This window comes from Balaenoptera musculus, chromosome 6, assembly GCF_009873245.2.
Source record: "Balaenoptera musculus isolate JJ_BM4_2016_0621 chromosome 6, mBalMus1.pri.v3, whole genome shotgun sequence".
Classification (NCBI taxonomy): domain Eukaryota; kingdom Metazoa; phylum Chordata; class Mammalia; order Artiodactyla; family Balaenopteridae; genus Balaenoptera; species Balaenoptera musculus.
This window is the reverse complement of record NC_045790.1, coordinates 82,565,000-82,774,245: the sequence shown is the minus strand read 5'-3', so window position 1 is coordinate 82,774,245 and position 209,246 is coordinate 82,565,000. Positions and strand designations below refer to the sequence as shown.

Genomic DNA, 209,246 nt, shown 5'->3' with positions numbered 1-209,246 from the left:
GCATCCCAAGGCATGGGAAGCAAGATGGAAGATGCTCACCCTTCTGGGGTGAAATGGCAGCCCTGGATAACATATTCGCTGCTTAGAATGACCAGGCTGGCAAAAACTGGAAACTACCCAAATGCTATCAACAGTAGAAGAGAAAAAAATTTTGATGTAGTATATTCACAGAGTGGAATATCATATACCAGTGAGAACGGGAAGAAGTACAACTACATGTAACAAAAATGAATCTAACAAACACGGGAAGGGAAAGAAGCCAGACATAAAAGAGAATATACTCTAAGATTCCATTAATATAAAGTTCAAAAACAAGTAAAACTAACCTATTAAACATCAGAAGAGTGGTTACCCTTCGCAGGAACAGGCAGTGGGGAAGATGGTACGAGGAGGGCTCCTGAATGCTTGCTGTGTTCTGACTTTTTACCTGAGCACTGGGTTGGTTGTATTCTCTTCATGAAAATTCTTTGAACCGTACGCTTATGTGTGATTATATATGTATATATACAAACATATACATAAAACCACACACATGTGTGTATATGTATACAAGACACACACACACACACACACCCCATATATATATAATCACACATCGTAAGTACATACCTCAATAAAATATGCCTTTTCCTGGGCAGGAAAAAAATGTAGTCTATGAAGATTCTACAGCATAAAGACAAACATTATATAATAAGCTAAGACTGAACATACTTTGGGGGAAGATTTCCCTCAGGAAATAGAATTAATGTCAAATCTCATCTGCTCTGTAGTTTCAAGAAAAACTAGTAAAACCTGGTTTCTATGAGACATGAGTACAGATAAACTGATGAAACAATGGGCTGAGAAGAAAAGAAGAAAAGGTAGGAAGAGAAGGAAGGAGGAGGGAGGGAGGGATCAAGGAAGTGTCAGAAGCCCACACATTCTGGGAGGTATTCAAGATGACAGCGTAAAAGGACATGAAACTCATCTCCTCCCACAAATACATCAAAAATACATCTACGGGGGAATTCCCTGGAGGTACAATGGTTAGGACTCCGCACTCTCAGTGCTGAGGGCCCGGGTTCAATCCCTGATCAGGGAACTAAGATCCCACAAGCTGTGCAGTATGGCCAAAATTAATTAAATTAAATTAAATTTTTAAAAAATTAAAACAAAAAAATACATCTACAGGGATTGGAAATAAGATGGTGGAGTAGAAGGACTTGAGCTCACCTCCTCTGATGAAAACACCAAAATCACAACTAATTGTTGAACAACCACTGACCAAAAAAAAGACTGGAGCCTACCAAAAAAGATACTCTACATCCAAAGACAAAGAAGAAGACACAATGAGACAGTAAGAGGGGTGCTTTCATGATATAATCAAATCCCATACTGCCAGTGGGCGACCCACAAATTGGAAAATAATTATATTGCAGAGGTTCTCCCACAGGAGTGAGAGTTCTGAGCCCGTCAGGCTCCTCACCCTGGGGATCTGGCATCAGGAGGAGGAGCCCCCAGGGCATTTGGCTTTGAAGGCCAGCAGAGCTTGAGTGCAGGAGCTCCACAGGACTGGGGGAAACAGAGACTCCACTCTTAGAGGGCGCACATGAGGTTTCACAAGCACTGGGACACAGGGCAAAGCAGTAACTCCACAGGAGCCTGGGCCAGACCTACCTGCAGGTCTTGGAGGGTCTCCTGGGGAGGTGGGGGTTGGCTGTGGCCCACTGTGGGGGCAAGGACACTTGTGGCAGAGGTCCCTTCGGGAATATTCCCTAGCATGAGCTCCTGGAGGTTGGAGGTTGCCATTTTGGCACCAAGAACTTGCCCCCCCCAGTAGCCTGCAGGCTCCAGTGCAGGGATGCCTCAGGCCGAACAAGCAACAGGGTGGGAACACAGCCCCAGGTATCAACAGACAGGCTGCCTAAAGTCTTCCTGAGCCCACAACCACACCTAGCCACTCCCCTTGACATGGCCCTGCCCACCAGAGGGACAAGATCCAGCTCTACCCACCAGTGGGCAGGCACCAGTCCCCCCCACCAGGAAGCCTGCACAAGCCCCTGGCCCAACCTCACTCACCAGGGGGTAGATACCAGAAGCAAGAAAAACTACAATCCTGCAGCCTGTGGAACAAAGCCCACAAACACAAAAAGTTCGACAAAATGAGATGACAGAGAAATATGCTCCAGACAAAGGAAGAAGACAAAACCCCAGAAGAACAACTAAGTGAAGTGGAGATAGGCAATCTGCCTGAAAAAGAATTCAGAATAATGATAGTAATAATAAAATAAATTTTAAAAAATAAGTAATAATAAAGATGATCCAAGATCTCAGAAAAAGAATGGAGGCACAGATGAAGATACAAGAAATGTTTAGCAAAGAGCTAGAAGATTTAAAGAACAAACAAACAGACATGAACAATATAATAACTGAAATAAAAAATACACTAGAAGGAATCAATCACAGAATATATGAGGCAGAAGAACGAATAAGTGAGCTGGAAGACAGACTGGTGGAAATCACTAACACGGAACAGAATAAAGAAAAAAAGGTCAAGAAATGAGGACACGGGACTTCCCTGGTGGCACAGTGGTTGAGAATCTGCCTGCCGATGCAGGGGACATGGGTTTGAGCCCTGGTCCGGGAAGATCCCACATGCCATGGAGCAACTAAACTTGTGCGCCACAACTACTGAGCCTGTGCTCAAGAGCCCGCGAGCCACAACTACTGAAGCCCACGTGCCACAACTACTGAAGCCCACGCGCCTAGAGCCGGTGCTCCACAACAAAAGAAGCCACCACAATGAGAAGCCCGTGCACTGCAACAAAGAGTAGCCCCTGCTCTCCACAACTACAGAAAGCCCACGTGCAGCAACAAAGACCCAATGCAGCCAAAAATAAAAGTAATTAACTAATTAAAAAAAAAAAAAGAAATGAGGACAGTCTAAGAGACCTCTGCACCAACAATAAATGCACCAATATTTGCATTATAGGAGTCCCAGAAGGAGAAGAGAAAAAAAAAGGGACCTAAGAAAATATCTGAAAAGATAATAGCTGAAAAATTCCCTAACATGCAAAAGGAAACAGTCACCCAAGTCCAGGAAGCACAGAGAGTCCCAGGCAGGATCAACCCAAAAAGGAACACGCCAAGACACATAGTAATCAACTTGACAAAAATTAAAGACAAAGGAAAATATTAAAAGCAACAAGGGAAAAGCAACAAATAACATACAAGGGAATTCCCATAAGGTTATCAGTTGATTTCTCAGCAGAAATCCTGCAGGCCAGAAGGGAGTAGCATGATATATTTAAAGTGATGAAAGAGAAGAACCTACAACCAAGAAGACTCTACCCAGCAAGACTCTCATTCAGATTCGACAGAGAAATCAAAAGCATTACAAACAAGCAAAAGCTAAGAGAATTCAGCACCACCAGACCAGCTTTGCAACAAATGCTAAAGGAACTTCTCTAAGCAGAAAAGAAAAGGCCAAACTAGAAACAAGAAAATGACAAATGGAAAAGCCCACCAGTAAAGGCAAACATACATAAAGGCAGGAAATCATCCACATACAAATATGGTATCAAAACCAGAAATCGTGAGGATAGTACAAATGCAGAATATTGGAAATGCATTTGAAATTAAGAGACCAGCAACTTAAAGCAATCTTGTACATACATAGACTGCTATATCAAAACCTCATGGTAGGACTCCCCTGGCTGCGCAGTGGTTGAGAATCTGCCTGCCAATGCAGGGGACACGGGTTCGAGCCCTGGTCTGGGAAGATCCCACATGCTGCAGAGCGACTAAGCCCGTGAGCCACAACTACTGAGCCTGCGCGTCTGGAGCCTGTGCTCCGCAACGGGAGAGGCCGCGACGGTGAGAGGCCCGCACACCGCGATGAAGACTGGCCCCCGCTCACCGCAACTGGAGAAAGCCCTCGCACAGAAACGAAGACCCAACACAACCAAAAATAAATATAAATTAATTAATTAATTTTTTTAAAAAAACCTCATGGTAACCGCAAACCAAAAAACTACAGTAGATACACACACGAAAAAGAAAAAACAATCCAAACACAACACTAAGGACAGTCATCAGGGAGTTCTCTGGCTGTCCAGTGGTTAGGACTTGGCACTTTCACTGCTGGGGCCTGGGTTCAATCCCTGCTTGGGGAACTAAGATCCTGCAAGCCACAAGGGCACAGCCACAAATAAAAAAAAAAAAAAAAAAGTCATCAAATCACAAGAGAAGAGAACAAAAGAGGAAGGGACGAAAAAACACCTACAAAAACAAATCCAAAACAATTAACAAAATGGCAATAAGAACATACATATCGGTAATTACCTTAAATGTAAATGGATTAAATCCTCCAACCAAAAAACACAGACTGGCTGAATGGATACAAAAACAAGACCTGTACATATGCTGTCTACAAGGGACTCACCTCAGATCTAGGGACACATACAGACGAAAGTGAGAGGATGGAAAAAGGTATTCCATGCAGACGAAAATGAAAAGAAAGCTGGAGTAGCAATACTCATATCAGACAAAATAGACTTTAAAATACACTGTTACAAGAGACAAAGGACACTATATAATGATCAAAGGATCAATCCAAGAAGATATAACAATTGTAAAAATAATTGTAAATATATATATATATATTTATAATATATATATATATTATATCATATATATATTATATATATATTATATATAATATATATATTATATATAATATATATAAGGTAAATGCTAACAGCCATAAAAGGAGAAATTAACAGTAACACAATAATAGTGGTCTGTCCACTGATGTAAGTAACACTTACATCAATGGACAGATCATCCGGAAAGAAAATCAATAAGGAAACAGAAGCCTTAAATGACACGCTTGACCAGCTGATCTTAACTGATATCTATAGAACATTCCATCCAAAAGCAGCAGAATACACATTCTACTCAAGTGCACATGGAATATTCTCCAGTAAAGATCAAAGCAAGCCTCAGTAAATTTAAGAAATCTGAAATCATATCAAGAGTCTTTTCTGACCACAACACTATGAGATTAAAAATCAACTACAAGAAATAAAAACTGGGCTTCCCTGGTGGCGCAGTGGTTGAGAATCTGCCTGCCAATGCAGGGGACACGGGTTCGAGCCCTGGTTTGGGACGATCCCACATGCCGCGGAGCGACTAGGCCCGTGAGCCACAATTACTGAGCCTGCACATCTGGAGCCTGTGCTCCGCAACAAGAGAGGCTGTGATAGCCCGCGCACCGCGATGAAGAGTGGCCCCCGCTTGCCGCAACTAGAGAAAGCCCTCGCACAGAAACGAAGACCCAACACAGCCAAAAATAAATAAATAAATAAAATTTAAGAATTAAAACTGTAAAAAACACAAACACGTGGAGGCTAAACAATATGTTACTAAACAACCAATGGATCACTGAAGAAATCAAAGAGGAAATTGAAAAATACCTAGAGAGAAATTAAAACGAAAGAATGCTGATCCAAAACCTATGAGATGCAGCAAAAGCAGTTCCAAGAGGGAAGTTTATAGCAATACAATCTTAACTCAGGAAACAAGAAAAATCTCAAATAAACAATCTAACCTTACAATTAAAGTAACTAGAGAAAGAAGAACAAACAAAACTCAAAGTTAGTAGAAGAAAAGAAATCAGAAAGATCAGAGCAGAAATAAATGAAATAGAGACAAAGAAAACAACAGAAAAGATCAATGAAACTAAAAGCTGGTTCTTTGAAAAGATAAACAAAATTGATAAACTTTTAGCAAGACATCAAGAAAAAAAGGGAGAGGGTTCAAATCAATAAAATTAGAAATGAAAAAGGAATAATTACAACTGACACCGCAGAAATACAAAGGATCATAGGAGACTACTACAAGCAACTGTATGCCAATAAAATGGACAACCTGGAAGAAATGGAAAAATTCTTAGAAAGGTACAATCTTCCAAGACTGAACAAGGAAGAAATAGAAAATATGAACAAACCAATCACAAGTACTGAAATTGAAACTGTGATTAAAAACTTCCAACAAACAAAAGTCCAGGACCAGATGGCTTCACAAAAGAATTCTATCAAACATTTAGAGAAGAGTTAACATCTATCCATCTGAAACTATTCCAGAAAAATTGCAGAGGGAGGAATGCTTCCGAACTCATTCAATGAGGAAATAAATAAAATAGAGATTAAAAAACAATAGAAAAAAACCCAATAAAACCAAGAGCTGGTTCTTTGAAAGGGTAAACAAAATTGACAAACCTCTGGACAGGTTCACCAAGAAGAAAAGAGAGAAGACCCAAATAAACAAAAGAAATGAAAGAGAAGAAATCACAACTGACACCGTGGAAATACAAAAAATCATGAGAGAATACTATGAACAATTATATGCCAACAAATTCAACAACTAGAAGAAATGGACAACTTTCTAAAAACATACAGCCCACCAAAACTGAATCAAGAAGAAACAGATAACTCAAACAGACCCATCTCTAGAAGTGAAACAGAATCTGTAATTTTAAAAACTCCCCACAGACAAAAGTCCAGGGCCAGATGGCTTTACAGGCAAATTCTACCAAACATAAAAGGAAGAACTTACACCAATCCTCCTCAAACTCTTCCAAAAGACTGAAGAAGAAAGAACACTCCCAAAGACATTCTATTAAGCCACCATCACCCTGCTACCAAAACCAGACAAAGACACTACCAAAAAAAATGACAGGCCAGTATCTTTGACGAATACAGATGTAAAACTTCTCAACAAAATATCAGCAAATCGAATCCAACAACACATAAAATAGATCATACATCACAACCAGACTGGATTCATCCCAGGGTCACAAGGATGGTTCAACATATGCAAATCAATGTGATACACCACATCAACAAAAGAAAAGGCAAAAACCACATGATCATCTCAGTAGATGCAGGAAAAGCATTTGACAAAATTCAACATCCATTAATGATAAAAACTCTTACCAAAGTGTGCATAGAGGGAACATATCTCAACATAATAAAAGCTATTTATGACAAACCAGCAGCCAACATAATACTCAACAGTGAAAACCTGAACGCCTTCCCACTAAAACCTGGAACAAGACAAGGATGCCCACTCTTATCACTTCTCTTCAACATTTGGAAGTTAAACATTTGGAAGTCCTAGCTACAGCGATCAGACAAGAAAAATAAATAAAAGGTATTCTAATTGGTAGGGAAGAGGTAAAACTGTCATTATATGCAGATGACATATATAGAAAACCCTGAAGACTCCACACAAAAACTACTACAACTGATAAACAAATTCAGCAAGGTAACAGGATACAAGGTTAACATACAGAAATCGGTTGCAGGACTTCCCTGGTGGCGCAGTGGTTAAGAATCCGCCTGCCAATGCAGGGGACACGGGTTCGAGCCCTGGTCCGGGAAGATCCCACGTGCCGCAGAGCAACTAAGCCCATGTGACACAACTGCTTAGCCTGCGCTCTAGAGCCCACAATCCACAACTACTGAGCCCACACGCCACAACTATTGAAGCCCACGCGCCTAGAGCCTGTGCTCCGCAACAAGAGAGGCCACCGCAATGAGAAGCCCGCGCATCTCAATGAAGAGCAGACCCTGCTCGCTGCAACTAGAGAAAGCCCGCGGGCAGCAATGAAGACCCAACGCAGCCAAAAATAAATAAATAAATAAATAAATCTATTTAACAAAAAAAAAGAAAGAAATCGGTTGCATTTCTTTACACTAAACAATGAACTATCAGAAAGGGAATGCAAACAAACAATTCCTTTTTAAACCGCAGCAAAAAAAAAAAAAAAAAAAAAAAATACTTAGGAATAAACCTCACCAAGGACGTGAAAAACTTATATGGTGAGAATTACAAAACACTGATAAAGGAAACTGAAGATGATTCAAAGAGATATCCCATGCTCTTGGATTGGAAGAATTAATATTATTAAAATGGTCATACTACCCAAAGCAATCTACAGATTTAAAGCAATCCCTATCAAATTATCCATGACATTTTTCACAGAACTAGAATAAATAATCCTAAAATGTATATGGAACCATAAAGGACCCAGAATTGCCAAAGTCATTCTGTGGAAGAAAAAAGAAAAAGCAAGAAGCATAACCCTCCCAGACTTCAGACAATACTACAAAGCTACAGTAATCAAAACAGTGTGGTATTGGCACAAAAACAGACATATGGATCAACAGAACAGAATAGAGAGCCCAGAAATAAACCCACACACCTATGGGCAATTAATCTCAACAAAGGAGGCAAGAATATCCAATGGGGAAAAGACAGTCTCTTCAGCAAGTGGTATTGGAAAAGTTGGACAGCTCCATGTAAATCAATGAAGTTAGAGCACACCCTTACACCATACACAAAAATAAACTCAAAATGGCTTAAAGACTTAAATATAAGACATGACGCCATAAAACTCCCAGAAGAGAACATAGGCAAAACATTTTCTGACATAAATCTGACCAATGTTTTCTTAGTTGTCTCCCAAGGCAATAGAAATAAAAGCAAAAAGAAACAAATGGGACCTAATCAAACTTACAAGTTTCTGTACAGCAAAGGAAACCATAAACAAAATGAAAATACAACCAATGGACTGGGAGAAAATATTTGCAAATGATGCAACCAACAAGGGCTTAATTTCCAAAATATACAAACAGCTCATACAACTCAATAACAAAAAAACAAACAACCCAATCAAAAAATGGGCGTAAGATCTAAATAGACATTTCTCCAAATAAGACATACAGATGGCCAAAAATCACATGAAAAGATGCTCATCATCACAAATTATTAGAGAAATGCAAATCAAAACTACACTGAGGTACCACCTCACACCAGTCAGAATGGCCATCATTAAAAAGTCTATAAATAATAAATGTTGGAGAGGGTGTGGAGAAAAAGGGACCCTCCTACACTGTTGGTGGGAATGTAAATTGGTGCAGCTATTATGGAAAACAGTATGGAGATTCCTCAAAACTAAAAACAGAGTTGCCATATGATTCAGCAATCCCACTCCTGGGCATATACCTGGACAAAACTATAATTCGATTATAGCTACATGCAAAAGAATTAAATTGGACTACTTTCCCACACCATGAACAAAAATCAATTCAAAATGGATTAAAGACCTAAATGTAAGACCTGAAACCTTAAAACTTCTAAAAGAAAACATAGGCAGTATGCTCTTTGACATCAGTCTTGGTAATATTTTTTTTGGATGTCTCCTTAGGCAAGGGAAACAAAAGCAAGAAATAAACAAATGGGACTACATCAAACCAAAAAGCCATTGCACAGTGAAGGAAACTATCAACAAAACGAAAAGGCTGCCTACTGAATGAGAGAAAATACTTGCAAACAATTTATATGATAAGGGGTTAATATCCAAAATACACAAAGAACTCACATGACTCAACGTCAAAAAAACAAACAACCCAATTAAAAAATGGGCAGAGAGAAACGAAGACCCAACACAGCCAAAAATAAATAAATAAAGATACCTCTCCATTTAAAAAAAAAAAAAAAGGGCAGAGGATATAAACAGACATTTTTCCAAAGACATAGAGATGGCCAACAAGTATATGAAAAGATACTCAATATCACTAATCATCAGGGAAATGCAAATCAAAACCACAATGAGATATCACCTCACAGCCATCAGAATGGCTATTATCAAAAAGATAACAAATAACAAGTGTTGGTGAGGATGTGGAGAAAAGAGAATCCTCATGCACTGTTGGTGGGAATGTAAATTGGTACAGCCACTATGGAAAACAGTATGGAGATTCCTCAGAAAATCAAAAATAGAACTACCATACAATCCAGCAAACACTAATTTGAAAAGATACATGCACCCCTATGTTCATAGCAGCATTATTTACAATAGCCAAGATATGAAAGCAGCCTAAGTGCCCATCAGTAGATGAATGGAAAAAGAAGATGTGGCATATATACACAATGGAATATTACTCGGCCATAAAAAAGAATGAAATCTTGCCATATGCGACAACATGGATGGACCTAGAGGGCATTATGCTAAGTGAAAAAAAATTAGACAGAGAAAGGCAAATACTGTATAATTTCACTTATATGTGGAATCTAAAAAAACAAAATAGGGACTTCCCTGGCGGTCCAGTGGTTAAGACTCCATGCTTCCACTGCAGGAGGCATGGGTTCGATCCCTGTCAGGGAACTAAGATCCCGCATGCCACGCAGTGCAGCCAAAAAAATAAAAAATAAAATAAACAAATGAATAAACATAACAAAACAGAAACAGGGTCAGAGATACAGAGAACAAACAGGTGGTTGCCAGAGAGGAGGGGGTTGGGGGGAGGAGAGAAACAGGTGAGGGAGATTAAGAGGTACAAACTTCCAGCTGCAAAATAAATGAGTCACAGGTATGAAATGTACAGTGTGAGAGATATAGTCAATAATTATTTAATATCTTTGTATGGTAACAGAGTGTAAATAGATTTATTGCAGTGATCATTTTGCAATGTATAAAAATATCGAGTCACTATGCTGTGCACCAGGAACTAACAGAGTGTTGTAGGTCAATTATACTTCAAAAATAAACCATCACACAAACAAACTCATAAAAAAAAGAGATTAGATTTGTGGTTGCCAGAGGTGGGGTGTAGGGGGGGATTAGATAAAGGCAAAAGGTACAAACTTCCAGTTATAAGATAAGTAAGTACTGGGGATAAAATGTACATGATAAAGATAATTAACACTGCTGTATGTTATATATGAAAGTTGAGAGTAAATCCTAAGAGTCCTCATCACAAGGAAAAAATATTTTTCTATTAAATTTTCTATTTAATTTTGTATCTACATGAGATAATGGATGTTCATTAAACTTACTGTGATAATCATTTCATGATATATCTAATTCACATCATTAGGCTGTACACCTTAAACTTATACAGTGCTGTATGTCGATTATATCTCAATAAAGCTTGGAGAACAAAATAATAAAATAAAATAATGTATTTGAAAATAAAATGTGTCAAATAAACATTAATTCTTTGGGCTTGCTATCAATTGAAAATGATATTACTCAAAAATAAATGTTAGAAATTATATGATGTTTTCCTGACCAGAAAACCTAAAATTTTTAAAACATATTTTAAGTAAGACTGTACTCCTTCCTTAATAAGAGAAAACTGAATTTATTCCACAGTAAGAGAAGTAAAAAACTCAACAATGAAGGTAACTCCAAATAACTTAAGGCATAATGTTCATTACTGCATGTAACAGACCTTTATATTGAACACAAGAAATACATGATTTTCTTGATAGAAAATCCGTTTCTCTTGCCTTCACTAAATAAATTGGTTAAAGGATAATGTAAAATATATTGGTTTTAAAGATGTCAAATTATTAACCTGCCTGTTTGGGATATATTGTGGGGGGAAGGGGGTATTACTTGGTACCTCTTTTAAGCCCTTTAGCAAAAGAGCCTGGGGGATGCCCAATATACCCAAGGACAGTATACCACAAAGGCCACAACGTGTCGCTTTCTGACAACCTCTAGCTTTGCAGCTGACACTATCCTCCAAGGGGAAGGAGGGGAAGGTTGAGGGATGTTGACTATACCTTGATGTAATAACCAGAAGTATGTCCATTAGAATATACAACAATTAACACATCTAGATTAACAGAAGTTTCCCTGTAATGTCCCTAAACCTAAAACTTAGATCTTTTTTCCCCTCTTCATCTTCTTTTCCCCTGGAGCAATTCTGAGGGTTTTTTTGTTTTTTGTTTTTTTGCAGCTTGTGGGATCCTAGTTCCCCGACCAGGGATCAAACTCGTGCCCCCTTCAGTGGAAGCGTGGAGTCCCAACCACTGGAACACCATGGAATTCCCACTGTGAGCGTGTTAATATTACTGCAGATTAGGGATACCAACCCCAAAATTTTTCATCATTACCTTTTAGTCTTCACAAACATTCAGTGGGATGCCCTGGGGAGGAATTATGGTCCCTATTTTACAGATGAGAAAACCAAAGCCCAGAAAGGTTGTAATGGGCCAATGAAAATTCCAGTGGCCAGGTTTCCTGATACCCACCAGCCCAGCTGGGGCCTGTACGCCCTGCCTCTCCCCCATCCCTCAGCCTGGAGGTGGTTGGGAGTAGGGTTTGACTATTTTGCTTTTTGGAAATTAACATTAAATATTTTGTATTAAACTGATATGAATTTGTAGCTATTTATGTTTATAAAATAAAGCTTCAGAGAGTTTTCATGGGTGCTCTAAGCCATTATGAGCTGTGCCTGGGATGGGTTTCCAAGGAAGCTCACTCTGTTAGGGGAGTGTATTAGTTTGCTAGGGTTGTCCTAACAAAACACAGCGCTTTAACAACAGAAATCAATTTTCTCACAATTCTGGAGGTTAGAAATCCAAGATCAAGGTGTCAACAGGGCTGGTTTCTTTTGAGGCCACTCTCCTTGGTTTGTAGATGGCTGTCTTCCCTGTGTCTTCACATGGTCTTCCCTCCGTGTGTGTGTGTGTGTGTGTGTGTGTGTGTGTGTGTGTGTGTGTGTTCTAATCTCTTCTTATAAAGACACAAGTCAAATTGGAGTAGGGCCCACCTTATGACCTCATTTCACCTTTTTCTTTTAACATCTTTATTGGATTATAAAAAAAATATGGAACTCTTCACGAATTTGCATGTCATCCTTGCGCAGGGGCCATGCTAATCTTCTCTGTATCATTCCAATTTTAGTATATGTGCTGCTGAAGCGAGCACTCATTTCACCTTAATTACCTCTTTAAAGGCCCTATCTCCAAATACAGTCACGTTCTGAGATACTGGGGGTTGGGACTTCAACATATGAATTTAGGGGAGATACAATTCAACCTGTAACAGGGTGAAAAAGTTGAAAAACCTGCAATACCCCTCCCAACTCTTTACCCACAAGAATGACAGTGTTCTAGTCTGTGTCCCAAGGTCACACAGTTAATCATTGGTGTTAGAATTCTAATACTGGAGTCCATATGACACCAGTGACTAAGCACTCAGGCTGAATTTTGATACGTACAGCTTTTATTGTATTCCAGCCTCCTGCACCAAATAGTTTATAATGGCAGCTTCTATTTCCCCTTTTACCCAATAGTTACTTAGAAAATTTATTGTTTTTATTTCTAAGGGATTAGATTGTTTGGTTGTTAACTTTTTTATTATTTTCAAGTATTAATGACAAGGTACTTCTGGCACAAAATCTTTTTGGAAACCAAAAATGTCTTTTTGACATGGAACATAATATAAAAAGACTAAATAATCCCTATTTGATTGACCCTACCTTATCATAGCATTCTGATCTCTGTATCTTTGTTTTCTGTGGCTGTTTTCTAGCAAATCTCACAAAGGTTAAAAGTGGTGTGTTAAAATCTCCAATTGCAATTATAGTATTTCCGAGTTTTCAATGGTGTGAATTCTACTATATAATCTTCCATCCTCTTTGTGGTTTACTGCCATTTGCCTCGAGATCTACTTTATTGTTTTAATTATAGTTAATGTTTACTGAGCATTTACTGTGCCCCACACTCTGTGCTTACAGCTTCACACAAATTACTTTATTTAATTACCAAAATAACTCTAGGGATATTGATAGAAGTGTATTCAGGTTTTATGGAGATTGGAATTGATATAGTATTGAAGGCTTCCTTAGAAAAAAACACAATTATGAACACAAAGTTAGACACGAAGATGGATGCTTATTCAGAGTAAGAAAATAAATATAACAAATTGAGCAGCCCCTGCAGGTGAGCTTAAGCTTCATTAACTTCACCTAAATCTGCCTCCAGAGACAGATGTTCTCCTTAGTTCCATGTTTATAGATGAGAAGACTGAGACCTCGGTTGAGTAAATCACTCAAGATTGCAGTGCTGGAAATGGACTGCAGAGCCCTCGCCTTTATCCACTGCCTCTCATTGCTATCACTGAGAGTGCACCAGTGTCATGTATCAACTTGTTATGATTTCAAATCCATGTTTGGAAAGCTTGTTTTGGACAAGCTGGTTGTGGTTTGAACTTACTGTGAATAACTTTTTTTTGATGAAATTGTTTTGAAGTTGGATATTAGGACTTTCTGACAGAGCTTTTGTACCTGGAGTGGAGAGGAGCATTACATCATTGATACCAGGGTAATGGCAGTGGTATCCATCACATGATGGACTTTTAAATGATAAAAACCAAGAGGTTTGATCAGCAAGTCTAGGGTGTTCCATCTGGGCAAGGCTACTCTTTGCTGATCCAAATAGTTCTGCAGAGCTCTTGAGACACTTGCTCCTACCCTAGCCAGGCTACTCTTGGTCAGCAGTGGTGCTAAACTGTGCTGCAGTCTCAGGAAGAGAAGAGATATCCATTCCTGCCCTGGCACTACTAGTCCTCACAGGCAGTGGCGCAAGCCATGTGAGGGTCCCTGGAGTAATAACCTCTGGAGCAACCTTTGCCAAAACTGGTACTGGGACCTAAGCCAGCAGCTGATACCCGACTTTTAGTTGGAAGGAATGAATCTACCGGGAACCAACTCATAGAAGGGTATACCTGAACTAAATTTGGACTTTATTGCTTTCATTCCCCCCTTTGCCTGGAACAACAGTATAAATTAATATATCATTGACCTTGTTATCGAAAATTCAGTCCTTGTCCCCAATGTCGAATAAAAATAACAAGGGCAAGGTTTTGAGGATAAAGAAAAGAGAAATTTATTGATATACCAGCAAATGAGGAGGGTAGCAGACTAACATCTTGAAAACTGCTGTCCTGCCTTCTGGGGAGAAAGCAGGCATATTTAAAGGAAAATCTTGGGGCTGGGGTTAAGAGGAACAAACAAAAACAGCAAGAATGCCCGCCCACATTAATCAGTAACAAAGAATGCACGATAACAAAGAATGTAAGTTTTAGTTCCCAGCAACGGAGGGAGAAGACAGGGAAAACAGTTTCACTTAGAAATCATGCATCAGGGACTTCCCTGGTGGCGCAGTGGTTGGGAATCTGCCTGCCAATGCAGGGGACACAGGCTCGAGCCCGGGTCCGGGAGGATCCCACATGCCACGGAGCAACTAGGCCCATGCGCCACAACTACTGATCCTGTGCTCTAGAGCCCGCGAGCCACAACTACTGAGCCCATGTGCCACAACTACTTTAGCCTGCACGCCTAGAGCCCCCGCTTGTCGCAACTAGAGAAAGCCCGCGTTCAGCAACAAAGACTCAATGCAGCCAAAAATAAAATAAAAATTAATTTAAAAAAAAAAAGAAATCATGCATCAGTTTCAGCCTTGTGGCCCTGTCAGTTATAACCTTCCGTATCTATGGGAGTGCGGGCAATGACGTCATCTGGCTACTTCCTGCTGAACAGGGGCAATGTTAAAATTGAGGAGGGTTAGAGGAGAGAAAGTTCTGGACTTTCACTTTAAAGAATTCTCTTGTCCCAAAAGATGCTCTAGAATCCTGCAAGATATGCAGAGAGGCTTTTTCTTTTTTCTTTCTGGCTTGACATCACCTCTTCTTGTAATAGCACCTTGAGGCCATAAGGTTGCAGTTGGCAATCAGGTTCTCAGTAGTACAGAAATGTGTCTGAAACCATGTTCAGAATGGCCATCCAGCTCATTTTGGATGCCTGAACCAGTTACTCTACTTTGATTTTTAAATGTATTCTTTTTCTTACTGGTTAAAGCAGATGTACAATGCATGTCTCTGACAGGTCACAAACAGGCTGTTCTAATCTAAGTTAAATCATGTAAAAGCCAGAATAACTTCGCCATACCTCAATATGTGAAAATTTCTTCTATAATTTCCCCTTTTTGTTTGCAAATGTTTCGATAGAAAGCACTGATGATCAAAATATTTGTCGCTTGATGCCAGGGTGGTTGCTGCCGGCCCTAGGTCCACCATGCCCCTCAGTGCTAGGCCTACTCTGGGTGTGTGTGTGTGTGTGTGTGTGTGTGTGTGTGTGTGTGTGTGTGTGTGTGTGTGTGTGTGTGTGTGTGTGTGTGTGTGTGTGTGTGTGTGTGTGTGTGTGTGTGTGTATGCCTAGTTATCCACATTGGAGGAAAACTAATCAAACATAGTGAACAAGCTCAGACGTATGCTAACGAAGAAACATTTTATAGGCTCTACGCTTTATCAGTTATACCAAATTGTCATTCAAACATTGTATATGTGCTTTTAGCAGTATACTCAAAGCAAGCAGTGATACATGTCATGAATAGTTATACTCTTGACGACAACTTCACTAAAGAATTTTCTTTCCATCCTGAACAATGGAGTTAAAAGTACGGTTAGAAGTAAAACAATAACTTTCCATTTTGATAGAAGACAAACATTTGGTAAACAGTTTAATTAAATTAGTTGGATGGGACTTCCCTGGTGGTCCAGTGGTTAAGAATCCACCTTCCAATGCAGGGGATGAGGGTTCGATCCCTGGTTGGGGAACTAAGATCCCACCTGCCGTGGGGCAACTAAGCCCACGTGCTGCAACTACTGAACCCGCGCGCCACAACTAGAGAGAAGCCTGCACGCCAAAACCAGAGAGAAGCCCGCATGCCGCAACGAAGAGCCCATGCACCACAACAAAAAGATCCCGCATGCCACACTAAGACCCAACGCAGCCAAAAATAAGTAAATAAATAAATAAATATTTTTAAAATAATAATAAATAAATTAGTTGGATGGTTCTTACAGGCCTGGTCCAGATTTTTGGGTCAGCTGCCTACCACTACTGTTACCTTCTTCTCATTCTGGTATGGGTGTCATTTGTGGTCAGCAGTCTTTTCTATAGACAGTCCAACGCAGAGGCCCTTCTTAAGCGGAAAACATGAAGAGTCAATTTCCTTCAGGAACTTTCCTGGTGGTCCAGTGGCTAAGACTCCGTGCTACCAATGCAGGGGGCCCGGGTTTGATCCCTGGTCAGGGAAGTAGATCCCACATGCTGCAACTAAGAGTTCACATGCCACAACTAAAGATCCTGCATGCCACAACTAAAAGATCCCACATGCCACAACTAAAAGATCCCCCATGCTGCAACTAAAGATTCCGCATGCTGCAACTAAAAGATCCTGCATGTCGCAATTAAAAGATCCCACAGGCCGCAACTAAAAGATCCCACATGCCACAACTATAAGATCCCGCATGCCGCCACTAAAGATACCGCACGCCACAACTAAAGATCCTGCATGCTGCAACGAAGATCCCACATGCCACAACCAAGACCCAGTGCAGCCAAATAAATAAATAAATAAAAGAGTCAATTTCTTTCAATTTTGCTGCACATACGCTAGTTAAAGAGTACCTGATAAGGGTCCTTTTGTCTAATTTGGAGACAGTCCTTTAAATGATGTCTTTTCCAGGGTGCATAATCTCCTAGTTGCAAGTCACAGGGCATCTGATCTTCATCCAAAGATAGATTACTGTGACTGGCTTTAGAAACAAGCTTAGAACATTATTTTAATAATTCAATTAAACTTTACAATAATGTGACATAGTAACAAGGAGCCATCTTGGATGTAGAGAATAAACACAAAACCTCAAATACAAAACTTCAATATCCAAAGGTATACTATTGAAACATAATTTTTCTCTCTAAATTATCCTCATTTCTACTAAATCTAGCCAAATTAACACATTACTGACCAGGGGATTTTTGCAGAAACTAACGCCCATGGCTGGCAATTTGTTATGTAAGTGAATATTGAAACACCCGCGTCTGAGTAAATATCAGCAACTTTTTTTGCACTTAATGTATTTATTTGAAACTTTGTATACGTCTTACTAAAGCATTCTAATATTTCGTTAGAGTGTGATAGGCAGCATAGCAGGCACCACTGTGCAGGGGAACAGAACATCTATTACAAATATACCGTGTTTCATTGCCCTTTCCCCTGGAAGAGCAGACTCTACACTTCCCGGCAGCATTTTTTTTTAGTCCTGTGGGCATTATTTCCTCTAGAATATGTTCTTTTGTTTTACCTGATAGTCGACATGGTGGATCCGTGCGGGGGGCTTGAAGGACCAGGTGTGGGACTACCACTACATTCACCAGAATGGTCAGTTATCCATTCTCTAACTACTGCTAACAAAAACTGCTTGTAAGTCATTTTATTCTGTGCAATAAGGCTACAATAAATTTTAAACGCATTGAATAAACCGCAATTACTCAAATAGAAACCCACTTTCTTAAACCATTTGCGAGTTCTCCGGAGGATACTGAAGTTTGCCAGATACTGACTGGATTGATCAACTCCTTTCATATATTTATTATACTCTTATATACAAGTGGGCTTAGTTATCTGATGGCCAGTCCTCCTGCATTCCTTTCCTGTAGATGCTATGGAGGTGTCTTGAATAGTTGTCACCATGCGGACTAGCCTCTTGTTTTTCCATATAAGAAGAATCACTTCTCCCTTCCGTAAGAATGTCATTTCTCCCCTCTGTAGATTTTTAGATTTCTCCTTTAATTGGTTTAGTAGACCACGATTCTCTCTTATTTCAGATGTGAACACACTGTTGTAATAACTGTCTTGGTAAATATGGTGCCATGAACCAAGATAAGGTTGTAGGACCAACAATATTGTTTCTTGCAGTTTCTTTCCTTCACCCATGTAAATCTCAAGGCTGCACATATATCCAGTTTCACTTTCGCTAACCATCCTGACTAAAATTCCATATTTTGTAAGTTTTCCAGGATTACAGGTTTTGAATCTGAGTTGTCCTCTCCACCTTATCATTGCCTCATCAAGTGATAGCTCTTGTTTGGGTATATAGATCAATTGAAATTTTGGCAGAAAATAATCCAAAAGAGGTTTAACTTTTGAAATTCTGTCTGCAGGAAGTGGAGTTTCTGAGTTATCGTTAAAGTGAAGAAATGTTATTATTTGTTCAAACCTTCTTTTCGTCATAATCTTTGGAAAGATAGGTGTTTCAAGTAAGAGATCAGTTGACCAATGTTCTTCCCAGTGTGACTTTCTTTCTTTCTTTTTTTTTTTCAGAATTAAATTTTATTTCACTTTGATAGAAACCGTGAAAAAGATTTACATTTTCCCACGTTACAGCACAACATTTCAACGGAATATTTCTTGCCATAAATTAGATCTTGCTAATTTATGTAAGTGAAACAACAGTTTATATTCTTCAAGATAAAAGCAAAATGACTTAGTAAATGATTATTTAAAACTGTAAATCCAGACATAAACGTATGGCTTCATTATTAACATCCTATACTGCCCATACGAAATCATTTCCATCATCAAGTAGCACCCATTTATAAAGATGCATTCCTAACTGTGTTCTAGCCAGTTGGAATACAGCAGAAAAATTAAGTTCAGAAATATCAGGTGTACATTTTTGCTACATATTAAACTGGGTGGTAACTACACCATACGTATTGAGTTCTGACTAACTTTTATTACCCATAAACTTGCTTTCAAATAATGTTAACCAATAATCTGAAAAATCTATTTAAAATCAAATAATTGCTACTTTTATGTTTGCACAGAAACTCTCTGACAACAGTGAAAATTTCAAATAAGTTCATTGGCAGAAAAAAGTAAAGCAAATTTTTTGAATGGACTGTTCATTTCCTACAGCAGTCGGTTTCAAACATATGTGCAAAGTAAGTAAACTAAAACTCTGTGCTACGAGGAGAATCATCTTAGAGCAAATCATCTTAGAAATTACAATTTGTAAGATCAGTCTTAAATATTTCAGAACATACTAGAATATGACCTAATTATTCTTTCAGTTAATTACAGAAAAATACAAACACAGAATTATTCTCGTTACCTGGACTGAAGATTCAAGTAACTCTGCCGGCCTAAACGGCAGACAAAGGTCCAGTTTAAGAAGTAGTGTAGAAACTTTGAAGGGATGTCTGGTTTCTTTCTACAAGTATGAATACGTTTTCAATGCCGTCACGTCTGTGATTCAGAATGTCAAATTACAGCACGTATTGACAGCAGATGTCTATGGCAAGTAGGCAATATTTGGTCCGTTATGAAGGATATAAAAGAAGAAAGAACACATTTCTTTTCTAGAGAGGAAAAAAGAATATTAAGTAGAAATTATATTCAGGAAAGAAAAACCTGGTCCCCAAAATAAAAGGGCCATTAATTGAAGACAGCAATATTACTCTTTATTGACACTTAGAAGCATTATCCCTATTATTAGGAATAATGTAATAACACCTTATTCTTATTATGTATTATAATCATTAAGTACGTATGAACACATATATAAAAATACATGGACTTCCCTGGTGGCGCAGTGGTTAAGAATCTGCCTGCCAATGCAGGGGACATGGGTTCAAGCCCTGGTCCGGGAAGATCCCACATGCCATGGAGCAACTAAGCCCGTGCACCACAACTACTGAGCCTGCACTCTAGAGCCCGCGAGCCACAACTACTGAGCCCTCACACCACAGCTACTGAAATTCACACGCCTAGAGCCCAAGCTCCGCAACAAGCGAAGCCACCTCAATGAGAAGACCGCGCACCACAACAAAGAGTAGCCCCCGCTCACCGCAACTAGAGAAAGCCCGTGTGCAGCAATGAAGACCCAACGCAGCCAAAATTAAATAAATTAATTTTTAAAATATATATACAGATACTGCATGGTGACTAAGCAATTTGGGAATAAGTCCAGAGTCTAAGTCACAGCATGCATAAACTGTTTATGTCTTAACTGCTCATTTATACCTGAACAAGTTTTCATTAAGCATACTAATAATTTTCAAGGGATGTAATAAAAAATCTGGTTGCAGTATTTTATTATTTTGCTGAATTACATTTGGGAGAAAGAAGCTAGCTGCTTCACCTATTTTAATACTAATATATTCTGGATCATGTTACACAAATACATACATAGAAACTTAAAAGATCATAAATTTTCCATGAGGAGATTTATTTAGCCTGTGTCATTGGTGTGTATTTGTAAAACATTTTAACACTGCAAACATTAGAGGTTTCAAGATCGGACAAAGGAAAAAGCTTATACTCTACAATGATGATGCTGGTGTGTACTTCTCCACAAGGCCTCTTAGTGACATCAGTCAATAGGAGTTAGGAGTTTATCAATGAACTGCTTGATATCCATCATTTCCTGTTGACATGAACTGTGTATCATGCCTCCATAGGTTTTGAAGGTTACATTGGCTGGATTTACCAATGTTTTTAGCCTTTCAGCAGTAAGAGAACCAAACATTAGGGGAACTAAAGGATCCAAATTTCCATGGCACTGAAGAATAGAAATGTCTCTATTCAAGCCACTGATAGGACCGCGTGGAAAGGAAGCCCGCAGGGGCAGCCAGCAGCTGAGAGCAGTGACGCTGGCCAGCTTCTGCTGTGTGGTCAGTGCCGTGTACAGAGATAAAGCTCCTCCCTGAGAAAATCCTCCCAAAATAATTCTGTTAGAAGGAATGCCATTCTTCACCTCTTGCCTTATCAAAGCTTTTACACTTTCTGCTGCCTGTTTAATTCCAGTTTCATCTTCCTGTGAATCTGGTGAAAGACCAATAATGTCAAACCAAGAAGGCATGGCCATGTTCATATTTAACGTTACAGGCATAACCGGTGCATGTGGGCAGATGTATTTGATGTGGGCGCTTCTGATACCTGCCAAGTCTTCTGCCCACCCATGCCCTGTATCTCCCAATCCATGAAGGAATATCACCGCGGCGGTGGCCTTCCGGACAGCGGGCACAATGGCGGGCAGCGGGGCCGACCTGTTATTGAGGCACATACACCGGCTCGACCGACCGCGCATCGTAAGTGGAAGGCGGAGCGGGCGCCGGGCTGCAGCCAAGGGGTGCGAGCGCCAAGTCCGGCCCGCCCACAGGGGCGCCCAGTGTGACTTTCTTATTTGTGCAATCAAAATTATTAATCCAAGAAACATCATGTCACTACTGGTTACATCACTCCACTTTAAAGCCTTATCCTAATTTTTATATGACTTTTCATTCTGTTGATGATACAAGTCTGTTTGAGAAGTGACCAACTCGAAAAAGTCGTTACCAAAAATTAATGCTGTTATTTCACTAACACTTTGCGGGTTATTACATTCAATAGTTACACCTGACACACCTGTAAAGTCTTCTAATTTCTGTCAAATGCTGTCTTCAATCCACTCTTCTGTAGAAGCAAAGGAGCATTCTCCACCACTGTGAGTTTCATTTTCACTTTCTGTATCAGAATCAATCACTAAGGTTTTTTGTCTTTTTGTTGGTCTAACATTCACATCGTCTGAATCAGAACTATATTCTGAAGAACTATCACTTTCCAGGATACTAGTATATATGTCGCTCAGACAATCAGAGAAAATATCTGCATAAAATTCATCAAAAAATTCTTCTTCACCCAAAATCTCGTGATGCATCATTTTTGAAAATTTTACAGTAATAAGCTTGCGTTTATAATATACACAAGGTTGGAACAAAAACCTAATGGAGCAAAATGTGAACGATAACAACAATCATAAGTTGTATAATGAACCCTTGATCAATTTTATTTTTATTTTTTTAATTAATTAATTAATTTATTAATTTATTTATTTATTTATTTATTTATTTATTTATTTGGCTGTGTTGGGTCTTCGTTGCTGCGCACGGGCTTTCTCTAGTTGCAGCGAGTGGGAGCTACTCTTCATTGCAGTGCACAGGCTTCTCACTGCAGTGGCTTCTCTTGTTGTGGAGCACAGGCTCTAGGCGCACGGGCTTCAGTATTTGTGGCACGCAGGCTCAGGAGCTGTGGCACGTGGGCTCAGTAATTGTGGCTCGCAGGCTCTAGAGCGCAGGCTCAGTAGTTGTGGTGCACAGGCTTACTTGTTCCGCAGCATGTGGGATCTTCCTGGACCAGGGCTCAAACCTGTGTCCCCTGCATTGGCAGGCAGATTCTTAGCCACTGCACCACCAGGGAAGTCCCAACCCTTGATCAATTTTAAGCTTTAACAACTTCACACGGTGATATTAATTGTATCACTCCCTAAAAACATATTGATAAGTCTCCGGTCAATAACATTCGGGTAACAAAAGATGTATTAATACATCTCCAGTCAATAATGTGTTAAAGGGACTTCCCTCGTGGTCCAGTGGTTAAGACTCCACTCTCCCAATGCAGGGGGCCCAGGTTCAATCCCTGGTCAGGGAACTAGATCCCGCATGCTGCAACTAAGAGTCCACATGCTGCAACTAAAAAGATCTCGCATGCCGCAACTAAAAGATCTCACGCGCCTCAACTAAAGATCGCACATGCAGCAACGAAGATCCTGCGTGCCGCAACTAAGACCCAGCACAGAGCCAAATAAATAAATATATATATATATACATATATTTAAGTATCTTATAAAAAATAATAATAACGTGTTAAGACTAATTTGTTCAAAATAAGCCTGGTTTCCATAAACTTGGCCTGATTATTTGCATAAGTGTAATTGCTCATATAGGCTCTCTTAAACTGGCTGCACTGGAACTTTTCATTAGGAATCCCAGATCGAACTTTTAAAAGGCCCCTCAAGGCTAGGAAAGCCATGCTAATGGCTTGCCTTCAGATTCTGCCTGTGATATCTATAGATTTGGGTAAATTCCTCTCTTCTCCAGGTCTCCAGAATATCTTGAGATTCCTGCACCTGACAGGAGGTGATTTTCCTCATTCATCTGACAAGACTTCTGGGAACCCAAGAGTTTCCAAGCTCTGGAGGGATCAGATAGAAAGCAAAGATAAATGCTTCAATTCTACTTACAAGGGTATAATTTACCAAGTTGTTATAAATCATAATTAGCTTAAGGGGAAAGGTTTCTTTACATCTGAAAAACACAGATTAAAAGCCAGTAATATTTCAGATAAAAACCAAAAAATTACAACCATATTCATCAGTTCACTCAGCCTATGTAACTAATCCTTTTGCTAACAGTTTATGAAACCATCAGGGTTTCCATTAGAATTGTAATTTCTACCCAATTCAGCAGTATGATCTGAAAGTTATCAGAAAGCTGTACTTGTCAAAAAGTCCTTTCTATGATTCGTCTTAAAGATGAAGCAGTTTTGCAAAGCATCAGAGTGAAATAATAACTGTCTATGAATGACAAAAAACATAAAGGTGACGGTTAAAGATCTGATTACAATGCAGTTGACAAAGAAGCTTAACTGAGTGTTATGACGTACGACATTTTAAGATAATAACTAGAATTATGACTGATAACAATACCAGGATACATCCAAATTTTAGGAACTTCCTAATTTCTAGAACATTTATTTTAATAAGATTTACTCATACAATATAACGTAAAAAGGTTTATCACCACTCATCTGACAATGTTTCCAATGTAATTTAACATACAAAATAATTCAAATTAATTTAAAATTTCTCTCTGAGATACCTCAGGGGCCCATTGAAACATCCCAAAGTTAGTTAGAGGCTAAAAGAACTTCATTTAGAATTTGATCCTTGGGAAGTTTGTCAAAAATATCAAAATGTTTTAAAACACCTGGTCAAATAGGATCATAAGTCACTATGAAACAATACTTATTTTAACAAAAGTAACAATAAAAGATTTCATAGTCAAATAAAGAACATTACAATAGATCACTAAAGATCACTTAAAAAGTGAAGAAACTTAGTTTGTTATCAAAAGCAGCTCAACATTCCAGGAAAAACTATTCTCTTGACAGAGAGAGAGTAAACCAAAATCCAGCCTTGTACCAGCTCACTTTTAATAACAAATTCATCTACTTAATTAAATTCAATCTAATCTTAGCCAGTTTTGACCACGCATAAAACTCTCTTCTCAAGGTTCCTTTCCCACAACCGTTCCATCACTTCCTATATCCGTATAAGTTTGTCCTCCTCTCTTTCCCCCTCATTTAGAAATAACTAGCTTCAGGACAAAATTACTCTTTTCCCTTAACAAAAATATCTCCATTCTTCTCACCTTCTCTTACCGACAACATGTATCCTACTTTATTTACATACTGAAATGTTTCCCTTATTATTTCTAGTAGTTTTTAATTGCACATATATTACAATTTTTAACCCTTAAAATGAAAACCAAGAAGCAAGCAATTATGAACTGTTTGTCATACCAGTATTTCCTGACTGGCAAACTTAAGAACATATTCCATAACCTCTAAAAATATACATTTTTTTCTACAGCATAATTTTTCTTCGATGTGGTAAAAGATGTGTATCTAATAAACCCAAACATCTTTAGTTTTTCTCTCATAAGAAGACAAAAGTAGGCAAACTCAGACTTGTCTAGCAGTCTGTGTCCAGTGTTTTATCTTATCAAAAAATGATCTAGACCTTCAATGAATTCTCATCATTTAACTTTCTCTTACTAGGAGCATACTAAAAATCCCCCAGTTGTGTAAAATACACCCTAGGGAACAACTACAAGATGGAAAAGAGCTCTCATTCCCCATTTTCCTTTTAGACAAAGGCTTATAGCTATAAGTTGGCCATTCGGCCAGAATTCTTCCCAAAGGACTTTCAGATGGAACTAAAACGGCACCTCCCATGTTTAAAAGCAGACAAATGACAAAAGAACAACAACAAAGGAACCAACCCAAAATATATCAAAACGAAGGCCAACTAAACAAACAGGAACCTTTCAAAACTCAAAAGAGAACAAAAGGGAACGACTTCGCTGGGTTCCCTGGTCCCACTCAACCATGACTTACACACCAACGGCGCCACAAATGCCTCCTAACAGGCTGGAAGATTCACAACCTTCCCCAAAAGTGTGGAACCAAGTGGGGGGGGGCGGGAGGCACTTCCCCAAATGGCCAAGGTGTGGCAACTCTTCCTCAAAGAAGGTTCAAGCTACAGGAGACCACGTCCTCTTCAAGGAGAGAGACGGGAGTAAGATGGGGCTCCAGCCGCTGGGACAGCCCCTCACTCTCTCCCCAGGAGGCAGCACTCCCACAGGCAAGGGCTCCAAGCCCAACCCAGGGCACCCCTCTCTGCTCCGACAGCGTTAGATGGGAGGTCGAGAGCGGGATGCACACCACAGGGGCGCCGACGTGCCTCCTGGCTGACTCAGCCAATTTTGTTACCAAAAATTCGGTCCTAATCCTGATGCCAAATGAGAATAACAAGGACAAGGTTTTGAGGATAAAGGAAAGAGAAATTTACTGATTGCCAGCAGATGAGAAGGGTAGCAGACTAATGTCCTGAAAACTACCGTCATGCCTTCTGGGGAGAAAGCAGGTGTATTTAAAGAAAAGTCTTGGGGCTACGGTTAAGAGCAACAAGCAAAAACGGCAAGAAGGCCCGCCCACGTTAATCAGGAACAATGAATGCACAGTAACAAGAATGTAAGTTTTAGTTCCCAGGAACAGAGGGAGAAGACAGTAAACATTTCGCTTAGAAACCATCCATAAGTTTTAGCCTTGTGGCCCTGTTACAGTTTGGAGGATGTTATTTATTAGCTTGTTAAAAGACATTATTATCCTGTATGCTACTGACTTGTGAAATACTATTATAAATGATAATTCCTGCAGTTAACCGGTGTTAAATAAATTACTGGCAAAGACAATCTCAGTCTCTGAGCATAATTTGCCCCCCAACAATGAGAATTTTAAGGACTGCAGAGGGGGAGAAGCTAAAGGGAGCGAAGATAAGAAAGGGCTGGAGGAGAACCGTGATGCCCCTAAAGAGGTGGAAGGAAACGGGCTCCACAGCCCAAGTAGAGGGATGCGCCTAAGACAAAAGGGAAGGGGAGAAACTTAAGGACAAGAGGTAGAATGAGGCATGAAATTGACCGAGCTTGTCAGGGCCTAGATACATATTTGTTTATTTACCCAATTTACTGAGCCCAACTCCGTCCAGGCACTGGATTCCAGAAGGGCAGCAGCCGGGCCCGGGCACCCCATATAACGCGAGCAGCCAGGGAAGGAGGCGAGCGGGAGGTGGGACCGAGCGAGCAGAAGCCGCCGCCGTCAGAGCTCAGTCACGGGGGTGCTAAATTAGCCCCGCAGATAATAAGCCCCTGGCAGCGCTCACGAGCCACGCGCGCTTTGAGCGGCGCCGGAAGTGGCGTCACCGAGCCGGGCGTCCCTTTCAACTAATGGCCGCGCGGTCCGCCGTCCGACGGTGACCCGAGCGGCACCTGGGGAAAAAAGGCGGGAGGCCCATAAGGCGCGAGAAGAGACCACCCATCCACGTCATTACGCGAGTTACCAGAGCAGCGTAGTCGGGGACGGACGTCTCTTCCAGCTTCCCTTTCGCCGGTTAACCTAGCTCAGGGTCACCACGCCTTCAACCTGAGGACCGCCTCACGCCCGAAGGTGCCCCCAGTAAAGATGGCGGATAGGCACGGAGGAAAAGCCGGAAGAAGGCGGAGTGGGAGGAGCCGGCAGGGGGCGTGTCCTGGCTGCAGAGAGGTTCGGATGGGCGTAGCCAGCAGCCCCTACTAGGCTTTCCATCAAGGAGGCGCACACACCGCAGCCAGCCGGGTCCCTCCGTCGTCTCCTGGGGGCGGGTCACCACTGGCTCCGCCCCTGTCCGGAAACCTCCCTCTTGGAAGGTGTCACCTGAGTTTCCGAGATTTGACGGGAGTTGGGCCGCCGACCTCCAGTCCCTCGGCAATGGAGAGCACCCAGGAGAAACCCGCGGAGTCTAGTTCCCCCGTACCCGGGTCCGAAGAGCCTGCCGACTTGGCCAGGGACCCCGACGTGTTGCCTCCCAAGGAGTCGGAAGGCTGCGCCCGGCCCCTGGAGACGGCCCCCAAGAAACTCTGTGGATATTTAAGTAAGTTTGGCGGCAAAGGGCCCATCCGGGGCTGGAAATCCCGCTGGTTCTTCTACGACGAGAGGAAATGCCACCTGTATTATTCGCGGACCGCGCAGGATGCAAATCCCTTGGACAGTATCGACCTCTCCAGTGCAGTCTTTGACTGCAAGGCGGACGCCGAGGAGGGGACTTTCGAAATCAAGACTCCCAGCCGGATTATTACCTTGAAGGTAAATGGAGCAGTTTTTTCCTTTTCAGCTGGGATGAGATCCCAGGGCACAGCAGGGCGCAGGTGGGTGGTCACAGTAAACTTACGATCATCACCGACCCTGATCAGCCCAGTGAACCCTGGGTGCCCAGGGTTTTGTACTTTCCAAAGCACATTCACACCCACTTCCTCATTGGGTTCCCGCAACAAAACCCGGGATGATGGACCCATATTACGGATCAAGAAACTGAGTCACAAAGAGATGAAGTGACTGGTCCGAGGTCACACAACTAAAAAGTGGTGTAGCCCACACTTGGAATCCCATAGCTTTTCTACTTCTCAGTACTGTGTCAAAACTTTTACTTTTAGGTGTGGCTAACAATGCTGTTACCTTAACTTTCTTACTTGGGGCTGAAGTATAGTCAAGATATGAGCTTTGCCATCCTCTCTCAAGGCCCGGATCCTGAATTACTTTTCTTGATGTTGTGGCCAAAGGGAGTGAATGCTAAGAAAACGTTGGCAGAGATTGGGAGATAAATACTTAGGTTTCACTGATCAACCTAGATTGTTCATTGATGCACGTCTAAATCTGTTTTCTCATCAGTAGGTTTTGTTTTATTATCATATTTAACTGAGAAAGCCTGAAGCAGTGCAAAGGCCATGTGCTTTGAAATCAGACAGGCTTGGATTCAAATTCTACATCAGCTACTTACTAGCTGTGTGACTCTGGGCAAGTTAACCTCTTAGTACCTAGATAGTTTGTGAGATTTATAACAGGGTGTGTAAGCACCTGGCACATCACAGGCACCTACAAGTTCCTGAATTAATCTCAGTGCCTAGAATACAACCTGGCACCTAGTGGGTCCTCAATAAATATTTGTTGAATGAACACACATAGTGATAGAACCAAGGTCAGAAAGTTCATGTCATGTCAAGAGGAAGTGCCCTAGAACTTAACTGGAAAGACAGGTGTGGGCTAAGAGTTCTAGAATTCACAATCATCAGAGGAGAGTGTGCCAGAAGACTGCCTCCTCCCTGGCCCCCTACCCTGTCTTCCCACACCTCCACCCCTACTTCCAGCCAACTGGGCATCTCTTGAGCCCCCTGGATGTAGCCCACAGCTTTAGTTCCACTTTACTGTCTGGGCCAGGCTAGTGACCAGGCTGGGGGGTGGGGGGGATCAGCAAAAATAATGCAAATTAGAAATTCCAGGCCAGGAGGGCAGGCATTTTAGGGTTACATGGCTTATGGGTCATGTGTCTGCTCCCACACATTGAATGCTGTCTACAGGGTCGCTAATGTGCCTTTTACTATTCCATTGATCCGTGTGTGTGCCTGGCACTGTGCTAGGCACTGGGGTGTGGCGCAAAATCAGACCTGCCCCCTGGGGCTCAAACCACTTAAGGTCTTGTGAGAGACCGACAGGGAGACTGGCATGCGCAGTAAAATGTTCTGTAAGGACAGTATGATAAGTCTATTCCAGAAAGGTGCCGTGACAGGAAGGGTCTGTTCCACTGAGTAGGTGGGGCTCTCCAGAGAGGGCCTCATGGGCCAGAGTGGGGGTGGGGTGGGAAGGGGGCGACCACACCTTGACGCTTGAAAGAGAAAATCGGTTTTCTACAAGCAGACAGAGGGAGAAGGATATTCCAGGCCAAGAGAGCCGCATGAGTAAACATAGGAAAACATGGTACAGCCTGGAATGTCCAGGCAAATCCCAGGAGCCTTGGGTACAGAGGGGCCCACAAGATGGAGTGGAAGAGCAGAGGCCCAGGGGCAGGGCATTTGTGAGGCCAGGGAGCTTGGATTTTGTCTTATGGGCTGTGGGAAATTGTCAGAGCCTTAAGCAAGGAAGCACTGTGAGATTAGAATGTCGAGAAAGGTCAGTCTGGCTTTTGGGTAGAGAACAAGTTAGGAGAAGGCCAGGCTGTGTTTCGGGAGTCCATCAGGAAGTGGTCAGGAGAGAATGACGGCCGAGCTAGAGCTGTAGCAGTGGGGAGGGAGACAAATGGGGGTGGCTAAGGATGTGAGGGAGGGGTCAAGGGTGGCTTGTGTAACTGGCTGACTGCCTGGTTGGGGCAGTCACTGACAGGAGGGAACCCAGGATGAGGAAACCACAGGGTATATAGTTATATGTCCCCCTCAGTAGACTCTTAAGTTCCAAGAGGATAGGGCCGTGTGTGTGGGCTCACCAGTGCCTTCCACAGTCCCTGACACGTATACCAGATGCTCAATATACACCTGTCCAATGAATTAATAAAATGGGCTTTTCGGGTATGGGCGGGAGCTTGTCAGCACAAAGTCATGGTGAAGCCCTGGGAGGGGCTGAGGTCTCTCAGGGAAAGTATATAGAAAGAGAAGAATGGTGGGCATCATTTTATCTGATTTGATACCTCCATGACAGGCCGAGGGCCTCTTTCAGGGAGCCCCCTAGCCTTGTGCACACCTCACCGTGGTCCTCTTGAGAAGGGGGCTTGCCCTGGTTGCCTGCTGATGTTCTCGCATGGCCTTGATTGTGGGCAGCTCTGTGAGGCTCACCATCCACTCCCAGCGAGCTGCCCAGCTTCTGCAGCCCAACCGATCCTAGGCTTTCTCTATGTAAGTCACGATCTCCTGGCTGTAAATTAAAACAAATCTCTGGTCTAGAAGTGGGAGACCCGGGTTCTGGGACCAGCTCTGCCACCACCTGCCTGGGCGACCTCAAAGCCTTAGTTTCTCCATCTATGGAAGGGGCCGATCACTCCCGCCCTGCCTCCCCAGTGGAGGATCCGGCAACATAATGGAAGTGAGAGTAGGTATGTGGACCATCCAGTGCTGGGAGACTAATGACCAGCATCAACCATACCTCATGTGGGCTGCCTGGAGGGTGCCACAATGTTGTGTGCATATGGCTTTCCAGTCCCCAATCACATCATCCCCAAAACAGGAGAGATTCTCCCCATTCCACAAAGTCAGCTAGGACACTGAGATGTCACACAGGGAGGTAATGATGCTACTAGGGCCCCAGCCAGGTCAGAATTTCAAAGCTCTCTCCCTCTCTCTTAACACCTCCAAATTCTTTTATCCAGTGAGCACATTTTGAGCACCTACTGCATGTCAGGAGCTATGCTGGACACTTTACCTTCCTTACTTCATATCACCCTCATAACCACCCTGTGAAATGAGTGTTATCATCACCGTAGGACAGATGAGAAAACTGAGGCCCAGAAAGGTTAAGGAACCTCTGAGTGGGAGATCAGAGCCCGATTGTCTTCTGTTGCCAAGAAGCATGTGGTGTTTCAGAGGTGTCATCCGCAGTGACAATTTTTTTTTTTTCTGGGAAGGAGAGAGTTGCCAAGCCTCCCATGACCTTCCCGCATCCTACACCCAGTGCCACCATGCGGGCACGGGGCCTTGCCAACTAACCCTTGTGCTTCTCAGGCCGCCACCAAGCAAGCGATGCTATACTGGCTGCAGCAGCTGCAGATGAAGCGCTGGGAGTTCCACAACAGCCCGCCTGCACCTCCCGCCGTCCCTGACGCTGCCCTGGCTGGGAATGGGCCCGCCCTGCGCCTCGAGCTAGGTACCCAACGGGCTTGCCTCCTGCCCACACACCCAGGGCTCTTGGTGACCAAGCCTTTACCCTCCTTTTGGGAGTGAGTGGGAGGACCCCTCTGCTAAAGAAGCAGAGAGCCAGGGATGTGACTCAGGATGAGCTAGGGCAATAGTATAGCATCAAGGGCAAGAATATGGGCTCTGAGGCCAGGCTGGCTGGGCTCAGATCCTAATCCTGTGCAGTCTTAGGCAAGTTGCTTAACCTTTCTGAGCTTCAGTTTCCTTTCCTGTAAAATGAGGTTTATAAAGAATACCTACTCCTTAGGGTTATTATGAGGATTAAATGAATCCTTACACCTTAAAGGGTTGGAACAATGCCTGCACATTGTTAGAGCTCAGTAGATGTCAGTTACTTTTATGATGATGACAATTACGGGAAGATCTCAAGAAATGAAACTTTCACAGAGTTGCTGTGAGGAAGGTTAATGAGAAAATGCAGTTATTGTTGTTGCTTCTTACATAAATGCTTTTGTGCTGTGAGTTGGGTAGATCCGTGATCTTATCCCCAGTGTTGCCGTGGGCAGAAGCTTCACCCCCTCCAGGTGGCCCACATGATCCCAAATCCTAAAACATCCCAGCATGGAGGAGTCCGGGAGCTCATACCCTCCTACCCCCATGCTGCAGCCAGCACTGTGACCAGCAGGTTTCACAGTTGAGACAGACCACCCACCGAGCTGCAGTGTGTCTAACATTCCTCACCCTCAGTTGACAGGGAAGCCCAATGGGCGAGGGCAGAACCTGTGGCTAGACCCTGGTACCCGGATGCTTTACAGACTGAGCTCATCTGCCCTTACCCTTCTCCCCACTTTTCCTTCCCTCAGTAAATGGGCTTCATTTACCTAGTTGCCCCTTCCTGGATCTCAGATAGCTGGTCCAGTCACCTGGGCTGGCCATGTCTACCCTCTGGCCTACACGTCAGATCTAGGCCCTCACTGCTATTGCCTTGGGTCAGGCCCCAACTCTTAGCTAGAAAACCACAGTAGTCTCCTCTCCAGTGTCCCCATGTCCCAGCCTGCCACCTCAGACCCAACCTCTTCACTGCAGCCCGAGCGAGCTTTCTCAAATGAGCGCCTGAGCCCCACCCCGCTTCCGTGGCCGCCCTCCATGTCCCAGGCCCAGTCCCAGCTTTTTAGCACCAGACTGAGGCCTCATCCTTCCTCGTCTCACCTCTGCCTGCTCCCCCAGTGCCCGCCTCGTGCTGTGCACTTCAGCAGCACCAGAGGCGTCCCTGCCCCCTCTTCTCTGCCTGGCGAATTCCTGCTTACTCTCTGTGGCCAAGCTCCACTGCCACCTCCTCCTTTTGCCAGCCTCCTCTTGGAAGCCTTCTGGGACTTTGCCTGCTGGACTCTCTGTGAGCCCTCAACACTTTTTGCGGATGGTTACATTGTGTTCTAATCACAGCGTCCTTGTCAGTCTCTGCCCCCTAGCCCTCAAGGGTGGGGGCCATGTCTTTGTCACCTGCGTCCCAAGTATCTGGTACCCTGCCAGGCACATTGGATATTTGTTGAGTGAATGTGTGAGCGAATACATTGAATTTTATCATTAATGAGGAAAGGAATGTAAAGCCCTGAGCAGAATGCCGGGTACCTAGTGAGTGTTCAATGTGTGGGAACTGTCCTGATAATACAGTTATTATATGTGTACCTGCACACTGTTAACTGTCATAGTAAATGCTCCTTTTTATGGTTTATGATACTCATCTGTAATTTTCCCAGAGAACCTTCTAGGTGTTTTATGCTTGTAAGGGCTTTCTTTGGGGAAGGGTTTGTTTGCTTTTGCTTCTGCACTTCTACTCACCCTCCACTCCTATCTGCGGGAGAGCCAACAGCCCTGGCTGTGCGGGAAACTGCAGCCTGAGCTGACACAGTTGCCGGCTCCGCCTCAATCTAGAAGCAACAAGAAACCCTCCCGAAGACAGAATTCCTGAGTGTCCTGAAATCAGAAGAACCAGGTTATCAGAAGAATGGCTTTGGTTCAGCACACTCAGCGGGCCTCTTCTGGGCCAGCCCCTGCTGTGGGCATGGTTGCCATAATGACCAGGCGCCAGTCTCCTGAGGACGCTGCGGGGAGACACAGGAAGCCACGGTGTAGGCTTCTCCTCTGAAGCCCTTCTCGTCCCGCAGCAAGCCACACCCTCCTGGACCCAGGGCCCCTGCGAAACCTTCCCCAGAAAGACATTCCTGGAGCCCTGAGCAAGCTGGCAGGCCCTGGATTAGCTGTCTGGAGACAGCTGCCCCACCTCTCCAGTCTCCACCCTGTCTAGTCTTTCTAAGTGCAGTGACCCGACCCCAGCATGGATGATTTTCCTTTTCTTTGTTCCCCAGAGCAAGAGGAGGCGGAGCTAGAGGAGTTCCTGTGTCCCGTGAAAACGCCTACTGGGCTTGTGGGCATGGCAGCTGCCTTGCAGCCGGTCCCTGCTATGCCCTTGGCCCTTCAGAATATCTCCCTCAAGCACCTGGGAACTGAAATACAGTAAGTGCAGTGGAGCTGAGGGGCCTGCCAGGCTGCAGGCAGCACCTTCTTTGGAGCTTACAGTGATCTGGTGTGACTCCCCTGCAGGAAGGTGGACTTGGGTTCGGGGTTAGGGGCTTTATTTTCAATTCATTACATCATTACTTTAAAATACTACATTTGTTCTGATTTTTAAAGTCATACACCTTCTTTGTAGGAAGTTAGAAACATCTAGAAAGATATAAATTTAAAATTACCCATAGTCCTTTCACCCAGACAAGCGTTCTTAGCATCACTTTCTTCACATTTTCTATATACATATATGCATAATTGAGATCATATTCAATGTAATGGAGTGATGGCTTCACAAATGTCTACATATGTCAAATGCATCAGATTATTCACTTCTCACATGTGTAATTTACTGTACGTCGATTACATCTTAGCTTCTTTTTCATCTAATAATGTGTGATATATACAATTTATATTTCCCACTGGCAGGCTTTGTTTTAAATAGTTCATAAGAAGATAACACTATGGCCTGAGCTTTGGGGCCAAACTGCCTGTGTTTGTATCCTGGCTCCACCAGTCGTGGGCTGTTCCACCCTTGGCAAGTTGTTTGATTTCTCTGTGCTTCACTTAAATTATTCGTACATGTAAATACAACAGTATTTGCCTTACAAGATTAGTGTGTGTGTGTTTGCGGTGGGGCGGGGGTGGGGGGGTTATAAATGGGTTAATACATGTAAACTGCTTTAGAATTGTGCTTGGGGATCAGTAAGCACTTAAATATTATTCTGCTGCTATTATTGTTGCTCTAATTGAAGGGATGGAAGCTTTTGGGAATTCAGACTGTACCTAACACTGATCCTGTTTGGGTGCTTATTTTCTGTGTGGACCTCAGACAAACTGGGACCTCTTAGAAAGCAGAATAGATTGTTCCCTGGACTTAGATTAGCGACCCCGCCTCTGTGTGACTCAAGCATAGCATTTCTCTCTGTTGGCTTCAGTGTTTGAATTTGCTTGGGTAACTAGCAGGAGAGTGATGCCGTTCTCAGGAGAGAAGCAGGTTTTAGGGAAAATATGATGAGTGTCCTTTAGGGTCTACTGGCTAGAGATGGAACTACCCCACAGACATTTGGATGGAAAGGCCTAGAACTCAGGAGAGAGATCTGAGCCGGAGAGAGAGACTTGGGGGGTGTGGGACGTGGTTGAGCCCCCCAGGATGAGAGGACAAGGATGGCGCCCTGCAGGGGATCTTCCCTTGGGAGGAGCTGGAGGGAACTGGGTACATGGGGAGCCTGCTGTGGGGAGAGGGGACCTGAGAAGCCCAGCCACCCAGCCAGTGTGTGTCCAGGGTGGTCTCACCAAGATTAAGCCAGGTTCGTGCCTAATGATGGCCACCCAACAACAGAAGCAGAACCGAGAACCTGCAGAGACCGAGAAAGGAAGGAAGTTTTCGAGGATCAGTCGTTTACGTGTCATAACCCACAGAAAATGTGAGACGGTTTTGCAAGTGCCCTGGCTGCTGACAGCCCCGGAAAGACCAGGGTTGCCCTATGTCTCCTGCACCCCCTTTCCCTGGCGGAATTTGGTGCTTGCTCTTGGGTCTGCCATGAGCCCAGGTCATACTCGAGGAAGGACACTGTGCTAGGTGCCTTACACTCTCAACAAGATGTCTGGACAAACCTGTGAAGTGGTATCTAATGGTTAAGTTCTCAGACCATGGATTAGACATCCAGGTCTATTGCTCAGCCCCACCATTTGCTCGTTCTGTGGCTTTGGTTACCTATCCTTTCCAAATCAAAGTTCTCACTGTGCAGTGGAGATTATAATAGTGCTTACTTCATTGGGCTGTTGTGAGGAGTAAAAGAGTTAAATGCATGTGGGTGAAGATTAGATGAGTTGAATTCCTAGGGTTTATCTTAGACCTGGCCCATGCAAGGGCCCAGTCATTGTTTGTTGTGGATATGTTCCTCATCCCATTGCAGATGGGAAAATCCAGGCTCAGAGAGGATAAATGTCCTGCCCAAGGTTATCTATCTTTCCAGAACAAGTCCTTATGACCACTACTCCCATGCTGACCACGCCTTTAAGACCTAGAGCTAAACCTACACAGAAAATGATCCATGAACTGCTCCAAGCAAAGTCAATACATTTATGAAATGGAGATGCCTCTTCCAAGCACAGTAGTTTGGCTGGGTAATGGCCACCTGGGCTGTGACAGTAGTTAGTGAGCTGCCCATCCTCAGAGGGGACGTGTGCTAGGGCTTATAATGATCTTTGCTGCCCTGAAGTTGGGGTTTCTATGCCTTCCCACACCCCAGGACTGACTGCTTGTGAGGCCCTGGACATACTGGGGAGGCTGCAGCCCCTGGACAAGGGGAAGTAGGGGCAGCAATAATGGTCACCCCACCCAGCCAATGCCCCTGACTGTAGGGATGTGCCCCAGGGTCCTTGCCAAATCATGTGGCTTATGGTGTGTGAGATCCATGTAATGGGGCTCAGCACAAGACCCAGCACAGAGTGATACTCAGTAAATAGTGCCTCTCATGGTCATCATTCATATTAATATGACCACCACCCTTTTATTTTTAGATGGGTAAAGTAAGAACTAAGAAGAGGAAATGACTAGCCCAAGGAGTCAGGGCTCCTTATTCAAGGTCAGGTGTTAGGAGTGCTGAGTTCTAATTTCTTCTCTGTTCTAAGTTTAATTGATTAATTTTACCTTCCATCAGTCATCTGTACTCTCCATTAAAGTACAATCTCACTCTTTTCCTATTCGGGACCCAACTATACCAAAAAACTGCATTTTGTTTTAAAAACAAGCTTAAGATCAAATGATAGTTCTTTGAAAAGATTAACAAAGTTGACAAACATTTATCTAGAAAGACCAGGAAAAGAAAGCAGACTCAAATGACTGAAGTCAGGAACAAGAGAGGGGACATTACTACCAACTTTACAGAAATAAAAAGGTTTATAAGGGAATACCATGAACAATCCTATGCTAATAAATTAGATAACTTAGATGAAATGGACAAATTCCTAGAAAGACAAATTACTGAAACTGACTCAAGAAGAAATAGAAAATCTAAATAGACCTGTAGCAAGTAAAGAGATTGAATTAGTTATCAAAAAATTACACCCCACCCCACCTACACACACACATGCACACACACAAAAACCTAGGACCGGATAACTTCACTGGTGAAGTCTACCAAACATTAAAGAAGAATTAATACCAACTCTTCACAAACTTTACCACCACTCCCCCCAAGAAAAAGAGGAAAGAGCATTTCCCAATTCATTCTATAAGGCCAATATTATCCTAATAACCAAAATCACACAAAGGTAATGTTTTGAACACCCAGAGCCTTCACCTAGACTCTCCTTATATTAATTTTGCCAGCAGGCTTCTTTTTCTAACTTCACAGAGGGCATGGACCTTCATGAATCTCAGCTTTATGTAAGAATTTCAGTTTTAACTTCATACTTTGCATGGGTCCAAAACCTTGTTTTCTTTCCTCCTTTGCAACCAAGGCTCTAGGTTTCTGGTATCAACAGTTTATTTCTGATCACAAGAAAAAATAAATGTAACTATGTGTGGTGATAGGTGTTAGCTAGACTTACTGTGGTGATCCTTTTGCAATAAATATATGTATTACATCAATATGTTGTACACTTGAAACTAATATAATGTTACATGTCAATTATATCTCAAATTTAAAAAAAGCAGTTGATCCCTGGACAAACTCATGTCCTAGCCAACTTTCATAATAATAATGCTGCAAACAAACACTTCAAAATTCAGTGTCACGTAATAATAAACATTCATTTCCTGCACATCTGGGTTCACGTGATACAGGCTAGGTTCACCTGGTCTTGGCTCCAAGCCGTTGGGAAGATGTAGGTTTCCTCCACATATTTCTCACGTTCCATGGACCAGCAGTTATGAGGCATGTTCTTCAAGAGGGCAAGCCCTACGTGCAAGCACATTTTAAGCCTATATTTACATTATATCTGCCAACATCCCTTTGGCCAAAGCAAGTCACATGGCTGTGCCCAAAATCAAAAGGAGGAGGGGGCCGTACTCTGCTCCTGTGGAGGTGGAGGGGAAGGGGTAAATATTTGCTGAAAAGTAATTTAATCTATATATTCATCTTCCTCTTTACTTCCCACTTGAGTTTCAACTCCTTTTTTGTGTTTAGTCCCTAGGGATTTTCCCTTCCTTTTCTGAGAATTCAGCTAAATATTTTTGAAATATGTTTTGCATTTATCTAGCATCTAGGTGCTTGTGGAACAAGGGTTTTTCAGAGTATTTTGTCCACCATATTGCTAGACGTATACATCACACGGAGGGATGATAGAGCAAAGCCAGGACTCCATCACAAGTCTACAGACTTTTTCATCCTTTTGTTTTCTGGCCACGCTATTGCTGCCCTTTAGGTAATTGACCTCCTCCTGCAGTGTTTTTCAAACTGTTGACCAGTAAGAAATACATCTTATTATATGTCTCAATACACATATATGTAATTCACAAAATTTTAATCCTTTGTAAGTGGGGCGCATTCTGATATTTTCCATTCCATTTTTTTAAAATGCTGGTCGTGATACTAAACTGATTTTACAGTCTACCAATGGCTCACATCCTGCAGTTTGAAAAACACTGACCTAGTGAACTCTTTAGTCATTTTTTCTTCCTTGTTATTAGTTTTGGAATATGTCTACTTTTATACCTTTGCAAAGGGAAAATAAACTCAGTTGAACTGCCTCTTCATCCAACTCATGAACTTCTCTGTGGTCTGTGGTGCCAGGCCAGCCTTTGGTGCTACCTAGTTCCTTCCTGCAAAACAAACATCTATTGAGTCTGTACTCTGGGCACATGTGACCCAGTGCCAGGTGCCAGTAGGCATGCAGGTAGGTTAGTGCCCAGTTCTTGAAGAAAAGACACCACTACTCAGTCTAGACAAGTACTTGGTCAAAGAGTGACCCATGCATGAAGTGCAATAAGCTTGGAGGCTGTGAGGTGATCAGTGAAGGCTACAGAGAGAACAGGTCTGAGCAGGGAAAGAAAGCAAGGGGAGCAAGAGGCCAGGAGGTGTTTGGAACTTTTCTCAGCAAAGTAGGGAGCCACTGGTGATTTTTAAGCCAGGTAGTTATAAGACCAGGTGAAGGTTTCGGGAAAGTTAGTTTGGCAAATCCATTTCAGTGAACAAAGCAGACAAATGCCCCTGCCCTCATGGAGCTTATGTTCCAGCAGTGGGGTTGGAGGCAGAAGAGTCAAGCTTGTATTGTTTACAAGGAATACTGCGTATGGAAGGTGATATGCATGATGAAAAATGGAAAGGAGAAGGGTAAGGGTGATGGGAGAGGCTCAGATGGGTTGCCTCCTGCAGGGTGCCTGCAGTCAGGCAGACTGATCAAGTCATGACCGGGGTGGAGATGCGGCCTGAGCGCCAGCAGTGGCAGCGGGAAGGGTAGTGGGCAAGATAGCAGGGCTGTCAGCCCCATGATCCTCTATTTTCCTTTCAGAAACACGATGTACAACATCCGGGGCAACAAGCAGACCCAAGGAACAGGCCACAGACCCCCAGGAGAAGATTCTCCACTGAGCGAGGAGCCCCAGAGGGAGGAGCAGCCCTCGCCTGCTGACCTCAGCGCCCCGGGTGAGCCTCTGCCTCGTCTGAGCTGCCTTCAGAGACTGAGTGGGTGCCTCTCTCCTCCCCATGAACAAACATCCGTGCTTTTGTGCGTCAAAGATGGAACTCTCCAGGTCACTCCTCCTGGGCTTCCATGGGTCTGGTAGTAATGATTCATTCTTTCTTTCTTTCACTCTTTCTTTCTCTCTTTCTTTCTCTCTTTCTCTCTTTCTTTCCTCCCTCCCTCCTTTCTTTCTTTCTTTCCTTTTCTTTTTTTTTTTTTAACTTGTGGTAAAAATACATAACAAAATTTACCACTTTAACCAATTTTAAGTGTATAATTCAGTGGCATTAGGTACATTCACGTTCTTGTGCAACCATCACTACCATCCATTTCCAGAACGCTTGTCATCTTCCCAAACTGAAACACCAAGCAATGATTCTTGAAGTAATAAGGGAAAATATCTGTCGCTTTTTCTTTCTTCCTTTTTTTTTTTTAATTTATAAGGAAAGGATATAAAAATGCTTTTCTGGGATGATTAAAATCAGATCTACCTGAAGAAGCAGAACAAATGACCTCAAGGTATTCATCCCCTCTATGACATGGCACTTTAAAGTTGTGGTTTTTTTTTTTAATATTTTATTTATTTATTTATTTATTTATGGCTGTGTTGGGTCTTCGTTTTTGTGTGAGGGCTTTCTCCAGTTGCGGCAAGTGGGGGCCATTCTTCATCACAGTGCGCGGGCCTCTCACTATCATGGCCTCTCTTGTTGCGGAGCACAGGCTCCAGACGCGCAGGCTCAGTAATTGTGGCTCACGGGCCCAGTCGCTCCGCGGCATGTGGGATCTTCCCAGACTAGGGCTCGAACCCGTGTCCCCTGCATAGGCAGGCAGATTCTCAACCACTGCGCCACCAGGGAAGCCCGGCACTTTATTTCTTTACAAAATATTAGTGACCCATACCATCGGGGGGGTTTGGCAGCTTTGAAATTAGCATAAATGCCCTTAAAACATGTTTTAACTATGTAGAAACAGTTGGGAGAAAACTGGCTAAGGCAGCACTGAGGGGTCTTATGGTAGAGAGGACCCCTGGGCTGTGTAGAAATTACTCTAGAAAAAGCACCACTTTGGAGCAGTGCCTGATGAGGCCCCACAGATCACGATGAACAGCCCAAGAGAAGATCAGTACTGTATCTAATCAATAATAATAATAGAACTAACACTTACATGTAGCAGGTACTTTGTGCCAGGGCTACTCTAAGCCTTTTTTTTTTTTGGTAACAGTTTCATTCTGCTATAATTCACATACCATACAATTCACTCCTTTGAAACATACAATTCAGTGGCTTTCAGTATCTTCACAGAGTTGTGCAACCATCACCATAATCAAATTTAAAACATTTTTATTACCCCCAGAAGAAACCCCGTACCCCTCAGCCATCAGTCCCAGTCTCCACCTCCCTTCAGCTCTAGGCAACCACTAATCTACTTTCTGCCTCTGTAGATTTGCCTGTTCTGGACATTGCATATAAATGGAATCTACAATATGTAGTCCTCTGTGATTGGCGTCTTTTACTCAGCAGAATCTTTTCAAGTTTCATCCACATGCACGAAGCGCTTTACGTGCATTAACCTGTTTAGTCTTTACAACAACCTGAGCGGTAAATACTGTTCTCCTCATTTAATAACTGAGGGAACTGGGAACGGATGTGAGGAATGACTCGCTCACAGCTGCACAGTGAGTAACAGAATAGGATTCAGACCAAACAGTCTGGCCCCATATTCCTGCCTGAAGCCTCTTTTCTGAGTCAGTGACTTTGCAAACTACCTCTTTATTGCCATGAAACCGTGTCCCCATAAACAAAATCTGATACACAAAGCAAATAAAAGCAGAGTTGAGGCAGGGTTGGGAGTCTAGGCTCCCCCTCAGCCCCTCCCGCCCCACCCTCTTCCCTTCCCAGCCAGCCCTTGAGGCGATCCCACGAAATCCTAGGGCGCTGATTGAAAACCACTGTCTTAGGCCTCCGTTTTTCCCAACTGCAAGATGGGCACAGTGATCCTACCCTGCCTGCCCTCAGGGTTGGTGGACAGTAGCGTGCAGGGCTCCAGGGAGCCTCCTTGCTCTCTTAGATCCCGTGGCAGGAAAGGGAAAGAAGCATTGCATTCCTCTGAGCTCTGCAGGCTGCTTCGTACCTGGCTCAACCAGATTTCTTTTAAGCCTGAAACAAGACCGTTCTGTTCTTGTACTCAGCAAGGCCAAGGAGTTTCTGGTTCCTGTCACCTACTAGAGCAGTTTTTTATCTGCTCAAGACTATTTGGTTGGCCCTTGGCCTGGTCCCCAGAAGAAAGTTGCTAAGTCATTCAGCTTGTCCTGCAAGCCCTGTCCCCTCCCCTGGGATCTCATACCACATCCTTATTTTTAACATCATAGTCCCAAAAGAACTGGGTGTGACTTACTACAATGTATATCAGGGGGAAGATAAATGAGTAATTTGAGTTAGGAAATTTAGATAGGCTCAAGAAAAAATCCTGCAGTGTACCAAAGGTGGGCAGCAAACGTGGCTCTGAGCTTCTCAGCAGCCAAGGCAAAGAGGGAAAGGCAAGTGGTTAGGTTATTTCCAGTGTCCGTAAGACTATAAACACATATTTTCTTGAAAGAAGCAAAGCTAGCCCTGAGAGCTGAGAAGAATTTATATTGGGGCCTCATAACGGACATAATGTGTATGTGCCCTGTGATCAAAATTCTCAGTCTCTTGACCATATAATCAGACCATTACATGTCCCTTGATGCAGGCTGATGGCAGAGCCCTAAAGCACAGGCTGAGGGTAGGGCAGGACAAGGCGGTCTGGGTGAGTGATTCTCTAACATTGGATTTAAGAATAAAATTTAGGGACTTCCCTGGTGGCGCAGTGGTTAAGAATCTGCCTGCCAATGCAGGGGACACGGGTTCAAGCCCTGGTCCGGAGCCCATGCTGTGGAGCAACTAAGCCTGTGCGCCACAACCACTGAGCCTGCGCTCTAGAGCCCGCGAGCCACAACTACTGAGCCTGCATGCCACAACTACTGAAGCCTGCGCGCCTAGAGCCTGTGCTCCACAACAAGAGAAGCCACCGCAGTGAGAAGCCTGTGCACCACAACGAAGAGTAGCCACCGCTCGCCACAACTAGAGGAAGCCCATGCGCAGCAACGAAGACCCAATGCAGCCAAAAATCAATAAATAAATAAATTTATTTTTTAAAAAAAAAGAAAATTTAGCACCAGTCAGCAAACATTTTCTGTAAAGGGCCAGACAGTGAATATTTGAGGCATTGTGGGCCATACAGTCTCTGTTGCAAGCACTCAACTCTGCCTTTGCGGAGTGAAAGCAGTACAGACAATGCACAAATAAATGGGCATGGCTGTATTCCAATAAAACTTTAATTACAAAAGCAGGCCGCCCAATTTGGCCTGTGGGCCATTGGTTGCTGACCCAGGCTCTACTGGAAATAAAAGGATACAGCCTTGAGACATTCAGCTGTGGGAGATATGTCTCCTAATTTAGCTTGTAATTAGAATCAAATGAGAGTTTACATTACTCACTGGGGCAAGAATGCAGAGTACAGATATTTTGTGCTCCGATCAATGGACAGATCTGTGTGCTTTAAAAATCGCCCAGAGCCTGGAGGTGAGATCCCGAAATAAGAAAAAATACATCCTGCCTGGGCCCGTGCCTGAGAAGATGGCCACCTGGCAAACACTAGCGGGGTAGTAGGAGGTAACCCGTGCAGGTTGAGGTTGGAGAGTAGGGAACAGAGAGTAGAGGATGGGCTGGATGACCCAGCACAGTGTAAACAATGTTTATATAGTCCAGTGGTTCTCAGAGTATGATCCCTGCACAAGCTGTATCAGCATCACCTAGGAACATTTAAAAATACAAATTCTCAAGCTGCGCCCCAGGCCTATTGAATGGAAAGCTCTGGGAGTAGGGTCCCCAAACTGCATTTTTTTAAAATATTTTTTTAAATAAATTTATGTATTTATTTATTTATTTTATTTTTGGCTGCGTTGGGTCTTCATTGCTGCATGCGGGCTTTCTCTAGTTGCGGCGAACAGGGGCTACACTTCATTGCGGTGCGAGGGCTTCTCATTGCGGTGGCTTCTCGTTGCGGAGCATGGGCTCTAGGTGTGTGGGCTTCGGTAGTTGTGGCACGCAGGCTCAGTAGTTGTGGCGCATGGGCTTAGTTGCTCCGCGGCATGTGGGATCTTCCTGGACCAGGGCTCGAACCCGTGTCCCCTGCATTGGCAGGTGGATTCTTAACCACTGTGCTACCAGGGAAGTCCCCCCAATCTGCATTTTACCAGGCCTTCCAGGTGCTTCTGCAGCAAGCCCAAGTTTGAGAACTACTGAAGCCGCTGATCACAACCTCTGTGTTCCTCCTCTTGAGCAGGGAAAGATCCAGCAGATTCTCTGAAGCCTACACCCAAGTCCTCTCTGACTGCCAATCTCATTCAGAAAGCCAAGCGCCAGAGCAACACCTTCCCGCTCTTCACCGAAGGACTCACTCGGAACCGAACCGCCCAGGAGAAAGTGCTGGCCTTGGAGCAGCAGGTTCTGATGCTCACCAAGGAGCTAAAGGCTCAGAAGGTGAGCTCTGGCCCCAGAGAGGCCCCAGGCTCCAGTGGACCCCTCTGGGCCTGGAGCCCCTGGACAAGCTAGATGTGATGCATTAGCCAGCCTGTGGTCCTTAACTGCCAAACTGCAGGTGGCTGGAAATGCTGTGCTGTTGATCAGTCAGGGACATACTGTCACTCGAGCTAGGTGACAGAAGGCCACCAAGGGCAGGTCTCTCAGATCTCTCCTGGGAGACTGTGCATGATCTGACCCCACACCCGAAGACAGACAGTGTTTGGAGGAGGGTAATCTGCATGCAGGGCCCTGGGAGGGGCCACCGAAGGAACTGGGGGATCTTTGACCTGGCAGCTGGTAACTGGGTGCAGGACAGAGAAACCAGGCTGAGCCAGGCCCAACAGAAGACAGTGACGGGGGAAGATTTAGGCTTCATAGAGAAGTTAATTATAGCAGTTAAGAGAGAAAGAGCTACATGGTCATTGTAGGTAACAGATCACACACATACACAGACGTTAAAATCACTCAAAAATCCTACAACTCAGAGAGTAAATCAAGTTCACATCCAGGGGTGACCTCGTGAAGTAGTAAGGGTCACATGGCAGGGAGGCAATGGGGGATGCAGCATGGGCAGTAGGCTCTCTTTAGCACAATAAAAGTGATTAAACCAGCACAGTTGTTACCAAAAATCCTGAGCGTGGTGCCTGTGGTACTCTAGTGATGGGCCCCACTGAGGGCCCAGGCTCCTTTTCCTCTGAGAGGAAGGCCTAAGCTCTCTTGCTTGAGCTTTGGCTACTCTGAATCTCTGTCTGCTTTATTTCTGTTCTTGCTCCTGGGGAGGTAAGGGGTATACTCTATTTACTTCTAAATATTCTCCCCTTTGTACATTTCTTCTTTTCCTTTCTGCTCTGTTTTTAGAGGACACAGTCCAGAAAAATGCTCTCCCTACCTAGTTTTGCCCCTTCTCTGCCTTTCTTGCCCCTAAACAGTTATCACAGGAACCAGCAGAGGCTTCATTCCTGGCAGCTCAGGGGTTACATTTAATGAAGCAGCTGGTGATTAGAGTCCTCGAAGGAGGAAGCTCAATCATTCATGTGTTCTCAATTCATTTGTTTATTCACGAAGCTTTTATTGAGGGCCTGTTACAGGCATGCAGTGTTCTAAGTGCTGGGGAACAAACAGTGAGAAAAGACACAGCCCTGCCCTTGCAGGCTTATAGCACCCAAGTATATCCTTACAGCATGTGAAGTGTCCTCTGATGCCACTTAGCAGCCCAGCCATCACTCTTTTCCTCCGTCACCTTTGCGTTCCTGTCATGAGGCTGCTGGCCGCTCCTGAGAGCTGAGCGCATTAAGCTGAGCTGTAGCAGCTTCCTGATCCCTGTATCAGTACAGCTTCAGTCCCAAACCCGACCTGGAAAGGAAGAGCAATGTAGAATGTAAACACCGCTTGTCGTTTCCATGCTTCTTCCCCTCCTTTCTAGGAAATGTGGGCAGCCTCCCGTGACTCGGCCGGCCTTTCCTTCTAAGGCATTAGGAATTGTCAAATGAAGTGGAGAGGCCCCGGGAGACCTAGATTTCATTCTGCTTTGCCCCTCATGGCTGTGCAGCTCTGGAGGACTCTCCGTTCTTCAGGAAATGAGGCAAGCTCTTGGAGATTAGTACAGGCTGCCCAGGATGTTGACAACTCCCCTACAGTCAGAGTGCAAATGTCAGGAGGAAGTTGTTCCAACATTAAAGAATCTGGACTTTTTTACTAATTCACTTTCCAGCAGACCTCAACCCTATCCTGGGGCAGATAGTGGGGAGGAGATCAAGTCTTGGGGTTTAGCTTCTGACTCACGAAATGAGTGGATGGTGTGCTCTCTGACCCATCTCCCAGATGGCCGCACCGCCCCGGCACACAGGATCTTAGTTCCCTGACCAGGGATCCAACCCACGCCCCCTGCGGTAGAAGCGCAGCGTTCTAACCACTGGACCTCCAGGGAATTCCCTCCTCCTCTTTATATGGACTTACAATCATGTTTTCTGAAGAGGCCTGTGTCCAGATTCATAAAGCTGCCCCAAACATGCAGGCTTTGATTATTTTGGCTGTGACTGTGGCATTCCCTGCTCTCCTTGTTGATTCCTTCCCGCTTTACAAGGAGTAAAAGCACCCCCCTCCCTCCCCGAGGGGCTCTGGGAGATGTGCTTGCGGGGTATAGCAGTGATGGAAGGAGGCCGTCCTTACCTTTATTCCACATTTAGAAGGGGGACCCCAGCCAGACCAACTGTGGGGTTTCACGTTCAACCCAAATACCAAAACCAGTGAGGAGAAGGAGAAAAAGAGACTGACTCTTGACCTAGAGGTAAGACAGAGGAGTCTGGCACAATCTTGGGGTGCCCATTGGTACCCCAGGCACTCAGAAATGCTGGTCAGAGAGCAGCTCTCCATCTGAGACCTTTTAAGTGTAATACCTCAGCTGGGGAAACAGTCCTCTGGACTTCCTGGGCCCATGTCTACAAGATGCCCTCCTGTGTCTCTTCAGTGGGCAGGTGCCACCTTTTTGCCTCAGGCTGCAAGAGGACATGGGAACTGGGGGTCTCATCCTGGCTCAGCCAGCCAGGCAGACACTGCCAATAGCTTTAGCGATTTTTAAGAATTTGTATCTCAAACTCTTGTTGGATGCTGTGGAGGGCACTGAGGTACACTGGGCCAAATCCCTGCCCTTGGGGACCTCACCATCCAGTGGGTGAGGAGAAGACGTGAGCACAAGTAACTGCTGGTATGAAGTGTGGCCCCAGTACTGTGCTGGCTGGTGCCTTCCACGCACTGTCTCTCCTCTTTACAGCAGTTATCCTCTCCTTTTCCTGACAGACTGAACTTCTGAGAGCTTCTGCATGCCCATGCCCTCCTGGGCGCTGAGTCAGGGTTCAGGCTCTGGTCTATCTGCCTCCAGAGCTTCTGCCCTCTTCGCTGCACCACGTTCAAGGGGCTCAGAGAAGGTGGCTGACTTGTCCAAGGTCACACAGCTGGAAGAGCCAGGACGTGGGCACTGGTCTCCTTCCCCAGGTCCAGGACTCCTCACAGCCCGGCCGTCTCCTCCATGCTCTCGCAGTGTAGCCCAGTATCAGACACAAGCACCGCGACTCCTCCTCAGAAAAAATGAATGCACTCCCTGTGATTCCAATACCCATTAAGCCATTATCCATCCCAGTCCCCTGCAGCGCTGGCCCCCCAAGAGATTTGGACTCTGGGAGACGGCACCAGATGGCAGCTTGGCCTGGTGGCTCAGGCTTTCAGAGTCGGCAGCATTGCACCCAACCTGAAGGCTGTCTGCTCCGACAGGTGGAGGGCTGTTGTTTGTGGGGATGTTGGCTGCCAGGAATGGTGAACCCCTCCCCCGGGCCCTGCCAGGGGCCAGCTTAGCTCACTCAGGATTACTTGGTGAAGGCATATAATTCACTGAGGAAACTTGATCAGAGCAAGGTGCAGCCTCTCCCTTCCCTAGAAGCCCAGCCGGAGACTTCAGGGTACAGGTCCTGGAGAGGGGTACAGGCCTTGGAGGGAGGGGGGTGAGAGGGCCCCTGTGCTTGGGGAGGCACACTTGTCACAATTTCTCTCTCACCCTTTCAGTGACTCTTGGTGGAATAGGACCGTCATCTCCATTTTACATACGAGAAAGCTGAGGTTCAGTTTTCTGAAACACCCACATTAGTGGATCTGGAATGGGAACCGAGGCCTCTGTAACTCCGAAGCCAGTGCTCCTTCACCTGTTCCCAGCTGGCACCGAGCCCCTTAGGGGTCAGAGGCCGTCATGTCCAGGGCACTCCCAGTCCAGTGCTCTTTCCACAAGCACTGTTGGACCCGCCCACCTTGGTTCTAGTGAGCAATGAAGGTATCCACACTTTAATAAGATAAATGATTTATTGGCTTTTAAAATGTTTACTAAAATGACAACTTATTACCAGTTGTCGAAATCTAAGATCGACCAAACAATGATTCAATTAAGAAGTATTAAAAGTATCACTTGATCAGCTCTTCTACTTTAAGACTTGGTCCTAAGGCATTGCTTATGATTGTGGAAATTGGAAACAACCCAGATGTCCATCCTAGGAGGTGGGATGAAGGGAATTGTGTGCTCCATACATGGAATACTCTTGAACTGTTGCAAATGATAGTGTTGCTTGATAATGACTGACCTGGAGAGGCGTCATCACATTGTGAGGACAAAAGCAGCTTCAAAATGGGATATTCAAGCTTTCCTTTTTGTTTTTATTACTTCTATTTGATGTATATGTGCATTTTTGTGACTGGCTTAATTCACCTAGCATAAGGTCCTCAATGTTCATCCATGTTTTAACATGTGATGGGATTTCCTTCCTTTTTAAGACTGAATAATATTCCATCGTATGCCACATTTTGTTTATCCATTCACCATCGACAGACACTTGGGTTGTTTCCACCTCTTGGGTCTTGTGAATAATGCTGCTATGAACATGGGTTATTCCCATTTTTAAAGAAATTCAAAGAAGCATTTCGATGCAAAATCCGTTAACTACACATCATGAAGAAGTGAAGGGTCTTAGGATTGGAGTTGGGAGCCTTCTGTTCTAGCTGCAGTTTTCCCACTCATGGGGATCCACCAGGTCCCTTTAGTCCTCTCTTCTCCTTTCTTGAGCTTCAGTCTCCCCACGTGACAGCGGGGTGACTGAACCAGGTGGTCTCCCAGGGCCATCCAGCCTCCAGGTTTTCTGAATCCATGATCCATTCCCACTCCTCACTTTACACTTCCTGCTCTGGCTCCATCCCTCTCCCGGGTTCCTTTCTTCCTGTCTTATTCTGGTGCAGGGGTCCTGGGGTGGGAGGACAGCCTCCCGGGCTGGTGTCTTGGTCTTGGATTTGGAGAGCCAGATGTGGGAAGGGAGAGACAGCTGATGTAGTGAAATGGGCTTCAGAGTTGACTCTCCCAAAGTTGGCAGACAGATACCCCCGATTCTGAGGCTAGGGCAAGTCTGAGCAGTGGCTCAAGTGTACTTGTTATTTCACCAGGCAGTTACCCCAGGTAATCTCCAAATCTCAGCTGACTCAGAAAATGGTCTAGGCTTCTCAGTTATCCTGCAGCCACAAGAATGTTGATCTCGGTCAGTACCGCCCTGGGAAGCCAACTTCTAAATCCCTGACGTGCCAGTTCAGTTTGCAGCCACCCGCCCCTCCCCACCTTCCTGCCACACCCAAGACCCACAGCTCCGTACCTGTTCTTTCATTCCATTGAGGCTTTGCTCAAGCTGTTGACTCAGCCCCATCTGGAAAGCGCTCCCAACCCTCAGCTCCCACTTTCTGCCCTTGTCTCCCCCCTGCTGCTTGACTGTCACTGGCCCTCCTCATTCTTCAGGATCAGTTTAAACTGCTCCGCCTTTCTGTAGAATGTACTGGTCTTCCTCCGCCTCCGCCCCAGGCAGAAGTCATCGCCTGCTGCCCTGAGTCCCCACAAACACCCTTGCTTCCCCCTCTCACGGTAAATCATTCTGTGACAGTGGTTCACCTTTGCTCCCACCAGCCTTCGTGGTCCTTGAGTGTGGGAACTGTGACTGGTCCCTCTCTGGGTCCCAGGGGCTGGCACTGAGTGAGTGCTTGATAAAGGTTAGGTGGATGGATAGAAGAGAGAGAACCGGAGAAGGGAGGAGAAGGGACAGTCACTAGTACGAAGGTTTCGGAAGGGGTATGCTAACTTGGTCTTATTGTTAGCTTCTGAAATGAAGTCATGATTTTGGGCAGTTCTCCAAAAGGGAATTGTTCTTAGCCTATCCAGCCGATCATTTATTTAAATACTTTGACATGCATACAGTTAATGTGTCTCCAGGAAACCACACTTTTCCAGATGAGACTGGCATGGAGCACAGCAGTGTGAGCTAAAGGCCCTAACTGCCAGGTCTGCGGTTCACGTGGGACCGGCCGCTGGGCTGCCTGGCTTCTGATATTCTGATCCTGGTCCTGAATGAATTCACATCCCTGCTTTGGGGCAGGACAGGTCCCTGAATGCTGGGGAGGTTGGAAGCTTGAAGGCACAGGGAGCCAAACCTTGAATTTCCACATGGATCGGCTGCCCCTGCCAAGGAATAAATCGAAGCCCGTTGCTTCTGAACTCCTGGACGCTTCTTTGCACCAGCCTTGCAGGCATCGTTGGATGGTCTGAGGGGTGGGCACAGATGGACTGAATGAAGCCCTGGGTGTGTGGCGAGGTGTGAGGATTGCCAGTTTGTTTTCTCTCTAATGCCGCCTCAGCTCGATTGGTAGTGACTGCTTGAATGCCATGTTCAGAAGGACTCTGAGGCCTCAGCTAGGCTTTAGCGGGAAAGAGTACTGAGGTTGATGAGTGATGTCTGCCTCAGGGGTGAGAAGGAAGAGCCATGCCCACGTGCCACGCCGCTGCCACCCCTGCTTTCATTACTGACCGAGCACAGGATGCTCAGTGTCTGGATGATTTGGAGTTAAATTCCACTCTGCTGGGCCTCAGTTTGTTCATTTCTGAAACAGACATATATTAGTTGGGGAATGGGCAGAAGCCTTAAAGTACTGTGGCCTAAAACAAATTGGAAGTTTATTTCTCTCTGACATTGAATAATCCAGAGTGAAGTGTGCAGTTCCGAGCTGGTGGCGCGACTGTGCCATCCTCAACATGCAACTTCTGCTTGTGAGCCCAGCGTGGCTGCTCTGGTTCCTGCCATTTCCCAGCCAGGAGGAAAGGGAACTAGGCCAGGGGAGCGCGTGCGCAGTGGTTTGGAAGGCATGACCCAGAAGCTGCCCACAGCATTTCTCATATCCCATTTGGGCACGGTTTGGGCACACTTGGCCACACCTAGCTATGAGCTTGGCTGGGAAATGTAGTCCTCTGCTGGGGAACCATGTGTCCAACTAAAACTCTTTTGAGTAGAAAAAGAGAATGTGGGTGCTGGTCAGTGATGCCCTAGGGGATGTTGCCCGCCACCTCTCAGGGCTCTTAGGAGAACTGATGACAGCGTCTGCCTCACCTCTGGCACGTAACAGGCCTTCCCCGAGCTCACCAGGCTCTTCCCTTTCCCCATGCAGGAGCTGGTGAAGATCCTGCACAAGGCGCTGGAGGCTGCCCAGCAGGAGAAGAGGGTGTCCAGTGCGTACCTGGCAGCGGCCGAGGACAAGGACCGGCTGGAGCTGGTGCGGCACAAAGTGCGGCAGATCGCGGAGCTGGGCAGGCGGGTGGAGGCCCTGGAACAGGAGCGGGAGAGCCTGGTGCAGGCGGCGAGCCTGCGGGAGCAGGAGGTGCAGGAGCTGCGGCAGCACGTGCAGCTGCTCATGGACAAGAACGAGGCTAAGCAGCAGGTCATCTGTAAACTCTCTGAGAAGGTCACCCAGGACTTCATGCATCTCCCCCGCCAGCCCCCTGCGCCCCCAGATGCAGCTGACAGGGACCTCCTGAGCCAACAGGAAAAGATGGAGCACCTGAAGGTAGGGGCCCCTCCCTCCAGGCCCTGGGCCCTTGGGGGAAGGCACTGCTCTTGACCCCAAGGGTTTTCTAGACAGAGCTGGGGTGACCCTTAATACTGGAGTATTCACATCTGAAACAGACATTGGTAGAAATGTTGCTACATGCTTCCTCACCTTCTTAACCAGAGGGCCCAATGCAATTTGACCTTTTCATGATATCCTAGGCTGAAAAGTGAAGGTATCTCTAAATTATCAAAGTAGAGATGAAGAGCCCAAGATGGAGTCAGAACTCCTAAGCGCTCTGGGGCCTGGCCTGCTCAGCCTCCTTTAGCGCCACGCTGATGCTCTCAGGAGCCCCCGAGGTGCCCGGCAGCCCTCCCCAGCAGTCCTGCACACGAGTAGTGACCTGTGGCTGGCTGTGACTTGCTCGTGATAATGACAATAATCGCTACTCCTACTTACAGATTGTGTACTGTGTGGTAGGCACTGTCCTAAGTGCTTTACTTTCATCACTTCCTTTAGTCCTCGCACCAGCCTGGTGAGGCAGCCGCTTATGTGCTCCCCACTTTACAGATGAGAATGCCAGGGCTGAGAAAGGTGAAGTAACTTGCCCAGGACCGTGTGCAGAGGAAGTGCGGGGGACTGGAACTGGGTTGCAGCTCACCTCTCTGACTAGTCTTGTCTGCTCTGCCGCCTTCCAGCTTCTGTGGCCCTTCCAGCCACCACCGTCATCCCGGCCTCACCCTTGCCCAGGGTGTGGCTCTCACCCGGGAAAGGCCACCCCATCCCGCAGGGACCAGTTGCAACACAGGGGGCAGGAACTTTATTTTAACTGTGATACCTGCCACGGGCTGCAGCCTCCTCTCTGGAGGGTGGTGACAGGAGCTGGGGATAGGTGCTCCTCGTACCCACCGTCCCTACGGGCAGCCACATAGCCCCAGTCAGTCCTTCCACAACCCTCGCACTCACAGCCACAAGAGTATACATCGGATTACCACGGAAATCCTGTGCTGCTGTATCAAAGAACTGCTGTCGGACGGGGTAAGAGGGGGAAAGGAAGAAGGAGAGAAATCTGGGAGCTTTTGAGAGACCAGTGGGCAGTGTGGTATAGTGGCCACTCCCCAAGCTCTGAAGTCAGGCAGACTGCCTCTTGCTAGCTGTATGACCTTGGGCAAGTTATCTCACCTTTATATAACATGGCCTAACCAGTCCTACAAACAGAGTTGTTAGAAGGGGAAAGGAAGATGACATGAAACCCAGATTTCCTTCCCTTTCTTTCAGCATGAAAAAGCATATAACCAGTCTCTGAACCTTTTCCCTTATTTGGTCTAAAATCAGAGATTCTTTTGAGTGCAAAATGAAAACAAAACCTTTCAAATGCAGATGCAGCTAGGTTGTTAGAAAGCTGTGAGTCCCTCATAAAGCAGTGAAAATTGCTTCCATGAGATTGCTTTCCTACCCTGCTCTGCCCTGCTAAGTGTCTTCTTTCTGTGCCCATCCTGCTGGAATCCACTGTTGAAGACCCAGTAGAGCAGCATGGGGGTCAAAGAGATAGACTCGCTGGGTGCCTCCAGACCGTCTCAGAGAGTTGCCCGGAAGTATGGATTCACCTAAATGACTGAGCATGCCCCTGAGTTTGCAAGTTCAGGAATTTAATTTATCAGTGAGCCCAGATATGGAGAGATTCTGGGTACAGTTCACATCAACCATGCTTACATTTGTGGCTGCTCCTCAGAGGTTGTTAGAAAGCTATCAGTCCTGCAGCTGACACCTTGGAGGTGTTTTCTGCTAGAAGGAGTTGCATGTACTAGATGCCCTTATTTTTTAGCCTTTAGGTCTCTGATCTAGAAAAAAATAGAAGACCCATCAAAACTCCACTGTCTTTAAGTTTTGGGACGGAGTGTGTTCACATTTCCTGCTTGCCCTTGTGGTTAAGGACACTCAACTTTAAGGAAATGCCCCCCTTGTTGAAACTGTCAGTGTGAGGACAGAATCACTGACTTCTTGAATATCAGAGCCAGAAAGACTCAGAGATCTAGTCTTCCCCCTCATTTTCTGGCACGGTCGGCTGAGTCCTGGAGAGGGGAAAGGACTGGTCCAGGGTCGCACAGTACAAGCAGCAGGGTTACAGCCTGACCCCAGGTGTCCCCACGTCCAATCCACTGCCTTCCCCGCTAGCACAAGGGCTAGTCCACACGGCATTTCCCGAAGATGATTCCCGGGTCCCTGGTCCCTGTGAAAGCAGGAGGGCAAACTCTCTTCTTCCCTGTCCCCTTTCTCCAGTTGTGTTTTCCTCCTTTGCCTCACTGGTGACAGTCACATGGCTTTTCTCTTCTCAGAGCTCTCTCTTTTTCCTCCCTACAGTTCTGAGCCAAGAAGAACACTGAAGGTAGGGCAGTGAGTGAACGGGAAGGCACTGCCCAGATGCCACCCCACCCAGGCCCACAGCTGCTCTGAGGGGCGCTCGTACCTGCCCTCCTTGTCCGGGCTGCAAGCAGGGTGCCCTGTGCGACACATCCAAAGCCTTGGAGAGCCCCTGGACATGAATTGGAGCTTCTGAGCTGGGAGGGATCTTGGCCAGAATGAAGAGGGTCAGCACGGCCTATGAGCTGTACACAAGTGACCCATCCCTGACATTGAAGTGCCATGGGCGAGGTGTGCTATTCTTAATTTCCTGATAAATCAGGGCCTATCCGAAGTCGTACCTGCAATAGTCTCTCATACTCATCTACATGCCAGTACATTTTCTTGAGTGAGAGAGAAAGGGATTGAGTTTCCGTTAGTAAATGCCCTGGAATTGCTAGGTATCACTGTGAGCATGTGTTGTCCATTGTTCCCACAGTGTCCATCCAATCAGAATAAAGATTGAGAGCCATGGCTGCAGCTGCGGCTACTCCTTTCAGCCTCCTGCTTGACCCTCCCCAGTGCATGGCCAGCTTCTCCTTGCATGCCCCAGCAGGAAGATCATACTCCCTCCCCTGGACAGCTTGCAAAAGGAAAACTCTAGGCTCAGATATAAACATTACAGCTTTATTCATAATAGAAACAAACCAGGGACTTCCCTGGTGGTCCAGTGGTTAAGACTCCACGCTTCCACTGCAGGGAGCACGGGTTCAATACCTGGTCAGGGAACTAAGAGCCCGCATGCCACATGGCACAGCCCAAAAATAAAACAAACAAACCAAAAACACCCAGGGCTCAAACTGAAAAAGCAACAGGAGAAGGATTATATCTAAGTTATGGTAAATTCACCTAATAGAATAGTCATCAGACATTAAAAATTATCATTGGGAAGCTTCTGTAGCAACATAGAAAAGTATTTACAAAGTGACACTAAGTAAAAAATTTTCACCCAAAATTGTTCAGTATGATCACCAATATATGACAAAATATTTTTATTTTAAAAAAAAACACTACTTGAATGTTTGCTCTGTTTTGGTCCTTGTACTTAGTGTGCATGTTACCTCACTTAGTCAGCAGCTGCCAAGTGGGGTAGTTGGTATTTGCTCCTTTTACAGATGAGGAAACAGAGGGTCAGATTGATTCAGTGAGGCCTCCCTGCCAGGAAGTCAGAGCCAGGACTTGAAGTCCAGGCTTAATGCTCTCTCCACCATGTCATGCTGGCATCAAGATTAGAGAAGGGGGCTACCACTATTATTTTTTTTCTTTCAGACTTCCTTTTCTGTTGCCATTATTGGAAATTTCTAAAGGAAGAAAGTGTTGGCAGCTCATCTGAGAGTGAGGACCAGGGAGATGTTTCTGGTGCAGCTCATTAAATGCTTTGCTCTCTTCTCCAGGATGACATGGAAGCATACCGGACCCAGAACCGCTTTCTCAACTCCGAGATCCACCAGGTCACAAAGATCTGGAGAAAGGTGGCTGAGAAGGAGAAGGCCCTCCTGATGAAGGTGAGGCGTGGGAGCCCTGTTCTGGCCCTCTCTGTCCCCAGCCACCCTTCCAGTCCTCTCACCACCTCACCACTGTCTCACTCTCTCCTCATGACCTGACTGCTCTCCCTCTGGACCGTGCCCTTCATGAGCTGGCTTCCACATATCAGGGATCTGTGCTCTGCTGACTGCCGCTTCTGATCACAGAGGTGAGGGGAAGAGGCAGGCAGCCACTGCTGTCCCACCTCCCCACGTTGCTGCAAGCCCCTACCTGCCGCCTAAAGTAACTGCCAGGGGATTTAAAGGGCCTTCCCCCTCTTTGTATTTCTCTTTTTCCCCTTTTGGGAGCCAGGTATTAACTCTACATTCCAAAACCACCACAAATATGGGGGAAATTAGAAAGTGACCATGCATGCCCAGGGAAAGGCTCAGAAAAGACCTAAGAGGAACTTAAGTTTATACCTCAGGCTGATCCTGGGCACAGAGACAGCCTACAACAGTCAAAACCAAAAACCAAAACAGCAAACCCTAGGTAAGAAGGCGTATCTGATTTCCAGAGTTAACACTGTCATTTTTAATAATATAATAGCTAGTTATTTTACCAGCAAAAGCGGGTTTATTCGGGACTAACCAGAGGAATTACAATTTGGGATACTTGAACTGTGGTGAACCACAGGAAGATTCAGGGGACAAGGAAGGGGAACTTGCTTTTTATCGGGAAAAGGAAGGGGTTGGGAGGGGCTGTGATAACCAAAAAGTCCATTGGAGGAAACTAGGAGTCCCAAGTATGGAGGCTTCTCATTGGCTGGATTGCTACAGTCCCTGATTGGCTGAGCTGTCTTGAGGTGGAGAGAAGTTTTCCCATTCTTGCTGGATAGTAGAGGCAGCTTCTTGTCAGAGATGTAGGTGAACATCTCTTCCTGTTTGGAGAAATTAGTGATGCCTGTGGCAGGGCCTGAGAGGTCCCCATACAGGCCTGACCGGACTTCTTTTTTAGCTGAGCTTTCTTTAATTAATTCCACCCCACCTTATTAGGTTCAGATGTTCAGTTTTCAACAAAATATCACAAAGCATACAAAGAAACAGGAAGATACGGGGGTAGGTAGGTAGGGAATGTGCAATGTGTGTTCCACGAGGTGGGAGAGAGGTGGTGTGTTGGAGAAATGGAAAAAGCCCACGTGGTGGCAGAAGGCACAAGGGCAGTGTCCAGAGCTCCACGTCCATCCATCCCCTGGACACTGCTCAGGTATACCCCCTACAGAGAGCTTGCTCTGGGCCAAGTGCCCTGGAAGGGCTTTGTATACATTGGCTCATCTAGAGTCACATATAAGAATTCTGAGGCAGACTCTGTATTTTCCCCATTGTTCGGATGAAGAAGTTAAAGCACAGAGAGGTTAAGTAACTTGCCGTAGATCACCCAGCCTGCAGTAACTGATCTAGGATGGGACTGCAGGCAATGCAAGAGCCTATGCTGCTGCCCACCTCTCCCCTCATTTTTCTGAATCCAGCCGCAGCCCTGGGCCTGGTTCTCTTGCCTGGAGCCCTGTCTGCCTTGCTGTAAACTCTTGGATTCAGGACTCCTCTCCTTTCCTTTATATGAATGGCTGGGGTTGGGGGATGGGAGATGAGAGCTGGAAGAAGGGCTGGACTGCCTAAAGCTGTTCAGGCCTCAGGCCTCTGGCCTAAGCCCAACCGGGTGGCCTGACCAGCCCCACCCCTCCCCCCCCACAGTGTGCCTACCTCCAAGCCAAGAACTGCCAGGTGGAAAGCAAGTACCTGGCGGGGCTGCGGAGGCTGCAGGAGGCTGTGGGGGTCGAGGCAGGCGAGTGCTCGGAGCTACTGAGGCAGCTCATCCAGGAGGCGCTGCAGTGGGAAGCCAGCGAAGCCTCAGCTGACAGCGTCGTGCTGAGCCCCATCAGGTGAGCCCAGAGCAGGGCTGGGTCTGCGTGACCTGGGGGCCGCCAGCTGCCCTGCTACCATTTGCTGCTGACCGTGTGTGAGCCCTGCACATGCTTACCTCCTTGTACCTCCAGATTAGTGATCATGTGGTTGAAATGAGCCCCATTTTACAGCTGAGAGGCACCACAGGCTCAGAGGAGGCAGCCCCTTGCCCAAGGCCACACAGCATATTAGTGCATCTGATGTGGGCCTGCCTCCAGAGTTCTGTTTTTTTCCACTTCCCCAGGCTGCCTCCCAGGGGTGTTTGTCAGAGAGGGGAGGAGGGGAGACAAGCCAGCTGCCTCCTTTGAGCCAAGCCTTTGCTGAGCACAGTGGACCTGGGCAGATAAATATAACAGAAGGGGCTGTGGCTGGGGTCAAAGGTCCCTAGAGGCTGGATGGTCGGTCCAGTGGCCAGAACCCAGGCTTTGGAGCCAGACTTGGCTTTCTCACTGTGTAACCTTGGACAAGTCACTTTACCTTTCTGAGCCTCATATTCAGCCTCCATAAGATGCGGGCTAAGATCCCTGCTTTGCAGGATCATGAGGATTAAATGAGATAGCACAGGCAGAGCACATAATAAGGGCCAATAAATGTTGACTCTACGAAAGGCCATCTGGAATGGGTCCCCAGCTCTCCTGTTTCTGCTTGTTGTTGGTGCTTCCTGTTCCCCATCTGTCCTTGGGCTTACTGGCTGTGGAAGTGGGGTTCTATAATGGCAGTAAAGGACTTCTTGGGTCTAAGGCTTCATGGAGTAATAAGAGGGTCCTTTGTATTTACACGGAAGGAATGAGCAAATATCTTTTCAGCACTTGCCATGTACCAGGCACTGTCTAGCCCCCTAGCAGTTTACATCAGAGGATCTCATTGGGTCTTCATGAGGCAGAGCAGGAGTTCCTATACCCATTGTACAGAGCAAACTGAGGTTCAGAGCACTGAAGTGACCTGCCCAGAGTTACATGGCCAGCCCGCAGTGAAGCGCAGGCAGGCTTCCTGCCCAGGGTCCACCCTCTCCCCGCTGCCCCTTGTCTGGGGAAGGGCCTTGCAAGGTGTCGCTGACACAGGCTTTTGCTGGCAGCGAGTATGACGAGTACGGCTTCCTGACAGTACCCAACTACGAGGTGGAAGACCTGAGGCTGCTGGCCAAGATCCAGGTGCTGGAAGTGCACTCCCACCACCTGCTGGCCCACGAGGCCGTGGAGCAGCCGCTGCGGGAGCGCTGGGCTGCCCTGGGCGAGCTGGCCCCCTCGCCGGAGATCAAGCAGCTGCTGCGGGCGGGCGTGCCCCGCGAGCACCGGCCGCGCGTCTGGAAATGGCTGGTCCGCCTCCGTGTCCAGCACCTGCAGGGCCCCGGCCGCTACCAGGAGCTACTGAGCCGGGGCCAGGCCTGCAAGCACCCCGCCGCACGCCAGATCGAGCTGGACCTGAACCGGACCTTCCCCAGCAACAAGCATTTCACCTATCCCGCCTCCAGCTTCCCTGACAGGCTCCGCCGGGTACTGCTGGCTTTCTCCTGGCAGAACCCTGCCATCGGCTACTGCCAGGGCCTAAACAGGTAAGCCACACAGCCCCCGTGAGGGCACAGCCTCTGCCTTCCAGGGCACCTCTCTGTCTCTTTGGAGCCTCCCAAGAAGCCAGAGAGGTCAACCCAGGAGGCTTGGTCCCCACCGTATGGATGGGGACAAGCAGGTGAAAGGACGTGTTCAAGACAGATTTGGGCCAGAGCCCCAGGCTCCTGGTCCCGTGCCCTCTCCTGTGGTTTATCCTCAGAGTGGTGCCACTCCCATAGAGAGCACGTGAGTGGGCCCGCTGGGGTTGTATAGTCCACAGCCAGCTCACGTATTGCATGACTGCCTGGGTCAGGGATCATTGCTTTAAACAAAATCCATTCAGAGGAGCCCAAGGAAAAGAGAATTTGTAAATGTTACAGAGGAAGCTCCCAAAAGCCAGAAAAAGGAAATAGAGCTAGGGACCAGATAGATGGTCTTCGGAAGCCGAGGCAACCGCTCTGTCTAGCAGGGCCATAGCACAGCACAACGCCAGGGGGCGCCATTCATGCCATATTCCAGGGGGACACTGTCCCCTGAGATTGTGCAGCCCTCTGTGGGCTGCGTGGTCTCTGGCCTCTCTCATAATACATGGCTGCTTCCCTGTCTCTCAGCAGACCAGCCTCACCATCTGTCATTCCTTGGACATTTAGGGCCCATCAGGGCTGTCAGAGCAGAGTCCTCAGCCCCTAAGTCAAGCCTTTCAGCAATCCACTTGTCAATACCCTCACGTCTCAGGCCTAAATTCCCAAAGGAAGGAATCTGGCCCAGCCTGGATTAATTTCTACTTCTGGTTCAACAGCAGGAGACAAGGGATGGGAGCTGGGGGTGGGGTGGGGTGACTTGGTAGGGCTGCCCCTGCCAGTACTTTGGGGAATTCTCGTGGCTGCCCCCAGTTATCTCGATAGAGGTGGCATAATCTCACATATTTCCCAAAGCAAGTTTTGGTTCAACTTTATTTTATTTATTTTTTAATATTTTTTTTTATTTTTTAATTTTTTTTAACATTTTTATTGGAGTATAATTGCTTTACAATGGTGCATTACTTTCTGCTGTACAACAAAGTGAATCAGCTATACCTATACATAGATCCCCATATCCCCTCCCTCTTGCGTCTCCCTCCCACGCTCCCTATCCCATGCCTCAACTTAATTTAAACACATATATACTCAAGCAAATTTTACATAAGTCATTCTGCTCTTTTTTTCAGGCAGTGTGTGACATTTACTTAACACAGAATAAATATTCAGAGTGTCCCTACTCAAATTTGAATGGTTCCCAAGGATAGATATTTTTGATACTTTTTTTCCAGCTTAAGTTGGGTGAAATTGAGCATATACATGTACCATTACTGGGAATTCAGAGTTAAGCCGAAACAGTAATGCCTCTCAGTCTAAGCCTCCTTGGAAAACATGTTCAGATTTCATGCTGCTCTAAACGTCCGCTACAGGAGATGTCCGTAGAAATTCATTCATTCATTCATTCATTTAACGGCTGAGCAGAAGCCTGCACACTTCTCATCTGTTTGAACATGTTAAAATTCAGAAGGCACAAAACTTTTGAATCCTCTTTTTAAGATTAGATTTGAAGGGAGCTAGAAGCTCTGAGACTGTATGAATAATTTGTACATTTCATGCAAAGGTCAGGTAGGAGCTAAGACTTAATGAGGGCTTCCTGCATGCCAGGCCAGGTACTCACATACCTGACGTCATCTAATCCTCAGGAAAACCCTGCGAGGTGGGCGTTGGTGCCCGCCATTGCCAGGTGAGATAAGAGAGGGTCTGAGAAGCTAAGGAACCTGCCTGGGCCTCACCATGCATGGGCTGCTAACCCTGGTCTCCGGACCCCAGACCTGGTTCTTCCTACCGTCTGCCCTCACTGAGAATGGGAGCTGTAGCAGAGAGTGTGCTGAGGGCACTCAGAAACCTTTCTTCCTGATCAGATATAACCTTTTTTGAGAGCAGGAATGGAGTTAACCACATATGGGCTTTGGAGTCTAATCTATACTGAAGGAGCAGGGGGAGGATCCCAAAGCAGGAGGGGATCTTAAGGTAAGCCATGTAGAAGGGAAAGAAGCCTCTCCCTATGTGGAAAGAGGCAGCACCAAAAGTTGCTGAGGGGTATATAGGAACAGCTGAGACCAAAACCAGAGGTATTTCTTTACTTCTTTCTTTGAATGCTATAGTTATTGGCATTTAGGCAGGTATTCATACTATTGCTTTAAATAGAATATTATTTGTAATAGAGCCTGTTTAAATGTGGAGAGTGCATTGTATTCTTTCGAAGGCCCTTCTGCAGCCCCTTTCACTTGTCTGGGTGCTGCCATCTAGTGGCGGATATTAGAACTGCATGTGTGGTGTCTGGAGGACAGAACCTGCTTTAATGCAAAAAACCCAGCCTGTTTAGAGGGAGACAGATATCATAGTAATGATTTAATGCTAATTCAGAGCAAAATTTTAAAATCCATTTCTCTCTAAAATATAAGTGGAGCGATTTAAAGTAGTTTTTCCTTTCCCACATCACCCTCCTTTGCAGACCTACTTGGGCCTGAATGTCTTCAGCTGGAGTCTATAGCTGTAGCCCTGAGCAGTTGCTAGGACCCTAGTGAGTGCCAGCAGCCTCTCATCACTGACCTTTTTTTTTTCCACGGATTTTAAGTGTACAACTCAATGATCTGGAGTAAATTCACAGAGTTGCACAGCCATCATCACCACGATCCAATTTTAGAACATTTCCATCACCCCTAAAAGACACCTTGTGCCAATCTGCAGTCACTCTCGATTCCCACCCCCAGCCCTGAACAACCACATATCTGCTTTCTGTCTCTATGAGTGTGCTTGTTGTGGACATTTCATATACCAATCATACAACATGTGGTCATTTGCATCAAGCTTCTTCCACTTAGCATGTTCTTGAGGTTCATCCAGGTTGTAGCATGTGTTTTGTTCTTTTTTTTACCAAGCAGCATTCCATTGCATGGATGTGCCATACTTGGATTATCCACTAACCAGCTGATGGACATTTGGATTGTTTCTACCTTTTGGCTATTATGAATAATGCCATGAACATTCCTGGGCAAGTCTTTGTGTGGATGTATATTTTCCTTTCTCTTGGGTGCATCCTTTTTAACAGAGATTCAATTTCCATTGTCTAAATGCACCATGCACCATAAAGTATGTAAATCTTCTTCTTCTTTTTTTTTTTTTTGGTTATAAGAATGCTGCCACAGATATTCTTGTGTTTGTGCTATTATTTCTGTAGCATTAAAACACACCCCCCCAAAAAAAAAAACACACCCAAAAAGTGAAAAAGTCATGAGGAATACACATCTAAAATTTTCACTAGCCCTAACAGATTTCCAAACACCAACAGGTAAGGCCCATAGAGAGGAAGGGAGACCTGCCAAGGAGTCAGGAAAGGGGTGGCCGGTACATGTCAAGGGCGGAAAGCAGAGGCTGGCTGAGGGTGAGGCAGCTTCCCAGATCTGTCCTTCAGGAGTTAAGCCCGAAGACTGAGGCACAGGCCAAGGAACCTCCTTGTGACTGTAAATGAGAACCTATGGCCTGGGCATCCTCAGGGAGACCAGTCTTTGAGAGGCTAAGAGCAATATGATTTGGAAACAAGGCTCATGGAAGTAAAAACAAGGTCCTTTGGCCTTCTCCACCGGAGGGGTCCTAAGTATCCCACCAAGCATATTGAGAGCATTCCTAGATTCAGAGCTCGTGTCATACCCTTGCCCCCAGTGGCATTATTGGGACTCTCAAAAACAGTGGTGTCCATTCCCAAAGGCCCTGGGCCTTGCTTAGGGTCTTCCATGGGTGGAATCTTAGCAGGATTAAACCTCCTTTTCTGACACAAAAGCTTTATCCTGCTGGTTCAGGATTGTGTGCAAAAATTAAAAATAGTAAAAATCACTGAACATTATCAACAGACTCACACATCAAATCACTGACCTTTTAATGTGAGCAGAAATCGAAGCTAATTCTGATACCCACTCCTGGACTGAGAACAGTGGAATGAGGTAGGATAGAGAGAACAGGCTGGATTTTGGGAGTCCTCTGTCACCAACTGATTGTGTGACCTTGAACAAGTCACTGTTGCTCTCTGGGCCTCGATTTTCCTGTCCCAGCAATGACATGGGATGACCAGCAGAAAGTAGCTTCCTGGAGCCTTATCTTGTGAGTTTCTGAGGCAGCCTCCAGACTCAGTGGGAAAGAGTACCATGACCAGTTAGTTATGTCTTCCCTGGGCATAGACAAAGAGAGTGGTGGCTGCTGTATCCCATTTGCTCTCTCTGAGCTAAATAATCTCTGTAGGCCTTCCCACTTCCCCATCTCTGAGAGGCCAAAGCCTACTATTTCCAGGAGACCCATAACTGTTCTCTCCATCCACTCAGCTAAACTCAGGAGGGTCTGTACAAATACTTTAGCCGGAGTGGAGAGAAATACCTTCCCAATCCACTAGGGAGAGAAAAAGGATTTCTTTTTTTCTTTTCAGAAACCCTGTGTATTAAAAAAAAGTGTAAACCTCAGAAGATGTTGGAGGTCACGAATCCAACCTAGTAAGAGCCCAGAGAAGCATGAGCATCTAGACAATGAAATGTGCTCTTTAAGTCCATTGAGAGTGTGAGGCTGCCCCATGCTGAACGCGGCATCTCCCTAAGGGTGTTCAGCAGGTGCACTGTGCACAGCCCCACTAGGCAGCCCTGTATTAGCCACGTGGGGCTTTGTTAACGTGAGATTTCTAAGAGGCTTTGTTAAGATATGTATATCATAAGCCTCTAAAAGGGGGCTAGAGTATGCAGTGTTCCCCAACATCTTTGAATATGGGACCATGTGCTCACCTAGCATCTTGAGAGACCAGTACATTTTGGGAAATGTATTCTTGGATTCACCCTGGACAAGACCTGCCAGGGAAGGTGGGGGAAGGAGAGAAAACAGTGCTTCTTCCAGGCAGACATCCCTGCTCAGCACTGTGGGTTGTCTTCTTTCTTATCCCTGATCTCATTAGAGCCTCATGATAACTCTAGGGGAGAGGGGAAGCAAAGGAGAAAAAGAATTCCGAGTATTGAGCACCTGGTACATGCCAGACAGTGAGCAAGATGCTGTATGTCTGTCTTCTCAATGCCTCACAGACCTGGGAGGTGGATACTGTTAACCCCACTTGACAGGTAATAAAAGTGAGGCGCAGAGAGATTAGCACACTTGCCAAGGTCTCAAAGCCCATGAATATTAAGATGAGGATAGCTAACCTTTATAAAGCGCTCTCACTACGTGTTAGGCACTGTGCTGGGCAGTTAACACGTATTTACTCTGTTCATCCTTACAACAGTCCTGTGATTATTATGAGGCTGAAGCTCAGGGAAGTTAAGTAACTTGCCCACAGTCACCCAGCAAGGAAGCAACAAGACTCCAGAGGCCCTGCTCTAAGATGATGCCAGTTGCTCTGGAAATCCCCTAGGTAGTCCTCTTCAAGAGCATGTTCATCTCGCCCCAGTTTCCAGGAACACCAGCCTGGTTAGAGAGTGGGGTTGGGCAGGACATCCCCCAGGGAGTCACCCCTGCCATGGGCTGCCTGGTCGTGACTTCTGTGGGTCACTCCAGGCCGCCTTCCCTCCCACTCCAGACTGGCGGCCATCGCTCTGCTGGTCCTGGATGAGGAGGAGAGTGCCTTCTGGTGTCTGGTGGCCATTGTGGAGACCATCATGCCCGCTGATTACTACAGCAAGACGCTCTTGGCATCCCAGGTGAGCAGGGCAGGGAGGGGACTTGGGGGCCATGCAGGTTGGTGCCCCTGAATTGTTCCTACAAGTCAGTGAATCTTGGAAAAGTCAGGAATCTCTCAGGCCTCCATTTCTCCCTCTGTACAGTGGGCCAATAACCCTTCTCTGGGACTGCTGTGATGTTCCAGTCAGCTGATGGCCTTGAGAATTGTTGGGGCCCTGCCCACGCGATAGACTATGGTTATTCCAGTGGGGACATTACATCATTAGAAACAGTGGATATCCTATGGAGGGGAGGAGGGGAAAATCTAGTGGCACTAGACTCTTTGACTGGTGTTTGCCAGTCAAGAATTTCAAAACAGAGGTCAGGTAGGGTGGAAGTTGGGACTGGGAGGATGGGAGGTGACAGTGATGCTTCACACACACGCTTCATCACCTCCTGAGAGATACAGCTACCTCCATCATCTCATGACCCCCTCCACTGCCCTCTGAGCGCAGACCAGCCCTGGAGTCAGGTGGAGCTGGGTTCAGAGCCAACCCTTCAGAAACCAGCCGTGTGGCCTTGGCAAGTGGCATCACTTCTCTGATGCTTTTGAATGGAAGTAACACTACTTCCTGGGCTTGTTGAGAGGCGTAAAAGCGAAACCATTTCAGACCTCCCACCTCCACCCTCCAGCCTCTCCCTCCTCGCCCCTTGTCCCGTTCTTGCTGTATCAGTGCGTCTGCTTTATGGAGAGACGCTACCCAGGGGGAACCATCTCACTCCCCCACAGAACCTACCAAGCCATTACCTGCCCACCCATCCTGTTCTCCTTTCCTACTGCGAGCACCCAACACTGTTTCCTCCTTCTGGGATGCCCACCTGGGTGGAGGGGTAAGGAGAGAGATCAGGGATGAAGATCAAGACTTAGGAGTCATCAGGAAATAGGTGGTGAATCAGGTAAGGACTGTGTTTTGCTGTGTGGCAGGGAGGCCCAACCTAATAGTGGCTTAAATGGGGGATTATTTTTCTCAGATAATGAGAAAGCTCAAGGCTCCTTCCAGCTAACTGCTCTGCCATGTGACCTTCATCCTCCTGCTCATCACCTCGTGGTCACAAGATGGCTGCACCATCTCTGGCACTGTGGCCGTGGTCTAGGCGGAAAGAAGCAGAGGGTGAAAGACAGGCACCGGCTCCCTTTCAGACAGCTTTCCTGACCCAGCAACTACTGCTTACATCTTACTGGTCAGAATTGCGTCACATGGCACCTCTAGTTGCAAGGCAGGCTGGGAAATACACAAATATTTCACTTTACAAATATTTTATTTTCACTTTTTAACATCTCTGGAATTGAGGTGTGTTGTATAACCAATATACTATGGTGTTTTTGTTTTGTTGAGTACAGAAAATTTCAAATGTACAAAAAAAGAGAGAAAGTGTAATGAACCTCCATGTATCCATTACCTAGTTTCAATAATTATCAACACAGGGTAGCCAGTACTGTTTTCACCTATACTCACACCCACTCCTCCTACTCTGATGACCTTGAAGTAAATCTCAGACATCATATCAGTTCATCCGTACATCCTTCAGTAGGTTCAGTGGCATCTTAGATTCAGTGAGTTACCCTAGGTTTTGAGCTGGACTCTTGGCCTGCACAGCAGACCTGGAGTTCAGCGTAGGAAAGGAAGGGAGAGGGTGTTTGCCACAGCAAGAGCTAAGTCTGGAAGAAAACTTAAATGGAGGGAGAGGGCTGAGAAACCCGCAGTTCCATGAAAGAAAGCAAGAGGAGCCTAAAATGGTCTTGTCACAGAAGTAGGAGGCAACCACAGAACAGCCATGTCCTGGGGCAGGGAAGGAGCCAGTGCGGGGAGTGATCAACCGGGTCCAGTGAAACAAGGACAGAGGCATGATGTGACCACACTAAGAGGTCATTAGCAGCTATCACCCAGCAGCATCACCCCCTGATGTCAGGTGTGGCTCTCCCAACACCGGCCCCCAGGACCTTGCCCTGAGCATCTTGTGCATCAGGCCCAAAACAGGTGTCAGGAAGCGGCCGTGGTGTCAGCCGATACAAGCCTGGGGGACAAAGGAGCCAAAACTCCACTGGCCAAGAACTTACAGTCCACAGAGACCTCTGCATCAAAGCTCCAACCTGGAAGGCTGCTCGCCAGTGGAGTGACCTGTCTCCCGGCCAGGCTAGGCCCTAGCTCCTCCGGGTGCTCTGTGCCCCCAGGTGGGGCAGGACCCACTGGGAGCAGCCCGGGGCCGTGTGTGGACCAGCCGGGTGTGAAGGGGTGGACCGGAGGGAGGCAGCCCCCTCTGCAGGGCAGCAGCTGACAGGCCCTCTCTCGGCTTGCAGGTGGACCAGCGAGTGCTGCAGGACCTCCTCTCGGAGAAGCTGCCCAAACTGATGGCCCACCTGGGGCAGCGCCGTGTGGACCTGTCCTTCATCACCTTCAACTGGCTCCTCGTAGTCTTCGCAGACAGTCTCATCAGCAACATCCTCCTCCAGGTCTGGGACGCCTTCCTCTACGAGGGCACCAAGGTAGGGCACTGCGTGGCGGGGGGGTGGTGAGCAGGAGGGTCCTGGGCAAGTCCCTGCATCCTCTGGGTCTCGATTCTGCCCCTGGACGATGGGAGGACAGAGCCCACCTGTCAGGGCCATGGAGGACCTCTCTTGGGAGTGTGGCTTTGTAAACTCAAGTACTTTGCACCCCTGAGGGGAAGTGGTGCTTCTGCCTCTGAAGATGCATCCTAAAGTTGGGAGGATTCCCTTTCCCTGGAGAGGAGGCACAAGCATGACCAGGAGGCCCATCGCTATTCTGTCCGTTGCCCCTCAGTCACCTGCCGTCTCTTCCTCCTGTTTAGACTGAGCCCCAGATTGGGAGGCTGGCACTTGGATCTGGTCCCAGCTCTGCCCCTTACCTTGCAAGGAGACCCTGGGCAGGCCCTCCCCGACCTCCGCCCAGTTTCCCCATGGTGGTTGACCTCACAGTCCACCAAGCGCCCTCGGATCTGTCTCTCCATTCGATTCCTACTGGAGCCCCATGTAAAGACAGTGTTACCCGCCATTAGGTCCAACAGGGCAATGCCTGGCCCAGGGTCCCAGGACAGTCCCAATCCCCAGATTCCTAGCTGTGCTCCCCCCGTGGGGTTTCCAGTCCAACCCCCTTGGCGTTGCCCCGCACGTTTCCTCCAAGCCTTCAACCTCTGCAGCCTATCCGGGGCCTTCCACAGCGCCTGGGGGTGTGGTTTCTGGGGACTCCCTGCCCTGGCTCCCTGTGCCCCCCCTGAGCCCCCACTTTACCCCCCAGGTGGTGTTCCGCTATGCCTTGGCCATCTTCAAGTACAACGAGGAGGAGATCCTGAGGCTGCAGGATGGCCTGGAGATCTACCAGTACCTGCGCTTCTTCACCAAGACCATTTGCGACAGCCGGTGAGAACCCACTCCTGGGCCCACCCTGCCCCTCCACCGTGCCCACCCCGCACACATCCCCCCGGGACACAGAGCAGAGAGGGGGCTGGTGTTTCCAAAGGTAGGTTCATTAGCGATTCTGATCCTCCGTTGCATCTTAGAAATCTTCAGGGACGTTCCACTGCCTCGGCGTCTGTCTGCCCCCTTAACACAGCATTCAGGGCCTCCATGCTGTTTCATTTCTTGCCCACCTTCTCCTGCCCCCACCACCCATGCCCTATGATCCTGCCAAACAGAATTATTTGAGTTCCTAGGACAACCTCCATCTCTGGGCTTCTGGCCTTGCAGGTTCTTCTACTTAGAATGCCTCCCGGCCACTTCCACCACCACCGTCTTTGCCTGGCCTACCTGTACTCATTCTTCAAAACTCAGCTCACTGTCCCCTCCTCCACGAAGCCTTCCCTGACCAACTTTTCCTTCCTGGGTTAGAGCTCCCACAGTGCTAAGCTTCCTCTTGCCTCAGTACCTGTCACTTTGGGTGGAAATTGTCTTCTTATTTACTGTTTCCTCCCTGGAAGGGGCCTCAGCTGCATGAGCAGAATGAATGCAGGGGTGCCTGGGACACCCGGTGACTGTGACTGTGCTCTCCCCCCAGGAAGCTGATGAACATCGCCTTCAACGACATGAACCCCTTTCCTAAGAAACAGCTACGCCAGCTGCGGATGGCCCACCGGGAGCGGCTGGAGGCTGAGCTGCACGAGCTGGAGCAGCTCAAGGCCAAGTACTTGGAGACCCGGGCAGCCCGGGGCCCTGCAGTGCCCGAGGGTTGCACCAGCGAGGATGAGGGAGAGGCGGAGCCCTGACTTGGCTACCTGCCCTCCCCAAAGCCCTTTCTCGCCCTTGGCTGGCAGGCCCATAGGAGGACAGCCACAGAGCAGTGGTCGAGGCTCCGCTGAGCCCCATCACCATGTGACCCTGAGCGAGTCCCTTCCCCTCTCTGGGACTCAGTCTCCCCATTGGAACATTGGCTCCTGAAGCCATTGGTTGGGTTATCTCCTCATGAGCACACACCCAGGATACACCCCTTCTCACTTCCTCTGCAGAAGCGAGCAAGAGTGCTGTCTTTATAGGGTAACCTTGAACATTCTCTAAGTTTTATCTGTGTATGACAGTGTAAATATTGGAAATAGTTCACAAGCTTTGGAACCTAAACGATTCTCAGTAACCAGTTGTTCCTGGGCGGGCCAAGGGCTCCAGAGTGTCCCACCACTAGGGCCTTCCCAGCCTGGGACGCCCCTGGCTGCTGTTTCTCTTGGCATCTCTGCAGGGCCGGTCCTGGTTCCTGGAGAAGCTGGGGCCGTGTGCAGTTAGGGCTTCCGTCTTTCCGGGCAACAGCGCTTCTCCAGTCCTGGTTGGGCCTTTGTTCCAGTCCTGACTCCCACCTTCCAAGGCCTGTATCCTGAGCCTTGCACTTGCCCTCACCTTTCTCCTCACAGCCCATCGGGGGGACGGGGAGTGGGGAGGGTGTTCCCAGGGAAACCCCTGTCCACTACCAGGAGGAACTTGGTGTAGGGGCTGAAAGCCCAGGGTTAGGTGCCCAACTTCTGATCTCCCACCACCAGATTCAGAGTCTGGGGCAAGAAAAGTCACCTCTTTGAAAACTGGGTGGTTGGGAGGGAGAGGAACAGGCGGTGAGACGGACAGAGCCTGCAGCCTGTTGCCAAGTCAGGGCTGGCTTGTGCAGAACTCAGCTCCGGTTCTTCTGGGCTCTTCCAGGCCCTTCCTCAGCAGACAGGCTTCCCCCATTCCCCCCAAGGTGGGGGGTTGAGGCTGCACAAGTGATTTCAGCAGCTCATTTCTCAGCAAAGCCTGTGCCTGTGCCGGGATAGCCTTGAGCTCAGCAATCTGTGATATGAAGGGATAGGGTGGGGATTCTCACAGGGAAACCTCCTGCTCTGATCTGAGGCTCCTATCAGGGCTTGGGAGGCCACACCCATTGCTGGGGACCAGGGACAGGCCCTTCTGTCACCCACTGGTGTGAACTTCAGGGAGGGGTTGGCGCACCAGACACCTGGTTCCTTCCCACCACTCCCCCACAGCCCTGGGGTGGGGACCCTCAGGGTTCCTTTCCTCCCACATTTACGAGGGCTGCTGGGCAGCCCAGTTTCCTGTGAACACCCTACACAAGGGTTTGATGGCCTTTCTCATTTGTGCTAAACTTTTTTCATCTGCTGAGGTCCTTTCACCACCAAACAGTAACTGTGAAGCATGATGGTGGTCTGAGGGCAGCCTGGGGGTCGTCCTGGCTACACCCCCAACAGGCTGTAACCCTCAGGGCCATCACCAAGGACACAAGGGGTCCGGCCTCCTGGAACTCCAGGAGGATGAAAGGAGATGACGCTGGTGCTGAGCCTGGTGCCTGGCACAGAGTCAAGTACAGCCTTGGGCAGTGAGTACCCTTTCCATGAAGAAAATGTCACCAGGAGGGCCTTGAGGTCTAGAAAAGGCCCAAGGCTCCAGGAGAGACTAGGTCCAGCTGGTCCCTCTGACTCTAGCCTTAAAAATCAAATTCCCTCCTCAGCAAAAATACAGCAAGCAATCCCAGCTCAGACTGGGGCTGCTGGATAGAGGGCACCCTCCTCTCCCCTCCCGCCTGCCACCCCCCTTCTCTCCCCTTCCTCTGCCCACCCCCAACCTCTCCCCTCTCCTCCTTCCCTCATCTCTTCCCTCCTCCACTTGTCTTCCCCCTCCTCCATCTTTCCCATTCACACACCCAGGCAGAGGAGAAGCTCTGCCCAAAGCTGGGTATCTACCCCCCTCCTCCTCCCTCACTGAGAGGGGTGTTACTCTGCAGCTGACCCAGCACTGGGTCACCTCTGGTTCCTACTTGTCTGCACCACAGAATCACCTGAGCACTGGGTCCCACACTCAGCCTCTTGTAGGGCGTGGGTATTGTGCTACACCAACAGGGTTGGGGACCACAGGCAATCAGGACTGACTAGGGGGCCTCCAGCCCTGTAGCCGGGAGCTGGAGCCAGAGCAAGAATGTGAACTGCCTGTCCTACAACACCTGCTCACTCCAGGCCAAGCTCAGTTTACAGATGAGGAGACAAGGCTCAGAGAGGTTAACTAACTTGCCCAGAGTCACACAGCCACTGAGTGGTTAAGCCATGTTCAAGCCTTAGAGGCTGCTAACTGCAAAACCAGGGAGGGCTCCTCCAAGCTCACGGCGCCTTCTCTGGATCCTAGAACACCTCCCCCAGGGGAAAGGACAAGTCTAGCCTATGGCCTCCTGAGTGGTGTAGGTCCTATGGGGATAGCTCCAGGCAAAGGAAAATGAGAGGAAGAAACATCTACCTGACAGGGAGGCTGTAGCAGGAACTGGTGGGGGGGGGTGCCGAGCCCCAAGAATGTCTGGGGTGCAGCTGCTCCTAGGGAGCCTGCCCACCCTCCCTCAGCTCTTCCTGAAAGGCGTTTGGGGCCCACCCCTGGTGTCAGGTTCCTGGCCCTGCACCACAGCTGTCACCCCCATCCCCAGGGGCTGCTGCTTTCCCAGGCTGGAGGATCTGATCCCTCACAGCTCCACCTCCCTACCCCAGGTGGTGGGCCCTCTAGCTCAAAGCATCCCTCTCCCAACTAGGCCCCCAGCGAGCTCAGGCCCATGCTCCATTCTTTAGGGGAGAGGAATTACCCAGGGAAACTTCCTGGGGAAATAGCCCCAAGAATAAAGGGGCTCCTCAAAACAGGAGGGAGGGCCCTATGGAAGACCCCCACCCTAAAGTGGGAGATGCACATTCACTTTTACAGAAGTCCTCTCCCCCATGTTCAGAACCTCACCTCCCAGGTGCTGCTGTCCCCTCATTCTTTCTCAGCTCAATCTGCCATGGGCACAGGACCATATTGTACAGAAAGCTCCGTGTTGGGCAGGTAGAGAACTTGCCACCCTCTCTCTCACACACACACACAGACACACACACATGTTCTGGTCACCCACAAGAAATTTACCCACACACGGCAGATTAAACAAAGGCCGTGCTGACACAGGAAGGTGGTTTTCTGGCCCATCTCAATCAGCAATAAGGCCCAATAGAAGGTGCTAGCAGATGGGCCCAACTTCGGAACCAGACCTATTGTGTGTTTCCTAGCTAGGGACCCCTGGATAGGTCATCCCCGCTCTGGCCTCAGTTTCCCCATGTGTGCAATTCAGATGGTCAGTGGGTAGCCTTCATCAAATGGACCAGGGTTAGGGGGATGGAAGGGACAGGAGAATAAAGAACACACATATACACACAGCATCTCTAGGAAGAGTCCCAGGTTGTGTCTATTGCAGAGGCCTCTAATGGCCTCCCCTCTAGCCCACTGGTCCATATGTCCATGGCCCCCAGAAAGGTCCCTGTCAAACCAGCCTTTCCCCAAACACAGCCCCAGCCACCTACCGTCATGGCACAGAGTGGTAAGATGCAGATACAAGGCTGGGAGGGCACATCCACAGGGATCTGGGACGACTTGCTGGGGAGGTACATTGGTACTGACCCTGGAAAGAAGGATGAGTCTGTTTAAAAGACAGTAGGAGGGACTTCCCTGGTGGTCCAGTGGTAAAGGACCTGCCTTACAATGCAGGGGATGCGGGTTCGATCCCTGCTCAGGGAACTAAGATCCCACGTGCCACGGGGCAACTAAGCATGCGCACTACAACTACTGAGCTGGTGTGCCTTAACTAGAGCCCTCGTGCTGCAAACTACAGAGCCCACGTGCTCTGGAACCCGCGCGCCACAACTACAGAGCCCCAAAGCCCCAGAGCGCATGCGCCCTGGAGACTGCGCGCCACAACTAGAGAGAGAAAACCCATGCGCCACAACGAAGAGCCCGCCCGCAATGAGAGATCCAGCATGCCTCAACGAAGATCCCACATACCGCAACTAATACCCGATGCAGCCAAAAATAAATAAAATAAATAATAAATAAATCAAAAAAAAAAAAAAAAAAAGACAGGAGATGAGGAGGTAAAAGAATTCCTGGCAGAAAGGACGGTGTGAACAAAGGCATAGACGTGTGAGAGTGCAAGGGCGTGGGGAATGCACCAGAGTTACTTGTCCAAGCACTAGGTGAATTAAGACATTCAGGCGAATTAACAGAGCCACGCACTGTTCTAGGCCCTAGAGATACACCACTGAACAGAGAGCTCTTCACAAGAGAGGTGGTGTGGTAGAGTGTTTATAAGCTTGGGTTTGGGAGCCACGCTGCCTAGGGGTGAATTACTACCTGTGTGATCTTAAGTGAGATACTTAACCCTTCTGCGCCTCAGCTTCCTTATGTGTAAGATAGGTAATAGATAACCTCATAGGCTTGTATGACGGTAAAGTACGCTGATTCAATTAAGGTGCCTAGAACTGTGCCGGGTTCATTGTTCATTAAGTGTTAGGTGGTGGTATTACTAAACGGCTGGACCTCCCCATCTCCGCCCCATTGCCTAGCATGCTGGACCCCAAAGCCGGCGAGACTGGGCAGCAGCGCCCCCTCCTGGCTACCGAGAGAAAGAAGGGCGTCCTCCCGATATTCAGCGGCCCTCCCTGCCCTCTTCCTCCCGGCGGACTGGGAAGCCTCAGGAATTACTCTACCAGCCCAGGTTCACCGAGCGCTACTCCCGTGGCGGGCTCTGCGCGCGCACTTTGCCGTGGGGGGTAAATTAGATCGTCTCATCTAATTTTCAAACAGCTCTCTGAGGCAGACACGGTTACTGTTTCCATTTCACCAAGGGAGAAACTTGAGGCTCCGGGAGGTCGAGTCCCTTGTTCCAAGCCACTCAGCGAGGGAGCGGCGGGACGTGAAGGCAGGAGAGTGTGACTGTCCCCAGCTTCTGTTTGGTCGCGCGGGGCAGGCCGCCCCAGTCACTGTGGCGAGTGCGCGCCGGGGTGCGCGCCCGTTCTGTGCGCGTGTGCGCGCCCCGAGGCCAGCCCCGGGGGGCGCGGAGCGCGGCGAAGGGCGTGAGGAAGCAGTGGTGGCCCCGCGGACTCGCGGGGAGCGAGGGCGGGGCTTGTGCCGGGCCCTTGCCCCGCCCACCGGCCCCGCCTGCCGTGCTTAGGGAGGGAGGAGGCGGCGCTGGGAGCCGGGACTCGGCGGGCGGCGAGAAGCACGGAGCCGGAGCCGGACGCCGCCGCCGCAGCCACCTGCGCGGCAGTCACCAAGGTAGGGCGGCCCCAGGCCACCGGCCATACCCTCCCTGTCTGTGCGAAGTGTGCGCGCTGCGCCTCCGGGCTGCAGCGCCCGCGGAGGGATGCTGGGGCTCGGCGCACCGCAGGGGACCCGGCGGGGCTCGGGGGACCTGGCTTCCAGCCCCTCTGCGTGACCTTGCACAAAGCACTGCTCCTCTCCAGGCCTCAGTTTCCCCATCGGGACAGCGGGCCCAGTGGTGGCCCCTTCCTCGCTGGGCTCTTGGGAGGGGCCGCCTCAAGCTCCAGCCTCCCGACGGCGAGGGGCCCGGATGGGTACTGTCTGCACAGCCCAGCCGCAGTGAGGGCCTCTCATGCTGGCTGTGGCGAGTCGGTCCCGACAGTCCCCCCATTAGTGGCCTGGGTGCCTCGCGGGACCTGTGTCGGGACCTCTTCCCTCTCCTGGCTGAGTAACCTGCTGGGCCTCAGCTTCCCTGTACAGGAAACAGGAAGGCGGGGGGACACCCCCAAATCCCTATCGAGCCGGCCTGGGCATGCAGGGTGGGGCGGGTCAGAGTCTGCCTGCCAAGTCTGCCTCCCGGTCTGGGGCTGGGGGAGCCCTGGGTTAGAGGTGGTGGAGCCCTCGGCCACAGACTTGCCTAGACCAGACCCATGCAGACACCTGTATTTAGGGAATGGTGTGGAACATGCCCTTCCCCATCCCTTCCCCACCAGTGCTGACGCCCAGCTCTACGTCCCAGCCTGGTGTATTAGGGATGGCTTGTCCACACACGGACCCCAGAGAGGCTACAGTGCCAAGAGAGCCATGTCTGAGTGGGGTTCGGTCTGGGACAGAGCAGATGTCTGAGGGACTGTGGCTACAAGCTCTCTGGGTGAAGAAGACCTCTGGCATCTGGCCCAGCCCCTTGGTCAGATCCCCTTTGGAAGGTCTTGCTGTCCCATTGCACACCCCTTGTTATGGGAATCTCACTAGCTGTAAACAGAGCTAGAATCTGCTAGTCCTGCTCTGAGCACACAGACAACATCTGACCCCTCCATCCCCCACCCCGAGGCAATCATCTGGTCCCTTAAATCAGTTCACCTCAGGGCTAAACAGCCCCAGATCCAGCATTGTTTCTCCTGTCAGAGCCTTAGGGAGCAAAGGCAAGACGAGGGAGCTGAGGTGTCTGCCCGAGAGCAGGCAGTAGTCAGCCTGGGGCTTATTCAGAACCCACTGTCATCAGGACTGGAATGTGTCCCCTGTACCCTTGGGTTAGCAGCTACCTTAGAGGTCTGGAGTGAGAGAAGGAGCCAGAGGAGCCCCTCTCCAGGCCTTCCAGCCCATGCATGTTCTTCCCTGTCTTCTGTTGCCTGCCCTGATTGAGGGAATAGTTTCTGAGAATCAAGTCTGGGCCTTCTGGTCTCTCTTGTCCCCCCCTCGTGACCTGCCCCTCACCTGGGAACTTTCTTACAGCCAAAAGAAGGGAGGTGCTGCCAGGGCAGGTAGTGAGCACTGTGTCCTCAGAGGTATGTGAGCAGAGGCTGGATGAGCACTTGCTGGGGGTGAGCTGCCTTTGACTGCAAGTCTGGGACTCTAGGGCCGAAGTAGAGTGACTATGACCTTACCTTCTGGCCATGGTGGAGCTGCACAGAACTTGAAGCTAGACCACAAACGAGTGTTATTATCCCGTCGTAAAAGCAGACTAAGTATATGTGCTGTCACTTGAGTATAGCTCCAACGCACAGGCTTAAGTGCTACCTGTCTCCTGTCATCTCTACCTGCGTATAATCTGGGCTCTGTTTTCCTGCTCTACTAGTCCAAGCTATTTGGGCCTTGATTTAGAGGTATAACAGATTCTGGTTATTAAAAAGTCATCCTATGCAAATAATTTTAAAATGTACCATGGAATTATGGAATATCTAAACTGAAAGGGATCTTAAGAAATCATCTCATTCAACCCCCTCATTTGACAGATAGGTATCCCTTATCCCTGGAGGGGATGTGACTTGTCAAAGGTCACACAGCAGATGAGCAACCAAGCCCAGCGATCTTGATTCCAGGACCAGAGTGTGTGTGTGTGTGTGTGTGTGTGTTTGGAAACACATACCACATAGTAAATGAAAGCAATCTGTATTTATTCCTATAAAATTAGCAGAAATAAATATAAAAGGATAAACATCTATGCTGGCAAAGCTATAGGGATTCTCCGGTAGCATTTAATTTTGCAGAGCAACCTGACAGCTTGTTACAAAAGTCCATGAAAATGATCCTAACTTCCCTTTGCCCCTAGAATTCTAATTTGAGGACTTTACCCTAAGGAAGTAATTATAGAGACAAGTGTAGTGCTGTTATTTACCAGAAGTTATTTTATGGTGAAGAAGCTCTTGATGTTTTATCTGAGGCTTAATAAACATTACATTTAAAAAGTACAGCTTTAATAATAGTGATACTAAAGCTTCCATGTCCAGAGTCTGGCCAGCACAGGAACAGTGTGGTCTGGAGGAAAAGCCATGAGACTCCTGTCAGCCTAGATTCCAGGATGAGCTCTTCCTCTACCCCACTGTGTGACCTTAGGTCAATCCCTGCCCCTTTCTGTACCTCACTTCCCCTATATGTGAAATGGGGTAGATTCAGTGATTGCTGAATTTCTTTGAACTCTGACAACCCACATTCTAGACTTAGCAAATCTCTGTAGAGGAAGCCTTTATTAGAAGGAGCAGTGAACACAGGGATAACCAAAGATTGTTGCAGCCTCCCTCCCCCATCATTAAATGAATCCCCTTAGAGGCAAGCAGCTAGCTAGGGGAAGGGGCTTCCCTCAGCCTTAGACCTTTGTTATCTCCAAATGACCAGAACCTGGATTTTTTTTTTTTTTGGCCGTGCCCTTTGGCATGGAGGATCTTAGTTCCTCGACCAAGGATCGAACCCTTGTCCCCTGCACTGGAATCATGGAGTCTCAACCACTGGACCGCCAGGGAAGTTCCAGAACCTGGATTATTTTAGAACCTACTGTATTTTTGTTTTTATCCTCTTTACCAAATATCGGGGAACAGAGATTTTTCAGGAGGATCAGAAAATAATTCAGCAAGATCTTCCATTTATTATGTTACGTCTATAGACCGTGCCTTGCCTTCTTCAGAACAGATTGGAGGTGTTTAGCAATCACACCTATTATGAAGGGCCAGGAGCTGGTGAACAAACATTTACTGGGCACCGACTGTGTATTAGGCCTTGAGGTACCTCCCAAGGGCCTGCAGGCTGCCATGCGAAATGTATTAGGTTATATGTGAAATGGCCAATATCTGGCTGTTTTTGACTTACAAGAAATGGCCATTTGGTTCAGCCTAAATGGAAAAAGATATAATTAAAAAGCACTGTGCTCCTTACCATAATTGAGAGATTGGCAGGGTGCTGTGGGGACTAGGGCAGTGTGATTACTGTATAAGCTTGGAGAAGTCAAGTAGGAAGAACATGGGAGCCTCACCTCGAAGAATCAATAACAACAACAACAACAATAATAATAAGCTAACATTTATTGAGTACTTACCACCTGCCTGATTGTCCTAAGTGCTTCACAGTCATTCATGTAATCATTCAACCTTTCATTTATTAAACACCTGCCTTGCGCTAGGTATCTTCTAGGTGTTGAGGGGAAGGGGGTTCTTGACAGTAAACAAAATAGACCAAAAAGAAAAAAAATCTGTCTTAAAAGAGCTTACAATCTAATAGGAAAAAAAGACAGACAATAAACACTAAGTACAATAGGTGGTGATAAATGAGATGGAGCGAATAAAACATAGGAGGATATTTTGAGTGTGTGAGGGGGAATGGAAGGAGGGGTTGTGGTTTCAGGTAGGGTGTGTGTGAGGGGAATCACTGAGAATCACTTTTGGGCAAAGGCTTGAAGGAGGTGAGGGAGGGAGCCGACTGATTCCTGGGGAAGAGCCGTCCAGGGAGAGGGAACAGCCAGTGCAAGAAAAAAGCCCTGAGGTAGGACCATACCTGACACGTTGAAGGAAGGGCAGATGAGAAGAGTGCCACGAGGGAAGAGGAGACAGGTGAGAGAGGCCGCAGGTCCGATTGTGTACCCTGTCTCGTACAACATGATGGACTCCTGTAAGTTTGAAGGAGGTACTACTTGTATATCTCTTCTTCAGTTAAAGGGACAAAGGTACAGAGAGTTTAAGTAACTTGCTGAAACAGGGTCTCATAGAGGAGCTAGGGCTTTTGGTCAAGGGCAGTGGGAGCCATGGAAGGCTTTTGAACAAGTTATGAGCATGGCCACATTTGAGTGTTTTTTGTTTTTTTTTAATTTATTTTTATTTTTGGCTGCATTGGGTCTTTGTTGCTGCACGCGGGCTTTCTCTAGTTGCGGTGAGCGGGGGCTGCTCTTCGTTGCGGTGCGCGGGCTTCTCATTGCGATGGCTTCTCTTTGTTGCGGAGCACGGGCTCTAGGCGCACGGGCTTCAGTACTTGTGGCACTCGGGCTTCGTAGTTGTGGCTTGCGGAATCTAGAACACAGGCTCAGTAGTTGTGGTGCACGGGCTTAGTTGCTCTGCGGCATGTGGGATCCTCCCGGACCAGAGCTCGAACCCATGTCCCCTGCATTGGCAGGCAGATTCTCAACCACTGCGCCACCAGGGAAGTCCCCACATTTGCGTGTTAGTGCTATTCCTCTGGGGTGCAGAGAGAGGGCTGTGGAAATAGTCCAGGCCTGGGATGATAAGGCTGGACCCAGGCAGCGTAAACGATTGAACGAGGGGGCAGGGGATCTGCCCAGCTTGGTGCTGGGGGTGAGGTAGGGGTCCAGGCCAGGTGAGTAGGAAGAGGAGGAAGCCAGGCTGGTCTTGGGCTTATTTATTTAACAAATACTTAATAGCACTTCTTATGCTCCAGGCACCATCTAAGATTTTACATACACTGGCCCATCAAATCCTCAAAGCAATCTATAGAATAGATACTATCACTTATTATTTTTAATGGGTGTATTATATTGTATGTAAATTATATCTCAGTGAAGTTAATTTACAAAGAAAGTATATTTGTTTTTTCTATTATAAGTACTTGATGATAATAGAGAATGTAGAAAAAAGAGAGGAAAACAAAATAAATCACATCTCTTTTTATCTTAGATAATCAATATAAATATTTTAGTATATTTACTTGGGTTTTCTTTTTCTACTATTATCCCCATTTTGCAGATGAGGACACTGTGGCCCAGAGAAGTTGGGCAGCTCGCCCAGGGTCATATATTTGGACCCATGTCATCTGGCTCCAGTGTTCAGCGTCTTAATCACCGCGCTGTGTTGCCTGTAGGCAAACCTGGAATGTCACTTGGTGGGTTCCATTGAGACACCCCCCCACCCCGCACTCACCCCACCCCCAGCATCCTTTCACAGATAGGAAAAGTAAGGCCCAGTGAAAGGTGGCACCTTGCTCAGCATCTCTCAACCAGTTGGGGGCAGATATGTGAGGTCTTATTCTAAGAAGAAATAGGGAGCTGAGAATTTGTAGGGTTGATGTGACAGCTGCTTCCAGCCTGGCCTTGAGCCCAGAGCTAGCAGGGGGCTGGCAAGTGCCATGACCCTGCCCATACAGAGTGCTGGGCACTTCCAGGGCAGGCCTGTGTTCTCTGGGCCCAAGAGTCTCAGCCCTCCAGCAGGCCCTGGGTGGGAGGCAGCCAGGGGTGGGGAGGGAGAGTTCGGGACCTTGCCAAGCCTGCAGGCCCCCTGGGACTTGTCTCTTGTACTCTGACTGTGCATTTATTTCTGGCTCCGGTGCCAGCAGACTCCTGGGGCCGCCTGCTGCCAGGGATGCAGCCCTGGCTTTGGATCCCAGCACAGCCACTGGGTGAGCCTCGGCCGGGGTCTTTCCCTCCCCACCTGCAAAGTGGCATCATAATGGTGCCAGCTTCAGGATGAAGGGAGATGTAGATGGAAAGTTCTGGCACAGGGCGTGGCACAGTAGTGGAGAGCCAACTACTGTTGCTGCTCCTGGGGCCACCCCAGGGTGTTGGCCCAGGCTGGGGGATTGAGCCTTCCCAGCCAGAGCCCTCTCCACGACGCTCCCCTTCATAACCTGGCTCGACCAGGGAGGCCCAGCCAGTGCAGGAGGAGATGGAAATGAACCTCAGGCGGTGGCTTGGAGTCCAAGATTACAAACAAGGGACACAGTGGAACAAAAGAGCCCACACCTCTGAGGAGGGAGACCTGACCTGACCACCGACATGCTCTGTAGGCAAGTCCTGTCCCTTCTTTATGCCCCCTGTCCTCTTCCATAAAGTGGGCAGGGCATTTCCTGCCTTAATAATCGTAACAATCGTCGTCCCAGCAGCCATCTATTGAGGTTGTACTATGCCTGGGGAGTAAGGGTGGAGATAAGCCAGACTCATCACTGCCTTCAAGGGCGCACAGCCTGGTCGGGGGCTCGGTTCTGATAGGGAAGCCCTGGAGCTGCGGGCTCTCAAGGAGGGGCACCTAATGCAGCCTGGGGTGGGGTGGGAGTTAAGGAAGCTCCCTGGAGGAGGTGATGCCTGGGCCAGGTTAGTGGGATTTGGAGTTGGCCAGACTCTGAAGGGGAAGAAAGCAAGAAAGGTCATTGGGTAAATTGCCCCACTTCTCTGAGCCTCAGTCGTATAAAATTGAGATAATAAATATGTGCTTTGCCTAATGTATACAGCGGTTGTGAGTCTTAAAATTGGATAGAAAGCATGGAAGCACTTTATGAACTATAAAATGCCAGGCACCTGTTCATTGTTGTTTACTGTGATATCTGGAGTCCCCAGGGGTTAGGGAAATACCAGGGCAGCATCTGGGTCCAGGAGAACATCCGGTCTGTTTTGAAAGATCTACAGTCAAATCCAGCAGAGACAGACAGCCTCCATTCACCTCACACCCCTTGATTTAAGGGTTCAAGAGTATTTCTGTGCTGGGGTACGGCTTTGCTTTGAGGAGGCCCTGAGAGCAATTATGATCCAGTCACAGCTCTGTCCCAAGGAAGGGGGGGACAAGTGTCCATAGGAACCCATCAGGCCAAAAGCACTGCATCCTGGTAGAGGCTGGGCGCCCTGATCAGGCCTCAGGGACCTGATCAAGAGGCACTGTAGAGAGCTGCCAGGTGAAGGGATGGAGGAAAGGGGAGCACCGTGAGGTCACTGGGAAGAAACCAGTCTATGTAGAGGGAGGTCTGCAAATTTGTGTTGCCTGGAAAAGCAAGGAAAAGAGCAGTGTGTGGTATGAGCCCATTTTGGTTTGAATATGAGGAAAGAATAGATCTACACACATGTAAATACAGAAAAATATTCAGAAAGACACACATCAAGCTGGTTGGTTATCACTAGATGGCAAAATTTTGTTTTCTTTTTTCTGTATTTTGAAATTTTATATGTGATAGACATTTTATTTCTATAAAGATGTGGCTGTATGTAATATATGGTACAGTGGAATGTAGATAGTATGATAATCTGGCCAGCCTGCTGTCACCAGGCTGGAGGGTTTAAGGAGGCACCTGCAGCACGAGGACTTGGGTGAGGCCTGGAGGACGTATCCTCAGTGCTGGTCTTCCAGAACAGTTGAGACAGGGTCCAGGGATGGCTTGATATAGGAGTCACATGGGAGGAGAGGTCTCTGGGGGTCTCTGGAATTGTTCCCAGGACTCTCTTCTTGGGACAAAGACTAGGGCTTTAGATGGCTGCAAGCACAGTCAGCATTATGACCGACTGCCTGAAACCAGGAACCCCAGGCCACATCAGCAGAAGCATAGAGTCAGATCCAGAAAAATGAAGGTCTTGCTGGAGTTTGGGCTACCCCCTGAGTGGGACTGGGAAAGCTGGGACAGATCCAGAGGCCGCCAGGCTGGGGAAGAGCCTGTGCCTTCAGATTCCGTGATGTTTCTGGCTTCCACCTCAGCGTGCCAGACCCCAGAAGACCCTTTGCCCCCAGTGATGTGTGTTCTCAGTCTTTGGTCCCTGGGACTCTCACAGACCTTCTCATGTCTTTGCGAAGAGTAAAGGAACCAAGCTACTGTCCTATTTCATGGAATTCAGGGCACAGCCAGTTGTGAGATAATATACCATTATTTTATAATCCATTAAGAAAGAAAAAGGGCAGCCAATTAAACTATAAGTTGCATCCCAGTTTCAGAGATGTTAAAAATGTTAAAAACTCTTTGTGTCTTAGAATCAATTAAATATGACGTGTGACAGGCCCCACCCTAGATTCCTTTTTTTTTTAACTAACTTTATTTTTTATTTTTATTTTTTAATATATTTAGTTTATTTATTTTTGGCTGCATTGGGTCTTCGTTGCTGCGCGCGGGCTTTCCCTAGTTGCCTCAAGCGGTGGTTTCTCTTGTTGCGGAGCACGGGCTCTAGGTGCGCGCAGGCTTCATTAGTTGTGGCATGAGGGCTCAGTACTTGTGGCGCACGGGCTTAGTTGCTCTGCGGCATGTGGGATCTTCCCGGAGCAGGGCTCGAACCGGTGTCCCCTGCATTGGCAGGCGGATTCTTAACCACTGCGCCACCAGGGAAGCCCCCCACCCTAGATTCTTAATGTATATTCACTCATTTAATCCGTACAGCAACCTTGTGGCTAGATATTCTTGTCCTCTTTTTACAGATGAGGAAACAGGGGCCCAGAGAAGTTAAGTTACTTGCAAAGTCACAGAGTCAGCGAGAGGTAAAGCTAGGATTTGAACCCTGTTCTAACTGGATTCCACCACATTTATTTTCCTAATCCAACTCCACAAAGACAAGGCTCCTGAGCTCTGGCCCTTGGGAAGAAGAGAATGTTCAGCAAAGTAAACGTATGTCAGTGCAGAAATGCCTGGTGGACAGGCCGTTAAAACGCTGGGTGCTCTGAGGAATGCGGGGCCTAGAGGAGGGCTGGGGAGCTTACAGACAGGAAGGAGCTTTGGGAGCTTGCTGGCTGGGTCATTACTCTCATCCTTGTTATGACCATTTCCAAGAGTAGGTTGGCCTATGGCCTGCCCTGGAGAGAGACTGCGGAGGCCTGTCCCACACAGATACCCCAGAACCTCACTCAGACTTATCCACTCATTCATTCCCTAAATAGTAATTTTTCAATTTAATTTTTTGAAGGAGACCTTTGTTCGTGTATTGATCACTTTCTGCATGTGAAACAGAGCTCAGTGCTAGGGATACAGAGCAGAGCAAAACAGATAAAGGGGCTGCCCTGGTGAGCTCACAGACCAGAGAAGAGCTGGGCAGTAACTGGAGAGTACCACAAAACCCGGAGAAGAGGAGCATAAGGAGCATGCAGAGTAGAGAAATGTGCCTAGTCCAGGATCACTGCAGAAGGCTGTTCTAAGGGAAGGACTTTTGAGCTGAGATCTGAAAGATGAGTAGGAAGTAACCAGGTGAGGGTGGGGAGGGGAACATGCTAGACCAGAGAAACAGCCTGTGCAAAGGCCCTGAGGCTGGAGGAAATGGACTTTTGAGGAATTAAAGGCACTGAGTGTGTGTAGCTCGGATCCCTGGGCAAGGTGAGTGTGGAAAGGTAGAGTGGGCCAGAGCCTTCAGGCCCTGCAGCAATGGCCATGGAGTGGCATGCTTAGATTTCCATCTTTTGAAAAGGTCAGGGGCAAGATGGTTGGTATCCAAGACTAAGTGACCAAGTGAGAACAGGTGGTAGCTGTGGGAATGGACCTATGTGGATGGTTTAAGAGATGTTTAGGAGGTGGAGGAGTGTGGGATGAATGATGGATTGGCTGTGGGTACAAGGAGAAGGAGGCCACATGGGCAACCCCTGGGATCTGGCTTGTCTTCAGTGCCCTTCACAAGGCCTGACTCGCAGAGGGAGGGGTTCTGGGGGGAGACAAGCAGTAGTGGGAAAGGATTACACTCTGTGTGTGCCTCCTGCCCTCATCTGGTTTTCGTCTATTTTTTTCCCCAGCAGTGCTTAGATATCCTGGTTCATCCAGCATCAGGGTTTTGCCAGACAATATGGGAAAAGTCAGCAGGATGAAGGATTTTATGGTGTTGATAAGAGTGAGGTGATGGATCGTGGAACTGGGGGGAGGAAATAGAGTGAAGAGAGAAGGAGGCAGATGGGGGAGAGAAGGTTGAGGAGGCCAGTGATGGAAGTTCTCATGGGTGAAGGTCTGCAGTGGGGGGAGGCCTGGCCTGATGTCCCAGGTTGCTGGTACAAGAAATGGGCATCATGGTGTGTAGATGTCACATGGCCCAGACACCATCCTACAAGCTGGCCTTTCAGAAAAACTGGAGCCAAGCTTGACAGATTATGTTGTCCTAGGGAGGGGTCTCTGGTCCAAGGCTCTCTCCTTGGGCCTGAACCCATTTTTATTGACCCATCGGGGGTGCTGACAAAGGGCTGGTCATATCTGGATGTGCCAGGAAGCTGGAGGCGGGGAGGGTGTGATCAGCAAGGGGGTGCTTGAACTAGTGACTTTGGAAGCAAGTGGAACTGTTTCAGTCATGGGGCTCATCTGAAGTCACACAGCTAGGAAGTGGCTCCCTGGTTTGGTTTTCTGTGTTGTGGATTCCAGATTTCAGAGGGTAGTTCCTTTCTTGTATCTTGCTCTGGACCTGAGAACATGACACTGCTGAGTCTGCAGCCTGGGAGGGGAGTTGTAGCCAGCTAGGGGATGGCTGGGACTGCATGCAGGAAGACTTCCTGGAAGAGGGAGCATCTAAGCTGAGCCTTGTAGCAGCTGGACATAGTGATGGGGAGGGAGATATTGGCAAAGGAACAACAGAAGCCAAGGGCTGGCAATGGGAAGCACACTGAGCCTATTTGGGATGCATTGAACATACAGTCTGAGTCTGCTCTGGCTCAGTCTAAAGGGAATAGTATCAGATACTGACCAGATACCAAGGGCAGGGAGGTGGAAACAATCCACCCTGGCAGGGAGGAGTGTTTTATCACTGACATTGTTTAGAATTATAGGCACATCATGGTAATCAGGCTTTTTGTCGCTCTTATTATTGTTTTTAAGTTCTCTATAGCAAATACACCCCGTTATTGTCTGCACCCAGGCTGACTGCTCACCTCCCTGCTGCCTTTGTCCCCGCACTTCCCCTTCCCAGCAGGGGGGAAGGGAACCATAGAGACAGGAGCAAGATTTCAGCCTGTGCCTCAGAAGGCCCAGGACCCATGTCCACAGCTGCCCACACCTTACCAGGCCTGGGCTGGCATACCTTGGGGACCACTGGGCTGCAGGGCTCTAAGTCCTGCGGTGTCCAGGGCTGCAGTTGGTGGTCAGAGGCAGAATTCTTGGGCTCTAGGGGAACCCCAGATCTCACCCTCCTAAACAGAGCCTTCCAGAGTAATAAGGACAGTAGTAATCCCCTTCAGGGGTTACTTCCCAGCCCACAGATGTCGCCCTCATAGGCACTCAGACAATAGCTGGACCCAAATAGTCCCGTTTCACCGATGAGGCTTCAGAGTGACTCAGAACCGTGGCCTGCTGATGACCCCATGTCCCCCGTCCTGATGGCACTTGTAACCTTTGCTGAGACGCACATCTCCCTGCCACCCACAGCCACCCTCAGAGCCAGTGGGTGATCTTACATCACAAGGGAGGCAGCCCAGCGGGTGAGAGGTCAGGCAGCTGCCTACGGCCCAGTGAGAGAGCCAGGAAGGGGCCCAGTGTGGCCAGGACTCAGAGGTGGTAGCGTCAAGAACTAGCGATTTGCGTTCTCTCTGGGATCTACCGCTGACCAACCAGGTCACCTTGGACCAGTTACATCCCTTCTTGGGTCCTTGTTTCCTCACCTGCAAAGTGAGGGGTTAAACTAGGTGATCCCTACCATCCCTTGCAGCCTGAAAATCTTCTCTGAGAGTCTCCCTGTCTTCTATTCTGGTGGCCTCCAAGGTGAGGTACGCAAGATGCTCATTGGGGTGCAGGAAAAAATATCATCTAAACAAGAAAATCATTCACGTTTGCTCACATTTGCCAGGTGTAGACACACTGACACACTCTCCAGTCAGGGGTCAGGCAGCTTCATGTCTCATGTCTCCAGAAGTCTCTGAGAAAGAGGTGACAAGGACATCCTACTCTTTGGTTTGTTTTAGGCAGGTTATCCCAACTAATTAAACTGGTCAGTTAATCCAGGTTAATCTAGACTAATTAACCCAGATTGGATTTGTGGATTATATTAACCAGTTTTAACAAACTACCCTCACAAAATGGACAAGTGGTTTTGAAAGATTTCTACGAGGACACTGGATTGTTAGTAATTCTGATAATGCTAGAGCATGGGGACAAGACAATGGGAGAATTAACACTTGGCTTTCCAGCACTATCACTTCAGTCAGCCACAAGGCAAGGAAAAAAAAAAAAGAAGTCAGCGCAAGATTTTTTTGTGGGGGAGGACACTATTTGAAATAGAGATTTACAGTCACTCTGGTTAATGATGAATCTCACCTCTTGTATATATTGTACCTTATGTCTACAGGTTATGGTTACTTGTATATAATATAATATATTGGGGTGGGTGAGCTCGATTTTTTTTCCCTTTGGAAGGAGTAAATGATCAAGACAGTTTGGGGCCCATTGCTGTAACTTCCTGGTCTTTTCTATGCTGCTGCCACCTCTGACACACCACCACCTTTGTGATCATACTTTGTTCGAGTGAGATGCGATTTCTCCATTTTTCTACCCGTTCCCAGGGCAAAGACTCCATGGCTACCTCTGGGCCCACAGAGCCCAGCATGGGGGTCTGTCTCCAACTGAGGACTTGGAAAATATGGGTTGAGTTGATGTGCTTCAGTTTACCCTTCATGCTCTACTGGCCTTTCTAGCAGCAAAGACTTGGGGTCTGTCTCTTCTCCTGACCCTAAGGAGCCCCATCTTTCCCAGCCTGAACCACACTCTGGAGAAACGCAGCCCACCTTTCAAAGGTCTGAGCCTCAGGAGGGCCCAGCTAGGGTGAATGACCCTTGGCCTCACAATTAGAAGACCTTCTTCCCCAGCCATCCTTGGAATTTGTTCCTCTGAGAACAGCAGCACAGATAAGAAACAAAATATTTGACACCGTATCCAGGCACAGGATCAAAGGGGACTTTGTTCCATGTCTTAGAGGACTCTCCTGGGCTGGGAGTGCTAGAGACCTGGATCCCATTCCTGCTTCTGCCCTGTGTGTGTGGCCCTGGGCATGCTGACTCAGTTTCCCCTTTCGTACCTCGTGATCTCTGGGGGTCTGGCCAGTGCTGCTTTTCTGAGATGTGAAGTCTGGGATCTTTTTGGAGACCTGCTCTTCTGAGTGGTTCTTTGCCCCTATCTGGAGGGTTTGGGTATGGTCTGGTCTCCAAACTGGGTGAAAGATGGGGACAGCTTGGAGCATTACTGTGAGGCAACCAAAATGGGGCGAAGATGGGAAACTGAGTCACACAAGAAACTCCCCAACCTGGAGCAGAGCCATCCCAGGGTTAGGTGTCAGGGGCCTCAGATCTCTGGAAGGGCTGTCGTGGGGCAGAGAAACGGATGTGATTGGTGGGGCTCCAGGGATGGAGACAGGGCAGTGGGGGAAATTGTAGATTTCCGCTCAGTAGAAGGAGGAAGTCTAACGGTTGAGCTCTCCTGCCCCCCGGAAGGGGTGAGCTTCCCTTCAGCAGAATGATGCAAGCCGAGACATGCAGACTTTTCAGATGGAATGGTGTGGAAAGGAGAGCAGAGAGCTGGGCTGCATGCCTCCCTGGGTCCCTGACCCTGGGCAGTCCTGGGTTATTGTGTCTGTTTCTTCCCCCCAGATGTAATAAGATCATTTGAGAGAGGGGGTTAGTGGGTCTGGCTGAGAATTAGATTAGAAGAGAATTAGAGCTTCAGGCTCTAAACTGGCACTGAGGGCTGGGGGAGGGGCATAAGGCTTCCTCTGTTTTCATCCAGTTAAGGGGATTTTCATGCCTCCCAGCACAGATGACCCCTCCCACTCCTGAATCTTTAGATCTTTAGGTGTCGCCTCTCTGAAGAGAAAAGGAACATAGACACTTTGTGCTTCTGGTTTAATCTGTAAGCCCTGTTCAAAGTCCTAAATATTCATTTCAATCCATTAATACAGGTTAATAGTTTAAACCCGTGCCTGCTTATAGTGAGCAGTCAATAGAAGTTACCATTATTACTTCTTTAAAAAAAATTAAAAAAAAAAAAAATTTTTTTTTATTGAAGTATAGTTGGTTTACAATATTTTCTTAGTTTCAGGTGTACAACATAGTGATTCAATATTTTTATAGATAGATTATACTCCATTTAAAGTTATTACAAAATAATGTCTATATTTCCCTGTGCTGTACAATGTATCCTTGATGCTTATTTATTTTATACATAGTAGTTAGTATCTCTTAATCTTGTATCACCCCCTCCCCCCTTCCCTCTCCCCATTGGTAACCACTAGTTTGTTCTCTATGTCTGTAAGGCTGTTTCTGTTTTGTTGTATACATTCGTTTGTTTTATTTTTATTAGCTTCCACATATAAGTGATAACATAGAGTATTTGCCTTTCTCAGTCTGACTTATTTCACTAAGCATAATACTCTCTAGATCTATCTCATGTTGTTGCTGTTATTACTTATTTTGAATTTACCTTGCATTTACCATGTGCCAGGCAGTGTTGTAAATGCTTGTCAGGTATGAACTCATTTACTATTACCACCCCATTTTATAGATGGAAAACCTGAGGTCTAGAGAGGCTGACTAACCTGTCCAGAGTCTTCCGTCTGGTATGAGGTGGGGCTGATGTTTGAGCCCAGCAGGTGGGCTCCCGACTATGTCTGTAACCACTGCTATGCCACCTCTCGACGTTGTCATATTGATCTCTAGTGTCCTCTGTGTAATAAAGAAAGAAAGCGCCTTTGCCTCCATTCTCCCTTCAGAGCCTCCCAAAGCCTCAGGAGGGTTTCAGGCAGGGATGCACATTCCCATTTTATGGATAGGGCCCAGGGGCACAGAGAGGGACAATGACTTGAGCAGGGTCACACAGCCGATGAGGGCAGAGCAGAATGGAGCCGGGCCCCTGATCTCAGAATATCTGTGCACCATCCCTCTACAGAGCAGGGCTCCCAGCTGAAGCCCAGTGGGAGTACGTGCTGGTTATTGAGGGCACTGCTCCCTTAAGGGGCCCCTTCCTTCATCACAAGGAGCAGAGCCAGCTCTATAGAGAGGGCAAGCAAGCCAAAGGGAAGATGATGGGAAAAGCCACCCTCTGCCAGGGAGAAGGTCGAGGCGGTCCTGAAGGTGCCTGAAGGAGGGGCGAGGATCGTCACCCTGCAGGGCCCCTTCTGCACGAGGCCTAGGCAGAGAAGGCCCTGACTAGCCACGAGTAAAAGGGTGAAGGGGCAACCAACCTGCCCCCCACCCCCTGAAGTCACGTCAGGGACCGACTCTAAGGCCAGGGGTCAGGGAGGGTTAAAAGAAGCAGGTGCTCCCTGGGGAAACAATCGTGGAAGCAGAGGTGGAGCCAGTGAAGGAGTGCAGGAGAGCTGGGTGCTGATCTAGCTCGGTGCTGCTGTTTCTTTCTTTTTTTTTTTTTAATTAATTAATTTTTTATTTTATTTATTTTTGGCTGCATTGGATCTTCATTGCTGCACGCGGGCTTTCTCTTGTTGCAGAGAGCGGGGGCTACTCTTTGTTGTGGTGCACGGGCTTCTCATTGCAGTGGCTTCTCTTGTTGCAGAGCACAGGCTCTAGGCACATGGGTTTCAATAGTTGTGGCTCGCGGGCTCAGTAGTTGTGGCTCGCAGGCTCTAGAGCACAGGCTCAGTAGTTGTGGCACACGGTCTTAGTTGTGGCATGTGGAATCTTCCCGGACCAGGGCTGGAACCCATGTCCCCTGAGTTGGCAGGTGGATTCTTAACCACTGCGCCACCAGGGAAGTCCTCAGTGCTGCTGTTTCTTTTTTCTTTTTTTTTTATTGTGGTAAAATATACAAAACATAAAATTTATCATTTTAACCATTTTTAAGTATACCATTCTGTGGCATGAAGCACATTCACACTGTTGTGCAGTCATCCCGCCATGATTTTTTAATTTTGACTTCACCATAGCCTACTCTATTCATTAATGGTTTGCTTACATGTATGGATGAAAAATGTGCATTCAGTGCTAAAATATCATGTTTAGCAAAGGAACCGTACGTAGGACACTAACACACAACTTGCCCCATGCCAGGCACTGCTCTAAGGCAATGTAAATGGATAACCGTATGGAATCGTTATGATTCCCCTATAAGGTAGGTTCTGTTATTGACCCTAGTCTACAGATAAGGAGACCGAGGCACAGAGAGGTTTGGTATCTTTCCCACTCCCCCCACCCCGGCTCTTTTCTGGGCCCACTGGCTTGTTGAGGCCTCACTGTGTGCCAAGGCTAGAGGCTCTGTTCCACTACTTGCCTCATCTCACAGCAGCCCGGCCAGAGGTAGGTGCCGTGTGGTGCCGAGACTTAGGGAAGCTGAGTTGGGTTGGTAGCCGGGTCTCTAACTCTGAAGCCTGTGTCTTGACTAGCTGCCCTCCATGCCTGCTGTTCAGGTGGTGAAGCTGTCGTGGGAACACCTGTGCGATTCTTGAGTGCTGGCCTGAACCCGCGTTTGTGTATTTAAAAGAGTATTGGACAGAGAAATCCCAGGATCACAGCCCCAAGTGGCCCCGAGTTAGGAACTGGCTGTGTGCTCACAGAGCCTTTGGAGGTCAGGTTCCCACTAGTTGTGTAACCTCGGGAAAGTGCCTCCGTCGCTCTGAGCTGAGTGCAGTTCGCTGCATCCAGGAAGTGGGGATAGTTCTCCCCACCCCAAGGCTGCTGTGAGGAGTGAATGGAATAGTGAACGGGAAGGACTTTGTAAATCATACAGCAGGGCTGTAGAGCAGTGGTTCTCAGAGTGGTCCCTGGAGCAGCTGCATCAGTGCCACCTGGCAACTTGCTAGAAATGCAGAATTCTCAGGATCCACCCCAGACTTGCTGAATCAGAAACTCTAGGATGGGCCCAGCAGTTTGGGTATTAATCAGCCTTCCAGGGGCCCCTGATGTGCTCTCAAGTTTGAGACCCACTGTTGGGAGAGATTCTTGCAAAGTGTAAATGAGATACCGTCACCAGTCCTGGCAGAGTCAGTCTCGGGGCAGAAGTGCCTCTTCAGCCCAGGGTGCTGACATCTTTCCTGTACTCTTCGTCCTCCAGTGAACCTCCCACCCTCCTGCCCTCCCTGGCCTGCAGGCCCAGCCTGAACAGATGTGGGCAGAGCCCAGAGAGGCTGGAAATGGGGAGAAGTCCTCACCATCCTCTCCTGGCGTCTGTGGCAGACACTGCCTGGGGAATTGATTAAGGCTGCACAGTGGCATTTATCTCCAGGTTGATACGCAGGTTGGGGAGAAGCAGTTGGGAATTTCCCATCACCCTCCTGTGTGGCTGGTCCAGGAAATGAAGGGTTGGGCTGCCCAGGCTTGGGCAGGAGCAGGCAGCCCTCAGTCATACCTGGGGACTCTTCCCACAGGGAAATGGGTTGAATGATGAAAGGAAGCTATTTTCTGATCTAAAACCCCAGCTGCTGAGAAGTGGCCCAGGAATGGGCCTCGAGGCCGGGCTTCCCAGCTCCATGTTTCTCTCAAAGAGCTGAGATCTGTGGAGGGAGATCAGGCCTTGACTCCTGGTCAGCCATCCGCCAGCTCTTCCCTGATCAGTCAGGGTCCTCTCCTCCTGGGTCCAGACAAGGAAGGCCTCAGAATCCTCCTCCTCCTCCTCCTCCTCTCACCATATTCCACAGCCCCTCCAGCAGATTGGAGCTGGGCATGAAATGAACCCACTTATTTCTTCCTTAGGCACAGCCCACAGTTGAGGAAAGAAAATACTTGCCCTCCCTAATGGCAGGGGCTAAATCCACCTCAGCCCTGGCAGGTCACACCCTGGTTATAGACTTTGACACCTCCCTCCGTGGTCTCAGGTGCCAGCTCAGCTAGCGTTCAGAGCCTTGCCCCGGCACCTTTCCAGTCACGGCCCTCATTGCTCCTCTGCATTTGCTCAGGCCCCAGCTGAATTGGACCCTTGGGTTCCCTGGATATGCCTTTGCCTGCCCACCCCTCACCGCGTGGCTCAGTGCAGAGCCTTCCACCTGCAGTGCCGTCCCTACTCTGTGCTGGGCTCGCTCTGCTCAGCCTTGAAGGCTTAGCTCAAACACAGACTCCTGGCAGCCCTTACCCACTCGCCAGGTTTCAATCTCCCTGCTACCCCGAATTGAGTTTGCTGGCCTTTCCCATCAGTCTGGGCTCCTGGGGGGTAAGGATCGTTCCTGCCTCTGCCCCATGGTACCCAGCACAGGCTGGACTCAGAGAAGGTCCCAGTGATGCTGCCTGGACTCACTCTGGGCCCCAGGTCCCTGCAGCAGGGCAGGGTGAGAGCTGATTTGTAGGTCCACTGATGACAGAATTCAGGCCCCCTGGCCAGGTGCCCATCCCAGAACAGAGCTTCAGGGCTTCAGCCCTACTCCAGGATCACTGTGGGGCTCTAAACAAGGCACCTTCCCTCTTTGTTTCTCAGTGTCCCTCTCTGTCCAAAGACAGATCCAGAAGTTCTGCCAGAGAATGGACAGTAAGCAGGAAGTAGAGCTGCCAGATTTTCAACCTCTGGGAGGCATCTTTAAAAAGTCTCCGTGACCCTTGTCTCTCGAAACTCACAGATAAGGAAATTGTGGGGCAATAAATCTTCGTGGAGTTTTGGTCAGGGCCTGATCAGGGGGAATAAACAGGAAGAAGGCCTGCTCTGTGTCTCCAGAGGGTCAAGGCAGGAACAGCTCTGAGGACTGGGGCAGCTGCCAGGCAGGCAGTCCCACTGCCCTCACGGGCCCCCCAGGTCTGGCACATGCGGGCTGCAGAGCCCTCAGCGAATTGTCCTAACAGGTGGGTAGGGCAGAGGTGTTACCATTTTATGGGTAGGCAAACAAAACCTAAGAAGGGGACAAGATTTGCCCAAGGTCATGTAGCAAATTGGCATCAGAATTAGGACTCTCCAACGTGACCAGCAAGCCTGCTATGGAAGAGACAGGCCCAGTCCCTGGCTCCTAGTACCCAGAAGGGGTGTTCAGGAAAGGCCGGTGGAGTGAGTGAAAGCTCAATCCAGGAGCCAAGTCAGTCTCCCCCTGGGTGCCTGCCTGTGTGGTTTGGCCTGTGGGTGGGCAAAGCTGAAGGGAGAGGACTGGCGTTGACAGTCCAATGGATGGATGGATGGATAGATAGATGGAGGAAAGATGGGAGAAACACAGGGAGCAGGACAGGAGGAAAGGAAGGGAGCATCCATCAGCTGACCTTCTACTTAGTACTGAAACCGAGCGGGACCCTGTGGGGCTCCTGGGCACAAAAGCCTTTCCGGGTCCCCCGTTTCTTACTTGCAGGGTAAAGGCTTCAGCCTCCTAGACCTTCCCAGAGTTCCAAAGGGCAGATTCAAAAAGCCATTAACCAGGGAAATAGGGAATGCTGAAACAAAGGGGGAACAGTCAAGAAACTATACTGCAGTGATTAAAGCAGGATCCTGGTTCCTCCTCAAGGGATATACCTAACAATATCTTTGGGCTCTTCTGCAGGAACTAAGAGCCCCACCCAGGTGGAGGGTGGCAACTTCCAGCTGAGCACAAGATTTCAGGAACACCGCTCTGTTACCTCACCACCAGCCAATCAGAAGAAAGTCACACACCCTACAGCCCTCGCCCCAAATTTGGCCTATAAAAACTTCTGCCCCAAAACCATCGGGGAGTTTGGGGTTTTTGAGCACAAGCCACCTTGCTTGGCCCTGCAATAAACCTTTCTCTGCTCCAAACTCCGACGTTTTGGTTGCTTTGGCCTCGCTGTGTGTCAGGCACATGAACTTGTGTTCAGTAACAGTACCAGACACGTGCAAGGCATTTTACATCTGTTACCTCATTTAATCTTGGACAAGGCCCCATGAGGCAGATCCGAGGGTACTCTTTTGCGGATGAGGATGCTGGGGCCCAGAGACAAATGAGGGTCCGGGATTTGAACCAGTTGCCTCCTCTTTCCCCTCCCTGTGTATCAGGATGGGGGACCTCATAGGTTAGAGAGATGGCTCAGGCCTTGGAACTTGGGAAGCCCCCTGGAGGCGGTTCTATTTGAGCCGGGCCCAGGAAGGTGGAGTGAGAGGAGGGGGCATCCTAGGAACCCAGCTAAGTGCCAACCTTCGACTTACCTGGGCTGACTTACCAGCTCAGACTGGTCTGGGCTGACTTGGCTCTAGGCAGAGAGAAGGGATGTGAGCAAAGATGGGGTGTCTGGGAAAGCCAACGCTTTGTGGGGAGAGCAGATAAGCCAGTGTGGCTCAAAGGGCAGGTGTGTGGAGATGAGGGGAAGGCCGTCAGGGAATGTGCAGGGACCTCAAAACCCAAGTCCAGCTGAAGGCTTTATCGTGAGGACAGAGGGGACCTGGGGCTGGGGGAATCTTAAGGGAAATGACAGAGTCAGGGTGGGGGCAGGGTAGGAGGCCTGGGCTGGGGTGGAGGAGGAACGGAGTCACGGAGAGAAGAGGCTGGCCGGGCCTCACACAGCCTGAGGAAAGGGTCAAGAGCAAGGGCACGGGGGTGGCAGGGGAGGCCAGGTCATCTCAGGAGATGCCCTGCTCCTCCTCCGGGCCCAGGCACCTGGCTCTGGGCAGTGTCAGATGTCAGGAGGGGAGGTGCTCCCTCAGGCCTAATCTCATCAGGAGGAAAGAGGCATTTTCTTGGCTCTCTCTCTGACTCAGCCTGTATTTCCTGTGGGCCTGCAGGGAGGCATCTGTGCTGGACCAGAAGGACCGCAGAGCTGGAGGAGGGCGTGATAAAGGCAGAGGTGGGAGGGTGCTCGAGGCAGAGAGAACCTGGAAAGAGGACTGTTATTCCATGCTGGCTGCAGGGTGCCTCAGCCTCCACTGCTGATGGGCCCCGGGCGGTTGAGGCCTGGCGGGGGTGGTGGGGTCCCCAAGGCAGCATGGTTCTGCTTTCCTGCCTGGGAAAGCCGTGCCCATGGAGAGAACCAAAGGGCTTCCTCTGCCCTTCCGCCCTTCGCCCCCCCACTCCCACCAAGACCCTCAGGCCCCACAGCACAGGGCTGAGCGAGGCTGCTGGCCTCTGCTGCCAAACCCAAGTCCGTGTGCCCCGTGCACAGTGAGGCCAAACAAACCGAAATGTCGGAGTTTGGAGCAGAGGAAGGTTCACTGCAGGGCTGAGCAAGGAGAATGGGGGGCTCGCGCTCAAAAGACACAAACTCCCCCGTGGTGTTCAGGGAAGAGTTTTTATAGGCAAAATCCAGGGTGAGGGCTTCAGGGTGTGTGACTTTCTTCTGATTGGTTGGTGGTGAGGTAACAGGGTGGTGTTCCAGGAATCTCCTGCTCAACCTGAAGTTACCATCCTTCATTGAGGTGAGGGCCTTAGTTCCCTTAGAAGAACTCAAAGATATATTGTTATGTATATCCCGTATATCCCTTGAGGACGAAGCAGAACTCTGCTTTATCACTGCACTTTTGTTTGACTGCTTTTCCTTTGTTTCTGCATTCCCTCATCTCCCTGGTTAGTAACTGTTTGAATCTGCCCTTTGGAACTAAGGGAAGGAAGGTCTAGGAGGCTGCGGGCTTTTGTACCCTGGAGAGCCCTGCCAGAGACATGCACAAATAAATGCCTTTCCTCTCCGGGTTCTTCTGAATCCACAGGGATTGTTAGTTAGCTTCTCACGTGCCTCATCAATGTGGTGAGCACCGAGGGTCGGAATTCTGCACCTAGTGGGCTGCTTTGCACTTTCTGGTTTGGGATTTTTACTCAGATCCCCAAAATGTTGGGCTCTCAGCATGTACCTGTCATGTACTAAATCAAATCTTAGTGTCCTGTAAACACTGGGACCATAGCGGTCTTCACAGCAAACATCTGTTGAGGACTAAGTATGCACCGGCATTGCTCCATGTACTGGGCGGATTATCTCATCTAATTTTCAGGGCAGCCCTGTGGGAGAGTGTGGACCCAGGACTAAACAGCTCAGTTCTGGATTCCAGCTCAGCCGCCTATTTGCTGTGTGATTTTGGGCACGTTACTTAACCTATCTGTGCCCCAGTTTTCACATTTGTAAAAATGGGGTGATAATAATGTTACAGGAAGAGGGGGACCCCTTCCAGGGCCCAAGAGTGGGCTCTTGTCTAACACTCAGAAATGAATTGTCCGAGAAGATACATGGGCTGACAAAGCAAAAGACCTTATTGGAAAGAGGCGCCCGGGTGGAGAGCAGTGGGGTAAGGGAACCCAGGAGAATTGCTCTGCCACGTGGATCGCAGTCTCAGGTTTTATGATAATGAGGTTAGTTTCCAGGTTGTCTCTGGCCAATCATCTTGCTTGTGTCCGCATTTGGTCTGACTCAGGGTCCTTCCTGGGGGCGCGCATCTCTCAGCCAAGATTGATTCCAGCGCGGAAGTTTCTGGGAGGTTGGTAGGATATATTATAGGCTGGCGTCTGCTCCCTCCTTTTGGCCCCTCCTGAATTCTTCTGTCTGGCAGTAGCTTGTTAGTTCCATGTTCCTTACTGGGACCTCCTGTTGTGAGATAACTCTTGCAAGCGGTCATTATCGTGCCTGGCCAGGGCGGGCAGTTTCAGTCAATGGTTCTCTAACACCTGTACTTAACCAGATTGCTGTCAGCGTCCAGTTAGTACCTGGAACATACTTCACATATAGTAAGCAATGTGTTAGCTATTATTTGTTATTATGCCTGATTTTACTGGTGAGGAAATAGACACATTAAGTAACTGGCCCAAGGTCACATGGGCACAGTGGACATGTCCTATAATTACACTGTTTAGTTGGGTACCCGGTAGCCACGTGTGGCTCTTGAACACATGAAATGGCAGTGCAACTGAGGAGCCAAATTTTACATTTCAATTCATTTTAATTGATTTTAACTTTAATTTAGAAGCCATGTGTGACTAGAGACTCCCGTGTTGGACAGAGCTGCTGCCTGGGTCCCATACCCAGTGACCTGATTCAAGTGATTCTAATGTGCATTCAAAGTTACAAACCACTGCCCTGTGCTTTAGCAACCAGTTAAGATCGTGTCATCTCATCCTTTCCCGCTCTCAGCCATTTCCCTGAGAAGTGTACACATGCGGAGAACAGTGACTGAATTGCCCCTTTACCCTGCACAGAATAAGCACTTTACAGACCTTGGATTTTTCTGCTTTGAGGTGTTCTGTTCTTTGGTTCAGGATGTTGGGCTCTTTAAGAAGTTCATTCTAGAGCCTTCAGTCTCACAGGCAAGTTGTCAGAGTCAAGGCTACTAGTGACTTACTGTAGAATCGTTGCATATAAATAGGGTGACAGTTTTCTGGAGGCCTCTATGATAGGTGGCAGTGAAGCAGGAGGGAAGGGGACAGGGCACAACCTTTAAAAGAATGGCATAGCCATAGAACATGACAAAAACTGGTTAGAACCAACTAGGTCCAAGATGGCAGAATATTCAACTTCCCATAGACCTTGAGCCTCATATGCTCATTGTAATTCATTAGCTAAGTGACACACCCACCAACGCCATGACAGTTCTGAGGCCAACCATCAAAGTTCAAAAAGCAACCATCAAAGTTCAAAAAGCAGATGGTGGCCCAATTCCTGGAAATCTCCACCCCTTCCCCAAAATAGTTGGAATAATCCTCCTGCTCATTAGTCTATGAAATTACCCAGCCCATAAAAACAAACCACCCCATATTTCAGGGCCTCTCACCTTCTGAGATGGCCCACATTCCGTCTGTGGAATGTGTTTCTCTCTAAATAAACCTACTTCTTACCTGTCACTTTGCCTCTCACTGAATTCTTTCTGTGACGAGACATCAAGAACCTGAGGTTCATGAAGTCCTGAGACCAGGTGTGTGATCTCAATTAAAAGACCATGGGTTCAAGGACTTCCTTGGTGGCACAGTGGTTAAGAATCTGCCTGCTAATGCAGGGGAACACGGGTTCCAGCCCTGGTCCAGGAAGATCCCACATGCCGCAGAGCTACTATAAGCTCGTGCGCCACAACTACTGAGCCTGTGCTCTAGAGCCCACGAGCCACAACGACTGAAGCCCACACACCTAGATCCCATGCTCTGCAACAAGAGAAGCCACCGCAGTGACAAGCCCGCGCACCGCAACGAAGAGTAGCCCCGGCTCGCCGCACCTAGAGAAAGCCTGTGCGCAGCAACGAAGACCCAACCCAGCCATAAATAAATTAATTAATTAATTAATTTAAAAAAAAAAAGGCCATGGGTTCAAGTCACAATCTGGGTTTGTCCGGGTTCAAGTCCCAATTTGACCAACTTTCCCCTTTTTGCGTGAGACTTTCCTGATTTTAGCACTGAAAGTCCTGCATCCCAGGAATACCCACCCCACACGCATCCTGGACAAACCAGAACAGTTGGTCACCCTCCTTCTGTGGAGAGCGACAAGGTCTCTTCTTGCTTCCATGGTTAGGCAGAGACCTGCATTGACAGCAGGGGGACCTTGACCTCAACTGGGCCTTGGCATCCTGAGCCAGATATCTCACCCCCTCCTGTGGGTGGATCAGAGGCCCTGGTAAGGACTTAGGGTGAATTAAAAAGGTGCTTTCCTGTCAAGTTTGGGGTCAAGGCCAGGATCTAGATAAACTCTATGATGGATAATTGTCAACCCAGGATTAGAGTCAAGACGTGGGACCCACCCATAATTAGGCATGTATCGTGTTAATTCTTGCTTTGTAGATCACCTTCAAATACAGAGTCCTTTACCCTTATGGTAATCTTTTTTCACTTTGTAAAGCTAGGAAACTTGTGATTGTAATCTCCCTCTTTTAACTGCAGCTGAGGTAAGTGTGGTGGTTCAGACCCTCCCAGGAGGCGTGTTTGGGGGCAGCTCGATGACCACAAGGTCAGGTTTTAAGGGAAAAAATAAAATACAATTCCAAATATTAAATGTGGAAACAGAAACTTACTAAGGGGACAATGGTAGCCAGGAATGCCGGACTCCTCCCCACCTCTGACGTTCAAAGACCAAATCAGGTAATTTCATTCTCCCTGAGGCCAGGAACAGCGCAATTAATGAATAATCTATTATGCTGCTTTGTACCACACCCAGTTTGGGTTCGGTTTCAGCCACCGTGCAGCTAACCCTCGTCCTGCAATGATTCAGGGCTGGGCTGGGAAGATAGGCTTCTGGGGCCAGGCAGGAAAATCTCTGTGTCTCTGTCTCCATCTCTCTCACACACATCAGAGAGGAGCACGAGGTGGGAAGAGGGGCATCTGGACCACGTCTTGGCTTCTGCTTGCCATCTCCACTCCTCCTACTAATTTGATCTTGGTCAAGTCACTTCCTCTGCACCAAATGGGGACAACAGGCCTCAGGAGAGTTGTAAGGGATAGGACAGGCAGCAAGCCATTCCACTGTCAGGCACTGAGAAATAAACTCAGTGGGGACTTCCCTGGTGGTCCAGTGGTTAAAACTCCTCGCTTCCACAGAAGGGGGCATGGGTCCAATCCCTAGTCTGGAACTAAGATTCCCCATATGCTGCACGGCACGGCCAAAAAATAAAAATAAATAGATAAAAAATAAACTCAGTGGGGTGTTAAACCCAGCGATGACTAAATCTTTTTGCAGGGCAGGCAGGGAATTCACAGCACAAAGAGCCTAATCCCATGGCATCAGGCCAGCTAAGCACCTTTGGGATAGCAGCAGCCAGAATGGGTGCCACCCCCTGCTTTGTGCCCTAGTGGGCTGGCCCGCTACGCCTAAGAAGACCTGCTGTGGCTTTGACGTGGGCCCAGCTGGATGGGACCGGGCAGGATAGGACAAGTGGCGTGGGGTAAACCTGGCCCGGATCGGTGTTCTGGCCCAGCCCATGGGCGAGGGCCTCACAGTGCTAAAGGCCCGCTATGGTCCTCATTTTCAGGCAAGTGCCTGCTTGTGGGGAAAGTAAAACTCCTGCTCTCTGAATTGCTGAGTCCTTAAACTCATTCACGCACTGATAAACACAGGCACGCACGTGCAGTCCATGCACAGACACAAACACCCAAACAGATGCACAGGTACACACCCACCCACAGGGGTACACGAGCACGTAGGAACACCCTGATCAGTGCAGTGTTCACACACAGACTTACACACACAGTGCACACACATTCGCACAAACTTCACCCACATATATGCATGCACAGTCCTATACCTGGGGCAAAGGGAGAGACGGCCCACCTGGTTTGGTGCCACCCACCCACTTCTGTAAGTTTCCCTCATGGCTACAAGTCTGGAAGAACCTTGGCAGTGGAGGTAAGGTGTTGGAGCCCGGTGGGGTGGGATGGGGGAGAGGAGTTCGGCACAGGGGTCGAACGCTGCTCGGAGGCTGGCCGGCCTCATCAGTGGAGGCCAATAGCCCCTTTGCCAGAGGACGTCCACTTGGTTTACTGAGCCTCGTTTTCCTTTTCTGTGAAGTAGGGGCAATAATGGTCATGACACTTCCCCTTGGGGGCTGAGGTAGGATCCAGGGTGTAATGAGTGTGAAAGAGCTTTCGTCATCATTATCTGGAGCTGAGGGCTCCAGAGACAGAGCTGCACCACCTCTTAGCTGTGTGACGTCAGGAAGGTTGCTTCACTTTTCTGCCTCAACCCCTGCATCTGTAACAGGGAGCAAGGTAGCACCTAAGTTCATACAGGGGAAGCACTTGGAACGGAGCCTGGCACATAGCAAGCACCCAAGACTAAGAGTTGTTATTGCCATGGAGGTGACTGTGAGCTCCAGGAGAGCATTGCCCAGGCCTCTTATGGCCCCTGACCCTGAACCTGGAACCAGAGCCGTCCCCCAGGTGTGAAGGGAGAGCGCTGGGAGTGGCCAGAGGGGCCAGGACTGTTGATGCTGGCCAGGTCATGTTGATTTCAGCAGCCATGACTGGCCCCCTCACCCCACAGCCCACCATGGGCACAGCACCAAGGCTGCTTTATCCCCCTCCCATGTTTTTCACTAACACATCCCATCCTCTCCATCCCCTCTGCCCTGCTTCAGCCCAGGCGACTGTCGTGATTACCTCAGCAATCAGAGGAATCCACCTAAAAGCGAAAACTGGTCCTCCCCCTCCCCTGCTGTAACCCCTGCAGCAGCTCCCATTGCCCTCAGAGTCCAAGTCCTTTCACACGGCTCCTGAGGGGATCTGGGTCCTGCCTGCTTGCCCACCTCTTCGCTGCAGGCTCCTGTGCCCTGGCCACACGAAGCACAGGCAGCCATTGCCTGTCTACCATTGGTTGGGCCTGCCTGGGGCAATGTGTTAGTCAGGACAGGTAGGCTTATGCTCTGTGACAAGTATCCCCACTATTTCTCTGTGGTTCACTCTACAAGTTTAATTCTTTGTCATGCTATATGAGTCAATTTGGGGCAAGGTGCCCTATTCACACAGTCCCTTGGGGACCCAGGAGGATGGAAGCTGCACCATCTGGAACATGTGGCCTCCTCATCCCTCCAGCCAAGGACAAGAGTTCTGGAGGGTCACCGGCAGGTCTTACATGCTTCAGCCTGGAAGTGGCACACATCACTTCCACCCACGATCCACTAGCTAGGACTAATAGTGGCTGCCTAACTGCAAGGAGGCTGGGATGTGAGGGGAGCAATGGAGTGTCTGGTGAGCATCACCGTGGGCCACAGACAGACGCCCCCCACCCCCACCCCCAACTGCTGCTCAAGGCGAGGCAGGGGTGGGGGCCCAGGAGCTGAGCCTGCTGACTTGCCCCCTACTTTCCCACCCGCAGCTCAGGCCCCAGGCAACTCCTCAGCTGCCACGAATTGCCAAGACCCCAGGGAGATCATTATCCTTGCTCTTCTTTCCTTAGATGATCCTTAGGACCTGTTTCTCTCAGGGCTCAGTGCAGAGAAAAGCTGTGCTGCTCCTTAGCAAGTGGAGGCATTTATCTTACAGACACTGAGTAAATCCCTTTCTGATTCTGTTTCCCTTGTCGAATTGACCACTAGGAAGCTCCGACGCAAAACCTCCCCTGTGTGCTTGTCCTGGCAGCACACAATCATAGCTTGACTCCCCCTACATTTCAGGTGATCTCTTTTTGTTCCTGCATTTTCTTTCTGTCCCCATTTCCTCACCACGGCTTTTTTTATTTCCTTCTATCTGTGTTTTCTCTATTTCTGTAAGGCTTCTTACATCCTTTCTGGGATTGGATGGGCATTGGTAGGCAGTCCCTGCGTTCTATGCTACTTCCTGTAGCTCTGGCAAATGCAGCCAGGGTTTTGGGCAAAGCTCCCTAAAGGAAGGTTGAAATGTCTGAGCTTCACAGGACAGACCTGCCGCCACGAGGCTGATGGGTACCTGGTGCTGTGTAAAGGGAGGGCACCTGGGAGCTGGGGGAAGGAAGGGTTTGGACTCATAGTGATGGGTACAGACAACAGTGGGCTGGGAAGAGCAAGCCAAGCAGAGGGAAAGGCAAGGGTGAAGGCCCAGAGGACTGGAAATGCAGGAGCAGGTACCAGGGAAGCTGTGTGGTGTTCTTTGTCTGGAAGGAGTCGTTTAGAAGATGAGCAAGAAAAAGCGAAATCTTGGAATATGGGGTGGGACCCAAGCTGAGTTTGGCCTTGATCCTGTAGGGCAGCAGTGAATGGGGAGCATCGAAGGGTGATCTAAGGTGGGGGCCAGGGAGGGAGGAATACAGCCAGGTTTGGTGTCCAGAACAATCCCTCTGGCTGCATGGGGAGCGTAGATGGGAGGGCCCAGTGGGTCAGCGAGACTGAGGGGAGGGGGTTTGAACTGATCAGCAGCATGGCCAAGAGGAGGCCACATGATATCATATATTTGGCCACTAATGAGCCCTAGACCCTCTTACAAGCCATTCATGATCTAGCCCTGCTCACCCCTCCAGCTCGTGTTCTCCTCATTCACATCTTCCAGTTTACATGTATATGTGTGTGTGTGTGTGAATATATATATATATTTTTTAGCATCTCCTTACTAATCTTACCAAACCACATGTAGTTTCCCAAACATTCCACGTTCGCTTCTGTCTCAGGGCCCTTGCTCAGGCTGTTCCATCTGCCTGGGACACCTTCTCCCCCAGCTCACCCTTGTCCAGCCTACATGGCCAGCTCCTTCTCATCCTTCAAATCACAGTTCACATGTCACTTCCTCTGGGAAGCCCTCCCTGACTGCCATGTACAAACGTCCATTATTGCCTATAGCACACTGGGTCCCAGTGGCCCAGACTCCGCTAATGTCCTCACTCATAGGACTCTTCACTCCTGTAAGGCTGGGCTCAGGCTTGCTCTCTCCAGACCCCCAGTGCCTGGCACAGGTGGTACTCAGTAAATATTGAGTGAACAAATACAAGGCCGGATGAGGAACGCGGGAAGGTCAAGATGCCTGGATGATAATAGTGGTAGTAATTATTACTGTTGAGCAAAGGATCTTAGTGTATCATCTCATTTCATCCTCATGACAAGTCTATGAGACAGATACTTTCTTTATCCTCATTTTACAGATGAGGAAACTGAGACTTCAGAAGTTAAGTCATTTGCCCACCCAGCTGGCAAGCACAGAGCTGGAATTGGAGCCTGGGCAGGCTGGCTTCAGAGGACACAATATTTCCCACTTAGCTGGGCTGAGCTGGGTGGGGAGGCTGGTCTGTCTGGTGAGGTGCTGGATAGGGGAGGGAACGGGATGAGTTCTCTCTACGGTTTTTCTACCTGTTTGTTTTCGCACACGAAGGGATGAAAAGCTAACAGGTCAGCAGTAGTTATGTGCCATCTCACCAGGTCCCTGGAAGTAGCCACAATTATAGCCTGTTCACCTGGGTGCCCTTCATAGCACGTCACTGTCCTCATAGAACTGACCACTGTCCTGGTCCTGCCCTCTTATGTCCTCTCCAGGTGGGACTCCGTGTGTCCTGCTGTCAGGTTGCGAGCCTCACAGCCCTTCTGTCCCATTTGTCTCCTGCAGATGTCATGGCACCCCCAGTACCGGAGCTCCAAGTTCCGCCATGTCTTTGGCAAAGCAGCCAGCAAGGAGAACTGCTACGACTCCGTGCCCATCACCCGCAGCGTCCACGACAATCATTTCTGTGCTGTGAACCCCCACTTCATTGCAGTCGTGACTGAGTGTGCTGGTGGGGGGGCCTTCCTCGTCATCCCCTTGCACCAGGTAAGGAGGCCTGCTAAGCTCAGGCCCAAATAGCTCTCTGGAGGCAGCACAGGACAGAGGGAGAGTAGAAAGAGCCTCAGTTTTGGTTCCATATGTGGGTTCAAGTCCTAGCCCTGCCTGTTACCAGCCACGTGACCATGAATAAGTCATTTCACCCCTTTGAGTCTTGGTTTTCTCATTGAAAAAGTATACCTCTCCTGGGATTTCAGCTTCTGGCAGTTGTTTAGGACTCGTAGGACCTCCCCTCCACCCCACTGCAAAGTAATTCATTCATGAATAACATTTAATTCTTAATGCATTGCCGGGGAAATCTCCAAAGCCTCCTCCTCTCTCCAAGAAAGGAAAAAAACCTTGAGCCGAAATTTAAGTAGGAGAGGTAAGCAGCAAGTGAACAGGAAGAACAGGCTTGTCCTGCGGCAAAGGTTGACGGTGTAAGTTGGGCCATATGCAATTGCTGATATTTAACAGTTTTTGACCCCCAAAATGGTGGTTTCATATAGACTAACTTAATAGCAGATCTTTTCAGAATCCTGAGTTTCTGCCTTGAGGTAGAATCTCTGAAGGGGCTAGAAGGATCCGGGCTTGGTAGTGCCTCTGGTTTGCAGCAGAAGCAGGTAGAAGGTTTCTCCAGAGGAAAGCATTTCCAATGTGAACAGGATTCCCACAGATTAAGATCAGGGAAATTCATCAACTGAGAACACCAAGCATGTAAGCCCCCATGAGTAAGCATCCGCTGAAAAAAACAAACAACAGGCTTAGAACCCCTTTTAGAAGTTAAAATCACAAATATAAATTGGAATCTCATAGATCAGGTTTTCTGATCCCAATGCAATTGAGTTAGAAGTCAATAACAAAAGATAAATTTTAAATGCCTATTCATTTAGAAATTTAAAAATACTTGGAAATGAATGAGAATGAAATACATCACAAAACTTATGGGATGCAGGGAAAGTGGTGCTTCAAGGGAAATTTATAGCACTAATGCTTATATTAGGCGTAAAATTAACAACTAAATATTTCAACCTAAGAAGTTAGAGAAAGAACAACAGAGTAAACCCAAAGAAAGTTTGAGGAAGGGGGTAATAAAGATCAGAAATCAGTGAAAGAGAATCAAAGATCAATTAAAGAGGATCAAAAGAGCCAAAAGTTGGTTCCTAGAAAAGACTGATAGACAAACCTCTGGAGAGATGGTCAAGAATAAAAGAGGGAAGGTGCAAATAACACCAAGAACAAACAAACAAACAAAATGCAATATCAGTAGAGCTTCAAAATATAAGACACTAATCTGAGCAGTTTTATGACAATATATTTAAAAACGTTGGCAATATGGACAAATTCCTACAAAAAAATATAACTTGTCAGGACTGATTCAAGTAGAAATAGAAAGCCTGAATGGTCCTTTAACTATTTTAAAAATTGCATAATAAAAATCTCTCTTAAAGAAAACAGAAGAAGGAAAAGGCAGCCATAGAGTGAGAAAGGATATTTGCACAGTAATCATGACAAAGAGCTCATTTCCTGAATGTATAAAATGGACTAGGGGAAAAAAAAAAATGAACAGGTATCTCATAGCAGAGAAAATCCAAACAGTTACTAAACATTTGAAAAAGTGTTCAACCTCGTTAATAAACCACAATGAGATACCACTGCAACCCACCAGATTAGCAAAAATATAAAATCTAATAATAGTGAGTGATGATGAGGACACGGAGCCCTCTGAACTCTCAGGCACTTCTGGTGGCAGGTAAACTGGCACACGTGTGTTGGAACAAAGTGTGACAGTTTCTATTAAAGAGGAAAATGCACAGACTTGGAGATTCCACTCCTAGGTATTTACCATGCAGAACTGTGTGTTTATGTCACCAGAACACAAACACAAGAATATGCATGGGAGCATTGTTCATGTTATCAAAAAAACTGCAAAAACCCAAATGTCCAAGAATTGAATAAATAAATTACGGTATATCCATAGTGTGGAATATACACAATTATGAAAAGGATCAAAATATAAACACATACCACCACATGGATGAATCATAAAGACAGTGTCAAGGGAAGAAACCAAATAAATTACAATGTCATTACCTAAAGTTAAAAACAGACTAAATTAAACTATACTTTAAGGGATGCATAAGTAGGTACAAAAATCTTAAAGAAAAGCAAGCAAGGGAGGATAGCCAGGATAATAGTTACCCCCTGGGGGAGGGAGGGAGTTATGATTGGAAAGTATTTCATAGCAGGGAGTCTCCTTTGTGCTAGTAATAGTTCATGGCAGTTATATGTTTAAATTTATTTTCCAACAATTCATTAAGCTGAACATTTACATTTTATGCACTTTTTTTATATTATATTTTACACAAACACACACGTAAGGGTGACACTAGGTCCATGTGGTTTTACAGACAATTTCTATGTAACTTTCAAGGAACTGATTATTCCAATCTTTTACAAACATTTCCAGAGAATAGGAAAAGAGGGACTGCTCCCCTTTTGTTCTGAGGCCAGTGTAACCTTGATTCCAAAACCAGACAGGAACAGATCAAGAAAGAAAAATTACAAGCCAATATCACTCAAGAAGATGAATGCAAAATTGTTAGCTAATCAAATCTAGCATTGAATTAAAAAAAGATATATTCTGAGCAAGTTGGATTTATTCCAGAAACTAAGGGTGGTATAATATTAGTTAACCTATAAATGTAGATCATTACGTTGCAAATGAAGGGAGAAAAACCATATAGTCATCTCCATAAATGCAGAAAAAGCATTTGATAGAGTGCAATACCCATTCATGATAAAAATTCTTTGCAAACTAGGAAAAGGGAATTTCACTAACATATAGGAAACAGAATTGTTTAAACTTTTTGTTTTGAAAGAATCTCAACCCTACAGAAAAGTTGCAAAAATACTTGAATATATGATTATCCTTGACCTAGATTCACCAATAGTTAACATTCTGCCAAATTTACTTTTTATCTTTTTTTATATCTTTCTCTCCATATGTGTGTATACAGAATCTAACTCAGGATCATGCATTATATTGAGTTGTCATATCTCTTAGTCTACTTTATTTCATTATATTGACATTTTAAAGCAGTTAAGGCCCACTGTTTTGTAGGACATTTCTCTTTTTGTTTGTTTTGTTTTTTGTCTTCTGTTTTTCAATTTTAAAAATTTTTTATTTATTTATTTTTATACAGCAGGTTCTTAATTAGTTATCTGTTTTATACATATTGGTGTATATATGTCAATCCCAATCTCCCAGTTCATCCCACCACCACCACCACTGCCACACCCCACCCCACCCCCTGCTTTCCCCCTTGGTGTCCATACTGCAGGACATTTCTAAAATTGGATTTGTCCCCTTGTTTCCTTGTGATTAGATTCATGGTATACATTTTTGGCAAGAGTATTAAACAAGTGATGTATCCTCAGTTCATTACATCATGTAACACATGATATCAGTTTGTCCCAGTATTGGTGATATTGGTGATATTTGATATCTTTGTTAATATCGTGCAAACATGATCATAAAGAAGGAATGTGAGAAACATCCCTTTAGGGAATTCCCTAGTGGTCCAGTGGTTAGGACTCTGCGCTTCATTGCCGTGGCCCAGGTCCAATCCCTGATCAGGGAGCTAAGATCCCAGGGCGTGGCCAAAAAAAACCAAAAAAAAACAAGAAACAAAACTTTGCAAAAAGGTGCTGTCCTGCACAGTAAGATTAGAAAAATAACTTAAAGGTATAAGTATTGAAAAGGAAGAGTTAAAACCACATTGTTTACTAATGTGATTGTCTACATAGAAAACCAAAAGAACATGGAGTCAAATTATTAGAAAAATGAGTGTTTGGCACTCCCAAACTTATTCTATGAGGCCACCATCACCCTGATACCAAAACCAGACATACAAAGATACTACAAAAAAAGAAAATTACAGACCAACATCACTGATGAATATAGATGCAAAAATCCTCAACAAAATACTAGCAATCAGAATCGAACAACACATTAAAAGGATCATACACCATGATGAACTGGGATTTATCCCAGGAATGCAAGGATTCTTCAATATACGCAAATCAATCAATGTGATACACCATATTAACAAATTGAAGAATAAAAACCATATGATCATCTCAATAGATGCAGAAAAAGCTTTTGACAAAATTCAACACCCATTTATGATAAAAACTCTCCAGAAAGTGGGCATAGAAGCAACCTACCTCAACATAATAAAGGCCATATATGACAAACCCACAGCAAACATCATTCTCAATGGTGAAAAACTGAAAGCATTTCCTCTAAGATGAGGAGCAAGACAAGGACGTCCACTCTCACCACTATTTTTTTTTTTTTAAATGACCCAATTTTTTTTTTTTTTTATAAAGGAACTCCTTTATTTTATTTATTTATTTATTTATTTATGGCTGTGTTGGGTCTTCGTTTCTGTGCAAGGGCTTTCTCTAGTTGTGGCAAGCGGGGGGCACTCTTCATTGCGGTGCACGGGCCTCTCACTATCGCGGCCTCTCTTGTTGCAGAGCACAGGCTCCAGACGCGCAGGCTCAGTAGTTGTGGCTCACGGGCCTAGTTGCTCCACAGCGTGTGGGATCTTCCCAGACCAGGGCTCGAACCCGTGTCCCCTGCATTGGCAGGCAGATTCTCAACCACTGCGCCACCAGGGAAGCCCACTCTCACCACTATTATTCAACATAGTTTTGGAAGTCCTAGCCACAGCAATCAGAGAAGAAAAAGAAATAAAATGAATACAAATTGGAAAAGAAGAAGTAAAACTGTCACTGTCTGCAGATGACATGATACTATACATAGAGAATCCTAAAGATGCCACCAGAAAACTATTAGAGCTAATCAATGAATTTGGTAAAGTTGCAGGATACAAAGTTAATGCACAGAAATCTCTTGCATTCCTATACACTAACAACGAAAGATCAGAAAGAGAAATAAAGGAAACAATCCCATTCACCACTGCAACAAAAAGAATAAAATACCTAGGAATAAACCTACCTAAGGAGATAAAAGACCTGTACTCAGAAAACTATAAGACACTGATGAAAGAAATTAAAGGTGATACCAACAGATGGAGAGATATACCATGTTCTTGGATTGGAAGAGTCAACATTGTGAAAATGACTACTACCCAAAGCAATCTACAGATTCAATGCAATCCCTGTCAAATTACCAGTGGCATTTTTTTTACAGAACTAGAATAAATCATCTTAAAATTTGTATGGAGACACAAAAGACCCCAAATAGCCAAAGCAGTCTTTTTTTTTTAAACACTCAATGGTCTATTTTTTTTTCTTTTTTTCTTTTTTTAAAATTTTTATTTATTTGTTTATTTATTTATGGCTGTGTTGGGTCTTCATTTCTGTGCGAGGGCTTTCTCTAGTTGCGGCAAGTGGGGGCCACTCTTCATCGCGGTGCATGGGCCTCTCACTATCGCGGCCTCTCCTGTTGCGGAGCACAGGCTTCAGACGCGCAGGCTCAGTAACTGTGGCACACAGGCGCAGTTGCTCCGCGGCATGTGGGATCTTCCCAGACCAGGGCTCGAACCCGTGTCCCCTGCATTAGCAGGCAGATTCTCAACCACTGCGCCACCAGGGAAGCCCCCAAAGCAGTCTTGAGGGAAAAAAACGGAGCTGGAGGAATCAAACTCCCTGACTTCAGACTATACTACAAAGCTACAGTAATCAAGACAATATGGTACTGGCACAAAAACAGAAATATAGATCAGTGGAACAGGATAGAAAGCCCAGAGATAAACCCACGCACCTATGGTCAACTAATCTATGACAAAGGAGGCAAGGATATACAATGGAGAAAAAACAGTCTCTTCAATACGTGGTGCTGGGAAAACTGGACAGCTACATGTGAAAGAATGAAATTAGAACACTCCCTAACACCATACACCATATTTTTGAGTTTAAAAATAAACTCAAAATGGATTAGAGACCTAAATGTAAGACCGGACACTATAAAACTCTTAGAGGAAAACATAGGAAGAACACTCTTTGACATAAATCACAGCAAGATCTTTTTTGATCCACCTTCTAGAGTAATGGAAATAAAAACAAAAATAAACAAATGGGACCTAATGAAACTTAAAACCTTTTGCAAAGCAAAGGAAACTACAAACAAGACAAAAAGACAACCCTCAGAATGAGAGAAAATATTTGCAAATGAATCAACAGACAAAGGATTAATCTCCAAAATATATAAACAGCTCATGCAGCTCAATATTAAAAAAACAAATAACCCAATCCAAAAATGGGCAGAAGACCTAAATAGACATTTCTCCAAAGAAGACAAACAGATGGCCAAGAAGCACATGAAAAGATGCTCAACATCACTAATTATTAGAGAAATGCAAATCAAAACTACAATGAGGTGTCACCTCACATCAGTTAGAATGGGCATCATCAGAAAATCTACAAACAACAAATGCTGGAGAGGGTGTGGAGAAAAGGGAACCCTCTTGCACTGTTGGTGGGAATGTAAATTGATACAGCCACTATGGAGAACAGTATGGAGGTTCCTTAAAAAACTAAAAATAGAATTACCATATGACCCAGCAATCCCACTACAGGGCATATACCCAGAGAAAACCATAATTCAAAAAGACACATGCACCCCAATGTTCATTGCAGCACTATTTACAATAGCCAGGTCATGGAAGCAACCTAAATGCCCATCGACAGACGAATGGATAAAGAAGATGTGGTACATATATACAATGGAATGTTACTCGGCCATAAAAAGGAACGAAATTGGGTCATTTGTAGAGACGTGGATGGATCTAGAGACTGTCATACAGAGTGAAGTAAGTCAGAAAGAGAAAAACAAATATCGTATATTAACGCATACATGTGGAACCTAGAAAAATGGTACAGATGAACCTGTCTTGCAGGACAGAAATAGAGACACAGGTGTAGAGGACAAACGTATGGACACCAAGGGGGGAAAGTGGCAGGCGGGGTGGTGGTGGGATGAATTGGGAGATTGGGATTGACATATATAAACTAATATGTATAAAATAGATAACTAATAAGAACCTGATGTATAAAAAAATAAATAAAATAAAATTCAAACATTCAAAAAAAAATGAACAACTAGTGACACCTACAACAACAAGGATGAATCTCAAATGCATCGTGCTAAGTGAAAGAAGCTAGACTTAAAAGGACAAATATGTATGCATCTATTTATATGACATTCTGGAAAAGGCAAAACTATGGGGATGGAAAACAGACCACTAGTTGCCAGTGGCTGGAGTTGAGGAAGGGTTGGCTACAGAGGGGCAGCAGGAGGTATTTTGGGGGGTGATGGAACTGTGCCATATCTTGATTGTCAAAATAAACTGTATGCAAAAAAAAAAAAGAAAAATGAGTGTTTGGAAGGTGGCTGGATAAAAAATCAGAATACAAAAATGAATTGCATTTTTACATACCAAGAGTTCTTAGAAAATGTAAATATTTTCAGTAGAATAAGAGAAGAGTGAATACCTAAGAATAAATGAGCAAGACTTACTAGGAGAGGGCTTCCCTGGTGGCGCAGTGGTTAAGTATCCACCTGCCAATGCAGGGGACACAGGTTCGAGCCCTGGTCCAGGAAGATCCCACATGCTGTGGAACAACTAAGCCCGTGCGCCACAACTACTGAGCCTGTGCTCTAGAGCCCGTGAGCCACAACTGCTGAGCCCGCGTGCCACAACTACTGAAGCCCGCGTGCCTGGAGCCTGTGCTCTGCACCAAGAGAAGCCACCACAATGAGAAGCCCATGCACTGCAACGAAGAGTAGCCCCCGCTCGCCCTAACTAGAGAAAGCCCGTGTGCAGCAACGAAGACCCAACGCAGCCAAAAATAAATAAATTAAAAAAAAAAAAGACTTACTAGGAGAAAATTACAGAGGATCATTGAAAGACTAATATTGAAGATGCCCTAAGTAAATGGAGATATGTACCATGTTCATGAAGAGCCACTTTTTATCCCTCCCCCAAATGTCCACAGCATTCTCCTTTTTATGACATTCTACAACACATTCCTTTCTTAAGATGTCATGCCCTGAGTACTTTGAATTAGAGTCACTTGTGTTTTTCTGGTAGCACCTCCTAATGTACTTGCAATGGGGGGTGGGGGGGGAAGAACCAGTACTTTGCTTACCCATATATCACCTTTTGGACACACACAGTTGGCGCTTATAAATTTTCATCAATTGAACAAATCTGTTCTCCATTTCTATACTTTTGCCATTTTAAGAATGTCATACAAATGGAACCATACAGTATGTAGCCTTTTGCACTTGACTGCTTTTACTCAGTATAATTCTCTAGAGATTCATCGAGGTTGTTGTGTGTATCAACTGCTCATTCTTTTTTATTGCTGAGTAGTATTCTGTGGTGTGGTTGCACACAGTTTGTCGAACCATTCACTGTTGAAGGCCATCTGGACTGTTTCCAGTTTGGAGCTGTTAGGAATGAAGCTGCTATAAGCATTTGTGTACAGGTTTCTTTTTTTTTTTTTTAAATATTATTTGAATTTATTGTATCATGAATATCACTAACAAAACATCAGAGGGGAGAAGAGAATTTATACCTAAAAGGAATCAATTCAAGAAGTAGAATAAACATAGCAATATAAAAATATTAATTAGAAAACATACATACATATACAAGAATGGTCTATTGTGGAACTGAAGTTTCATTTGTGTGTACAGGTTTCTGTGTGAACATAAGTAAGTTCATTTTTCTGGGATAAATGCCTAGGAGTGCAATCCCTGCATCATAAAGTAGTTACATGTTCAGTTCTATAAGAAACTGCCAAGGTATTTTCACAAATAATTTTATAGCATAAGCAAAATATTACATGGAACATACTTCTCCTAAAAAGTTCTTTGCTGTTTATCTGAAATTCAAATTTTACTAGGTAGCCTCTATTTTTATTTGCTAAATCTGGCATCTCTATTCCCAGGTGATGCCAATGCTGCTGGTTTACAAACTACATTTTCAGCAGCTAGGCTCTATTCTAGTTCTTTTTTATCATTAGGAAAAACTTTCAAACCCAAAGGTAGGTTAAAAACAATATAATGAACTCTTCATACTCAGATTCTAGAATCTTGAAGACTTTGCCACTCTTGCTTCATCCATCCCCTTTTTTCCCCTGAAGTTTTGTTTGTTTGTTTGTTTCTAAAGATTTTTTTTTTTGATGTGGACCATTTTTAAAGTCCTTATTGAATTTGTTACAATAGTGCTTCTGTTTTATGTTTTGGTTTTTTTGGCCGCGAGGCATGTGGGATCTCAGCTCCCCGACCAGGGATCAGACCCGCACCCCCTGCATTGAAAGGCGAAGTCTTAACCACTGGACCGTCAGGGACGTCCCCTCTGAAGTTTTTTTTTAAAGCAAATCCTGGACAGTTTGTCATTATACCCCCACAAAGTTCAGTTTGCAATTCTAAATAATAGTAACATTTTCTGACATATCCACAATGCTAGGATCACAGCATCAACAATATCTCCTGTGCCAACCGATTGCCTGTTATGTAAAAATGCCTTTGATTGCCTCATAAATGCCTCTTTGCACCTGGTTTGTTTGAATCAGGATCAAGAAAGGTCCACGCATTGCATTTGGTTGGCATTTTCTTAAGTAACCACATCCAGTGTGATGGAACAGAGGGGAGAGGCTGAGAGAGGGAAAGGACACACATGCTGGTCCCATCGTGCAGTGCCTACCTGGGCAGATAGGCCTGCCGGCCCTTTTTCATGTAGTCAGCGGGGACAGGGCTTATGCTGTGCCTTTATTAGCCCATTTTCTAGGAAGTATTGCCCCATCATACAGATGAGAATGCTGAGGCTCAGGGAGCTGACTGCCTGAAAGACCCTGAGCAGGAAGGGTGAGGACCCAGACCTGGGCATGGTCTTGGGCCCCACTCTCATTCAGCTGACCTGCACTCCTGAGGTTTACCTCTGGTTTACATTGGCTCCTTGTCAGTTACCAGGGATTAAGTCCCATCCGGGCACAGAGAGTGTTAGTAAAGGAAGGAAGGAAGAGACAAGCTAGCTAATTCTTTACTGGAGCATAGGATTGGAAGGTGCCTGGCCTCACCACCATGTCCCAGAAGTTATTCTCAGAAGGACCAGGCTGTCCCAGGTGGTGTCAGGTGTCCCGAGGGGAGTGACTCCGCAGTCCCTTCCTCTTGCACTCTGTGACCCAGGGTGAGCCCGTTGCAGGGTGGCTCTTGCAGCCTAGGCAACCAAGGGCTGTGCTCCGGGAACAAAGGCACAGTGGGAAGGTCTGGGGACAGGCCCGCCCTGAGCCTGGGGACATGCCAGGTTGGGCTCTGGACCCTGGCGCCCGGCCTACAGCAGACCCACCCCATCAGAGTGGGAGGTGGACTTTGCTGTGAGGTGTGGAGGTCGGGAGGAATGCCAGCAAAAGCAGGCAGAGCCCTGGGGGTGGGCCCTGCAGCATCACTGGGAGTGGACCAGACCAGAGTCTGGCATGGGCCTGAGGGGCCAAACGGACACATGGCGAACAGGTGCCTGGGAGCAGGGGGGAGGGGAGCACTTCACTGCTGCGCTCTTAGAGGCCAGCTGGACCCTTCTTAAGCCTGTGTCAGACCATGTCACTCCCTTGCCTAAACACCTCCCAGGACCCCCCATTGCCTGCACACAAATTCCTGCCTTTCTCATCAAAATCCTTCATCCCCATCCCAGCTGACGTTTTGAACCTTAGAGCCTTCCACAGCATATACCTGTGCCCTCCACACTCAGGTTCCCCTTCTAGAAATGCAGGGTGTGGGCTAGTCTATTTTACTTTTTTATTTGGGGGGGAAGTCTCTTCCAGTTCTAGGGGTCTCTTAAGCCTGGAAAAGAACATGTTCAAGGAATGGGTCCTCTGCCTTCAAATATCAAGGAGCTGGCCTGGGACTGGGGGAGTGGGATGGGAGTGGAGATATCTATGTGGTCCCAAAAGACAGAGCTAGAACCAGAAATGGAGAGTGAGGGGAGCAGGGAGGGCCACAGGGAGGCTACACCAGGCTCCGAGTAAGAAACGCTTTCTCACAGTTCAGCAAGGTCTAAAAGTGGAATAAACCAGCTAGGGAGGAAGTGAGCTCCCCATCTCTGGAGGTAACCAAGCAGGGTTACCAGATAGCCTCTGCAGTTCACCACTTCCAGCCCTGGGTGTGGGGTTCTGTGGTGAACATTCCCCATGCTCATCTGTGTATGTGTGGGGAGGGCTGATGAATGACGCTCTGCCCTAAACGTTCCTGGGAACATGATTTGCATTTTAGCAGCTCGTGTGTTCTCAGGATTAGGGAACGCTCCTGTCATCTTTCCCCTGCTCAACTCTCTCTTCTGGGGAGCCCTCTGGCTAAGTCTCACCCCCTCTAGTTAGGACATGACTCATCTGTCCACTTGTCCATCTCTCCATGGGCATCTCTCTCTGTGCAGGGTGACTGTCTCCATGCCCACAGCCTCTCCCCTCTTCTCGGACCTCCTCTACTGTCCTACCCATCAGTCTACCTTCCCTGCTGTCTGCTTTAGGATCCTCTCTGCTTAAAACCTACCTAAGGCCCAGCCTTTCTGACTTGAAATGCCTCCCCTTCACCCTAGCCTGGTCAAAGTCTCCCTTTCTTTAAGGCCCAATTGAAAGGCCTCCTTCTCCAGGAAGGCTTCTTTGATTAATCCCCCCCCCCCCGGGCCTTTCTTCTGCCTCTGCTTCTCTCTGTGAGCCCTGAGTACACTACATCCTGTCACCTCCACAGATTGGAGGCTCCTGCAGGGCGTGGACCATGAGTAATTCATCTTTTGCCACCACTTGCACGCAGCATAGGACCTGGCACATAGTAGGTCCTCAGTGAAAGGCCTGCATGATGCTGATGATAACTATGGCGTGAGGATAGCAAGAGGCAGACCAAGAGTGAGAGGAAGCTTTCCCAGTTCTCATGGTTCTGCCGTGGATGGAGTGGCTCTGATTGTCAACCCTTCTGATCCCCAGCTTCTGCATTATCAATGGGGATTTTTGCACTACTTCCTGGGGTGGTTGGAGGTAAATAATATTAGCAGAGCCCCTAGCACAGGGCCTGGCACATAAATGACTCCCTAAATTATGATTCCTGAAGAAAATACTTGCAAACCTCTTCCTTATAGATGTGATAATGCGCTTGAGTCCATCAGTGGGAATACCATCAAGACATAAATTTATTCACTGAGGGCCCCCCTGGAGCCATTGCCCATCAGTTGTGTAGGAAGTGGTAGGAGCCCCCGATGGAAGCTTGGCCTCACACTAAGTACACCCCTGGGCCCCTCTGAAACATACTGAGCAACAATAAAACTGGGTAATTGTGATTAATTATTATCACAATTAATAAATGTGTGAGTTCTGATGAACTTAAACTGGTGAATTTCCTGAGAGCTTACCATGTACAGGCAGAGTCTTTTTCTTTTTTTTTCTTTCTTTCTTTTTTTCATTTGGCCGTGCTGCGCGGCTTGCGCATCTTAGTTCCCCGACCAGGGATCGAACCCAGGCCCCAGCAGTGAAAGCGCTGAGTCCTAACCACTGGACCACCAGGGATTCCCGAGGCAGAGTCTTAAGCACTTTATGTGTATAAACTCATTTAATCCTCATACCCACCCTATGAGATTCTACTACTGTTGCCATTTTGTAGATGAAGAAACTGAGGCACAGAGAGCTGAGGTCACTTGCCCCAGGTCACACAGCAATAAGTGCTGTAGCAGGGATTCAAACCCAGGAAGCCAGATCAGCCTACCTGCCTAACCTCCTCTACACGGTGCAGCCTACTTCTGCCTCCCATGTCCACCTGGGCTGTGGGGAGGGTCTCCCGAGGCCATGACTCATGCTGTTCTGGGGACAGCCGGCTCCCTGTGAGCCCTAGAGGTCACAACAATAGTCCTACATCCTCTCCCATCCTGGCAACTGAGGTCCCCCACCCACCTGGCTCTGCCTTATGGGTCCTACAGTCCCATCCACTCCGTCTGCCCCAGGGCGGCCCCGCAGAGACTCGGAGGTGGCGTCTCTCCAGGCTGAGCAGCTGCCTGGGGTCTACAAGGAGGGCAGGTGTATCTCCTCTGATTTAGAGCCTGCACCCCCGTAAATCAGAGGCCTGTCCCTGGCTGACTGCTGGCCTAATGGGCTGAAAGGCAGCAGTGGCCTCCTAATTATAAATGTCCCTGCCCTGACAGGGCTTTTAGCAGCCCGGTCAATAGCCCATCAGACTGGCTAATGTCTGTTAATGTCAGTCCTCCACACAAACCGTTTTAGGCACAGAGCCTGCCAACCTCTGGGGAGCACCAGCCATCCCTTGCTTGCTGAGAAGGAAGAGAAGCTGTGTGGGGCTGGGGCCTCCGCTCTTAGAGGCCTGGGAGGAGCACCCATCAGAGCCAGGCGTGGCTCTCAGGCACCTCCAGGTCTGAGGCAGACAATGTCCTGAGGCTCTCTTCCCTGCCCAGGGGCTCATTTTCTCTATCCATGGAGGAGCCAGACCCATCTGAAAGAAATGGAACTTTCGCTCACCTCCTCACACATCATTATCAAATGACACAAGTCCGAAGTCTTTCCTTTATTTTCTCTCTCTCTCTCTCTGAATGTGTATGTGAAAGTATTTTTTTTCCTGAACCCTTTGAGGGTAAGTTACGTACATCTTTGCTCTTTATCCCTAAATACTTGTGTGTTTCCTAAAAATAGGAATATTCTCTTACGTAACTGCAGTACATTGCCAAATTCACTCAGTTTAACGTTGCAACAATACTTTAATCTACCATTCACATTCCAGTTTGTCAAATAATGTGCTTTATAGCGTTCCCCCTCCAGGAAGGGATCCAGTCTAGGGTGAGGTTTCTGAGACCCTTCCCTGAGGGGCAAGATCGGAATTGGGCAGAGTACTTCTGAAGGGGAGCCCGGGACCACAGCCTGTTTGCAGAGCTACTAAGATGCATGCATAAAACCGCCGTGAACCAGAGTCTCGGTTGTCTGTCCCCTAGTTTGCCAGGGGTGAACAGGGGCGTCCTGTGTCTGTTCTCACAGCAGCTCCCTGCTTTGCTGCCCTAGTAAGCAAGGCCAGGGACCATCACTGGTCTTTGCTTCGTCTCCCTTGGGCACGGTCTCAGGACGTCCCACAAGAGTGCAGTGGTCTCTGCAGAGTTGGGGAGGTGAGGGAAGGAGAGACCGTGGGTATTCCCTGAGCTCACTCTGTTCTTCAAAATTAATTTTTAAATATCCTGAGACAGTTAGTTCTGTGAAGTCAAGTACTACGTCTTATGTTCACCCAGCACCTCGCACAGGGCCCGTCCCCTAGGTTCCTCGTAAAGATGGGGTGAATGGGTGGGTGTTGGCCAGTTTTCTTCTCCAGTTTCTCCCTCACTTAGATATAAAAGTGGAGCCTTCGGGTGGGTGGGCTCTAGAATCTGAGGCTGTCTAGTGGATCCTTGCATTGGCAGGCAGAGGGCCTGGTCCTGGTCCCTGTACTGCCAGGGCCATGCAGTGTGGTGTGTGAAATGAGTGTGTTGGTCCCTGCCAGCTGCTGGTTTCTATGGATGAACTGGTGTAGTTGTCCCATGGCCCGGGAAATCTCAGCTTCAGCGCTATGTAGCCTGGGCTGTGAAAACTGTGTGTCCTCCTAGCACCTAGATGGGAATTCTCAGCAGGAAGGAGGGGAAGGGAAGGAAATGCTCTTTCTTTTTAATTGAAGTATGACTCACATACCATAAAATTCACCGCTTAAGTGTACAATTCAATGAGTTTTAGATATTCACGTGGTTGTGTAACCATCACCACTAATTTGAAAATAATTTTATCACCCCCAGAAACCCCACACCCATTAGCAGTCACTCCCCATTGCCCCCTCCCCCCAGCCCTAGGCAACCACTAATCTGCTTTCAGTCTTTATGGATTTACCTATTCTGGATCCCACCGCCCACCCCCGTCCCCCCACTGCATGGCATGCAGGATCTTAGTTCCCTAGCCAGGGATTGAACCCAGGCCCTCGGCAGTGAAAGTGCTGAGTCCTAACCACTGGACCGCCAGGGAATTCCCCCTATTCTGGATTTTTTTTCATATCATTATTCAGGGTTCTGAATTCCAGGTACCAGGGGATGTGTTCATTTGCTCAAGCAGTGAAACCACATCCGGTACATCATCTAGTGGAATCATGCAGTATGTGGCTTTTTATGTCTGGCTTCTTCCACTTAGCATGATGTTTTCAAGGTTCACCCACGTCAAAGCATGTGTCAGTACTTCATTCCCTTTTTTGGCTGAATAATAGTTCATCGTGTGAATATACTACATTTCAGATATCCATTTATCCATTGATGGACATCTGGATTGTTTCCACCTTTTGGCTATTATGAATAATGCTGCTGTGAACATTGGTGTACAAGTCTTTTTGTAGACCTATGTTTTTATTTCTCTTGGGGCTGTCCCTAGAAGTAGAATTACGGGGTCATATACTAACTCTGTGTAACCTTTTGAGGAGCTGCCAGACTATTTTCCACAGTGGCTGCAACATTTCTGCATTCCCGCCAGCAGTATACGAAGGGGAACATCCTTTTACTGAACACCTACCATGTGCTAGGCACTGTGCTAGACCCTTCCCACACCTCATCTCCTATGATCCTCACACGAATGATCTGAAATACCTACCATCGCCTCTATTTTACTGAGGAAGACACTGAGGCTCAGGGAAGTGACGTGACTCCCCCAGGATCACACAGGGGTTAGTGCTAAGTCCTAGATTCACTCCCAGTTCTGTCCCGTACGTTTTCTTGTCTACTCGGTGATTGCTGGCTGCCCGAGGGACCCTCCAGGTGCTAAAGTGGAATTAGCCCCCTCCCTCCCTAACCTTCCTGGGTACTGTTTTACAGACGGGAAAGTTGGACCCCCACTACCCAAGGGTCTGCGGGCACAGAGGGAACGTCTTAGACGTCAAATGGAACCCTTTCAATGATTTTGAGATCGCCTCCTGTTCTGAAGATGCCACGGTGAGTGTCAGTGCGTGAGGCGGTTCCCTTTCCCGAGAGGAGTGGGACTGGGGCAGAGGGAGACAGAATGGTGTCTGGACTCAGCTCTGACGTTCCTGACTCCTTCATCCTTCACGAGGTGAGGTCACTGTGTGCGGAGGGGGTAAGTTAGATTGAGGAGGAGAAGCTCTGGGCTCTGTGGGACTTGGGGTACCACCCCTCCTCTCTATGGGCCTCAGTTCCCCCATCTATAAAATGAGCATAATAGCTCCCAACCGTCTAATGAAAATCCAATGAGATTCATTTCCCAGTGGGAAAGCCCGTCTTTTGGGGGAACTATAAAATGCTGTGAAGGGCATTTTTACTGTGGCCCGAAAATATTCTGCCACATAATCTCATAGACAGTGGGGAGGGAAGATTTAAAAGGATAAGAGTGGGAGCATTAAATGAATGTGAACACCAAAACCATCCCAAAAGCTTCAGTCCTACCAACTTTTTGAGCCCCTGTTCTGTACCAGGATCGTAGTCCCTGACTCCACAATGTTTGGTGTTATTTATAACATATTCTCTGCCTACTTCTAAAACTCAGCGCGTATGGCTTAAAACAAAAGACACAGATATGATCAGATGATTGAAATAAGGCTGAGAGTCATAGTTACCCTTTATTGTGAGCCCACTGTGTCCCTGACTCTCATTACACATATCATTTCACTCAGTCTTCCCAGCAACCCCACAAGGTAGGATGGTTTTCTGATGCAAAAGCTGAGGATCTGAGAAGTGTGGCAATTTGCCCAAGGTCACACAGTTTGTGGAGGCAGAGCCAGGGTTCCGACTAAGGCCTGATTCCAGAGCCCGATCTTTTTCCACTGAGCTGTTCCACTTCCCTAAAGAGCAGCAGCCACAGATGGAGGAATTTAACTCTGTTGCAGCTGTTGAATTCCAGGCTTAGCTTGGAGCTGCCTGGCAGCCAAGGCAAAAAAAAAGGAAATAGCCTCACTGTCTGATCAAAGGAAACAGACCCGTTCATAGAGAGAAGCAGGTAGAAAATTATAAGAGGACTTGTGTCATTTTCCATATAAGGGTTGCTGAGGAGCATAAAGGACAGTGTCTGCCGACGTGGCTTCACCAAAGGGACAGCCGGGCCCTGTGAGAACTGACCTTGTCTCAAATGAGTGTAAGGCTTCTGACAGGATATCAAGTATCTGACTCTGTGTTCACTCCTGGAATACCTGCCCTTTCAGGCCTGCTTTGAAGGCTCCCTTCAAGGTCTTTATTAAATTCCTAGCTAGCCTCATCACCCGTCCCTTCCCAGTTGCCTCGGGGGCAGGAGGAGTGGACACAACTATTGGGAGTGGCAGGGATGACCCTCTAGCTCTGAGGGATGGTGTCTTTTTCTACCAAACAGGCCTGCCCAGAGTCTGTCCTCCAGCCAGGTCCAGTTCTGTTTGGTAACAGCCCTGACCAGACTCCATCTTTCTGGAGCCTGGCACTATTGTGAGGCTGGCTTTCTGGTTTGAAATCCAAGATGACCAGGAAATAAATGCTGAATTAAAAGCAAAGTCTACCTGAAAGCCCATATATCCTAAGAGAAAGAGGACATACAACCACATAGGGGCCTGAGAGCCCTGCAGGACAATAAGGGACGTTAAGTCAACACCAGCCTGGGCTCTGTCGCCCTCTGTCATCCTCTGTTCCTCCATGTGTATGCCTCTGTGATGGGGAGATGACTTCCTACCATGTAAGCCCTTTCCATCCTCAACAACACTGCTCTGGAAGGAATCCCCAGCCCCTCCTCCCAGGCCCTCACGGTGGAGTACAGGCCTGTGACCCCATCCAACCCTGCCTTCTGGCCTTTAGTCTTCCAGGCCATCCAAGGGGACCCTTATAACGGAAGGGGTTGGGGGTTGTCCCTGCCCTGTCCTGCTCCAGAGACTGCGCTGGCTCCCTAGCTCCCTGAGGAGATAGCATAAACCCTTTCTCCTGGCATTTGAAGCTCTACCCTGAGCCTTTGGGACCAGGAGGGGGTAGAGCACTGTACTTTGAGGGGTATTCTAGGCTGAGAGGCAGGTTTGCTCTGACATCCAGCCTGGGAATCAGGCCTGTGGCCCATCCACTCACCCACTGCCTCAGGTCGCTAAGAATGGCAAAGATTACCAGAGGCCTAGGCTCATCTCCAGCCCCTGCTTGGGCTGGAGGACCTTGGCAAAGCGCCTGTCTCTCTGAGGGGCCCCAGCTGCCTCTCCATTGAGTGAGAGGTAGATACAGAGAGAGCTCCCCCGGACTGTCTGCTGAGCACTGCCAGTTCTGTGGCTCAGGGTCGTGGGCGGCCAAGGTGACCCCGGCTAACCCTTCCCTTGGGCCGTGTCTTCCCTGACAGATTAAAATCTGGGACATTCCCAAGCAGCTGCTGGCAAAGAACCTCACAGCCTTCAAGAAGGAGCTGGTGGGCCACGCCCGCAGAGTGGGCCTGGTGGAGTGGCACCCCACAGCTGCCAGTATCCTCTTCAGCTCCGGCTATGACTACAAGGTGGGTCTGTGTATTAGTTTCCTAGGGCTACCCTGACATATGACCAAACTTGGTGGGTTAAGACAACAGAAATGTATTCTCACATAGTTCTGGAGGCCAGAAATCCAAAATCAAGGTGTTAGGAGAGAGAGCCATGCTTTCTCCAAAGTCTCTAGGGAAAAGTCCTTCTGTGCCTCTTCTAGCTTCTAGTGGCTCCAAGCATTCCTTGGTTTGTAGCTGCATCACTCCAGTCCGCCTCTGTCATCTGCCGTCTTCTCTGTGTATCTATACGTCCCCTCCTCTTCGTACAAGGACACCAGTCATTGCATGTAGGGCCCACCCAAATCCAGTATGACCTCATTGTAATGCATTACACCTGCAAAGACCCTGTTTCCAAATAAGGTCACATTCTGAGGTTCCACGTAGATATGAGTTTGGTGGCGGGGGGGGCGGGGTGGAGACAGTATTCAATCCATTAGTCTTCCTGGAGGGTTTGGGCTGGACCCTGCCCAGAGATGCCTCCCCCTGCTCCATTGACCTCCAAGCTAGCAAGCTGTGGGCCCTGTGGATTGGGAAAATTCACAGTAGAGGAGACCTAGATTCTATTCCCACTCCGTCTCTGACTTGCAGTATGACCTGGGAAAGTCCCTTGTCTTCTCTGGGCCTCAGTTTCTCAGTCTGCACACAAATGGGGTTGATGTGGGATGGGAGTGGTTGAGAGGCCTTTACCCTGTTCTGATCAGAAGTGCTCTATTATCTGTTTATGTAGGGTGTGCTACTGCTTATGGTTGTACAGTTTATCTGTACACAACTCCAGGGGGCACTATTCGCATTATAGACTACGGGAATGGGTTGCCCTGGAGCTGTGCAGTGCACAGCCTGTGTAGCTAAACATGGCAGCCCTTGTTATCTGTGTGGTAGAAACTGTTGCTAATGGCTGTTTGAAACCCCCTGGACTATCTGGTCCCCTGGGGTCCTCCCAGCATGGATGTTTCATTGCTCCAAGCAGATGGTGTTTTCTTTTCACTGCCAGACAGCCTGACTCCCCACTTCCCCCTCCTGCCACGTGGCAGCTTCAGCCGGCAGACCCATCCTCCCAACCGAGGCCTCTTGGCCAAACTGCCATCTGTGGCTTCCCTCCCGGGGATACCGTGTTTCACTGCAGCCTGGCTGGCGCGTGACTGTGGAGGCCAGGGCGGGGCTGGGGGGGGATGCACTGTGCTCAGAGCTGGCTCTCTGCCATGCAGGTGATGGTCTGGAACCTGGATACAAAGGAGGCTGTAATCATGAGCCCTGTGAAGACAATTAACTGTCACCAAGACGTGATCCTCTCCATGTCCTTCAACACCAACGGCAGCCTGCTGGCCACTGCCTGTAAAGACCGCAAGATTCGGGTTGTCGATCCCCGAGCAGGGGCCGTCCTCCAGGTCAGTGCTGGGCTGGGGTCTGGCTTGGGGTCAGAGGAGCGAGGAGTGGAGTGGGCATGGCAGGGGGGGGGAGGTCTGAGAACAGGGCAGTAATGATGTTAATGTTCTGGCCAAGCCTTCACGTGTGTTTATCCCCATCTGTTGGGGGGTGTAGAGTATGTCATACCCATTTTTCAGATGAGAAAACTGAGGCTGAAGAGAGGCTAAGGGACTTGCTCACATTGAAAGCTGGGACTGGAACCTGGTCTAACTCCAAAGCTTGTCATTGTGCCTCGCCTCTGTCAGGAGGCATGACATGGGGTCAAGAAACCTCAGGGCACCACTGTTATCCACTGTGTGACCTTAGACAAGCACTTTCTGCTCTCTTGAGTGTCTGTTTTCTCATCTGCAACAATGGGCCATTAGTTCTTCCTCTGGGAGGGTTAAATGAGATATCCCAGGTGACAGTGGCCACCCAGCCCCATGCCTTGCATATAGTGGATGCTCAATAATAATCTTTTAGCAAAAACATGGAGCTGGGCCGAAGTTTGCCTCTGTCCTAGCTCAGAAAAAGAACTCTCAACAAAAATAGTGAGAGAGACTTTATGTGGATGGGAGAGACCCAGGAAGGCTTCCTGGAGGTGGTGCCTCTGGAAGGATTCTCCAGGCAGAGCTGGGATGAGAAAAGAAGGTATTCCAGGTGGAGCAGCAGCGTAAGCAAAGACAGGGTGTCCCTGACCACACATGTCCCTCCAGGAAGCCAGCTATAAGGGGCACCGGGCCAGCAAAGTGCTATTTCTGGGGAACCTGAAGAAGCTGCTGTCCACGGGCACATCCCGATGGAACAACCGGCAGATGGCCCTGTGGGACCAGGTGAGTCTCCCGAGCAGCCCCACCAGCGCCCCTCACCAGCGCCACACCTTGTGCATCTTGTTGTTCAAGGAAGGGGAGGGGTCAGGACCCAGGAGAAGTCTCGGTGTGGGGGAGGGGAGGTGGCTGAGTTTGGGACCAGGACTTGGGGGTGGGGGGGAGGGCAGGAGAAGGAAAGGGCCTTCTAGGCGGAGGGAACAGCTGGAGCAAGCCCTTAGAGTGAAATAGGGAGGTGTGTGGGCAAGAGGAGCTTCCTGTTCAAGGTGGGTGGGGGTGGGGATGGGGATGAAGACCAGGCCAAGTAGTATTAATTTCAAGGAGCACTTGGCTGGAGTTCGAAAGATTGCTTCCTCTCTGTCTGAATCTCCTTGCATTATAGTAGATATAAAACAGGAGGTGGAGGGCTGGAGTGACATCATGTGTATGAGAAATCATTCGTTAAAGGTAAAATGCTAGCAAGGGAAAAGGAGGTGGTCTCTCTTTCTCTCTCTCTCACACACACACACACACACACACACACATGCACACACACACAGCCCTGTGACAGGAATTCTTAGCACCACCAAGGTGCACTCCATGAGTGACCCATAGGCCCTCCTGGTCTCCCTTCCCTTGCAGGATGACCTCTCTGTGCCTCTCGCAGAGGAGGACCTCGATGGCTCCTCAGGCGTGCTGTTTCCGTTCTATGACTCGGACACCAACATGCTCTACGTGGTGGGGAAGGTCAGTCTGACACGGGAGGGAGGTGGCTGCCTGGTGCCACTGGCGGCCAGACCGCAGCCTGGGGCCCTTGGGGTACAGGGCAGGGGCAGGGACAGGCAGGAGTGGCTAGATACTCTCCCCCTGTGGTGAGCCCCGCCCCTCTCCCACCTTCCTGGCTCCACAAGAACACCTGGGGCCAGGGCTTTGCCGGACACCCTGAGCTAGTCCCTCCCCAGTTCTGGGTCCAGATAAGGAGGGACCAGTCAGTTTTTCTTGGCAGGGGCACCTTCAAATTTGAGGCAGAGCAGGTCTTCACTGGGTAAGACTATCTTGTATTTGGCATCCCTGGCCCCTACCCACCAATGCCAGGAGCAGCACCCACCTCCCCGCCCAGTCATTATGACAGTGACAACCAGAAATGCCCCAGGGGTAAGACCCACTGGATGGTCTCAGGAACCCCACTTCTGACCTTTGTGTGCGGCTCTCAGATGGGAGTGGGGTTCAGGCCTGTGCTCCCAGAGCCTCTGCCTTGGCGGCATCTGTGTGGGCTTTGGGTCATGGTTGGGGAGACTAAGTGTTAAAATGAGGTGCCTTGGTGCCCTGCTGCCTTGGTGCCAGTCCTCTGGTCTGCCCTTGTGAGAGGCGGCTCTGCCAGCTCTTCACTCACAGTCCTCTCCAGGTTTCTGCTGTGTGGCAGTGGGGGCCAGGTGGGGGGCTGATGGGGCCCGGCTCTGAGCGGTGCCCTCCCCTCCACAGGGAGACGGGAACATCCGCTACTATGAGGTCAGCACCGACAAACCTCACCTGAACTACCTGACCGAGTACCGCTCCTATAACCCACAGAAGGGGATCGGTGAGTGTGGGACACTGAGGCCACTTGGGGCCTGGGGAGACAGGGATGAGTCAGGCCTCGCCCTAGAGGGCCCCTCACTGGGGAGGGGAGACAGCGGGTCAATGCTCTGAGTCAATGGGAGCTCTAGTTGAGGTATGCGGGAGGTTCTCTGAGAGTACGCAGGAAGAAGTCCGGGAGGGCTTACTGGAGGAGGCAAGACTTGAGGAGCCAAAAGGGAAGCAGAGCACAGCATGGGGAGAGGATGAAGGTGTTCTAGCTGAAAGTTAAGCAGTTACAGCAGCAGCAAGGAGATGGGGGACATTGACCTAAGAGAGGCCCTACTTTTTAAGTGTGTTTAGGGATTAAAAACAAAACAAAACAAAACAGGACGCAACTATATGCCCTATACAGGAAACCCACTTATATATAAAGACACAGCTAGATTAAAAGTAAAGATGGAGGTACTTCCCTGGCGGTCCAGTGGTTAAGACTCCGTGCTTCCACTGCAGGGGGCACGGGTTCAATCCCTGGTTGGGAAACTAAGATCCCACAGACCACGCTGCGCGACCAAAAAAAACAAGTGAAGATGGAGAAAGATAGCATGCTAACACTAATCAAAGGAAAGCTGGCATCGCTCTATTAAGAGCATCTGTGTTGGGAGGTGTGGGGAGGGTGATGGAGGGCCTTGAGCAGAGCACACTTCCTGTAAAAGTTTAGCTAAAATCCTTGAAGGTAGGGGACAAAGTCTGAGGATTTCAACCCCATTTCCCCAGCTCGGGGCCTGGTCCAATGTAGGACTGTTTGTTAAAGGAAGGATAATGGGAAGAGGCTGGTCTCTGTTCACATCCAGGTGTGCAGCCTGGCTTTGCCACTCACCCTGGGTCCCTGGGGCCCCAGCCCACCCTGAGGAATCTCTTGGCCCTCCTTGGTCATCTCCCCACAGGTGTTATGCCAAAAAGAGGTCTTGACGTGTCCTCCTGTGAGATCTTCCGCTTCTACAAGCTGATTACAACCAAAAGCCTCATCGAGCCCATATCCATGATTGTACCCCGGCGGGTAAGGGTGGTGTGAGCCATCTCCGAGGGAGGGGGGGAGCCCCTCCTGGAGAAGAAGGACCCTGGGACCTGGAGCCTGGAGCCCACGCCCCTGGGGGAGCAACAGGGAGGCTGATGGCCCCTCCTCAAAGGGGAGCCTTTCTCGTGGTCAGCACGCTGTCCCTCCCACCTCTGCTCTTGAGTTGCTCTGTGACCTTGGGCACATCCCTTTGCTCTCTGGGCCTCAGTTTCCTCAACTCACAGGGGTTGGGGGGAGTCTGCACCCCTGGATCTCCAAGGGCCCTCCCCCACCGTCCCCGCTTTCACTGTCCTGACTTCTCCTGCAGTCAGAATCCTACCAAGAGGACATCTACCCGCCCACGGCAGGTGCCCAGCCCTCTCTGACGGCCCAGGAGTGGCTCAGTGGGATGAATAAAGGTGAGGAAGGCAGAGAAAAGGCCTCGGGTGAATGTGGGGGACAACGGAGCATCCAGTGGCCCCAAGTAGCTGAGAGGGGTTTGGCTGGTATTTGTGTCCTCCCATAACCTGTAACCCCGGAGGACTGGTCCTTGACAGTCGGTTCCTAGTGGTTAGGATGGTCGCATATGGGTCCAGGAAGGGAGGGGCTCGTCCCAAGTGACTCAGGAAACTCCCTCCGAATCAAGGGATTTTGCTCCAAGGAAAACGTCTTTAAATTCTGTGCTGTGCAGAGTGACTGGAGAGTCTCAGCTGGATGCCCCCTGCCCATCCTCCCGCCACCTCTGCAATTACTCTTTGACCCCAGAAACCCTCTAGGCAGCAGCCCCCACCCGGGCCCTTCTGTCCACCCTGCCTGCCCTGACTCTCCCTCCCTGGCCTGTCAACATAAGGACCTGCGCAGGGGGAGGCAGTGTGTGCTCCCACCCCTGCTGCGGCCCCCGGAGCTGCCTGCTGCCCCCTCCCTTTTATGTGTAACCCTTAGACAGTCTCGCTCCTCTCTGGGCTCGGTTTCCTCACTGTAGCCGTGATGCCTGCCTCCCCTGCTTCTTGGGGTGTTGGGAGAATTCATGAACTGGTAGACGGCAGAGCGCAGGGCAGGCGTGAGGAGCCCGCGGTATCCTGGGGCAGCCCCTACAAACCAAGCCTCGCTTAGATAATCACACAAGTGTGTATTTGCACTCTGCTTGCCCTGGTCTGTGGGTTTGTGCCTGTCTGCATGTGGCCATATCGCCCACACGTGTCACGTGTATCTCTGTGTATCCGTGTGGCTGTGTATCCGTGAACCTTCCTGTGGTTTTCAAACTGTGGTCCATAGCAAGGGGGGAAGGCTAAGTCAGGAGGGCTATGCCCCCCCACCTCCATTCCTACCAGTCAGCTCCCCTTCTTTCTGTTTTATATATTAGCTTCTATGGAATACATAATTCTGCTACTAAAAAAATATTAGAAGTTTGAAAACCAGTGACGTGGCCCAACTTCCTTATTTTACAGGGTGTGTCTGCGTGTGTCAGTGCCCCCCATGCCCACCTGCTCAGGGGCACTCAGTCCTCACCCAGCCCTTTGCTTCCCTCCCAGGGCCAGTCCTGATGTCCCTTAGGCCTGGCTCCGAGCTGCTGAGCCTCCAGCCTCTGCCCCCAGAGAGACCCCTCTCCAAGCCCAGGGCCCACACCTCGCCTCGTCTCTTCAACCAGACAGAAAAGCTGGCTGCAGAAGATGGCCGGAGGCCCCTCTCCCTGCTGGAGGAGAGGGCGCCACGGTGGGCATCAGAACACAGACTGGAGGAGAAGAAAACTTGGTTCACAAATGGCTTTGACATCTTCGAATGCCCCCCACCAAAGACAGAGAACGAGGTGTGAACGAGGGTGGGGTAGGCCTGCCAGGGGAGGGGAGCAGCTGTGAGCAGCTGAGGGGGGCGGAGAAAGTGAGAGGCGAGGAAAATAACCAGCTGTGTGGCCTGGCCTAGCCCCTTAACTCACTTTGCTGATTCACTCACAAACACGTCATGAGCACCATCTGCGTGTCAAGATGGTGGGTTTACTTACAGGTGGTAGGGAACAATCTGTAAAATGCCGAGGGTTTGACTTGGTAGGTAGTAAAGTCCCTTCCACTTCTGATGCTCTAGGATTTTCTGTGCGCTCAGAGTCAACATTTGTTAAGTGCCTACTGTGTGCCAGGCCCTGGGTAGGTAGGCACTTCGATATATCATCTGACTGTATTTTCTCAACAGCCCTGGGAGCGTGTAGTGGCTAAAACCACAAGGGCTGGTGTCTCACAGAGGGATTCTGATCCTGGCTCTACTGAGCGCTACTTCTAGGACCTTGGACCCGGGGGCTGAATCTCTCTCTTTTTTTAAATAAATTTATTTATTTATTTATTTATTTTTGCCTGCTTTGGGTCTTCGTTGCTGCGCGCGGGCTTTCTGTAGTTGTGGCGAGCGGGGGCGAGTTGCGGCGCGCGGGCTTCTCATTGCTGTGGCTTCTCTTGCGGAGCACGGGCTCTAGGCGCGGGGGCTTCAGTAGTTGTGGTGCGTGGGCTCAGTAGTTGTGGCTCGCGGGCTCCAGAGCACAGGCTCAGTAGTTGTGGCGCATGGGCTTAGTTGCTCCGCGGCATGGCTGAATCTCTCAGCTTCAGTTTCCACGGTGGTGAAGTGGGGGTACTAATACTACCACCCTCATAGGGGTGTTGTTAGCATCCAGTGGAATAACGAAATCCTTAGGGGGAACACCCAACATCTAGTACCATTCGATACAGTGGCAACAATTATAATAATGCTGAGGTTAGTTTTCTGACCCCCAGTTTCCAGAGGAGGAAATTGAAGTTCAGAGAGGGTAAGTAACCTGCCTGAGGTCACATAGTTTAGCGGTGGTGAAAACTCCAATCTCCAAGACTTCAGGGCCAAGTATACTTTGCTCCACCCATGGGGAAATCTAAGGAGGCAAAAAATGTCTGAAACGTTAAGACTTTTTGATTTTCATTTATTGGGTGAAGAAAACTAGGTTTTTGTAAAAGATCTATGCCATGGCTGTCCCCTCAGGCCTCAGCCACGTAAATGTAATCACCCACCTTTCTGAGTCAAAAAGGGGCAATGTTTAATGCTTTCTGCTGGTGTCCTGACCCCTTGCATCCCAGGACACCCAGGTGACCTTCCCCTCTGCTCTGTGCTTTCCCAGCTGCTGCAGATGTTCTATCGGCAACAAGATGAGATCCGAAGGCTCCGGGAGCTGGTGACCCAGCGTGAGGTCCAGGCCAAACAATTGGAATTGGAGATCAAAAACTTGCGGATGGACTCAGAGAGGCTCTGAGCAGGGTCCTCTGCCCTCCTCGCCCTCAGGGACACCACTCGGCTCACGGAGAGGTCCGGAACCAAACCACAGGTCCCCCGAGAACAGCCACTATTTCTGTATTTTTTACCAGAGATGAAACTCTTGGTCGCTGAAAGATTCCAGTGGGACCTGGTGCCGATTTTCTATTTGCCTTCTTGAAACAACAGTGTCTGAATTGACTCTTTTCAGATGATACCTTGCCTTCTGTTTAATTGTTTTGAAGGGTCCATGGTAACTTCTCAAGGGGAAGAACATTGTAGAAAGTTAGAGCTGGAAGGTCCTAGGAGGTGAACCTTCCTGTGGTTTTCAAACTGTGGTCCATAGCAAGGGGGGAAGGCTAAGTCAGGAGGGCTATGCCCCCCCACCTCCATTCCTACCAGTCAGCTCCCCTTCTTTCTGTTTTATATATTAGCTTCTATGGAATACATAATTCTGCTACTAAAAAAATATTAGAAGTTTGAAAACCAGTGACGTGGCCCAACTTCCTTATTTTACAGGTGGGGAAAATGAGGCCCAGAGAGAGGCAAGTAATCAAGGTCCCCAGAGAGTTCATGGCCAGGCTGGGCTGAGCTCCTGGTCTCCTGGGTCTGCCTTTCTGCGGTTTATGATGCAGCAGATGTGCAGTTCTCAGCCCACAAGGCAGGAATCCGTTGGTTCTGGCCTCAGCTGTGCCCCTGACTTGCTCAGTGACCTCTTGCAAGTCACTACCTCTCTGGTCTCACTTTCTCCATCTGAACAAGGGGGACCCTGGAATGCGCTGCCCTCTATAGGATCTGCCACCTGAGATAAGAAACCTTGGCCTTGACCTAAGGAAGACTACTTGTAGGGCGATGATCTGGGTTTGCTGCAGGAACTCCGAAGACATTGACAAAGAGGCAGAGGAAGTTTAACTTCAGGGAAGTAAGTCAGGGTTCAGCCTAATTGTAGAACACAGACGGGAGGCCATCCTCTCTCTCTTCAACCAGAATCAGCCGAATATGGGTAGACACTATCCCTTATGTGGGGATGCAGACAGCAGAGTGGTGCCCATGGCTACTGACTGCCACCACCAAAGCCCTGAGGTCACAGAGCCTGCCTCCTCCAGGATGATGTAGGCAGATTTCAGCCCAAGGTAATAGAAGAGGTCCCCAGGAGGTAGGGAGCCCCAGCCTGGAAGTGTGCCGGCAGAGCCACATGGCCGCCCAGCCATGAGGGTTTCTGGAGAAGGATGACTGCACTAGGCAAGGAAGCGGGACCAGATGGCCCTGACTTCCCTTCCGACCTGAGAGTTTTTCTGTGTCCCTCCTTTGTGAATCTGTATTCTGAGCCCTTTCTCTAAGGTTCTCTCCTTCTCAGTGGTCAGTACAACAACCCAGCTAGAGACGGGGAATGTTGGAAGTTAAATGTGCCCCTCTTTACCAAGGCTATGCGGACGATGAGTTTGCCCATTGCACAGGGCGATCCTGGATCTAAGATGGGAACTGCAGGAGGCCACCTAGTCTGGTAGGTTTCAACCCAGGCTGTACCTTAGAATCCCCTTGGGAGCCTTCAGGAACTACAGATACCCAGGCCCAACCCCAGACCAGCTGGAGCCGAATCTCCAGAGTAGGGCCTGACCTTGTGTATGTTTTTATAAGTTCCCAGGTAAATCTGCAATACCGCGAGGCCAGAGACCCACTGGGCTAGTCCCTCTGTACCTATTTGCAGTAAAGATGAGGACAGTGAGCACCAGACAGGATCTGGGACTTCAACCCTATCTTCTAAGTCCATGCTGGAAGCTCCTAAAAAAAGTCAAGAAGCATTGTCCTGGGTGTCTCTGGGACCCTGACTGCAGCACAGTGAGGGCTCTGTGCTCCCGACTGCCCCCTCCCCGAGCCATGGCTGCGTCCCCTTGTTTGCCCACACACACCAGGTGCCCATGTTCCTTGTCAGGTTTACTCAGTCACTGGGGCCTGCCAAGCTTGCCAAAGGCCAGATCCCAGACATTGTCAGGGGAGCAGAGCTCCACTGGATGGGGTTACCTTTCCCACCTCATTTGCAGCCAGCATGTCACAGTTTACAAAACACTCCCACCCTCAATCACTGACACATTCTACTCTAATACGGGTCAGCTAGGTGTTATTATCCCCAAGTTCAGAAGAGAAGACCTAACCTCAGAGAATGAAGAATCATCAAGCCCAAAAGGCACTGGCTGCAAGGCATGGAGGTGGGGCCCGTCTGGAGAGCTTCCCGCATGCCTCCTCGACACAGAGACATCCCTTCCTTCTCAAGCTCTCCCCACCCCTAAGGGACCCAGACCTCGTGCTTAAAAACAATACGAAGGCATCCATGAACAAACTTCTTTTTCCTTCTTTTTTTTTTTTTTTACGTCTACAATAAATTATTTAAATTATTTCACATCAAGGGAGAGGGATAGGTAATTTTTATCAGATATTTTTTTAAGACATTTTTTAAAATTACATTTTTGTTCTTGACTGATGAAGTGGAACTCGCCCAGCATTTGCAGGGCCCTCAATCAAGCTCAGGGCAAGCAGAATGTGTACTCATCTCCTTACTCCATACCCTAGGAACCCCCTGACTGTTGACTCAGGAACTTTCTGAGAATGAAGACAGCACTGGGAGATGAGCTTTGGGGTGTATCCACCTTAGCTCTACAGTCATTGAGATTGTATCATAGAGGGAAGCAGGAAGTCAGAAATCAATCTATGCTTTTAATATGAAACCGTGCCTGAAACAGTTTGATTGTTTTAATATTGTTTCTGAAATTCCTTGTACCTTTGTAAAAAAAAAAAAAAAAAGTGAAAATAAATAGATGTGGAATAGTGCAATGGAAAATATGTAACAAAATAATAAACAACATCTTCCTAGACATTTTAATACATGGAGCTTTCCTTGATTTGTTTCACAAATACCAATTACAGGTTTCCCTCGCTATCTGAAAGTAGAGGGTTCTTATGAAACCTTTTGTAAGCCAAAATGGCTAAAGTGAAGAAGCAATTACCTTAACACAACTTGCTAACGGACGCACAAAATAAGTCCAGATAAAGCACAAATGCTCACAGGCACAGTTCAAAGCTAAGATGGCTTAATGTTGAGATGCTGAGTGTAGTTTCTGGGGAAGGAGCTTGGTGGTGCCACTCCCACTGCTTGGGGTGCTAGGGGGTGCACCAATGCCTCTATAATAGCTTGCTGTAAAACAAATGCTGAACATATTTTCACTTTTTGTCTTTTCTCATAAAAGCGAAAATCCTCTTCAGATTTCTTTCCGTTAGTGAAAGCAAGTACTAATGTAGGTCTTTCGTGAAAGCAAGGTGGCATAAAGTGAACTTTTGGAAATACCCACTTGTTTGGGCCAGAAACCAAGCTGGGAAACAGGCAAGAAAGACTTGGTTCCTACCCTCCAAAGAGTTTTTAGTCGTGGTTGGAAGGAAGGGGACATTCAGGCTGCTCTTGGAGGAGAAGTAAGGAAGGCTTCTTGGAGGAAATGATATTTAGGCAGAAACCTGAAGGATAAATAGGAGTAAACAAGGCAAAGAGCATTTAGGGAAAAGAGTGTTCCAAGCAGAGAAAACTACCTGTTCCATAGTCTGGAAACAAGCAAAGGGTGGAGCATAGACAGGGCAGAGATCATGAGTATTAAGAGCCAAAGGCAGACTTCCCTGGTCGTCCAGGGGTTAAAACTCCATGCTTCTACTGCAGGGAGCGTGGGTTCGATCCCTGGTAGGGGAAGGTCCACATGCGAGCGGTGCGACCAAAAAAAAAAAAGGAATGGAAAGAGCCAAGGGCTTTGTAGGTGGGAGCTGAGACTTTTTTTCCCTAGTTTTATTGAGGTATGATTGACAAAAATTGTATATATTTATGTTGTTTGTGATTTCTTGAGGTGTATGTGGTAATGATTACGATATGAATACATTGTGAAATGATCACCACAATCTAGTTGATTAACACATCCATTACCTCACATCGTTACCATTTTTTGTGTATGGTTGAGAACATTTGAGATCCAATCTCAACAAATCTCAAGTGTACAATACAGTATTATTAACTATAGTCACCATGCTGTACATTAGATCCCCAGAACTTATGGGTTCTGTAACTTAAACTTTGTACCCTTTTCCCCCACCCTACCCTTTTCTGTCAGCCCCTTGTAACCACCTTTCTACTCTCTATCAGTTTGACTTTTTTTTCCCCACATATTTAGGTATCATACAGTATTTGTCTTTCTTCGTCTGGCTTATTTCACTTAGCATAATGTCTTCCTGGCTCATTCATTTAGAAAATGGCAGGATTTCCTCTTTTAAGTCTGAATAACATTTCACTATATATACGTGCATATACCACATCTTCTTTATCCATTCATCCACTGATAGACACTTGGGTTTTTTCCATATTTTGGCTATTGTAAATAATGCTGCAGTGAACATGGGAGTGCAGATAGCTCTGAGATACTGACTTCATATTCTTTGGATATACACCCAGAAGTAAGATTGCGGGATCATATGGTAGTTCTATTTTTAATTTTTTGAGGAACCTCCATACTGTTTTCCATAATGCCTGCACCAACTTACATTCCGTGGATGCTGAGACTTTAGCGTGGGTGCAGGTGGAGTTTCCAGAATGTTTCTCACAGTTACGGGAATCGTTATTTCTCTTGGGGATAGGGCAAGAGAGAATTAAGGGAAAATGAAAAGCTAGGTAATGCACAGCATCCCGGAAGGCCACAGCCAACTTTGGTCCCATCCACAGGGCTGCAGTTTTCTGATCATGACTGGAAGAGCGTCACTCAGCGGGGAAGCCCACCTCCTTGCAGTTAGTTAGCCCATTCGAAGTGAGCCCCCATTTGCGCTGTGGCCGCCTCTGGGCTAGACACAGAGCCGGGAGACCAGGCCTGAGCACTCATTGCCCGGGCAGATGGGCGGGAGAGCACCGTGCTGTCCGCAGGGTGATGATGCTGCGGCTGCGCCCTGGCCTGCCAGGGGCGCCCTGCCATGTATCTGTCTTTCCCTGCCGGAAGTGGGACGGCCCTGAGCGCCCCGCCCCACCGCCCAGGTTTCGATTTCCCTGCCGGCCCCTCTCTGCGCGGCGTCCCCCAAACTTGGGGGTGAATGGCGGGCGCGGCGGCGCCAAGTGGGACGCCTGGGGGGCTGGGCCCAGCGGAGCCCGAAGACGCGCGCGGCTGGCGCAGCCCGGAGCACGGCGACCGCGTGGCTGAGCTCTTCGGTCGCCGCTGCCGCCGCTGCGTGTGCGCGCTTTGCCGGGTGCTGGGCTCGCACCGCGGCCACCCGGTTGGTCTGGCGCTGGAGGAGGCGGCGCGCGTGCAGGTGGGGACGCGGGGGCGGTAGCCCGGGAGCAACGGGCGGGGAGGGGCGTACTGGGTCCCACTGACAGTTCCCGGTTGGGACCAGGACCCCCAAGGCGGCCCAGAGACCGTCTAGGAGGCCGACCTGTTGTTGTTCAGAAAAAGAAACTGAAGCCCAAGGAAAGGCAAGGCCATCATTTAAGCATAAGAAGAGGTGGGTTTGGGAGTGAGAACTTGGGCGCCCCGGCCGGCACCGGATATCCCGGACCTCATCCACCAAGGCGGGTCCACCACACTGCCTTTGGGCCGGAAGAAATTCTGCCTTTTAACAAAGACGAAAAAATCCCTCCCGCTTCGAAAACATCTGTGTTTCCGGAAAGCCACACAAACACCTCCTCTGGTTTTCCCTCCTGGAATTCAGAGAGGGACTGCGGACCGCCTGATCGCCCTGGGAGCGGACACAAAGGCCCTCTGCCTACGCCGTTCTGCCCCTCCCCCTCCATACCCGCTCCATTCCACGCTCATAACAGCCTGGTGAGAGCTAGGCCAGACGCTTCGTGGACAAGGAGAGGAGGGTTCTGGAGGCCGAGGAGGGCCTTGAACCCAGGACTGCCTCCCACGGGCCCTTTCTCACCTTGGAGCTCTCGCCCATGCTTATTCCTAATAGTGAAAGGGCGCTCTGGACTCTTGTCCCAACCTTGTGGCCAACTTGTCCAGTGACTCTAGTCAGACCCCTCCAACCTCTCTGGGCTAGGCAGGCCCTCCTGTCACAGACAGATGTTGATTCTACCACTTCCACCTTAAAGAAGTCGACTGTGGTTAATCCAGCCCCACAATGACCTATCCCCTGCACAGCATAACTTAACACCATCATGGTGACAACCTTGGAGCTCCACTGTGAGAATGGGCCACGTGGGGGCCAATCTAGCAGGTGGAGTCCAGGATTCAAGGCTTGCCTCTGCCTCCAAGATCTTCTTCTTCTTATCTATAAAATGGTTATAATAATAATTTTGTTCCTCAAAATGCTGTTTTCAAAGTTAACAAGGCTGCTTTCAGAGATATAGCTTTTAATAGGCAGGTCTACCCACCTACTCCTTTTGCATCCACACACCCACCCACTCACCTGTCTGTTCATGCATCATCCATCCGCCCATTCATTCGTTCATTAGACATCCATTCAACTCATACCTGGTGCCATGAGTCAAGGAATAGACCAATTCTTCCCTGACCTGGAGGAGTTCCTTTGCTAGTGGGGGAAGAACAAACAGTGACAACACAGTATGATAAGTACTGTAATTGGAGAGTCTGAGGCAGTGGTCAGTGGGAGCCAAAGAGAGGACAATGTGAACCAGGTACAGGAAGCCCAGCAAGACTTCCTGGAGGAGGAACCATTGGAAATGGCGGTGAAAAATAAGTAGGGTTTCACCAGGTACCTAGACTGGAGAAGCACCCTGTGACTGGAGGTTTCAAGCACCAGGAAGCTGGGTTATCCTTGGCTGATAGGCAGGAGCTGGACTTGAAGGCTTAGAAATCACAGTGGGGTATGGATGTACTCCTGGAAGTTGAGGCTATGGCTCATACTTGGGTTACTATTGTGTTCCCAGCCCCCCCACTCACTCCCAGCCCCCCAGCTAGAATAAAACTGTGCACACCGTAGCAAATGCTTGTTGGATATTAAAATAACGATACAAGCTACGTCTGTTGAGCACTTACTGTGTGCCAAGCACTATACCAAGCACTTTGTGTACTTCTTATTCTTTACAGCAACTCTGTAGGGGTGTCCCCTTTTGTGTAGCTGAGGAAACCGAGGTTTAGAAAGGTGAGGTCACTTGCCCAGGTCATGTGGAAGGAGAGCTGGGACTCAGACCTAGGAGGTCCCATGTGACTCTGGGGCTTAGGCTCATGACTTGCTCCAGCTCTCCACTTGAATTTGGCAGCCCCTGGTAATTCTGTTCAATTCAGCAAACACTTCTGGGTCACCCCCTGGTCCCTATGGGGGAGCGGGAGCCAAGGATGGAGCAGACCTGCCCTCAGGAAGCTCCCAGTTGGTCCAGCAGCTGAGTGTAAGGTGAGCCATAAGAAGGTAAGATAGAGGTAAGGCCTTTGGAGAAATGGCAGTTGCAAAAAGCAGAGATAAGGAAGGGAGCCATCTTAGGTGGGAGAGGGGACCTCTTACACATGCAGGTCCTCTGAACCCCAACCCAGGCCAGAGGACCACAGACCAAGCCTGGATGCAAGTTCCATGAGGGCAGCTCCAAGAACAGGCCCCAGCACATTATAGGTACTTAGTATTCACTCTAGAAGTGAAGGCTCTTCCCCTGACCCCAAGCTGCTTCCCTAAAGTCCTATTTGAGGGCCTGGAAAAGCAGGTCACAAGCAGGACTATCCTAGAAAAAAAGGGGGCACCTCGAGGTTTGGAGAATACCTCATGTGGGCCTCTGAGGATCAGAGTGGCCCTAGTTCCAGCTCATCTTCCAATTTGCCTCATGACTTTGGGCAAGTCAGCTCACCTTCTGAGTCTCAGCTCAGCTGAAAAAAAATACAGGAGTGAGAGGACATGACCCCTGGGGTGACTTGTTATCTCAAAAGTGACAACATTAAGACTTCTCTCCTAACGCTTTCACATACAGAAACTCACCCAAGAATGTTTAAAGAATTTGACAACCAAGAAGCGGCAGCAAGTTGGCAACATAACCCAGACAAGATGCTGCTGAGAAGCTCAAGGCAAGTGGGGGATTCTTCCTTATTCTAGATGAGATGTCCACCTTTGCCCTTGGACACACAGTTCTCCCCAGTATGGAGCCAAGGGAAAATGAAAACCAGCCTCAAAGGGGCAGGTCAGGTTTGGTGAGGCCTGGGGCTTCTGTAATTTAGGGGGCCCTTTTGGAGAAAAAGAACACAAAATTAGTTGCAAGACCATGAAGGGACCATGCCAGGGAGGGACCTGGGGCTCCTGTTTCATTAGCTTTGTGGTGAATCTGCCTCTGCCCAGCGCCCTAGCCTTGTCCCATAATGCCTGACAAAATGGAGGAACGGCCTTTTCTCCCGCCATGGCCAAAGCCATTCTCTTGGGCAGACTAGTCCTCCATCCCCCGCACCCCAAACTGCCTTAAGCAAAGCAAAATACAAGGTAAGGAACACACAAATCGCTCTTTAGGTTTCACTGTTGAAAGAAAGTGAATAGGTATAAATGTATTCCATAAATATGTACTTTCTTCAGGCTTCTCCTTGCATAACACTGTTTATTTAAGTGGATTCTTTTGTGGGTTTTAAGTGAGAAGCTGAGGCTGACATTATCCCAGCTGCTGTTTTGACTGTGAGAATGGTGTGGCTCTTTAGGAGCGTTTTAGGTGAACTTGGCCAATCGCTTCCCTTCTCAGCCTCAGCTGCCACCGCCTCAAAGTGAGGGCTGGAGTGGGTTGCCCTCCCAGGGCCTGTCTCACTGAGGGCTCTGTGAACCCCGGACTGGCCACCCCAAGTCAGGCAGGGAGATTGGCTCTGACAACCACAGGAGTAGCTGGCACCCAGACCAGGCCACAGAGTTGGCCCCCTGTTTGCCCAGCATCCATTATCTTTCGGGTGACAGCATGCCCCAGTTTACTGGGCACAGTTGTGGTTTACACCTGTGGCCCTGGGTTAATTATTAATCATGTCATGTCTTCAAGAGCAGGACTCTGGGTATAGGCAACTACATCAGTTCAAAAGGATTTGGGAACTGAAAGTTGGCACACCTGAAGGGATGGCGGAGGTGCTTTGGGCTGTTCAGCCAGAAGAACAGAGTCAGGGCACAGTCTCACTGTCTGTAAATCTCTGAGCAGATATGGTTTGGGGGTCCCCGAGGAAAGAGTTAGGATCCGTGTGGAAAGTCTAAGGGGGCAGGTTTCAGCTTAATCTAAGGAATGGTTTTCTTTCTTTGAAGCTTTTCCCCAACTTTTAAACTTTATTTTGAAGTAATTACAGATTTATAGGAAGTTGCAAAAGTAGTGCATGACCCTGGATGGATGACAAGATTCCTTGCCCTTCCCCTAGGCCAGTGGGTGGACTTTTACTGGTGCCTAGTTCATGGATGGAGCGGCTCTCTGTGAATCTGGTTTGATGCGGGTCAGGTGGCCCCCTTCCCACTCCCAGGACGCCAGGTGCCCAGGGCGCCCTCCTAGATGACCCGGCCCCAGCATGGTGTGGCTCTCATACGCCCCTCCACCTCCACCCCACCTGGGTCCCTCACTCAGCTCCCGCCCATGGTTCTGACGCCAAGTTCCCTCTTTGTTTTTGGCACCCAAGGATTTCCCTTTTTTTGTTGTTGTTTGTTTGATTGTGGGTTGGTTTTTTGGGTTTTGTTCTTTTTTTTCAGCTTGATCACGTAATTTTAAAATTTGCTCATTTTATCAGCATTTCCATGTGTTTGAAGTAGGAAGGGGGATTTCCATGTCAGCTCCTTCTCCCTTTTTGACCAAAACTATATGTCATTTTACATATGGGGGGTTTTGTGGTTGTTTGTTTAAGACCCTAACCCTTCCCTATGTCATTAAAAGTTCTTTATCAATGTCAGTATTAGAGGCTGTATATTCCATTATATGGATCGACCATGATTCATGAAGCCATTTTCCTAATGTTGAACATTTAGATCACTTCCAGGCTTTCACTCATGTAAAACAACGCTGCAGTGATATTTGGCACCTTGATTTATTTTCTTTGGGACACGTTCCTAGAAGTGAGTCGCCTGGCTCAATAGGCACAGACGTTTGTAGGGAGTCTGGTGCGTTCTGCTGAACTCTGGCAGGCGTAGTTGTGGCAGAAAGGTCTGGGGCAACCTTGCTTACTCAGAGGCAGTACTAGGGAAAAGGCCATTTGCCTGAAAATTAATCCATAAAACAGCTTGGTAAACAAATTAAAACCAGTAAAGTTCATAAATGTCAAACATCTACTGTTCAGAAGCCAACAACCAGGCCTAGCCATCCACGCCTTTCCAGAGAGCAATCAAGAAGGACTTGATCGTGAATCCCCAGCCAACACCCATTAAATGATTTTTCTCTGACATCCTTGTTAATAGGCTGTTTGCTTCCCCATCATGGCTCTTCAGCGGGCTCATACATGCCAGGTGTAGGGAAAATCAGCACTTGCCTGCCGCCCTAACTTTTTACTCAAACTGGGATGAGTTGACAATATAGCAGAGTGGTTATAGTCTTCTTTCAAATCTTCCAAATTTTCCACAGTAAGCTTTTGATACTTTTGTGAACAACAACAAAATAGTATATAAATACATGATATATATATAGATATATATTAGTTCACTTTGAACCAATGTGGCCCAAACCAGACAGTGTACTTCCTTGTTTCATTTCCAGAATTCTCTCTCTCAGTCTTTTTTTTTTTTACCATATTGCATAATCAGCCTCATCTTGCCTATACTTAAGTTTTCTATGCTGAGATTTATAACAATGTGTAGTGTCATTAAGCTTATTTTGTATATTCTTCTTTAAAAAGTGGATCTGTAGAAACTGCTTGGAGCCCAGTTGGTTGGGGGAAGATATTTGCTCTCGGTTTCTGTAGGAAGGTCCTCCGTGTACATATGTTGCCTCCAAAATGTGTGGATAAATCAAGCGTTTAGAACACATTCTCTTTCCTTCGTTTAGTCATTCAACAAAGATATATTTCTGTCCAGGCTCACTGACTCATAGAAACCATGTTGTAAGTGTGGACTAATTCCCAAGCTAGCCCAAAGCCAATTTAATCAATATGAGGCTCTAAACTCAGAGCCTCACCACTGCCTAGAACATTGCATGGGAAACACAAGACTTTGGGAGCCCATCCCGTAGATCCTGCCAAACCACACATTCCTGCCCCACTAAGGAGAGAACATGGCACGCAGGGGAGCCTGCCCACCCCCATGCCTGCCTGGGTACCAAGGATCTTTCTGCTGTGTGGGCTGTACAGACATTTGGGCTGAGGAAAGAAGCCGGCCTGATTTTTTTGTTGTTATGATTTTATTTTTTAATTGTACTAGTAATACATGAATGCATCTCAGTTTTTAAAATTTAAATAGTTTATTAGAATACAGTGTACAGCTATGGAAAGTACAGAGTGAGAGTCCCTCTTGACCATGTCCCCAGTCCCACACCTCTTCCCAAACATGACCAAACTAACAGACATTTTATTTTTTTTAAATTTTGATTAATTTATTTATTTTGGCTGTGTTGGGTCTTCTTGCTCCATGCGGGCTTTCTCTAGTTGCGGTGAGCGGGGGCTACTCTTCGTTGCGGTGCGCGGGCTTCTCATTGCGGTGGCTTCTCTTGTTGCAGAGCACGGGCTCTAGGCGCGTGGGCTTCAGTAGTTGTGGCACGTGGGCTCAGTAGTTGTGGCTCACGGGCTTCAGAGCACAGGCTCAGTAGTTGTGGCGCAGAGGCTTAGATGCTCCACGGCATGTGGGATCTTCCCGGACCAGGGCTCGAACCCATGTCCCCTGAACTGACAGGCGGATTCTTTTTTTTTTTTTTTTTTTGACAGGCGGATTCTTATCCACTGTGCCACCAGGGAAGTCCCCAGACATTTTAAATGCACTTGCAAACATGCAGATGCATATATACATGTACACTTTTAATTTTGTTATCTTTTACATAAATGGGATCATCCTATATGTATTATTCTGCAACTTGCCCTTTTTCACACAGTGTCTTGAAGAGCTTTCCACGACAGGACATATAGGTCCACTGCATTCTTTGGGGGGGTGTGTGTGTGTGTGTGTGGCAAAATACACATAACATAAAAGTTACCATTTTAACCATTTTTAAGCGTATAATTCAGTGGCATTAATTACATTCACAGTGTTGTACAACCATCAGCACTCTTTCCAAAAGTTTTTCATTACCCTAAATATAAACTCTGTAATCATTAAGCAATTACTTCCCATTCCCCTCCCACCAGCTCCTGGTAACCTCTAATCTACTTCCTGTCTCTATGAATTTGCCTACTCTAGATATTTCATATAAGTGGAATCATACAATATTTGTCCTTCTCTGTCTGGCTTATTTAATTTAGCATCATGTCTTCAAGGTTCATCCATATTATAGCATGTGTCAGAACACTGCATTCGTTTTAATCACTGAATATTATTATTTCATTGTATGAATGCAGCATAGTTTGTACAATGAACATATATATATACTTCCCATGTTGACAATTTTGTCCAACTTTTCTCTATCTCCAACAATGCTATAGTGAGCTTCTTGGTACACAAATCTTTGTGCACATGTGAAAACATTTTCTAGGATCAATTCCTGCAAGAGGAGCTGCTGCATCAAAGGATTTAAGCATTTTAAATTTTGATTTTATCATATCACCCTCTAAAAATGCAATACTAATGGACACTACCACCTGCAGTGTATGTAAGTGCCTATTCCACACACCCTTATGGACTCTTGGTATTATCCATCAGTTAGCATTCTTCCAGTCTGATGGCCAATATATATATATATATATTTTTTTTTTTTTTTTTTTTTTTTTTTTTTTCTGATTATGCTGCTCACTTCCTTGATTGTTTGGGACGCTGAGGCACCTCTTCATACGTCTATTGGCATTTGCATATCTCTGGTCCATTTTTAAATTGAATGATTTCTTTTTTCACTATATGTTATGGATAGTAAGCCTGTGTAGTTTGTTACTTGTCATGTGGCTTTGTTTACAGTGCCTTACCTCTCGGGAAGAGTTTCTTTTTTTATGTAGTCCAACCTGTCATGACTCTGAGTTTTGGGTTCGTCTTACAGAGGTCTTCCCTTCTCAAATTTTTAAAAATAAAATTGTTTTGTATTTTATTCTAGTAGGTTTATTATTTTTTTAATGTATAGTGCTTTGATCTATTTAGAATTGTTTGTTTGTTTAGCTTTTATCGTGGAAAACCTCAAGCATACATACGTGTTTTGAAGCAAATTGCAGACATACCATTTCATCTGTAAAACTCTGAGCATATTACCTCTATAAGATAAGTACTCATTTTTTAAAGTATATAACCATAGTATCATCATCACACCTATGAAAATTAACAGTGGTTCCTTAATATTATCAAATATCCAACCAGTAGTCACATTCCCAATTGTCTTATAAACGTCACATTTTATTTGTTTATTTGAATTAGGAGTGAAATAAAGTTTTCAAAATGCGATGGGTTGATATATTTTTTTAAGTTGATGGTTAACATGCTCCTCTGTCCTCTATGTGTCTTCTAAATTGTATCTTTAAGTTAGATCTAGAGGCTTAATCAGATTCACATTCACATTTTTCACAAGAGTACTTCATAGGTGGGGTTCTGTCTGAATTTATTTTTGTATACAGAATAAGATAAGGATCTAGCTTAGTTTTTTTTAAAATACATGATTAATTGCGTGCTGTACCAATACCATTTGTTGAATTATATATATAATTATATTAATTATATATATGTATATACATACTTTTCTAAGCTATTCTTTGCTCTTGATCTTTTTGTCTATGCCTAAGCCACATAGTTTTAAACCCTGTACCTTTACAGTTTGTTCTGATATCTAATAAGGCAGCTCATCGTTCATTGATGTTTTTTTTTGGCCATGCCACACAGCTTGCAGGATCTTAGTTCTCCGACCAGGAATCAAACCAGTGCCCTCAGCAGTGAAAGCCTGGCGTCCTAACCACGGGACCGCCAGGGAATTCCCCTTCATTGATCCTTTAAAAGAAATTTTTGGCTTTTCCTGTGCTTATTCTCCCCCATGGTAATTTAACATTCGGTTAATCTGTATGTTAAGACTTTGGTTGGGATTGCATCCAATTTATAGACTAATTTGGAGACAAATGGCATCTTTATAGTATTCAATCTTCCCAGCCAGGGATATGGTTTTTCTTCCATGCATTCAGATTATTTTATGTCTTTCAGTACAATTTTATGCTTTTCTTTATCTAGGCCCTTACAGTTTTTGTTAGGTCTAGTTTTAAATATTTTGCTATTTTTTTTCTATTGTTTTAAGGATGATCTTTATTTCTCCATTCATTTTCCAATTGGTTATAGCTGGTACTTAGGAAAGCTTTTTATAAGTGCTGAACTCATTTTTTAGAAGTTATAATAATTTTTTTCATGTTGATAATTTTGGATTTCCTGGTTGGCAATCATATCATCTGCATCTGGTTTTGTATTGTTCGGGTTTTTCTTTAGGCTCATGCAGAGTCAAGTAAAACCTGGCTGACAAGGAAATTTACTGAACTCAGATTACTACTTGATGAAGAGGAAGCTCTGACCAAGAAATTCATTGAGAAAAACACGCAGCTTGCCCTGCAGGCGTACAGGGAGCAAATCGAGTCTTGTGGGGAGCAAATCGATGTCATGAACAATCTCTCCAACAGGGTCTGGAATATCAGCCAGGAACCCAGTCCTGTACAGCTGCTGCAAGTAATGCTGGGTTTCTGCCCTCACAGCGGCCACCAGCCACCTCATTTCATCTTGGTTAATGTGGCACTGAACACAGTATTCACACACTGAGTAAATACACAGAGAACTGCCTTGTCAGCAGGTAGACTGATTACATTGTTAGGAAGATAATATACATCTTGGACTAATTAAATGACACGAACAGCCACCATTTTTGAGGGCCTCTGTGTTCCAAGCACCTCAGGTATCTTAGCTCTAATATTTACTAGAAGTCTGCAAATTGGATATTCTCACCCCATTTTACTAATGAGAAATGGAGGCTCAAGGAGATGAAGGGACTCATCCAATGTTATACAGCTGGTAGGTGGCAGATCTGGGATCAGGTCTGTCTGACTCTAAAGCCACGAGGCATCACTGCCCAGTCCTCTGACGGTACAGTCTTAATGGAAACATCACTCCTGGAAAGGCAGGCACCCTTGCAAAAGCTACTAAGCAGACTTCAAGAGTGGAGTCACAGTTTGCTCAAAGGGGAGAGAAGTACGAGACTCCTTGGCCAGTGGGCTCTGTTGGAGGCTATTATCTTGTACTGAAGGAGAATCTAAAAACTAGCCCCTATAATATTCACTACTACACTTAGTGAAAGCATGTTGTTGAGGGTCGCGTTCCCGTCTTCAGGGAACCATGGGAAAAACTCCTGTCTCGTGTCAGTACTCCTGTGCAGTCACCTGTGCACTTGGATTGCTTTTCTACTCATCTAACTCTTCCTCTTTCTTTCTTTGCCATAGCTTCTGGGAAGCTGAGAGCCAAATATGTTTCAAATAACTGGGATGAGACTTTGTGACATACAGTTTATGCCTCATCTCACTCTGGCTTCCAGCTTACAGTCTTATCTTGGTTTTCTCTTGGCTTCATTTTTCTCACTGTAAAGGAAAATCTTGCAGCATTAGATAACTTTTGTAAGATGCTTTAAAGGTTTGTGGGATGAAGCAAGGTACAACTAAGTAAAGATGGCACTGAGTTGAACCACAGATTAGCATGGGCTCTGGCTGCAAGATAAGACAAATAAGTCAGTACAAAACTAGTCAAGCCAGTCCCTGGAGGCTATTTCCACTCTTGTGCCTTTATGTGGCCTTGGTCAATTCAACCTGTGTCTCATTGTTAAATAACAACCACAACAAAAAAAACCTAACAAAATATTCTGGGTGAGGTGCTCTCCTAGGCACTTTATTTATTTATTTATTTATTTAAAATTTTATTTATTTATTTATGGCTGTGTTGGGTCTTCGTTTCTGTGCGAGGGCTTTCTCTAGTTGCGGCAAGTGAGGGCCACTCTTCATCGCGGTGCGTGGGCCTCTCACTATCGCGGCCTCTCTTGTTGCGGAGCACAGGCTCCAGACGCCCAGGCTCAGTAGTTGTGGCTCACGGGCCTAGTCGCTCCGTGGCATGTGGGATCCTCCCAGACCAGGGCTCGAACCCGTGTCCCCTGCATTGGCAGGCAGATTCTCAACCACTGCGCCACCAGGGAAGCCCCTCCTAGGCACTTTAGACGTTGTACTTTAAGAGAGGCAAGATGCATAGAGGGGCACATTTTTTTTCTTTTAAAATAATGGTACATTTTAGGAATATCTAATGCAAAGGGATGCTTCCATGGAGAAGAATGCTATTCTTCCATCATAGATACAGTTTCAGGGCTTTCTCATCTTTTTTTTTTTTTTTTTTTTTTTTTTTGTTTTTATTTCCATTACTCTAGGAGGTGGATCAAAAAAGATCTTGCTGTGATTTATGTCAAAGAGTGTTCTTCCTATGTTTTCCTCTAAGAGTTTTATAGTGTCCAGTCTTATATTTAGGTCTCTAATCCATTTTGAGTTTATTTTTGTGTATGGTGTTAGGGAGTATTCTAATTTCATTCTTTTACATGTAGCTGTCCAGTTTTCCCAGCACCACTTATTGAAGAGACTGTCTTTTCTCCATTGTATATCTTTGCCTCCTTTGTCATAGATTAGTTGACCATAGGTGCGTGGGTTAATCTCTGGGCTTTCTATCTTGTTCCATTGATCTATGTTTCTGTTTTTGTGCCAGTACCATACTGTCTTGATTACTGTAGCTTTGTAGTATAGTCTGAAGTCAGGGAGTCTGATTCCTCCAGCTCCATTTTTTTCCCTCAAGACTGCTTTGGCTATTCGGGGTCTTTTGTGTCTCCATACAAATTTTAAGATGATTTGTTCTAGCTCCGTAAAAAATGCCATTGGTAATTTGATAGGGATTGCATTGAATCTGTAGATTGCTTTGGGTAGTATACTCATTTTCACAATGTTGATTCTTCCAATCCAAGAACATGGTATATCTCTCCATCTGTTGGTATCATCTTTAATTTCTTTCATCAGTGTCTTATAGTTTTCTGCATACAGGTCTTTCGTCTCCCTAGGTAGGTTTATTCCTAGGTATTTTATTCTTTTTGTTGCAATGGTAAATGGGAGTGTTTCCATAATTTCTCTTTCAGATTTTTCATCATTAGTGTATAGGAATGCAAGAGATTTCTGTGCATTAATTTTGTATCCTGCAACTTTACCATATTCATTAATTAGCTCTAGCAGTTTTCTGGTGGCAGTTTTAGGATTCTCTATGTATAGTATCATGTCATCCGCAAACAGTGACAGTTTTACTTCTTCTTTTCCAATTTGTATTCCTTTTATTTCTTTTTCTTCTCTGATTGCTGTGGCTAGGACTTCCAGAACTATGTTGAATAATAGTGGTGAGAGTGGACATCCTTGTCTCGTTCCTGATCTTAGAGGAAATGCTTTCAGTTTTTCACCATTGAGAATGATGTTTGCTGTGGGTTTGTCATATATGGCCTTTATTATGTTGAGGTAGGTTCCCTCTATGCCCACTTTCTGGAGAGTTTTTATCATAAATGGGTGTTGAATTTTGTCAAAAGCTTTTTCTGCATCTATTGAGATGATCATATGGTTTTTATTCTTCAATTTGTTAATATGGTGTATCACATTGATTGATTTGCGTATATTGAAGAATCCTTGCATCCCTGGGATAAATCCCACTTGATCGTGGTGTATGATCCTTTTAATGTGTTGCTGGATTCTGTTTGCTAGTATTTTGTTGAGGATTTTTGCATCTATATTCATCAGTGATATTGGTCTCTAATTTTCTTTTTTTGTAGTGTCTTTGTCTGGTTTTGGTATCAGGGTGATGGAGGCCTCATAGAATGAGTTTGGGAGTGTTCCTTCCTCTGCAATTTTTTGGAAGAGTTTGAGAAGGATGGGTGTTAGCTCTTCTCTAAATGTTTGATAGAATTCACCTGTGAAGCCATCTGGTCCTGGACTTTTGTTTGTTGGAAGATTTTTAATCACAGTTTCAATTTCATTACTTGTGATTGGTCTGTTCATATTTTCTGTTTCTTCCTGATTCAGTCTGGGAAGGTTATACCTTTCTAAGAATTTGTCCATTTCTTCCAGGTTGTCCATTTTATTGGCATAAAGTTGCTTGTAGTAGTCTGTTAGGATGCTTTGTATTTCTGCGGTGTCTGTTGTAACTTCTCCTTTTTCATTTCTGATTTTATTGATTTGAGTCCTCTCCCTCTTTTTCTTGATGAGTCTGGCTAATGGCTTATCAATTTTGTTTATCTTCTCAAAGAACCAACTTTTAGTTTTATTGATCTTTGCTATTGTTTTCTTTGTTTCTATTTCATTTATTTCTGCTCTGATCTTTATGATTTCTTTCCTTCTGCTAACTTTGGGTTTTGTTTGTTCTTCTTTCTCTAGTTTCTTTAGGTGTAAGGTTAGATTGTTTACTTGAGATTTTTCTTGTTTCTTTAGGTAGGCTTGTATAGCTATAAACTTCCCTCTTAGAACCGCTTTTGCTGCATCCCATAGGTTTTGGGTCGTCGTGTTTTCATTGTCATTTGTCTCTAGGTATTTTTTGATTTCCTCTTTGATTTCTTCAGTGACCTCTTGGTTATTTAGTAACGTATTGTTTAGCCTCCATGTGTTTGTCCTTTTTACGTTTTTTTCCCTGTAATTCATTTCTAATCTCATAGCGTTGTGGTCAGAAAAGATGCTTGATATGATTTCAATTTTCTTAAATTTACTGAGGCTTGATTTGTGACCCAAGATGTGATCTATCCTGGAGAATGTTCCGTGCGCACTTGAGAAGAACGTGTAATCTGCTGTTTTTGGATGGAATGTCCTATATATATCAATTAAATCTATCTGGTCTATTGTGTCATTTAAAGCTTCTGTTTCCTTATTTATTTTCATTTTGGATGATCTGTCCATTGGTGTAAGTGAGGTGTTAAAGTCCCCCACTATTATTGTGTTACTGTCGATTTCCTCTTTTATAGCTGTTAGCAGTTGCCTTATGTATTGAGGTGCTCCTATGTTGGGTGCATATATATTTATAATTGTTATATCTTCTTCTTGGATTGATCCCTGGATCATTATGTAGTGTCCTTCCTTGTCTCTTGTAACATTCTTTATTTTAAAGTCTATTTTATCTGATATGAGTATAGCTACTCCAGCTTTCTTTTGATTTCCATTTGCATGGAATATCTTTTTCCATCCCCTCACTTTCAGTCTGTATGTGTCCCTAGGTCTAAAGTGGGTCTCTTGTAGACAGCATATATATGGGTCTTGTTTTTGTATCCATTCAGCCAGTCTATGTCTTTTGGTTGGGGCATTTAATCCATTCACGTTTAAGGTAATTATCGACATGTATGTTCCTATGACCATTTTCTTAATTGTTTTGGGTTTATTTTTGTAGGTCCTTTTCTTCTGTTGTGTTTCCCACTTAGAGAAGTTCCTTTAGCATTTGTTGTAGAGCTGGTTTGGTGGTGCTGAATTCTCTTAGCTTTTGCTTGTCTGCAAAGCTTTTGATTTCTCCATCAAATCTAAATGAGATCCTTGCCGGGTAGAGTAATCTTGGTTGTAGGTTCTTCCCTTTCATCACTTTAAGTATATCATGCCACTCCCTTCTGGCTTGCAGAGTTTCTGCTGAGAAATCAGCTGTTAACCTTATGGGAGTTCCCTTGTATGTTATTTGTCGTTTTTCCCTTGCTGCTTTCAATAATTTTTCTTTGTCTTTAATTTTTGCCACTTTGATTACTATGTGTCTCGGCGTGTTTCTCCTTGGGTTTATTCTGTATGGGACTCTCTGCGCTTCCTGGACTTGGGTGGCTATTTCCTTTCCCATGTTAGGGAAGTTTTCGACTATAATCTCTTCAAATATTTTCTCTGGTCCTTTCTCTCTCTCTTCTCCTTCTGGGACCCCTATAATGCGAATGTTGTTGCGTTTAATGTTGTCCCAGAGGTCTCTTAGGCTGTCTTCATTTCTTTTCATTCTTTTTTCTTTAGTCTGTTCTGCAGCAGTGAATTCCACCATTCTGTCTTCCAGGTCACTTATCCGTTCTTCTGCCTCAGTTATTCTGCTATTGATTCCTTCTAGTGTAGTTTTCATTTCAGTTATTGTATTGGTGATCTCTGTTTGTTTGTTCTTTAATTCTTCTAGGTCTTTGTTAATCATTTCTTGCATCTTCTCAATCTTTGCCTCCATTCTTATTCCGAGGTCCTGGATCATCTTCACTATCATTATTCTGAATTCTTTTTCTGGAAGGTTGCCTATCTCCACTTCATTTAGTTGTTTTTCTGGGGTTTTTTCTTGTTCCTTCATCTGGTACATAGCCCTCTGCCTTTTCATCTTCTCTATCTTTCTGTAACTGTGGTTTTTGGTCCACAGGCTGCAGGATCGTAGTTTTTCTTGCTTCTGTTGTCTGCCCTCTGGTGGTTGAGGCTATCTAAGAGGCTTGATGGGAGGCTCTGGTGGTGGGTAGAGCTGACTGTTCTTTTTTTTTTTTTTTTTTAATTCTCTGGTGCCCAAGCTACTGATTTTCATCATTCATCGTTCCTTCCATTTGTTCACTCATTTTTTTCATCAAATATACACTGAGCAACCTGATTGCAACAGGCTTCTGCTTCACATTAGGAGCTCATGGGTGGGGAGACATGCTCAGAAAGTTATTCACAACACAGCACAGCTAAGTGAGCTAGCAAAAGTGTGTCCAAGAATAATCCAACTCTGTATGGGGAATCAGGGAAGGCTTCCAGGGGGAGGTGACAGTGGAGCTGGTATGGGAGAATAAGGAGGAGCTCACTGGGTATATACAGAGGGAAAAAGCAGGGAGGACATCCCAGGCAGAAAGGAAGCATGTGCGTGTGACAGCTTGGCAGGCTGGAGAACTGCCAGGGTTCAGCCTGACTGGAGGCGGGGCAAGGGTACAAGGGAGGGGGGCGTGTTGGGAGATGTAGGGATGCCAGGTTTACTTGATGAAGGGTCTTATATGCCTGGTCATGAAGTTTAGACTTTGTCCTGTAAAGGGAATGGGGGCCAGGGAAGTGTTTTGCAACGAGGAATGACACAGTCAGATTAATGCTTTAGAAAGGTCACTTTAGTGACAGGCTGGAGGATGGACTGGACAGGCAGGAATGGAGCCTGGAAGGAAAGTTGGGAGGAGACCACAGTATCCAGGAGAGAGATGATGGTGGGCTGGACCAGTGAAGGGGCAGTGGGGATGGGGAGAAGCAGGCGAGTTTGATAGATGTGACAGGATTGGTGATTGGGGGAATCCAAGATGACAGCTGGTTTCTGGCTTGAGAGATGGGTGGTTATGTGGCCGTTCCCTGAGTCTGCAAAGGCAAGAAGTAGATGTGCTCAGTTTCATTCATTCATTTATTGCATCGTGAACATTTATCGAGAACCTCCTATGTGTCAGGCCCTGTGCTAGATGCTGGAGTTTGGGGTTACCAGGTGGTCGCATTTGTCCTTCATCCCCTTCCCCAGTCCCACCCCACCCATCTGCCCGCTGGGCCACCCCGGAGCTGCTCCCTGCCCTCCCTGCTAGTGCTCTGACTCCCTGGCCAGCCCTCTGAGTGTGACCTTAGCCCTCTTTCTCCACAAATTACCTTCTTCCCACCCAAATGAGGATGGGCTCTAGACCTGCAGCTTCCTAGGTAGACAGGGCTTGGAGACCGTCCCTCAGCCCCTCCCAAGGCCCAGCATCCTTCCTGCCAAGCGCTGGGCCACCTTCCCTCCCTCCTGAGGCATCCACCCGCCCCTCCCATCTTGGGCAGCACCGCCCACCAGCCAGGGCCTGCTCTCCTAAGGCAATCTGCTGTCTTCTAAATCCTTGAGGACAACCCTCCAGAAGGTGCAGACAGGGATCTTAGGTGCAAACAAGAGAATCCACTGTAACTGTTTTAAGCAAGAAAGGAGTTTATGAAAGAGTATTAGGCAGCACATCTGATCTCCAGGAAGGCCAGAAAGTCGTGATGAAGACCAGGCCACAGGAGTGAAGTCAAGGCCATGGCACAGACTTGCTCCAGTGTAGCCCCACCCTTCTCCACTGGGCAAGATGTCACAGCTCACACCACTGACCCAGAGCACGCCCCCTGGAACCTCCACTACTACTGTCCCTGACAGCTACACACCACTGTCACCAGCCCACCCTCACTTCCGCATCCAAGTCTTGGAGTGGAGATGCCTCATCACATGCCAACACCATGGGTGCAAAGGGGGCTGGGACAGTTTTCTTTTTTTGGGGGGGGGGGACAGTTTTCTTGATTCTACTTAGCAAAGCCACACTTAACACAGGAAGGGTATCTAAAAGGTGCTGTGCAGGCAGAAAACAGGACAGGCCCCACTGTGGTGGGCACACCCCCTTGGTCAGCATTCCAGCTGAGCTTCCAGAGTCTTTGGCTTCCCTTTTGGGATATGGTTTCCCGTTCCCCCGCTTTGGACATGCCTCAGGAGCACCTTCCCCAGGAAAACTGGCCCCTCGCTCTTTTCGTCCCCTGTACCTCAGGCCGACCTCTGTCACAGTGTCTGTAAAGCTTCGGGGGTCCCTTTCGAGGTCGTGAGCAACTTCAGGGCAGGGGCAGTCAGCTTGCCTCCTTCCTCGAGGCGGGGGAGGGGAGGGACTGCCATGGCTGCGGTCCTCGGGGCTCTGCTCCCAGGGGCAGGGCCTGGGCTGGCAGCAGGTGCCACGGCCAGGTGGGGCCAGTGCTCGCTGGCTGGGTTTGTTCCTGGGCACAGTGGTGGAGGCTGGGACGTGGCTCCAAGCCACCCTGAGCCCCACGTGCCCTCGCGCGTGCACGGCCGCTGAGCAGCAGATGCAGCAGCAGATGAGCCTGGGGGAGTCGTGCCACCCCGTGCCCCACTCCTTTGAGCCCGTCAAGAGCTTCTTTAAGGGCCTTGTGGAAGCCATGCAGAGCCCGCTACAGACGCCACTGGACGTCCGCCTTAAGGCGAGTAAGTCACCGTGTGACCAACCTTGGGTCCTTTACTCCCCTAGTGCCCTGTGATTAGAGACAACTGTGAAGATCGCCACCCTAAATCATGTCTCTCCTGCACGGAGGCCCTAGGCTGGGTGGTCAAGGTCTCCTGGGCCTGGGCCCAACCCTCCCTTCCAACCTCACCTCCTACCCATTCGGAGACCAGGTCCTGCTTCTCGCAGCTACACTGCTCTGCTCCTGCCCCTCAGTTGCTCCCGAGGTTCTGCCACACCTCAGCTTTGCCTGCGCTGGGCTCCCAGCTGGAAGGGCCAACTCCCCCTCCTCTTCCTCTGCCTGGTCAGGACCTACAGCTGTGCTCACCTGGGAAGCCTTTCCAAGAAACCCCGGGCTCGCTCGCTCTCCCGGCCATCTTCCCCCTCTGCCCTGGGCCTGCTCCATCTTCTGCCTGGGGGTGTTTGTGAGCTGGATACATGGACCCCTCCCTTCCTCTCTTAAATGCCTGGAAGGCAAGAACCACTTTGGGTCCAGCTCTGAGGACACTGCAAGGCCTGACACAAAGCAGGTGCTCAGAAATATCCATTCATTCATCTCTGCTATTAGGATTCATTCAGACCATTTACTGAGCCCCTGTTATGTGCTGGGCACAGTGGGGTACAAAACAAAGCTCCTGCCTTTGTGGTGCTCAGTCTTTTAAGGGGAAGATGGACAACAAATGAATATATGTCAGCGATAAGAAGTGCTTTGAGGGACTCCCTGGTGGCACAGTGGTTAAGAATCCGCCTGCCAATGCAGGGGACATGGGTTCGAGCCCTGGTCCAGGAAGGTCCCACATGCCGCGGAGCAACTAAGCCCATGCACCACAGCTACTGAGCCTGCACTCTAGAGCCCGCGAGCCACAACTCCTGAGACCACGTGTCACAACTACTGAAGCCCGCGTGCCTACAGCCTGTGCTCCACAACAAGAGAAGCCACTGCACTGAGAAGCCCGTGTACTGCAACGACACTCGCCGCAACCAGAGAAAAGCCCGCGCGCAGCAACGAAGACCCAACGCAGCCAAATAAATAAATAAATAAATTTATTTAAAAAAATAATAATAAAGCTGAGTAAGGAGAATAGAGGGTGACCAGGAGGAAGAGCTATTTTCTATGGGAAGTGGGAAAGGCCTCTTTGAGAAGGGGATGTGTGAGCTGACCTGAAGGAGGGGCTGGAGATCATTGTGGTCACGTGCATGGACTCCGGAGCCAGACTGCCCAGGTTCCTATCCCAGGCCCACCACTTCCTAACCCTGCCATCTTGAGCAGGGCACCTAACTTTTCTATGCCTCTGTTTCCATATCCATAAAATGGAGATGATAATATATTCCTGTCTCATAGAGTTGTTGTAAGGATTAAATGAGTTCTTACATGTAAAGTGCTCAGAATGGCGCTCAGGCATAATAAGCACCATGTGAGCGTTAGCTATTATTGTTGCTGCTGCTGTTATATCTGGGGGAAATGTCTTCTAGGCAGAGGGAAAAGCAAGTGCAAAGGTCCTGAGGCACAAGGTAAGAGTAAGTTTGGCATGTTGAAGGAACAGCAAAGGGCAGGTGGGGGGAGTCAACAGGAGTAGATGTGGGCGCAGGAAGGGAAGAAGAGAGAAAGAGATATCAAGGAGACTCCACAGATTTTGACCGGAACAACTAGAAGGAAGTTGTCATATTCTGAGATGGAAAAGAGCATTTAGACTTGGAGGGAATGGCCCTTTTGGCTCTCTGAGCAGCACCATGGTGGTTTGCAAGAGCAAATGCCTGACGAAAGGCAGTTAAAAGGGAGCCAAGAAGAAAATGGTTGATCTGTTTTCTAAGGAAGGTTGGTACGATGTGAAAGCACCAGCTACGTTCCATATAAGAAATATTGGAAAAACCCTAGTCATGAGAACTCTAGGAACCAAAACTGCATTTGATGGCCTCAAGGGTTATCTTTTGGAAGTGAGCCTTGCTGACCTGCAGAATGATGAAGCTGCATTTAGAGAATTAAAGCTAATTCCTGAAGATGTTCAGGGCAAACACTGCCTAACTTTCGTGGCATGGATCTTATCCATGACAAAATGTGCTCCATGGTCAAAAAATGGCAGACCATGATTGAAGCTCGTGTTGATGTCAAGATTACCAATGGTTATTTGCTTCATGTGTTCTGTGTTGGTTTTGCTAAAAAATGCAACAATCAGCATTACCCCGTGTGGTAGACATCTTCATTATCCCCCATTTTACAGATGAGGAAGCTGAGGTTCAGAGAGGTTAACTGACTTGCCCTAGGTCACACAGCTGGTAGGGGTAGAGGCAGAATTCAAACAGACTCTGGTCCCAAGGTCTGTGTTCTGATCCCCTGGAGTCTGCTTCCTCCCAGGCCATCACCCCTCATCCACCACCAGATAAGGCCATCATTCTTACTATCACAGGTAATACTGAGAGGTACTGACTCCCAGGAAGGCCACAAGGAGATGGGGGTCTTGCAGCACCACTGCCCTTCCAGTGTCCCGCCTCACCTCCCTACCTGTGAGTTCCACAGACATTGCAAGCTCAACAGGCTGAAATGGAATCCAGCATCTTACACACCTCAACCCCCAATCCTCTGCTTCTTGACTCCAATCTACTCTTCATTCTCCACTCCCATTAGAGTTAAGCGTTGGTACTTGTGCCACTGCAGTATATCCTGAACCCAGCCCCTTTTCCATCCCTGCTGGCCCAGGTCAGGCTTGAGCCTACCAACAGGGCCTCTGCCTCCACACTCACCCTGCCCCATCCACTCCCCACCAGAGAGAGCTTTGGAGATTCTTCTGCTCATGTCTACACTCCTTCAAACACCTTCCATGGCTCCTCACTTTTTACATGACGTTCCTAGCACCTGTCCTTAATGTCTTTGCTCCTGCTGTATCCTTGGGAAAGCCTCCCATCCTTTTTCTGGGTGTCCAAATCCTCCCCATCCTTTAAGGGCCAGCTGAGGTGCTTCCTCCTCCATGAAGCCTTCGCTGACCCCTCCAGGCCCTGGAGCCCTTTCATGTCTCCTCTTCGATCTGGAGCACTCTCTGCCTTGAGCGGTATAGCTCAAGCAAGCCCATTTCTCACCTCATTTACCTGACTGAGCTGTTGGAGACAGGGACCATGACTTGGGTTTCCCCTGAACTCCCTCTTACCTGGATGAGACCTGAACGCGACCTTCCTAAGGGTTCAGCTTTAATTTCTTGTTTTCGGTCTTTATCCTAGAATTTGCATGTCTGCCATGAAATTGCCCCCTTCCTTGACTGCTGAATACATGGTTGACTCTCAGGATGGTCCTGGAGCCTGCTGTCTCCTCCCCATGTCCAGGCCTCACTCACACTGGCCTGTCATTGCTCAGTTTGCTTTGGATCCTGGAAAGTGTGTTTCTGTATAGATCTGAGCCTTGTCCTGAAGTTTTCCTGTTACTGTGAATTTGCATTTCCTACTTAAATTTGCATGCAATTCTTGGGGAGAGATTATGTGAATCTCCAGTTCTGTAATATTTTTAGTATGTTTTGTGCTGCTTGCATGAACACCAGGCACTCATTTCTCACAATTCGTTACAGACGAGAACTGCCAGCTCTCGGGCTCCTCCAGCGCCCAGCCGGGTTCCCTGTTGAAAACAAGCCCCTCACCAGAGCGATCACTCTTCTTAAAACGTAAGACCCCAGGAGCGGAGAGAGGGTGAAGAGGGTGCGGGGTGTACTGGTGGGAGGGAGGGTCACTGAAGTAGAGGCCCCGCTTTTTCCCTAAGAGGCCCGACTTCGGTTTTCTTAACCCTTATTATCAGTTTTTTAAAAACCACAGAAATAATACACGTTCACTGTAGAAAAATTAGAAAACAAAGAAAAGCAAAGTTTTTTAAAAGAAAATCACTCATAAATCACTGAAGAGCTTCGGAAATTTTTCAGCTCACATACCCAAGCAGACACGTAGTAGTAGATCACTACTATTATTTGCCCTTTTAACTTTCTTTGGCATATCTATATACATACTGTGATAAATATTTAATATATATATTTTTTACAAACATGGTGTCATACTCTATATCCTGTTTTGTAATCTGTGTTTTCATTTACTGATATATTATGAACATCTTTGTTCCCTTAAAAAATTATACAGGTAATGCGTGCTTCTTGTAGAGAATTAGAAATTACAGATACGAAAAGAAAACAATTGCCTGGCCCAGAGTTAAATGATGTTAATTTTTGGCATATATTCTTTCAGACATTTTAAAAGTATATATGTCTACAGATTTTAAAAAATGGGATCATATTACAGATATTCTTTTGTAATTTTATTTATTTATTTATTTATTTATTTATTTATTTTATTTATTTGTGGCTCCACCACGAGGCTTGCAGGATCTTAATTCCCCAATCAGGGATCGAACCCCGGCCCCCAGCAGTGGAAGTGCGGAATCCTAACCACTGGACCGCCAGGGAATTGCCTTCTTTTGTAATTTTAAAAATTTAATAGTATAGATTGAACAATTTTCTATTTTAATAAACACAGATATTATGGTTATTTTTAAAGGATACATGGTATTCCATTGAATATGCCATGTTTAAATCAATCTCATATCGTATTGTTGGACATTTAGGCTGCTTTACATTTTCATTTCTATAAACAGTGCTGCAGTAAACATCCATTCTTGTACCTCTTTGTTGAATTAATGAATAAGTGACTGAATATACCTTAGCTCATTTTTGTATTTTTTTTAGGAGTAATTTCTCAAAATGGAATTACTAGGCATGCATTTTTTTAAACTAAACTTTAACAAATATAAAATACATAAAGAAAAGTGTACAAATCAAAGGGCTGTAGCTCAATGATTTTTCAAAAGTAAACACATTCAATAACTTCCTTCAGACCATGAAATGGAAACTTCCAGCTCCTCAGAATCCTTCCTCATGCCAGTTCACTATCCCGAAGGGTAACTACTCTCCTGACTTCTAACAGTAAAGATTACTTTTGCCTGTCTTTGACCTTTATATAATGAGATCACTCAGACTACTCTTTTGTGTCTTGCTTCGACAGAACAATGTGACATTTGTGAGATTTACCCATATGATTGTGTGTAGCAGTAGTTTGTTGATTTTCACTGTGGTGTAGTATTCCATTGTATGAATGTAGCACACTTAATATTATTGATGGACATTTTGGATTGTTTCAGCTTTTGCCTATAATGAATAATGTTGCTTTGAATATACCTGTACATGTCTTTTGATGCACCTATGAATGCATTTCTGTTGGGTATTTACCTAGGAATGGGAGAAAAGGATGCCCAGTGTAAACACTTCTATGCAACATTGTTCTAGATGTCCTAGAGAGTGCCTTGAGGCAAAAAAAAAAAAAAAAAAAAAAAATGTAAGCTATAAGGATGGGAAAAGGGAAAAAAAGATCATTATTCAAAGATGACATGATTATTTACAGAAAATCCAAAATAATCTATAAATAGTTACCAAATGAATTTAGAACAGCTGCTGGATGTAATGTCAGCATACAAAAATCAATTGTATTTCTATGTATTGGCAATAAACAATTAGAAAATGAAATTTTGAAAACATTATTTTCAGTAACACTTTTAAAAAGCTAGGAATAAATCTAACAAAAGATGTACAAAACCTCTCTACAGAAAACTCCAAAATATTACCGAGAAAACTATCCGGCAGTATCTACTAAAGCTAAACATCCACATGCCCTAAGACCTAGATTTTTCTCTAACTTCATGTCTACAGATGTGTATAATGCAACAAGAACTGTTATTGGAAGTTTAAATCACCACCACCTTTCTGGAGGACAGTTTGGCAATATTTACCAAAGGCCTTAAAATCACAATCATCCCCGTTGACCCAGCAATTCTTCTTCTAGGAATATATCCTAAATAAATAATCAGATACATAAAGATGTGTTCATATTAGTGTTTCCAAAACCTTTTTAAAAAGCGTATTTTTTAAGGCAGGGGGAGGGGATAGGTTAAATTATAATTCATCTATACATCAAAATCTTAAGGTTGCCATTAAAACGCTCTTATAAGAGAATATTATTTGATGTGGTAAAATGTTCATAAATACATCAATAAATTTAAAAAGCAGATTACCCAAGAGCCTGCATAGTATGACACCAACGTTAAGAAAAAAACTATAAAGGGGCAAGTAAAGAAAAAAATTGGAAGCATATACACCCAAGTGTTAACAGTGATAGGATTATTTTTTATTAAATTTTTAGAAATTGGCAACAAATTCCATGGTACAAAATTCAAACCGTACAACGGGTGTGCACTAAAATGTTCTCTCCTGCCCGTGCTCCCCAGCCACCGCCCCACTTGTGATTTCCGTGTTTCCCTGCATTCTACCCTGATCACTTGCGGGACAGCGGGTACCAAGCAGGGCCGGTTTCCCGGGGGCGGGGCAGGGCGGCGGCACTGGCCCCGCCCTCCGCAGACGCGCGCACGCCCACGCTGGAGCCAGACGCGCTACACGCGCGCCTGCGCCTCTCGGCAGACCGCCCGAAGGTGCGTTGCGGCCACCTCGGCGGGCTGGGGCTCAAGGCCGCGCTGCATTTCGACGCGCTGTGGCAGGTGCTGGGCCGCGACTGCTTCGACGCCGGCAGCCACTACTGGGAAGTGGACGTGCAGGAGGCGGGCGTCGGCTGGTGGGTGGGCGCGGCCTACGGCTCCCTGCGGCGCCGCGGGGCCTCGGCCGCCGCCCGCTTGGGCTGCAACCGCCAGTCCTGGTCCCTCGAACTATATGACCTCGAGTACTGGGCCTTCCACGACGGCCAGCGCAGCCGTCTGCGGCCCCGCGACGACCCCGACCGGCTCGGGGTTTTCCTGGACTAAGAGGTCGGCGTCTTCACCTTTTACGACGTGACGGGCGGCATGACCCACCAGCACACCTTCCGTGCCGCCTTCCAGGAGCTGCTCTACCCGGCCCTGCGGCTCTGGGAAGGGGCCATCAGCATCTCCCGACTGCCCTAGGGGCCGACACCTGAGTGGCCGCCCTAGGCTCTCCGCGGCTCTGGTCTCACCCGATCCAGACGATCCAGACGTGGCTGGTCTTCTGCCGCCTCTGTAAGCATTCCCATCCAATCCCCTACCAGTCATGCCCTGTGCTTTGAACAGTTCCTCTCCTAGGTAGGCTAGTTTCAAACGGGCCCTAAACACAGGTCCTCTGCTGCTGCTCTCTCATCCGAACTCCCCACTGCCACCAGGGCCCTTCTACTACACTGCTTTTAGTCCAGGTTCCTGAAAGGACACACCCACAGGTGAGCCCTAAGCATTCTCACCATGTCAGAATACATGATCCTCAGCCTCAGAACATTCTCCCTCATACAGCACTCAGAACCGCCTGGCACATAGTAGGCGCACGGTAAATATGTGAATGAATAAGAGTCGCTAAGACTCTTCTGTCCCTTAATGTCCCTTGGATCTGCTTCCTCCTCTCCACTCTCCTTCAGCTTGTCCATGTCACTCCCTTAAGAGCAGCTGCAAGAGCTTCTTAACACCTCCTGGCCTGAACCCTTTCCCATGCTCATCCTCCACCCTACAGCTAGAGTAATCTGCGTGAAATCTCACTTAACCTCTTAGAACTATCAAAAGGTTCCCAAGGACTACGGGGTGGGGGGGGGGGGTGGGAGCACTTTATCTTAGCAGTCAAGGCTTTCCTAGTCTGCCCCAAACTACATATCCTCATCTAGCTCCTACTGCTCTTTTCAGAGACCCTCCAATCAGAACTGTGTCACATAGTTCCACCTCTATACCCTTGCCTTTGCCATTTCCCATATAAACACATTTATACAGGAAAGCCCCTTCTTTTTGCCTGTCTGTTTTCCCCAGGCTTAACTGCCCCCAGGAAGTCTCCCCAAGCTACAAGAATCTCTCCCTATCAGATCCACAGTCTGGGACCTGTCTTTCCAATTAGATTGGAAGATTCCTAAGGGCAGCCATGTCCTACACCTTACCCACCCTGAAAAGTTCAGAAAGTTCCTTCCCTCCAAGGCAGCGAGTGAATGACCACTAGCTGGCTGCTATTGAATCAGAACAGCTGAGCTGGGAGGGTCTCACAGATCACTCAGCCTGACCCCATTGTACATTTGGGGAGAATAAGGTCCTGAAAGAAAGTTGCCTAAAGTCACCCACGGTGATTAAGGGCTCGGCCACCTCCCAGCCCTCAAGCATGTGTCTCACTTGCCCCCTGGCCCAGCCCTTCAGGCCCAGCTTTCAACCTGGAAGATTTTACTGCTTATTCATTTCTTAGGGGATGTTGGGAAGAAATCAGCAGGTGACTGTTGCTAAGCAACCACAGGCAGTTTTCCCAACCGTCTTGGAATCAAAAGGAGAGGAACTAACTGTGAGTGGGGTTTGGGCAGCTCAGGCATCCCTGTGCTCCTCAGATCCAAAATGTTGCCAGGGAAACCCAGAGAGCCCCTGCTTTCCAGAAGGTAATGACAGAAATAGAGAAAGCCAAATCAGCAGGGCCTCCCAGGGAGATCAGCCCCTCTAGTAGGGAGGGAAAGGTCTCTTTCCAGGGTCTGTGCCTCAGTTCTGAAGGTTCAGCATCCTGTCTGTCAAATTCCTTATATGGTTTTGAAGTGGTACTATGTAAAAGTATCTTCTTAGGTGCTTGGCAGGAAGGCAGTGGTAGGGTGAGGAAAACGCAAAGCTGAATCTCCCTCAGGGTTTAAACAGACTCTCAGTGCGTTAATTGGTTTGAACCATATAAAACTGCCAATTTCCAATAGTTTTTTTTAACCTAAAAACGGTACTTTCATATGGGGCAATGTAATGTAAGTAGAATACAAGGCAGAAGGAACTTCAAAAGTGGCTTTAGTCCTAACCAAATCATTTAAAACTCTAGCTTGGATAGATGTCTTCAGCACTATGCTCCAGGAATGCTGAGAAGAGGGAAATTAATTCTACTGGGGATGGCCCAGAGCTGAATTCTGACAGGCAGAGGGCATTCCTGACAGAGGAAGATGCATGCACTTGACCCCATATCTCTGTTCATCCCTGCAAACCAAGATTTATTCCCAGACCCACGGCTGCAGGGTCCAAGTAAAAATACTTGCTATTTTGTCAGGTACTGTTCTAATGCTTTACAGCTATTAACTCATTTGATCCTTACATCACCCATAGGAAGTAGAAAGTTATCCCAATTGTACACATGGCAAAATTGAGACACAGAATGAGTATCTTGCCCAAGGTCACACAGCTAATGGTGGAATTGGGGTCTGTACTCATCCACCATGTCCAGGTGAATGCAGCCGGTCTCTAGCCAGTGCCTACTCGCTCTGGCCCCTCTCTTTTTTTTTTAACATCTTTATTGGAGTATAATTGCTTTACAATGGTGTGTTAGTTTCTGCTTTATAACAAAGTGAATCAGTTATACATATACATATGTTCCCATATCTCTTCCCTCTTGCGTCTCCCTCCCTCGACCCTCCCTATCCCACTCCCCTAGGTGGTCACAAGGCAGAGCTGATCTCCCTGTGCTATGCGGCTGCTTCCCACTAGCTATCTCTTTTACGTTTGGTAGTGTATATATGTCCATGCCACTCTCTCACTTTGTCCCAGCTTACCCTTCCCCCTCCCCATATCCTCAAGTCCATTCTCTAGTAGGTCTGTCTTTATTCCCGTCTTACCCCTAGGTTCTTCATGACCTTTTTTTTTTTTTCTTAGATTCCATATATATGTGTTAGCATACGGTATTTGTTTTCCTCTTTCTGACTTACTTCACTCTGTATGACAGACTCTAGGTCCATCCACCTCACTACAAATAAATCAATTTCGTTTCTCTTTATGGCTGAGTAATATTCCATTGTATATATGTGCCACATCTTCTTTATCCATTCATCTGTTGATGGACACTTAGGTTGCTTCCATGTCCTGGCTATTGTAAATAGAGCTGCAGTGAACATTTTGGTACATGACTCTTTGAATTATGGTTTTCTCAGGGTATATGCCCAGTAGTGGGATTGCTGGGTCGTATGGTAATTCTATTTTTAGTTTTTTAAGGAACCTCCATACTGTTCTCCATAATGGCTGTATCAATTTGCATTCCCACCAACAGTGCAAGAGTGTTCCCTTTTCTCCACACCCTCTCCAGCATTTATTGTTTCTAGATTTTTTGATGATGGCCATTCTGACCGGTGTGAGATGATATCTCATTGTAGTTTTGATTTGCATTTCTCTAATGATTAACGATGTTGAACATTCTTTCATGTGTTTGTTGGCAATCTGTATATCTTCTTTGGAGATGGCCCCTCTCTTATTAGGCCTGTGATGCTTTGCTTTTGCCCGGTTACTCTGTGGGACTTAAGTCTACCTTTGGATTACCTTCCATGGGCTCTGAGATGAGGTCTTACATCCAGAGGGAGATTTGAGAGTTTGGGATTCATGTAGCAGAGTCAGTGCTGGACTATAAAGGACAAAAACTGCAGTTTTGGTCCACAATCAATTGTGACCTCAAGCTAGTCACTGTACTCCTTGGGGCGTCATCTGTAAAATGGGGTTAATGACCCTACCTGCAAGTGCTGTGAGGCTCAAATGAGCCCAGAGGATATGAACTTGCCTTAAAAACTGTACAGTACTGTACCATGCCAGGACCTATCAGCATCCCCAGTGGAGTTCCTGTTGTGCCTGACACGGTGCTGAGACAGCCGATACTCCTAGCTGCCATCTGGCAGTAGCAGGAGCCTCCGTGAATATTCAGCACAGGACTGAGCTTCCTTGGGGTCCATGTCTGTGATGGTACTGATCACTTATTCTCTTTCAGACTTGAATTTATAGAAATTTCCTTATTGATAAGAGCAAATTGCTTGCAGATGTGGTTTTAATAAAATATGAATACCGTCCCTTTTAACCGTGTTCTTCATTGGAAGTTTGTGTTGCTTCAAGTACACGACACCCAGGCCTGGACGGGGCCTTGCTCATTTCCCACCCCCTCCACAACTTTCTTGCTCTAGTCAGCTGGTCCTTGATGGAATATCTCTAGTAATGGGGGGAGTTCACTATTTCTGAAGGTAATTCCTGTTAGAACTTCTTACTTATGTGGCAACAAATTCTGCCTCCCAGCTGTTCCTATCCAAGATAATATTATGTAACTTTGGGCAACTTTTGATCAACATTGAAGCCATTTGTGGTCACTTACTAATTTTTAGAGATTTCAGGGACCCTTTCTTGTCTACTGCATGATATCTTCTGTTTCTGCAGTTCGTCTTTGCCAGGGAGAAGGGGACAGTGATGATAGCCTGGTGGAGACACAGCCTAGCAGAGGGCACACAGAGGTGGCCCAGCGCAGCCAGGGCATGGTGGGCAGGAGTCCATACCATGAGGAGAGGACAGGCTGCCCAAGAAGCCAAGCTGCATACGAGGTGGGACGGTAAGCATAAGGGGGGGGGAGGCCCAAGGTTGCGTCCGCCGTGTCCTGCTCTGAAGCCTTCCATGGCTTCCCATTGCCTATTGAACACAGTCCAAAGTCAGCAGGCTTTTAAGCCCTTGCTTCCTTCCTGACAACCTTCCAAATCCCTTCCTTCCTCTCCATGTGGCCATTCCCTGCCCAACTTTCATCTGGACATACAGGGTACTTCCCATGCCCCAGATCCCACAATTCCTCCCTCAGTCACTTCTCAACATGCACGGTTGAACTAAAGTGCCACCTCCTCCAGGAGAGCTTCCCTGGCCAGCGCCTCCTCTCCCATCCCCACTCCCATAGCTCTCATGACTCTTGGAAAACATTTCAGCAATTCACACATGCAGGGCACTATTTGTGGAGGTACCTGCACCCAATAGGCTGTGAATTCTCCGACAGGGGCCGTCTGCTGCCTCACTGTGGGCCCAGCACTGGATCTCCTTCCTGGCAGGTGCTCAGGGACGTACGACTAGGCCAGAGCTGTGCCCGGAGATCCATCCTGCTGCTCTCAGGGCCTGGCACGGCATGAGGTGGCCAGCTGCTCCTGGCTGCAGGCAGCCCCATACTTTACCTACGCACGTCATTCACAGGCTGTGATTTTCTCCATGTGCACTGATGGGAAGCGGGTTCTAGACGATGGCCCTTCTTCACAGTTCTGAACTCCAACACATTACCCGTCCTCTACCCAAAAGGCAGAGTTAGGCCCTGTGCCCTCAGTGGCTCTTCCAGGTGTGAGCCTCACTGGCTTCTGCCCTCTGGGGGAATCCAGCTGAGGTCTACAGAGCAGCCTGGGCCCTTCTCACATTCCAGTCTGACAGGACCTGGAAGCAACTGATGGGTTCCCTGCTAGAAACCGCCTGCCGTACATTCTCAGCCAGAGCCCCGGCTAGGCTCTTCCCTCCTTTCCTTTCAGACCCACCTCCTCTTCCCAGGCCCTGGAACACATCCGTCTACTACCATACTAAGTCTCTTCTTGTTAGGAGGTCTCAGATATTTAATGTCATCTCTGCTCTTGTAGAAAAAAAAAAAAGGCTATGGAATCAGAAATTTTGATGGTCTGCTCATGACTGTTTATAGGGAGAAGTGAAAGGGAGTAAACAGCAGCCAGAAATGGATGCTGTCACACTCCAGCTCCTAGCACGTCAATTTTATGGATTCTCGTGAGTATGACCCCGGATTCCCACCCCACCCCACCCCCACATATAAATGCGAGTCTCCTTCCAGAAACTGTTTTGGGATCCCCAGGAGAGGGAGGCCCTATCCTCACAAGTAAAGAAACTTCAAAGGGCAATTTACGCATTCAAAAAGAAACTCCAAGATACACTTTGAATCAAGAGGAATTAAAGTAACCAGGTCAAATAAATATGAACAAAGATTAAGAATTTGAAAGTACATTTGAAAATAATCATTAATCTCAGTATTGGTTCAAAAGAACAAAGAGGAATATGATATGGAATCTCTGTGAAGGGTTCATGCTGCAGCTCAAGGAAGTCCAACAGTGAGGATCTTTTGTTAGCTGGGTTTGTAAATTCACGACGGATCATGGAAGGGCTGATTTCAGCATCGCCAGCATACTTACAAGTCACCACAAGCTGCATATACACCAAGCCCCACACTCCCCAGCTCCCTCACATGCCCCACTGCACGTGTCACCTTCTGACGTACTGTGGTTTACTTTACTGTGCTCCTGGTTTATGGAGCATCTGTCCCCATCTGAACGGAAGTCCCATAAGGAAGGGATTCACTGCTGTATCCTCAGGCCTCAAAGCAGGGCCTGGCACATAGTAGGCCCTCCGTATTTGTTTAAAGAAGGAATAAATGCCATTTCCCTCTCTTTGCTCAGAGCTATGAGTGCTTTGGCATCCTGTGCCTGCAAAACACTTTGGCCAACCCCTTCTCTAATGCCTAGTGATGGCTATACAGCTAACTAGACTCAACCCCAGGGCGGGCAGGGGTTAAGGAGAGAGAGATGGAAGGAAGACATATTTGGGGTCATTAGGGTTGGTTTTGCAGGCAGGAAGAAGGAAGGCTGAAAGGAGAGGGCCCATACAGCCAGCACTCAATCCTCTGCACCCTCACTGCCACTGGGCAGTGATGAGATGCTTCTGAGCCCACCGCCCCTTCTGGGCCAGCCAGCCCGAGGCAGAGGCCGCCCATATTTGCTCTCTGTATCCCTCCAACGGGCTTGACCCAGTGCCTGGCCCCTAAATGTCTGCTGTCTGGGTGGGGAGTGGATGAAAGCCAGATCCCCGGAGACCACCACTCCTGCCCCACCTCACCCAAATGCACCTGACGGCACCAGCAAGGCAATCCAGAATTCAGAGAATGGCACTTTATTTTAAGACTTGATTTTTTTGCCATGATTTTCTACCGATTCCTCCATGATGGTGTCGTCTTCTTCCACAGTGACCAGGACCTTCTTGCCCACCAGATTGAAGATGTCTTCAGGAGGGTAGCCTTTGGGCTCACCCACCTTCACAGTGAGCATGTCCAGTGTTAGAATGGTGCCTTCCGGAATTTTCACTTTGGCCACCACAGACTTGCCCAGCTGTGGATAAAATTAAGACTCAGTGCCAGCCTCACAGAAATAATTAGCGCACGTTGCTTTATCCCCAAGGTCCCTGATCAGTTTTCTCGCACAAGGTACTTGGATAGCAGGGACTCTGTTTTCCCCCTTCGGTGCCTAGAACAGTATCTCACACACAGCAGGGACTCGGCCAGTGTGGGGTGGACTCAGAGATTCAGAGGAGGGGCCTTTATAATAAAGGACTCAGGTTATGTAGCCAAAGAGAGCCAGATCCGAATCCCAGGCAGCTGGGTACAAGCTGTGGCTGAGTTTCTCTGTAAAATGGGAAATAACAGTGTCTCTACCCTGTCAGATGACTACAAAGATTAGTGATAATAATGTATGTAACCTACCTGGAACATAGACTGCTCTCAGTAAATAAAAATTATGATTGCTTTTGTCATCGTCCAGTTCAGTATCCCATTTTAAACATGGGGAAACGGAGGTCCACGGAGGGCGGGTAAGCTGGCCAAGGTTGCGAGGAGCCAAGATGAGAACCTGGGGTTCCTGACTCCTGGCCCACTGCTCGAGGGACACAAACCTTGTGTCCTCCTTGCTCAGTACAATAGCAATACAGAGGGCGCACAGACGCTGAGTATGGAAGGGGGCCTCTTAGGAAGAGGCAGATAGGCTGGGCAGGTGAGGGGAACGAAGGAGACCTGAAGCTCATGACCAGTGTTTCTAGGTCTTGTCCATAGATGCTTTTCAACAAAGTATCTAGTCTAATACTCTGCATCTTCCAGGTAAGGGCCAAGGAATCAATTCTGGAATTTATGCCAGGACAAAAGGTCTGTTGGCGGATGATTATCAGATTCTGCATCCTCTGGTACCTCACTGTTTGCCCAGGGAGCCAGGAGGCTCAGAACCAAATTAGGTGCTCAACTGCTATAACTCATTCCAGTTTCTGGGCCAATTCTCTCCCCTTTTCTTGTATAAGGTAGTTTGTTTCTTTTTACTGTTATTTTAATTTCCTGGTGTATATGCATCTTTAATTTGAGGGCAGCAAGTAGGCCCCACTGGGATAAAAGACAGCACTCCTCTAGCGGGCCTGGTGTTAGATCTTTGTTTCAGCCCAGACAGCCCGCAGCGTTTGAGGAGTGTCTGCTTCCCTGGCGGCCCCGGGACGCCTGGCTCTAGACTCAGAGGCCGAGCCAGGTATAGGCCATGGCTTCCGGGAAGCCCAGATAGTCAGTGTGCCAGGCAGGGTTCGTGGGCCTCCCCGTCCCCTCTGTCTGAAGGTTAACGCTGCACAGCTCAAACTGCTCCTGAGGGAACGTTTGTGTCATCCCCCACCAACCCCGTGACAAGCCCACCCCCATCCATCCAGTGCCTCCCACGCTTAGGGATGCCTTGACATATCACAGAACCTCCTCCCACTGCCTCACGGGACCCCTCTGCCTGGATGTCCCTCAAGGATTACCTACTCCACGGGACCCCACACTTGACCTACCCGCGTGCCTCACGAGGCCCCAGATACCACCCCCCTTTACCCGGGGTCTAGAGCGCTGGGGCCAGAGGCTTCAGAGACTTAATGGAAAACTGTAATATGATGCCAGGGAACCAGAGAAACAGCTAAAGTTCCTTAAATAACAAGTTCCTCCCACTGCTAATATGAACCCCCAAAAAACTCATAGGCTCCGAGCGACATCCCTGCATCATTCCACTGGCCTGGGCTCAGGTAGGGCTGGTACCAACTACCGCTCAGGTAGGGCTGGTACCAACTACCTCTCAGGTAAGCGCATGCGGCCCCTCTCAACAGTGGCGCCCAGCAGGACAGAAGAACCCACCTTCTCATTGCAGGCCATCTCACAGGGCAGCAGCTGCTTGGTCGGGGAGCCCAGGGCCCTCTCCACGAGGCGCACAGACCGCACCAGCTCGGCCAGCTCTCCAGGCTCCAGCGAGGCCGAGTGGTCGCTCCCCTTCCAGGTCTTGTCCAAAGTTATGTGACGCTCCAAGACCTTGGCCCCCAGAGCCACTGCGGCCACGGATATCACTATACCTGTTTCATGCCCAGAATACCCTATGGGAATGTCAGGAAAGAGCTTCTGATATTCCTTTAAAATAGAAAAAGGGAGGAAAGAAAAGTTAAATAGTGTGGTACTTTCCGCATACATTCCAGAGTCAGGCAGATCTGAGTTTGAGGCCCAGTAAGCTCCAGGAAGCCTCCAAGGTTCTCTGAGTCTCTCCTTCCCAGGGATAGCAGTACCTGGTGGGAGCTGGTATGAACGTGTGGAGGGCACTCAGCACACTGTAAATGCTCAAAAATAATGGCTGCTGTTACCAGGAACACATCTGAAGAATGTTTCACACTGCGCAAACCACGAAGAATAATAACAGAACTATAACCGAATGCCTAAACCCATTCAAAAAGCATCTGTCACATTTAATTAGCCTGAGCTGCTGAAAGCAAGTATGCTATATGCACAAATATCACCATCAATAATACATACAGCCCAATCTCAAAACAATCCTTTGGTGGGAATGCTAAATAATTAATTAATTGGTTATCTATAATTCACTGGATGTGACGAAAGACATTCTAAGTGGAGTGAGCCTTGTCAGGGAGGGTGACCAGAAAGCTTAAGTTCAGCAGAAAGACCCAGATGGGAATTAATAGAAGATAAGAATGGCTGAGTGGCAAAGGCCTTGAAAACCAGGCTTAAGGGTGTGAGATGGACAAAGAAGTGCAGGTTGCTAGGTCAGAGGACTCACCCTGCTGTGACGGGTAGGCTGGGCCTGGGGGGTGGGCTGGCAATTTAACTCTGACGGTGCCCTGCTCTAAAGAGAGAGGATGTGAGCATACCTCGGGTGGGGATGGAAGGGATATGGGGACCACACTTCACAAAGGAAGAAAACTGAGGAAAATATTTGGTGTCAGACACACTAAATTGTTAATTATGGTAATCTCTGTGGGATGGGATTACAGAGGATGTTCACTTTCTATGTTATATATTTCAGGGCTGAGTTTTTTTTTTAAACCATGTTTAAATTTAAAAAATAACATGATTTAGAGATGAGCTAGAAATGGAGAAAAGACTACAGAACTGGGAGGGACAGAAACTTTAGTTAAAAAGAGAGTAGTGTCATTTCAAAAAAGGTTAATATTTTTTTTAAGTTAAATATGAAGACTCTATAGAAAAATAAGAGCTTGTATAATCATGGGGGGAAAAAAAAACCCAGAATGTCATATACGGTAATGAAAGAAAAATATAAAAGGAAAACTGGTTAATAGCAGTATCAGGATTGTGTGTGTGTATATATTTAGAATTCCACTACTCTTACTATAATGTTTTTTGTACGATAATTACACACCTATATATTTCCAATTAATTATGTTTCGGGAGCTACCAGGAGGAATTGATAGAGATGGCCCGAGACAATAAGAGACAAAGAATTCTAGTCCAGCTTTGCCACCAGGCTGCTGTGAGATCTCAGGCAAGTAAGGACTGGACCTCGTCACCTGTAAACCGACTGAAGTGGAACAGACAAAATGCTGGGAGAGAGAAAGCTCTCTCAAAGTTGTCACTGTAACAACTCTGACCCTCAAGGATACTCAGAATCAGAGAGCTGGTAAATAACAGAGAGCAGGAAAAGCCAGAAGTTTCAAGAAGGTCTCCTACAACTCAATATGAAGAAAAACGGATTTCTGTACACCAGTGTTCATATCTGCATTATTCACAATAGCCAAAATGTGGAACCATCCCAAAATGGTTTTGTTGTGCTACCATCACCACCATCCATCTCCAGGACTTTTTCATCATCTCAGAGTCAAACTCTATACTCATTAACACTTACTGCCCATTTCCCCCTCCCCCACTGAAAAACAAAATGGGTATTTTGTTTGTCAATATGGAGAAAAATGGTGTATTTGTACACCAATGTTCATATCAGCATTATTCACAATAGCCAAAATGTGGAACCATGCCAAATGTCCATCAACGGATGACTGGATAAACAAAATGTGGTACATACATACAATGGAATATTATTCAGCCTTAAAAAGGAATGAAATGCTAACAGATGCTACAACATGGATGAACCCTGAAGACATTATGCTAAGTGAAAGCAGACAGACACAGAAGGGCAAGTACTGTATGATTCCATTTATTTGAGATACCTAGAGTAGTCAAATTCATAGAGACAAAACAGAATGATGGCTGCCAGGGGCTCGGGGAGGGGGAAATGGGCAGTTAGTGTTTAATGGGTTTACAGTTTGACTCTGAGATGACGAAAAAGTCCTGGAGATGGATGGTGGCGATGGTAGCACAACAATGTGAAAGTACTTAATACCACTGAACTGGACACCAAAAAATGGTTAAGATGGTAAATCATATGTATATTTTACAAAAACAAACCCACAACTCACTAAGAAAGCCAGCGATTCACAGAAGAGGGACCGCTGATGGCCAATACACACAGGTAAAGAAAATGTATATGGACAATTATGAAGACTCCCCCTTAAATTTTATAATGAGAGAAATTAAGGTTGGTTTTAAGAAAACATAATTTGTAATCTTTAGAATGTATCTGACTCCTTAACTGCATAGTTGATTCTAATTTGATTCTGCAACAGCAAGACTGTCAAAGGATGTTCGAATCACGAAGCATGTCAAGACTGGTTAGAATTTGGGCTGCATCTTCCCCACAGCAAACGGCCCAATCAGACAAGGGCCCTCCCTCGGGCTCACCGAGATGACGCGCAGGTTGACGTCCTCGGGCTGGAGCGGGTACGCACTGGTGCACTGGAGGAAGCAGAAGTTGGGGTTGAGGGGCTTCACAATCTGATAGACTTGCTTCATGGTGTCCATGGACTGCATCCCACTGGAGATGACCATTGGGCGGCCTGGGGGACCCAACACCAACGCCATCATCACTTTCTTTTTTAGGGGTTCTGACTCTCCCTTAAGCACACCCCTGCTGTTGGTTTCATCACTCTACTGAACCCCACAAACATCTCTTAAGCACTGTGCCAGCCACAGTGGGGGAACAGAGGTGAGCCTGGTGGGTTCCTGTCCTCAACCACGGGAAACGTAGACTCCCCTCACCCCCATAACATTATCGTTCAGCAAAGTGAACCCAATTAAGAGGAATTTCACACTCTTTAGAGAAAGATGAGCATCTCATTGGATTAAGAGGTTGCACAGTGTGGTAGGGTGAGCACTGCCCCAGACTCAAGAGTGTGAGGCCCGGGGCAGCCAGCGTCCTAGCTGTGTGGTCTCAGATGCCTCGTCAGTGAAGTAAGTAGAAAGCATCATCATCATATGACCTGCTTCAGTCCCAGGATTGTCATGAGGATCAAGTGAGATCACTCATGTTGTAAAACCACTTTACAAACTGTGATGTGTGGAGGTTGGATATTATACCTACAGAATACTTCTCAAAGTCAGAGCTTCCTCTAAGAAGTTTTACACATACTGTCGTATCCTTAATTTTATATAAATATTTTCTTAGAAATTAAAAATAATTTTAATTTAAAAATTCTTAAAGAAACTGTCTTAGTTTTCATTTCTTTCAAGTCAGCACATGAAAAAGTGGGAGTATATGCTGACTGGAAAATCTGTCTTCAGGAGACTCCTTTAGTGGGTTATTACTAGTGGGGTAAAAATATGAAGGTCTGGACTCAGATTGTATGACAAAAATTAAACACTCACCTTTTTTGGCTGTCTTTTCCAGATAAGGGAAGTTGTTAGTGTCCCCAGATCCAACTTTGAAAAATGGAACGTTCAGTTCATGCAGAAACTCAACTGCCATCTACAAAAATCCAAGAGGGAGCTCCTTTTCACAATTGTTCAAAATCACTGTCCTCAAGACAGGCGAGGAGCCACATATGAAGAGAAAAACCCCTCTTGCCCAGCAAGAGGGACTCTCTCAACAACTTGAAAGCAGACACAGATTTGTTATCAGTCATGTCATTCAAATTCAAACATTATGTCATTCATATCCACCCATCCATTTGTCCAACAAACATTGCGTGCTGGTACACACTGGATATGAGAAACTGGAAAAGAATCGGAACCCTGGCCAGACCTTCCTTCCCCAGGGGCCTGGAGCCCCAGTAAACAAACGAAAAAGGGTCATGACCTAATCTTGACCCAGAAAAGCAGGCACTGAGCAAGTGAATGTCCCTCAAAGGCCTTATCCTTTCCTCAGGACCCAACAGCCGGGAAAAGAGGCCATTTCAATCCTTGCCAAAAATAGAAAAAATGGAGTGTTTGATGGCCTAGCCCTGACACACTGATCCACAGCTGGCAGGGCCCATCAAACCCAAGCCCTTTCAGACCTCAAACTATGCTGCCCACAGAAAAAACGAACCTCAGTCACTTTTTTGGACACAACATCACTGTTTGAGGTTACCTCTCTAGGGCCCTTCACCATCCTTATCTGGGATTCATGAATAACACTCAGGAAATTGGCAAATGTCAGCAAATGCTTGCTGAAGGAATCAGTGGACCACAAGTTTTAAGAGTAAAATCTCAATTTGCTGTAAAATTACTATTTTACATTACTATTACTGTTTTCATTACTATTTTTTTTTTAATTGAAGTTGAAAATCAGAAGTAGGGCGAATCAATGTCTTGGAACGTTTCCCAATATCTAAGTTCCATCTATCTTAAAATGCTGGCTGAGTCTCAGAAGTAAGTTTGGAAGACTTGATTAGCTAGGTCAGTGCTTCTCACGCTTTATTACGGGCACACGAACCTGCCATGGATCTTGCCCAAATGAAATGCAAATTCTGATTCTGTTGGTCTAGAGTGGGGCCTGAGAGTCTGCATTTCTTGTAAGTTCCTGGGTAACACTGCTGTTACTGCTCCGTGAATCATACTCTGAGTAGCAAGTAGCAAGGTTACCAGCATGAAAATCCAAAGGGCTCGGGTGTGGTAAGGAACAATATGAGAAGGTAATTCTGCTAGCAGGTTCTTTAAATCAACCCACTACTGCCTGAGCTTCCGTCCATCTTCCCAGCAGGTGATGAGCTACTCCAATCACTGGTCTCACTCAGAGAATCACTTTCCTCATATGTTAATCCTCTAATAATGTAGGGGTTAGAGCTGCTGGTGGTTCATACAGAGTGACCAACCAGCCAGTGAACAGTTCAAAGGCAGAAGGCAACCCCCTCGGTCTAAGAGACACCTCTCAGGATGGCCCAGGCGCCATTCCCCTCCAAGGTGCTAAGCCACCACTGCCTTCCCCCCTCAGCTTTATGTCTTCCTCGTCTCTCTCTTCCCTTCCACGGTTTTCTATGTCACTCTCTCCTGTGTACGTATCTCTCATACTGTTAACCAGCCCTAAGATGGAACTGAAAACCATTTGTTTTTAATATATTTCTTGAACAAAGTCTAATGTTCCCACCCTTCTCACTCTATCTGGCAGATGAAGAGTGTTTTCTATTTTAAGAGGGAAAACGCTATGCTAAGTTTTCGTCTGTAAAAATGCTCTATTTGTGAGAGCACGGCTCATGATGAAAAAGTCCCCAAGGGCATAAAGAGATGGATGAGCCCACTCAGGAGAGGTGCAGAGCGCATAGGGGCAAGGAGGGGCCAAATGCAAAAAAAAAACACTTTGCAAAAGCTTACCTACACTACTGTATAGCCCAGGGAACTCTACTCAGTGCTCTGTGGTGACCTAAATGAGAAGGAAATCCAAAAAAGAGGGGATATATGTATATGTACAGCTGATTCACTTTGCGGTACAGTATAAACTAATGCAATATTGTAAAGCAACTATACTCCAATAAAAAATTTTAAAAAAGCTTACCTACACTGATTGTAAAATCTGCATGGAGCTCTACAATTTTCAAGTGAGGAAAAGGGGAAATTCCTGCCGGAGGAGAAAGGTGCATCTCGTTTTGCAGCCCTCCTGGGGAGCCAGCCCCATCTAGTGGCCATTTAGAAAACTGCCATTTTGTCAATCCTTGGTCCAGGAAGATCCCACATGCCACGGAGCAACTAAGCCCAGGCGCCACAACTACTGAGCCTGCGCTCTAGAGCCCGCGAGCCACAACTACTGAGCTCGCATGCCACAACTACTGAAGCCCACACACCTAGAGCCCATGCTCCGCAACAAGAAAAACCACCACAATGAGAAGCCCACACACCTCAGCAAAGAGTAGCCCCCGCTTGCTGCAACTAGAGAAAGCCTGCGCGCAGCAACAAAGACCCAGCGCAGGCAAAAATTAATAAAATTTTAAAAATAAAGTAGAGAAAGCATTCTTTAAGCATTAAAAAAAAGAAAAAGAAAACTGCCATTTTGGATTAATCTGTGCAAACGGTGCCAACTTCAGTAGTAATCTGGAAGATGCTAGCCTTCCATCCTGTGGCAATATTACTGTGCCCAGGGCCCCTCAGGCTAGTCAGCGCCAGTGGCTGCCTTCTCTCTGTGGACTCCCTGGCTTCCTCCAGCCCTGCCCACGCTGCTGTCTGTCCTCCTTCCATCTAGGGGTACAAGGCAGCCAGGCAGCCTCACAACTTCTCCTCCCTCCCACCCCACACATCACAAAGGCTTTCTGAGTCTGTCTGAAAGGAACTCAACTGAGTATGACCCTCCCTGGGCATCCAACTGGGTTAAACACACAAAAAAGGGTCCCACCAGCAAACTGGTTTGGGTAAAATGCTGTATTGCCAGACCCTCCCTTAGAGGGTCCCAGTAAATACACTTGTCTAGCTATTTTACAGTGTTTCCCACACTTCTACTCAGAACCCTTATTTATTTGGGGAAAGGGCTTTGATTCTAAATTAATGAATTAATGAGGAACCCCCTTCCCACAAATGTGTGCCCACAGAACCCCCTTTCCACATCATGTCCCATGAGAAATTTGGGGGCCTGCTGATCTAAGGGGTAACAGAAACGACAGGAGTGGAGCTGGGATTTTTCTAGAGCTGCTTCCACTCCCCTTGGTTTCTGGATCCGTGGTGATGAGCTGGGGAGAACAGGGGGTGCTGGAGAGCTGCCCAGGGTGAGGAAATGATGAGGGGGGAAGCACGGAGCCATAAAGGCTGGGCCTGCCCTCAGCCCAGTGGCCCTGTCAGAGTGCACCACGACGTAGGCAGGGGGTGCCCTGTGGCAGGGGTGGTGGAGGAAAGGGGGCACCGTGGAGGCAGGCGCTGGGAGGGAAGGGCGGCTCCGCCGGAATGGGTCTCCAGGGGCCACCTCTACGTCACGGCTCCCATTTGCTTTCTCAACAGAACCCTCCATTTTGACCAAAGACACTCTGCTCGTTTCAGTCGAGTTCCACACGCCTCCGTGCAGTTTTGACCGTGTGCCCTGGCAGTTTTCTTGGTCTTCACAAAGTTCGTTCCACCATGCCTTAACCTTTCCTCAGCACACAAAGAAGGCCCTAGGACAGCATACAGAGTGGAGAAGATCGGCACTCAATAAATGCCTACTGTCCATGAGGAAGTTTGGGTGGGTAAATACTCAGAGATACTTGCCAGGTAAACACAGAACAAGGAACCAACCCACCTCCAACAGCCGGGTAGACAGGACTTGCTGGTTCGGCAAAGGGACCTGGCCGGCAAAGCAAATTAACTCTTGCAAAGGCTCTTAAGAACGCATTTCTCCTTCCTGCCTATGCCCAGGTCAGTCAGGAGACCAGTGGGGAACAAACAGCATTCTTAGGAGAGGGGAGCCTCCCTGCCCCGTTAGTGTGAAGCAGAGAAAAGGGTTTTAAGCAACAGAACAGCTGTCATTCAGTGGGTGCAGATCTTGCACCCCTTAGACTCACCTCACTGGGTCCTCATCGCAGCCTCTGGGGTGGGCATCTTGATTACCCCGTTTTTACAGATTGGACACGAGTGGCTCAAAGAGGCTACATGACCAGCCCAAGCCCACCGAGCAAGCGCTAGTACCAGGACCTGAACTCAGACGGTGGCCGCAGAGCACGCGTTTATACACCAAAGAGAAGTGCTTCCTGGGAAACCAAGAGGGTACCTGCAGAGAGTCAGCCCCAGCCACCAACACCCAGCCAGGCTCCTCTCCTTCTCCCGCCTGCTCCTGATTCCCACCTCGAAGCCACCGGGGAGGGAAAGACCTAAAGAAGTGACTTCCTGAGCAGATGCAAGGAGATGCACCCCCTTCAGAGTCCACATCCAGGAGCTCCGGTGCCTGGAAACGTGGACTGAACAGGAAAGTTCTCATCCCAGATCCAAGTCACCTTAGTGACACTATCTCTGATTCTATGCTGGCTCAGGACAACAGACCAGGGAGAGCCTTTGGATAGCAGCTTGTTCACACACAAAAGGAAATGGAGGCCCAGAGCAGGGAAGGGACTCTTCCAAGCTCACACTGCGATGAACTCAGAGCAGAGCAGGGCAAGGACCCGGATGTCCTGATCCTCGGCCCAGGCTGTTTCCTGAACTGTAACTAACACCACTGAGCGCTGGCTGTGTGCTGCGCTTTACACGGGTGATCACGTTTAATCCTCACGACAACCCTACGAGGTGGGTTCAGCTGAAGAAACGGAAGCACAAAGAAGGTAAATTACCTCCGCCTGGACTCACCAGGAATGACAGGCAAAACCATATTCAAACTCAGAATGTGACCCCGGAGTCTGTACACTTAACCACGGGCCCATCCAGCCAGAGTCTGCGCTAGACAGCACTCTTAGTACTGAGGACTCTACTGAGTTTCTGTTTATGCAGGTTCTACCTATTCATATTTACTGAATTAAAATATTTTAAGGGACTTTCCTGGTGGTGCAGTGGTTAAGAACCCGCCTGCCAATGCAGGGGACACGGGTTCGAGCCCTGGTCCGGGAAGATCCCACATGCTGCAAAGCAACTAAGCCCGTGTGCCACAACTACGGAGCCTGCGCTTTAGAGCCTGTGAGCCACTACTGAGCCCAAGTGCCACAACTACTAAAGCCTGTGCACCTAGAGCCTGTGCTCTGCAACAAGAGAAGCCACCGCAATGAGAAGTCCACGTGCAGCAACGAAGACCCAACGCAACCAAAAAAAAAAAAAAAAATTTTTTTTTAAACTGAGAATTTTTTTTTTTTTAGATTTTAAACTTTTTATTTTGAGATAATTATAGCTTCACATGCAGCTGTAAGAAATAATACAGAAAGAACCTATGTACACTTTACACAGTTCCCCCCAATGGTAACATCTTGCAAAACTACAGTGTAATATCACAACTGGGAGGGTAACGTTGATAAGAGTCCACCGATCTCATTCAGATTTCACCATTTTCACATGTACCCATCTGAGTGTGCTCGTATCTAATTCTCTGCCATTTTACCACATGCCTAGACTCACGTGGACCACCACCACAGTCCGATAGAGTTATACCACCACTACAAGGCTCCCTTCATGTTACCCCTCTACAGCCACATCAACCTCCAACCCCTCCCCTTCCTAACTCCCGACAACCACTAATCTGCTCTCCAGCTCTATAATTCTGTTATTCCGAGAATGTTAAATAAGCAGAGCTGTACGGTATGCAACCTTCTGAGAGAAGCTTTTTCACTCAGCACAATATCCCTGAGATCCATCCAAGCTGTGGCAGCTATCAGTTTTCACTCCTTTTTATTGCTGAGTAGTATTCCGTGGTGTGGATACACTACAGTTTATTTAATGATTCACCCCCTAAAGAAAGTTTGGGTTCTAGTTTGGGGCTACCACAAATAAAGTTGCTATGGACACTCATATACAGATTTTTGGGTGAACATAGGTTTTCATTTCTTTGGGGATAAATTACCAAATGACAACTGGTGGGTCACATGATGAGCACATGTCTAGTTTTATAAGAAACTACCAGTACACTTCAAGTGGGTGAATTGTACGGTATGTGAATTACATCTTGATAAAGTTGTTTTTAAAAAAAGAATTTTCTAGAATGTACCGTTCTACATTCCCACCAGCAATGTATAAGAGGTCCATTTTCTCTGCATCCTTGCCACAACTTGGTGTTATCATCACTTTTTTTTTTTTTAAGATTTAATTTTATTTGTTTTTGGCTACATTGGGTCTTCGTCGCTGCGTGCGGGCTTTCTCTAGTTGTGGCGAACGGGGGCTACTCTTGGTTGCGGTGCTCTGGCTTCTCCTTGCGGTGGCTTCTCTTGCTGTAGAGCACCGGCTCTAGGCACACTCGGGCTTCAGTAGTTGTGGCGTGTGGGCTTAGTTGTTCCACGGCATGTGGTATCTTCCCGGACCAGAGATCGAACCCGTGTCCCCTGCATTAGCAGGCGGACTCCTGTTCACTGTGCCACCAGGGAAGTCCCATCACTTTTTATTTTAGCCTGTAGCCATACTGATAGTTGTGCAGTGATATCACACTGTGGTTTAAAACTGAGAAATGTTTAAATTACAAGAATAGACAAGCATAAAAGAAAAAAAACTAAAAAATAGGACATCATCAAAATTAAAGATGTTCGTGCTTCAAAGGACACCATCAAGAAGTGAAAAGATACCCCACAGAATGGGAAAATTTTTTGCAAATCATGTTTCTGACTAGGGACTTGTATCAGGAATATATAAAGATAAATAACCCAATTTAAAAACTGGCAAAGGATCTGAATAGATATTCCTCCAAAGAAGACACATAAACGGCCAATATGCATATGAAAAGATGCTCAACATCATTAGCCATCAGATAAATGCAAGTCAAAACCACAATAAGGCTCCAGCGCGGGTGGTGAAAACCTAGCCAGGGTGGGAGGCGGCGTGGGTGCAGCGCGGCGGGGAGGGCCGCGCCGGTCGCCTTCTGCAGCCGCGTCTCCGTCAGTTCCCGGCGCCGTCACTGGGGCGCCGTGCGGCTCCAGTCCGGGGCGGAAGCTGCGGCCGTCGCGGCGGCCGGATCCGCGTCCCGCCTCAACGCCCGGAGGACATGCGGGAGAGAGAATGAGCCAGAGGGACACGCTGGTGCATCTGTTTGCCGGAGAATGACCCGGGGACTTCCCTGGTGGCGCAGTGGTTAAGAATCCGCCTGCCAATGCAGGGGAGACAGGTTCGATCCCTGGTCCGGGAAGATCCCATGTGCCGCGAAGCAACTAAGCCCGTGCACCACAACTACTGAGCCTGCGCTTTAGAGCCCGCGAGCCACAACTACTGAGCCCGAGCACCACAACTTCTGAAGCCCGCGTGCCTAGAGCCCGTGCTCCACAATAAGAGAAGCCACTGCAATAAGAGAAGCCACCACAATGAGAAGGCGCACACCACACGAAGAGTAGCCCCCGCTCGCCACAACTAGAGAAAGCCCGCACGCAGCAACAAAGATGCAACGCAGCCAAAAATAAAATAAATAAGTAAATAAATAAATTTATATAAAAATACAGATGACCCTTGAACAACACGGGTTTGAACTGCACAGGTTCACTTATAGGCAGATTTTTTTCAGTAAATGCACACTGTAGGACTACACAACCCATGGTTGGTTGAATCCACAAATGTGGAACCACGGATACAGGAGCGCTGACTATATAGTTATACGTGGATTTTTGACTGTGCAGAGGATCGGCACCCCTAACCCCCAAGTTATTCAAGGATCAAATGTACTTGATTTCTGGGAATTCCCTGGCTGTCCAGTGGTTAGAACTCTGCGTTTCCACTGCAGGGGGCATGGGTTTGATCCCTGGTTGGGGAACTAAGATCCTGCAAGCCGTGAGGCGCTGCCAATAAAAAAAACCCCCAAAAAACCCAAATGTATTGATACTTGATTGCTAAAAAATGCTAACCATCATCTAACAACACAGCGTTGCCACAGACCTTCAATTTATTAAAAAAACGCAATACTTGTGAGGCACAATAAAATGATGTATGCCTATACTATAATCAAAACATAGGACATTTCTGTTATCCCAGGAATTTCTCCATGCCCTTTGCAGTCAGTTATTCCCACCTCAGCTGCCTCTTGGTGACCCCTGATCTTAATTCTGTTCTAGTTTTGCCTTTTACAGAATGTCATAAAAATGAAAATGTTATAAAATGAAAGCCTTTTGTGCTATTTTTTTTCAGTTAGCATAATGTTTTTGAGATTCATCCAGGTTGCTGCTTTTTTATTACACAGCAGTAATCCATTGTATGAATAGACCACGGTCTGTCTATCCTTCATCATTTGATGGACATTTTGGTTGTTTCCAGTTTTTGGCTATTAGGAGTAAAGCTGCTGTAAACGTTCATGGACAGGTCTTTGTGTGGACATATACAGGCATAGCACGTTTTATTGCACTTTGCTTTATCGTATTTTGAAGATAATGCCTTTTTTTCTTTTTTTAACAAATTAAAGGTTTGTGGCAACCCTGTGTTGAGCAAGTCTATCAGAGCCATTTTCCCAACAGCATTTTTATTTCTTTGCTCATACCCTTTTTCTGTCCTGTCACATTTTCCCACGATTTTCCATTCTTCATCAAACCTAGCATAAAAATGCTCAGTTTTAGCCGCTTCTTAGGGTCTTCGTTTTCTTATAAAGTTTTCCACATAAAACTTACGTTAAATAAATTGTATGCTTTTCTCTCTTTTTTTTTAAATTGAAGTATAGTTGATTTACATTGTTGTGTTAGTTTCTGGTGTTCGGCAAAGTGATTCAGTTATTTTTATATATATCCTTTTCAGATTCTTTCCCATTATGGTTTATTACAGGATATTGAATATAGTTCCCTGTACTGTACAGTAGGACCTTGTTGTTTATTTTATATATACTGGTTTGTATCTGCTAATCCCAAACTCTAATTTATCCCTCACTCTCCCTTTCCCCTTTGGTAACCATAAGTTTGTTTGTAAGTTCATTTGTAGCATTTTTTTTAGATTCCACATAGAAGTGATATCATATATTTGTCTTTCTCTCTTCCTTCACTTAGCGTGATAATCTCTAGGTCCATCCAGTGTTGCTGCAAATGGCATTATTTCATTTCTTTTCATGGCTGAGTAACATTCCATTGTGTATATAATACCACATCTTCTTTATCCTTTCATCTGTTTATGGACGTTTAGGTTGCTTCCATGTCTTAGCTATCGTAAATAGTGTTGCTATGAACATTGGGTGCATGTATCTTTTTGAATTAGAGTTTTCTCCAGATACATGCCCAAGAGTGGGATTGCTAGATCATATGGTAACTCTATTTTTAGTTTTTTGAGGAATCTCCATACTGTTCTCCATAGTGGCTGCACCAATTTACATTCCCAACAACAATGTAGGAGGGTTCCCTTTTCTCCACACCCTCTCCAGCATGTGTTATTTGTAGACTTTTTGATGATAGACATTCTGACTGGTGTAAAGTGATACCTCATGGTAATTTTGATTTGCATTTCTCTAATAAGTAGTGATGTTGAGCTTCTTTTCATGTGCCTGTTGGCCCTCTGTATGTCTTCTCTGGAGAAATGTCTATTTAGGTCTTCTGCCCATTTTTTGATTAGGTTGTTTTTTTTGATATTGAGTTGTATGAGCTATTTGTACATTTTGGAAATTAATACCTTGTCAGTTGCATCATGTGCAAATATTTTCTCCCATATCTGTAGGTTGTCTTTTCGTTTTGTTTATGGTTTCCTTCGCTGTGCAAAAGCTTATAAATTTGCTATTATATATAGAATGGATAAACAACCAGGTCCTACTCTCATAGTACAGGGAACTGTATTCAATATCCTGTGATGAACCATAATGGAAAAGAATATGAAAAAGAATGTAAATATATATGTATGACTGAATCACTTTGCTGTACAGTAAAAATTAACATTGTAAATCAACTATATGTCAATAAAAATTTAAAAAAGAAAAAAAAAACCACAATAAGATATCATTTCACACTCACTAGGATGTCTAGAATCAAAAAGACATGTAATAACAAATGTTGGTGAGGATGTAGAGAAATTGGAACCCTCATACATTGCTGGTGGGAAAGTAAAATGGTGCAGCCACTTTGAAAAACAGTCTGCAGTTTCTCGAAAAACATTAAACATGAGTTACCGTATAAACACCCAAGAGTAATGAAAATATGTTCATATAAAACATGTACATGGATGTTTGTGACAGCATTGCTCATACTATTCATACTAGCCAAAAAGTGGAAACAATCCAAATGTCCATCAACTGAGGTGTGGATAAATAAAATGTAGTTCTATCCATAAAATTGAATGGTATTCAGCAACAAAAAGGAATGAAATACTGACACATGCTACCACATAGATGAACCTTGAAAAAATGTTACCACGTGAAAGAAGCCAGACACAAAGGACCACATATTGTCTGATTCTATTTACATGCAATGTCCAAAATCGGCAAAACTATAGAGATAGACAGGAGATTAGAGGTTGCCTAGGGTTGGGAAAATTGAGGGAATTGAGCAATGACTGCTAATGGGTATAGTTCTTCCTCTTGGGGTGATAAAAATGTTCTAAAATTGATTGTGGTGATGGTCACACAACTCTGTGAATATACTAAAAACCAATGTATTGTACAATTTAACTGAGTGAACTGTATAACATGTCAATAAAGCTGTTAATTAAACACTGGGAAACCAAAAAATTCATTTGACTTGCTCTATTGAGATATTCACTTTATTGAGGTGGTCTGGAATTGAACCCGCAGTATCTTCGAGGTATGCCTGAATGCTTATTCCAAAGACAGTAGTACTAGGGATCCAAAATACTTCTGTACACGTCCTTGGAAATTCTCTCCAGAGCCTGTTTATGGGCCCTGCAAAAACTAATCTGCCTCAGAATGAACCTCCAGGGGCTTGTCTGGTAGTCCAGTGGTTAAGACTCTGTGCTTCCACTTCAGGGGGCACGGGTTTGATCCCTGGTTGGGGAACTAAGATCCTGCATGCCGAGAGGTGCGGCCAAAAATTAAAAACAAAAAAACAAAAAAACGAATCTGCCTCATTAATGACTCGTTACCAAGTCGGTCAGATCAAAAGTTTCACCCAGGAATTTTAAGTCTATTCACATTTGACCCAAGAACAATCAGTAGTTTCTTGAACCCAAACCAGCCCTCTCCAAAGACTAGGATTTAGCTGTCCCTGAGTGAATGAGTCCTACAGGCAGTTACCAAAGAGCAATCCCCAAAGGTTCTGAACCCACAGTACACGAAACGAGCATGGAATGAAAACTGTCATTTCTTGGGCGTGACCTTCTTCCTATCAAGCTATTTCCTAAGCATGGACTATGGGTCAACACTGTGCCAGGACCTGGGTTCATGGTGGTGTCCATGCTCCTCAGGTCAAGCCTATCCCCTGGGTATTTTTATTTTTATTTATTTATTTTTAAAATAAATTTTTTATTTGTTTATTTTTGGCTGCGTTGGGTCTTCGTTGGTGCACACGGGCTTTCTCTAGTTGCGGCGAGCGGGGGCTATGCTTTGTTGCGGTGCGCGGGCTTCTCATTGTGGTGGCTTCTCTTGTTGCGGAGCATGGGCTCTAGGCGCACGGGCTTCAGTAGTTGTGGCACGCAGGCTCAGCAGTTGTGGCTCGTGGGCTCTAGAGCACAGGCTCAGTAGTTGTGGCACATGGGTTTAGTTGCTCTGCAGCATGTGGGATCTTCCCAGACCAAGGCTCGAACCCGTGTCCCCTGCATTGGCAGGCGGATTCTTAACCACTGCGCCACCAGAGAAGTCCACTTCTGGGTATTTTTAATCCACCCCCTTGCCCTTTACCTATGAGGAAACAGGCCCGAGAGATGCAAGAAGAGTATGGTCAGGAGGGCAGGCTCTAGAGTCACCTAGGTTGGAATCAGCCTCTGCTGATCAACAGCTACTGACAGCTAACCCGCTCCGTGTTCTAGCGTCCTCGTCTGTAAAGTGGGGATAATAACTGTCCTATCTCAAGGGGTTGTTAAGAGGAGTAAATGAGCTGATACATTTAAAATGCCTAGCACAGAACCTGGCAGATCATAAACACTCAAGAAACGTTGAAGATTCTTACTTTTAATTACTCAACTAGTTAATGGCAAGACCAGAAAAAACACCCAAGTCTTTCAGATCCCAAAGCCCACAGTCTTTTTTGCCTAACATTTTTGATTTACAGATCCTTTAAGGATCTGATAAAAGCCATCAACCCTCTCTTTTGTTTGGCTCACTTATTTACTTATTCACTCAACAAACATCTCCTGGGCACCTACTACGTGCCAGGCACTGGGGATGCTGTGGGGTTAACAGCCTGGTGGAAAGGAGCAATAGTTAGCGGTAATTACGGAAGTAAAGAAAACCGGGAGACAGGACTTCCCTGGTGGTGCAGTGGTTGGGAGTCTGCCAGCCAATGCAGGGGACACGGGTTCGAGTCCTGGTCCGGGAAGATCCCACATGCCGCGGAGCAACTAAGCCCGTGCGCCACAACTACTGAGCCTGTACTCTGGAGCCTGTGAGCCACAACTACTGAAGCCTGTGTGCCGAGAGCCCGTGCTCTGCAACAAGAGAAGCCAAGGCAATGAGAACGAAGAGTAGCCCCTGCTCACTGCAACTAGAGAAAGGCTGCATGCAGCAACGAAGACCCAATGCAGCCAAAAATAAATAAATAAATAAATTAATTAATTTAAAAAAAAAGAAAACCAGGAGAACACAACAGAAGGAGGGGCCTGAACCAAGCAGGGGCACAGGAAGAATTTCCTGAGGAGGTACTATTTAAGATGGGATCAGAAAAATGCCCAGCAACCACTTTAGATAGGTTTTCCTAAAACTATGTCCCCTTTTCTCCAGGGCATCTCTTGGGCCCAAAGACTCTCCAGCCACCAACATCGAGAGCGGTGAAGAGCAGGGGGGAAGCCCAAAGGCTCTCCTGAGCTTTGGGAAGCCACACACACCCGGACGGACGGCCAGGTGGCAGCTGAGGGACCACAGAAAGCACACTGCACTAGGCGTCAGATCTGCCCTCAAGACCCATTTCCCAGCTGTGTGACACTGTACAAACTTCCTGGCCCCTCTCAGTCTCCATTTCTTCATCTGCAAAATGGGGCATAGTAGGGATAAGTTATATTACTGTAAGTGGGCTACGGAACTGAAGCCTGGACTTGTCAAGTTTCCCAGACACCTAGGTTCTCTGCTTCCCCCCCTTCTTTAAACCACCAATGGTTTAGGCTAGAGTTATGTTTCTTTTGACTCAATTTAGAGACATATTTTAGGGTTGGAATAGTGACACAAAAGGTCAGAGGCCTAGAAAAGGAACTGGGCTCCCTTCAAATATTCTAGTTGACTAAAAGAATCCTAAGTGTTTCAAGAGCCTTTAAAGTGTTGTTTCATCTAATGATCCATTTCTGCAAAGCTATCCTAAGGAAACAATTCAAAACACAGAAAGAAGATGGTCATCTCAGCATTATTTATAAGCACAAAAAACTGAAAGGAAAAACATAACCTCATGTTCAAACATAAAGAAACGGTTACATACATTATAAATCCTCAAAAGAAATAACTACACCGCCATTAATAACTTTCAGCACAAGATATGGAGAGTTACATGTCAATTATATCTCAATAAAGCTGAGAAAAAAAAAAAAACAAGATATGGGTAAAAGCTGTGGATAATGTTAACTGGAAAAAGCATGCACGGAACTAAACATTCACAAATATAACAACTAGGCAATAAAATAGGCATATAAAACAACTTCAGGAGGAAATATATAAAAAGAGCTGCCAGGGACTTCCCTGGTGGCGCAGTGGTTAAGAAACTGCCTGCCAATGCAGGGGACATGGGTTCCAGCCCTGGTCCGGGAAGATCCCACATGCCACGGAGCAATTAAGCCCGTGTGCCACAACTACTGAGCCTGCGCTCTAGAGCCCGCGAGCCACAACTACTGAGCCTGTGTGCCACAACTACTGAAGCCCGCGTGCCTAGAGCCAGTGCACCGCAACAAGAGAAGCCACCGCAATGTGAAGCCTGCACACCGCAACAAGAGTAGCCCCCGCTCGCCGCAACTAGAGAAAGCCCTCGCACAGCAACAAAGACCCAACGCAGCCAAAAATAAATAAATTAATTAATTGATTAAAGAAAAAAAAAGAGCTGCCATATAGAGATTATGGGTCAGTTTTTCTCCCTTTTTTCTGTTTTCTAAACTTTCTGTGACATTGTATTATTTTTATAATTAAAAAAATTTTTTATATTCAAAAAAAAGAGCACATAAAGGAGTCTTGAGGCAGGTCACAGAGCAGATGGGACCCAAGACCTGGCACCAGCTGGTGAATGATGCAATGATGCTCCCTTCTGAATGATGCAATGCCACCTCACCCAGATAAGCCACAGCCACTCAGCAAGGGGAGGACTCCAGTCAGAACTGAGGTTTCCTGAGTCCAGGCCACTTTCCACTGGGAGAAAACTGGCCCAGTGGGGCATCTCCCACAGGCTTGAGGGACTCTGGGGTTCCAGGGTGGCTGGCCCCTACTCCCAGAGACAGCCTGCTTCGAAAACTATGGTTCTCTGTGTCACTGGGCCTCTGATCCCCCTGGCCTCCTGTTTAGTTGGGCATTTATCTTGTTAATGCTATGGGGAACTCTAGGTCCAGAAAGCACAAAAAAGTCTAAAGTGAGCAAGGGCTGGAGCTGGCTCTAAGCCAAAGCCACAGGGCTACCTGAAGTCCCCTAGGTCTGCTACAATGGCAAATAACAGCGTGGCGGAGGGCTCACCTCATCCATGCCGGAGGCAGTGAAGAAGATGCCAACCTCCTCGGCATATTTCTGCAGCTCCTTGTACTGGGCGTGGCTGAATTCCAGGTGGCGTTTGTGCTCCCCGTACGTCTTCCCCCAGGAATGCTTCGAAGTATACGGCCTCTCCAAGGCTTTCCGATTAAACTTATACTCCAGCTCACTCTTCTGGAACTTGGCACAGTCAGCGCCACACTCCTGCAACACACATTAGGGCTCCTTTAATGACCCGGCACGGATTCTGAGAGACAAGAGAAGTGTTGGGGCAACTGCTATGAAATTATTATCTTTAAAAATAACATCAATTGACAGACGCATTAAGAACTCCCAAAGAAGAGAAACAGGAAAAGCAAGGAAGTCTCAAAGGAATAAAAGGGTGGGGATAGGGGTTCTGCTCTATTTTTCCCTCTTAAAATGTAAAAAAAAAGGGGGTTGCTTTGTTTTGCATTATAATATTAAAAATAATTAAACAAACAGTCAAAGAAGATTTTAAGTTGTGAAACTTGGCAGAGGATATGAGAACTGGGCCAGAATTTAGGGGAAAAAGTCAGAATCTGACTTAACTCTGACTCTCTTGGATAAGTCACTTCCTATCTCTGGACTCAGTTTCTCCGTCTATACAAATGGCCACTTGGACTAGCTCTAGGACCTGTAACTTTCTGAGGAGCCCCTGATGGGGGTGGGAAACAAAGGAACAACTGTGTTTTTAGCTGTTCTGCACATGTGCTTTTCTGCATGGCATCTCGTTTGAACAAGAAGTTCTGGGGCAAAAGCAAGCAAACTTAGAAATGCCCCAGCTTTACTTAACAGAAGCTATAATATTAAAGCTGGATTGTCTGACTATAAAAGCTATAATTTTATTGCCAGTCAGCCTCCAATCTTTCAAAATTGTTTTTTAAAACCACTCAACAGATAGATAAAGGAAAGCTCTCTAAAGTCTCAGCTCGCTGACATTTCTGTAGACACAGAGGTCTTCATGCTGCTGGAAACCTCAGTTCCAGAAATGCCTGTGCTGAGAGTGCTGCTTCCACTCCTGGAAAAATCAAAAGATGGCACAGTCAGGACCTGATGCTGGACAGAAGTTCAGAGAGCATTAGACCTGAAAGTGACCTTGGGCAACAGAGTCCTCATTGTCTAGATGAAGATCCCAAGGCCTAGAGTGACCTGACCAAAGCTGCACAGTGAGTCTCTGGCAGAGCTGGCCAGAGGGCTTTCCTGAAGGCCGCAGAACATGATCTTCACAGAGCACTGCTTCCTTCCCTTTGCTTCTCACCTCTGTCTAAAGAAGTAGACTTACCCTCAAGAAGTTAAAAAGTTTGTCTCCACCTAGGCAAGTAGTAAAGTGAAGTGAAGTAAAACAGCAGAAAGTACTAATGATAAGAGATAAGATAAAGTTCTACCACATTCCACATGACAGCAGTTGTATGGGGAGGACAGCAGGTTCCTCCTCTTCTTTTCTCAGCTTCTTTCCTAAATATGACAAATTTCTTTAACTGTTTAATGCTATGGTCAACTCTTGGTTCAGAAAACACAACCACTGTCACTGTTTTACCATAATGCTGATGGTTTCTTTGCTCAAGCTTTTATTGCTTCTCTACTGGTAAAAAGCAAGCTACAGAATGAGCCAAGGTGTGATGTGCCCTTTGCATCAAAATTTGAGAGTTAAAAGTATATTCAATCAGCAAATTTCTAATTGTAACACAGTTATATTTTTATACATATTATATAATTATAATAACATTTTGTTGTAATAAAATAAAAATAATTGGGTGAACAAAGAAAAGAACAAAGGATGTCACTCATCATCCAATTATACAAAGGCTTAAGTTGCAACCCACTGTAGTCACCCACAGAGAGTGAGTCCTAAGAGGAACTCAGGATAGAAAAAACAGGATGAGGGATTCTGTGCTTTGGATAAAAAGCCCCCAGAGGAGCTTCTGGGTTGGTGAACACGTGGAGGTGCTGGGAGAGTGGTGCACCTGGAGAAGTCATGGGAAGGCTGCTCCCATTCCCCGTGCCTTGCCCTATGCATCCCTTTCATCTGGCTGTTCCTGAGTTATATCATTTTATGATCCACTGCGGATCTACCATGTGGCTGACAGGGTCTTGGTGCTCCAGCCGGGTGTCAGGCCTGAGCCTCTGAGGTGGGAGAGCCGAGTTCAGGACATTGGTCCACCAGAGACCTCCTGGTCCCATGTAATATCAAACGGCAAAAGCTCTCTCAGAGATCTCCATCTCAACGCTAAGACCCAGCTCCACTCAACGACCAGCAAGCTCCAGTGCTGGATGCCCTATGCCAAACAACTAGCCAGAGAGTAACACAACCCCACCCATTAGCAGAGAGGCTGCCTAAGGTCATACTAAGTTCACAGATACCCCAAAACACACCACCAGATGCGGTCCTGCCCACCAGAAATACAAGATCCAGCCTCATCCACCAGAACACAGACACCAGTCCCCTCCACCAGGAAGCCTACACAACCCACTGAACAAACCTTACCCACTGGGGGCAAACACCAAAAACAACAGGAACTACGAACCTGCAGCCTGCGAAAAGGAGACCCCAAACACAGTAAGTTAAGCAAAATGAGAAGACAGAGAAACACACAGCAGATGAAGGAGCAAGGCAAAAACCCACAAGACCAAACAAATGAAGAGGAAATAGGCAGTCTACCTGAAAAAGAGTTCAGAGTAATGATAGTAAAGACGATCCAAAATCGTGGAAATAGAATGGAGAAAATACAAGAAACGTTTAACAAGGACCTAGAAGAACTAAAGAGCAAACAATGATGAACAACACAATAAATGAAATTAAAAATTCTCCAGAAGGAATCAATAGCAGAATAACTGAGGCAGAAGAACGGATAAGTGACCAGGAAGATAAAATAGTGGAAATAACTACCACAGAGCAGAATAAAGAAAAAAAAATTTAAAGAATTGAGGACAGTCTCAGAGACCTCTGGGAGAACATTAAACACAACAACATTCGAATTATAGGGGTCCCAGAAGAAGAAGAGAAAAAAAAAAGGGACTGAGAAAATATTTGAAGAGATTATAGTTGAAAACTTCCCTAATATGGGAAAGGAAATAGTCAATCAAGTCCAGGAAGCACAGAGAGTCCCATACAGGATAAATCCAAGGAGAAACACGCCAAGGCACATATTAATCAAACTATCTAAAATTAAATACAAAGAAAAAATATTAAAAGCAGCAAGGGAAAAACAACAAATAACATACAAGGGAATCTCCATAAGGTTAACAGCTGATCTTTCAGCAGAAACTCTGCAAACCAGAAGGGAGTGGCAGGACATATTTAAAGTGATGAAAGAGAAAAACCTACAACCAAGATTACTCAACCCAGCAAGAATCTCATTCAGATTTGACAGAGAAATTAAAGCCTTTACAGACAAGCAAAAGCTAAGAGAATTCAGCACCACCAAACCAGCTTTACAACAAATCCTAAAGGAAGTTCTCTAGGCAGGAAACACAAGAGAAGGAAAGGACCTACAATAACAAACCCAAAACAATTAAGAAAATGGTAATAGGAACACACATATCGATAACCACCTTAAATGTAAATGGATTAAATGCTCCAACCAAAAGACATAGACTGGCTGAATGGATACAAAAACAAGACCTGTATATATGCTGTCTACAAGGGACCCACTTCAGACCTAGGGACACATACAGACTGAAAGTGAGGGGATGGAAAAAGATATTCCATGCAAATGGAAATCAAAAGAAAGCTGCAGTAGCAATTCTCATATCAGGCAAAATAGACTTTAAAATAAAGACTATTAAAAGAGACAAAGAAGGACACTACATAATGATCAAGGGATCAGTCCAAGAAGAAGATATAACAATTGTAAATATTTATGCACCCAACATAGGAGCACCTCAGTACATAAGGCAAATGCTAACAGCCATAAAAGGGGAAATCGACAGTAACACAATCATAGTAGGGGACTTTAACACCCCACTTTCAATGGACAGATCATCCAAAATGAAAATAAATATGGAAACACAAGCCTTAAATGTTACATTAAACAAGATGGACTTAATTGATATTTATAGGACATTCCATCCGAACACAACAGAATACACTTTCTTCTCAAGTGCTCATGGAACATTCTCCAGGATAGATCATATCTTGGGTCACAAATCAAGCCTTGGTAAATTTAAGAATATTGAAATCATATCAGCTATCTTTTCTGACCACAAGACTATGAGACTAGATATCAATTACAGGAAAAAATCTGTAAAAAATACAAACACATGGAGGCTAAACAATACAATACTAAATAACCAAGAGATCACTGAAGAAATCAAAGAGGAAATCAAAAAATACCTAGAAACAAATGACAATGAAAACACGACGACCCAAAACCTATGGGATGTAGCAAAAGCAGTTCTAACAGGGAAGTTTATAGCAATACAATCCTACCTCAAGAAACAAGAAACATCTCAAATAAACAACCTAACCTTACACCTAAAACAATTAGAGAAAGAAGAACAAAAAACTCCCCAAACTTAGCAGAAGGAAAGAAATCATAAAGATCAGATCAGAAATAAATGAAAAAGAAATGAAGGAAACAATAGCTAAGATCAATACAACTAAAAGCTGGTTCTTTGAGAAGATAAACAAAAATGATAAACCACTAGCCAGACTCATCAAGAAAAAAAAGGGAGAAGACTCAAATAAATAGAATTAGAAATGAAAAAGAAGAAGTAACAACTGACACTGCAGAAATACAAAGGATCAGGAGATTACTACAAGCAACTATATGCCAATAAAATGGACAAACTGGAAGAAATGGACACATTCTTAGAAAAGCACAACCTCCCGAGACTGAATCAGGAAGAAATAGAAAATATAAACAGACCAATCACAAGCACTGAAATTGAAACTCTGATTAAAAATCTTCCAAAAAAAAAGCCCAGGACCAGATGGCTTCACAGGCAAATTCTATCAAACATTTAGAGAAGAGCTAGCACCTATCCTTCTCAAACTCTTCCAAAATATAGCAGAGGGAGGAACACTCCCAAACTCATTCTACGAGGCCACCATCACCCTGATACCAAAACCAGACAAAGATGTCGCAAAGAAAGAAAATTACAGGCCAATATCACTGATGAACATAGATGCAAAAATCCTCAACAAAATACTAGCAAACGGAATCCAACAGCACATCAAAAGGATCATACACCATGACTAAGTGGGGCTTATCCCAGGGATGCAAGGATTCTTCAATATATGCAAATCAATCAATGTGATAAACCATATTAACAAATGAAGGAGAAAAACTGTATGATCATCTCAATAGATGCAGAAAAAGCTTTTGACAAAACTCAACACCCATTTATGAGAAAAACTCTCCAGAAAGTAGGCATAGAGGGAACTTACCTCAACATAATAAAGGCTGTATATGACAACCCCACAGCCAACATCGTTCTCAATGGTGAAACACTGAAACCATTTCCACTAAGATCAGGTACAAGACAAGGTTGCCCACACTCACCACTATTATTCAACATAGTTTTGGAAGTTTTAGCCACAGCAATCAGAGAAGAAAAAGAAATAAAAGGAATCCAAATTGGAAAAGAAGTAAAACTGTCACTGTTTGCAGATGACATGATACTATACATAGAGGATCCCAAAGATGCTACCAGAAAACTACTAGAGCTAATCAATGAATTTGGTAAGGTAGCAGGATACAAAATTAATGCACAGAAATCTCTTGCATTCCTATACACTAATGACGAAAAATCTGAAAGAGAAATTAAGGAAACACTTCAATTTACCATTGCAACAAAAAGAATTAAATACCTAGGTATAAACCTACCTAAGAAGACAAAAGACCTGTATGCAGAAAACTATAAGACACTGATGAAAGAAATTAAAGATGATACAAACAGATGGAGAGATATACCATGTTCTTGGATTGGAAGAGTCAACATTGTGAAAATGACTCTACTACACAAAGCAATCTACACATTCAATGCAATCCCTATCAAACTACCAATGGCGTTTTTCACAGAACTAGAACAAAAAATTTCACAATTTGTATGGAAACACAAAAGAACCCGAATAGCCAAAGCAATCTTGAGAAAGAAAAACGGAGCTGGAGGAATCAGGCTCCCTGACTTCAAACTATGCTACAAAGCTACAGTAATCAAGACAATATGGTACTGGCACAAAAACAGAAATATAGATCAATGGAACAGGATAGAAAGCCCAGAGATAAACCCACACACCTATGGTCACCTTATCTTTGATAAAGCAGGCAAGAATATACAATGGAGAAAAGACAGCCTCTTCAATAAGTGGTGCTGGGAAAACTGGACAGCTACATGTAAAAGAATGAAATTAGAACACTCCCTAATTCCATACACAAAAATAAACTCAAAATGGATTAAAGACCTAAATGTAAGGCCAGACACTATCAAACTCTTAGAGGAAAACATAGGCAGAACACTCTATTACATACATCACAGCAAGATCCTTTTTGACCCACCTCCTAGAGAAATGAAAATAAAAACAAAAATAAACAAATGGGACCTAATGAAACTTAAAAGCTTTTGCACATCAAAGGAAACGATAAACAAGATGAAAAGACAACCCTCAGAATGGGAGAAAATATCTACAAACAAAGCAACTGACAAAGGATTAATCTCCAAAATTTACAAGCAGCTCATGCAGCTCAATATCAAAAAAACAAACAACCCAATCCAAAAATGGGCAGAAGACCTAAATAGACATTTCTCCAAAGAAGATATACAGATTGCCAACAAACACATGAAAGGATGCGCAACATCACTAATCATTAGAGAAATGCAAATCAAAACTACAATGAGGCATCACCTCACATCAGTCAGAATGTCCATCATCAAAATATCTACAAACAACAAATGCTGGAGAGGGTGTGGAGAAAAGGGAACCCTCTTGCACTGCTGGTGGGAATGTAAATTGATACAGCCACTATGGAGAACAGTATGGAGGTTCCTTAGAAAACTAAAAATAGAATTACCATACGACCCAGCAATCCCACTACTGGGCATATACCCTGAGAAAACCATAATTCAAAAAGAGTCATGTACCACAATGTTCATTGCAGCTCTGTTTACAATAGCCAGGACATGGAAGCAACCTATGTGTCCATCAACAGATGAATGCATAAAGAAGATGTGGCACATATATACAATGTAATATTACTTGGCCATAAAAAGAAACGAAATTGAGCTATTTGTAGTGAGGTGGATGGACCTAGAGACTGTCAAACAGAGTGAAGTAAGTCAGAAAGAGAAAGACAAATACCGTATGCTAACACATATATACGGAATATAAAAAAAAAAATTGGTTCTGAAGAACCTAGGGGCAGGACGGGAATAAAGACACAGACGTAGAGAATGGACTTGAGGACATGGGGAGGGGGAAGGGTAAGCTGGGACGAAGTGAGAGAGTGCTGTGGACATATATACACTACCAAATGTAAATAGATAGCTAGTGGGAAGCAGCCGCACAGCACAGGGAGATCAGCTCGGTGCTTTGTGTCCACCTAGAGGGGTGGGATAGGGAGGGTGGGAGGGACACGCAAGAGGGAGGGGATATGGGGATATATGTTTATGTATAGCTGATTCACTTTGTTATACAGCAGAAACTAACACACAATTGTAAAGCAATTATACTCCAATAAAGATGTTAAAAAAAAATGCCCCCAGATAGTTAAGATGCATGTCTCAGGAAAAATTTTAATGACCCCAGATTCTTGCATTTTCCCATACATAGAAAAGCACTAAACTCATTAACTTGAGATATCTGTTCTTTGTGATTAGCAGTACTTTTTTACCAAGATTCATGCTTGATTACATGTATTTCCTAGCCAAAAAATCCATATATATATACTGGCTTCTCCCCTACCTCTTTGGAGCAGTTTCTCAGATCTGAGAGACTGTATCCTGGGCTATAGTCCTCACTATAAAACTTAACTCACAACTCTTGTGTTGCGCATTTTTATTTTGGTCAACAATTGAATGAACTGCCAATTAAAGAAGGTCACTTGCCACCTGGTTCTACAAGAATTAAGTCACTAGCCACTGCAGTTGCTGACCTTCAACATACCCTGAAAGTAATTCAGGGTAGAGATCAGGAATGAGGCTCTCTGTGCTCCAGGAAAACTGGCAGAACAGGCCTTTAGACAGTTAAGTATTTGTAGGAGAAATTTTTTATAAACCTGGATTCTTGAATCTTCCCATACTTAGAAAAGCACCAAAACCATTAACTAAGATATCTGTTCCTCGTGACTAGCAGCAACCTTCCACAGAGATGTGTGCTTGATTACAGGTTCCCTTCGCCAAAATCACATATCTACTTACCTCCCTCCTCACCTCTTCAGGACAGTTTCTCAGAGGCTGTCTCCCTGGTTATAGTCCTCAGTATGACACTGAATAAACTCAACTCACAGCGCTTATACTGTGCGTTTTTCTTCCAAGTTGACAGAACTCAACTTTTAATATTGTAAACATATTTGGTACATGAACAAGCCAGCTTGTACATAATATACTCTGGATAACTAAACTTGGAAATGTGACTCCATTTGGCAAGAAAAAAAAATCCTAAAATATAAGGATTTCAAAAGATTCCATTGCTTTAAGTTTAAAAATAAAGATACATATTATAAAACAAGTGAAACTGAAGCCTAGAGAGGAAAAGACCAAGATTATCCAGCTGCCCAAGATTATTCAGCTAGTAAATGGTATCATGACTCCAGTCCAGCGCTCTTTCCACTATAACACAACCTCAAACTCTTCATTCTCCTCCCCTGGGGAAAACTATCCTTCACAATTAAAACAGGAAGAAGAAAAAAAACCACTGTAACTTTGTTTCTATGGCTTCACTATTTCTAGGTATTTTTACAACTTCAGCATTCAGAGTTGACACCTCCAAAATAAGGTTGTTTCCTAAATTAAGAGCCGAAGTCTCCCCCTAGAAAACAATGTTACAGTACAAAGGCTGGAGCCCTGTGTCTAAGAGCAAAGCTCTGAAATACATGAATTACTAGCTGTGGGCCCTCAGACAAGTCACTGATCTTCTCTGAGCCTTTAAAATGAAACCCACAGCATCTATTCCACTGTGTTGTTGTAGGAATTAAATGAGATGGTGCATTTAAAGCACTTGGCCCAGTAAGCACTGAAAAATGTTAGCAATTGTTACTCTTTAAAGGTATTTTATTTTTTACATTCTGTAAGTGATAACAGAGTATTTGTTTTTCTCTGACTTATTTCACTAAGCATAATATCCTCCAGGTCCACCCACATTGTTGTAAATGGCAGAATTTCATTCTTTTTTATGCTTGAATAATATTCCATTGAGTATATCAACCACATCTTCTTTATCCATTCGTCTGTTGATGGACACTTAGGTTGCAAATAGACTCACGGATCTAGAGAACAAACTAATGGTTACCAGTGGGGAGAAGTAAGGGGGAGAGGTAAGATAGGAGTGGGGGATTAAGAAGCACCATCTACTATGTATAAAATAAATAAGCAACAAGGATGTATTGTACAGCACAGGGAAACATAGCCATTATTTTGCAGTAACTTTAAATGGAGTATAATCTATAAAAATATTGAATCACTATGTTGTACACCTGAAACCAATGTTATTGCAAATCAATTATACTTCAATGAAAAAGTAAATAAAATTTAAAAATAAAAGTATTTTTATGATTCAGTAGGCTTCCATAAAAGCAGAGTTAGTCCTGAAGGAGTAACAGAAAACCTAATCATGAATGACTGAGTGAACAGCACTGACTGAAGGGAAGTGAAAGGAAAAAAGATGGAGTGAGCTATCGCTAAACCAAGGAATCACAGCACAGACCTATGGTGGGCCCGGGGTCACAATGAAGAACATGACAGGCCTCCTCTTCAGAGGGCTCACAGCCTAACAGAGAGAGAAGTTTAAACAGACAGTGACAATACAATTCGATGGGAACAATTACAGGAGCCCAGATTTGCAGGGAGGGATTGGAGGAAGTATCCAAAGAGAGAGCATAAATGTTCATTAACGTCATATCACTAACAACCAACATGTATTGAGTCCTATTTGCCAAGTACTGTACTAAGAGCTTTACACGAGTTATCTCACTTGATCCTCACAACTCTATGAGGTAAGTACAAGGAATGGCAGGTGAGAGAGACAACAGCAAATTTCAGGAACTTCCTGGTAGTAATTCATTGTCGCTGGAAGATGTCAGAGATAAAAAAAAAAAAAAAAAAAAAAAGGCAAGAAGGGGCCAGGTCATTAAGGTCTTGAAGGCTTTATTAAAGGGTTTCGACTCCACCCGCGGCCAGTGGGAAGCCACTGAAGGTGCCAGGCGGCTGATCAAATCTGTGTTTCAGAAAGATCATTCTGCCACCAGAAGGGAGCGAGAGAGGTGGGAGTAAGGGGGCGGGGGGCAGATGCAGTAATGCAAACAAATCAGGATGGTGGCGGAGGGATGAAGAGGATTCGAAACTTTTGGAAATGGATCCGGCGAGCTGGACGGCAGGCCGGACGCAGGGCACCGAGAGGCAGAGGAAGGATGGCCCCAGCTCTGCGCAGCCCTGCCCCACCCCTGCCCAGGCCGGTCTTCCCCAGGCCCCGCCCCCCGCTCGGCGCCCGGGTACTCTAGACGGTCCCCTCACCTTGGCCATGCGGATCATGCGCTTGGCCACGTCCAGGTCGCCCTGGTGGTTCTGGCCGATCTCGGCAATGATGAAGCATGGGTGCTGCCCGCCCACCCAGCGCCCGGGACACAGCTCCAGCTCCAGCGGCATGGCAGCGGCTCGCGCTTCCGCGCCGCACCACCCGTCACGGTCCCGCCGCCGCCGCCGCCGCCGCCGCCGCCGCCGCCGCCTTGGTCGTTTCGGTCAGCAGCCCAGCCCGGCCCACACACCGGCCCCGCCACGTCAGCCCGCGGCCACCGCGCAGCCAATCCTCGAGCGCCGCCTCGCTCCAGACAGCCAATCAGGTCAGGGGGCGGAGCCACCCTCTAGAGGAGAGGTGCGGCGGGAAGAGGAAGCCCCGCGCACTTCTCGGGAGCTGGGCTTGTGGCTCACAGCCGGAGGCGTGGCCTCTGGCGGCCGTGGGGTCTCTGCGTTCACCTGTGAGCAGACATTCCCCGAAGGAGGCTGACGGCTGGGTACCTTCGGCGTGGAGAGAGTGCGCGCCCTACAGTGTAATGGAAAAAACGGATTCTGGAGTTAGAATTACAGAGCTGGTTCGAGCCCAGCCCATGCCACTAACCAGCTCTTGATCCTGAATACCTTAGTCTTTCTGAGTTTTATTTTCCTTTTTCTCTGAAATGGGAAAATTATAAAGAGCCCACCTCTTAAGGTTCGTGAGATGATGTATAGAACACCCTAATCACAGTACTTGGCCTGTAGTAAGCTTTCAATAAGTGGTTGCCAGTCCTATTATAGGAGAGGCAACAAGTTCAAAAAGTTCACTGACTTGTCCAAAGCCATCCAGAAAGCCGTGTTGGAGCTGGGATTAGGACCCTGGACTGCCTCCTAGCCTAGGGCTCTTGCAATACACTATACTGGGTTACAGACAAAGCTGAGAAATAAGAACCAGTTTGAAGGAAGAAATAACACTTGATTCCCAGCTTGACTTTCAGAACTAATGAGCAAAGTAACAATAACAGAAAGGAGAGGAGGAGGCACTTCTGGGTGGAAGGGAGAAGGGTAGGTTTGGGACACGTTGGTGTAAATATGCAGGTGAAACTGCCCACCAGGCAGGAGGAGAGGCAGGTCTGAAGCTCAGAGTGGAGGTCTGGGCTGGAGAGAGAGATCTGGGAGCCATTTTGAGGAAAGCCTGAGGATGAGTTTGACTCCTGAAGGAGAGAGTGTGCAGAGGGATGAGCAGTGGGGAGGTGAGCCTTGTGCAGCCGTCCTGGAAGGACAGAGAACCAGGGTGTGTCCTGAGGAGGAGAGACCCACAGATTCGAAGGCCCAGAGCAGTGCAGGAGAATGAGGAGCAAGAACTTGGGGGGAACATGGGGGCAGGGGGACCACTGGAGACAGCAGATTTGGTGGTGAAATGGATTTGGTGGCCAAAGGAAGATGAAGGAACACAGGAGGCGAAAATAGACCTTTTCTTGGAAAAGTTCAGTTGTTAAAAACAGACGGAAAATGGACCATGGGCTAGAGGGGGGTCCCAAAGTTGAGAGGTTCTGAAGAAGTGCAAGTGTGGAGGCCAGGAGGAAGCAACCAAAGGACAAGGAGATTGCAGCAGGGTTCATTCGTCTGCGATATGTCTAGACTAGATGCCATGTGCTTTATGTCTCTCAAGTTTAAATGGCCTTTCACACCTGGGTAAGGCTGAGCAACAGAACCTGATTACAGAGAAAATTAAACCCAGCACTGAAGTAACTCAGTCACTTGGGGCTAAAGAAAACCATCATGGTTTTGCATAATTCGTAAATAAGTGGAAATTAAGTTTAAAGGGAAAAAAAGAAATCACATTTAAAAATATGATCATCCCACACAAGCAAATTAGGCTGTTGTTATTTGTGGTTAAATAGGGACTTTCAATAAATTAAAGCAGGTACTTATTTAGTACCTACCACAAAAAAGGAGGAAAGTGTACAGTTTTTCTTCTACTCTTGTTCTTGATTTTAAAGCCAGTTTCCAGTGCTTTCTGTTGCTTTTTCTGCTTGGATAATGAATCAGTGTTCAATCTGTCGAAATGGATGAGAACATGTGGGAAGGTCTTTAAAAACAAATTAAAACCAATGAGGGATCTTTTTTTTTTTTTGGCAGGAGAGGGCAAGGAAGAACTTAATTTTGGAGAAACTAGGGTACCCAGAGTGCTGGGTCATGAGGGTCAAGGTCGAGGATTGGACCCAGTTCCTAGAGCTCAGACCCTGGGGCCTGGGACCCCAGTGGCTAGTTTGACTGTGCTCAGCCCCTCCTGCAGTTGATTCCCGCAAAGCCTCCTCCAGCCTAGGACTCCTGCCTAATTTTTTGCCACTCTGTGCTCTAGTTACACTGAACTATTTTTGAGTTCCCCTAAAGGATCATGTTCTCTCTCCTCCAGGCCTTGGCACAGGCAGATTCCTAAGCCTGCACACTCCCTCCTCCCCTACACCCACCACGCTGAGCCCTGCCTTCTGCAGGTCCTTCTGCAAGTCCTTCAGGGTAGAAGTCACCTCCTCTCAGGACCTTCTCTGGTCTCCCCAACGACCTTCTCTGGACTCCCACAGGACCCTCTTTTGGCCCAATTACTACCCTTCATGGTGACTCCCTCTTTTCTTGTCTGTCATTCTCTCTAGACTGTGAGCTCCTCTGGGTTGGAACCATCTGGAGCACCTACTCAGCACTAAACCCAGGGCAAAGCCCTAGGGACACCATGGTGAACAAACAAGAAGTCCAGGCCTCTGCCCTTATGTGGCTTAGAGCCTTGTATTATAACTGTGTCCTCCAGGACAAAGAGCTCCTTGAGAGCAGGGCCTGAACTGTTTCCTACTATATCCGTAGCACCAAGCACAGAACTTAACACTCTGTAGGTGCCAATAAACATTTTCTGAACGGCCAAGTGCAGAAAAGGAAAGATGACAGCGAGGACTGAGTCATAACTGACTTCATACATTTACTCCTCAGGCCACATTCAGCCTCTTAGGTGAACATGACTGTTCCCTGAAGTCAGCTTTCTGGAAAGTTCCTCTGAGGAAGAAGTGAAGTATTAATGCACCCAAGCTCCCCGACCCCAGCCGCCGAGGACCTGCCCTGGTGTCAAGTGCCCCAGGTTCTCAGTTGTTCCATTTATAGGCACCCTTGATGGTCACACCCTGACCTACACCCACTTCCTGCTTCTTCAACCTTGGTCCTCACTCCTGGAACATAAGCATGATTTTTATACTGTCCCTGAGCGAACAAGCCCACCATCACACCTGGGGCAGTTTGGGAGGTGAAAGTCACCTCATACTGTCTCTGTGGAAGGATTTTTGACCTGGGATACACAACTTACCTGCCTCCATTTTCCAAATGCTACCTCACTCACCCATCCAGCAAATAATTTCTGCATGCCAGGCACCCCGCCAAGCACCAGGAATAGAAAGGGGAATGAAGAGTGTGGTCCTCTTCCTGTAAACTGTATTTTACAGTAAATGTAGTTTACGACAAAAGTAAACTGTTCACGCACTGCTATAAAATCATGGACAATAATAACGAGGGCAACGAAGGAAACAAATTGAGTGCTGTGTGTGACTAACAAGGGGGCCTTCTTTACACGGGTGGTCAGGAAGTGTCTTTCTGAAGAGTCGACAGTGAAGCTGAGACCCCTATCCCAAATTCCTTCCAAATGATAATAATCTATTCCCACACTGGCCCCCAAAGGAGGTTGAAACAGTATAGTGTCCTGAAAAAATCACAGGGTTTGGAATAAGTCAGGCCTGGGTTCCACTCCCAGCTGTGTTCCTTCCTGCTAAGGAACTTCTCAACTTCCAGCCAATGGAAACAACCACCACCAGAGGCCGTAGTGAGGACCATAGGAAATGAGGGGTGTGAGACCTCTAACAGCCTGGACCTGCGGCCCAAGGTTCTTGCCCCAGATACTTAGGGAGAAAAGAAGTCTCATCCTGAGCTCCTGCTCCCTGGCTGCTTCCACTGCCTGTGGCCTGGAGGACCTTCCCTGTCCTCATACCTCGTCTTGACAGTCTCTGCCTGTCACCAGCCTCATCTCCTCCTCATCCCCCACCACAACCCCCTGTCTGGCAGGTCCTGCCTCCCCCCCACCCCCAGTTAAGACAGTGGGTCTAGGGAATTCCCTGGCGGTCCAGTGGTTAGGGCTCGGTGCTCTCACTGTGGTGGCCTGGGTTCAATCCCTGGTTGGGGAACTAAGATCCCTCAAGCTATGTGGCGTGGCCAAAATAAAGACAGTGAGTCTACGTTGTCTCCACCTCCTCCTATCACTCTTAACTTCCAAGAGTCTCCAAAGCTTTAACAACTTTCACTCTTCTCCCTTACGCTGTCCTTGGGAATATCGTCCATTCACAGAGCTTCAAGATGTATGTTTTCATGGGTGACTCCCAGATATTCATCACCAACCCCGGTCTGACTGCTCTCCTGGTTGCCTGCTCAGCTCACAACCATCTCTAGAAACAGCCCCAGTACACCAGAACGCCCCATAGCAACCTGGTCTCAAACATGTGATACTGCCAACCTGAGGCCAACCAGATTGATCCAGACATGTATTAAAAGATAATATTCCAACCGATAAGCACATGAAAAGATGCTCAACATCATTAACCATCAGGAAAATGCAAATCAAAGCTACAATGAGATTCCACCTCACACTCAGTAGGATATCTAGAATTAGAAAGATAGATAATAACAAGGATGTGGAGAGATTGGAAACCTCATACACTGCTGATGGGATATAAAATGGTGCAGCCACTTTGGGAAACAATCTGGCAGTTCTTCAAAAAGTTAAACATGGCATTACCATATGACTCGGCAATTCCACTCCTAGATATATCCCCAAGAGAAATAAAAACACGTGTCCACACAAAAACTTGTATACAAATATTCATAGCAATATTATTCATAAAAGCCAAAAAGTAGAAACAACCCAAATGTCCATCAACTAATCAACAGATAAAGTATAATATAGCCATTCAGTGGACTATTACTTGGCAATAAAAAGGAATGAAGCACTGATGCATGCTACAACATGGAAGAACCCGACATTGGAACCTTGTCACATGAGTATTCAATAGGTGAAACTTTCAAGACTATTCATCTGAGATAAATTGTGGAGAAGAGAGTCTGGGGGTTAGGGGAGCCATGATGGACATTGTCAAATATTTGCAAGACTCCATTTGAAAAGCTAAATTGGATTTTTCCCCTCTGCAGCTCCATGGGGCAAAATTAGAGCCAAGAGTGTTATAGGAAATTAGATAAATAAGAGCTTTTTAAGTAGACTGCTTATCAAGTTAACAACACCCATGATAATAAAAAATAAAGTTAAAGCTGCCTTACTATTGTGGAGATAAAGAACTTTCTGTTTTTCTAAGATGGTAAATACATTGCCTTATAAAGAGTGAGCTCCCCATCACCAAGGTATCCAACCAAAGTCAGGTAGGCATGTTGCTGAGGGGTTTCCAACATCAGTAGAGGAATTTGACTAGATGAGATCTGGTTTCTTCCTGCCTGGGGATCCTGGATTTCATTGCATTTTAGAAGTTTCCATGGGTGTCTGGAGATACAACTTTGTTAGCTCCAGATTGGTGGGTTCTGATTTTTGGGACTCTAGACTCCCTTCTGTAAACTTGTATCATCCACTGCCATTTTAGCCTTCTGCTCCTCAAAATAAAATAATTTTTCCCAGTTCCAAGTTCAAAGGGCATGGGGATAATTAATGTGAATTAGTGTAGTTTGAAAGAGCAGTAAAGTTTGGGATAACTGACTTACACAAGATCACAAAACTGGTAGGAAGAGGCAAATCAGGATTTGACTCTCCTCTCCAAATCTGTATCCCTGGGTTCGACTTTTAATCACATTTCTTATATGTCCAAACACCCAACTGTGGGGGCTTTTAAGCACCTGACTGCCATTCTCTGCCCAGAGGTTTTCACAATTCATGTGTTTGGTGTTCTGAGTTGAATTGTGTCCCCGCAAAATGCATATGTTGAAGTCCTAATGCCCAGTCCCTCAGAATGTGACCTTACTTGGAAACAGTGTTGTTGCAGGTGAATTAGGTGAGTTCATTAGGGTGGGCCCTAATCCAAGATGATTAGTGTCTTTATAGAAAAGGGAAATTTGTGCACAAACACATACACAAGAACCCCACATGAAAGACACAGGGAGAAGACGGCCATCTACAAGCCAGGGAGAGAGGCCTGGAACACATCCTTCCCTCGCAGCCCTCAGGAGGAACCAACCCTGCCGACACCTTGACCTGGGACTTTTAGCCTCCAGAACTGTAAAACGATAAACTTCTGTTGTTTATGTTACCCAGTCTATGGTACTTTGTTACGGCAGCCCCAGGAAGTTAATACACATGAGGAAATGTCATTGAGGAAATATGCACTGAGTGCTGGTGGGTGAGGCACAGCAAAGGGACTCAGGCCCATGGCCCTGAGCACTCACTCTCTGGCAGGGGAGACAAGACAGGGAGCAGAGCAGCCAGTGCTAGGGCCATGAGAACAAGTCATCAAAGTCAATGAATGAGGAACCCAGGGAGGGAAGTTTCCTGTCTGCTGGCCTGCTGGGGAGGCTAAAGCCTTTGCACTGGTTCTTGAAGACTGGGATGGTTGGCTTATGCAGATGGAGGAAGAGTGCAGACAGAGGAGGCAGTACGAGCAAGGTGAAACACACAGGAATGTTTGGATGGCCAGGTAGGGCATATGGAGACTAGGCGCAGGAAGTAAGGCTGATAGGGTGGTTTGGGATGTTGTCTGTGTGTGCACTTGGGGGGTGTGGCACTGGAAAGTCACTGAAAGTTCCTGAGCTGCATCAGGAGAACCAGGCTGTGGGGAGATCCTTTGAGCAACATAGGGAGGACATGTCCTGGGTGAAACACTGAGGGGCCTCAAGTGGCCTATGATGTGGGAACTTGGATTTCCTCAGCCTCATTTCTTCCATTTCCCTCTTCCTCCTGCCGAAGCACCCGCACTGTGGAGTGCTCTGGGTATCAGAAGTTCCCATCCACAGAGGGATCCTCTGAGATGAGCTTCTCCCAAGTCCAGTGGAATAGTCTACTGTTACTGGCTCATCCCCGGCCTTTACCCTGGGATTAGCACAAGGCAGGGAGAGAAGTCCACCTTGCTCTGCACTCTGGGGCCTTGCAACAGTCATCCTGAGCCTCAATTCCCTCATTTGAAAGATGGGGTCAGAATCCTCACACTGCCTCCCTTGAACAAGATAATGGACGTGAGCTATGCGAACTGTAGCATGGTATGAACACATTGGGGGGCCATCATTCTTTTGTCAGAAGTGGGGCTCAGGACGGGTCAGACTGGAGCTGGTCAGGCCTGAGCTTGGCAGAGTGGTTGTAGGTAGGATTTGGACAGGTAGCTGTGGGGAGCACCAGGTGGCAACAGAAACAGGGAAGCAATGGGCTGATGTCCCAGCAGGAGTGAAACCTAATGGCAGATCAGGGACCAGGTAGGGCCCTGACCCAGCACTGGTATGGACAAAGCCAAGGACCTGACAGGAATTCCTATCCCCAGGGGCTGGCTGGAATCCTGCAGACTACTCGCTTCCCCAGAGTCCATGTCACCCACTCCCAGACTCCCCCAGTGCCAGGTCACCCACTCTGCTCAGATGCCCACCTCTCACCCACCTGCTGCTGCTGCAGCAGCTACCAGCTGCACAGCTGTGCAGAACCCCGGCTGCGTGCGTGCTAGCCTAGTCGGCCACTGAGAGAAGCCCATGGTGTAGGCTGTTCCCAGCAGTTCTCCACATCACCCCTCACAGTGTCCAGCACTCTCACACTCATTAGCTTACCACAGCGTGCTCAGGGCACCCCCAATTTATAAATGGAAAACTGAGTCCCAAGAAGCAAAGGGTCTTTTGCCAGTTCACTAAGATGGTATATGGCAGGGCTGCCTCTCACAATGTGAAATTATTATGATTAAGAGTGGTAGTTGTATTTATAGAGTGCCCACTGTTTGCCTGCACCCCTAAAGCATTTCATGGATCTAATTCTAAAAACTAGCTCTGTTCTCTCTGTCTTCACTCTGTCCTGAGCCTCAGGGTCTTGTTAGCCAACATCTACTTTGCTCCGGAGAAGAAAGAAATAGGTCCACTAACTTTCTCATTAGAACAGAGCCAGGAGCCAGACAGCCCTAAGGAGGAGCATTTGGCAAACAGCAGAAACTGAATTCGGGCAGAGCTGGGTTGGAATAGGCTGGTTATTCACTGGCTACGTGACTTTAGAAGCACTTCACCTCTAAATCCTTCAGTTTTCACGTCCGTGAAATGAGGATTACAGTTTGGCTCCCTCCCTCTGATTCAGAGCATTAGTGCCCCCTAGGGGCAGATATACATCCTGCTCATGCTAAGGTGAGTCTGTAATTCTATCTTCCAGACTGATTAGTCTGACCAGTAAAACAGATTTACTAGTACTCCTGTTGCAGTTTTTGGGTGACACCTCATTCACCGTCAGTCCTGGGGGTGCAGCCCTCATCCAGCCTTGTCTGGGTAACTGTAACAGCCTCCCCAGTGATCTCTTGCTACAGGTCTACCCATTTCTACTCCACCAGCCTAAGGCACAGCTCTGACATTTTCCACTAGCCCAAACCCTTACCTAACTCCTCAGGAGGGCGGGGTAAGTGGGAGTAACGGCATGTAACTAACTACTAGCATGTTTACTGCTGGTCAGAACTTGGATTATACCCCCATTCCGATTTGTAAAGCTGGATCAGAGCTGCAAGCTTGCTTAAGCTTGGGCCCCATATTTTCAGTCGAGGAACTGAAGGTTCACAGAAGGGAGGTGACTCAGGAGGGTCAAATACCAGCTAATGGCCAGGCTGGGGCTAGAACAGGTCTCTGGTTTCTCTCTGAGGCCTCCCTCACCACACCTCCACTCCTCTTCCCCAGGGCTGGGGTGGGGTGACGTGTAACGAACACATACACACACACACACACACACACACACACACACACACACACACGCAGACCTGGGTCAAGACCCCTTAATCAGACAGAGTAACTCTAAGGGTCATTTTCTTTTCTCTATATGCCCTTCTGACACCTCTGGGACAAGTTATAAAATACTTGGTTGGAGATTACGAAGCTGACCTAATTGGCTCTAGGAAGAACTTCAACACTTGCTTCAATCTTGGTGTCTTTCCTGCAGAGCAACTGTTTGGCAGCTGAAGCTTAAGTCAGCTGGTAACCTGACTCCCTTTCAAACTGTCAACACAGTGGTATCACCAGTCTCATTAAAATTGATGTCAGCGCAACTTGACAGGGCTGGAGAAAAGGGAAGGTCATAGCCTAGGGATAGAACCACCTCTGTGGTTCTGTCTCACCCTTCTCTGATGGGAGGGTGGTGTAGCCCAAATAGGAATGCCAGAAATGGAAACCATTGACTCTGCTGTAACTCTGCTCACATGTATCCTAGTTAGGAGTCCTGGTAGTGGTGACGAGGAGTGGGGGCTAGCATCTTACACAAGGTGCTCTGCATTTCCATCAGAAGTGTCAGTCACTCTTCAGGGCCTGGATGCCTAAAGCAGGAGTAAACTAATGGTAAGAGCAAAGTTGAAAGCAGGGCCAGGTTCTTTCACTACTTCACCAGGAAACCTTGGGCCAGTCCTTGACGCTTTCCTGTGCCTCAGTTTCCCCATATCTACAATGAGCAATAGTTCTAGCCCTTTTATTTTTAAAAGACGAATGCTTCAAATGCATGCCAACATATCACACAGGAACAGGGCCATTGCTCTGGCTGGAGGGCAGGTATGTGTGGAAGAGATCCCTCTCCCCACCCTGCAGGAGCAAGTAGGGACCAGTTATCCAGCCCATCACAGCTCCCACCCAGCTCAGACATTTATAACTTAAACATTCACTGCAAAAGCTGGGAGCAAACCCACTCAATGAACGTCTCCTTCAGATGGGAATTAACTCCAGAAATATGGTCTGCTCTGTGACCTCATCACCAAAAATCCTGCTCCTCAAGAAGTTTAAAATAGTC

The 209,246-nt window shown here is 46.9% G+C and overlaps 5 protein-coding genes, 1 non-coding gene and 1 pseudogene across 13 annotated transcripts; 4 read left to right on the top strand and 3 right to left on the bottom strand.

The window, feature by feature from the left end:
- Positions 1-12,662: 12,662 nt before the first annotated feature.
- On the bottom strand, positions 12,663-12,769 carry LOC118897605. Its single transcript, XR_005020493.1, has one exon. It is a non-coding gene; the product is annotated as a U6 spliceosomal RNA (small nuclear RNA).
- A 7,899-nt stretch (positions 12,770-20,668) lies between these two features.
- Positions 20,669-22,105, bottom strand: LOC118896602 (acyl-protein thioesterase 1-like). The gene has a single exon (XM_036854587.1). The coding sequence runs from the start codon at positions 21,911-21,913 to the stop codon at positions 21,065-21,067; it is 849 nt and encodes a 282-aa protein (XP_036710482.1). The 5' UTR covers positions 21,914-22,105; the 3' UTR covers positions 20,669-21,064.
- A 5,372-nt stretch (positions 22,106-27,477) lies between these two features.
- Positions 27,478-69,386, top strand: TBC1D2 (TBC1 domain family member 2). Of its 7 annotated transcripts, none has more exons than XM_036854579.1 (13): positions 27,478-27,972; positions 31,368-31,509; positions 33,866-34,013; positions 39,525-39,658; positions 44,061-44,257; positions 51,308-51,703; positions 55,480-55,590; positions 57,301-57,488; positions 58,586-59,062; positions 64,680-64,800; positions 67,119-67,304; positions 68,074-68,195; positions 68,830-69,386. In XM_036854579.1, the coding sequence occupies exons 1-13, from the start codon at positions 27,598-27,600 to the stop codon at positions 69,035-69,037; spliced, it is 2,805 nt and encodes a 934-aa protein (XP_036710474.1). In that variant the 5' UTR covers positions 27,478-27,597; the 3' UTR covers positions 69,038-69,386. The 7 variants fall into 7 exon arrangements, with proteins under 7 accessions (XP_036710474.1, XP_036710473.1, XP_036710475.1 ...); XM_036854578.1 differs by having other exon boundaries at positions 39,525-39,697; positions 68,830-69,376; XM_036854580.1 differs by lacking the exons at positions 68,074-68,195; positions 68,830-69,386 and adding an exon at positions 67,600-68,066 and having other exon boundaries at positions 39,525-39,697.
- Positions 69,387-73,824: 4,438 nt separating this feature from the next.
- CORO2A (coronin 2A) lies at positions 73,825-133,885 on the top strand. 2 transcript variants are annotated; one of them, XM_036856297.1, is made up of 12 exons: positions 73,827-74,360; positions 104,224-104,424; positions 120,315-120,431; positions 122,788-122,937; positions 124,164-124,343; positions 125,079-125,195; positions 125,811-125,915; positions 126,651-126,747; positions 127,670-127,782; positions 128,108-128,198; positions 129,312-129,586; positions 130,907-133,885. In XM_036856297.1, the coding sequence occupies exons 2-12, from the start codon at positions 104,224-104,226 to the stop codon at positions 131,036-131,038; spliced, it is 1,578 nt and encodes a 525-aa protein (XP_036712192.1). In that variant the 5' UTR covers positions 73,827-74,360; the 3' UTR covers positions 131,039-133,885. The 2 variants fall into 2 exon arrangements, with proteins under 2 accessions (XP_036712193.1, XP_036712192.1); XM_036856298.1 differs by lacking the exon at positions 125,811-125,915 and having other exon boundaries at positions 73,825-74,360.
- A 2,076-nt stretch (positions 133,886-135,961) lies between these two features.
- On the top strand, positions 135,962-167,997 carry TRIM14 (tripartite motif containing 14). The gene is given in 10 exon segments (XM_036855939.1): positions 135,962-136,359; positions 138,968-139,035; positions 139,037-139,061; positions 145,513-145,746; positions 153,876-154,038; positions 157,606-157,698; positions 160,486-161,114; positions 165,255-165,423; positions 166,531-166,613; positions 167,860-167,997. Coding segments are annotated over 7 exon segments (1,335 nt in total). The 5' UTR covers positions 135,962-136,143; the 3' UTR covers positions 161,022-161,114; positions 165,255-165,423; positions 166,531-166,613; positions 167,860-167,997.
- LOC118896909 lies at positions 155,786-156,246 on the top strand (annotated as a pseudogene).
- Positions 167,766-199,515, bottom strand: NANS (N-acetylneuraminate synthase). Its single transcript, XM_036855938.1, has 6 exons — positions 199,253-199,515; positions 188,552-188,767; positions 173,671-173,770; positions 172,708-172,862; positions 169,807-170,073; positions 167,766-168,001 (listed from the first exon to the last, which is right to left on the bottom strand). Exons 1-6 carry the CDS (start codon positions 199,382-199,384, stop codon positions 167,792-167,794), a joined length of 1,080 nt encoding a protein of 359 aa, XP_036711833.1. The 5' UTR covers positions 199,385-199,515; the 3' UTR covers positions 167,766-167,791.
- Between the last annotated feature and the right edge of the window lie 9,731 nt (positions 199,516-209,246).

Excerpts from the sequence above, each read along its gene's own strand:
- LOC118896602 (XM_036854587.1), bottom strand. The coding sequence starts at position 21,913 with ATGATGTTTCTTGGATTAATAATTTTGATTGCACAAATAAGAAAGTCA.
- TBC1D2 (XM_036854578.1), top strand. The coding sequence starts at position 27,598 with ATGGAGAGCACCCAGGAGAAACCCGCGGAGTCTAGTTCCCCCGTACCC. Across the intron at positions 59,063-64,679 it reads TACTGCCAGGGCCTAAACAG|ACTGGCGGCCATCGCTCTGC; the intron begins GTAAGCCACACA and ends CTCCCACTCCAG. Across the intron at positions 68,196-68,829 it reads AAGACCATTTGCGACAGCCG|GAAGCTGATGAACATCGCCT; the intron begins GTGAGAACCCAC and ends CTCTCCCCCCAG.
- CORO2A (XM_036856297.1), top strand. The coding sequence starts at position 104,224 with ATGTCATGGCACCCCCAGTACCGGAGCTCCAAGTTCCGCCATGTCTTT. Across the intron at positions 122,938-124,163 it reads GCTCCGGCTATGACTACAAG|GTGATGGTCTGGAACCTGGA; the intron begins GTGGGTCTGTGT and ends TCTGCCATGCAG. Across the intron at positions 125,916-126,650 it reads TGCTCTACGTGGTGGGGAAG|GGAGACGGGAACATCCGCTA; the intron begins GTCAGTCTGACA and ends TCCCCTCCACAG.
- NANS (XM_036855938.1), bottom strand. The coding sequence starts at position 199,384 with ATGCCGCTGGAGCTGGAGCTGTGTCCCGGGCGCTGGGTGGGCGGGCAG. Across the intron at positions 172,863-173,670 it reads GGAAAAGACAGCCAAAAAAG|GCCGCCCAATGGTCATCTCC; the intron begins GTGAGTGTTTAA and ends TGGGTCCCCCAG. Across the intron at positions 170,074-172,707 it reads TCAACCTGCGCGTCATCTCG|GAATATCAGAAGCTCTTTCC; the intron begins GTGAGCCCGAGG and ends TCTATTTTAAAG.